Raw genomic sequence first — 280591 nt, 5'->3', positions numbered from 1 at the left:
CCTCTTATCTCCAATGAACCACCAGAAAACTGGAAATGGAGCTGTGGCTCAAGTGGTAGAGGTCTAGCCTTGAGCAAAAGAGCTCAGGGACAGGGCTCAGGCCTTGAGTTTAAGCCCCATGACCCCTTCTCCCCCCTACATAAATAAAAATAAAAAGACACAGACTGGGTGAGAGGTAGGATAAAACCAGCCCCACCTCCCCCTGGGGTTCCTAGTCTTCCCATCTAATAGAGGGATTAATTATGATCATCACCAAAATTCACCAGGGTGGGGGGGTGGGGGGTAGTGAAATGTTTGTTTTTCTAACTCTCTCTTTCAAGATTGGCTTCACCAATGTTGACCTAGCCTCCACTCAACATTCTTCAACTTCATTTACTCAAATTTTTTGTTTTACGTGTGTGTGTGCGTGTGCATACACGAGTGCCAGGACTTGAATCAGGGTCTGGGTGCTATCTCTTAGCTTTTTCACTCAAGACTAGTGCCCTACCACTTAAGCCATACATACCTCCATTTCTGACTTTTTAGTAGCTCATTTGGAGATAAGAGACTATGAGCTTTCCTGCCCAGATTAGCTTTAAATGCTGATCCTCAAATCTCAGCCTCCTGAGTAGCTAGGATTACAAGTATGAGCCACCAATGCCTGGCTAGTTGTTAATTCCTTCCTTCCTTCCTTCCTTCCTCCCTTTCCTTCCTTCTTTTTTTCTTCTTTCTTTGCTTCCTTTCTTCCTCCTCCTCCTCCTCCTTCTCCTCTTCCTTTTTGGGGTGTGTGTGTGTGTGTGTGTGTGGTGTGTGTGTGTGTGTGTATGTGTGTGTGTGATCATCTTGGAACTTGAATTCAACGCCTGGACACTGTCCCTGAACTTTTGTACTCAAGGCCAGTGTTCTACCATTTGAGCCATAGCTCCACTTCCAGAGGTCTAGTGGTTCATTGAAGACAAGAATCTCATGGACTTGTCTAGGCTGGCTTCCATCCTCAAATCTCAGCCTCCTGAGCAGCCAGGAGGACAGACATTGTTGAGGACACCTGTGAGAATTTAAAAATCAGAATGATACATTCACGGTATTGTAGAGCCACTCCCATCTTCCACCATGAGTGGAATGAGCGCATGTCCATTGATCACTCCAAGAGTGCTGGAAACCCTGAGGACTGAGTACCGCCCCCCCCCCCCCCCCATAGCACAATGTCTGGGAGGGAGAAGCTGCTGGAAGGCTGAGGAATCTGGAACATTTTACTTAAGGGCTTAGGGCAGAACGAGGCCCTCCATGAGACTCGGAGGAGCTCCTTACAGTGCCAAGGCCCAGATGCTGGGCCCCAGGGCTGGGCCTCCACTCCCACCCACCGGGGGTGTGAGACTCTAGGGGCTCCCCCTGACACACACCTGCTGTGTGACGTACCACAGGTTTGGCAGCCTCTCTGAGCATAGTTGAGAGGTGTACTGGGATTTCCAGAGGCAAGATGAGGCCGGGTGTTCCTCCGAAACATGAGTAACCGCAAGAACCTGATCCAGGGCCGAGTCACCAGGAGGAGAACGAGGACCGGGACACCTGGCCACAAGAGGAGAAGATGAGTCAGACGCAAACAACCCATCTGCCCGCCCCATCAGTCACCATCCAAGGGAGGCAAGGGCCGGGAGCTAGAGGGCTGGAGGACCTAGGGTGGGGTAATTCTGGGCCCAGGTCCTGGGTCCTTGCCTGGCAGGTCCGGGGTGATGGTGGTGAGCTCGGTAGTGAAGATTCTGGTGGTTCTTGGGCTATTGGGGGGCAGGGGGAGAGGACGATACACACAGTGTTGGCATCTCCAAGCCTTTTCTTTTGGTTCCAGTACTGGAGGCTTGACCTTGAGGCCTGGAGCTGTCCTTGATCTTTTTGTTTGTTTGTTTGTTTTCCCTCAAGGCTGGAGCTCCACCATCTGAGCCACTTCTGGCTTTTTGTGGTTCACAAAAAGAGTCTCACATACTCTTCCTGCCTTGGGCTGGCTTTGATCTGTGATCCTCAGATCTCAGCCTCCTGTGTAGCTGGGATAACAGGCATGAGCTACCAGTGCCTAAGCTTTTTTTTTTTAATGTTTTGCCTGTTCTGGGGCTTGAACTGAGGGTCTAGGTGCTGCTCCTGAGTTATTGTTGCTGGTGTTCTAACCTCTTTTTTGCTAGTGCATCGAAGATAAGAGTCTTGTGGACTTTCCTGCCTGGGCTGACTTTGAACTGTGATCCTCAGCTCTCAGCCTCCCAAGTAGCTAGGATGACAGGCATGAGCCACTGATGCCTAGTCCCAAACTTGATTTAGCTATGGGCTGGGGACATTTCTGCCTCATTTCTTCTTTCTGGTTTCTCCCTTGGCACACAGTCAAGTTAGAAGCAGTGTGCTTCAGCTAGCCCGTCAGTGACATCACGTGACTATCGCTTCCTGTTCCGGGCCAGAGGGGAGTCCAGGCACAGCCGGGCAGCTAGAGCACAGGGGACAGAAGGACGTCACTAATTGTCACCAGCTACCGGTTAACATCCACGCCACTGGACTCCTAGTCACGGATGGAGAGGGAGGACACTAGGAAATGCCACTTAGGTATCTGCTGGTGACTGGGCCCAGAGCCTGCCAGAGGGATGGGAGACACTGCAAAGCCTTGGGAGACATCTTGGATTGCTCAATTAATACCTGAGGAAGAAGACAGGGGTTTGGAGGCCTGGTTCCATTGGTAGAGTGCCAGCCAATAAGCAAAAGCATCAGGTACCAAGTTCAAGTGCCAGTCTTAAATATAAAAAAAAAAAGAAGGCAGGCCACTTTCACTCTCTGGTTCATCTTGTTTTCACATGGCCTTTACTACATATTGTTCAGTATTATACAATCGGAGCAACCTTGGCCAAGAGTAGTTTGGATCCAAAATCTCCCACTAGTATTACTGAGCATTGTGTAAAATATGGGGTTAAAGGAGTCATTAACTCAGTGCGTCCCTTAAGGCCAGCCTGCCTGCCTGTTTCCCTCCTTCCCTCCCTCCCCCTCCTTCCCTCCCTCCCTCCCCCTCCCTCCTTCCCTTTGTCCCTCCCTCCCTTCCTCCCTCCCTCCCTTCCTCCCTCCCTCCCTTCCTTCCTCCCTTCCTTCCTTCCTTCCTTCCTTCCTTCCTTCCTTCCTTCCTTCCTTCCTTCCTTCCCTCCTTCCTCCCTTCCTTCCTTCCTTCCTTCCTTTCCTTCCTTCCTTCCTTTCCTTCCTTCCTTCCCTCCTTCCTTCCTTCCTTCCTTCTCTGTCTGTGGGGTTTGAACTCAGAACCTGGGTGCTGTCCCTGAGTTCTTTTGCGCAAGGCTAGCACTCTACCACTTTGAGCCACAGCTCTACTTCCAGGTTTCTGGTGGTTCATTGGAGATAAAAGTCTCATGGGCTTTCCTGCCCCAGCTGGCTTTGAACCACATTCCTCAGATCTCAGCCTCCTGAGTAGCTTAGGATTATAGGCATGAGCCACCTTGCTAGGTGGCTGGCTAGGCCTTTATTTCTTGATTCTGGAAAATTCCTACTCATGAATCATAAAAATAACCCATGTATTCCATTTCATCTTTCCTCTCCATCATAGACATATAAAGCCAAGCACCAGTATGTCATACCTGTTGTCCTAGCTACTCAGGAGGTTGAGCTCTGAAGATCCCAGTTCAAAGCGAACTTAAGTCTGTGAGACTCTTATCTCTAATTAGTCACAGAAAAAGCCAGAAGTGGTGCTGTAGCTCCAGTGGCAGAGTACTATCCTGAGCAAAATGAAGCTCAGAGATAGCATTCAGGCCCTGAGTTCAAGCCCCATGACTGGCACAGAAAAAAAGAGAAAGGGAGGGAAGAAGGGAGGGAGGGGTTAGGGAGGGAGGGAGGGAGGGAGGGAAAGAAGGGAGGAAGGAAGGAAGGAAGGAAGGAAGGAAAGAAGGGAGGGAGGGAGGGAGGATGGGAGGGAGGGAAGGAGGGAGGGAGGGAGGAAAGAAGGCAAGCCTTAGATTTAATACAAAGGTACTACCTTCCACTAGAGAGTATTTTCATTGTCCCAGTGAGACATCTGGGAATACTACTAGTCCAGAACCACTTGAACCAAAGTTTTAGGTCCCTTAGCCCACCAAGGAAGTGAGAATGTAGCTTTTAAACACCATTTCTGGTTCATCCTTTTGCTGAGGGCATAGCCCTGTGCAGTTCCACAAGGATGGGTATCTTTCCTATGCCCTACCTTGAGTGAGCCCTAAGATTCAGTCTCTCCTTCTCTCTCTTTTTCTCTCTTACCATGAGGTTATTAAAACCAAGACTTATTAGGATCAGAAAATACCTCTGGAGAAAACGTGTTTCTCCTCTTGCTTATACCTGAGTGAATTCTTCCTCCCCGCTCCTTGGTATTGGGTAAGAGAGTCCCTTCAGGGTCTTGGATGTATTTCTTAACCATATATTCAGCCACATGCTGGTAGCTCACATCTATAATCTAGCTACTCAGGAAGCTGAGATCTGAGGATCATGGTCTGAAGTCAGCCCAGGCAGGAAAGTCTGTTAGAATCTTACCTCTGTTCACTAAAAGCTAGAAGTTCACCTCTGTCCACCTAAAAGCTAGAAGTGGCAATGTGGCTCAAGTGGTAAAGCATCAGCTTTAAGAGAAAAGGCTAAGTAAGGGACAGCACCCAGGCCCTGAGTTCAGGCCCCAGTACCACCATACACACACACGCACGTGCACACACACATTCAGCCTTTTTTAGTCACTAAATTAGCTGGCCTGTCAATACCAGACACTGGATAACATTCCCTTCCTTCTTTTGTTGAGCCGGCATCTGTGGAAGGTCTACTATATGCTCTTGGCCCATGCTGGGTATACCGCAGTAAACCAGACAGACAGAAGGAGTTCTTTGTGGAGCTCACTGTCTCTGCTTAGGGACAGAAAATAAACAAGAGTTACACAATTGATCAGCTAATTACAGGGGTGACACATATTGTGAAGACAAGAGAGAGAGGTGGCAAGAGTGTCTGACTGTATCCATACCTGCTTTGTGCATCGGCTACATATCTCTAGGAGTGAGATTAGTAGGGGCCAAGTGGTACAGCAACAGCTAGCTTTGTGCAAAAAAGCTAGTGCCCAGGTCCTGAGTTCAAGCCCAGGACCAGCACCTCACCCCCCTCCCCAAAAAGAAAAAGGACCAGTGGGTTGTAAGTACTGGAGTTTGCACAAGAAAATCCAGAAAGCCAGGCACTGGTGGCTCAACGCCTGTAATCCTCACTACTCAAGAGGCTAAGGATCATAGTTCAAAGCCAGTCCAGGCAGGAAAGGCCATGAGATTCTTACCATCAATTAATTACCCCCAAAAAGCCAGAAATGGAGCTGTGGCTCAAATGGTGGAGCACGAGCCTTGAGCACAAAAGCTCAGGGACAGTGCTCAGGCCCTGAGTTCAAGCCCCAGGAGTTGCGCACACACACACACACACACACACACACACACACACAGAGAGAGAGAGAGAGAGAGAGAGAACGAGAGAGAGAGAGAGAGAGAATAACATAGAGAAGCTTATTTGAGAGTACTGGAGAGAATTCTGCCTGTCTAACTCCCAGGGCAGCCAGAGGAGTGGAGATGAATCTAAATGAAGGCTCTTCTGTGGGTTGAATTCTATAAACAAACATCCACACGTGCACCTGAGGAGCCTGGGCCAAGAGACCAACAACTGTGACAATTTCATGGAGGCCCAGGATTGGTCAGCACAGAGCTCAGTAGGAAAGTTGTAAACATATCTGAAGGGTATGTACCATCTGCCTGTCTGTCTGTCTGTCTGTAATTCCAGCCTGGGGTGGGGAATGAGTGGGGAGAGTAGTTTGTGATCTACATTTAAATCCAGGTCCCAAATAATATTAATAATTATTATTATTGTTGTTGATGTTGTTTTGTTTTGTTGCCAGCCCTGAGGCTTGAACTCAGGGCCTGGGCACTATCCCTAAGCTTCTTTTGCTCGACTCTACCACTTGAGCCACAGTGCCACTTTTGGCTTTTTTGGTGATTCATTAGAGATAAGAGTCTCATGGATTTGCCTGCCCAGGCTGGCTTTGAACTGTGAGCTTCAGATCTTGGCCTCCTGAGTAGCTAGGAATATAGGCGTGAGAGATGGGTACCTGTCTCATGTACGTTTTTTCCACAGTGGGAAGACCTTGCGGGGGGGGGGGGGGTACTATGGAAGGAACTATCAGAATCTAGGCTCTTCCTTCATTCACCAAATATTTACTGAGTGTCAGGTGCTCTTCTGGACTCCAGGGATGCAGCGGTAAGCCTCATTCAGCAGAACTTTGTCCTCTTGTAGCTTATAGTCCAGTGTTAGAAATGTTGCCCGCTGAGCTGGGCACTAGCGCTCTCGCCACGCCTTCAGTCCAGCATTTTGCTGGTTAATTGGAGATGGAATCTTCCTGGACTTTTTCTGCCCCAGACTGGCTTCAAACCATGGTGCTCCAGATCTCAGTCTCCAGAGTGGTGAGGATTACAGGTGTGAGCCAAGATCTCTTAACCTTCCAGATATTTTGTTGAGGGTAAGTCAAGAAATCCATTTATTGAGCACTCAGGGCAAATGGATGTGAATTCAGATCTCTAATTCTACATGGTCAGTGGCTCTGGGAAGGTGATTTCACTATCGGCCTTCTGTCAGATAGTAGTTAATTGGAGATAAGAATCTCGTAGACTTCCTGCCCTGGCTGGCTTTGAACCTTGATCCTCCAGGTCTCAGCCTACTGAGTAGCTAAGATGACAGGTGGGAGCCACAGGCTCCCGGCTAAGCCACCGTGCTTAGAAGCTTCCATTCTGCCTGGAATAGGTGAGGTCAGAGGGAAGAGGGGAGAGGCCAGGGGAGGTGAGCGTAAACCACAGCACCTGTTGTCTTGTTCAGAAGGGAGGCAAAAGCAGAGGCCAGGCCTAGCAGAGCAGGGAGTGGAGAAGACAATTTCCTCCGGGTATCTGTATGCCACAAGATATAAAATAGTCCCCTCAGCCCAGAGGAGGGGAAAACAACACATTTTATGGCTGTCTGACTCATTTCTCACAAAGCGAGGCTCAGCCCTTCCACTCTCCACTCTCAACGTTTACAACTTGGGTTAAAAAAAAATTGTAATTTTTAAAAATGTTGAAGATTGCAGGATGACTTTTAGACATAAATTATGCCCGCCTTCACCCTCGTCCTACACCCCCGTCACCTAATTTTCCAAACATTGGCTGCCTGGGCCTCTGAAAGACATAGTCCAAGTGGGTGGAAGATGATTCTAGAGTCTCCGAGTGACACAGCTCCAGGGCAGAGAAGACAATGCCGGCAGGGTTGAGATGGGATGGGAGCGGGGGTGGCAGTGGGTCTTGCTTCGTGCGTGATCCTTCTCATTTTCTGGGTCCCATGCGGACCCCAAAAGGACATCAGTCACTGGCAGATTCTCTAGGGTGCTTCAGAGACACCGGTAACCTTCAGGCTGAGCTTTTTCTTTTTCCCCTTTTGTTTTCTATCTAACACCCAGGCCAAAGAGAACATTCTAGTGGCCTCATTCACTCAGCCGAATGGGTCTCTAGCCCTTGCTTCTAGACTGTAGTCTGGCTACCCCAAGAATTCACAACTGAACTTGGCAGTTCATTGATCCTCAGGCTATATCAGGGCAGTGTGTGTGTGTGTGTGTGTGTGTGTGTGTGTGTGGTGTATGTGTGTGTGTGCACGCGTGCTGGTTCTGGGTCTTGAACCCAGGGCCTGGGCACTGTCTCGAGGTGTTTGTTTTCTCAAGTCTGACATTCTACCACTTGAGCCACAGCTCTCTACTTTTGGCTTCTTTTTTTTTTTTGCTAGTTAAATGAAAGAAAGAGTCTCACAGACTGTTCCTACCTGGCTGGCTTCGAACCTCAATCCTCAGATCTCAGCGTCCAGAGAGTAGGGTGACAGGTGTGAGCCACTGTCACCAACCTCATCCGGGGTTTGATCCTTCGCATTCACAAACTAAGACTCAGCCTCCTAGTTCTTCCTGCCTCACCCACTTTTTCCTTTTCCCAGGGTGTCCCAGGCCTCCTGCCTGAGTAATCCGCCCATTTGCACTCAGGAAGCAGCATCAGAGCCAAGGTGAGGCTGAGGAAGTTTCATTCTTAGAGAAGGGGGCCACCTCCGACTCCCGCTCACCCCATCCCCGGACAGCCTAAGCAGGAGAGAGTCCAGAGGGAAGCCCAGCTGGCCACCGGTGGCTCACTCCTGCCATGCTAGCTACTCAGGGAGCTGGGATCTGAGGATCTTAGTTCAAAACCAGCCCAGGCAGGTAAATCCATGAGACTCTTATCTCCAATAAATGATCAACAAGGCAGAAGTGGTGCTGTGGCTCAAGTGGTAGGGAGCTAGCCTTGAGCAAAAAGAAGCTTAGGGACAGTGCCAAGGCCCTGAGTTCAAGCCCCAGGACCAGCACACACACACACACACACACACACACACACACACACACACACACACACACACACAATCAGGAGAGGGGAGACAGGCCAGTCCCATAAGTGGCTGGCTTCCGGTACACCTGCAGGACCCACAGGCCTCAGAGCCAAGCATCCTTCCGGCAGCCTGACACACTCTAAGCCCTCCACATGGTACCCCATTGGCCTGCCTGCCTCATCTCTCCCTATCTTCCTGTGGTCCCCCATGGAGGGGTGGCAGCTGGGTGGGGGGGTGGGGGACCGGACAGGCACCTAGCCTCCTTGTTACCAACCAGCCTGTATTAAACAAGGGTCCCCCAGGGGCTAGAACCTGTCACACAAGTCTTTCCTCAAGCCATTGGGCCCAACATACTAGGGTCCAGGATGTGATTTAGGTCCCTCTAGTGAATTACCTGAATTAGGTCCCTCACCTGAATTACCAGTTCCTTGTGGGGTCTTCAGGTCACTGAGCATTGAGAAGCAGGGTCCTGGGCCCAATCATGCCATGGCCTGGGAGCTACCTTAGCTAAGGATAGAGGGGACCTCCATTCCTGACAAGAGACACAGGTCTGTGGGCCTCACTTCTCCTCTACTCCAGCCATAGTCAGCTCTGGGTGGGAGTCACCTGGGAGCAGGAAAAGCAGCAATCACAAGCTGGAGGATGGGGGCAAAGAGATAACATTGTCCAAAAAGAAATGTATTCAGGAGCCAGGCACTGGTGGCTCACATCTGTCATCCTAGCTACTCAGGAGGCTGAGATCTGAGGATTGTGGTTCAAAGCCAGCCTCAGCAGGAAAGTCCATGAGACTCGTTATCGCCAATGAACCACCAGAAAACCGGAAGTGGTATTGTGGCTCAAAGTGGTAGAGTACTAGCATTGAACAAAAGAGCTCAGGGACAGTGCCCAGGCCCTGAGTTCAAGCCCCACAACTGACCAGGGGGGAAAAAGGACTCGTTATCTGACTTACGTAACTGTAACCCCTCAGTCCATCACCTTTAAATAAGAATTAAACATAAAGAAAAACGCCAGGGGTCAGACATCAATTCTGCTGGAAAGGGTGTGTGTGTGTGTGTGTGTGTGTGTGTGTGTGTGTGTGTGTGTGTGTGTGTACACATTAGGGTCCCCCTGCCTGGTTAGGCCACAGGAATTCAGGGGGAAGGGCCAGAGCTAACCCGGATTTCCTTAACCTCAAGAAAATGACTCAGCTGAACTGAGGAAGACTTCTGTTTCAGCAGAGGTTTAGTATTTTCTTTTTCCACTATGGTAAGAGCTTTTCACCCACGGGCTCCTGAGGATCGTGGTACCCCAAAGAAGGGTTCGGGTTGGGGAGTTTCAGTCTGAATCATCAATGCCGATTCTCAATCATTATTTTGAAGAGGCAGGTAGCTGGGACTTGGACAGCCAAGACAGGTGTGTATATGTATTTTGTGTGTGCTTGTGTGCATGCGTGTGTGCACATGTGCAAACAAAGTATACTTCTGTCCCTTAAGGACACTGGGATCCTGAAGGGAGGGCCTGAGTGGTGGTGGACCCGTCCAGGGCTGTAGCAATGATCTAGATTCTCCAGCTATCTTCAACAGCTTCTGTGGCTGTCAGCAATGTGCCGGGCCCCAACCCTGGGAAGCAGGTCTCTCCTAGATGTCAGCTGAAGCTCAGAGAGAGGAAGACCAGACAGACAAGGAAACTTCCAGATCCAGATGCCTACCCACCATTCCCCTCACCCCCAGCCCCGGCCCACGTGCCATGGTGGGGCACTGCCTAACACTGCTCGGGGCTGATTTCCCATGGTACCCGGCAGCCTCAGGCTGGCCACAGTCAGAACGCGGCTTTCCAAGGCCTCTGGCCCTTGGGTGACCAGGGCTCCATCTCAACTTTCCATTCCAAGATACAAAGTTGGGGTGCCTTCAGTGGGCCCCTGAGCCCCAGGCAGCCTGAATGACAGGTATGTGTGGAGGTGTCTTCAAGGTTGGCCTCAGCACCGTGGTTTCCAGCACTGATGAGTATGGTGAGGACAAATGCCCATCCAGGTGCTGGATGTGACAGAAGGCTGGTGCTGTTTTCCTCTGGGCCAGCCCAGGAGTGGTCTCTGGAGGCCACAGCTGTTCCAAACCATGTTGGCAGAGAAGGCAGTGAGGGTTATGGGAAGCTCTGGTCCTGGGATGGTGATTTCCTAGGCAGGAAGGTGCTCCCCCACACTTGCCCCCACCCCTAAGGAGGCCCTGTCCACCCGCTCCCACCCATCAAGACTCCCCAGCTAACAAATGATCCTTTTTATTTCCTTGGTCCTGGAGCTTGAACTCAGAGTCTGAGCACTGTCCTTGAGTTCTTTTTTATGCAAGGCTAGCGCTCCATCACTTTGAGCCACAGCTTCACTTCCAGTTTGGGGGTGGTTCACTGGAGATAAGAATTTCACAGACTTGCCTGTCCAGGCTGACTTTGAACCATGCTCCTCAGATCTCAGCCTCCTGAGTAGCTAGGATGACAGACGTGAGCCACCAGACCCAGCAGTGCAGGCTCTTCCCTGAAGCTTCAGACATCCAGGGGGTTGCTAAGATTCGGGGTGCATCTGGGTTCTGTTGGAGCCCTCTGCCTTTGGCCCCATCTGCCTGCAGTTCTGATCCTGGGTCAGTTTTTTTGTTGTTGTTGTTGTTGTTTTGTTTTGTTTTTTTCTGAATGAAAGCTGGGAGGATAGAGCAGAGGCCTGGAGCAGCCCTCTAAGTGTTTTGGGGGATTCCACTGGACCTGGCCAGCAAGCAGGCCTTCCATCACTGGGTCTGGGGGTAAGAGGGTCCTGCTTGAAGCCAGACATGTGTCCCGGCTCTAATTTATTGGCCTGATTCTGGGGAAGAGCAGGGGCTACACAGGCTGGGAGAGGAAGCCAAGTCAGCGGACCTCTGGGGTGAGGGCAGCTCCAAAGCCAAGAGCAGATTGGCTGTAGCCAGAGGAAGCAGGGCAGGGGGCAGTGTACAGAGGTGAGAGCCAGGGCCAGTGGCTGATGGAAAGGCCTGGAGTCTGCCCTGGGTTGCCCCCTTAGAGAGGCAGGAGATCAAGCTGGACTCACATCTGTAATCCAAACTACCCATGAGGCTGAGATCTGAGGATGGAGGTTCACAGCCAGCCCAGGCAGGAAAGGCTGTGAGACTCTTCTCTCCAATGAACCACCAGAAAACTGGAAGTAGAGCTGTGACTCAAAGTGGAAGAACACTGGCCTTGAGCCCAAAAGCTCAGGGACAGTGCCCAGGCTCTGAATTGAAGTCCCATGATGGCTAAAAATGAAGAAAAAGAAAAGAAGATCAAGGGGGTGGGGAGAACCAATTTTTTTTTAAAGAAGAAGAATCAGAGGTAGACACTAGTAACTTACAACTATAATCCCAGCTACTGAGGAGGCTGAGATCTGAGGATCGCAGTTCAAAGCCAGCCTGGGCAAGACAGTCCAGGAGACTCTTATCTCCAATGAACAACCAGAAAACTTGAAGTGGCACTGTGGCTCAAAGTGGTAGAGTGCTAGCCTTGAGCACAAGAGCTCAGGGACAGGGCCCAGGCCCACAGTTCAAGCCCCATGAAAGAGAGAGAGAGATAAAGAGAGGAGAAAGAAGGAAGGAAAGAAGGAAGGAAAGAAGGAAGGGAGGGAGGGAGGGAGGGAAGAGGAAGGAAAGGAGGAAGGGAGGAAGGGAGGGAAGGAGGGAGGAAGGGAGGAAGGAAGGGAAGGAGGGAGGGAGGGAGGGAAGGAGGGAGGGAGGGAGGGAGGGAGGGAGGGAGGGAGGGAGGGAGGGAGGGAGGGAGGGAGGGAGTGAGTTTGCAAAGAGAACAAGACTGGGCCTGGGCCTGGAGTCAGAGAGTTTCAAGTGTCCAGACAAGCTGGCCATTCTTCCACGAGGGGGAGGGAGGCCAGGCCCAGGCCCACAGAAGAAGAGATCAAGGGGCAGAGGAGCCAGGAGGGGCCCTGTGGGCTCCTGCAGGCTGTGGACGCCTGGCCAGAAAGGACTGTTTACACACAGGCCCTTGAGGTCAAGGCCCAGGTCCAGGGTTAATTATTAACAGCTTGCCAGCTCGTGGCTGCCTAGCGCGGTATGGGCCCAGAGCCCAGATACCCCCCACACCCTAAATGAAGGGGACCTTTGAAAGGCACTGGCTTATGCCACCACCCGAGTTCCTGCCAACCCACCTTCCCCAACTCAAGAAAGGTTAAAATGTATGGCCCCCCCCCCCACACTTCACAGCACAACTTTTGGGGTATTCTACCCACTTGGGTGAGGAGAGTCTGAGTGAGACAGATGGGCAGAGTGAGGCCTGCTTTCCTTAAGGCAGGTGGCAAGCGAATTGGTGATGAGTTCCAGGGCTTAAAGGGGAGGCCTGAGCCCACCACAGCCTGGGCCAGGTGCTCTGGATTGTATGTACACCTGCTGGTACTACGACTTGAACTCAGGGCCTCAGGCTGTCCCTGAGCTTTGGCGCTCAAGGCTGGTGCTCTACAACTTGAGCTTCCACTTCCAGATTTTGGGGTGGTTCACTGGAGTCTCATAGACTTTCCTGCTGGGGCTGGCTTCAAATAAAAATCCTTAGATCTCAGCCTCTGGAGTAGCCAGGATTATAGGCATGAGCCACCAGTGTCCATCTTATGACAGTGCCCAGGTCCTGAGTTCAAGCCCCACAAGGAGAGAGAGAGAGAGAGAGAGAGAGAAGGAAGGCAGGAAGGAAGGCAAGAAGGAAGGAAGGAAGGAAGGAAGGAAGGAAGGAAGGAAGGAAGGAAGGAAGGAAGGAAGGAAGGAAAGAAGGGAGGGTGCAAAGACTCTCTCTGTATTCTATTCTCTGACAAACCCTGAGTTCCAGCCTTGTTCGCAGCCTGATCTGGAGACCACACAGAAAGGGGAGGGACTAAGACAGAAGGGGCAGAGCTTAGCATTCATTCACACACACACCCATCAAGTGGCTTCTGTCTGTACAGCCAGTGTCTCTCATGTCTCTCATAAGGGGACAGTGGCAGCTCCGGGGGGACCAGGTTATGGTTCCATTGCTGATTCAACCACCAGCAGCAGCAGCCTGGAGCCCTCAGCTGCCTGGGCCTGCTTGTGGTCTTTACTGGGGTGACCTCGGTCACACTGTCCTTGTCTTCCACAGCAGTAGATGGGGGTATCCAGGCCCGGAGTTCCCAGCCTGAGCCTGAATGGGGCGAGTGTTTAGGGAAAGCTTGAGTGCCTGTCCGGCCCTGCCAGCTCAGGAACAGGAGCTTCCTGCCATGTGCATCGCCTCCGAGGACCCATCCAAGCTCCGAGTTTGCACCTTGGCCTCTTGGCCTGGGTCCCCTATGGGGCACTGCCTGCCTCAGGTCCTCAGCACCCACTTAAGACATAATTGTTCCCTTTTCAAGGCACCACTTCTGCCCCGGCAGGAAGTCCTGAAGCCAGGCTGTCTGTTCCTCCCTGAGTCAACACTTGCGGGGAAAGTGGGCTGGGACAGAAGAGCAGACTAGGACACCTACAAGTGCAAGCCAGCCAGGCACAGCGGCTCACACCTGTCATCCTAGCTACTCAGGAGGCTGAGAGCTGAGGATCCCAGTTGAAAGCCAGCCCAGCTCAGGTGAGAAAGTCCAGGAGACTTTTACCTCCGGCGAACCTCCAGAAAACCAGAAGTACAGCTGTGGCTCCACGTGATAGAGCGCTAGCCTCGAGCAAAAGGGCTCGGGGACAGGGCCCTGAGTTCAAGCCCACAATTGACAAAAATAAATAAATAAGGAGTCAAGCCAAAGAGGGCTGTGTCTACACACACAAAGGGGCAGGCACACACTCAGGCACAGAAGTGGGCACACATATAGAAACATGCACGCCTTTGCACATAGATATGCACATGTACACAGAGATATGGACATGTGCATTCATAGATGCATGTGCAACTGTGCGCACACGCGCATACTCAGGTACAGGTGTACCTGAGTCTACATATGCAGACTAAAGAGGCATACACATACCCATAGGACACACCACACACACACACACACACACACACACACACACACACAGACACACAGACAAACAAAAACATGCAGAGGACTTCCTCTTTCAGGAAGCTTAGGCCTACATCAGCCGCCCCCCCCCCCCCCACACACACACTGTTGTGATTTGGGGGGCGATTTCCCAGACTGATGGCTTTCTGTGTAGACAGCAGCCACCCAGCACTCAGAAACTCAGTTTTCTGGGAACCCCGCCCCCCCCCCCCCCGGCCAGGGGTCTGAGACAGGCAAGACCCTGAGTCCATAAATCCTACCATATCCATCCTGGGTCCATCCTGGTGCCAACCATTGCCCAGGGTGTCAGGGTACCACTGGAGGAATAGGCACTCCGTGGGGAGACACACATCACAGTGACACGGCACGGAGTCTGACCAGACTGGCCTTGGCCCTGCTGGGGGAGGGGACCGGGAGTTGACCCCAGAACCAGCTGGACCAGCCCCCCTCTCCCTCTCTTCTTATTCTTTTTGTTGTTGTTGTTGTTGCTGCTGGCCGTGATGCCTTGCACTCTGGGCCTGGGCACTGTCCCTGAGCTCTTCAGCTCAAGGCTAGGTAGGGCTCTACCACTTGAGCCACCGTGCCACTTCCAGTTTTCTGGTGGAGATAAGAGTCTCACAGAGGGCTGGGAATATGGCCTAGTGGCAAGAGTGCTTGCCTCGTATACATGAAGCCCTGGGTTCGATTCCCCAGCACCACATATCTAGAAAAAAAAACGGCCAGAAGTGGCGCTGTGGCTCAAGTGGCAGAGTGCTAGCCTTGAGCAAAAAAAAAAAAAAAAGTCTCACAGACTCTCCTGCCCCAGACTGCCTTTGAACCACGCAACCCTCAGATCTTAGCCTCCTGAGTAGCTAGGATTACAAGCGTGAGCCACCAGCACCTGGCTCTTTTTTTCTTTTGTTGGTTGTGGGGCTTGGTGCTGTCTCTGAGCTCTTTTTGTTCAAGGAGAAAGCTCTACCACTTTGAGGCTCAGTGCCACTTCTGGTTTTCGGGTGGTTCATTGGAACCCCAATCCTCAGATCTCAGCCTCTTGAGAAGCTAGGGTGACAGTCTTGAGCCCCTGGCACCTGGCTTTTTAAAAATTGTTATTCCAAAGGTGTTGTGCAGAGAGGTTACAGTTAACTCAGATAAAGATTTCATTTCTTTTTGGATAATATCACCTCTTCCCTGGCTCTCACCCATTCTTTTTCCCTCCTTTCTCCGACCACCAACTATAGAGTTCATTTTCCACATAGTATCTAGTGAGTACCACAGCTACATTTGTTCACCCTGTGTCCCTCCATTTCTGTACCACCTTACCCTCCCAAAGACAGATAAACAAGACAAAAAGAAAAGAAAGACAGCAATGAAGAAAAAAACTTCTATGTCCATTATGTGCTATGATCAGATGCACACAGGCATTGGGCCTTTGTGTTCCTCTGGTAAGCATATCCTCCTCTGGTCTCGCTGCGTGTGAATGGCTGGAGTCCTGTATCATTTATCATGTCCTGGTGTATTTTAGATCTAGCTTCCACATATGGAAGGAAACATGAGCCATTTGTCTCTCTAAGGTTGGCTTTCCTCACTAACACGATTTGCTCTAGGTCCATCCATTTCCCTGCAAATGACCTAACGTTGTTCTTTCTAATGGCTGTGTAAAATTCCATTATGTATAGCTACCACATTTTTTGGATTCACTCATCTATTGTAGGGCATCCAGGCTGTTCCATACTTGGCTGTTGTGAATAGTGCAGCACTGAACATAGATGTGCGAGTGTCTTGTCTCTTGTTTTCTATGGGACCATCTGGCTAGATGCCCCCAACATAGGTTCTATCTAATGCACAGAAGGCTGAGTGTTGAGTGACTGAATGAATGACCGAAAGCCAAACAGGGCGGTTCTCTGTCCTCCTTTAAGGCCATGCCATCAGGCAACTTATCTCTTTATTATTATTTTTTTATGCCAGTACTAGGGCTTGAACTTGGGGCTTCATTCATGCCTAGCCTTTTTTGCTGAAGACTGGCACTCTACCACTCGAACCACTGCTCCCCTTCTGCCTTTTTTTTTTTTTTTTTTGGTAGGTTTATTGGAGATACGGCTCTCTTGAACTTTTCCTGCCCAAGCTGGCTTCGACCTCTGATCCTCAGATCTCAGCCTCTTGAGTAGCCAGGATTCATAGGCATGAGCCATCGGTGCCCCATTTGACTTGCCTCGCCTTGCAGGGTTCAGCTTTACCTGGCTAGAGCAAGACCTGGGTAAGCCAGCCTGCTGTAGCTCTTGGTCTCAGGTGGGGTGGGCAGGCAGCCCTGGGACGTGCCCACACAAACCTCCCCCGCGGCCGCACGCCAAGCCCAACGCCAAAGCCCGGCCAAGAGCCACAGTCTCGGGACCTGCCCACCACCCACGTCCTGCCTGCTCGGCTCTTCTGGAAGGAGCTGGATTCCGGTCCCCACACAGCCTCTGGGGAGGGCCAGGCCCCTGGCTCCGTGAGCCTCCCATTGGTGTTTGCTGTTGACAGAAAGGTCAATGGGATCCCATCCTTGCGTTGTTCTTTGTCTTGTTCTTGCCCTGGAAGCAGTCTGTCCCACAGATCGCCGGCAGTCTCCTGGTGCTGGATGAGTGAATGAAGGATGGGGAGAGAGGGTAACACTGAGTCTGAAGGCATGAGTCTGGGGGCAGACCTTTACAAAAGATGCTGGGAACCCCCAAGAGCCCCCTGACTCATACCATCCAAGGTCCAGCTCTGCGCTGGCTCCTCCTCACCTTGTTTAGGTGAGGGATTTCTTGTAGCAAATCACTTGATGGTTTTTGTCATTGGTGTTTCCCGGTTAGTCCAGGGGCTTGAACACAGGGTTTGGGTGCTGCCCATGACCTCTTTTGTTCAAGGCTAGCACTCTAGGGCTTTGAGCCACAGCTCCACGTCCAGTTTTCTGCTGGCTCATTGGAAATAAAGAGACTCACAGACTTCCCTGCCTGGGCTGGCTTTTTACTGTGAACCTCAGATCTCAGCCTCCTTAGTACTTGTATTTGGGGCGCTCTGTACAGTGCCAGCTCTGCAGTGTCCCCCAGAGCTCTGGTTCAGATATTCTGCTACCTGAAATGTCTCATTCTTGTCTACCTGGTCAATCTGTCCCCATTCCATCTGAAGACCATCAGCAACTTCTAGAAACATCCTGGAGTTCTCTCAGGGATTCCTTATCAATTTGAGTAGGTGGTAGGATTTGATGAGAAACGTGATCAGAGTTCAAACAATCAGGAATCAGTCAAACCTAAAGAAAAACCCAAGATGATCAAGGCACCTGTGGCTCATGCCTGTCATCCTAGTTACCTAGGAGGCTGAGATCTGAGGATCGCAGTTCAAAGCCAGCCCAGGCAGAAAAGTCTGTGAGACTCTTATCTCCAATGAACCACCAGAAAGCCAGAAATGGAGCTGTGGCTCAGCTGGTAGAGCGCCAGCCTTGAGAGGAAAAGCTCAGGGACAGCACCCAGGCCCTGAGTTCAAGTCCCAGTACTGACACAGATCAAACAAAAAAAGTAGCAATTCAGAGGAAGAGCAGGGCAATGTATTCTGAATGGCTGGAACAGTCCACTTAGCCTAGGTGCAGAGGTTGAGAGAAGGTGCCAGGACTAGGCCTGGTAGAGGTGATGGGGTGCTGGGTCACTGGGGATGGTGGGTAATCAGAGGTCACTCTTCCTCACCACCACCACCCCCCTCCCTCGGCTCCAGGCTGACTGCGATGCCCGCCAAGAGCAGATGTCAGGATCTGCCACGCACAGGTGGGGTATTGAGGGCAGGGGAGGAATGCCCTCAGGACCCAGTTCTTGGACCTGAGCCTAGAGCACCCCACTGATGCCACTGAAGTTGGAGAAGCAGGCTGGTGAGTGGGGAGAGGGGGGCTTGCAAGGAAGCAGGGCACTGCCAGGGCTGGGGCCCACCCGATCCCACCCAACCCCATCCCCTAGGGCGGCAGATGAAGTCCAGAGCAGGGGTGGGCATGGGGTGGGGGGGGGAGGAGAAGGGAGATGGCAACAAAGGTCTATTCTTCAGAGTCTCAAACCTGGCCAAGTTTCCTTCGTTAGCTGCTTCTGGGCTGTTTCCCCTTCAGCATCTGCCGAAGATACCTGGCTGATAAGATTCCAGTGAGGGAGACTTAATTATGGCCTGAAGGACCTCGGTGTAAACAATTGGTGAGTGTGGATTTTATGCCTCCCCTTAGAGAACGGGGAGCCCCCCGGCCAGGTGCCAGGCCCTGGGACTGGGTGACCCCCTCCCCAGACTTTGTGGGTAAGTGTACTCTGGTTCCCTGGGGAGGTGGGGTAGTAAGGGGATGTTTCAGGGCCCCTAAGAGGAAGGTACCTAGCGTGTGTGTGTGTGTGTGTGTGTGTGTGTGTGTGTGTGTGTGTGTGTGTGAGAGAGAGAGAGAGAGAGAGAGAGAGTCCTAGGGCTTGAACTCAGGGCCTGGGTGCTGTCTCTGAGCTTTGGTGCTCAAGGCTGGTGCTTTACCACTTGAGCCATACCTCTATTTCCAGCTTTTTGGTGGTTCATTGGAGATAAAGAGTCTCATGGACTTTGTTGGCTTCAAACTGAGATCCTCAGATCCCAGCCTCCTGAGTAACTAGGATGGTAGGTGTGAGCCACCAGCGCATGGCTCAGTTTCACTTGGTAAGAAGCTATCCTCAGAGTCAGGGGCTCTGGTGGCTCAGGCCTGTCATCCCAGCTACCCAAGAGGCTGAGATCTGAGGACCCCAGCTCAAAGCCAGCCCGGGCAGGAAAGTCCATGAGACTCTTACCTCCAGTGAACCACTAAAACACCAGAAGTGGAGGGGCTGGGAATGTGGCTTCGCGCTAGAGTGCTCGTCTAACATGCACAAAGTCCTGGGTTCGATTCCTCAGCAACACATCAACAGAAAAAGCTGTAAATGGGGCTGTGGCTCAAGTGGTAGAACACTATCCTTGAGCAAAAAGAAGCCAGAGACAGTACTCAGGCCCCAAGTCCAAGCCCCAGGACTGACAAAAAATTAAAAAAACAACAACACACACACACACAGAAGTGGAGCTGTGGCTCCAGTGGTAGAGCTCCAGAGCTCCAGCAGCCTTGAATGGAAAGGCTCAGCAACAGGACCGCAACCTTAAGTTCAAGTCCCAGTACCAGCAGGCACATGCGCATACACACACAGATAAAGCTGTGCTCCGGGTGGGAGCCAGATGGAGCTGGGGGTGAGAGATGGCTCCCCGACAAGCCGTGCACAGGTGCAGGATCCTCCACAGACTCCCACATGCTCACACACACATGAGCTCACTCCACACAGTCCTATGGGCACCAAGGTACCACCAGGCCTGCGGTACCCCTGCCCGGGCCCAGGCACCCACCGGTTCTGGTCTGAGCATGCGCATGGCGTGCATGCGTGTAGGTGTGCAGCCCCAACGGTGCTGCTGCGTGGGAATGCCTGTACTGTGCGTCAGTACACTCCAGGAGGAGGAAGGAAGGAAGGGAGGGTCCCCAAGGAAAGGAAGGAGGAAGAGGAACAAGAGGAGAGGGAGGGGGCGGAGGAAGAGAGGGGAGCCAGGAGGGGAACTGGGAGGACAAAAAGGAGGAGGGGGAAGTGGTGAAGGATGGTGAGGAGGGAGAAAAAGGAAGAGGGAGGAAGAGAAGGGGGACAGGGAGGGGAGGAGGAGGGGGAAAAGGAGAGGAGAGGAGGAAGGAGATGGGGCTAAGTGAACTAATGGCTGCTTAAAGTCACTCTGGCAGAACCGAGGACCACAGTGACCTTGGGTGACCTTGGGCAGTGTATAGAGGCCCCCCTCCTGCCTCTCTTGGGCTAAGATGACCAATTCCTGCTATTAGACTTTCTGTTGGGACCAGGAAGCCATTTGTATGTGCCGGGTGCCAGGGCCTGTTCTACCGCTTGAATCACAGCTCCACTTCTGGCTTTTGGGGGGGTAGTTAATGGGAGGTAAGACTCTCACGGACTTTCCTGTGGGGGCTGGCTTTGAACCAGTGGATCTTCAGATCTCAGCCTCCTGAATAACTTAGGATGACAGGCATGACACTGGCATCTGGTTCAGAAAGCCTTTTTTGATGGGTGATGAGAAGAGGAAGTTCCTGTGGCCCCAAAACAGAAACAGGAAGCTGGGAGGGGGACATGGTCAGGGAACAAGAGGGGGACACACACCCAAAACACACACCCAGAGTACCCCAGCCTCCTTGGGCCTCTCCCTGTGGCGGTGACCCAGTCCCAATCCTGTCATGCAGCCTGTGCCTGCTCATCAGGTATCATTCCTTCATCCAGGCTGGTGTGATCTGCTGGAGAACTTCTGGAACCTTCCAGAATGTCCATCCAGACGTTGACCTCTAGCCACATACCTCTCTTGCTTTGTCCCCGTGTGCCGTCCTGTGGGAATATCCCCCAATACTAGCTCACCACGCCTTAACCCACCATAGCAGTGTGACCACCTCACTCGCTCCCCAACCAAGTCCCCAAACACCCAGACACCTAGGAGCTTATTCTACGTTAGAATTTGGCCTTGGCCGCTGGTTCCCAGACTGGGCCGTTTTTCTCCAGCTGCCCACCCTCACTTGGTACTGGCCAAAGACTGTCCTGATCTGAGTAGAAGAAATGATTGCTGAGATTCTATTCCCACTGCCCTCACCAGGCCCTGGGCCAAGAATGCCTTCCCATGGTGCCTTCGCCCCCCCCCCAACCTCCACCCCTCCCAACTCCACACACCCCTCCAGCCACCCCCCCAACCTCTCCTGTTAACAGGATTTGACAGAAGGATTATACATCAAATATACAGGGGAGTCTCAGCCCATTGGGCCCCTTCCCCCCCAAAAGCAGAGAAATGGTGGGGTCCAGAACCACACACACACCAACCCCTGGAGACCACTGCTCCCAGCCAGTGGGGCAGGGGGCCAGGCTGGCCTAGACTGGACTGGGTCGCGCGTAAGAAATCAACACTTATTCCAAGGCTGGGGGAGGGGTAGGCTCCTTGTTTTTTGGAGGTTCCTGTTGGGAGACTTGGGGCGGGGGGAGTGTGAGTGGGTGGGAGGCAGAGCCCAGAAGCCAGAGAGACACATGTCACTAATTTCAGTTCTGCCCCAGTTGCCCTGAGATAGCTTTGGGACTTCCCAGCATGGAAAGACAAGCTGGTGGATGGGAGGTGGTGGTGGGAATCAAGCAATCTGGAGGTAGTTGTAGATCTTGGGGACCCTCCTCTCCACCCCTACTATGTTCCAGGGAGACAGAGGAGCTCTGGTGAGCCAGGTCAGGCTGTGTGTACGTCCCTGTAAACCCTCTTCTCATCCTAAATTCCACAGGAGGTCCTTCCAGGACTTCATGGTAGCCAGCCATAACCCAAGATCACAGCACTATAAATCCCTAGGTCCTTCCTGCCCTCCCCCTAGCCAGCCCCCCAAAATAAAGCTTTTAGGGGTACAACTGAGAAAGATTTCCAAGATGGGAAGATTTCCAAGATGGCCAGGTGGATGGCTTTTCTTTGTCTCCAGGCCAAAGGATGAAACACAAGCTATAAGAACAGCGCTCCCCCACAAAAAAGAAACAGATACATGGTTCTAAGCTAGGTGCTGGTGGCTCAGGCCTGTCATCCTAGCTACTCAGGAGGCTGAGATCTGAGGAGCACAGTTCAAAGCCAGCCTGGACAGGAAAGTCCGTGAGACTCTCTTACCTCCAGTGAATGAGCCCCCCAAAACCGGAAGTGGTGCTATGGTTCAAAGAGGTAGAGCGCTAGCCTTGAGCTGAAGAGCTCAGGGACAACGCCCAGGCCCAGGCTCTGAGTTCAAACCTCACGACTGACAAAAAAAAAAGTTCCAACTTCACAGTTCCCCAAGATTACTGTCCTCCCTCCCCACCCCCAAAGAAGGGAAGCCAGGAAGGGAGTGGACAGGCTAGCTGAGACCTTTCTTCTCAGCCCAGCCGGCAGGCTGTCAAGCCCAGGGCAAGTAGGAAAACGGCCCAGCCAGCGGGAACACATCTGACCGGACCCCGTGCTGGGGAGTTGTGAAACTCGCTTCAAACCCCCAAACCACAAAAACGGCCGATTTTTTCCCAGCTCTGTTCTCATGGGCCTTACCTCAGCCGAAAAGTCCTCCAGTGTTTCCATCTGAAGGAAGCTGGACCGGCCATCCACAGAGGGGGATAAGAAAATCCCAAGGTATAGGCACAGCCAATCCCTTCCCACTTGGGAGCCAGTAGCACCCCCTCATTTCCCCCACCAGCTGCTTGACAAACACAGAACCTGCAGAGAGCATGCGTGCCGAGGCCAGGCCTTCAGGAGAACGCCGAGATCGGGACACGCGGGTGAGCAGGAGCTGCCCTGCCTCTGTCACACGGGCTGGGGGAAGATAGTGGCCGGAGGTTCAAGGCCAGCAGCGGGGCTATTAGGGAAAGGACTTTCCATTTCCAGAAAAAGTCACAGACATGTTCCTTTATGCCCCCGCCCCACCCTAACCACCATATGGCACACGGAGAGGATGTCCAGCTCTCTGTCTCCCTTGCTCCAGGCTAACAAGCAGGCTCTCACCCAGTGGGCTCTCCTGGCACACTCAGAGAGGAGCAGAGCCCACCTCACACCTATAATCTTAGCTAGTGAGGGAGTCTGAGATCCTGAGGATTGTGGTTCAAAGCTAGCCTGAGCAATAAAGTCCTTCAGACTCCATCTCCCAAGTAACCAGCAAATCCCAGGCTAGAGGCATGGCTGTAGAAGTAGCATGCTGGCGGAACCGGCAAGTTGAGCCAGCTCATGTGGCCCCTGAGTTCACACCTCAGTAATTGCCTGGCTCTGGTGGCTCACAACTGGAATCCTAGCTACTCAGGAGGCTGGGATCCGAGGATAGCTGTATGAGGCCAGACTGGGCAGACATCATCCAAGAGACTCTTATCTCCCATGAACCAGAGGGGGTGGGAAAAAAAAGCTGGACGTGGAGGTATGGTGTGAGTGGTAGAGCACCAGCCTTAAATTTAAAAAAAAAAAAAAAAGAAGTAAAAAGCCACCCAAGAGAGTGAGGCCCCGAGTTCAAATCTCCTTATGGGTAACCACAAAATAAAACAATAATAAAAGCCAAAGAGGGGTAGCGGGGGAGGGGGGGACTGCCACTGGCACAGCAGGGGTCTTCAAGCTGTATCTCCTAGCTGTTGAGAATATGGCAGCCTCTCTGCTGGTCCATCCCTGCTTTACACCTTCCTGCTTCCTCTCATACAGGCCCCGCCCAGCCCCCCCCCCCATGAATCCAGGTGAAGACCCTCCTGATGCCATCAGCCCCACCCTCGTGATCCTCTGAAGGCCCAGGCAGCTCCCTGGCCTTGCCACCTGTTCCCGGCTGCGCAGTGCCAGGCCATTCTCCCTTAGCATTTTTTGTTTTTGCTCCAGGTTTGGGCTCTACCACTGGGGCCACACCTCCACTGGTGGTTTTTGCTGCTTCATTGGAGGCGAGAGTCTCACAGAGGTGTCTGACCTGGGCGTTAGCTTCACGCCACGATGCTCAGATCTCAGCTTCCCGAGTAGCTGGGATTCCCGGTGTGCGCTACGGGCCTCTGCGGAATTGGCATCGTGCTCACGGCTTGCACTGTGGTGATGGGTAAGGCAGTCTGATGGACAGGAAGTCACTTCTCTAAATGGACCCCAGAATCAAGGCCACCGGCAGGACCCGGGGAGGCCTGGAGCAGGCAATCCTGGCCAGGAGGAATTCCTTCACTAGTCTCACCAGCATCCGGTGGAGGAAGGAAGTGACACAGGACCCCATGCTCGGCATGTGTGTGTGTGTGTGTGTGTGTGTGTGTGTGTGTGTGTGTGTGTGTGTGTGTTGGTACTTGAATTCAGGGCCTGGGTACTTTCCACTAGCTTTTATGCTACCACTTGAGCCACATCTCCATTTGCAACTTTTTGCTGGTTCATGAGAGATGAGATTCTCACGGACTTTGCTGCTTGGGCTGGCTTTGAACTGTGATCCTCAGATCTCTGAGCAGCTTGGATGCCAGTGGTGAGCAACCAGCACCTGGCTTGGGACCCTCCCTTCCAAGGCTGAGCACAATGTGTGCTCTGAGCCCTCAGGAGAGTAGACCTGTGTAGCTCAATACTCAGGCATGCTAGAATGTTCCAAGGAAGAGACTGGAGAGCTGAGTGACCCTGGATGCACGAGGGAGGGGCTAAAGTGGGTGGTGGGCAAAAAGTCTTTTGAGCAGAAGGGCTCGCTTGTGGAAATGGGGGCACAGAGGATGGAGAGGGCCAGGTAGCAAGGCTGAGGAACTGACCGATATGGGAACAGCGGGCAAGGCAGGTAGGCACCCTTGGTGACAACGTTGGGGTGATTGTAATAACTGGAAGAAAGTTGGGGGTGATGAAAATAGTCGGGCTTAGCCAGGCACCTAGTGGCCCATGCCTTGTCATCCTAGTTACTCGGGAGGCTGAGACCCGAAGATCCCAGTTCAAAGCTAGCGCAGGCAGGAAAGTCTGTGAGACTCTGATCTCCAGTGAACCACCAAAAAAGCTGGAAGTGGGACTGGAAATGTGGCTTAGCGGTAGAGTGCTTGCCTAGCATGCATGAAGGCCTGGGTTTGATTCCTCAGTACCACATAAACAGAAAAAACCAAAAGTGGCCCTGTGGCTCAAGTGGTGGAGCGCTAGATTTGAGCAAAGGAAGCTCAGGGAGAGCACCTAGGCCCTGAGTTTAAGCCCCAGGGTTGGCACAAAAAAGAAAGAAGGAAAGAAGGGAAGGAAGGAAGGAAGGAAGGAAGGAAGGAAGGAAGGAAGGAAGGAAGGAAGGAAGGAAAGGAAATAGCCCGGCTCATGGCCATAAGCTAGGATCACCCAACTGGCACAAAGAATAGGCTTCCAGAGCTCCTGGATGAGGCCAGAGAAGCGGTCTGCTAAAGAATGAGGCTGGGTGGGATTTCAGGAGACATGGTGACAGGCAGGCAGAGACAAGACAAGTTGAAAAGCAAGAGGTGGCTGGCTTGGTCAGGTGAGGGCCACAGAGATGTAGGCATGTGTGAGTGTGATCGATTACATAGGACGCACGCATGTCGGCATGGTTCCTGCCTGGCCCTCACGCCATCTCCAACCCCAGGCCCCCCATCCTGCATCCCCTACAACCTCACCACGAGAGGGACAGGGACGGTAAGAAACACTCGATGTTGCAATTGCATTTCCTCTTGAACCCAGGGCCGCCAGAGATTAACTGGGAGCCCCCCATCTGTATGAAATGATAACCATCCCACACAGACACACACACTCCCTCACCCCGTTTCCCAATCTCTGATTCATTGCTAACCGATAACAGAACGAAAAAGACACAAGAGAAATAGAGCTGCAGGTCCTCACCAGCTCCAGCCCACTGATCATGGAGTCCGGGATGTGGTCCAGCAGGCTGCGGCCAGGCAGGCAGACAATCCGCGCATCAGAGAGAGAAGATGAGATTTACAAAACAACAGAGGGAGGCTGCGGAGAGAGAAGACAGAGAGATGAAGGGAACGCAAAAATGAGGGGCAGGAGAGACACTAAGAACAGAGCATCAAGAAGCTGGTGCGGGTGGCTCATGCTTGTCCTCCTAGTTACTCAGGAGGCTGACAGAGGACAACACACAGGACTGAGGTCAGGACAAGACAAGCGTGAGCAGTGGGCCTCAACCTCCCAATACCCACATACCCCCTTATTCACCTGGGGAACTCAGGACCTCAGCACCCCAGGAGGAGTGTCTGGGATAGGGTTGTACCTGGCTGACAGCTCTGCTTTCCACCCATGGGTCCTCCAGAAGTGGGGTTCAGCCAGGCCACCAAGGACAGAGAGCCCATTGGGGATCATTTGGATCCTGGCAGAGACCCTTGGGGTTGACAGTCGAAGTGGCATCCCTTCAAGGAAAAGGAGGACCAAGTCTGTTCTGTACTGGTGAGAATGCAGGGCACCCCTTCAATGAGGGGGAGCCCCAAAGCTGCACTCAGTCCCAGGCCCTGCACACTGGAGTCAAAGCCTAGGTCATACTCTGACCCTCAGCATTTAGTGGGGGTGAGGAAAGAGGGGGTTCCCTAGCCACCAGCCTGGCCTCTACACCCCACATCTATGTAGTCCCCATCCCAACAACCAAGACAGGGGCTCAGACAGTTGCCTGCTGAAGGTCAGAAGCTGGGCAGGCTCCAGCATTTCCTGGGGAGGAAAGGAGATTTCTAGAACAGCCAGGGTAGCGGGGGCTGTGGGCTCACCCAGAGGGGAAGAGCCTGGCTTTCTGAGGAGACGCTGCCTGGATGTTCAGAGGAGCTGGTAGCTTGCAGAGGAAAATCACCAGGCACATGCTGAAAGACCAAGAAGGAGCTGAGCACATGGAAGCTGCTCGGGAGGCTGAGAGCTGAGGATCCAGGTTCCAAGCCAGCCCTGGCAGGAAAGTCCATGAGACTCTGTCTTCAATTAACCAGCAAAAAGCCAGAGTGGATGTGTATGGCTCAAGTGGTAGAGTGCCACCCTTGAGTGAAAAAGCTAAGGGACAAGAGCGGGCAAGGGAAGAAAGAGGGAGAGAGGAAGGAAGGAAGGGAGGGAGGGAGGGAGGGAGGGAGGGAGGAAGGAAGGAAGGAAGGAAGAAGCAATGGAAAAAAGAAAGAAAGAAAGGAGAAGGAGGAAGAAAAAGACAAAGGAGGAAGGAGGAAGGAAAAAGAAGGAAAGAAAAAAGGAAGGAAGGAAAGTGAAGGAATGAAGGATGAGAAAGGAAGGAAGGAAGGAAAGAGAGAGAGAGAGAAAGAAAGAAAGAAAGAAAGAAAGAAAGAAAGAAAGAAAGAAAGAAAGAAAGAAAGAAAGAAAGAAAAGGAAAGGAAAGGAAAGGGAGGAAGGAAGGAAGGAAGGAAAAGAAAGACCAAAAAGGTGGAAATCATGGAATCTCCGATCCTGGGGGACCTCACTCAGGCATCAAGTTCTGGGGGGAGTCCTAAGCAGGGGCCCCACGATTCTATTAACACCCCCCCCAGGGCCCCAGCCCCAGCCCTGCCTGGCAGGGACTTCTCTGGCCAGGGCCCGGGGCGGCTCTGCGCTCCTCTCCCCTCAGGGCAGGGCAGCGCCCGCTGACTTGTCATGCCCTCTCCGATGCCCTGACTGCCAGCAACCACAGGAAGTGCTGCCCAGGTCAGCACTTCCCTTTTCTGAAATCTCCCCCAGCAGTCTGGTGGCCAGGGAGGCAGACTTCCCATGAACCCCCACAGGACTTCTTCCCACCCGTCACCAGTGGTTTTGTTCCTGAGCTTCCCTGGGCAGAGGTGACCTTCTTACCACAACCACAGATCAGTTATTTATCAGAACAGGAAAGATGGCACCCGAGATACGTCCTCACCCCACCCCAAGAGGGCCTGACCTGCTCCAACGACCACGCGCCGGGTCCCCACACCACTCGGGCTCTGGCAGCCAATCACCAGGGGCGGGGTGTGGCTGGCACGCGCCATGGGGCTACCCTGGTGTGGCAGGCTGGGGGGCAAAGCAGGCAGCCTCCCTCATGGGCAGGTTAGGGGGTACCTGAGGCTGGGGAGAAGGGGGTTCACAAGAAGCTCTGTGGGCAACTGAAAGGAGTCGGGGTGTGGGGTGGCCTTTGGTTGAATAAAAGCCATCATAGCTGGAATGGGGGTGGGGGTGGGGCAAAGCTGGTGGCTCACACCTGTCATCCTAGCTACTTAGGAGGCTGAGAGCGGAGGATGTCAGTTCAAAGCCAGCCAGGGTAGGAAAAGCCAGGAGATTTTATCTCTCATGAATCAGCAAAAAGCTGGCAGTGGAACTGTGGCTCAAGTGGTAGAGTGCCAACTTTGAGTGAAAAAGCTAAGGGACAGCACCCAGCCACCAGATGGGTACAAAGAAAAGAAGAGAGAGGAAAGGAGGGAGGGAGGAAGGGAGGGAGGGAGGGAGGGAGGGAGGGAGGGAGTGAAGGAGGGAGGGAGGGAGGGAGGGCACTGTATTGGGCTAGACAGAATAATCATAATGAATCCCTTCCATCTCAACAAACCTGCTGTAAACGACGTGTATGTGCTATGGTCTAAATGTGTCCCTCAAAAGCTCACACACTGGAAACATGAGCCCTGGGTTCCCGGTGGTGATATTTGAGAGTGAGCTCCTTGGGAAATTTAAAGGAGTCCGTGAGCTTGAAGCCCCCCTGGAAGACATGAGACCGGAGCTGGCCGGCTGGCTGCCCCAGCAGGTAGGAAGGCCAAGCTCCTAGTGACACCTCGCTCTTCCCGAACTGAGCCAGCCCCCAGACGGGGAGCTGAAGAAACTGCTGGGTTTTGGTTTGGGTTTTTTGGTTTGTTTTTGTTTGCCAGCCCTGAGTCTTGAACTCAGGGCCTGGGCACTGTTCCTGAGCTTCTTTTGATGAAGGCTAGTGCTCTACCACTTGAGCCACAGTGCCACTTCCAGCTTTTTCTGTATATACGGTGCTGAGGAATCGAACCCACGGCTTCATGCATACTCCGCAAGCACGCTACCACTAAGCCACATTCCCAGCCCAAGTTTGTCTGGTTTTCAGACAGGATCTTCGTAAATTGCCCAGGCCTTGGCTCCTCCTGTCTCAACCTCTTAAAGAGATTAGAATTACAGATGTACACCGCTGGCACCCAGCTTAAACCTTTCACTTTATCAAAATACCTCATCTCCAGCACTTTGTTAAGGTAACAGAAAATGGACTAAGACAATATTGTATGTGGAGAACATATTTAATAAGCCTCGCTCACAAATCTATCATAGCTTCACAGAATGGGACACAGGAAAAGTTCAATTCTTTGTCCTCAGGATCGTAGGATTTGTCAGGAATGTGGGGGAATTACAAGGGAGAGAGCGTACACATCCTGCAAGCCCAGGAAGAGATTCGAATTCAAAATTACAAGAATAATGCTACTGGGTACACATCACTCTATTAGAAAGTAGAAACATTGCAAGTCATAGCACTGTAAGTCTGAGAGTGTCTCCGTGAGTGTGTGGGTGTGTGCGCGTGCTGGTACTGGGATTTGAACTCAGGGCCTGGGTGCTGTCCCTTAGCTTCTTTACCCAAGGAGGACACTCCACCACTTGAGCCACACCTCGAATTCTGGCTTTTTGCTGGTTCATTGGAGCTAAGAGTCTCTCATAGATTCATTTTCCTGGGCTGGCTTTAAACCTCAATCCTCAGAGACCCGTGATGCTTCCCAGAGGCTGGGTGCAGAGTTCCAGGCAGCTGCAGGACTGGTCTGTACCCAGCAAGGCACAGGCAGCAGCCTCGGTGGGAGGCTCCGAGCCCCAACCTCAAGAAGATCCCTTCCCCACTCTGTACCTCTGCCCCTTCCAAAGCCAAGTGCTGCTTTTCTATCCCAGGTAGGCACAGCCCAAGCTGCAGCTGACCCAGAGCCCTCCCAGAAAGCCCGAGCCACAGCCCCCTCCCCAAGCAGGCCAGGGACCCTGACCTTTCCACAGGCCTGCTCCATAGCCTAGGGCAGGCTGGGGCTCATCGATCACCAGCGGGCTCAACCCCCTCCACCCCCATTCTGGGGAGCCATGGGGAAACCCTCCTATCTGAAGTCCTCTGTGCCAAGGGGACAGACGGACAGACTTTTCTGTTCCCTCTCAATGCCTGGGCTAGAGCCAGGGGCCAGCCCCCCAGAGACCAGGGCAAGGATTGGGGGAAAATCTGGTAGATTCAGGGGTCACAGTGTACAGCCAGGTCAGAGGTCAAAGACTGGCTGGCAGCAGCCAGGGAGATATTGATTTGATGGGGGAGGTGATAGGACTCTGCCCTCTGCCAAGGACTGTGGACATGGGGGGGGGGTCAGCGACAGCCCATGCAGAGCAGTCTCCGGGAGATGAGAGGATGGGGATTCAGAGCCCCCAAACAGTAGAAAAAACTCAATAGCCATAGAACCATGTCCACTGGGGCATCAGGGCCTGCCTGGTCAGGGGACACAGGGGCCTGGGTCCACCGGCCTCTGAGACTTCTGCAGCCGGTCTGAGGGCACCAGAGGAAAAACTGGGGTAGGGGGGTCCCCCCACCCCGTGCTGGAATCACCCTAGAGAGTCTGGCCCCAAAAGTGTCTTTTACCCATGCCTGCCTAGAAAAGAGAGTGAGATCCATATATAAGTGTGTTTCTGTGCATATGTGTTTGCTTATGTTGTATATGTGTGTGTATTTGTGTGCTTACTGTATATATTATCTATTTATATATGGTGGGGGGGAAGTGCCAGTACTGGGGCTTGAACTGAGGGCTTGGTATTGTTCTTAGCTTTTTCACACAAGGCTATCTCCACTTCTGGCTTTTTGGGGTGGTTTACTGGAGATAAGAGTCTTACAGACTTTCCCGCCCAGGGTTGGCTTTGAGCCTTGGTCCTCAGATCTCAACCTCCTGAAAAGCTAGAATGACAAACATGAGCCCTCGGTGCCGGGCTGAGCTCATATTTCTGTGCGTCAGACAAGTGAGCATGTGTGTTGGTGTGTGTTTGTGGGTCCTCCGTCAGATTTACCTGCATTTGTGGGAGCTGATGTGTCTATTTGCATGTATTGGCATGTGTTTGGACCCCTCCAGTTCTGGGCTGGCCCCCCCTCCCAGTACTGACTACAGAGACACTGCAGCTGTCTGTTGGAACGGCTTGGTTTAGACTTAGCCAGAAATCCTACCAAGTCCCTGTGGCCCTGGCCCTGGCAGCTGTCCTGGAGTTCAGGGCTTCTGACCAGTGTTGGCCAACTGGCAGCATGGCCAGAGGGCAGCTCTGTTCCCCTGGGAAGACATGTGGCAGCTCCTGGTGCAACGCACAAAGCACACCCAGGCTGGAGGTCACCAGACTTAAGACAAAGGAATGTGGGTTCACTTGGCTTGGCCCAGCCTGGCTGGGGTGTCTCCTAGCAGTGTCCCCTACTGGCCATATCTGGTACTGCAGATGGAGTTTATTAGCCCTGGAGAAAAATGGCTCCCCTCTTTGGACTATGCGTCTTCCTACAGCAAAGATGGAGCTGGGTCTGTGCTTTTCAAACCGTGTTCCAAGGAACCTCTGGGGGGTCTCTTAGGTCCTTTCAATGTGATCCTCATGGGCTGGGGATATGACCTAGTGGCAAGAGTGCTTGCCTTGTATACATGAAGCCCTGGGTTCGATTCCCCAGCACCACATATACAGAAAATGGCCAGAAGTGGTGCTGTGGCTCAAGTGGCAGAGTGCTAGCCTTGAGCAAAAAAGAAGCCAGGGACAGTGCTCAGGCCCTGAGTCCAAGCCCCAGGACCGGCCCCCCCCCCCCAAAAAAAAATGTGATCCTCGAATTTCATGACTCTGTACTTCTGCTCTCAAAATAAAAAAGGTGTTTGTTTTTATTTTTTTGACACATTGGACTTTCCGAAGATCTTTCTCTAAAAATGTTTACAAGTCTCTAAGCTAGCTTCTGAACTTTTGACTCTTAAGAGGCTGTTTCTCAGGGCTGGGAATATGGCCTAGTGGCAAGAGTGCTTGCCTTGTATACATGAAGCCCTGGGTTTGATTCCTCAGCACCACGTATGTAGAAAAGGCCAGAAGGGGCGCTGTGGCTCAAGTGGCAGAGTGCTATCCTTGAGCAAAAAGAAGCCAGGGACAGTGCTCAGGCCCTGAGTCCAAGCCCCAGGATTGGCAAAAAAACAGTCTGTTTCTCCCAGGCAAGTCTCTTTTTTTCCCAAACAATTATGTGGAATTTTAATGCACTGATAACATAATAGTCTTGTAAAAGGTGTACAGAAACATTGGAGGGGAAACTGAGTAAACCAAAGTGAGAGGAGTTCTGAGATAAATACCACTTTGATGTCTGTCCTCCCAACTACTTGTGAGGTAGAGAAGAGGGAGGATCAGCGTTCCAAGCCAGTTTAGCCAAAAATAAATAGATAAATAGATAGATAAGTGAATTAATGAGACTCCATCCCGTCAAGCAAGTCAGGCATAGTGGTGCATACTTGTCATCCTAGCTATGGGAGGTGTGGGTGTGTGGGTAGAAAGATGACAACCCAGGCCAGCCCTGGACAAGAAACACGAGACCCTGTACAAAAAAATCACTAAAGCAAGAAAACCTTGGGGTGCGGCTCAAGTGGAAGAGCATCTGCTTAACAAGCACCAAGCATTAAGTTCAAAACTGGATCTTAGCCAGAGACTCAATAACAGCTCATGCCTAGAATCCCAGCTGCCCAAAAGGCTGAGATCTGAAGGTCATGGTTCAAAGCCAGCCTCGTCAGGAAAGTCTGTAAGATGCTTATCTCTAATGAACCACCAAAACGCCAGAAGCAGAGTTGTGGCTCGAGTGCTGGAGCACAAGCCTTGAGCAAAACAAAGCTAAGGACAGTGTCCAGGTCCTGAATTCAAGTCCCAGTACTAGCACATACTCTCTCTCTCCCCCGCCTCTCTCTCTCACACACACACAAACTGAGTACCACCAATTAAATTAACTAATTAACTAGTTTCTCTTGGAGACCAGAAGAGGCAAGAAAGAGAGACAAGATCATTCTCAGAGCCAGGCAGCCTCTGGTAGGGGCAGGAGAGGCCTGTCCTTGCCCGTGGTTCCTCCTCCCGCTGTGTCCCCGCTACCTCAGTACCACACATGGGCCACACCACCGTACCCGCGTCCCACGCCTGACAGTGTCTGCCTGTGGCCATTAGCAAAATTTTCTAGATGTATCCATGGCCCCAGAGTCGTAAGGCCAGGCAGACATGCCATGGTCAGTGGCTGTCAAGGTCAGCCACTCTCAAGGTCAACCTACATTGGTTGAAGAATTTCCCCTGGGACCATCTGGGGGCAGATGGCTCTATGGTAAGGGAGACGGAGGGATGGTAAGACCAGCCTGTGCCCTGTGCTGCCCTGATCGGTGAGATCAGCAGGGACAGGGAAGGCCTTTCCTCCATCGCACTGATTCACTCGTTCATTTCATTCATCCGTTGCTCTGAACCAGGACGTAAGTGTGTCTCAGTAAACACAGCAGACTGTTTTGTTTCCACTCGGTATGGGCCGGGGGAGCGATGGCGCTCCACATAAAGAAAGGAAACATCTTGAAAGTCAAGTGGTGACTGAGAAGAAAAGCAAGACAGAGAAAGCCCCATGGCAGGCATGTGGTTTTCAGCAAGCCGCAGGGAGAAAGTGCCTTCCAATGGTGGTGACCTTTGGCAGGTCTCCTGGAGGGAACGAGGCCTGGAGGATGTCTGAGGGAAGATTTCAGACCCAGGTAATATGGCAAGTTCAAAGGCCCTGAGGCAGGATGGTGCCTACCTATGGGGTCACATGGCTAGAGTCAAGCAGGTGACAGGGAAGGTGACTGTGGCTGTCAGCAAGGCTCCCAGGGGAACTGCATGAGCTCCAGAAGGTCGCTGGTATTGGGACTTGCTCTCAGACTGAGTACAGACACACAACTGAGGGGGGCTGAGCTCGGGAAATTGAGGCCGATAGCCTTCTCTGATTACATAATTGTTTTCTGTGTGTGTGGAAGGGATTTACCGGGACTTGAACTCAGGGCTTGGGAGCTGTCCCTTAGCTTTTGTGTTGAGCCACAGCTTCACTTTCGGTTTTCTGGCGATTGAAGCTGCTAAGAACCTCACAGCCTTTCCTGCCCAGGCCGGCTTCGAACTGTGATCTTCAGATCTCAGCCTCCTGAGTAGCTGGGATGACAGGTGTGAGCCACCAGTGCCCGGTTCTGTCTTTGTTCCTATGGTTCCTCAGGGCCAAGGAGTTCTTAGGACACTGGGGCAGGGGAGGCACCGAGGGGGCTTGGGGTGCTACCTTCCCACCCCCTCCTCAGCCTGGCTCTGTGTGGGCAGGAGCAGGGGGACATTGATATCAGATGCCTGGTGGACTCACGAGCACCCTCTGATTGGTAAGAAGATATTATAGAAGTGATGCAAAATTCTCGCCCCTCACCTTAGGAACAGGATGGTGGAGGCCGGCGGGGGAGGAGGGGGGGGGGGGTGCTCCTTTTTTGGCACGTGGTCCTCTAGTGACATCTAGTGGCAGGATTTCCTACTGCAGCATCTGATCCTCCCCCCACCCCCACCACCACCACCCCCACCCCGCCTCCCACCCTGTTTCTGCAAACTGGGTGCTATCCCCAGAATGCAAAGTCACCCTCTGCCCTGGGCCTCCAAACCCACAGCCTGGGTTTTATGATCCTCCTCCACCTCCTCAAGGCTGACCCTCAGGCACCTGCTCCCAACCCCGCCTCTCTTGCCACCCCCCCACACACACAGAGTAATGGCTATTTGGGGGAGGGGGTGTCCTCAGGGCCTGAAAAGAGGGGCTCCCCAAGTCCAGGCCAGCTGTACTCCTCCTGGAGCTCAGCCCAGCCCCAGAGGGAGGTTGGGGTGCTTTTACAAGACTAGCCAGTCCACCTGGGAAGAAAGGCCTGAGCCGAAGAGCCTGTGGGTCATCTTACATTTCTTTCTCACCCAGCCCCTGCCAGAGAGGCCTCCGACTACCAATAAAAAAAACCAAACCCAAGTCAACACTCCAGATGAAAGTTGCCAACCTTGACTGAAGTTGAGGAGGAATTGACCCAAAGGCGGGGCCTCTACAGCCCCCCCCCCTCCCCCCCACCCCTCATCTTCCAGGCTCAGAGACTCAATCCATATATTGGCCAAGAACAGATTGAGCCAAGGCCAGGCTGCCTGCATCACAGAGAAGAGCCCCAGGAACTAGGGGAAAGGCCTGGTAGGGTGACTGTGCCCAGAGCCCTGCCAACTGAGACACAGAGCACACATTTGCAGCAGTTTATAACGATGCAGCTGGCTTGCACAGCTCCCTGAGTTCTGCCACAGACTCTTCAACATCCACCATCTGCCAGGAAAGAATGGTGGAAGTCACTGCCCCTTTTAAAGCTCAGCTGGGCTGGGAGCGCTGGTGGCTCACGTCCATCATCCTAGCTACTCAGGAGGCTGAGATCTGAGGTTCAAAGCCAGCCCAGGCAGGAAAGTCCTTGAGACTCTTATCTCCAGTGAACCACCAAAAAACTGGAAGTAGAGCTGTGGCTCAAAGTTGTTAAAGCACTAGCCTTGAGTGAAAAAGCTCAGGGACAGTGCCTAGGCCCTGAGTTCAAACCCCACAACTGACAAAAAAATAAAATAAAGCTCAGTTGGAATCACAAAGGCAGGAGACCTGGGCATGTTGCTTCTCCATTTTGAGGGGTGAGCCCCTCACAGCGTCAAGTTCCACTGTCCACGGTGGATTCTACTGTGCCAGCTCGGAGGGGGTTCATTCACTGATGCCCCCCTTTTCCCGTCCCCTACCCCCCACCATGCTCCATCCCAAGCTATGTAGAACTATGCCCAACACTTACTTATAACGCAGGCCCAAGCAGGTCAGGCTGGGGTCTCTGCCCGCGGTGCAGCAAAGGTGAGGTAGACTGAGAAATGGCCAGGCATGAGCAATTCCTTCAAGATGGATGAAGAGGTGGCAGCCATGCCTTTGGGGCCTTAAAGACTCGCAATATGGTTACCCCAGCTCCCTTAGGAAAGGATTGACTTTGGTGTGTGTGTGTGTGTGTGTGTGTGTGTGTGTGTGTGTGTGTGTGTGTGTGTCCTGGAGCTTGAATTCAGGCCCAAACACTGTCCCTGAGCTTTTTTAAAAAAAAACTTTAATTTGGGCTGGGGATATGGCCTAGTGGCAAGAGTGCCTGCCTCGTATACATGAGGCCCTGGGTTCAATTCTCCAGCACCACATATACAGAAAATGGCCAGAATGGTGCTGTGGCTCAAGTGGCAGAGTGCTATCCTTGAGCAAAAAGAAGCCAGGGACAGTGCTCAGGCCCTGAGCCCAAGCCCCAGGACTGGCCAAAAAACAAAAAAAAAACTTTAATTTTTATTTTTTTGGTGCCAGTCCAGGGCCTTGAACTCAGGGCCTGGGCTCTGTCCCTGAGCTTCTTTTACTCAAGGCTAGCGCTCTACCACTTGAGCCACAGCTCCACTTCTGGCATTTTTCATTGTTGATTGGAGATAAGAGTCTCATGGATTTTCCTGCTTGGGTTAGCTCAAATGTAACTCCTCAGATCTCAGCCACCTGAGTAGCTAGGATTATAGGAATGAGCCACTGGCACCCAGCATCTGTCCTTGAGCTCTCTCTCTCTCTCTCTCTCTCTTTCTCTCTCTCTCTCTCAGCTAGCACTCCACCACTTGAGCCACACCTCTACTTCCAACTCTTTAGTGGTTCATTGAAGATCAGAGTCTTCAGACTTTTCTGCCCTTCCTGGCTTTGAACTGTGATCCTTAGATCTCAGCCTCCTGAGTAGCTAGGATGACAGATGTGAGCCACTCCCGCCTGGCTTTGGGTTTATTTTTTATCCCACTCTTTCAGTTTTCCCTTCTTTGAAATGGGCAGATAGCCTCCCTAGCATCCTGCCCTACTCCTCTCTCTCTTTCTCTCTCTCTCTCTCTCTCTCTCACACACACACACACACACACACACACACACACACCACCCTCACCCCACCCCACAACCTCGCTCCAGGCAGGACCCAAGTTGCAGGAGTCCCACCCATCAATGGGGAGCAGGCCGGCCTGGATTCCTGCAGCCTGCCCTATAAAACTGCAGAGACAACACCATCTGCTCCAGAAAGACCTTCCAGAACACGCAGCTCCAGGGACCCAAACAGAGCAGGGTGGCCCACTGACTCACAGGGTGGAGAGAGCAGTGGAGGCCACAGACCAGCCCTCCCCCTCCCCAGAGAGCCGAAGAATCCTGGGACACAGGGAGGGACGGGCCAGGAGAGCCGGGGCTGCGGGCTGGGTCTCTTCATTCCTTTGTTCACTTGCTCATCCATTCATATTTGGTAGTATTAAAATCTGAACCTCAGGCTTGGAATGTGGCTTAGCAGTAGAGTGCTTGCCTAGCATGCATGAAGCCCTGGGTTCGATTCCTCAGCACCACATATACAGAAAAAGCCAGAAGTGGTGCTGTGGCTCAAGTGGTAGAGTGCTAGCCTTGAGCAAAAACAAGCCAGGGACAGTGCTCAGACCCTGAGTTCAAGCCCCAGGATTGGAAAAAAAAAAAAAATTGAACCTCAATCCAATACTCCACTATTTGTTTGTTTGTTTATTGGTGCTGGTACTAGAGCTTAAACTCGGGGGCCTGGGTGCTGACCCTGAGCTTTTTTACTCAAGGCTAGAGCTCTACCACTTTGAGCCTCAACGCCACTTCTGTGTTCTTTGCTGGTGAATTAGAGATAAGAGTCTCAGGGACTTTCCCGCCCAATCTGCCTTCAAACCCGGATCCTCAGATCTCAGCCTCCTATGTAACTAGGGTGACAGGTGGGACCCACCAGTGCCTGGATCCCCTTTTGCTTTTAATTTGTTTTAATCGAGGTCAATATGCTTTTGCCCAAGGCTGTTCTCAGACCAGGGATTTGGTTACCCCTACCTCCTGAGCGGCTGAGATGATTTGAAGCCTGCCTGGGCAGGAAAGTCCCTGAGACTGAGACTCTCTCTCTCTCTCTCTCTCTCTCTCTCTCTCTCTCTCTCTCTCTCTCTCTCTCTCTCTCTCTCTCTCTCTGGCCAATCCTGGGGCTTGAACTCAGGGCCTGAGCACTGTCCCTGGCTTCTTTTTGCTCAAGGCTAACACTCTACCACTTGAGCCACAGCGCCACTTCTGGCCATTTTCTATATATGTGGTGCTGAGGAATCGAACCCAGGGCTTCATGTATACAAGACAAGCACTCTTGCCTCTAGGCCATATCTCCAGCACCAAGGCCATATTCCCCAGCCCCCCTGAGACTCTTATCTCCAGTGAACCACCGGAAAAACAGAAGTGGGGTCGTGGCTCAAAGTGTTAGAGCGCTAGCCCGGAGCAAAAGAGCTCAGGGAAAGTGCCTAGGCCCTGAGTTCAAGCCCCACAATAGACCAAGAAAAGAAGGAAAGAGAGAAAGAAGGGAAGGAGGGAGGGAGGGAGGGAAGGAGGGAGGGAGGGAGGGAGGGAGGGAGGGAGGGTAAGAAAGAAATGAAGTGAGCACCCAGAATTGCTCGTGCTTTCTCCCTAGCTTTGACATCGCTTCCGTCCCCGCAGTGCGGCTGGGCCGCTCCGCCGCCCTCGCGGTTCCCAGACTCACACAGGTGGGGATCTGAGCCCTCGGCCCTCTGAGCCCCTGCCCCCTGGCTGGCTGAGACAGTCCTGGCAGGGCGTCTCTACTCATGAGAAAGGCAGGGCCATCAGATAAGGCCCTGGGCCCTCCCCATCCTGCCACCCAGCCACCTCCCAAGTCCTCCCAGCCCTGGCCCAGGGCAGGTGTGCAACAGGGAGTAAGTTTCACTGCGAGGTCTCTGGTTTCATTATGAGTTTGTTGACCCAGACCAGCACCCACAGGCTGGGGCCTCCCCTTTATACCTGAGTCCCTGAGACAGATTGCAAAACCCAGCCTGGGTGGGCTACAGGAAGTCGCTCACTGACTGGTTTCCCCAGCAGGGGCTAGATCCGGATTCCAGAAATCCCAGCTAACTCTCCTCTGAACCCTCTCCCAAACCCAGCAGAAGCTGAATTCTCTGACAACGCCTCTCCTCGCCCCCAAAGAGGCAAGCCACTAAAACCTAGGCCCAGAGACTTGGGCTCCAAGTCTGACGGGGGGGTGCTGCCTCCTGGTGGCCATTTTGGGAATGGCAGGTGTCCTCCCTTGGACCCAGGGAGAGAGTGTCCTGGTTCAAGATGGAGGCCTGAGCATCAGCTAACTTCTCCACGGAACTCCCAACCCCCCACACCAACCATCAGAAGACAGCACTGAGCTGAGCAAGGTGACCTTGGCCTCCCCCCAACCTGTCATCCCCTCCCCTCCATTTCTTGCCACAGCCAAGGAGCCTGGGGCCTGCCTGTAGAGCAAGGAGACAAGGTCAGGTGGTTCACCATGCCTTGTGACTTCTATGAAAACAAAGGTCATGGACTAAAAGCCAGCCAGCAGTGCAGGGAAAGAGAGAGAGAGACCATACACACTCCGGTTTCCTCAGACATCTGCTTCCTACCTGTCATCCTACCAGAATAATTAATGGCATCAATGGGGTGCATTGGCTCACACCTGTCCTCCTAGCTACTCAGGAGGCCATGATCTGAGGATCATGGTTCAAAGCCAACCTGGGCAGGAAAGCCCATGAGATTTTTATCTCTACTTTTTTTTTTTTGTCAGCAGTGGGGCTTGAACTCGGGGCCTGGATGCTGTTTGCTGTCCCTGAGCTTTGTGTATGCCAGTACTAGGGCTTGAACTCAAAGCCTGGGCATTGTCCCTCCGCTTTTTTTTTTTTTTTTTTTTCCTCAAGGATGGTGTTCTCCCACTTTGAGACACGCCTCCATTTCTGGTTTTCTGGTCATTCCTTGGAGGTAAGATTCTCACAGACTCTCTTTCCCTGGGCTGGCTTCAAACCACAATCCTCATATCTCAGCCTCTTGAGTAGCCACCAGCACCTGGCTCTGATCTCCAATTTTAACCAGAAAAAGTCCAGAAGTGGAATTATAGCTCAAGTAATACAGCACCATCCTTGAGGAAAAGAATGACTGAGGGACGGTGCCCAGGCCGTGAGTTCATGCCCCAGTACTGGCGCACACACACACACACACACACACACACACACACATACACACACCCACAATAATAACAACAACAATAACAATACTGCTTCTAATACTACTAATAATAAATGGTACCTTCTTTCCTTTTTAAAAGTATCCCAGCTGGACACTGGTAGCTCTTGCAATTAATTTTAGCTATCTGAGGATCATGGTTCAAAGCTAGTCCAACCAGGAAAGTCCATGAGACTATTTTGTTTTTGTTTTGTTTTGTTTTGTTTTTTTTTGCCAGTCCTGGGACTTGAACTCAGGGCCTGAGCACTGTCCCTGGCTTCTTTTTGCTCAAGGCTAGCACTCTACCACTTGAGCCACAGTGCCACTTCCAGCTTTTTCTGTCTATGTGATGGTGAGGAATCAAACCAGGGCTTCATGCAGGCTTCCCTAAGCCATGTGCCCCTAAGCCACATTCCCAGCACCCCCATTTTATTTTATTTTTTTAATTTAAATTTATTTATTAATTAAACAAAAATTTTTTGATAAGGTGTTATGCAAAAAGGGTAGAGTTACATAGTAGGGCAGTGTGTACATTTCTTGTGATATCTTGTGATATGTTTTTCTTTCCCTTCCCTAGGTCAGACAGACATATATACAATACACAATGTACCAAGAACATATACAGTAGCCACGTGGCCTATGCCAAAGAAAATTCACCTAGGACTTTAAATGTAATGTCGACATTAGACAATATGTCTACAATAGTCTTATACATAGCTTTTGAGCTGTTGTATTCCACTGAGAGGTCCATTTTTGACCTTTATATGTTGAGTAGTTGTTTGGTTTTAGTTACATAATGTTGGGTCACTGACCCAATCCTGTGGGAAATACCATTTTAATTTTTTGTCCACTGTGGGGCTTAAACTCAGGGCTTGGGCGCTATCTCTGAGCACTTTTGCTCAAGGCTAGTGTTCCACCACTTTGAGCCACGGCTCCACTTCCAGTTTTTGAGTGGTTAATTGGAGAGGAGAGTCTCATGGGAACTTTTCTGCTCAGGTTGGCTTCGAATGAAAATGGTCAGATCTAAGATTGCAGGTGTGAGTCACCAGCACCTGGCCATGAGACCCTTATCTCCAGTTAACCACCAGAAAATGAGAAGTGGCACTGTGGCTCAAAGTGGTAGAGTACTAACCTTGAGCAAAAGAGCCCAGGGACAGTGCCCAGGCCCCAAGTTCAAACCCCACAACTAGAGAGATAAATTTTAAAAATAATACAAATACAAGTATCCCAGATATGGCCATTGGTAAGTTTTCCTGCTGGCATCTCACTTGAGGCTGAATTGAACCTGGACAGCTCTGGATGGAAGCCGGAGGTCAGGTGTACCTTCTGGAGCAGCACTGATGGGGAGAAATCTGCTGTTAGCCTCAAGAGGGAAAGTGGGGTATGCAATGCCTTGGTATAGGGGTGTGTGGTGGAGGGTCAGACTAGAGGGCGTTTGTATGGAGTTGTTTGGAGACTGTAACGCACATCCCTACCACCAGAGGGAGCTGCTGGCTGTGGTATTGGTACAAATAGCCATTCTACAAACCCTGTCAGACCTGGACAAGGGTCAGGTGGTCTCCGAGGAGAACTTCGTGCCATGAAGAGCCAGAATGGCACTACTACAAAGATTTTTTTTGGGGGGGGGGGGTGTCGGTCATGGGGCTTGAACTCTGGGCCTGGGCGCTGTCCCTGAGCTCTTCAGCTAAGGCTAGCACTCTACCACTTGAGCCACAGCGCCACTTCCAGCTTTCTGGACTGGCTTTCCTGCCTGCGCTGATTTTTAATCACGATCCTCAGATCTCAGCCTCCTGAGTAGCTAGTATGACAGACGTGAGCCACCAGCGCCCGACCACAAAAAGTTTTCGTTTTCTTTTAATGTGTGTGCCAGTCCTAGGGCGCTGTCCATTAGTTCTTTCCCTCAAGGCTGGTGCTCTACTACTTGAGCAACACCTCCACTTTCAGCTTTTTGGTGGTTCTTTGGAGATAAAAGTTTCATGGACTTTCCTGTCCAGGCTGGCTTTGAACCATGGTCCTCATACCTCAGTCTCCTGGGTAACTAGGATTTCAGAGGTGAGGCTCCAGTGCCCAGCGTTTTTTGGGTTTTTTTAGCTTTATACTCAATCATCTCATTTGTAAATGGTAAGTTGTGCCCTTTCCCTTTCTTCAAATCTCCTGAATTCTTTTTCTTGCTTTATTACAAGGCTAGGACCTACAGTACAGTGTAGGTACAGAATTGTCTTCAACTTCCTTTTTGTTTCCAATCAATGGCAAAGCATCCCCACATTTTCCCCATTAAGCAACCATGATAGCTACAAAGTTTCTGTCTGGTTGTGCTCCTTAGGAATTTGTTTTACAGGTGGATACTTTGTATCAGATAAAAGTTTTCTCCTGTTCCTAATGACTGTTTTTAGTTTGTTTAAGCATTTGGATGGTTTGTTTGGTGTTTTTTTTTTGTTTTTTGTTTTTTTTTTTGTATCTATGGGGCAATTCTTCCTTGTTTTCTGTTGAGGGGGAAGAGAGGATCACACTGATTGCTTTTTTAGATGCTGAGTTCTTTTTATTTTCTTTTGTACCAGTACTGAGGTTTCAACTGGGGACCTGGGCTCTGTCCCTGAGATTTTTGTCTTTTCTTCTCAAGGCCTGTGCTCTACAGCTTCGGCTCTTTAGTGGTTCATTGGAGGTGAATCTCAGATCTGTTTGCTCAAGGCTGGCTTTGAACATCAATCCTCAGCTCGCAGCCTCCTGAGTAGCCAGGATTCAGGTGCTGCCATCACCGTCTGGGCTCTGCTTTGTGGCAATCTTAATAACCAGGACGGGGAAGGGGGGGGTGCACTCCCTCCCCACGCTGTGTTCCTTTAAGAAAATCCACAGCTCCGTCTCTGGGGCAGGAGGCGGAGGCCGCCAAGAATGTCAGACTTTGACGTTGGGCGTGAAATGGGAAGATGAAACTTGGCCCAGTGGCCTCCCTGTCTCCCTCCCCCCAACACGTCTATCCATTGGGCCCCCACACACCCCAGTTTTAAAGTCCCCTACAGGGTCCCATTTCCAAAAGCTCCCAGTACCTTCATACCATCCTGAATCCCTCCCTTACCCCTGAGGTTGGGGGACCCCCCCGCAAAAAAAACCAGGAAGCTGAGATCTGGGGGAGGGGAGGAGGCCCGGCATGGCCTCATCCACATGCAGGGGACAGCACGTCTCTGTGGCCGCCAGGAAGAGACAAAGGCTGTTCCGCTGCTGCCGCTACTGCTGCGTGCCAGCCTCCTCTGCCCGCCACCCCTGGTGGCCCGAGGCGGCCCTCCCCTCTCTGCCCCCTAAAGGCTGGGCTGCACAATCCTGGAGGCTTCCTGGAGGAGGCAGTCTCCCCTGACCTTACCTACTGACCCTTCTCCCTGTCTCCTGGGCATTTTTCTTCTGTCAGTCCTGGGGCTTGAACACAGGGCCTGGATGCCGTCCCTGAGCAATTCAGCTCAAGGCTAGCGCTGTACCACTTTGAGCCACAGCACCACTTCCAGTTTTCTGGTGGTTCATTGGAGACAGGGGTCTCATGGACTTTCCTGTCTGGGCTGGCTTTGAACCATGATCCTCGAGTCTCAGCCTCCTGAGTAGCTGAGATGGCAGACGGGAGCCATCAGCACTTGGGCCTTTGAGAATGGGCTCACAGACCATCTTGAGTCTGGGTCAGCTGGCGTAAGGAAGGGGAGGCCTTGCCCTTCCTTTAGCTGTACCTCATCTTTACTCTTATTACTTGGGGACCTGAGAGCCGCCAGAAAGATTTGCTTTGCTTTCTTGGTCTGAGACAGGGACTTGAACTCAGTTCCTGAAGTTTTCATTCATTGGCTAGTGCTTTACCAACGAAGCTGCGCCTCCAGCCCCAAGACGTGCTTCAGTTACAGCTTCCACCTTGTAGAATACATCCAGCCCCCCAAGTCCCCACTCCCCAGCTCATCTGGGGGGTGAGGGCTCACACTGTAAGGAGTCTAAGAGCTGGAGCCCAGTGGGCGCCCAACGCAGCTCAGCCTGCGCGAGAACAGGGAGCCTGTGTGGAAGCTTTCCGTGTCAGCCTGGATGGCACCTGGGTACCTCCAAGTCCTGGCCTTGGAGCAACTAGGAAGTCCTTCCTACACCCCAGGTCTTCCTTCCCTCCCTTCTTTCCCTTCCCTCCCTTCCTTCCCTCCTTCCTTCTTCCCTCCCTTCCTTTCCCCCTTCCTTCCCTTCCTTCCTCCCTTCCTTCCCTTCCTCCCTTCCCAGCCCAGGGGAGGCGGGGAAGTTCCCTTTAAGGGCAGGGGGTGGGGGGGACCCTGGTCCGCCCTCCTTCCGCCCCTCCCTGGCCCCTGGCCACCTGGGAAGCCTTGGGGGCCCCCCGGCTTTGTGCCAGCGCATGCGCCCGCCCCGTCTGTGGGGCCCCGGCCCCCCGACACCCACCTCCCTCGGGGGCCGGGCTGCCAGGGCTTGGGGCCGGCCAGGGACCGGCGGGACCTGCAGCCTGGCGGCCTGTGGGACCGATCCAGCCGCTCAGGGAGCCGGGACGCGGTGCGGCCGCGACATGACTGACCCCACGAGCGGGCATGGGAGCCCGGGCTCCGCGCCCTCGCCTTCCCCAGGCCCGGGGCCCGGGCCCGGCGCCTCCTCGGAGCGGGTGGCGCTCAAGAAAGAGATCGGGCTGCTGAGCGCCTGCACCATCATCATCGGTGAGCGGGACCCTGGACCCCGGACGGCGGGCAGGCCGGGCCAGGAGTGCACAAGGGGGGGGGCTCTTCTTTGTGGTGTGCTGTGGGACAGGCAGATGGACAGAGGGATGGATGGACACGCACACACACACACACACACACACACACACCCCTGCACGGTCTCCCTCTGGAATTTGCTCCTGGGTCATTTCTTTCTCCTCCATCCCTAGATTTGAGCCTGGGGCAAAGCAATGCATTCCAGGGGTGCCGGGGTGTTGGGGTGCTTGATTAATCTGAGGCCCTACTGTCACCTATACCCCGTCTGTCCGAGCTACCTTGCACTTGTGCCGTGATTTGTTTTTGAGAACGCAGGGAGGATTGTGGGTAGACCGGCCCCCAGGAGGGGAAATGGAGGCACAGCTGCTAACTGCTGGCCGCCCAGGATGGCCTGCACCCCCACACACAGGGCCTCGGCCAGGGGCGGCTGGGCAGACGGAGAATTCGGGTGCAGTGAGAGCGGTGGGTGGGGGACCGGCAGGTGGAGGTGTGGCTCAACTGGTAGAGCACCAGCCTGGAGTGGAAAAAGCCAGGTGAGAGGGTGAGGTCCTCCCAGAGTTCAAGACCCAAGTGCGGGAAAGGAGGAGGGGAGGGAAGGAGGGAAGGAGGGAGGGAGGGAGGGAGAGAGAGAGAGAGAGAGAGAGAGAGAGAGAGAGAGAGAGAGAGAGAGAGAGAGAGAGAGAGAGAGAGAGCTGGGCACCAGTAGCTCACATCTGGAAGCCTCCTTACTCAAGAGGCGGAGGCCTAAGGATCACAGTTCAAAGTCAGCCTGGGCCAGAAAATCTATAAGACTCTTATCTCCCATTAAGCACCCAAAAAACTAGAGGTGGAGCTGTGGCTCAAGTGGTGGAGCGCTGGCTTTGAACAGAAGAAGCTCAGGGGCAGCGCCCAGGCCCTGAGTTCAAGCCCCAGGACACACACACACACACACACACACACACACACATACACACAGAATCAATGAATCGTAGTGGGAATTTTCTCCTTCTGCCCCAAGTCATGAAAACTGATTTCTGGGAAGCTAGAGTAAAGGAAGGAGGAATTGGGTGCTCAACATGGGGGGCCCAGGGTCTCCTCCTCTTCCTCTGCCTTCATCCTTGGTGCTCCTAGGCCAGACTGTGTGTGAACCCTGGCAGTACCCTGCAGATTTGAACCCACCCCCAGAGGACTTGCCCTGAGCACACGCCTTACCAGTCTCCTGTGCTTCGCTGCCTTTCCCTTGTGCTTGGCTCCCCTTCTGGAGCTCATCCTGGCCTGGCTCTGGAAGCTTCCTGGCCTGGCTGTCCCTGCCTAGCTGGATTCTAGAAGGAAGGTCTGGCTGGAACTTCACTTTGGGCCTCACAGTCTCCCCAGAGAGTTGTCTCCCAGGAAGAAGGAAGCTGCTACATCCTGAGGCAGCCAAATAGTCAAGAGACTGCAGTCCAGGCAGGTGCAGGAGAAGAGAGAGCTCCTCCCCAACTGCCTCAATGAAAACTAGTATATTCACTCCCATCCCATCTTCCCCAGGTCACACAGAGGCTGCCAGGCTTCCGGCCCTTTAGAAAAAGTCCCTGGTGGTGGTTTGCTTGCAGCCCTGCCCCTCCCTGGCTCTTCAGCCTTCTCTTGCTTCACCCTTTCCCCTTGGCCTCCAGAACATGGAGGCTGAGCTAGGGTGAAGGGTGATTATGTCCAAACAGAGGAGCAGAGTTCAAATGGCACCCCTGCCCCCAGCTGCCCCCCCCCCCAAGCTTAGGAAATGCTGAGGCTGGGGAATTGGGGAGAGGTTACAGCAAGAAGAGGCTGGATTGGGCCGTAGGCAAATGGGGGAGGGGGGCATCTTCAATTAGGTGATAGAGATGGGAGCCAGATCTGTTCTGTCTCCCCATCCCCCAAAACCACTCCTCCAAACCAGTGCTCTGAGTTCATCCCTCCCCCATGCCACCTCAGCAGTTAGTGTCTGCAAAGGACAGTTGTTGTGTGTATTCCGATGTGTGTGTGCACACACATGCATGCACGTGTGCACATGCTAGGACTGGGGCTTGAACTCAGGGCCTGGGATACTCTCCTTTAGCTTTTCTCACTCAAGGCTGGTGCTCTACCCCTTGAGCCACACTTCCAGTCCTAGCTTGTGTGTGTGTGTGTGTGTGTGTGTGTGTGTGTGTGTGTGTGTGTGATTCAGTGGAGATCATAGTCTCATGGACCTCCCTGCCTGGACTGGCTTTGAACCAGGGTCCTCGTATCTCAGCCTCCTGAGTGGCTAGGATGACAGGCGTGAGCCTCCAGCGCCTGCCTCTCTCATTACAAAGTATAAGAACGACTTCCCTGTAATCTATCTCTGTGTCCTGCCAGTACTGGATTTGTTCTTTCCAAAACTTCTGAACAGATCCTCCCAGAAGAATGAGGCTTTCCAGAAAACAGAGAGATGGCAGGACAGGCTATCGGCAGGGATGGGGCACCATCTGAAATGTATTTAGACTAGCTTCCAAAACAAGCAAGACTCTTATATCTCCAATTAACCAGCCAAAACATAAAAAGCCAAGAAGTGGAGGTGTGGTTAAGTGGTAGAGCACCAGCCTTCAGTGGAAAAGGCTAAGGGACAGTGCTCAGGCCTTGAGTTCAAGCTCCAGTACCAACATTAAAAAGAAATAAAGAAGCTGGGTGCCAGTGGGCTTGTGCCTGTCATCCTAGCTACTCAGGAGGCTGTGATCTAAGGATGGCAGTTCAAAACCAGCCTGTGCCAAAAAGTCCTTGAGACTTATCTCCAACTAACCACTAGACAACCAGAAGTGGCGCTGTGGCTCAAGGGGTAGAGCACTAGCCTTGAGCTGAAGAGCTTAGGGACAATACCTAGACCCAGAGTTCAAGCCCCACAAACAACAAAAAAAGAAGGGGAAGGAGGGAAGGAAGGAAGGAAGGAAGGAGAAAGAAATAAAGAAAGAGTGGATGCTGGTGGCTCACACCTTATGATTGATCCTAACTAATCAGGAGGCTGAGATCTGAGGGTTGTGGTTCAAGGCCAGCCCAGGCAAGAAAGTCCATGAGACTCCTAGCTCCAATGAATCACCTAAAAGCCAAAAGTGGACCTTGTTGTTTTGTTTCATTTGATTCTCCTTGGCACCTGGAAGCTGGGGAAATGTGCCCATTACCCAGTTGCAGTAGCTGAGGTTGGGGGTGAAATGCTCCTGGTAGTGGTGGGCTTATGACTTGGGACTCGATTTGGATTCAAGTCTGTGCAGTTCCTTTCACACTGCTCTGATGCTGAGCCAAAGGGGGCCCGACAGGGAGAGGCCTCGCTTGGGATGGGACGGGGAGGATGGAAGGCTGAGGACGGAGCTGGGAGCTCAGCCAACCTGGTAGACTCCAAGATGGAAGTATGAATGAACAGATGGGCTGCCAGAGACCTCGGCCTTGCAAGCTGTGCAAATAGAAAGGGCTCTTGGGGTTGGAGGCATGGCTCAGTGGGTAGAGCACCAGCCAATGAACAAAGCATCGGGTACCAAGTTTGAGTCCCTGTCTCACAACAACCACACACACACACACACACACACACACACACACACACACAGAGAGAGAGAGAGAGAGAGAGAGAGAGAGAGAGAAGGTTTCTCAGAGGCTGGGAATATGGCCTAGTGGTAAAGTGCTTGCCTCTTATACATGAAGCCCTAGGTTTGATTCCTCAGCACCACATATATAGAAAAAGCCACAAGTGGTGCTGTGGCCCAAGTGGCAGAGTGCAAAACAAGGTTTAGGGCTTTAGTAGGGGTTGGTGGGGGGGAGAAAAATGAGGGAGGGGGTAACAAGTTTGACAAGAAATGTACTCACTACCTTACATATGTAACTGTAACCCCTCTGTACATCACCTTGACAATAAAATTATTTAAAAAAGAAAAAAAAAGAGTTTTACCACCTTTCCTGCCCAGGCTGACTTCGAACCATCATCCTCAGATCTCAGCCTTTTGAGTAGCTAGAATGACAGGTGTGAGGCCTTGGCACTGAGCTTGAACCTCATCTTTCCGGCCTCAACCAGGTCCTTGCCTGAAGCCTCCAGTCCAGGCTGCCCTGACAGCATGGACCTCTGCAGACCCCCAGCCCGCCTCTCCGGAACCCTGAGGATGCATAAAACTACACAGCCTCAAACTTGGGTGCTGGTGGCTCACGTTTACAATGCTAGCTACTCAGGAGGCTGAGATCTGAGGTTACAGTTTGAAGCCAGCCTGGGCAAGAAGGGCTGTGAGACTCTTATCTCCAATGCAACACTGAAAATGCTGGAGGTGGCGCTGTGGCTCAAGTGGTAGAGTGCTAGCCTAGAGCAAAAGAAGGTCAGGGACAGTGCCTAGGCCCTGAGTTCAAGCCCTGGCACTGGCACCAGAAAAATAAAGAAAGAAAGAATAGAGGGACACCGGTGGCTTATGCCTATCATCCTAGCAACTCTGAGGACGGTGATTCAAAGCCATCTTGGGCAGGAAAGTCTTATCTCCAGTGGATCACTGAAAAACTGGAAGTGAAGGTGTGATCTAATAGTCTTGAGCAAGAAAGCTCAGGGACAACACCTAAGCCCCGAGTTCAAGACCTAGGACTGACACATTTAAAACACACACACACACACACACACACACACACACATACACATGCATGCGCATGTGTCCTCACCATTGCTTACAAAGACACCTCCCATCCCTGCACACAAATCAAACCTGCCCACTCCCTGGTTCACCTCAGACCTGAGGAACCCCAGCTCCACACTGTGTCTGCCTTTCAGACTCAGTTGCCTGACTGGATGTGTCAGGAGGCAGTGGGAAGTCCAGGAAGACAGGCAATAGGGAAGAGGCTCAGGGACAGGGGGCGGGAAAGAGGAGGCATTTGTCTAGAAGATGTTCGCTGTGTTATTTGTTGAGTAGCCGCAGACCTCGAAGCGACATTGGCTAGTTTGTTTTCTGTAAGGACTGACTTCTAGAGGTGAGGTTCATGCTAAAGATTTAAGTTTGGGGGATTCTCTCAGAAGCCAGGGGCTAGATATGGTCCCCAAAGGGATCACTGTAAGGACGAGAGAAAAAAGGCCCATATCTAACTAAGCACCTGTGTTTGGAAGTCAGGTGAGATAATGGAGCTATCAGCTATTATTAGGAGACTTAGACTAGAGATGGGGTACAGGCAAGGTTTGCTGAGCTCAGTAGAATGAGTTTCCATATATCTGTTCTGCCTTTTTTCCTTTGACTGTCATGAGGCTTGAACTCTGGGCCTGGGCACTGCCCCTGAGCTCTTCAGCTCAAGGCTAGCGCTGTACCACTTGAGCCACAGGGCCACTTCCGGTTTTGGTGGTTCACTGGAGATAAGAGTCTCACACACTTTTCTACTCAGGCTAGCTTTGAACCACGACCCTCAGATCCCAGCCTCCTCAGTAGCTAGGATGACAGGTGTGAGCTACCAGCCCCTAGCTTGGTTCCTGCCTTTATCTCCAAAGAAAAGTAAGATCTTCTGGTCTCCGGAAGGTTCTGGCTGCTCAAGCTCAAGTGCTTGGGTCCCCTGGGGGTCAGGTCTCCAGAAGAAAGTCAGGGCAAGGGTGGGGCTCAAGGCCTGTGATGCCAGACAGGGTCAAAACACAGCCGCCTTCCAGGTACCACAAAGTGGGCAGAGGCCAAGGTGATGTTCTTGCTTCTGGAAGACCAATGACAGGGGAGAGGGAGGCCAGAACCCCACACTACAACTGCCAGAATCGGACCAGCTCTCTGAGGCCCTGACCTCAGTGGCTCTCCCTAACAAATGGGGAAACTGAGGCAGAAGGGATAACCAGTGTTGCCAGAATCCTGCTTCCTTGTTCCTCCCCTAAATTAGCCTGCCTCAGGGCTGGGAATATGGCCTAGTGGCAACAGTGCTTGCCTCCTATACATGAAGCCCTGGATTCATATTCCCCAACACCACATATATAGAAAACGGCCAGAAGTGGCACTGTGGCTCAAGTGGCAGAGTGCTAGCCTTGAGCAAAAAGAAGCCAGGGACAGTGCTCAGGCCTTGAGTTCAAGGCCCAGGACTGGCAAAAAAAAAAAAAATTAGTCTGCCTCTCTCTGTCTCTCTGTCTCTGTCTGTCTGTTTGTCTGTCTGTCTCTCTCTCTCTCTCTCTCTCTCTCTCTCTCACACACACACACACACACACACACACACAAGGAACAGGTGGCCCCCTCAGCAGACTCAACCTCTGCGGCCCACCTCTGTGACCTCCACAGTCTGCCTCCGCCTTCCAGAAATAGGTCAGCTGGCCCAACAGAGCCCTGGGAAACAATGCCCCCTTTCTTTGTTTTTGCCTCTGAGGAACTGGGTAAGCCCCATCAGGCCAAACATCTTAATGTGATCTAAGTTACTCCAGCAAAGGCTTAAGGAGAAGGGTGGGAGGAGGAGACCTGAGGAGGCCTGCAAAGTGGAGGAGGCTCAATTCCTATAGCCTCCCTGCCTGGGGGCGGGGCGGGAATGACCCTACAGGGAACAGACAACAATGGACCCATTGGCTGGATGAGAACGTAGGGGCCTCTGAATCTTGTGCCTCCTGTCTGTCAATCAGGCAGAATCCCTTGGCTTAGCCTGCCCTGTGTCTCCAACCCTGGGCCTGTCAGGCTCATCCTTTTCTTCTAATGGAGGGGTTTCTTCATGGGATGGGCTGATTAGGGCTGACCCCCATGGGGTCTGAGCCCCTCCCCACCGAGCACTGGGCGGTACGAATGACAGCTCAGCAGGTGCCAGAGGCCCCTCACTGTGTGCTCAATTCATGCCCCCAGCCCGCCACCCCACCCTTCCGTGGATGCCCACAGAGCCTCAGCCACCGGTGTCCAGAGTGCCCGGAGCCACAGTGGCTTTCCTGACAACATTGGGCACAAACGTGGGCCAGCTGCTGGAGATGGTGCTGGTCCAGAAAGAGTGGGGTGGGGGAGAGGACCTCAAAGGACCTCAGAGACGCTGGCTAACACCCACAGTCCTCTGAGCCATGGGGGGAGAAAGTTCTGAATGGCAGGCCAAGGTCACGTGGTGTCTGCAACAATAGCACATCTCCCGCCCTGTCTGAAGTCTTGGGACAGCGTGGGCACCTGGCTAGTGATCTGTCTTTTGGGAGCCCAGTTCTGCCAGGCTGACCTGTGACACTTCCACCTCTGAGGTCCTGCCAAAGAATGGGGTCTCCCCAGAGTCGGTAGCTTTGGGCCCTGAGTTTTCTTCCCCCCTACCAACCAATTCTAACATCCCAACTTCTTCTAAGGCCACCCAGCCCCCATCCTCACCCCCACCCCTCCCCTCCCTTGCTGGCTTCCAACCTCATTGAGTTTTTTGTTGTTGGGGCTTTTTTTTTTTTTTGGCAAATTGTGCTCCACCAGGTCCTGAGAACGGCTGTCTGCCGGACAGCACTAAGTCAAAGCCCTGTGGAAATGTCCACAGCCCACCCAGGGGCCTGGGGCCCCTCTTGCTAGTTGTTTTTCCAGGAAAAAAAAAAAAAAAAAAGCAACCTGAGGACACACAGTTTACCTCGGAGTACTGCGGCATAGAATGAGTTTCTTCTTATCTGGATGTATTTAGGGCATCTAGGATGTGACCAGAAAAACAAGTGGGGTGTAATGGCTGTCTCCACATTGAGAATCTGTCTTGGCTGGGGCTGGGGAAGGCCGGGGGACACTGGGGCTGGGGCAGGGGCTGGGGGGTGGGGGCAGGTGGTGAGTTTTGTTGAAGACCAGGAGTGAATGCAAATTAGCAATGACAGTTGTATGCTTGTCCAGCCCTGTCTAGTCTGGCAGGTGGGGGACGGGGCCTCTCCAGGTAGAGGGAAATTTGTGTGTGTGTGTGTGTGTGTGTGTGTGTGTGTGTGTGTGTGTGTGTGCGCCTGCTGATACTAGGACTTGAACTTGGGGCCTGGGCACTTGTCTCAGCCTTTTCACTCAAGGCTGGTGCTCTACCACTTGAGCCACACCTCCAATTTGGCTTTTTTGGTGGTTCATTGGAGATAGAATCTCATGGAGTTTTCTTCCTGGGTTGGCTTTGAACTACTATCCTCCAGATCTCAGCCTCCTGAGCAGCTGGGATGACAGGATGAACCACTAGTGCCTAGTTGCTGCTGCTGTTGCTACTGCCTCTGCCTCCTCTTCCTCCTCCCCTCCTACCCCCCCCCCAAAGCATTTAGGCTTTCTTCCTCACTGTATACCCTGAACGCCCACATCGAGGAGGCTGGGCCACTAATGGGGTGCAGGCTGACATCCTGTCTCTCCCGACAGGAAACATCATTGGCTCAGGGATCTTCATCTCCCCCAAGGGCGTCCTGGAGCACTCAGGCTCTGTGGGCCTGGCACTCTTCGTCTGGGTCCTGGGAGGAGGTGTGACAGCCCTGGGGTCCCTCTGCTATGCAGAGCTGGGGGTCGCCATCCCCAAGTCTGGAGGGGACTACGCCTATGTCACCGAGATCTTTGGAGGCCTGGCCGGGTGAGTGTGTGGCTCTGATGAGCCACAGGCCCCAGTTTCCTCTCCTGCTTCCATGTCACTGGCAAGTTCTGAGAACAAGGGGAAAGTGGTGGAGTTGGTGACATATGTCACTGGCCCCCTGATCTCTCTTTCTCTCTCTCTCTCTCTCTCGCTCTCTCTCTCTCTCTCTCTCTCTCTCTCTCTCTCTCCCCTCCCCATTGCCCTGGTCAGGTCAGGGATTTAAACTCCGGGCCTTGCCCTGTTGCTCATGGTTGGCAGTCTACCACTTGGACCATGCCTCCAGTTGGGCATTTGGCTGGCCACTTAAAGGTACAGCATCCAAGACTTTTCTGGCATTAAACTGTGATTCTTCAAGTCTCAGCATCCTGAGTAGTTTGAATGATTGGTGTGAGCTACCAACACCTGGCCATCTCTATCTCCTTTCATTTTAATTTCATTTACTTATTTGTGCTAGTACTGAGGATGGGGTTCAACTCAGGGCCAGGGTGTGCTCCCTGTCAAGTCTGGTGCTCTACTGCTGAAACCATGCCTCCCTTATAGCATTTTGCTTGTTAATTGGAGATAGAGTGTCCCAGACTTTTCTGTTCAGGCTGACTTTGAACTGTGATCCTCCAGATCTCATCTTCCTTAGTAGCTAAGATTACAGATATGAGCCATAAGTTCCTGGCTTTGATCGCTTTTTTTTTGCCAGTCCTGGGGCTTGACCTCAGGCCCTGGGCACTGTTCCTGAGCCTCTCTGTGCTCAAGGCTAGCACTCTACCACTTGAGCCACAACGCCACTTCTAGCTTTTTCTGTTCATGTGGCACTGAGGAATTGAGCCCAGGGCTTCATGCATGCTAGGCAAGCACTCTACCTCTAAGCCACATTCCCAGCCCATGGGTCTCCTTTTAAATAGAGATCCCTCAGGCCCACTCTCCAAAAAAAGATCTGTCCCTTCCTTGGCCAGGCACTGGTGGCTCACACCTTTAATCCTAGCTACTCAGGGGGCTAAAATCTGAGGATCGCAAATTGAAGCCAGCCCAGGCAGAAAAATCTGTGAGTCTTATCTCCAATAACCACCAAAAAAGACCAAAAAAAAAAAAAAAAAAAAAAAAGGTTGAAGTAGAGCTGTGACTCCAGTGGTAGAGAACCAGCCTTGAGCAAAAAGAAGCTCAGGAACAGCACCCAGGCCCTGAGTTCAATCCCCAGGACACACACACACACACACACAGAGGATATTTGGATCTCACTCTTTCCCCAAATCTATCCAGGATGTGAACTCTGCCTTCTGGAACTCTGCCAGTCCTGCCAGCCCTTGGCTGCTGATCACAGCCCAGCCCAGCTCCCAGGCCTGGGCCAAGCAAGCCAACCTGTCATCCTCACTCTTGTTCCCTTGCAGATTCCTGCTGCTCTGGAGCGCGGTGCTCATCATGTACCCTACCAGCCTGGCCGTCATCTCCATGACTTTTTCCAACTATGTGTTGCAGCCTGTATTCCCCAACTGTATCCCCCCTGCCACAGCCTCCCGCATGCTCTCCATGGCCTGCCTGAGTGAGTTCATGCTGCTCCCAGCCGGGCCGCGGTCCCCATAGTAGCCATGATGCTAAATGCCACAGGGCGTGGGGACGGGGGTGGGGGGGGGTCAACAGTTACCAGCAGGGTGCTGGTGGCTCACACTTATAATCCTAGCTACTCAGGAGGCTGTGATTGGAGGATTGAGGTTTGAAGTCAGCCCAGAGCAGGAAAGTTGGTGAAATCTCTCTTCTTTGCTCTATCCTAAGGCTTGAACTCAGGGCCTGGGCACTGTCCCTGAGCCTCTTTGTGCTCTATCACTTGAGCCACAGCGCCACTTCCTGCTTTTTCTGAATAGTTTACTGGCGATAAGAGTCTCATGGACTTTCTTACTTGGGCTGGCTTTGAACTGCGATCCTCAGATCTTAGCCTCCTGAGTAGCTATGATGTAGGCATGAGTCACTAGCGCCCAGCAAGTCCGTGATATTCTTAACACACACACACACACACACACACACACACACACACACACACACGGAGCTCTGCGGTAGAGTGTTTTGAGTACAAAACTTCAAGAACAGCTAGGGAGCTGGTGGCTCACACCTGTCATCCTAGCTACCCAGGAGCCTGAGATCTGAGGATTGCAGTTCAAATTGGCCCATAAAGTCAGTGAGACTTTTAGCTCCAATAAACTACTCAGAAAAAGCCAGAAGTGGTGCTGTGGCTCAAGTGGTAGAGCATTAGCCTTACGCATGATCATTATTAGCCTTATGCACAAAAGCTCAGGGACAGCACGCAGGCCCAGAGTTCAAGCCCTAGGACCAGCACAAGAAAAAGAAGGAAGGGAGGAAGGAAGGGAGGGAGGAAGGAGGAAGGGAAGAAGGAAGGGAGGGAGGAAGGGAGGGCTGGGGTTCACCATGGGAGTCCCCACCTCAGAGGTCCACCCTTTTCCCTTCCCAGTGCTACTAACATGGGTGAACAGCTCCAGCGTGCGCTGGGCCACCCGAATTCAAGACGTCTTCACAGGGGGGAAGCTGCTGGCCCTGTCACTCATTATTGGTGTTGGCTTCGTCCAGATCTTCCAAGGTGGGGCTCAGTGGCAGTGTGAGAGGGGCTTGGCGCAGGAGCCTGAGCTGACCTCTGGTGTGGGCGGGGCTTGGCACAGGAGACTGAGCTGACCTCTAACTTCTGGACTCCCCTGCCCCCCCAGGACACTTTGAGGAGCTGAGGCCCAGCCATGCCTTTGCCTTCTGGATGACGCCTTCCGTGGGGCACCTGGCCCTGGCCTTCCTCCAGGGCTCCTTCGCCTTCAGTGGCTGGAATTTTCTCAACTATGTCACTGAAGAGTTGGTTGACCCTCGAAAGTGAGTGGGACACCCAGGAAGGTTCTGGGTGTTAGGGGCTCATGCCTGTTATCCTAGCTACTCAGGAGGCTGAGATCTGAAGATTGCAGTTTGAAGTCAGCCTGGGCAGGAAAGTTCGTGAGACTCTTTATCTCCAATGAACCACCCAAAAACCCAGAAATGAGGCTGGGAATGTGGCTCAGTGGTAGAGTGCTTGCCTAGCATGCATGAAGCCCTGGATTCCATTCCTCAGTACTACATACAGAGAAAAAGCCAGAAGTGGTGCTGTGGCTCAAGTGGCAGAGTGCTAGCCTTGAGCAAAAAAGAAGCCAGGGACAGTGCCCAGGCCCTGAGTCCAAGCCCCACGCCCAGCACCAACAACCCCCCCCCAAAAAAACAAACAAACAACTGCAGGGACAGTGCCCAACGCCTGCATTTGCATTTGGCATAGAACAATCCTTATGCCTGCAACCTGGTCCCCACCCAAAGTCAGAACCAGTGACTGGTCCTACATGAGGCTCAGCCAATGTTTTTTAAAAGAAAACAAAAATAAAAGACAGTCCCTACCAGGTTCCGGTAGTGTGGGCCTATAATCCTAGCTACACCAGAGACTGAGATCTGAGGACTGAAGTTCAAAGCCAGCCTGGGCAGGAAACTGAGAGTCTCCAATCAACCACCAAAATGCCAGAAGTGGAGCTGTGGCTCAAGTGGTAGAGCACTGTCCTTGAGTGAAGAAACTCAGGAACAGCGCCTAAGCCCTGGGTTCAAGCCCCATGACCTACAACAACAACAAAACAGTCCCAGCCCAGGGCTGGAGTGAGCAGAGAGCCCCAGGGGAAGACCCCCTAGACTGCATACTAAGCTTTAGGGACCTTTGGAGAGTTTCCAGGCATATTCTCTCTCTCTCTCTCTCTCTCTCTCTCTCTCTCTCTCTCTCTCTCTTTCTCTCTCCCCAGTCCCCAGGCTTGAATTCAGGGCCTGAGCACTGTCCTTGGGTACAGTCCCTGAGCTTCTTTTTGCTCAAGGCTAGCACTCTACCATTTGAACCATAGCTCCACTTCCGGCTTTTTCCATGTATATAGTGCTGAGGAATCGAACCCAGGGCTTCATGCATGCTAGGCAAGCACTCTACCACTAAGCCACATTCCCAGCCCGATCATTCTTCGCTTGATGTACAAGACATGAATTTGATCTTACTGCCTGGACTAAGATCAGATGTCTGTTCCCCCATCTGAGGTTCTAGGAGGCAGAAAGCAGTGTCTCTGTGTCTCAGACATCTGTGCTGCCCCCCTCCACATGTCCCCCCAAACCCTTAGCATGACACTGACACACTGCACTCACCGTCCCCAGAAACCTACCTCGCGCCATCTTTATCTCCATCCCCCTGGTGACCTTCGTGTACACATTCACCAACGTGGCCTACTTCACCGCCATGTCCCCCCAGGAACTGCTGTCCTCCAACGCGGTGGCTGTGGTGAGCGAGGGCCCCCCCATCTCCCACCTACCCCAGCCCCTGCCTGGAGCCCCCACCCCTGCCCCAGATCTCCCGCCCCCCCCAGCCCCTGCCTCCAGTGAGAGCCCCCTATCTTCCATCCACCCCAGCCCCTGCCTTGAGCCCCCACCCCACCCCCACCCTGGATCTCCCATCCACCCCAGCCCCTGCCTGGAGCCCCCACCCCAGCCTTACCCCCGACCTCTCTTCTGTGCCCTCTCAGACCTTCGGGGAGAAACTCCTGGGCTATTTCTCGTGGGTCATGCCTGTGTCTGTGGCACTGTCTACTTTTGGAGGGATCAATGGCTATCTGTTCACCTCCTCCAGGTGACTGGGCTGGGGAGAGGGAGGTCGGAATGGGGCGAGGCAGAGAGGTCCGGCTGTGCACGGGCCGTGCCAGTGACCTTGGGAAGGAAATGTAGAATGATGATGAGCCCTTTAGTCTGACACCAATGTCTGATCCCAGCTTTGAGATAGAGAAAGCCAGGGGGACAGGGAGGGCACCCTGGGGCTCACACTTCTCATCCTAGCTACCCAGGAGGCTGAGAGCCAGAGGATCACAATTCAAAGCCAGTCCCCAACAGGCAAAAACAACCGACTTGTCTTCAATGACACACAAAAAACATCCATTAGTGTAGCTGTGACTCAAGTGTAGAGCACCAGCCGTGACCAAAAACAAAGCCATGCAAGAGTGCTAGGCCCCAGTACGGCCACATACATACATACACCCACAAAGTGAGAGGGAAGCAGGTGAGATGAGAGGAAGGACTGCCCAGTGCAGCGGGTAGGGCCTGGAGTCGGGGGATTCAGAGGTGATAGCGTTACAGGAACATCAGATGGAGACCTGAGACCCAGGACTTACCCATCGGGGAGTACTAAGGCCTGGCTCATAGCCTTTAACCATTCCTGCCTCCATCCTTAGGCTGTGTTTTTCCGGAGCTCGAGAGGGCCACTTGCCCAGCTTGCTAGCCATGATCCATGTCAGACGCTGTACCCCTATCCCTGCCCTCCTAGTCTGTGTAAGTTGGGACAGGGTGAGGTGAGGTGGAGACCCAAGGTCAGGCAGGATGTAAACCCAGGACTGCCTGGCCTTGGGGGAGGGAACTTCCTGGGGGAGGGACTTCCTGGGTAATAATGGGCTGCTGGGCCATGATGGAGGGGGGGGGCATGTGTGTAAGGCCAGCCATCAGCCCAGGTCCTCTCCCAGTGCGGGGCCACGGCAGTCATCATGCTTGTGGGAGACACGTACACCCTCATCAACTATGTGTCCTTCATCAACTACCTCTGCTATGGCGTCACTGTCCTGGGCCTGCTTGTGCTACGCTGGAGGCGCCCTGCACTGCACAGACCCATCAAGGTGAGGCTCAGCAGGTGGGGGTCCCAGCATGGCTGAGGCCTCGGAAACCCTCAGAGCTATTCCTTTGTATCTGAGCTGGGGGCCAGGACAATTCAGGTTTGTCCCATGTTGGACTTGCCACAATCTGACATGTTAATTGCTTGCTACGACCACCGTGAGCCATCAGCACTCGGTTTACATATATTTTTGGCACACTGCATGTACAGCTCAACACTGTAGAAACTACTGAAGCCACCCAACTGTTCAGACAACTGGTCAACCCATGATCTGGTGCCTAGCATACCCCGGCTCCTAAGTGGCTCAGAGACCTTCAGGTGGGTAGGCAGGAGAGATGGGGTCTTGCCTGCACCATCCATTCCTGTTTACTATTTCCCCAGGTGAATCTCCTCATCCCCCTGGCATATTTGGTATTCTGGGCCTTCCTGCTGGTCTTCAGCTTCATCTCAGAGCCCATGGTCTGTGGTGTCGGCATCATCATCATCCTCACAGGGGTACCCATTTTCTTCCTGGGCGTGTTCTGGAGAAGCAAACCAAAGTGTGTGCACAGACTCACAGGTGAGATGGGCAGCTAGGCCTCAGGGCCTAGGGCTTCGAGAGGGGATCCCATTAGCCTCTCTTCCCCCAAACTAAGCTGATAGCATAGAACGCCACCCCCCCCCCCCAATCCTCCAATACCTCTGAGATGTCACTGTAGTGTCATGAATCCAACAGCAGAGGGCGCTGATGCTTGCCACCTGAGGGAGTTCTCTCCCACACATGGGGTCACCCCTGTCCCAAACCATCAGGCCTCCAAGGTCCATCTGTCTGTCTGTCTCTCTCCTCAGAGTCCATGACACGCTGGGGCCAGGAGTTGTGCTTCGTGGTGTACCCCCAATGCTTGCCAGAGGAGGAGGAAAATGGCCCCATGGGTCAGCCCTCCCCACTCCCTGCCACCAACAAACCCTCCAAAACACAATGAGACATTTATAGAGACGGGAGGCTGCTGTCTCTGTTTACATGTTGTTTATTGAGGTGGAGTTGTTCTGTTTGTGTGTGTGTGTGTGTGTGTGTGTGTGTGTGTGTGCAAAAACATCCCCCCCCCCAGAAAAACAAAACAAAATGACAAAAAAACAAAGAAAGATGCAACTCTTTCTGGAGGCCCTGCTGTTTAGGAAGCCCAGCTGATATAAACAGGGATTCCTGCCTTAGCATTGTTGCCCTGTTAGGTTTTTTTTCCCGCCCTGCCCCCCCCCCCTTGAAAAAGGCCTAGAAATAAAACAGGGCTGGCTGTTGCTTGTGCTTGGGGGTTTGTATGGGGGAACTCCATGGGGATCCAGCTGAGGGACAGGCAGTGCTATGATGTATTGGTGACTGGGCAGGTGTCATCGCCCTGGGGGGCAAGGGGGGACTTGTCACCTGACCTAAGAGACAAGATAGGAAGCTGTGTGGTCTGTCACTCCCCCACCCCTCCATGCAGGCCTGACCTCAGGCCTCCCAGACGAAGCACAGAGACTCCCAGCCCCAACGCCCATGCCCAGCCTTGTCTGGCTAAGTGAGGAAAAGGCCCTTAGCCAGGAACTCACCACTGTCAATCGAGACCTTGGCCTCTCACAACTTGCGAGGAGACCCCTCTCCCCTGCAAAGCCCTCTCCCCTGTTCACACATTCCCTGCCCTGCCCCTAACATCTGAGACTGACATCCCCCTCCCCCCGCCATAGCCAAAGGGCAAAGGGCACCACCTAAGCCAGCCCATGTTGCCACTACAGACAGGAAGAAGGGGACAGAAGCCCCTCTTAACCCGGATCTCTAGAGCTCAGTGTGCTCACTCTACATGAGGGTCCCCCCCCTCACTCTCTTGTATGGTCCTCTCATGGCTCATGACTCAATTCTGGGGGTCCCCACCCCCACAGCATGACTCTCTTCTCTCTCTAGAAATGGATTCCAAGGTCTGATTTTAGGGGAGACACATGGATGTGAGATCTCCACACTCACCCCCCACTGGGCCCCCAAAGTATACATGGGGCCTCCAAAGACAAGCTTGTCATCTCACTTTCTTTCCCTGGCCAGCTGTGCAAACCTGCCCACCAGGCTCTGCCCTTAACTTGGGGCTCTGCACGTGTTGATGTAGCTTTGCTGGCAGAGGGCTGCCCAGCCCCTCCGTGGGCCACTGAGGGGGGTGGGGGGGGTGGGGACCCCTCCCCCCTCTCTGTAAGAAAGGACTCAGAGGCAGCGTAGAAATGACCGTGTATTCCCTGGTTCCAAAGCGTGGCTGTGGCAGTCACCCACATGTCCGATGGGTCAGCAGACCAGGAGCGCCTCGTCATCACTGGCCTCTGATGTCGGGGAGCAGGGTGGTGGGGGGCTCCTGCAGACCCCTAGTGACTCTGGTGAGTGGCTGCTGCTGCTGCTGCTGCTGCTGCTGTCACTGCTGGCTTCAAGAGCCTGGGGTTGGGGATCGTGGGCCAGGCAAGGCTCAGGAGAGGTGTCCACAGGGCCTGGGCTGTCCATGACAGAATCCCTGGGTGCCTTGGTGTTCTTGTCCACAGGTGGATGCTCTGAGTCTTGTAAGCCTGAGAGGGAGGGTGGCCCGGAAGAGCCCACCTCTGCAGTATGGCCAGGGCCACTGGAAGGTCCATCCCCAGCTCCCTGGGGGCTGCCTGTGTCCGTCTGGGGGGCCGGGGGCTCCGGGGTGGACCCCGAGGCTGGCTGGAGGAAGCCATCGCCCAGCACCGTCTGGGAGGTGCGGGCGGCCGTCAGCAGGGGGATCTGCCCTCGAGGTGCCCGAGGCCTGTGGAAGAGCCGATTCCACAGGCGGCCTAGCCTGCGGCGGGAGGGCCCCCGCCGGGAGGCGTGCCTTCGCATCTGTCGCCGCATGGCTGTGCGCAGGTTCTGTAGCACAGAAGCCTGCAAGGGGGGAGTGTGCAGCTACAGTCACTTGGGGGGGGAGGGGCTGAGATCAACTTGTGCCCCTTCATCTGGCACAGCAGCCCCACCCCCCACCCCCCAGATCACTACAAGGAAGCTTTCCCTCCCAGAGCAGCCTAGCCCTGAGGCTTCCCAGTCTTGAGCGTCCTTTGAACTCCAGCAGGAAGCCCGGCCCTGCAAGAGGGGAGGGGTTGTCACACATGTAGTGTAGCCCCCCCCTTGGGCTTACCTGGGATGCGCTGTAGACAGGAAAGTCTTCCACTGGTGGAATGAGGCCCTGTGCGATGAGTTGACCGTAGGACGGGGGTGCCTCACGACGTACAAACTCCGCCTCCAAGCGGGTCATCTGGGTCTCAAACGCCCTAAGAACCATGGACAGAGGTCAGGGGTAGGGGCAGGATGATAGGGCTGTCCAGAATCTTCCACGGCAACAGAACTCGAGGACCTTCTCCCCACCACTCCATCCAGTCATTAAGAGATGTCTGAGCCAGGTGTCTGTGGCTCACACCTGTCATCCTAGCTACTCAGGAGGCTGAGATCTGAAGGTCGCCATTGGATGCCGGCCCCGGGCAGGAAAGTGTGTGAGACTTTTGATCACCAGTGAACCCATAGGAAAGTGGAAGTGGAGCTGTTGCTCAAAGTGGTAGAGTGCTAGCCTTGAGCCAAACAGCTCAGGAATAGCACCCAGGCCCTGAGTGCAAGACCCAGGCCTGACACACACACACACACACTCACAAAGGAATGACATGACTCCTGATTCTTGCAGACCACAGCTGAGCACACAATAAGCCCAGAGCCCCCTGCCAGGGAAAAATCCCCCCCCACACACACCCACGCACACGGCAATGCCCACCTGTATTCTTGAGTGCGCAGGGAGTAGAGCTTGAAGGCACAGCCCAGAGCGATGACCAGCAACAGGCCGCACACCAGGCTGCCGATGAGGGCGGCCGTGATCACCTTCCGGGGGACAGCAGCCAGGCAGCCGTGCTCGTCGCTGCCATCCTGACAGTCCTCCTGGCCATCACAGCGCCACGTCTCGAAGATACACAAGTTGGTGCCACAGTGGAAGGTACCTGGCTGGCAGGAGAAGCAGTTTTTCTCATCGGCACCATCGGGGCAGCTTTTCTGGTTATTACAGCGGTCGGCAGGGGCGTAGCACAGCCCGCTGCCACCTTCACAGGGATACTGATCGGGCGGACAAGCAGGGCACCCTTGCTCATCCCGGCCGCTGGCACAGTGCCACCAGCCGTCACAGCGCTGGGGTTCTGAGAAGCAGCCTTGATCGCCGCCGGCCCCGTCGTCCGCCTCGCTGCTGCCCCCACACGGCTGCTCCCAAGGCAGGCAGTAGCCCTTGACCTGGTAGGTGGCGTTGAAGCCGTGGCCGGCGCTGCGGGCGCGGGCATGGTACGCCACGGTGAGGCGGCCCTGCGCGGCCTCCAGGCTCACGGGCCGGTGATTGCTGCGGTAGGACAGGGTCTGCAGCAGGCGGTCCCCGCGCTCACCCAGGCCTTCGTACACCTGGACGTAATCGTCGTAGCCCAGCCGGAGCTCCAGCTGCAGCAGCACGCGCCGCGGGTCCTGGGTGTCCACCAGCCACGTGCAGTGTAAGTCCGAGGGCCCGCGGGCGGCACCAAACAGGTCTGGAGAGGCGAAGGACCCATAGAAACTCCCCAGGCGCCGGCCGCAGGCCAGGTCGGGGCAGCCAGCCTCGTCGGAGCCATCTCCGCAGTCCTGAGTGCCGTCGCAGCGCCGCTCCACGGGCAGGCAGCGCGTGGAGCGAGCCCCGCTGCAGGGGAAGGTGCCCCCCGGGCACAGGCTTCCCGGTGGCTCTGAGGCGGGCGCAGAGCAGTTGCCTTCATCGGAGCCATCTCCGCACTCGTCCACCATGTTACACTGCCACGGGCCCGGCAGGCATTTCCCATTGTCACAGCGGAACTCGTCGGCCTGGCAGGTCACCTGACCCAGCTTCCCTGGGGGATGAGGAGGACAGAAAGGGGGTGGGAAGCAGTCAGGAGGGGAGCAGGACCTCCCTGGAGCATGAGCACACCTGACCTGGGACCCCAGAACCACCCTCCCCCAGCCCCCGAGCTGGGTTTGGGTCCAGGAAGAGGCAGGGCCAAGCTGCTAATGGGATTTGGGGTCAGTTCTATCCTTGATCTGAGATCAGGTGAAGTGGGGGGGGGCTGGGGGAGTCTTTACTGAAGCCACACCCACCCGGGAACTGTGAAATGGGGCTCAGTGTCACGGGGAGGTTCGAAACTAGGATTGGCAAGGCTCACTGGGCACAGGTGGCTCACACCTGTCATCCCAGCTACTCAGGAGGCTGAGATTGGAGGATGGAGATTTGAAGTCAGCCCAGGCAGGAAAGTCTGAGAGATTTATCTCCAATGAACCAGCAAGACGCTAGAACTGGAGCTGTGGCTCAAGCGGTAGTGTGCTAGCCTTGAACAAACAAAGAAAGCCTTGAAAGCCAGGCCCTGACGGCTCGAGCCTGTGAATCCTAGCAACTCAGCAGGTTGAGATCTAAGGATTGCAATTCAAAGATAGCCAGGCAGGAAAATACATGAAACTCTTCAATAAATTACAAAAAAACAAGAAGTGAAGTTGTGGCTCAAGTGGTAGAGTGCTAGCCTTGAGCAAAAAGCAGCTCTGGGACAGTGACCAGGCCCTGAGCTCTAGGTACACACACACAAAAAAAGCAGCCAGGCACTAGTGGCTCACGCCACTAATCCTAGCAACTCAGGAGGCTGAGATCTGAGGATCATAAGTCAAAGCCAGCCTGGGAAGAAAAGCCCCTAAGACTCTTATCCCCCAATTAACCACCAGAAAACAAGAAGTGGAGCTATGGCTCAAAGTGGTAGAGCATTAGCCTTGAGCAGAGAAGCTCAGGGATAAGACCCAGGTCCTGAGTTCAAGCCCCACCACAAAAAAAAAAAAAAAAAAAAGACTGGCAAGGCTGGTTAGGGAGATCCCACACTAGAGGGGTACTAGAGACAGTGAAGAATGAAGAATGTTGTCCTAGCCTGGAAGGTCCCATCTTACCCCCCCTCCCCAACTCTGCAAACCTCGGATATAGGAGAGACGGAAGCCCTGGGCCTGGCCAGAGCTCGAGGCGTCAGAATGGAAGAAGATCCACACGTGATCGCGTGCAGAGATGAAGGCAGGAGGGATGGCCGAGCCGCACAGCCGGAAGGCCTCCTGGCGAGGGGAGGCCGCAGGGCCCAGCAGCAGCCAGTCCAGGGAGCACTGGTGAGACTCCTCCACATCAAAGTTACGGAAGCTGCAGGGGAAGGGTAGAGGAGGGACCGTGGGCAGGTGCATGCAGAATCATGACATCGGTGGCTGACCCAGATCCGTCCCCTCAGGGGTGGGCAATGACAAGGCAGCCCAAGCGTGGCCCACAGGGCTAGCCTACGCTGAAGCTGTGTGATCCTGGACCATAGCCATGACCCTGTAACTGTGGGAAATTAAGGCACAGAAATAAGGACCTTGTTTGCTCCCACAAGTCGTGCTCTCTGGACTGTTAGCCATGGCACTGGGGAAACTGAGGCACAGAAATGGAAACATTGTTGGCTCAGACCCCTCATGGCCCTGTCCTTTGGGACCATGGAATAATTAGACCTGGGGGAGCTTCTGGACGTTGGCACGTAGAGAAGGTACAGCTACCAGAACCCATCGTGTGTTCTCAAAAAAATGCCACCATCTGGTCACTTCACCCTGCTTCCCTCTCTGCCTGCTTCTGTGGCTTGAATGCTAGCTCCAGCCTGGCTCGCTTCCCAGCTGAGATATTTCCCCACCTCAGGGCTCAAGCCTGTCAAGCCTGAAGCCACCCACAGGACAGAGGATGGTCTTCAGAGAGCCACGGTCGCTCGGACGCCTTCCTAACAGAGCTGAATGCCTCTGACAACCCAATACCCGGAGACAGAGGCTCAGGACAGGAAAAGAATCCACTCAGGATACCCGGCTACGGAGGCCCAGCAATCTGGGGTACTGGGGCATCAATGCCTGACACATTCATAGCTACACAGACCCAGCCACACCCACGCGGGAGCCCTCCACACCTGCTGTGCTCACTCCCACACCCAGGATGTGGAATTCCCTCCTAGGTTTCTCCCACCCACTTTTTTTCCCCTCAGTTCTGAGGCTTAAACTCTGTGCCAAGGCACTATCCCTTAGTTTCTTTTTGCTCAAGGCTAGCATTTGGCCACGTGAGCCACACCTTCACTTCCAGCTTTTTCTGTGATTAACTGGAGACAAGAGTCTCACCAACTTTCCTGCCTGGGCTGGCTTCAAACCACAATCCTCAGATCTCAGCCTCCTGAGCAGCTAGGCTGACAGGTGTGAGCCTGTGCTGCTCCTGGCTATTCCACCCTATTTACCTGATGGTGATCATGTCCCCGCGGTCACCCTGGATATACCAGCTGCAGTTGGTGCCCGGTGGGTAGTTGAGGGGCCAGGCTGGGCTATAGATGACACCACGCCGTTCCGTGTGTTGTTCCAGCTTCCCACTACAGGCAGCTGTGGGGGAAGAAGAGGCAGAGAAAAGGCCAGCTCACCTTTGCTAGAGGGTCCCCCTCTCCCCCCCCCCCCCACATACACATGGTCTCTCCTGTGCTGAGATCAAGTCCAACTAGGCCTGGCTATAGCCAAGGTCAAGGCTGTGACTCAAGATTTCATGGAGCTGAGGCTGGGAATATGGCCTAGCGGTACAGTGCTGGCCTCATATACATGAAGCCCTGGGTTCAATTCCCCAGCACTACATATACAGAAAGCAGCCAGAAGTGGCGCTGTGGCTCAAGTGGTACAGTGCTTGCCTTGAGCAAAAAGAAGCCAGGGGCAGTGCTCAGGCCCTGAGTCCAAGCCCAGGACTGGCAAAAAAAAAAAAAAAATTCTTGGAGCAGGGATGGCTCATGCCTATAACCCTAGTTTCTCAGGCGGCTGAGAACTGAGGTTTGAAGCCAGGCTTGGGAAGAAAAGATGGAGAGACTGTTATCTCCAATTAAAAACACACACACACACACACACACACACACACACACACACACACACACAAAAGCTGTGGCTCAAGTGGTAGAGCACTAACCTTGAGCAAAAAAAGCTCAGGGACAGTGCCTAGGCCCTGAGTTCAAGCTCTAGGACCATAGAAAGGAGGGAAGGAGGGAGGGAGGGAGGGAAGATCTGGTGAAAGTGGCCATCTCAATGTCAGTGGTAGAGTGGGAGGGGACAGGGGGTGTCCAACAATGCCCCCATGTGAATAAGGACTATGGTGCAATACTAAGTCCGGCTGCACAGACAGAAACAGCAGGGCATGTATCTGGCTATTTGGAACCAGAGAGGTGTGCCTGGGTGTCACGTGCAGGGGATAAGTGGCAGGTTGCTTCTATCCTTAGTGGCCAGCTCAAGTATAAAACAAAAAAAAAAGGATGAATGGGCACTTTCATGGCCCTTGTCCTTCCCTGGCCCCAGGAATCATTAAATCGTCCTGAGAGAATGCAAGGAAGGCCTGATGAAGCACAATGTGTAGATCCGATTTCTGGACAACCTGCCAGTGTAACCTGACCACACCAGCCCGAGCCTCACCTCAGGCATTCTGGGAAATGGTCAGGTGATTGGGCAGCATGATCTCGTCCCACCCTGGGTAGTGGCTGAGATTGAGGGGGCAAAGCCTCAGAGATGGCTGGGTAGCCCTTAAGAGAATCTGAGGCCAGTGAAGGCTGAGAGGAAGGTGGAGGCCCATTCTGAGTCCAAGCTCCTGTGTGTGGGATCAAAGAGACATTGCTAGTCACAGAGCCATGGTGGAAGTGGGGGAACGGAGGGAGGCTGCCGGACTCCACCCTACCTCCACCCCACACAGAGGGACCTGTGCCAGGTATCAGAGGGGGGAATCACAGTCCTGAGAGATCAGCACCACATATATAGAAAATGGCCAGAAGTGGCACTGTGGCTCAAGTGGTAGAGTGCTAGCCTTGAGCAAAAGGAAGCCAGGGACAGTGCTCAGGCCCTGAGTCCAAGCTCCAGGACTGGCAATAATCATCATCATTATCATCATCATCATCATCATCATCCAACAAACTGGGCACCGGCAGCTCACACTTGTCATCCTAGCTACTCAGGAAGCTGAGATCTGAAAATCACAGTTCAAAACACGGCAGCTTAGGGTAGGAAAGTCCATGAGACTCTTATCTCCACTAAACTACCAAAAACAAAAAAAGCCATAAGTGGCTGTGGCTCACATGGTAGAATGCTAGCCTTGAATAGAATTTCAGGGACAGAGTTCAGGGACAGAAGTTCAGGGCCTTGAGTTCAAACCCCAGAAGTTCAGGGACAGAGCCCAGGCCTTGAGTTCAAACCCCAGGGCAGGCACACACATGCACACACACACACACACACACACATACAAAATCTGACAAACTGAGTGGCACTGGCTCATGCCTGTAATCTGAGCTACTCAGGAGGCTGAGATCTGGGGATTGCAATTTGAGGCTAGCCCAAGCAGGAAAGTCTGCAAGATTCTAATCTCCACTCAAAAAAAAAAAAAAAAAAAAAAAAAGGCCAGAAGTAGAGAAGTAGAGTTGTGGCTCAAGTGGTAAGGATCTAGCTTTGAGCAAAAGAGCTGAGGAAAAGCATCCATGCCCTGAATTCAAGCTCTAGGATCAGCACAAAAAAATAAGCTAAAAACACCACAATCTGACATAGCAACTTTCTCTCCCAGGCTCTAGGGGAAAGGCTGACCTAAGGCTCGGGTTTCAGAGATGTGAGTCCCTCCTCTCCCTGACCCCACTCTATCCTGGCCACAGGCACCTGAGCCAGGCTGGGCCAGTCAGACTTTTCCTGGAAATCTGGATGGGAAGTTAGACTGCCCAGTGTGGTTTGTCCCAGGCATGGCTAGGGTGTTCAGTGTTGAACAGGAGTTGTCCCCGGGCCAGCCCAGTTCAGCACCGAACTGGGTCAGAGGCCAACTGCAGAGAACTATGAGGGGGATCAAGGCTGGGTATCCATCCAGGACACTAGCATTGGGCCTTACTGTCCCCCATCCTGTGACCATCATCATTATTGGTGCCTCCTCCTAGGTCCCTGGCCCTGACACCTGAACTCAGACCCTAAGCAGAACTAGAAGCCCCAGAAAACAAGACTTAGGAACTGAACCAACTATCTTCTCACTTCACACTAACTCAAATCTTTTTTTTTTTTTTTGTATTGGGACTTGAACTTAGGGCCTTAAATTCTTGCTTGGCTTTTTCACTCAATAGTGGTATTCTATGACTTAAACCAGGGCTCCCCTTCCATGTTTTGGCTATACAGTTGGACATAAGAATCTCTCAGATTTATCTTCACAGATTGATTTGGAACTGTGATTCTCAAATCTCAGCCTTTTGAAGTAGCAAGGATTACAGGCGCCTGGTGCCTGGCTCTGGCTGTTATTTTAACACAGACGGGATTTGATGATATCTCTTGGCCCTCGGGAGCCTGCGTGCAGCAGCTCACAGGAATCTCAGTCTACCCTGAGTACTTCAGGCCCTTGACTTTCCATGGCTAGCATGCTCTAGACACCACACTGAGATCTTTGCCTCGATGGCTCACTGAACCCTAACCATCAGGCTTGCGAGTGTGGAATCTTGCCCATTTTACAGAAGAGGAAACTTCAGGCCCAGGAAGTAGAAGCTTGCAGAAGACCAAACAGCTTCTTCATAATGCAGAAAAAGATGCTCAAGGACTGATTTACCCAGCAAGAGGAAGGAGCCAGAACGGGAAGGTTGAGAAGTCACTTAACCAAGAAGGGCCTGTCAGCAGCGCAAGGGGGTGGGGCATTACTCACCTAGGGCGGGAACTGCACTGCTGAGCCTCCCCGTGAGAAAAAAGTTCACTAGGAGAGACACAATGAGAGATTAGGAAGGTTGGGATACCTGCCCTGGGTCAGAGGCAACCCTGGCAGAGGTACAAACTCAAAGTGTGTCCCCTTCATCCCAGAGGGCAAGGCTGAGAGATCTGCCAGCCTCTCCCCGCCAGCCCCAAACAGCATGGATGATAGCGGCAAGGACCTAGGAGTCTCGGGAACCACCCTGCCATACCCACAGACCCCAATGTAACCCAGGCACAACATACCAGACCATCACACTCTACAACTAGGGGATGGGGGGGGTGTTCCAACAGGCTTGGGGCCACTCTGTCAGGGAGGGAGTGTGGCTTAGCCCAGTGTCATATCTGTCAAGAGGTTGTGCTGGTGGCTCACACTCATAATCCCAGCTACTCAGGAGGCTGAGATCTGAGGAACCACCATTCAAAGCCAGCCTAGGTAGGAAAGTCTGGGAGACTTATCTCCAAGGAACTACCAAAAAGCTGGAAATGGCACTGTGGCTCAAGTGGTAGAATGAATGTAAGCCTTAAGAAAAAAAAAAAAAAAAAAGCTAAAGGACACAACCCAGGTTCTGAGTTCAAGCCCCAGGACCAGCTCAAAAAAAAAATAGTCAGGGCCTTATCAGTGACATCACAGGTGTCCCCTAATAACCCTAGCCCTTCCAAGGGCCTTCCTCCTCCAACAAGGTAAATAAAGGAGCCATGTGAGTTGGGGATTTAACTCCTTCTTTCCCCTCTGGCCAGCATACCGAGTCCTGGGAACCATGGACAAAAAAAACTCCTGGGCAGAGAAGAAAGAACCTTTCCCACCCAAGTGGCAGAGGCCTGGAGAGGCCTCCTATTCTCTTGGAACACTCCCTCCCCACCCTTACACACCAATACACACACACCAGTACATACACACATGCACACACACATACAAACACCCTTACCCTCTGGGTCCAGGAAGACACAAAGGGGGGTAAAATGACTCCTTGTGACAGCTGTCTCCCTCCCCGGCATGCTCCACCAGCCCCATCCTGAGACCCCAACTCTGGCTAGCCAGCACCCCACCCCCTGACCCCAACTCCAGGTCTTCAGGGTGAGGGACCGCCGGCTGGGCTTTGTCTGAAGCTCCAAAGGGGGCAGGTCGATCCCGGCAGACCACGCTGAAGCCACAGCCTTGGTGCATGGCAGGAGCCAGTGGCAATCACGAACCCCTCGGGGAGGCAACTCCGCTTCTGGAGTCACCCCACGTCCCCCTGGGGAGGAAGGGGGGCTAAGGCCCAGGCAGGCCTGGGGACCCCGGGCCCGAGGGTCTCTGCCCAGCCCCAGTGTAGGAGTCGGGGCCCTGAGGAAGACCCAGGCAAACTCCAGCATCTAAGTGGGAGTGGGTGTTCCCGCGAGGACGCGCGTGGCGCTGTGCCGCGGGGGGTCCCCGGACCCCGGCCCGTCCGGGCCCCACTCACCCAGGCAGACGACAGCGAGCTGCGCCCGGGGGCCGGGCGCCCCCTCCGGCGCCCCGGCGGCCGGCTTCTCCATGCCAGGGGGTGGGGGGCGCGGGGCGCAGGGCGCGGGCACCGCCTCCGGCTCTGGGGCGCGGGCTCCACGGGGGGCCGGCCCGGCGGGGGCGGCGGGGGCCCGGGCGCAGGCGGCGGCTTTGTGCGCGGGCGGCGGCGGCGGCGGCGGTGATGGTGGTGCAGGCGCGCGCGCGCGCGCTCGCGGGGCCACATCGGCCGGCCACGGCGTCACGGGTCCCGAGTGGGACTCAGCGGTGCCCACCAGGGAAGACCTCCGGCCCTCCAACGTTCGCGATCGCCGGCTGCCACTCCGAGGCGGCCAGCCTGGGCCCGGGGGGCCCTGGGCGCATCCATGTCCTCCCCGGGTCACCCACCGCGGCGGTGGGTGTCGGGGCTCCGGCCTCCCCGAGCGCAGCCTGGGGGGCGGGGGGGACACCCAGCCCCTAGCGCGTCGGCCTGTCTGTCCGTCTCATCGGTCCGTCGGTCCTCCTATCCGGCCCTCCCCCATCCCCCACCCCCTGAGCGCGCCTGGAACCACGTGACGCGCCTGCCCCAGCCGCAGTGGCGTCGCCAGGGCCGGGCGGAGTCGGCTGGGGGCGGAGGGGTGGGGTGCGCGCAGGCCCCGCCTCGCCTGGGGTGCTGGACAGCTCCAGCCACCGAGCCCGAGGGGTGGTGCACGGTCTCCTCCCAGCCGGCCTGGCCGGGTGCTTTGGGGTTGGGTTGGGGTGGGGGCGGGGGTTCTTGGTCTGTGATGGCATGGCTGCTCATGAACATGCTCCTCCAAGAGCCAGAAGAAGTGGATAGAAAGGTGAGAGTCCTCCAAGCCCCTTAGGGAACCTAGTTAGTACCTAGGAATGTAGGACAAAGTCCTGGCCTGCTTCCTGAGGCACCCCCTCCCTCCCCCCACCCCCAGTCCAGGAGACACCAGGGCCCCCCACTCCTCTTTGGGGAACCGATGAGCACACTCAATCTAGTCTCACAGGCCCGGCAAGTGGCCAGAGGCCTGCTTCTCAGTCTTGAGCCATCGTGGAAGCTATGAACCAGCGGGCTGGGTCTGCAAGAGGCAGAAGACAGAAGAGACTGGGAGAATGGGGGGGAGAGGTATCTAGGGCCAGGCAGGGTCAACGCTCCTTCTTTAAGATTGGGGAGTCAGTGGCCCATGCCTGTACTAGCTACTCAGGAGGCTGAGATTTGAGGATCATTGTCCAAAGCCAGCCCAGACAAGAAAGATCACAAGATCCTTATCTCCAATAAACTACTCAAAAAATTTTTTAAAGCCAGAAGTGGAACTGGGCCTCCAGTGGTAGAGTGCTATCCTTGAGCAAAAACAAATTTAAAAAAAAGTTCAGGGACAGTGCCCAGTCCCTGAGTTCAAGCCCCAGGAACAGCACCATTTCAAAATGCACCCATGGTAGGGTTTCTGTGGTTCAGGTCTATCTTCCTAGTTACTCCAGAAGCTGAGATCTGAGGATCAAGGTTCAAAGCCAGCCCAGGTAGGAAAAGTACATGAGACTCATGATAGAGCAGCAGAAAAGTTTGAGTGGTTGGCTAGGAAGTTTAATACATATTTTCCATGGGATCCATGGGTCTTTATCTTGGTGAAGTAAGAATCTATTTTCTGTCAGACACAAGTGGTTCATGCCTGTAAATCCTAGCTACACAGGGGTCTGAGATCTGAGGATCACGGTTCAAAGCCAGGTCAGGAAGGAAAAGTCTGTGAGATTCTTATCTCCAATTAACCAATAAAAGGCTGGAGGTGTGACACAGGTGGTAGAGCCCTAGCCTTGAGCACAAAAGCTCAGGGACAGGACCCAGGAGTTCAAGCCCAGGACTGGCAAAAACAACAAAATCTGCATGCACTCCTCCCCCCCCCCCACACACACATTGACTCATTACCTGGGCCCAGGAATGAATTGAAGACAAGAGAAAAGCTTGGTATTGCTGTCTCTGTGTGATATGTGTCCTTTGTCTTGAGTCTCTCTCTCCTGCAGTCACATCCCAGCCAACTTTGGAAGCCAAGAAGGGCCAGAACAGCAGGTAGGGGCAATGGCTCTTATTATAACAATAAAGCCTAACTTGAGTGATCCAAAGACCACTGACAGTCAGACTCCCCTGAGGCTGAGGCAGGTTACCTCTGGGGGAATAATTCCCCCTGTTCCTATCTCCTCCCTAGGACCTCTGGCATACACTCTTCCTTGAGGGGGTAGAAAAACTCCCGCTGAGGGAGAGGCCCCAGTTCTTGTGGAACCCCTCTGGCCCTCTATCGGGTCTTTATGCAGCAAACTCCTACTTAAGGTTTCATGCAGAGTCGTTGCCTCTCAGATATATACTGAAAATTTAGGATTGCAACTTTATACAAATGAGGATTTTTTTCCCCAAAGTCAACCATGTCAGATCTCTTCTTTTCCTAAGATCAACCCACTGTTATTACCATCACCTACTCCTCTCATATTCTCCAAACCCTACAAAACAGCATTGTTATTATCATCATTATTATTATCATTGTTGTTATTATTATTTAGTTTTGTTGGTTTGAGGCTTGAACTCAGGGCCTGGGCCCTGTCCCTGAGCTTTTGTGCACAAAGCTAGTGTTCTACCACTTTAAGCCACAGCTTCACTTCCAGTTTTCTGGTGATTCATTGGAGATAGTCTCATAGACTTTCCTGCCCAGTCTGGCTTTGAACCAATATCCTCATATGTCAGCTTCCTGAATAGCTAGAATTACAAGCATGAGCCACCAGCACCAGATTCTGGAATTTCCACCCCTCTCCCCCATACTGGGGCTTGAACTCAGGATCTAGCACTGTCCCTGAGCTTTGATAGTCAAGGCAGGTGCTCTACTACTAGAATCACAGCTCCACTTCTGGCTTTTTTTAGTGCTCCATTGGAGATAAGCATCTCACAGACATTCTTGCCCCTGCTGGCCTGGGATTGCAATCACCAGATCTCTTGAGTAGCTAGGATTACAGGCATGAATTACCAGTGCCAGCCTGAAATTCTTAATCGTGTGCCTGTTTTTGAATCATGGAACCCAAACTTGCCATTTCCCTTAACTTTGTTGTTGTTTTTCCCCTCCTTCCTCTCTTCATACACACTGGTAACAATATTATCACTAATCACCTCTAAACCAGCCTGTGACTGTTTTGTTTTTGCCAATCCTGGGGCTTGAACTCAGGGCCTGAGCTCTGTCCCTGAGCCTCTCTGTGCTCAAGGCTAGCACTCTCTACCACTTGAACCACAGCGCCACTTCCAGCTTTTTCTTTCCTATATATGTGGTACTGAGGAATCAACCCCAAGGCTTCATGCATGCTAGGCAAGCATTCTATCGCTAAGCCACATTCCCAGCCCTGGGGTTGGTTTTGGGGTGTGTGTGTGTGTGTGTGTGTGTGTGTGTTGCTGTTCCTTAGCTTTTTCACTCAAGGCTGAGCACTCTACTACTTGAGTCACAGCTCTACTTCTGGCCTTTCCTTCCCTTTCCTCTTTCTCTTTCTCCCTCCCTCCCTCCCTTCTTGGTGGTTCATTGGAGATGAGTCTCATTGGCTTTCCTGCCTGGGCTGGCTTTGAACCGATCCTCAGATCTCAGCCTCCGGGGTCGCTGGGATGACAGGCGTGGGCCGTTAATGTTAGGTTCCCGCTGGATCTGACCCTGGGCGTCCTAGGAAAATGCACCCTCAAAGTCCTGGGTGTGCTGCTGGGCCGCAGGTCCCCTGCGTGGCTGCGGCCACACCTTGGCCAGGCCTGGCGGCCACCCCTGCCTGCACGGATCTCCCCACACTGGAGTCCGACTGCATGGCCACGCGGCCGTCTTCCCCGTGGTCCGCACTTGACCTCTCAGGGCCGGCCATCCACCTGCCCAGAGGTCGAGGAGGACGCACAAAGGGAATTCCGTGCTTCTTGGAAGGTTTGCCTGCGTTCGTTCGCCATCCCAGGAGCCCCACCCCAGAGGCGAAGGCAGGCGGGGATTCGAGGGGGCAGCTTCGCCGGTCCCCCTGCACGGTTCAGGGTCACGACCTGGGGAGCGCCGGGGGTGGGGGAGGGGTGGGAACCGGGCAGCTATCCAGGCTGCGCAGAGGCTTCGGGCTAAAAATGCCTCTCCGGGCTCACCTTCACGTGCCCCAAGTAAGAAACAGTTATAATACGTACACACCAAAGGTGCAAAACGAAGTGAAAAAGCTGACACACTCCGTCGAGGCACCGCTGGGATTCGAACCCAGGATCTCCTGTTTACTAGACAGGCGCTTTAACCAACTAAGCCACGGCGCCGCCCGCGTAAGTACCGCGAGAAACGATTCCCCATCTCTAGTTACCTTACGCACCGCACGCATGCGCAGAAACAGCCCGCCCCCTGTTGCTGGCGCATGCGTGAAGGGGTGTTGTCGATTCTTGAACTTCCAAACCTCGGAAGCTCGGTGTGACGTCACGGACCCGCGACGGCTTCCGGGTCGGTCGCTTTGGCCTCTCGGCGGCGCGCGCCCCTCGGGGGTCGCGGGAGCCGGGCCTCACGGGGCTGTGTTGTTTGCTGCTGCTAGCAGTGGCGCTGGGAGGTGCACTGGGGGGGATTCCCCCGCGCCTCCTGGAGACACCCCGATTTCCCCCCCAGCGCGGCTCGACTTCAGGGGCTCCCGACTCGCCCTCCGCACGCCCTCGGCGGGATTTGGCGCGCGCGATGGCGCAGCCCTCGTCCTCGAACTTCCTTCCAGTGGGCCTCGTCTCCTTGCGGCGAGTTTGGGGGGGTGCTGACGGACCCCCAGAAACGACGGACTTCATGGGTCCCAGGCTACTGGCTGCGGGTAGGTTTCTTGTAGCAGCACAGGTCACGCTCCCCTTCCCACTGGTTCCCACCCCCTCCCCCCCGCTCCCAGCATCTGCACCCCAAGACTGGGTGGGAGACACCCCCCCCCCGCCATGCAAAATATGAGATGCCTGGGAAAGGCGCCCCAGGCTCCTTTGTAGTTGCTCAGCGGGGGGGGGGGACCGGCTGTCGGTCTTTTGTGGGTGTGTGTGTGTATGCTGGTCCTGGGACTTGAACTCTGGGCCTGGATGCTGTCCCCGAGTTTTTGTGCTCAAGGCTGGTACTCTAGCGCTTTGAGGCACAGCTCCACTACCGGTTTCCTGGTGTTGCACTGGAGATAGGAATCTCACGGACCTTCTTGCCCCGGCTGGCTTCGAACCTCCATCCTCAGATCTCAGCCTCCTGATTAACTAGGAAGACCGTCATGAGCCACCTACTCCTGGTTCCGCCCATCTTATCGAGACAGAGTAGGTAGGGCAGGGAAAATGATGCCTGGGAAATTAGCAGTCAGAAATGCACAAGAGACTAATGCTATATGCGGAGTTAGGATAGAAGCAGGTAGAGAAGGAGATGGAGGGAGTGAAGCTGAGAGGGATACATTGTAACACTTGGGAAATTTCACAGTGAAACCCCTCCTCATGTAACTAATATAAGCGAATAAAAATACCGCACAAGCACACTTTTGCTTTCAGCTTTATGCTTTATCATGAGCTGCAGCATTTTAGTAACTAGGAAAAAGAGTAGCTCTCACCCTTTGACCCTATCTCCTTGCCCAATAGTTAGTGTGCTCCAGAATCACATCATGTACATATGTATGTATATATGTATACATATACACACACATATAGGCTTGTACCATGTATCATTTATATAGAGGAGCACAGTTGTTCTCTCCCCTCCCCATCATACTATTTATTCATTTGTGGGGATTTTCTTCCAAAGGTAAATAATGAAGTTAATTTGGAAATAGGAAATATTGCTTATTTCTATAGAGTTAATTTCATTCCTGGGAAATACATCCTGTGGTTACTAAGTTTCTTCCATTAATGAGCAAGGCATAAGGTTTACTTTTGAAAATTGAGCAACTACAAAGGAGCCTGGGGCGCCTTTCCCATGCATCTTATATTTTGCATGGGGGGGGGGGTGGGTATCTCTCACCCAGTCTTGGGATGAAGTGCATAGGTGCCGGGGTGCAGATGCTGGGGGGTAGGGGGGAACCAGTGGGAAGGGGAGCGTGACCTGTGCTGCTGCAAGAAACCTACCCGCAGGTTGCCTATGGCTCACGCCTGTAATCCCATCTACTTCAGGAGGCTGAGACCTGCACATGAGATTTAAATACAGCCTAAGAAGGGAAACCTGAGAGATTTATCTCCAATGAACTAGCAAAAAGCTAGATGTAGAGCTTTAGCTAAAAAAAAAAAAAAAAAAAGAGTAAGCCAACTTGAATGTTAGCTATCAACCATCTAATATTTGCACTGGGGGGATGGATCTGAGCATGGCACCTGCCCAAATAATTACCCACCAGGTCATGGTGGTTACTGGTGCATGGCCCGACCATCAGCAGACAACAGATACTGTGCAAATCAACCTCCCATCAAGTTTTAAATGAACCAAAGGAGCCAGGCACCCGTGGCTCATGCCTGTAATCCTAGCTACTCAAGAGGCTGAGATCTGAAGATCCTGGTTCGAAGCCAGCTGGGGAAGAAAGTCTGCAAGACTCTTAGCTCCACTCACCCTGCAAAAAGCCAGAAGTGGAGTTGTGGCTCAAGTGGTAGACCACCAGCCTTGAGCAAAATAAAAAGCTCAGGGACAGTACCCAGGCCCTAAGTTCAAGCCCCAGTACTGGCACTTTAAAAAAAAAAGCTACTTCAATGATTGACTTGTACATCTGTTTTCCAGAGGAATCTATGTTTATTTCTATTTGAAAATTAAAGTGATTGACCCCACTAGGGGTACTGTGGGCTGGTCCCCTGTAGCATGCCTGGAGAGCCAATTGCCCTGTGGCGGTGACCCACAGAAGGCTTCCTACAGCAGGACTCCGCCACCTGCATGACAAGTGGCCCACGCGCCATCACTCCGGACCTGGTGGCCATCAGTTGGCCTGGCTGTTATCTTGTGGTGAAAAAGAAACCTGGGCTTGGTCGTCATCTTCCTCTCTCCGGCAGAACATGCACTTGGTGAAAATTTCAGAGGAGGTGTCACTTTCAGTGGAGAAAGGCTTGTTGCATTGTTTGCACTGACATTAAAAAAACAAACACTTTTTTTAAAAGTAGAGAACACATGCTGGTCAGAAAAGATCAGGCAGGGGGTTGAAATTCTTCCCTTTCCCACCTCTAACTACTTTTAATTTAAGCCCCCAGGGTGCACACACTAGGTCCCCAAACAAAAATGACCCTGGTTTTCCCTCCCTTACCCTGCCAAAGTTGAACAGGATGCCAGCCTGAAGGCGGCCACTAGGTGGCGGTAGTGAGCAGGGCCTGCCTTGGTTCCCCTGACCAGAGCTGCCTCAGGCCTGGCCATTTCTGTAAGCCCCCCTCCCCCCCAACCCCACCTCAAACACCCACAGGCTGTTGGTACTGTGGGGAAATCCCCTAAATATCTTCCTGGCTCACCCCATTCCTTATGCCTTCTAGTCTGAACCTGTCACCTCAACGAGGTAATTCCTGGATATCCTTTCATGTAGCTCAGTGGCAGAGCCATTGTCTACCATGTCAAAACCCTAGGTTCCCTCCCAACTATAAATAATAGATCAATGGTGTACTGATCGATAGATGTATAGATAAGACCTCAGCCCTCTTGCTTTTTCTTTCCTGTTTTTTTTGTTGTTGTTGCTTTCTTGTGTGTGTGTGTGTGTGTGTGTGTGTGTGTGTGTGTGTGTGTGTGTGTGCTGGTATTGAGATTTGAACTAAGGTCCTGGGTGCTGTTCCTTAGTTTTTTCACTCAAGGCTAACACTCTACCACTTGAGCCACAGCTCCACATCTGATGTTTTGCTGATCAATTGGAGATAAGAGTCTCAAGGACTTTCCTGCCCAGGTTGGCTTTGAACCTTGATCCTCAGGTCTCCACTTCCAGCATGAGCTACTGGCACCCTGCCATCTTGTGTCACTTTAATCCACAGCAGTGGTCACTGGGGGACTTCCTACACATTTTTTTTTTTTTTGTATCTTTGTATCTCTGTAGTCCCCTCCCCCCCTTAGATTTAAGTTCCCACAGGATATGGCTATAGTCTCAATGATCAAGAAAAGGTTTGTTCCATTGAATAACTTAGAGAGGGTGATGGGAAGCCTGCACAGGCCTTCATTTTACCCAGTACCAACCTGTTGCATCTGCAAGCCCATAGCCTTTTTGTAGTTCATCACCAAAGGAATTTCATCAATTTCTTCGATATTCCATAGTCTCATGGTCTTATCCTAAGAGATGTCAGTGGGTAAGCAGTGCTCACAGTGAGACAGTTGCTTAGCTATTTGGTGAAACAATACTCAATGACCAAAAGAAGCACACTGTTAAGCCCCAAAAAGACAGGGACAAGCTGGGTGCCAGTGACTCACACTTACAATCCTAGCTGCTCAGGATGCATCTGGAGGACCCTAGCTTTGAAGCCATCTCAGGCTGAAGAAGCCGAGATTTGTATCCCCAGTGAACCAGCAAAATGCTGGAGGTGTAATTCAAGTGGTGGGGCATCATCCAGGAGCAAGTGTGTGGGCAGGTAAGGCCTGAGATTAAGTCCAAGTATTGACAGAAAATTTGGGAGTATGGTGATACATGCCTACAATCCCAGTGACTTAGGAGGCAGAGGTAGGAGAATCACAGTCTTTGGTGGGCGGGCGGGGGGGGGGGGGAACTAGACCCTCTCTGAAAAATAAATAAGCAAAAAAGTGAGGGTGTGGCACAAGTGGGTCTCATTTCTCTCTACATTAGTAGCCCTTTGAGTTCCCCAGTGGTGTATAATAGCCAGACCATGGGCCATTCTCCAGGTGGGTAAATCACAGAAATGGGGACAACCTACCCTCTTCTCCAGGGAAGAGATCCCTAGCTGGCCATCTTGGTCTCTGCACCTCCCCTGTGAGCTGGCATTCCTTTTCTGAAGCCCCTTGGCTTTACTCCCTGACACAGCTCAGTCTTCAGTGTGGCAGTCATGGAAATCTGTGCTTCACACACACAAGGGCTTGCCTTCCTTGTTTTCCCCAACAGGGGAATCTTCCCAGGAAAGCTGGGGATTGGGGGGGGGGGGGGGATTTGTTGTTGTTTGTGTCAGTACTGGGGCTTGAACTCAGGGCTGCACACTTTTCCTTAGCTTTTTCACTCAAGGCTAGCGCCCTACAATTTGAGCTGCACAGCTCCTCTTCAGGTTTTTGGTGGTTAACTGGAGATGAGAGTCGCACTGACTTTCCTGGCCTGGGCTGGCTTTGAACTGTAATCCTCAGACCTCAGCCACCTGGGTAGCTAGGATGACAGGTGTGAGCCACCAATGCCTGTTTCCATCCTGCCTCAGCTTCCAGAGTGCTGGGGTTACAGGCACCTGGTCTGCCAGGAATAAAACCTGGCTTTGGTCAGTTCTGACCAGCATGCCGGATGTTGGGAGTCACACAGGGCGCAGCAGCTTTGTACCTTGGAAGCAGACAGGATCCATTTGTTGCTATTACTGACTGAGACGTCCATCACCCAGTCAGTATGGCCCTGAAGAAATAACAAAAATTTAACAAGGACCTAGGGGAAAAAATGCATTCATGAAAACAGCAAAACAAGATCATTAGCCAGGCACCAGTGGCTCATGCTTGTAAGCCTAGCTACTCAGGAGGCTGAGAACTGAGGATGGCAGTTCAAAGCCGGCCTGGACAGCAAAATCCAGTTAACTCATCAGTTAAACAGCAAACAGCCAGACGGGAAGGTGTGGCTCCAGTGAGAGTGCCAGCCTCGAGTGAAAAAAGCCAAGTGAGAGTGCAAGGTCCTGAGTTCAAGCCCCAGTAAACAGCACCAAAAAAGGAAAAAAGGAAAGGCTGAGCTACAGAGGCCTTTGTACCGTCAGGGACAGCTTCCGGTAGCCTTCTCCCACATCCCAGATGGCCACGGTGTTGTCCAGCCCTCCGGAAATGAGGTAAGAGTCTGCAACATAATAGAGCTCCGAATGAAGTTCACCTCCTGCTCAGGTTTATCCCTGCCGTACCCCACCCCACCACAGCAGGTTATGGGGGTTGCAGGTGCATGCGTGCACATGCACAAGTGCACACATGCGTGCTGGATCTCACAGCCTGGGCACTGTCTGAGCTATTTTGCTCAAGGCTAGCACTCTATCACTTGAGCCACAGCTAGTTCACTGGAGATCAGAGTCTTGGATTGGGAATGTGGCTTAGTGGTAGAGTGCCTTCCTCACATGCATGAAGCCCTGGGTTCCATTCCTCAGCACCACATAAACAAAAAGCCGGAAGTGGCGCTGTGGCTCAAGTGCTAGCCTTGAGCAAAAGAATCTTGGGAACCATGCCCAGGCCCTCAGTTCAAGCCCCGGGACTGGCAAAGCCTCCCAGATTTTCCTGTCTCGACTGGCTTGGAACCACTATCCTCAGATCTCAGCCTCCTGTGTAGCTGAGATGACAGGCGTGAGCAGCCAGTGGCCTGCAGTGACCAGCAAGTGTTGTGATTTACAGTAGGCAAACCTTCCATGGAGTTACTGTACACGCCGAGTCAGCAGATACTGATGGATTGCTCACTAGGTTAGATTCATGCAAACATTGCTCAAACTGAGATCCTCAGGTCTCTACCTCCTCAGTAGCAGGGATTACAAGCGTGAGCTACCAGCACCCACCTCGGACTTTTCCATCACAGGAGTTAATACATTTTTTTTTAATTAGTTAACTCATGTTAAAGCTGAGTTTCTGCCACTTGGAAACTTGTGTCTCAGAATTCCCCACTTGGGTTTTTGGTCCTCATGTGGTAAAATCACCACCATTCACTATCACTGTTGGAATCATGGGAAATCCCTTTCTGTCCCCACACAGATCTGTGTGAATGGACACTGCCCATTTTCAGCTGGGCGCCTGTAATTCCAGCTACTCAGGAGGCTGAGATCCAAGGATTGAAGTTCAAAACCAGCCTGGACAGGAAAGTCTGTGAGACTTCTCTCCAGTGAACCACTCAAACAAACAAAGAATGGAAAGTGGAGCTGTGGCTTAAGTGGTAGAGCGCCACCCTTGACCAAAAGAGCTAAGGGACAGCGCCCTGGCCCTGAGTTCAAACCCTAGGACCAGCACAAAAACAACAAAATATCAAGGCGTCCACTAGGTAACAGCTACTCACTGTCTGTAGCAAAGTGACAGCAGCTCACACAACCTTCGTGGCCCTGCATCAGCATGACGCAGGCCCCCTGGTTCCGGAAGTCCCCTGTGTGAACATTCCATATTTTTAAGTTTTTGTCCCAGGAACTGGTACACAGGAAATGACCGCTGAAGGTGAAGCAGCAGTTTGAGATGGCATTGAGGTGTGCTCTGAAACACATGTGGAGGGAGGGATCCACACCTCAGGGAGGACCAGGGCTTGAAAAGGGGTGTGGGTGAGGGGATGTTGTTCCACCCATCAGTCCAGATGTGAACTGCTCACGTGCTAATGGGAACATTGTGTCTGTGTGTGCCAGTACTGGGACTTGAACTCAGAGCCTGAGCACTGTCCCTTAGCTTTTTTGTTCAATGCTGATTTTCTACCATTTGAGCCACAGATCCAATTAAACTTGGTTCACTGGAGATAAAGAGTCTCATGGACTTTCCTAACCAGGCTGGATTTGAAACTCAGTCCTCAGATCTCAACCTCCTGAGTAGCTAAGATTACAGGTGTGAGCCACTTGTGCCTGGCTCCTTTCCTTCTTTTCCTCTTCCTCCTCCTTTTCCTCCTTTCCTCTCCCACATTTCTGCTTCCTGGAGTTCCTTTTGACATATGATCAGATCTACATAAGCATTACACCTTGTGTTCCTCCCCTAAGTGTCCTCCTGTGGTCTCACTGTGTGAATGCCTAGAGTCCCGTGTCATTTATCATGTCCCAGTGCTTTTTAGATCTAGCTTCCACATATGGGAGAAAATGTGGTGTTTGTCTCTGAGTGTGGCTTACCTCACTTAACACGATTTGTTCTAGGTCCATCCATTTCCCTGAAAATGACTTAATATGATTCTGTCTAATGGCTGTGTAAAAACCATTGTGTACCACAGTTTTGGGGTTCACTCATCTATTGTAGGGCATCTGGGCTGTTTCTATAACTTGGCTGTTGTGAGTCCTGCAGCAAGGAACATGGATGTGTGAGTGTCTTAATCCTGGCTTGTGATATTCTGGGTAGATTCTCAGGAGTCGTATGAAAAAAAATACTAATTTCTAATGTTTTCTTTTAATTTTGTTTTTGCTTGCCTTTGTTGACTTATTGTTATAAAGGTGATGTACCGAAGGATTCTTATTTTTTTTCTTATGTGTTACTGAGGAATTGAACCCAGGGCCTCATGCATGCTAGGTAAGCACTCTACCACTAAGCCACACTCCCAGCTCCCCTCCTCCTTACTTTTTTTTGGCCAGTCCTGGGCCTTAGACTCAGGGCCTGAGCACTGTCCCTGGCTTCTTCCCGCTCAAGGCTAGCACTCTGCCACTTGAGCCACAGCGCCGCTTCTGGCCATTTTCTGTATATGTGGTGTTGGGGAATCGAACCTAGGGCCTCATGTATCCGAGGCAGGCACTTTTGCCACTAGGCTATATCCCCAGCCCCTCCTCCTTACTTCTTGATGGTGAAGAGCGTGGACTTCGTTGTGACATCCCAGATCTTGATGCACCTGTCCATGGAGACGGACGCCACCCTGTGGCTGTCAGGGTCGAAGCAGCATGCCATGATGGACCTTTTGTGATGACCTGCAAAGCACAGGAAAGAAAAGTGTAGGCTGCCAGCGTGCACTCCAGACGTTGTTTTGTTTGTTGCGAACCCCAGAACGAAGGGAAAGCGTTTTACCCAAAGAGATTCCGCCTTAGTGTTTACTATGCCCCTCTCTCAAGATAGACTGTGCTTTCATCATGTGGTTCTGGTTTTATTTTTATTTGCGATAAAGTCTTGCTTTACACCCAGGCTGACCTAGACCTAGACATTCCTATTAAAACTGTCTAGAGGGGGCTGGGGATATGGCCTAATGGCAAGAGTGCTTGCCTCGTATACATGAGGCCCTGGGTTCGATTCCCCAGTACCACATATACAGAAAATGGCCAGAAGCGGCGCTGTGGCTCAAGTGGCAGAGCAAGAAGAAGCCAGGGACAGTGCTCAGGCCCTGAGACCAAGCCCCAGGACTGGCCAAAAAACCAAAAAAAAAAACTGTCTGAGTAGCTGGGGTGACAGGTAAGTGCCCCCAAGCCCAGGCGTGCCTCTTCAGATGGCATCTCAAGAACTTTATTTTGCCCAAGCTGGCCTCAAACCTCAGTCCTCTGAACTGCAGCCTCCTGAATGACTAGGATGACAAGCATGAGCTACTGTGTCCAGCTACAGTGTGGTTCTTATCATGATGGTTTTAGTACATAAAGGTTAAAGGCGACAAGGGGCCATCTGTGTGGTGGGTGGGGCCGGGCAGAGCCAGGGGCAGGCACATACTCACGGCTCACATGAATCACATTGGTGATGTTTTTCGCATCCATAATGCAAATCCCATTATCCAGATCGAGGGCTGTGACCACGTATTTACCATCAGGTGAAAACTTACAGGACATGACAAAGGTGTCATATCTGACCTTCCACTGAAACAGGAAGGAAGGTCAAGTTAGTTCTACTGGGCTCAGCTCTCCACCCAGTGAGAACTTCCTGTTTTTCTCTTCATATGCTCGCCACCATGGAAAACTTGGAATGAAGCTCCAAGGGGCTCTCTTTCTGCCCAGGAATGGGTCTGGACTGAGATCCTTTTGGTGGTGGTAGTGGTGGTAGTGGGGGTTGTGGGGCTTGAACTCAGGGCCTGGGTGCTGTCCATGAGCCTCTTTATGCTCAAGGATAGTGTTCTGCCACTTGAGCCACAGTATCACTTCCTGTTTTTGAGTAGTTCCTTAAAAATAAGTCTCATGGGGACTTTTGTTCCAGGGCTGGCTTCAAGCTGTGATCCTCAGAGCTCAGCCTCCTGAGAGTGTGAGCTGCAAGTCTCCAGCTTGAGATCCTTTGTTTTGTTTTTGTTTTTAATCCCTCAATAGCTGGAGTGACAGAAGTGCTTACTGCATCCAGCTATTGGTTGAGATGGGATCTTCTACAACTTTTTTTTTTTTTTCTGTAGATGTGTCTCAGAGGTTTTCCTACCTGGGCTGGCTTCAAATTGTGATCCTCAGATCTCAGGCTCCTAAGTAGCTAGGATAACAGGTGTGAGCCACCAGCACCCAGCGTGACTCATTTCTAAGCATATAAAACATCAGGAAGGACAACTTGGGACTCGGTTAATAAAAAGAAATCACAGGGGCTGGGAATGTGGCCTAGTGGTAGAGTGCTAGCATGCATGAAGCCCTGGGTTTGATTCCTCAGCACCACATACACAGAAAAAGCTGGAAGTAGCACTGTGGCCTAAGTGGTAGAGCACTAGCCTTGAGCAAAAGAAACTCAGGGACAGTACTCAGGCCCTGAGCTCAAGCCCCAGGACTGGCAAAAAGAAAGAAAAGGAAGAAAGAAATTACAGAAACTGGGTGAAGGGTGCTGATGGCTCACACCTGTCCTCCTAGCCACTCAGGTGACTGAGATCTGAGGATTGAGGTTCAAAGCCAGCACAGGCTGGGAAGATCAGGAGACTTCTGTCCAATGAACCTGTAAGACACCAGAAGTGGAGGTGTGACTCAAGTCATAGAACACCAGCCTTGAGAGAAAAAGCTAAGGGTCAGTGAACAGGCCCTGAGTTCAAGCCTCAGTACTGGCACACACACACACACACACACACACACACACACACACACACACACACACACACCAATTAGGAAAGGCCCAAAATACTTTTTGTCCAATTGCCTCAGCCCTACTTTCTGACTATCCAAAAGGCTCAAAGGACAGCTTGGACTGCCAGGCCCACCCACACCCTCAGCACCTTCTGGGAGCTCCAAGCTTTATCTTTTTTTTTTTTTTTTTTTTTTTGCCAGTCCTGGGCCTTGGACTCAGGGCTTGAGCACTGTCCCTGTCTTCCTTTTGCTCAAGGCTAGCACTCTGCCACTTGAGCCACAGCATCACTTCTGGCTGTTTTCTATATATGTGGTGCTGAGAACTTGAACCTAGGGCTTCATGTATACAAGGCAAGCACTCTACGGCTAGGCCACATTCCCAGCCCCTCCAAGCTTTATCTTTCCAGCAGCATCTTCAAGCTACAGCTTCCTTTGCCCAGGGGAAGGTGGGATGGAGCATTTTGCAGATGCGGCCACTGGAGGGCGCCTTCACACCTGTGGAGGTCTAAGAAAAACGTGCCTAGAAGACCCAGAGCTTTCATAATCTTCCCCAAACCTAGGTCCAGCCCAAAGCTCTTAAGACACAGAATCCCTGGTGGCCCACCGCGTCCAGGCTGGGGCCAGCCATACCTACCAGCAGTTTCCCGGTTTCAGTGTCCCAAACCCTTACTGATTTGTCGTAGGACGAGGCGGCAACTCTGGAAATCAAAGAATAAATATGGGGTCTTAAACAGTAAAGGGGCTTGAGGTTTCTTTTTATCTTTCTTTCCACCACCACCACCCCCCCCCCCCCCCGGCGCCTTTTCCTTTTTTGTCAGTACCAGAGTTTGAATTTGGGAGGCTTGCACAGCTGGCACTCTTAAGCAATCTTCCACCCAGCTTTTTGCTGGTTATTTATTTAATTTTGCCAGTCCTGGGGCTTGGGGCCTGAGCACTGTCCCTGAGCTTCTTTTGCCAAGATTACCACTTGAGCCACACAGCGCTACTTCTGGCTTTTTCTGTGTATGTGGTACTGAGGAATCAAACCCAGGGCTTCATGCATGCTAAGCAAACACTCTACCACTAAGCCACATTCCCACCTCTGTTTATTTATTCTTTGTGCTGATACTGGGGCTTGAACTCAGGGTCTGGAAAGATCCTTTAGCTTTTGCATTCAAGGCTGTTGCTAGAGCCACAGCTCCACTTAAGGGTTTTGGTGATTAATTGGAGATAAGAGTCAGCTTGGGGGCTGGGAATGTGGCTTAGTGGTAGAGTGCTTGCCTAGCATGCATGAAGCCCTGGGTTCCATTCCTCAGCACCACATAAACAGAAAAAGCCAGAAGTGGCGCTGTGTGGCTCAAGAGGTAGAGTGCTAACCTTGAGCAAAAAGAAGCCAGGGACAGTGCTCAGGCCCTGAGTTCAAGCCCCAGGACTGGCCAAAAAAAAAAAAAAAGTCAGCTGGGGCTGACTTTGAACTGTGATTCTCAGATCCTATCCTCTTGAGTAGCAAGGATTAAGGATTACAGGCATGAGATGCACGTGCCAGCTTTTACTGTCCTCTTACTGTGCTAGCACTCTGCCACTCTGCCATTCCTGGCCTTTTCTATATATGTGGTTCTGAGGAATCAAACCCAGGGCTTCATATATGCAGGGAAAACACTCTTGCCACTAGGACATATTCCCAGCCCTTTTACTGTCTTCTTTGGCAACAATCTCTTAAGTCAAAAGCGTTGCTTAGCCCGCCTTGTGGGTGTATGACTTCTTATAGGAAATTGTTTTCACAGACAACTCATTCTGTTCAGAAATGGTTTTCATGCAGTTAGTGAGAGATTAACAAGTGTACTGGTGTGGTTTGGCTATGAAGTGTTCCCCAAAGAGGATCGCATGTTGAGGGCTTGGCCTCTGTCTTCCTGGCCTTCTTGAGATATGACTGGACCAGAGGACTGTGCCATTATCAATCATTGGACCCAGAGATGGACAGGTAATTTTTTATATGCCAGCACTGGAACTTGAACTCAAGGCTTCATGTCCTTGGTTTGCTTTTTCATTCAAAGTGGGTACTCTACCACTTGAGCCACACCTCTAGTTCTGGCTTTTTGGTAGCTACTTTGAAATAAGTGTTTCATTGATATTGATGTCCTGGGCTGACTTTGAACCCCAATCCTCAGATCTCAGCCTCCTGAGTAGCTAGGGTTACAGGCATGAGCCACTGGCACCCAGCTTATATTTGCTTTTGTTTTGTTTTGTGCCTGTCTTAGGGGTTGAACTCAGGGCCTGGGCACTGTCCCTGACATTTTTTGCTCAAGGCCAGCACTCTACCACTTGGGCCACAGCTCTCCTTTTGACTTTTTCTGAGTAGTTTATTAGACATAAGAGACTCATGGACTTTTCTGTCCAGGCTGGCTTCAAACCATGATCCTCAGATCTCAGCCTCCTGAGTAGCTGGGATGCCAGGCGTGAGCCACTAGTGCCTGGCTCATATCTGCTTTAAACAAATATCTGTCACTGACACCTGAACACTGCCCTCCTGCTGACTCGTACCTGCCTGACCAAAGTAAAACAGGAAAGGTCACCTTTTGCTGTCAGCTGTGATACTGCACTCTATGACCGGAGCTTTGGGGTGTTTTTCAAAATCTCGAATCACAGATCCATCAAAAGCATTCTTGAGTCAGTGGGAAACACGGGAGAGAGAGAGCAGTCAGGGCTTCGCCCTTGCCCGTCAGCCTTGCCTTCCCTTCCCTTGCCTTCAGAAGCCAAGCTCATGAATCCTGAGCTCCTTTGACTCTCAGCTCCAGAGGGGTGGGCCTTCCGAACCCACCCTCCCCCCACCCAAGCTGGGAAGGCCCCTCGTCACCCATGATAGCCGTGGAAAACTCTTCACTCACTATCCACAGGTACAAGATGGGTCATTGCTGTTCGGAGAGCAGAGTAGCAATTCCCATTCTCAACTAGACAAGTAGACTCTGGAGACTCGAGCAATGTCTTTCAAGAACAGAGCGCACACATGTGTGTGTGTGTGTGTGTATATGCGTGCCAATACTGGGGCTTGAACTCGGCTTGGGCACTGTCCCTGAGGTTCTTTTGCTCAAGGCTAGCACTCTACCACTTGAGCCACAGCGCCACTTCTGACTTTTTCTGTTTATATGGTACTGAGGAATCAAACCCAGGGCTTTGTGCATGCCAGGCACACACTTTACCACTAAGCCACATTTCCAGCCCAGAAATGTACTCTTTACCTGACTTATGTAACTTCAACCCCTCTATACATCACCTCTATAATAACAATAATTTTTTTTTTAAAAAGAGTCTCATAGGGTTTTCTATGCAGGCTAGCTTTGAATTGTGATTCTCAGATCTCAGCCTCCTTGAGTAGCTAGAATTACAGGACTGAGCCAATGGCTCCAATGAAGGGTTATTACAGCAAAGGACCATCCATTTATAAAACCAAATCAGCCAAGAGAAAAGTGCTGGGGGCAACATCCAGAAGATGCCAGGCATAGTGTTCAAGAGTTGTCCTTGGGGCTGGGAATATGGCCTGGTGGTAGAGTGCTTGCCTTGCAACAGTTGTCCTCTTATCCAGGTGCCAGTGGCCCATGTCTGTCATCCTAGCTACTCAGGAGGCTGAGATCCGAGGATCACAGTTCAAAGCCAGCTCGGGCAGAAAAGTCTGTGAGACTCTTTTATCTCCAATGAACCACTGAAAAACCAGAAGTGGCACTGGGGCTCAAAGTAGTAGAGCGATAGCCTTGAATTAAAAAAAAAAAAAAAAAAAAAAAAAAAAAAAAAAGCTCAGGGACAGCTCCTAGGCCTCGAGTTCAAGTCCCATGACCACCACCACCACCACCAAAAATCTTCCTCTTCATTGGGTACTGGGAAAGACAGATTGGAATCCAGCCACCCTGGGTAGTAATGTTGCTCTATAGATGAAAAATGTGAATATAAACTAAGGGACTTATCAGTCTGGGGCCTATGCTGTAGGGCCAGCTAATAGAGTTAACCAGCATCCATATGGTGGGTCAGGTTCGGTGTACAGCAGTGCCCTCATGTGGCCAAGAGGAGGAACAGCATCCATAGACAATTAGAGTTGGCACCTATGGACTTACTTGATTTTAAGTGAGGATAATGGCCAGGTTCTGAATGAATGAGGAGAGGGTTCCAATAAATAGTTAGAAGAATCTAGATGTAGCCATATGTATAGCTCAAAGATCCTCTTGATTACAAATGCAGTTTTTCTGCATGGTCCGTACTGATACCAAAAGAAAGAAAAGAGGTGTCTAGGCTTATAAGACATTTTAGCCCCAGAAACTAACCTACCCACAATTTGACAGTGCAGTCAAAGGAGCTACTAATGATCTTTGTGTCATTCACGCAGAAGTGGCAGGAGCTCACAGCATGCTTATGTCCACTCAGGATTTTATATGGGACCTGCAAACAAATAAATAAATAGACAAAACAAGTTCAGCAAGGTTACAGGATACAAGGCTGTTATGCAAAAGGCAATTATATTTCTTTTCTTTTTCTTCATTTTGCAGAGCTAGGATCAAACTCAGGGCTTTGAACTTGCTATGCTCGTCCACTGAGCTAAATCCCCAACCCTAGCAATTGTGCGGCGAGAAAACCAAACAAAGGGGGGAGGAGCAGGAAGCTTGCGAGCACCCCAACCCTTTCCTCCTCCTCGGCTTGGTGGGGCCCCGTGGGGACGGATGGGGGCCCCCCACCCCGGGTAGGGCTGTGGGCTACGGGTCCGGGCAGGGTCGCAGCAGGCCGCCCCCCGCCCCTCCCGGCATGCCGCACACGGCGGGCCCCGACCTTGGAGAGGGGCTGGTGGTCGCCCCAGAAGATCTCGGGCTCTTCCTCCTCCTCCTCCTCCTCGGACAGGTGCGGGGAGTGATCCAGGGACAAGGGGTCGTAGGTGGACAGCATCTTCTCGCGCTGGCGGATGTCGGGCAGGGACAGCCTGAAGCGGCCCAGGGCCCTCAGCAGGGGCCCCCAGGGCACCCGGGGCGTCCTGCGCGGGCCGGACAGCGAGACCGACGACGGCCAGGTCCATTCAGCCAGCGGAGTGCGGGGAAACCGCCTCTTGCCCAGGCTCTGGCCGGGGCTGGGCGGGGGGCGAGCCATCGGGGACGCGATCGGGGCTGCTAGCTAGTGGGACTACGGGCAAGGCCTCTCCCCGGAGCCTGGGAGCTGGCAGGGGAACGGAACGGTGGCCCCGCGCGCCGCCTCGCGCCTCCCCAGCCCGGCCTCGGGGCCTTGAGCGCCAGCCACCGGGCCTCCGGTGCCCTGTAACCCTGCCACGGGAGGCGGAGACAGGAGGACTAACAGGAGGATCAGCCAGGGCATGCAGCAAAACTGGGTCCAACCCCCCCGCCCCCCCCGCCCCCCCCCCCCCCCCCCCCCCCCGCAAATCACAAGGTCACAAGGTGACCCAGGCCGGTAACTTTAGCTGAGATCTGAGGATCGAGGTTCGAAGTCAGCCAACACAGGGGAGTCTTGAGACTTTTAACCAGCAAAAAGCCCTGGAAGTGGAGCTCAACTGGTAGAGCCCCAGCCTTGAGCATAAAAGTTCAGGGACAGTGCCCAGGCCCAGAGTTCAAGCCGCAGGACCAGCAAACACACACACACACACACACACACACACACACACACACACACACACACACACACACACACTTGTCCTTTGCATGGATTCTTTTATTTAGGTAGAGCTGGCTGCACTCTTCCCCAGGGCTGGGGATGGAATCCAGGACCCAGCATACAGTAGGTAAGCACTCTGTGTTGTATTGTTGTTTTATGCAGTTCCTGGGGCTTGAACTCATGGCCGGCACACTGTCCCTTAGCTTTTGTTGCTCAGGGCTGGCGCTCTACCAATTGAGCCCCACTTCCAGCTTTTTGTTGCTTGACTAAAGATAAGAGTCTCACAGACGTTCAGTCCAAGTGGCTTCCGTCTTCAGCTCTCAGCCTCTTGAGTAGTTGGGATTACAGGCATGAGCCACAGGCGCCTGCTTGAAAGCCTTCACTTTTCATATATTTCTAAAATTTCCAGGAAATTAAAAATTCAAGAGGCAAATGGAAAAATAAAACCCAAACCCCAATACTTTAATTAAACTGTTCAATTTGAATTTCTCCCTCAGACATGATATGAAGTTAAAAATAGAAATCAATTTCCACAACCTTTTGAGGTGGCCTTTGAAAAGTCAAGATTTTAAAAATTATTTTACAGCAGGAATTTACATATAAATACAATCTGGACAGTGTATTAACTGAACAGTCAATGGAAATCCAACGAGAGTCCGGGACAGATTCAATCACTGTCTTCTTGGCGGGAGACATTTCAGCCTGGGAACGAAAACAGAAGAGGGCTGGTAAATTGGATGGAAACTAAAAAGCCAAACAGCTCTGGGAGGGCTGAGTGTGCCCACCGAGTCACAGAGGAATGTCCTCAGGTAGAAAGCACAGAGGACAGCCACTCCCAAGGACACAACGTGTAATGTGGATCTCCAATCCCAGTAAAAGCATTCAAACACCCGCTAATCCATACCTCTCACAAGGACCTTTCATTTTGGTCAGTTGTGGGGCTTGCATTCTGGACTTGGACACTGTCTCTGAGCTTTTCAGCGCTACCACTTCAGCCACAGTTTTCTAGTGGTTCACTGGAGATAAGAGTCTCACACACTTTCTCGCCCGGGCTGGCGTTCAACTGCGATTCTCAGATCTCAGCCTCCTGAGTAGCTAGGATTATAGGTATGAGCCACCGGTGCCCAGTTTGAGGGCTATTTCTTGTGTGTATGTGTGCACTAGTGTTGGGGTTTGAACTCCAGGCCTAGGTACTGTCCCATTACTCAAGACTGATGCTCTATTACTTGAACCACAGCTCCCCTTCTGGCTTTTTGGTGGTTAATTGGAAATCAGAGTTTCATGAGCTGGGTACTGGTGGCTCACACCTATAATCCTAGCTACTCAGGCAGCTGAGATCTGAGTATCACAGTTTTTTTGTTTGTTTGTTTTTTTAGCTAGTCCTGGGGCTTGGACTCAGGGCCTGAGCACTGTCCCTGGCTTCTTTTTGCTCAAGGCTAGCACTCTGCCACTTCAGCCACAGCGCCACTTCTGGCCATTTTCTGCATATGTGGTGCTGGGGAATTGAACCCAGGGCCTCATGTATACAAGGCAAGCACTCTTGCCACTAGGTCATATCCCCAGCCCAGTATCACAGTTTTTTAAAATTAAATTTTATTGACAAGGTGATGTACAGAGGGGGTACAGTTACATAAAAATAAGGTAGTGAGTACATTTCTTGTCATATTTGTTACACCCTCCCTCATCTTTCTTTCCCTTCCCTAGTTCAGGTAAGCATATGTACAATATCCAGAGTACCTCACCTCGTATACATGAAGCCCTGGGTTCGATTCCTCAACACCACATATATAGAAAAAGCTGGAAGTGGCGCTGAGGCTCAAGTGATAGAGTGCTAGCCTTGAGCTAAAAGAAGCCAGGGACAGTGCTCAGGCCCTGAGTCCAAGACCCAGGACAGACAAAAAAAACAAAAAACAAACAATATCCAGAGTACCAAAATCATATACAGTACATTAAACATAACGACAACAATAAAATCCTCCCTATTCCTTCTCCTGGAGTTCATTTTGCTTATCCTCATTTGAAAAGAAGTTTATAACTTTACAAACATGATCTCTACTGTTTCCCTACCCCCCAACAATCATATATATCAAAGAGACCATGCGTCTTTGTTCTCTGTGTTCTAGGCTTTTCTCGCTCACTGAGTATCACAGTTTGAAGTCAGCCTGAATAGAAAAGTCTGTGAGATTCCAATTAACTACCAAAACACAGTAAGTAGAGCTGTGGCTCAAACTAGTAGAGTATAGCTTTGAGTAAAGCAGCTCAGGGACTGTGCTCAGGCCCTGAGTTCAAGCTATATGACTGACCATTAAAAAAAAAAAAAAGAAGTCTCACAGCCTTTCCTGCTCTGGCTGGCTTTGAACTGTGATCCTCAGATCTCACCCTACCAAGTAGCTAGGATGATAGATGCAACACAGGCACCCAGCTAGAAGATTAAAGCTTTGTAAAGGCCTGATCGGCATACAGATCTCTTGTTTATGGTGTATTTCTGTAGACACACACACACACACACACACACACACACACACACACACACACATCAAGTATTCATTAAGTTTTCCAAGTATCAAAGAACCAGACATCTCCTGTGGCTTACCGTCTCAGCAGTTCCTGGGGTGACAGGTCTGGGGTCCCTTCTTCATTGCTCTGGCTGTCACTCGTGTCAGAACTCTCAGAACTGCTAGTTTTTTCTGATTTTTTATTCTTCTGCTTGCTTTTGTGTTTGTGCTTCTTATGTTTCTTTTTCTGGGGGAAAAAAAAATTAAAACCAAGGGAGGGGGAGGGAGGTTGCAAGTGGGAAACAAACAAGTATTTCCCCAATATTTTAGATTGGCAGTTTGGCTAACCTAGGTTCTGGGTCTGTGGCTCAGGGACAGAGCACTTGTCTAGCCAGCCCAGAGGAGGGAATGCTAACTCAGGCTTGCACTTAGTTGTTAAAGTCAACCTAGGAAGGGCCAGTACAGGGGGCCCACACCCATGGTCCTAGCTACTCAGGAAGCTGAGATCTGAGGATCCCAGTTTGAAGGCAGTTTTGTCGTTGTTGTTCCTTGGAGATAAAGTCTTGTAGACTTTTCTGTCTCAGGGTGGCTTCAAACCTTGATCCTCAGATCTCAGCCTCCCGAGTAACTAGGATTACAGGCGTGACCACCAATACCAAGCTTGGGAATACTCAACACATAGGTGCCTTTTTATTTTTTATTTAGCCAGTCCTGGGGTTTGAACTCAGGGCCTGAGCACTGTCCCTGACTTCCTTGATAGGTATCTTTTTAAACTTGGACACACACAAAAAATTCCAAGTGCAACACACACACACACACATTTATTTTAGGGCTGATCCTGAGGCTTGAACTCAGGGCGTGGACACTATGTTTTTTGTTGTTGTGGGTTGTGGGGCTTGAACTCTGGGCCTGTTTTTTTTGGGGGGGGGTAGTTAAATGGAGATAAAGAGTCTCACAGACATTCCTGCCTGGGCTGGCTTTCAACTGTGATCCTCAGATCTCAGCCTACTGAGTAGCTAGGATTACAGGTGGGAGCCACTGGCACCTAGTTTTAAATATATATTTTCACAAAATAATTAAATTCCACAAACTAAAGTATACCCAAGCTGGGAATGTGGCTTAGCGGTAGAGTGCTTGGCTAGCATGCATGAAGCCCTGGGTTCAATTCCTCAGCACCACATACACAGAAAAGGCCAGAAGCGGCGCTGTGACTCAAGTGGCAGAGTGCTAGCTTTGAGCAAAAGAAGCTCAGGGACAGTGCTCAGGCCCTGAGTTCAAGCCCCAGGACTGGTAAAAATAAATAAATAAATAGATTTTACTGAGCTGATAAACAAAGCAAATCTTGGGGGAAATGGAAGGTTTGACTGAAATCTATTTCTATTATGGCAGTACAAGACCTGTGGCCCTGGTGCAGAGGGCAGCCCCTTTCCTCGGGCTCCCTTCTCTCGCAGCAGCCCCCCAAGTCCCACACCACACCTGCAAATGCTCACCTTGTCTTTCTTTCGTCTGTGCTCTTTCTGGGGCTTGTGTTTATCTTTCTTTTTCTGCTTTTCTTTCTGAGGTATCTCGAGTTTCTGACGTGCATCTGAAGAGCAAATGCGATAAACATGTAGCCTAGTTATAAAACCAGGAATGTTTCATCCTGGGGTAACTCCTGCCTGGATGATCAAACAAACAGCTGAGTAAAACATTCCAGAGTGCTTTACTTCAGAAGGTGCTAGAAACCTCACCACCAGCCCTGGGCTACCCAGCCCTGGGCTGCCCTAGCCTTATCTGCCAGACCAGGTCAGATCGGATGGCATATCAGATCTTCTGGTGTCATTTAAAACCAGCTCAGACTACAAAGCTGAATCCTGTCTTGGCAGTCGTGGGCACATGATGAATCTCTCCAGGCCTCCTTTGCACATTTATAAGATTCCTTTGGGTCTTGGGGATGTAGAGAGGATGGATGAGCTGGGACCAGGCACAGGAGTTCTATAACCCAGAGTCTGGAATATGTCAGCTCTTCCTGTATATCTTTGTCTCTTTATTAAAAAGAAAAAAACATATTTTTTTGCAAGAATTTCTATTTGTCTTTTTTTTTTTTTTTAAGGAATCCAAAGAATATAATGTGCCAGGTGCCGGTGGCTCACCAATGTTATCCTAGCTGCTCAGGAGGCTGAGATCTAAAAATTGAGATTCCAAGCCAGCCTGGGCAGAAAAATCCCTAAGATTCTTAGCACCAATTAACCATCAAAAAGCCAGAAGGGGAGCTGTGCCTCAAGTGGTAGAGCTCCAGCCTTGAATGAAAAAGCTAAAGTGACAGTGCCTACGCCCTGAGTTTAAGCCCCAGTACTGGCACTAAATAAACAACTAAATAAAATTTTAAAAAATCAAGACCGGACGCCAGTGGCTCATGCCTGTCATCCTAGCTACTCAGGAGGCTGCGATCTGAAGATCTTGGTTCAAAGCTAGCCAGGGCAGGAAAGTCTGTGAGACTCTTATCCCCAATTAACCACCAGAAAACCGCAAGTGGCACTGTGGCTTAAGTGGTAGAGCACTAGCGTTGAGCTGAAGAGCTCAGGGACAGCTCCTAGGTCCAGAGTTCAAGCCCCACAACAACAACAAAAAAAGCTAAGGGAGAGTCAAAGACCCTGAGTTCAAGTCCCAATGCCAGCAGAAAAACAAATCATAAAGGGGACATACATGTGCATAGCCTCAGGTTAGATTGGATGGAGGTGTAAGCATGCTGTTAGACTGGCAGGTGGCTGTGGTATAAGCAGGTGAACCAAGGGGATCAGGACTCACTGGGGCAGAAGACGGGAGGCAGCCGAGGGCCGAACTCTTCTCGTTCATCTATCTGCATCTTCTGTATCGGGAAGGGAAAGGCAGGTTCCTGGGGCTCTGGCTCACTGGCTGAAAAACATCAGGGTATTTGTTTCATTCATCAACATGTGTTAACCTATTGCAGGTCTCTTGCCAACACAGGTGTGTGTACTGAGGGGCACACATGCCAGGTCTCTACAGCTGGACACATCCCGAGGAACTTACCTGAGAACAGATTAAATCTTACAACAGACACACAGGGCAGGAGACCGTGTCCCATGTCACAAACTGGGGTGATTATTTCATGCAAAATATCAACAACAGCTATAGTGGAGCAGGGCTGTAACTCCTGCCTAGACTACAGAAATGAACCATCGATGCAGGCCTATGACTATAATCCTAGCTTACTTAGGAGGCTGAGATTTGAGGATTTCAGTTCAGAGCTAGACAGGGCAGGAAAGTCCATAAGACATACACACATACACATATACATATATATGTATGTATATCATATATATGATCTATAAGTATATGAGACTCATATATGAATATATATAGATATGAGTCTCATGAACTTATATATGCCATATATATCAGAATATAAGCATAAATCATATACATCTAAGCATATGTACAAATATATATATATATATGCACATATAGATACTTTTGTGCTCAAGGCTAGAGCTCTATCATTTGATCCAAATCTCCATCTCTGGCTTTTCTGCTGGTTAACTGCAGATAAGAGTCTCCCTGGACTTTGCTTCCTGAGACTAGCCTCAAGCTGTCATCCTCAGATCTCAGCTTCCTGAGTAGGTAGGATGACAGGCTGAGCCACAGTACGCAGCTAATCACCCTGCTGTGTGAGGATAGATGAAGCGCCTGCCCCTGCCCCTCACACCTTCAAGCCTGAGGATCAACGCACCTTGTGCCCCCGAAGAGCTTGCCCCCAGGTGGGTCTCATGGGGAACTTTGTGGTTGGCCTCGTCGGCCCCCTCCTGGTTGTCCTCGCTGTCACCTTGCTCATCTTCAGAGGATGAGGACTTTTCATCTGAGGAGCTGACAAAGATGGCCCTGAACAGGTCCATGGATGGGCGTTTGCCTTCCTCCTCTGCCTGGGACTCCACATCTGGATTGGCGGTCTGTGTTACATTGGAGAGTGAAGAATGAGGAAGCAAGGGCCAGGGGAGCCATATTGGAACACACACACACACACACACACACACACACACACACACACACACACACACACCAGGGGAGCCATATTGGAACACACACACACACACACACTCATGTGCGTGGGTACCCACACTGCCTTAGTTATAACTAAATGAAGACACTCATAAAACTTTCTGTGTGTTTATGTGCCTGTCCTAGAATCTTGAACTCAGGGCATATTCACTGTCCCTAAGCTTTTTTGGCTCAAGGGTAGTGCTCTCACCACCTGAGCCACAGCTCCACTTCTCGCTTTTTGGTGGTTCATTGGAGATTGAGTCTCTTGGACTTTCCTGACCTGGCTGGTGTTAAGCCATGGTCCTCAGATTTCAGCTTCTTGAGTAGCTAGGATGACAGGTGTGAGCCACTGGCAACTGGCTACAGCTTTTTTGTGTGTGGAGTTTTTCTACAGTGGGCTGAGGACCCAGAGGCCACTCTCAGAAACTGCTCATTGGAAGACCTAGAAAAATGAAGTCAATTTGATTCCTGGTCAGGGAATAAAAAAAAAAAGAAAAAGAAAAGAAAAGAAAAATGAAGTCAAGTACAGTTGCCTCCGTGCTGTCTTCGAAAGCCTGTCTAAGACTACAGAGTCGAATATGAGAAGGGAGCGAGCCGGCAGGCATGGTAGTACATACCTGTAATCCCAGCTCTTAGAAGGCTGAGGCAGGAAGATCCTGGGCTTGAGGACAACTTGGGCTACATAGTGAGACCCTGTCTCACGGGGTGCCAGTGGCTTACTTGACAAGTATACTCAGTCATTTATATAGTTGCCCATGATTCCCTTTGCAGTCAACAGCATAACTGAAGGACTGTGACCAAGACCTACAGTCCACCAATTACAGTACATTTGCCTTCTTGCCCTTCCTGTAGGGTTTGCTACCCCACAGCTATGGAGCCCTTCTACTTCCCCCACCCCCAGAGAAAGGCCAAGGTCACAGTCAGCCAAGGCCAGCCAGGGAGACAAAGGGAAGCTCCAAGTACCTTCTCAGAAAGTGACAATGGCGCCTGTTCTTCCTCTTTCTTCACAGGGGGACAGGATTCTTGTTTAGGGGGACCCACTTTTGATCTGGCCAAACTTAAGAATTCACTAATGGAATCTTGTTTCTTTTCTGGCTTCGATGTGTCCCACCGGGATGGTTTCCTGGACTCTGAAAGGGTGGGCACAGATTGAACACCAGGATCAGCAAGTCCTCCACAACTGTGCTTTCAGGGACTCAGAGCATCAGTGAACCTTTGATGGGCTGGGCGTTGAGCAAAACACTGGAGAGGAGACAACCCCAGAGACAGTCTGGAACCCCACATGCACACAGGGGGTCTGTTAGCATAGGAATGCTTTATGGATACTGAGTCATTTGTCAGAGGGAGAGTCGGTATGCATAAGATTAGAGCTCTGACACCTTCCACATATGAAGGCCCCAGGAGGTTCTACTCACTGTCGGAAGCACGGTGTTCTGGCACTTTCCCAATTGGTTCTGGAGTTATGGGCACGGATGAAGACTCTGGGAGTGTCAGAAAGTTGAAGACTGAGTATTTGTCACGTTTCACTCTTGGTAAGCCAACTAACGTTGAACTGGGGGTTGCAAAGAAATAAAGATTATTTTCTTTTTGGGTGTGTTTGTACTAGGATTTGAACCTAGGACCTGGATACTGCCACTCATCTACTTTGCTCAAGGTTAGTGCTATACCACTTGGACCACAGCTCCACTTCCAGTTTTCCCTGGTGAAATGGAGATAGAGTCTCATGGGCTTTCCTGTCCAGGCTGGTTTCAAATGGTGATCTTCAGATCTCAGCCTCCTGAGTAGCTAGGAGGAGAGGTGTGAGCCACTGGCACCCATCCGGAGTAAAATTGGCTAGCTGGATATATGGTTTATAGCAATAAATTAGTAGAAGTTAAAAGAAAACTGCAAAACTTGCAAGTCCCATGAGTTACAAGTAAATTCACATAGGAAAAAGGAATTTATGAGAGTATCTGAGCAAAAAGTGAGCTTTAGCCAGGTACCAGTGGCTCACGCCTGTCACCCTAGCTACTGAGAAAGCTGAGGACTGAGAATTGCAGTTCAAAGCCAGCTGGGGAAGGAAAAAATCCATGAGACTCTTGTCTCCCATTAACCACTACAAAGACAGAAGTGGAGTGGTAGCTCAAGTGGTAGATCACCAGCCTTGAGCAAAGAAGCTCAGGGATAGCGCCCAGGCCTTGAGTGCAAGCCTCAGGATGGGCACCAAAAAAAAAAAAAAAAGTGAGCCTTAACTTGGGTAGGCATGGCATATGTCAACATCAAGGCAATTTATCTCACTTACTTGGGATAAGGGTCAGGGACATTAAATCGTTTGCACAGAAGCTTGTCGGGGTGCCACTCAAATGTGTCTCGGGTGAGCTTCCCAAACATCTTCATCTTCACAGCTGACTGTTTGTCACTGACATCGTTCTAGGAAAAAACTCAGTATTGTTTTATCAAGTAGCCATGAAACTGAGTTGATTATAAATAAGTTACATAACAAAAACTTCCAGAAATTGCCTAGGATTGACAAAAAGAGCTCCTCATGTAACATTTTTGTTAAAGTACCTTGGAAGCTAAGGCAGAGCAGTGTGCTTTTATTCCATGATGATATCTGTATTTTGATTATTTTGGGTGCTGGTACTGGGACTTGAACTAAGGACTTGGCATTTTTAGCTTTTTCGCTCAAGGCTACCAGGTTTTCTACCACCGAGCAACAGTTCTGCTTTCTGGCATTTTTGTTGATTCATTGGAGATAAGAATCTCACAGACTTTTCTGCCTGGGCTGACTTTGATCTTCAAATCTCAGTCTGAGTAGCTATTATTATTTTGGTTGTAGGACTTGAACTCAGGGTCTGGGCTCTGTCCTTGAGCTATTTTGCTTCAGACTAGCTAGCACTCTTATCAATTTGTGCTACAGCTCCATTTCCAGTGTTGGGGTGGTTAACGGAAGATAAAGAGTCTCATGGACATTCTGGCCTGGGCTGGATTCCAACCGTGATCCTCTAATCTTAGCTTCCTGAGTATCCAGAATTATAGGCAAGTAACTAGTAGGATGAGCATGAGCCACTGGCACCCAGCTTAGCTGTAACTTTCAGATTCCAGGTGTCTGGGAGCAAAGCCCAGTCATTAGAACGCGAGCCTTGCACGTGCAAAGCCTTGGGTTCAATTCCCAGCACTGCGTTTAAAAAATACAACCAAGTACAATGAAATTCACCAGGTAAGCCCCGGATGGTGACAGACCTCTTGGTCTCGAGGGACTTCGACTTGATCTGAGTCATCCTCTTCCTTGGCGTGGGTGAACCTGGAGGACAAGGTGGAGTGGGAAGAGACATATAGCTGGGCTGCCCGGGCAAACTCCTCCCGCTCACGGCCCCGTTCCCACTCTGTCATGCTGGGGTCCAGGCAACGTTCCAGAGCATCTGTGGAAAGGGGAACAAGACACTGCTTTACTTCCATGGGACGGGCACTGATGGCTCACACCTGTCATCCTGGCTAATCAGGAGGCTGAGATCTGAGGAGATCAACATTGGAAGCACGCCTGGACAGGAAAAGTCCAAGAGACGCTTATCTCCAATGAACCACCAAAAAGCCGGAAATGGTGCTGTGGCTCAAAGTGATAAGAGTGCTAGCCTGGAACAAAATCACCCAGGCCCTGAGTTCAAACACCATGGCCAACAACATCTACAACAAAAAACAAACTTGGGCTGGGAATATGGCCTAGTGGCAAGAGTGCTTGCCTCATATACATGAAGCCCTGGGTTCGATTCCCAAGCACCACATATAGAGAAAATGGCCAGAGGTGGCGCTGTGGCTCAAGTGGCAGAGTGCTAGCCTTGAACAAAAAGAAGCCAGGGGCAGTGCTCAGGCCCCGAGTCCAAGGCCCAGGACTGGCAAAAAAAATAAATAAAAATAAAAAATAAAAAAGTGGCGGGGAGGAGGGACAGTAGAGACCAGGTCTGTGAAACAAAAAACTTCTTGTCAAATGGTATTTCCACAGGTTTGGGTCAGTGACCTTACATTATGTATCTAAAACCAAACAACTACTAAACATAAAAAGGTCTAAAATACACCTCTCAGTGAATCACAATAGCTTAACAGCTATGTATGTATGATCATATAAGACAAGGATAAGCAAACTCTATTGTTGACGTTATATTTAAAGTTCTAGGTGAATTTCCTTTGGCATAGGCCACGTGGCTACTGTATATGATTTTGGTACATTGGGTATTGTATATATGCCTACCTGATCTAGGGAAGGGAAAGAAAAACGAGTGTGTAAGATATCACAAGAAATGTACTCACTGCCCTATTATGTAACTGTACCCCTTTTGCACAACACCTTGTCAACAAAATTTAATAAAAATAGAAATAAAAATGAGGTTTTAAAAAGAAAAAAACAAATGAACTTGAAATCTTCCTGCCTCAGCCTTCATGCTGAAATTACAGATGTGCACCACACAGCCCCACTGCCCTTGTTCAGTATGGTCCAGAGCCAGGGACTGGAGAAACAACCAAGAAGAACGCCATCCACCCCGACCTCACACCCACCTTTCTGCCCCTTTTTCATCTGTACTAAAAACTCTTCATATCGCTTTTGCTTTTCTGGATCTTTAGCAAAAGGTTTGAAGTTGCTGGCTCTTGGGGCTGTCCCACCGCCCAAGGCCATGTGCCAGGACCGATGTCCGGAGTCTGGTGAGGAGGGCTGAGCTCTGCTGCCTGAAGCATTCTGGGCCAGACTCCTAGCTTTCAGTTGTGCTGCTTTCAAGTCAGTCACCTGCTTCATTTCTTTGATTCTCTCTCTATCTTTTTGGGACAGAAATTCTAATACTGAAGTAGCAGAGCCTAAATAAAAACAGGAATAAGACATGACAGTATGATGAGACAAGTATTTTTACGTTTTTCTGTACATCCATATTCAACATTATAAACTTACATAATTAGAGACTAGGATGTTATGTGAAGTGTTTCATTACTATTCTTATATCCCTGTGAAGTAGACAGTAATAGGATAATGAAACTCCTATTGTGTAATTGAAAAAAAAAAGAGAGGCTAAAATTTGGACATTTATAGGCTGGGGGTGTAGCTCAGTAATAGTATGCAAAAAGTTTGATCTCCAGCCCTGGAAAATGATAAAAGTACTCAGGAGGATGTTACCTGAGGATTCCAGTTCAAAGCCAGCTTGGACAGACAAATCTAAAAAACTTTTAATTAATCAGCAAAAAGCTGTAGGTGGAGATGTGACGCAAGTGGAAGAATGCCAGCCTCGAGTAAAAAAGCCAGAAAGAAAGAACAAATGAGAGAGAGAAAGAACCAGGCCAATGGGCTGGGAATATGGCCTAGTGACAAGAGAGCCTGCCTCGTATACATGAAGTCCTGGGTTCAATTCCCCAGCACCACATATATGGAAAATGGCCAGAAGTGGCGCTGTGGCTCAAGTGGCAGAGTGCTAGCCTTGAGCAAAGAGAAGCCAGGGACAGTGCTCAGGCCCAGAGTCCAAGGCCCAGGACTGGCCCCCCACCCCCCCAAAAAAAAAAAATTCTGGACATGGAGCCATGGCTCCATGTGGTGGAAGAGCGCTAACCTTAAGAGAAAAAGGTAAGGGAGCGGGGCTGGGAATGTGACCTAGTGGTAGAGTGCGTGCCTCGTATACATGAAGCCCTGGGTTCGATTCCTCAGCACCATATATCTAGAAAAAGCCAGAAGTGGGGCTGGGGATATAGCCTAGTGGCAAGAGTGCCTGCCTCGGATACACGAGGCCCTAGGTTCGATTCCCCAGCACCACATATACAGAAAACGGCCAGAAGCGGCGCTGTGGCTCAAGTGGCAGAGTGCTAGCCTTGAGCGGGAAGAAGCCAGGGACAGTGCTCAGGCCCTGAGTCCAAGGCCCAGGACTGGCCAAAAAAAAAAAAAAGCCAGAAGTGGCTCTGTGGCTCAAGTGGTAGAGTGCTAGCCTTGAGCAAAAAGAAGCCAGGCATAGTGCTCAGGCCCTGAGTCCAAGCCCGAGGACTGGCAGAAAAAAAAAAAGGAAAAAGAAAAAGGTAAGGGATAGTCCCCAGACCCTGAGTTCAAGCCCCAGGACTGGCAGGAAAAAAGAAAGAAAATGTGTAAGAAACTTTACTAGGAAACCCACAACTTCCCACTTTGACTTTGACAAGACATAATTGTAAATGTAATGATTTCAGCATCGTCCACGGCACTTACCTTGGACAGGCGTCTCTCCCAGCAGCTCCCCCCGTTTGGAGGCATTCAGTTGGTGCCTGCTATGTGTGCCTGGGTCATGAACTGCCTTTCCAGCAGAATCTGATAACACCTGAAGCAGGTGTGAGTTCTCAGAAGTTGCAGCTACCACGGGTCTGAAATAATGCACTGGCCGATAGTCTCTTGGCAGCACAGGGGGTGCATAAATCTTAACAAAACAAAGGCAAACAAAACTCAGGAAACACTGGCTACAGCAAGATCATGTTAGATTTAACCAAGAACACCTGTCACCCCTGAATGCTGTAACCCCATCCTTTCCAAGATGAGGCTCAGAAGGTAGGGAACCCTGGATCTGCCTGGCTAGGTATCTATCTGGGCCCCGGAGGGTCACCAGAAACATACTGGTCCAATGGTCTCACAGTTTGAACATTGGTCCTACCCACTTATCCTACAGATATTAACATATCTGTTTTATTATTAATTTATGTGTGCATTTATTTTTGCACTAGGCACTGAGCTTGAACTCAGGGCCTAGGTGCTGTTCCCTAGTTTATTTTTGCTCAAGGTTGGCATTCTACTACTTAAGCCATACCTCCACTTCTAGCTTTTTGCTGGTTAATTTGAGATAAGACTCTTAGATTTGTTTTCTCAGGCTGGCTCTGAACTTCAATCCTCAGAGCTCAGTTTCCTGAGTAGCTAGATTACAAGTGTGAGCTACTGGCTTCTTATCTTTTTTTAAATTAATAGAGCAACTCACATTACATAGCAGCAAATGTTTTAAGCCCCAAACGAATTTAAAAATTTCTTAATGTAAAGGTTTTCTTACTTTCTTAGAAGATAAAGGTTTAGAAGACAACGAAAATCCATCCAAAATTTTGCCAATGTAACGAAGATCTTTCTCAGGTTCTATGAAATGATGTCATCAATTAATCCTCAATGCTGAGAACAATTAGGGTAAAACCAAAGACATAAATAGTACATGACATGGGTGATGTCACTCAAAGGGCAGGGTACCAGGGTGACAGAATGGCAGGCAAAGCCCTCACGCCTCTATTGACACAATGACTAGTAGCTCTGCCCACACCACCCTCCGCTGCTTAGCTGTCCAGACAGGAGGCCATGGCTAGCTTCCCAAGACAAGTACTTCCACAGTCTCTCTCTCTCTCTCTCTCTCTCTCTCTCTCTCTCTCTCTCTCTCTCTCTCTCTCTCTCTCTCTCATTCAGGGGCTTGAACTCTGGGTCTAGGGGCTGTCCCTGAACTTTTGTGTTCAAGGCGAGCACTCTACCCTTGGACCACTGCTCCACTTCTGGCTTTGTGTTGTTAATTGGAGATAAGAGTCTCACAGACTTTTCCTGCCAAGGCTGGCTTTGAACTGTGATCCTTAGACCTCAGCCTCCTAAGTAGGTAGGATGATAGGTGTGAGCCAGCACCCAGTTTCCTCAAAAGTATCTTTATAAAAAACACCCCAGGTCCTGTGGCATAAAAGCTTTCAAGAAAAACTACTCAGAGACTAAGTTTGAGCAAAAATAAAAACTATAGCTGTAAAAAAAAAAAATCACTTCTCTGGGCTGGGAATGTGGCCTAGTGGTAGAGTGCTTGCTTCGTATACATGAAGCCCTGCATTTGATTCCTCAGCACCACATATACAGAAAAAGCCGGAAGTGGTGCTGTGGCTCAAGTGGCAGAGTGCTAGCCTTGAGCAAAAAGAAGCTAGGGACATTGCTCAGGCCCTGAGTCCAAGCCCCAGGACTGGCAAAAAAAAAAAAAAAATACTTCTCACACTTCAAGAAAAACCTCAGGGAGGTCCTTCCCATTGCTTAGCAACCATCCAAATAAAACACAAAAGATAACACACAACTGGGGCAGCCTGTAATGTAATCCATGACAAATTAAATGTGCCTCTTTCACAAATAAAATTCTAGCAGGTGATAAAGATCACAAAGGTAGAAAACTGAATAACCAGTGTCCTCTGGCTTGGAGCAGGAAGACTGGGCACTGGCCATGGAGACAAACCCACTGACAAAGGTCCTGTGATTCAAGTGTTTCCTGAACAGATGGCTATGGCAACCTGTGACAGGTTCTTGTTTTTGCTTAAAAGTATTAATGCTCTACTTGGCCCATGAACTAGTGAAAAGTGGGGTGAAAATTAGGCATCTCAGAGCTAGACAATGGCAGCTCATGTCTGTTATCCTGGCTACGTCAGGAGGCTGAGATTTGAGGATAAAGGTTCAAAGCCAGACAAAGTCAAGACTCTTTAATTTTCAACGAACCAGCAAATAGCTAGAAGTGGAGCCATGGCTCAAGTGGTAGAGCACCAGCCTAGAGTGAAAAAATTCAAGGACATCACACAGGCCTTGAGTTCAAGCTTTAGCACTGGCTGGCGCGCGCGCACACACACACACACACACACACACACACACACACGAACACTATATGGTTAAAACTACAGATGTTTGGCCCGGGGGCAGAAATAAAGGCAGCTATGGAAGGCAGGCCACAAGATGGAGGGACCCAGGGATGAAGGCTTGCAGAGATCAAGATCTCAGACTTTATTAAGGAGAGGTAGAAATCTATCCTTTGGCCAGAATATAGAATACCAGAAAGATCTGGCTTTAAAGACATTTAAACTTATCTGTTTTTGCTGTTGTTGTTGTTGTGGGGGAGGTGTCCTGGGGTTAGAACTCAGGGCCTGGGTGCTGTTTCTCAGTTTTTTTGCTCAACGCTACTGCTCTACCACTTGAGCCACAGCTCCACTTCCAGTTTTGTTTTGTTTTGTTTTGTTTTGTTTTTGGTGCCTAATTGGAGATAAAGAGTCTCATGGGCTTTCCTGTCCCAGCTGGCTTCCAATCTCAGATCTCAGCCTCTAGAGTAGCTAGGATTACAGGCTGAGCTACCAGCACCTGGCCTAACCCTATCTGTTATATATACAGTATTAAATCTTATGAGACTGACTTATTGCCATCATTTAGGTAATGAATATAGAATGCTTTGATGGGTGATGTAACTGATGGAATTAATGATTAACATATACAAGGAGAGACAACTATCTTATCAGTCCTTTCCTCCCGAGATCCTGACAGTTAGTCCTCCCAATGGGTATAGGTTTCTGGTATTACCTCTTTGATTTTTGTACTGCCTGGGCGCTGTCCAGCCATAGAGCCCATCGCCAGGTTCCTCATCCTTCAAAACAGTGTCATATTTAGACAGAGTTTCTGTGGCATAGATATCATCATCTTCCTCTTCCAGGGCACCTACACCAAAAGCCTGCAGAAATAGAATAAAATAAGGTTTCAGCTGGGCACCAGTGGGTGGCTCGAGCCTGTAATCCTAGTTAGCCAGCCAGGAGGCAGAGATCAAGGGATCCTGGTTCAAAGCTGGTCCAAGCAGAAACGTCTGTGAGATTCATGTCTGTAATTAAGTACCAAAAAAGCTAAAAGTGGAGCTGTGGCTCAAGTGGTAGAGTGCTAGCCTTGAATGAAAAAGCTCAGGGATAGAGCCCAGGCTCTGAATTCAAGCCCTAGGAACAGCACTAAATAAATTAAAAAAAAATACAAGGTGGGGGCTGGGGATATGGCCTAGTGGCAAGAGTGCTTGCCTCATACACGAGGCCCTGTTCGATTCCCCAGCACCACATATACAGAAAATGGCCAGAAGTGGCGCTGTGGCTCAAGTGGCAGAGTGCTAGCCTTGAGCAAGAAGAAGCCAGGGACAGTGCTCAGGCCCTGAGTCCAAGCCCCAGGACTGGCCCCCCCCCAAAAAAAAAAATACAAGGTGGGCTGGGAATGTGGCTTAGCAGTAGAGTGCTTGCCTAGCATGCATGAAGCCCTGGGATTCCTCAGCACCACATACACAGAAAAAGCCGGAAGAGGCACTGTATTTCAAGTGGTAGAGTGCTAGCCTTGAGCAAAAGGAAGTCAGGGCCAGCATCCAGGCCCTGAGTTCAAGCTCTAGGACTGACAAAAAAAAAAAAAAGAACGAATGTGATTGAAACTGGGAGATGGTGGCTTACACACTAATTTTAACTACTAAGGAGGCTGAGGTCTGAGGATTGACCTCCAATAAACCGTCAAAAAGCCAGAAGAGGAGCTCAAGTGGTAGAATGCCAGACTTGAGTGAAAGACTTGAGTGAAAAATCTAAGGGACCAGTGCTAAGCCCTGAGTTCAGGTCCCAGTGCTGGCACACGTGCGTGCGCACACACCCACATGCCTCCCTTTCCACAGGCACACACAGAAGAATGGGAAGGCAGTCCTCACACTGGGAACATACACACTCTACCAAGAACATGCCCACAGATTCTCTGCAGCTCACTGGTAAAATCAGGAAAGGTGCTTTATGAGTCTTTCCAAATGACCCTGGGCCTCAGCTCAGGTCAAGGGATTCCATATTTTGTGAATGTGTTTCTAGAGGGGTCAGAGCTTATGTGGGAAGAAACACTTTTACCTGGCCCGAAATTCCCAATTTTCTTCCTTTATTCAGTCCAACATCTCCAATAAGATGGCCAGCTCGCTCAGAGTCTCCACCAAAGAGATTAAAATGCTCCCTTGAACTTCCAAACAGTGCTTGCTGGGGGTCCAGGCCCTTGTAAGCCAGGCCGTGGACATTATCTTTGGGTGTGAAATCCACAGGGGTGATGTCTTTAGGGGCAAAGGTCACATCATCAGGCAAGTAGTCATCATCTTCATCCTGTTTCCGGTGTGTAAAATGGGATTAGGGTGAGTACATACACAGCACAGAGAGATAACCCATGAGAGACTATTTTAAAATACAGTGATTAATCCCAAACAGAATAATTATCAAGCTTGCATCTATGCTGTTATAAATGACTAAACCATGTTCCTGAACAAATGGTACAAACACAAACCACTCCACTCTAAGAGTCTGAATGGACAGGTGACTCATGGCTGGAATCTCAGCTACTCAGGAGGCTAAGATCTGAGGATCATGGTGCCAAGCCAGATGGGGCAGAGAAAGTCTGTGACACTCTTCTCTCCAAATGAAACAAACAAACAAAAAAAACACATATGAAATACAGTTGTGGCTCAAGGATAGAGTACTAATCTGTGAAAAAAAAAAAAAAAAAGAATCTGAGGCTGGGAATATGGCCTAGTGGTAAAGTGCTTGCCTCGTATACCTGAAGCCCTGGGTTCGATTCCTCAGCACCACATATATAGAAAATAAAAAGCCAGAAGTGCTATTGTGGCTCAAGAGGTAGAGTGCTAGCCTTGAGCAAAAAGAAGCTAGGGACAGTGCTCATGCCCTGAGTCCACGCCCCAGGACTGGCAACAAAAACAAAACAAATTTTAAAAAACAGAATCTGAGCAGGTTGACGGTGTAGCTCAGAGGCAGAACACATACTTGGCCTGCATGAGGTACTGGGTTCAATTTCTGGTACTAGCACGCAAGCACACACACAGGCACGGATGGACACACACACACACACACACAAATGAACAGACCTGGTGCTGTTGCAGAATACATTAACTGACATAACGTGGGTATGGCATCAATGGGTTCTAACTGATGTCTAGAAGTGTTTAGGATCCTAAAGTGTCACAATCACCAAGTAACTGGTTCTGCTGAAGGGATACCTCAGAGCCTTCAGAGCCTCCAGGGGGTAAGGCACAGCCATAGATTTTCACTCCAGGATCTATAAAAAGAGATTGCAAAGGCATTAGTCATGAGTGACCAGACCTACTGGCATTTTACAGGGACACAAGGCTGTATGTGCAAAGAAAGCTACTATTGCTCTAGGTCAGAGGTGGGTCACCAGAGGACTCTGTCCCAGGCCCTGCCCTACCCATACAGACAACAATACTGTGTTGTTTTAATACCACGGAGAACTCAAAAGGAAATCACACAACCCTCAAACATTATACTCAGCTGGGCACTGGGGGCTCACGCCTGTAACCCTAGCTATTCAGGAGGCTGAGATCAAAGCTATCTGAGGCAAGAAGAGTCCAAGAGACTTTGTTGTTGTTGTTGGTTGTGGGGCTTGAATTGTAGGTTTGGGCACTGTCCTGCTCAAGGCCAGAGCTCTACCACCTGAGCCACAGTGCCACTTCCAGTTTTCTGGTAGCTAATTGGAGATCTGGCTGGTTTTGAACCATGACCCTCAGATCTCAGTCTCCTGAGTAGCTAGGATGACAGGTGTGAGCCACCAGTGCCCACTCCATGAGATTTTTATCTCCAATGAACCAGAAAAAAAAAAAAAGCCGGAAATGGAGCTGTGGTTTGAGTGGTAGAAACACTAGCCTTGAGTGAAAAAACTAAGAGAAAGACCCAGGTCCCCAGTACAAGGGAAAAAGAGAGAGAGAGAGAGAGAGAGAGAGAGAGAGAGAGAGAGAAAGGAAGAAAGACAGAAAGACGGAAAGAAAGAAAGAAAGAAAGAAAGGAAGGAAGAAAGAAAGAAAGAAAGAAAGAAAGAAAGAAAGAAAGAAAGAAAGAAAGAAAGAAGGAAAGAAAAGGAAGGAAGGAAGGTAGGTTAGTTTTGAAACATACACATATCATTGCCCCAGCAATTCTGCTTCTAGAAATATGCAACCATTAAAGAGCAGGCTATAAGCTGCCGGTCTGTGGCTCTCGCCACTACTAGCTACTCAGGGGGCTGAGATCTGAGGATCATGGTTCAAATCCAGCCAGGTAGTTAATTGGAGATAAGAGTTTCACCTTACTTCGAAGGCTAAGATATGGAGGGAAGTCAGAGCAGCCCAGAGAAGCCCCCAGCTCCATGGAGGTAAGCTGGATGGGACAATACACACCTGAAATCCCACCAACAATGAAAAGACGCCTAAAGGAAGTAGATAGCACATCCAGGCAAGAAGCAAGACCCTACATAAAAATAACCAGCAAAAAACTAGGCTGGGGCATTGTTACATCGAGTGGTAAAGTGCCAGTGTAGCAAGCATAAGGGCCCTGAAGAAAATTAAAAAAAAAAAGAAACAACAAAGAGATGAAAGAGAATAAGAAGGAGGAAAAAAGGAGGAGGAGGAGGAGGAGGAGGAGGAAGAGGGGGAGGAAAAGCAAGAGGAGGAGGAGGAGGAGGAGGAGGAGGAGGAGGAGGACTAGGAGAAGCGAGCTGTAACCAGGCACAGTGGTACCTGACAGCTAATCCCAGCACTTGGGAGGCAAAAGCAGGATGAAAAGTCCAGATCAGCATGAGCTACACAGTGAGATCTTACCTCACAAAACAAGAAACATGCTATAGAATTAAATGACATCAGTAGACATACCAGGTTTTTGTCGGCGTGGTCTTCTCTTGACTCGAGGACCAACTCCTTGTCCTTCCTTCCAACCCATTTTTCTTAACAATTCAAACCCAACAGATAACCTAGGACACCAAGGTAGGCATTGGACATGAACTTCTTTTACAAGGCCGCCAGCAGCAGCAGCAGGAAGCAGGCAGGGTCTCCTTCTAGTCCCATCTTGTCCGTGCTCATCCATCCCCCATGTCACACTGGGGTGGCAGAGCAGGTGCAGCCACAGCTCCCTGGGCCGGGACACCGATGAGCTGGGAAGGCCATTGGAAGTCTCCCCTTCTCTCTCCCAGGCCTTTGGACAGTCCATGTCTAGCATGTGTCCTGGGCCAATCTGAGGCTGCCATGTCAGGCCACATCTTGCCACAAGTTCCCCGGAAGAGAACAGAGAGGTGTGGGGAAAGAAAAGGTAGCATGAGATAGACAGGGAACCCCAGCAGCTGGCCAGGCCAGAGGATGGGGCTCCTGAGCCCTCTTACAATGATACCTCAAGACCCCTTGGGCAAAACCCTTCCATGTCAACTTCTAGTCTAAGAGAGATTCTCCTGACTTGCCACCAATTAACTCCAAGGTGAGCCCCCCCCCTCTCTCTCACACACACATACACACACAGAGCAAACTCTCCTCACTTTGCTGGTGTCACGAAGTCATCAAGCAGAGTGGCTCCAGGAATGGGGGCTGTTGCAGCTACCAGTTGCCTGGCCTTTTCTTGGATTCTGTCTTTGGTTTTGGAAGCAAAATCATCTGTGGTGACAATTGCTTTAGGTGCTATCCCAAATTCACTAAGATCCTTCAAAAGAAAGAATGCACACAGAATTCCATTACTTGGAAGCATGATCTGTCACACAGCTTTGGTTCTTTTTTTTGGGGGGGAGGGGGCGGGGAGAGTTGATGTTGCCAGTCCTGGGACTCAGAACCTGAGTGTTACCTCTGAGCTTTTTTTTTTTTCTCTCAAAGCTAGCATTCTACTACTTGAGCCATAGATCCATTTCCAGGTTTTTTTGGTAGTTAATTGGAGATAAGAGTGTAACAGACTTTCCTACCCTGGATGGATTTGAACCTAAATCCTCAGCCTCCTGGGTAGGTAGGATTACAAACATGAGCCACCAGCACCTGTCAAGTTCTGTTTCTTTTCTTTTCTCTTTCTTTCTTTCTTTCTTTCTTTCTTTTTCTTTCTTTCTTTTCTTTTCTTTTCTTTTCTTTCTTGTCAGTCCTGGGACGTGAACTCAGGGCCTGGGCACTGTCCCTGAGCTTCTTTTGCTCAAGGCTAGCACTTTACTACTTGAGCTACAGCAACACTTCCACATTTTTCTATTTATGTAGTGCTGAAGCATCGAACCCAGGGTTTCATGCATGCTAGGCAAGCATTCTAAGCCACATTCCCAGTCCTTGATTTTTATTTTAAAGAAACAGAACTTGGGGGCTGAGCTTGTCCCTGAGCTTAGGCCCTAGGACTGGCAAAAAAATAAAAAATCAAGCCAGGCGCTGATGGTTCACACTTACAATCCCAGCTTGTCAGGAGGCTGAAATCTGAGGATCATGGTTCCAAGCCAGTCCAGGCAGGAAAATCCCTGAGACTTTTTTTTTGGGGGGGGGGGGCGGGGGTGAGGTGGGAGAGGATTTCTTCAGCTCAAAGCCTCAAAGTGCTCTACAACTTGAGCCACAGTGCCACTTCTGTTTTTGGTGGTTAATTGGAGATAAGAGTCTCACAGATTTTCCTGCCCAGGCTGGCTTTGAATGGAGATCTTTAGATCTCAGCCTCCTCAGTAGCTAGGATTACAGGTGTGAGTCACCTCTACCAGCCCTGAGACTCTTATCTCCAATGAACCACCAGAAAACTAGAAGTAGTACTATGGCTCAAGTGGTAGAGTTCTAGTCTTGAGGGAAAATGCTCAGGGATAACATCCAGGGCTGAAGTTCAAGCCCAACAACCAAAAAAATAAAAAATAAATAAAATAAAAAAACAAATCAAGGAGTCGGCACCAGTGTCTCATGACTGTACTCAAAGCTACCCAGGAGGCTGAGATCTGAGGATTGTGACTCAAAGCCAGCCTGGGCAGAAACGTTCCCACAAAACTCTTATATCCAAATGACTACTCAAAAATTGGAAGTAGGGCTGGGAATATGGCTTAGTGGTAGAGTGTCTGCCTCGTATACACGAAGCCCTTGGGTTCCATTCCTCAGCACCACATAAACAGAAAAAGCCAGAAGTGGCACTGTGGCTCAAGTGGTAGAGTGCTAGCCTTGAGCAAAAAGAAGCCAGGGACAGTGCTCAGGCCCTGAGTTCAAGCCCCAGGACTGGCCAAAAAAAAAAAAATTGAAAGTAGTAGTGTGGCTCAAGTGGTAGAGCTCTAGCCATGAGTACAGAGAGGCTCAGAGACAGAGCCCTAGGCCCTGAGTCCAAGCTCTACAACCAACCACCACAATGAAAATAAACAACCACAAAAAACAAATCAAGGAGGTCCAGGCATGTCTCAGAAAGTAGGGTGCCTGCGAATGAGCAAAAGCATCCATCGGGTACTGAGTTCAAGTCCCAGTTTTGGACAGAAAAATTAAAACTATGAAATGTAGCTGCAAGTAAAGAGAGTAGAAGATTTTATACCTCCTGCTTACTTAATGTACAGATAGTACCTGAGGATGGAGCAAGAAATGGCTCCCGGGTGGGTTACAATAGCCACTAGAAAGACAGGAAGTAAGGGCCAAGGTTTTTTTGTTTTTGTTTTGATTTTGCCAGTGCTGGCTCTTGGGACTCAGGGCCTGAGCACGGTCCCTGGCTTCTTTTTGCTCAAGGCTAGCACTCTACCTCTTGAGCCACAGCGCCACTTCTGGCCGTTTTCTGTATATGTGGTGTTGGGGAATTGAACCCAGGGCTTCATGTATGGGAGACAAGCACTCTTGCCACTAGTCCATATTCCCAGTCCCCCTGAGACTCTTATCTTTAATTAACCACCAGAAAAACAAACAGCACCCAGGCCCTGAGTTCAAACCCATGACTGACCAAAAAAAAAAAAAAAGTCAAGTTTTACATATCTACCTCTTCATCCATAAAATCTTCAGGACCAAGGACAGATTTGTCTGCTCTGTTCTGTCGGGAAGACACGAAGGTTGAGGGTGTCCATCCTAGAAAGAAAGTGGTTCAGAACTTTACAATCCTACCTAGCATTCTGGTTTCGAAGCCATTAAGTAATATGCTGGGAACTTGAAACTCAGCCACTGCCCATCTTGTTGTGTGGTGGACATCAATGGCTCCACATCTACTCACACTAGTCCCACCCCCGTGGCCACAGACCAGGGGACACTCAGAGGTTTCCTCTCAACAACTCAGAAACAAGCTGGGTGACCACAATAGCTCACGCCTGTAATCCTAACTACTGAAGAGGCTGAGTTCTGAGGATCAAAGTTCAAAGCCAGATCCAGCAGATAAACTGGACTCTTCTCTCTAAATAAGCACCCAAAAAGTGGGAAGTAGAGAGGTAGTTCAAGTGGTAGAGTGAAAGAGGCCAAGAAACTCTAATCATATGTATATCAAAATGAACTCCAAGGAATGAAAACAAGAGGTTTTTCTTATCCTTGTCATTGTTGTTGTTCTCTTTTCTTTTTGTCTTGTTTGTTCATTTATTTGTCTTTTGGGGGATGAGGGGAAGCACAGAAATGTGGGGACAAAGGGAGAACAAATGCAGAAGTGGTGCTCACTAAGATGATGGAAATGAACTATACAACTTGTGGGTGGGGATAAAAACTGGGTGGGGGGAAAAACTGGGAGAGAATGAGGGAAGGGATGACACAGTCCAAAAAGAAAAAGTACTTTTTACCTGATTTATGTAACTGTAATCCCTCTGCACATCACTTTTACAATAATAATAAATAATTTTATTTATTTATTTATTTATTTTTTATGGCCATTCCTGGGGCTTGGACTCAGGACCTGAGCACTGTCCCTGGCTTCTTTTTGCTCAAGGCTAGCACTCTACCACTTGAGCCTCAGCGCCACTTCTGGTTGTTTTCTGTATATGTGGTGCTGGGGAATTGAATCCAGGGCTTCATGCATATAAGGTAAGCACTCTTGCCACTAGACCATATCCCCAGCCACAATAAATAATTTTTTAAATCCAATAAAGAAGTTTAAGGTTCTGTGTTCAAATCCCAGTACCAATGTGTGGGCACACACACACATACACACACACACACACACACACACACACACACACACTGTATTCATGTTTTACAAAGAAGACACTTCTCCCCCCACAAGTTTCTGCCAATGGAACAATGCACAAATCAAGTCTGGAAATACCCCAAATCTTGAAAGAACATTAAAGACTATGTATCACAAAATGTTTAGAAGAATAACTTTTCAAAAAAAAAAAAAAAGCTGGCAGGGCTGGGCTCCCAGTGGCTCACGCCTGTCATCCTAGCTACTCAGGAGGCTGAGATCTGAGGATCAGGGTTTGACCCCAGCCCAAGCAGAAAAGTCCATCTGACTCATACCTTCAGTTAACCAGAGCCAGAAATGGAGTTGTGTTCAAGTGGGAGAGCACCAGCCTTGATCTAAAAAAGCTAAGTAAGAGCATAAAGCCTTGAGTTTAAGCCCCAGTACTCACGGGGGGGGGGGGGGGGGGGGGGGGGGGGCGGGGGGGGAGGAGAGCTGGGAGGGGGTGGAATCTTGGGTATTCCAACCATTTGCTCTGGTAGTTGCTTGTGGGAAAATCTTACCTTCTTTTGAGCCAACCGTATTGAAGTACCCAGCAGAGAAGCCACCACTGAAGGCTCCATGGAACCGTTTGTACCGTCCTTTTTCATCCCTTACTGTCTGGTCCTGAAGAGGAATAGATTTCTTTGGCCTTTCACCTGGAAATAAAATAAACAATTTTTGCTGTTGTTTAAAAAGCACTTAAACAGGGGCTGGGGATATAGCCTAGTGGCAAGAGTGCCTGCCTCAGATACACGAGGCCCTAGGTTCGATTCCCCAGCACCACATATACAGAAAACGGCCAGAAGCGGCGCTGTGGCTCAAGTGGCAGAGTGCTAGCCTTGAGCGGGAAGAAGCCAGGGACAGTGCTCAGGCCCTGAGTCCAAGGCCCAGGACTGGCCAAAAAAAAAAAAAAAAGCACTTAAACATAAACTGGGCACTGATAGCTCCCGCTTGTAATCCTAGCTACTTGGGAGGCTGAGACCTGAGGATTGAGATTTGAAGCCAGCTGGGCAGACAAATCTGTGAGAGAATGATCTTCAATTAACCAGCAAAGTGGAGGTGTGGCTCAAGTAGCAGAGTGCCAACCTTGAGCAAAAACAGAAGACCCAGCTGGATGCTGGTGGCTCATGCTTGTGACTCTAGCTACTCAGGAGGCTGAGATCCAAAGATCAGGGTTTGAAGCCAGTCCAGGCAGGAAAGTCTATGACACTCTTATATCTAATTAACCACCAGAAAACTGGAAGTGGCATTGTGGCTCAAGTGGTAGAAAGCTAGCCTTGAGAACAAAGAGACTCAGGGACAGTACCCAAGCCCTGAGTTCAAGCCCTACAACTGACAAAAAACCAAAAACAAAACAAAAAGCCAAGTGAGAGTTCCAGGCCTTGAATTCAAGTTGCAATGAACAGAACTTTTATTGAGATGCTCATAGAAAAAGCATTTTTCCCCAGGTATTGATGGTTCACACCTGTAATCCTATCTACTCAAGAGGCTGAGATATTAGGACCAAGGTTTGAAGGTAACCTGGGCAGGAAAGTCTGTGAAACTCTAACCTCTAATAAACTAAAAAAAAAAAAAATCCAAAGTGGCACTGTGGCTCAAGTGGTAGAGTGCTAGCCTTGAGCAAAAGAAGCTCAGGGATAGTGCATAAGCCCTGTGTTCAAGCCCCAGTACTGGCCAAAAAAAAAAAAACAAAACAAAACAAAACAAAACAACCCAAAGCATTGTCAGTTCAATATTGTTTGACTGAAAGTAAACTTATTCCATTTACTCCACAACAATTAATTGTCCAGTGAAACAGTTTTCATTAGCATACGTTAATATTACTAATACAGTAGGGTTTCATTATGAAATTTCCAACAATGTAGATACTTAAAAGCAAAAGAGTGTCCAACTTCCTGGTGCTAACATGTTCTCACTTGTAGTTTGGGAAGTTTTAGGTCATTCCTGGCCATGGAACTAACAGCAGGGCAGCAATCAAGGGTTGTATTTGAAGACCAGGAGATTTGAGGTCAAATTCTCCTCCTTTACTACTTACTTTCATGATCTTGGGAAAATTACTTAATCTCTCAAAGGCTCAGCCTCCAAAACTGTAACTTTAGGATATAATGGATCCCATTTTTGAAAGATTTTCAGTGTGGCTTAGGAATGCAGTACATATGGCTGGAAATATGGCTTAGCCCTAGAGTGCTTGCCTAGCATGCACGAAGCCCTGAGTTTGATTCCTCAGCACCACATAAACAGAAAAAGCTGGAAGTGGCACTGTGGTTCAAGTTGGCAGAGTGCTAGCCTTGAGCAAAAAGAAGCGAGGGACAGTGCTCAGGCCCTGACTTTAAGCCCCAGGCCTGGCAAAAAAAAAAAAAAAAAAAAAAGAAATGCAGTACACACACTCCATTTCTGCCTGTGTGCCTGGCATGAATGCTCAGGTAAGGCAGAGTTCTCAGCTGTATGGGAAGTTTGTGCTGAATAATTCCTTTTTGTGGGATGTGCTGGGGCTGGAAGATAGTTCAGAGCACTGCTGGTCTATAACATTAGTTGCCGTAGCATGCATCCCCCCCACCAAAGTCTGATAATCAAAGATGTCTGCAGACACTGCCAATTGCTGCCAGCTGAGAACCACTGGGCTAAAATAAAAGAGGGTGGGTTCCACCAGTACAATACTGGTCTTGCCATTCTCTAAGTACTCTTCATGTAGAAGGAGATTCACAGACATCTCAGCATAATAGGTAGCCTGTAAATGATGAGGGCCAACCACTCCCCACAGGGCACCAGAGGGGAAGGCAGCATCTCTAACCACAGAGCTGCAGGAAAAAAATCATAAGAAGAGGTGGCACTTTAGCCAGGCCCTATTGTAATTACTGCTACTAATAACAACTAATTCCTTCCTTATCAGGGATATGATAAATTATATCATGAAGGTACTCATTAAGTACCTTCCCTGAGGTCCACAGTTAATAAGCACAAAGAAGAACCAGATCTCCACTGTGGTCTCCAAGCCAGGAACTATACCCACAGTGTCCCCTTAATTACTCACGGATCAAATGTTTTCTAAAGCCAGATGTAATACTAACTACTCAGGAGCCTGAAATCTGAGGATCCCAGTTCAAATCCAGCCTGGGCAAACAAATCCTTAAGACTTTTGTCTCCAACTGACCACCAAAGAACTGGAAGTGAACAGGTATAAAGCTCAGGGACAGTGTTCAGGCCCTGAATTCAAACCCCAGGACCAGCAAAACAAAAAACACACATCATATATGAGCATCATAACTCCTCTCTCTCTCTCTCTCTCTCTCTCTCTCTCTCTCTCTCTCTCTCTCTCTCTCCCTTCCTCTCTCTCTCTCTCTCTCTCTCTCTCTCTCTCTGTGTGCTGGTCCTGGGACTTGAACTCAGGGCCTGGGGCGCTATCCCTAAGCTTTTTCAAGACGAAAGGTTAGCGATCTGCCACTTGAACCACAGCTTCACTTCTGGGCTTTATTATTATTTCTTTTTGGGGGGTTGCTTAATTGGAGATAAGAGTCTCACAGACTACTTTCCCGCCCAGGCTAGTTTTGAACCATGATCCTCAGACCTAGCTTGCCGGGTAGCTAGGATAACAGGTGTGAGCTCCAGCGCTTGGCTCCAGAGCAATCTTCCCCCCCTTCATTTCAATCTTGAGTGCAATTCTTGAGTCCTATTTTGTGTAAGTGTGTGTGTGTGTGTGTGTGTATGTGTGTGTGTGGGTGGGGGGGGGTGTCTTAGGGGAGAACCTGCTGACCATCCCGGGCCCACACGACCATCCTTCTGAGTCTCCGTTCCCCAACCTCCAGAACAGTAAGCAACTCCGAGACAGCAACAGCTGTGTGCCCAGAGCTAAGCTCCAGCACCTAGATGTACCGACAGCACCCCTGGCCTGCGCCCTCCGGACCTGCCCGCACCTTCTTCCAGGGGGTCTAGGCCGGTGCCATAGCTGACCAGGTCCTCGTCGCTGTCGCTGCCCAACGCCGCCATCCTGGTCCCTTCCGGGCCCCGCCCCTTCGGCCTCTTTCCGGGCCCCGCCCCCTCCCTACGGCGGCCGGCGGCGGCCAAGAGACGTCACGGCTTTCCTCCTCCGCGAGTCCGGGACGCCAGCGCGGGGCGTGCCCGGCCCCAAGCCGGGGGAGGTGGGTTCGGGATGGAAGTACCTCGGAGCCCTCTGCATCGGAAGCATCACTTTCCCTCTCTTTCTTTGCTTTCCTTCCTCCGTTCATTCCTTTCTTTTCCTTTCTTCCCCTCCCCTCCTGTCCTTTGCTTTCTTTCTTTTTTGGTGCTGGTCCTAGGGCTGGAGCTCAGGCCCTGCGTGGGCACTGTCCCGGAGCTTTCTTTTAACTTTCTTTTCTCTTGGTTAGTGTTCTACCATTTGAGCCACAGCTCCACTTCTGGCTTTTTCTGGGTAATTAATTCGAGACAAAATCTATCCTATGGATTTTTCTGGCCAGGCTGGCTTGCCACTGTGATCCTCAGATATCAACCTCCAGAGTTGATGGGCTAACAGTTATGATCTCTCTCTCTCTCTCTCTCTCTCTCTCTTCTCCCTGTCCCCCTCACTCTATCTCAGGTTTTTGGTGGCCCAGGCTGGCCTCGAACTGAACTCGGGATCCCCTGCCCTCATCCTTACAGAATGCTGGAAATCACAGGTGTACACGGCCACGCCCAGCTTCTGCAGGTTGTCAGAATTTGATAGCCCTTTCCGAAAACCTCTTTTCTAGGAAAGTTTTACATTTTTACTCATTTATTTATTGTGAACATTGACTTGGTTATTACTGTTGTATTATAAAAATTTAGAACAACCCCTAATACAGTTTTAAAAAAAAAAAAGGAGGTACAAAAAGGCTTGGCTTGTTTTCGAAAGCGTGTTGTGTTTTAGCTGCAACCTCTACTGAGAAGGCCAAATGCAACAAAGGAGTCCCTTGGTGGGGGAGGGGACAGGTAACTGCGGGTCTGAGTAGGGAAGGGGGCGTGGCCTCTGGGGGCGTGGCCTCCCGAGCCCAGGCCTCCAGCTTCCAAGCTTGCTCCTAGCAAACTGTTTAACAGCCAGCCATTGGCCCTAGAGGACCAGGGTGTAGTTTTGGATGGGGCAGAGACTGGCACACTCCATAGCCCTAGCCCTCTCTTCTCTCCTAAACTAAGCACGTACTCACTTCTCAACTAAGACATTTTTTTGGTGCCGGTGCTGCAGGTTGAACTCAATGTCGGTGTTTGTCCCTGAGGTGTTCCCCTCAAAGCTGGTGCTCTACCCCTTAGGGCTTTCTGCTGATTCATTGGAGATGTGCCTCACAGGCTTTCTTTCCCAGGCTGGTTTCGAACTTTGACCCTTAGATCTCAAGCTCCCGATTACAGGTGTAACGCTACCGGCGCCTGCCTCAACCAAAAATTTTCCCAGTGACCTTGACCAGCTTGAAAAAAATCACAGGATCCCATTTTGCAGTCGAGAGAACAGAACTTGGCGTGGAAACGTCCTCGAGGGTATCCACTGTGTCCCTCGGACACAAAGCCCATCCCTAGGTTCCTGCAGGAGGGCAGCCCCTTCTCCCGCACTCTCGACGCCCCCATCGGATCCGCGTAACCCCAGCTTCGGACGTCAGCCAGCCAGGACGCTTCACGGCGCGGGTCTCCTCCAGGGGGAAGCTTTTCCGGACCCGCAGACCCAGGGCCGTCGGGGCAGGTCCTGGTCCCCCAAGCATCCGCTTCTGGAGAGGGAGATCTTGATTTTACTGCGTCCGGTGCCACAGTGGCTCCCACAGAGCTTAAGACATCAACACCACCCAGACCCTAGGTTCAGAGAGGGCGAGGGGGTCGCCCAGCCCGCCGCAGACCTCCCGGCAGCGGGGAGCAGGCGGAGGACTTTGGATAGACCCCACCGAGAATTCGAAGCCCGGGCGGGGCTGGGGGCGGAGCATCCGTGGGGGGCTCCGGGGACTAGGGAGAGGGCGTGGCCTCGGCGAGTGGGCGTGGTTATGAGGGCGGAGTCTCGCCGAGAAGGGCGGGGCTCCTATGCCGGGCTTGGAGCGAGGTTGGGGTGGAGGAGTGGGACTCCGGGACTGGAAGGCTAGACCTGGAGCCGGTTTAGGAGCTGAGCTTCAGAACCCCAAGACTTCACGGGAGGGGGCCTGGGCGTGGCCTCAGAGGGTGGAACTGGGCTCCAGGGCTTTTCGACTTGACCTGAGGCTGGGATGGAGGCCTCTGTGGGTTGAGCTGAGCTCCTTGGCGCCAAGACTTGGCCTGGGGCGGCGGATGGGGGCGTGGCCTCGTGGCTAGGGCGAGGCTCCCGGTTTTAGCCTGGGGCTGGTGTGGGCGTGGTCTTTCTGATGGGCGGGGCTACATGGCTCCCAGGCTTGGCCTCGGGCTGTGTGGGGCGTGGCCTCGTGAGTGGGGCGGGGCTTCGGGGCTCGCGGGCTGGGACTGGGGCGGGGCTGGGGGTGGGGGCCCGGGCGGGAGGGCGCCGGGCGGCCTCTCCGCCTCAGTCCGGCCCTCGGCGCCCGCGCTGCCAGCATGACCGACGCGCTGTCGCCGGCGGCTCCCCGGCGGCTGGAGAAGGAAGGCGACGACTACTTTCGGAAGGTGGGGTGACTTGGCGCGAAGGGCTTCTGCGGGGTTCCCACCTTCTCCTCCTCCGCAGGCTGCGGGCGGGCTGTGGAAGCGCGCGCCCCCGGGGGGTCGGCCGGGCCGCGCCGACAGGGCGGGGAAGGGAGCGCCCCGGGCCGGGAAGCTGGGGATGGCTGAGGTACAGGTGGCAGCCAGGTGCACGGGGCTCTCCCCCCCCCCACGCGGACAGTGGGCGTTCTGGAGAGGTTACTCCGGGTCGTCCTGCTTGTCCGGGATCCCGCCCGCGTGCTTCGAGAAAGGTCCAATAAATTCTTGGGGGTGTGGGGGGCGTTCGCTGGCGTCCACGGCCTGACGCTGTGCCCCCCCCTCCCATCCCAGCTTCCACCAGAGCGTGGGGATGGTGAGGAAACGACCGCCCCAAGACGGGTGGCGTTCTCTTAGTTGCTTTTTTCTAGGGGTTGGGGGAGCCCCTTGGTGGAAGGGGACCTCGAGTCCTGCGGTCCTCCCTTGTCCCAGGCCACCCATGAGGGCTCCGAGTGACGCACTCTCCTCCTTCTCACAGGGTCGGTGCCGGCTCTTATGCACTCTCAACACTACCCCCCTCCACAACACACACACACACACACACACTTTGGGGTGATACTCCCATAAAGAAACTCCCTTCCCCAGCCCGCTTCCCGTGGGGCGCTAGGATTGCCCCACAGGTGCCAGGGTTTGGAGACGATAACAGTGACACCTGCCACAGCTTCCTTCTTGCAGATTCCCAGGGAGTCTAAAAATAGCCTTGGGACCTTGGCTCTGGGGTCAGTGGGTGGGTTGTGAGATTTGTCGTTGATAGTTTTTAGAATAGATGTGATCACCCAACAGCTCAGTGTATACTTGTCAATAGGGAAGTGAAACTCCTTCTCTCAGAACAATCAATTCTTTTAATTGTTCAGAGCCTGGCCATCCGGGTTGTAAAATGCCCTTGGCGTCTTCCTCCTCCTTCCACTGTGACACTGACTACCTTGTTCCTTGGTTTACTGATAGGTAGGCTGGAGGAGAATCTGCAACAAGTTGGGGGGTGGGGGTGGAGACAAAAATTCTTTTTTGTTTAGCTGCTTTTAGCATAAAAAAAGCTGGTTTTGAAGTATATTTAAGTTCAAAGCTGCCATCATGGAATTACAGGATTATAACTTCTAATTATGTGTGGGGCTTGGGACAGAGGATCACAAGGCCTTGGGATTGGCAGAAAGAGGCTTGTCCATCCCAGGGCCCCAGGGCCCGACTGCCACCCCCACAAAATTGCTTTGCTGGGACTTCATAGCCTCTCTATAGACTACCATTTCTAGCAGGTGGCTTTGTGAATCTGTGGAAGCATTTGCCGGGGGGGGGGGGGGGGGTGCAAAGGAGAAGGAAAGTTAGGAAGGCATTTGGGGTGGGGGGTGTGCAAAGGAGAAGGAAAGTAAGGAAGGAAGAATCACCCCTTTGAAGATGCTGGTCCCAAGCCTTCCAGAACCAATTTCCCCAGGCTGTGAGTCCCAAGAGAGGATGACACTGGATGCATAGCTAGGTGGGTTTTTTTTGTCAGTACTGGAGCTTGAACTCAGAGCCTTGTGCTCTTATATGGCTTTTTTGTTTGCTCAAGACTGGTGGCTTTACCAGTTAAGCCACAGATCCACTTCTGCCTATTTATGTATGTATTTGCTGGTTAAGAGTTTCATGGACTTTTTGCCTTGGCTGGCTTTGAAACTGGATCCTCAGATCTCAGTCTCCTGAGTAGCTAGGATTATAGACATGAGCCATCAGTGGATGGATGGCTGGTGTTTTTGTTTTTAGGTGCAGTTTCTCTGGTAGTGAATGAATGCAAAATATCATGAATCACTACTTTTCAATTAGAAGCCTCTACTTAGCAAATGAGATCTAGGAACAAGTGTTGTGCTAAGTTTTATCAACCCAAAGATTGGTTTTGATATGACGGAAATAAAAGGTGTTGGTGTGGAATCTTATCCTGATGACGTGAATGAGCTTGACACAAGACAACTGGGTTTTATTTGAGGGAGGGAAGAGCTTTTTCATTGGAGGGAACAGCTTTGGCTAAAGGCTTGGGATTGTGGAGGTTTGCTCCCACCTGGCTATGCAGGCGGGAGTGAGTGAGAAAGAAGTTAAACATGGTAAGGAACCAGTTAGCTCTGGGAATCTAAGCATGTGAGGTTTGGATCAGAGAAAGATGTGTGTGTATGGTGTGTATAAATGTGGATGTATGTGTGTATGTATGCATGTGTGTGCCAGTACTGGGGTTGAATCAGGGCCTGGGTGCTCTCCCTTAGCATTATCTGCTCAAGGCTGGCACCCTACTACTTGAGCCACAACTCTTATTTTTTGGCTTTTTTTCTGATAGTTTATTGGAGATAAGTGTTTCATGGACTTTCCTCACTAGGCTGGCTTTCAATCTTGATTCTCAGACCTCACCTTCCTGAATAGCTAGCTGAATGGTCTGTAAATGTGGGGGTAGAGAAATGATGGGCATAGAGTAGGGCAGGGAGGAATTGGGAGGATTTGATGCCCTCTTAGTCCCTACAGGGTTTGCCCTTCTAACTGTAATACTGACTGCTGGTGACTTCAGGCAGTTTAAAACCTGGACATCCTATCCTTCAGGCAATGTCAGCATTGCCTGGGCTCCTGGTCTTTCCCACTAGTTGCATGCTTAACTCAAACCAGGGTCCAGCCTGAAGGCAGTATTCCCAGTCAGGAGGTTGGAATGACCGAAGCCTGGACAAAGGCTGAGTTTGGAGGAGTAGGAAGAATTGTTGGGATGGGATGGGAGGATGGGCAGGCACAGGTGGATTTTCCCCTGTTGAGGAAGATAGGAATACAGAAGAGAGAAGGCAAGCTGGTATGTGCCTGTGTATGTGCGTGTGTGTGCACGTGTGTGCATTTTGTTGGTACTGGGACTTGATCTCAAGGCCTGGGCACTTTCTCTTAGGTGTTTTAGGTGTTTTTCTTCCCACTGAAGGCTGGTGCTATACCACTTGAGCCATACCTCCACTTCTGGCTTTTTGCTAGCTAATTGAAGATAAGAGTTTCTAATTTCAATCCTCAGATCTCAGCTTTTATTTTATTTTATTTGCCAATCCTGGGGCTTGAACTCCAGGCCTGAGCATTGTCTCTGGCTTCTTTCTGCTCAAGGCTAGCACTCTACCACTTGAGCCATAGCACCACTTCCCGTTTTCCCGTTTATATGGTGCTTAGGAATCAAACCCAGGGCTTCTGTAGGCAAGTACTCTACCAGTAAGCTATATTCCCAGCCCAGACCTTAGCCTCTTGAATAGCTAAAGTTTACTGGTGTGAGCTACCTTACTAGTCTGACTTTGGTCAGTTTCTGAGACACCTTCACCCACATGGGCTTCAAGCATGCTAGGCAAGTACTCTACCACTGAGCTAGAGCTCCAGTGTTCCAACCCTGCAGAGCTAGGCCGGCCTCTTGTCCTCAATGTTTTGTCCAAATAGCTCAGGCTTGAAAAGTAGCCAGCTTGTTTGTCTTAACTCACTGAGCGAGGGAGAAATAGGGTAGTTCCACAGACCATGTTCTAACTGTGTTTTGTGTGATTTGAACACAAAATGAAACCTAATTGTCCAAAGTCCCTTATGCCAGCTGGCCCTAGACCCTAAGTTTACAAGCTAAAAGGAATGTGTGTGTGTGTGTGTGTGTGTGTGTGTGTGTGTGTGTGTGTGTGTGTGTAGGGGTGTCTTTATTTGAATCAAGGTCTTTTGGGGTTTTGTAGGACTTGACTATACAGAACTGAAGTATGAAAGAAATAGCTCCTGCTCCGATCTGAGTACCCTCCTCCAATCTTTTCCCCCCCATCCGGTTTTCTATTTACGTATTTGTCTTACAAATCTTAATCTCGTGGGGCTGGGAATATGGCCTAGTGGCAAGAGTGCTTGCCTCGTATACATGAGGCCCTGGGTTCGATTCTTCAGCACCACATATACAGAAAATGGCCAGAAGTGGTGCCGTGGTTCAAGTGGCAGAGTGCTAGCCCTGAGCAAAAAAGAAGCCAGGGACAGTGCTCAGGCCCTGAGTTCATGGCCTAGGACTGGCAAAAAAAAAAAAAAAAATTTTAATCTCCTTTCCCTGTCTTTTCCCTCTAAAAGGAGTCTGATATAAGAAAACTTTGTGGTTTATCACAGTTAATTATGCCTTACACTTTTCTGGCTTTTTGCTATATTTTTCTTTCTCAATTTTTTAAATGCATAAATAGGAAGATGTTTGTAGAGAGTACTGTACATTTATTTCTTCAAGGGAACAATTAGAGTCTGAACACTTCCCGTCCCCCATCCCATTTTTGAAGGTGTTGGTTTTGTCCTTTAGTTAAATGCAAGGCCATTATGCTTCCTAGAGGCTGTATCTCCAGAGCTGATCCTCTCTGGGGCTCCCCTGGGGCTGTAGTTCTAAATCCTCCCCCAGGAAAACCTGTTCTTGGCCTTGGAGAAACCCAGCTGGGTTAAAAAAAAACACAAAAAAAACAACTGTAGTGGAAGGGTTTTATAGTTTATAGAAGGAGATTGTCAGTACAAAGTACACCATTGTCCCTTGTTATCTCTTTGCCCCTTCATCCTTAGGGAACACAAATGTCCTGAAATGAATTTAGCTCCCCATTGTTTTTAGTCAAGAACTGGAGAATTTATTTGTTGTTCTCACAAATGGATTGGCTGGACTGGGCCTCAAGGTTCATTGTCTCCTGGTTTATTGCCTCTGTTTACTCTGTTCTTTTGGGAGGCTCCAGCAGAGAATGAAAGAGGAAAATTCCTCTCTTCTCCCCTCCCTTGCCCTCTCTTTTATCCCGCCCACTTCTCTTGTCCTCCTCCTTTGTCCCCCTCCCTTTTCCCTTCTCTTCCCTCCTCCTCTTCCTCCTTCCCCTCTTCTTCCTCCACCCCCACACCTTCTCTTCCTCCACTCTTCTCTTCCCCCTTCCCCTCTCTTTTTTTCTTTTTGAACCCAGAATTTCCTCCTAGTTCCTTCGTCCTGTGAATTTATTTTCATTTATTTCCTTTTCTCTCCTTCCTTCTTTCCCTCCTTTCCTTTCTTCTTCCTTCTTTCCTTTTTTTTTTTTGTGTGTGTGTGTGTGTGTGTGTGTGTGTGTGTGTGTGTGTGTGATACTGTGGTTTAAACTCAGGGCCTAGGAATATATATATATATATATATATATATATATATATATATCCCTTAGCTTTTCACATAAGGCTAGTGCTCTACCACTGGAGACACAGCTCCACTTCCAGCTTTTTGGTCATTTACTGGAGATAAGAGTCGTACAAACTTTGCTGTTCAGTCTGGCATTGTGCTACGTACAATCCTCAGATCTCAGCCTTCTGAGTAGCTGGATGACAGGCGTGAGCCGCCAACACCTGGCTAGGGGTTTAATTTCATGCTAGATTCCATGTGAGTTGTGTATGAACACAACTTTGTGTGGAGGTTGTACAGCCCTGTGAGCTGTACTGGGGGCTATTTGGACATTAGAGCCTCGGTCCTTTTCCAGGTGAGGAGAGTTGCAAGTGCTGGTTGTGATCCTATCCCCACCCCCTGCCCCTGCCCCTGCCCCTGGATACCTCACCAGGTTGTAAGCTATGCTCCAAAAGGCCAAGCAGGACTCAGGCTGACCGTGGCCTTGGGGAGGGTCCAGCTGTACTGGTGCATACTAATCCCCAACACATCTCCTGTTATGGGATTTCTGCCAAGAGGAGTCCCCTGGCAGAAACAGAATTTTCAGGGTGACTCAGAGGAGAATCAGTTTGATGAGCTGTAACACTGTAAATGTCCCTTGTTTCCTGGGGCTGTTTGGACACTGGCCAAGACACCTGATGTTACTGGGCTTTAGCCCGATCCACACTTCCTCCTTTTGGCACAGATACTGGAGACTCTGGACACAAAGGTTGCCAATGTACAGTGGGGCTGCAGGTGTGCCTCAGCCAGAAGTGGAGGTGGCTTCGGAGGGGACCCAGAAAGGGGATGATTGATGTGTCTCTGGCTTTCCAAGGAGACTCACAGAGTGCGGCAAGGGCCATAAATCTTTGGGAAACTACCAGGTTTCAATTTTGCTTGTAAGAAGAGAAAATGTCAGGTGATCCAAACCACCTCAGATGTAGCTTAGTTTTTCTTCCCTGTTGTTTGCATTGCACGAGTAACATAGTGGTGATGAAAAAGGTAACCCCGGAAATGTATAAGCTCAAGGTCATGGTCAAATACCATCCTCTACCCCACCCCACATAGACATGCTATTAGTTTAAATGGGGAGTACATCTAGTCTGCTAGGATAAGCAGGTCATTGGCTGGGTCTGTAAACATGTGTGGATGTGTGCATATATACATATATGAATATAAACACACATGTAGTGTGTGTGTGGTACTGGAACTTGAACTCAGAGCTCCTCATTTATTTAGCTTTTTTGCCCAAGTGGCACTTTACTAGTTGAGTCACAGCTCCACTTTGGGTTGCCGCCCCCCTCTCCCCCCAGTCCTGGGGATTGAACTCGAGATCTGGTTCCTAAGCTTTTGTGCTCAAGGCTAGTATCCTACCATTTTCGACCCACAGCTCCACTATCACTTTTTGTGGTTAATTGGAGGTAAGAGTCCTGGGCTACCTTTGAACCATAATCCTCAAATTTCAGCCTCCCAAGTAGCCAGGATTATAGACCCCAGCCACCGGTGCCTGGTTCTCATTTCCTTTTCCCAAGGCTGTGGCGTTCTACCAGTTGAGTCATAGCTTAACTTCTGGCTTTTGCTAGTTAATTGGAGATAAGAGTCTCTTACAGATAGATTTGTCTGCTTGGGCTAGCTTGGAGCCATAATCCTCAGACCTCAGCCTCCTGAGTAGTTGGGATTACAGGCATGAACCACCAGTGCCCAGAGTGTAAATCTATTTGAATCAAGTTCATTTTGGTGATTTCTGGTGTAATGGGAGGCACAGTTATTCAGCCTGGTGAAAAGTGACGGTGACTGACACGTGGTGGTTGTCTATACTTCTATCTACAACTTGCTGGTGGGAGCCTGTAGTTTAAAGCTTATGGCTGAGGGTTGATCTGTGTGTGGAGATGGACTGAAATGCTGGAAGGAGGCAAGAAGAGCTAGAATCCCTGCATGGAACCTGCCTCAAATGTTATCAGTGCAAGGAGATATGTGTGTGGATTGTAGGGACATTGCAGGGTGTGTGTGTGTGTGTGTGTGTGTGTGTGTGTGTGTGTGTGTGTGTGTGTGTGTGTGCTATTACTGGGGCTTGAACTCAGGGCCTGGATGTTGTCCCTTAGTATTTGTATTTAAGGCTGGTGCTCTACCATATGAGCCACAGCTCCATTTGCTGATTTTTGGTTAATTGGAGATAAGAGTCTCAGGGGCTTTCCTGCCAGTGATCCTCCATATACTCTCTTGAGCAGCTAGGATTACAGACAAGAGCCACCACACCCTGCTCATTTTTGTGCTATTTGGTTGACAGCCCAAGGTAACTCGTAAACAACTCTGGTTCCAGTGTTCTAGAGTTGAGTTAGGGATTGCAAAACCAGGAAGAAGTAAGAAAAACGGAAAAATATCTTTTACTGCAGGAGCAACTAAAAACACTAGTTAAGCTGGGTAAGATGGCACACTACTGCAATCTTACTTAGCGTTCTAGGCAAGATATGGCAAGTTTGAGGCCAGCCTGGGCTATACAGTGACATCTGTCTCCAAAAATCTCCCTCCCCCCCCCCCAAAAAAGCAACAGCACATCATCAAAACTGACCATCAGCTAGGTGCTGGTGGCTTATGCCTGTAATCCTAGCTACTCAAGAGGCTGAGATCTGAGTTTGAAGCCTGCCTAAGCAGGAAAGTCTATGAGGCTCTTATATCTAATTAACTACCAAAAATCAGGAAATAGAGCTGGCTCAAGTGGTAGAGTACCAGCCTTGAGTAAAACTGCTTAGGGATAGTGCTCAGGTTGAGTTCAAGTCTCAAAACACACACACACACACACACACACACACACACACACACACACACACACTCTCTCTCTCTCTCTCTCTCTCTCTCTCTCTCTCTCTCTCTCTCACACACACACACACACACACACACCAGTCAAACTTTAGGCCACAGGCCTAAAGTACAGTCTCTGGACAGGAGCTGCCCAGTCACCTTGCACTTGGTTTTACTACATCTCAAACATATACTTTGCCCCCAAACTTGCTGGAAATATGACTATATTTGTGAGCCATATCTTTGGTCATGTGGACGAAAGCTCCACCTGGTTTCGGGTTAAAGAGAGGGAGCTAAGTGGGGCCCCACAAGATTCGCAAGATGTCTCTGCCTTTCAGCAGGCCAGCTCAGCATCAATCTCTGCAGGGATTTCTCTGAGATGGAATCTCATGAGTTTTTCAGGTCAGGCTGGCCTTGAACTGTGATCTTCCAGATCCCAGCTTCCTGAGTAGGTAGCATGACAAGGAATGAGCCATTGGTGCCCACAAAGACTTGTGACTCGGCCCTTGCTTCTCTTTCCTTTCCACAGTGTGAGGTTGAAATGCCCAAAGTTAGTCCAGCAAAGAAACCAAGTAGACAACCTGTATGTACGGGAACAGAGCTCACTTCATGGTAGATTTTTGTTTGGCATTGGTGACTCTTGAAGCCCAGTAGGTTGACTCCTTTGGTGACTCTGATTCTCCAGCCAGGCTGCTGTGACAGCTTCTTTTTTTTTTTTTTTGCCAGTCCTGAGCACTGTCCCTGGCTTCTTTTTGCTCAAGGCTAGCACTCTGCCACTTGAGTCACAGTGCCACTTCTGGCCATTTTCTGTATATGTGGTGCTGGGGAATTGAACCCAGGTCTTCATGTATATGAAGCAAGCGCTCTTGCCACTAGGCCATATTCCCAGTCCCTGCTGTGACAGCTTCTTTGCTCTAGTATTAAAAGAAACCAGGCACCAGGAGCACATGCCTATAATCCTAGCTACTCAGGAGGCTGAGATCAGAGGATCATGGTTTAAAGCCAGTCTCGGCAGGAAAGTCCATGAGACTCTTCAAAAAGCTGGAAGAGGAGGTGTAGCTCAAGCCTTGAGTTTGAGTGAAAGAAGCTTAATGACAGCACCCAAGCCCTGAGGTCAGGCCTCAGTACCGGTATACACACACACATACACACAAGTGGCAGAGGTGTAAGAGTTGATCTAGAAACTCTTGTTTAGGGATTGGGGCCTGGTTGTTGGAAAAGACTGAGAGAAGTGGTTGTGTGTGTGTGTCTATGTCTATGCACTTGTATGTACATGAGTGCATGGCTAGACAGTGGCTTCTCCCAGGAAAGGACCTCCCATCCATGCAGTGGAGCGACTGGCTGACTTACAGCCCCAGGGGATGACATAGGCTCTTCCTGGCAGTCTGAGATTCCTAACAGTCTCCTGGGTGTTGCTGCTGTCCCCAGCAAGGCCCAGCCCTCCTACCTGTGTGTGAGTAATCACTTATCTAGTCCTGTCCTATCTAATCCTCAGTCTCCCTGTGATGTATCTAGAAACTTGACACCCCCTCCCCTTGTCCATGGGCTGCTCAGAGCCGACTGACTCCAGAAATTGAAGAGTAGGAGCAGGAAACAGAAATAGTTCTCACCTCTGTGCTAGAAATGACTGCTTATCTGAGCTTTGGAAAAGTACATAAAGGAATTTGTTATTAGTGTTCCTTTGTGAAAAGAAATCTTGACCGTTGGTGAGCTGTGGAATTCTGCATCACTTTGAACCAGCCTGCATTGTGCTTTCCTTAAGTTGAGAGGGAAGAGGCCATTATTTTAGCCCTTTGATATTAAATTAGCTTAATGTGGAGGGTTTGGGAAGGAGAGGGTGGCGCTGATACTATGGCTTGAACTCTGTCCTGTCTCTAAGCTTTTTCTGCTCCTGACTGGGACTCTACCACTTGAGTCAACTCTCCAATTCTAACTCTTTGCTGGTTAATTAGAGATAAGAGTCTCGCAGACTTTCATGTGAAGGCTGGCTTTGAATCATGATACTCAAATCTCAGCCTCCTGGGGTAACTAGGATTATAGGCGCTCATGCCTATAATGGCTCATTATCAGCACCCAGCCATAACTCATTTCTGACCCCCCCCCCAGCTCCTGAGAAAGTTGAGGTGTTGATAACCCACCTCTTCTTCTGCCTTGGGGCCTAGGCCCTGGGTGTGGTTTGGATTGAGGTGGGAGGCCAGGTGTGGACGAACTGAGCTGGCAGTGAGGCAGCTAGACGGAAAGGGCAATCTCTTCGTGGACTGCTGCCTGCTCCCACCACACCACTCCTAGGGAGTGGCCTCAGTGGGCAGGGCCTCCAGATAAGCCTCACCAAAGAATGTGGCCCTAACTTCCATCAATCCGGGGGAAGGGAGAACATTAGGTTTAAAGGAAACTTGGAGCTGGTGGCTCACCCCTATAATCCTTGTATGTAGGAGGCTGAGATCTGAGGATCAGGTTGTTGTTTTTTTGTTTGTTTGTTTTTTTTTTTGGCCAGTCCTGGGCCTTGGACTCAGGGCCTGAGCACTGTCCCTGGCTTCTTCCCGCTCAAGGCTAGCACTCTGCCACTTGAGCCACAGCGCCGCTTCTGGCCGTTTTCTGTATATGTGGTGCTGGGGAATCGAACCTAGGGCCTCGTGTATCCGAGGCAGGCACTCTTGCCATTAGGCTATATCCCCAGCCTGAGGATCAGGTTTTTAATCCAGCCCAGAAACTCTTATCTCCAGTAAACCACCAACATTGGGGAAGTGGAGGTGTGTCTCAAGTGGTAGAATGCTAGCCTTCAGTGAAAAAGGTGAAGGGACAGTGCCCAGGGCCTGAGTTCAATCCCCAGTACTGGTAGTAAAAACAAAGCAAAATATACAAGTCTACACATATTGTTTGATTGCATGTATATGAAATGTCTAGAATAGCTAAATCTATGCAGATAAAATAAATTTGAGGTGAGAGGAGGTTGATGGGAATGAGGAATTGGTGTCTATTTTCTTGTAGGGGTGATTAAATACTCAGTTTTTTATTTCATTTAATTTTACTATTAAGTAATTGTATCAAGAGATTACACCCCTTTTTTTGGTTAGGATCTAATCTCCCAGGCTAAGCTCAAATTATGATCATCCCAACCATAGCCTTCAAAAGAAGCTTGGACTATAGGCATGAGCTACTGTGCCTAAGTATATGTCTAGAACAGGATTACAGTTTTACCCTTCTTTGAAGCAGCCTGTCAACTAGACCAATTTTCCTCCAGGATGGAAAGGCACTGGTACCAGGGCTTCCGGCCTCATACTCTCACTTAGCTTGTTTTGCTAAAGGCTGGCACTCTACCACTTGAGCCACACACATCTCCACTTCTATTTTTTAGTGCTTAAAAGAAGGTAAGAGTGTCATGGACTTTTCTGCTCAGGCTGGCTTTGAACCTCAGTCTTCAAATCTCAGCCTCTTGAATAGCTAGGATTGCAGGTGTGAGCTACCAGCACCCGGCTCATGAGCGATTTTTAATTCTCTTGATACTGTTCCATATTTTGAGCGTTTTCTTTGTTGGCATTATTTTGATTTTCTTAGAAAAGCTTATTTTTTTTTTTTGTTAGACTTTGTTTTTGGGTATCATCATTTTTGAAGTGGCTGACATCTAACAGGACATTTCTTACTTTCTCTCTCTTAGGGTTGTAATCCTTTGGCACAGACAGGCCGGAGCAAGCTGCAGAATGAAAGAGCTGCTCTGAACCAACAGATCTTGAAGGCTGTGCGGATGCGGACAGGAGCCGAGAACCTTCTGAAGTAGGTGTCTCTGACCCCACTCCTGTGGGGGAGTCCAGGCTCTCCTGAGGCCTTGACCACCTGTTCACCATATTCCTAGACCTGGTTCTCGGTTTCGACTTCAGGATTTCTTCATTTCTGGAGGCCTAGAGCTTTGTTATGTTAAAAGATCAATGTTCTACCTGGTACCAGTGGCTCATGCCTGTAATCCTAGCTACTCGGCAGGCTGAGATCTAAGGATCATGGTTGGAAGCCAGCCCTGGGCAGGAAAGTTTGTAAGATTCTTATTTTCAGTTAACTGGAAAGTACAGCTGTGGCTCCTGGTAGAGCGCCAATCTTGAGTTCAAAAGCCAAAAGACAGTTCCCAGACCCTGAGTTCAAGCTCTAGTACTGGCACATATATACAAAAACAGGCAAATATTTTGCTCACTTGGTGCATGTGTTTGGAGAGGGCACAGCAGATGGTAGAATGTTAGTGATTTTGATTAAAATCCATTCGTGGTCTTGGTATTTGTTTTTCCTGCTCTCCGTGGGACTTGGTGTGTTTTCCCCACTGCCTAGAGCTGAGCCTGGTATGGAGTCACTGCTTGGTAAAATTTATGTTGGTTGTGTAAGGAAAGAGAAGGCAAAAAAGGGGAATGGGGACATTTCTGGTGCCCATGCCCACCTTTGTAGTGAGCCAGGGGCATGGTGACATATACCTGTAGTCCCAGCTATTTGGGAGGCTGAGATGGTAGGATCACTTGAATTCAGGAATTCAAGACCAGCCTGGAGCTGGGAGCTAGTAGTTTACACCTAGCAACTTAGGAGGCTGAGATCCGAGGATCCAAGTTTGAAGCCAGCCTAGGCAGGGAAGTCTGTGAGACTCTTCTCTCCAATTTACCATGAAGAAGCCAGAATTTAAAGGTATGGCTCAAGGGCCAGCCTTGAGGGGGAAAAAAGCTACGGAACAGAATCCAGGCCCTGAGTTTAAGCCCCAGTACTGACACAAAACAACAACAACAAAACCCAGCTTGGATAACCTAATCATACTGTGTGTCAAAAAAAATAAAAGAAACAAAAGGAAAGTAATCAGAGTGGTTTAGGGCAGCCTGTGTTCTGGTATACTCAGTAGTCTGATGGTAAACTAGTTATTCATCAGATGCTCCATAAATACACCTTCACTGCTCCTCCTGGACAGCTATCATCCCCCTCACACCCTAAAATGAACAAAAAGTAACTAGGACAGCTCTCTGCCTGGCTTTTTTGTTCAAGACTGGAGCACTAATCACTTGAGCCACAGATCTGCTTCTATCTTTTTTGTTAATTGGAGAGGTAAGAGTTTCTTGGTTTTGTTTGCCCTACCTGGCTTTGAACCTTGATCCTCAAATCTCAGTCTCCTGACTAGCTTGGAATATAGGCATGAGCTACTGGGTCCTGAGTGATTTTTAATTGAATGCACAAATTTCTTTTCTTCATTTTTATGGTGAAATGCTATAGAGAACAATAATATAAGCAACCTTTCTTTTGCTCAAGAAATAACAGTGCTATTTAAAAATAAAACAGAACCAACCAGTTAGGGGTTGGAGATGTGGCTCCAGTGGTAGAGCACCAGCCATTGAGCAAGTTTCAGATTAGGAGGTTGAGTCCTGGTCTCAGACAAGAAAAAAAAAAAAGAATTAACAGTGCTACAGTGCTATGCCTGTATTGCTTTTGTTGCTGTTGTTTGTTTGTTTGTTTGTTTGTAAGGGTTCTGGGAGTTGAACTCAGGGCCTGAGCTCTGTTCCTGAACTTATTTTGCTCAAGGCTAGGACTCTTCCACCAGAGTCACAGCTCCACATCTAGCTTTTTGCTGGTGAATTAGAGGTAAGACACTCACAGACTTTCTGACCCAGGCTGGCTTTGAACCACAATCTTCAGATCTCAGCCTCTTCAGTAGCTAAGATTCCAGGCATGAGCCATAGGTGTCCAGGTATGCTTTTTCTTTGAAGTTCTAGGAAATCTTGACTCTAGGGCTTTGTGTATGCTAGGCAAGTATCTCTCACTGAGCCACACCCTAGCTATTGAGGGGAGACTTTTATACTGGAGTAAACAAACTGGGTAACTGTGGGAAGTGATTATTGTTTTTTTTCTCAGTTATGCTGTTGACTTGAAACTGATAGGGTTGTTCCTGGTGATATGGCCTCAGAGACCTGAATAGGCAGGGAGGCCTCTTTTTTTTTTTTTGAGCTTGGTCAATGCTCTGGGTGACACCCACCCCCCTCCCCCCTTCTCAGGCTAGTGCTCTACCCCTTGAGCCAGAGCTCCACTTCTGATTTTTTTGAAGATAAGACTCTCACAAGACTTTCATTTCCTAAGGCTGCCTTTGAACTGTTATCCTCAGATCTCAGCTTCCTGAATAGCTAGGATTACAGGCGTGATCCACAGGTGCCTGGCTGACTAATTTTTCTAGTTGGATCTGACATTTGTTGAGCTGCATATATAGACAGAGGACCAAGTGTTAGTCTTCTATACTTGGCCAGTTCTTGGGGAAGTAATCATTGTTTATCTTGCCTTAGTCCACAAGTAGGCTTGAGCCACTTTTAAACACTTGTATAACTTGTAAGCTTCTAGTAGTAGGTGGGCCTGGAGAAGAAAGAATGTATGAGAGGCTTTGCTGGAGATATACTTAGTTTATGTGAGCCTCTGAGCTTCCTGGCAGCCATAGGAAAAGGGAAAATTGATCTGGAGCACCTTTCATACTGATAGCTTGGAGGAAACACATGCTAAGACTTAGTGAACCTGTAACCAGAGAGCCAGAAGGCTGAGACATTTTTTCTTCCCTGAATTTTTGCGGGGTAAGATCTACTGGTAAATCATTTCTCTCTCTCTCTCTCTCTCTCTTCTTTTTTTTTTTTTTTTTTTGTCAGTAACACCTTTGTTGCACAGGTTTTACAAGCTGTAGGTTGAGACCCATTTTGTGTTATGAAATCAATCCAGTATGTTGCTCTGGTATAATCCAAACGTAAATATTTGGTCTTTGTTTCCTGTGTTCCTGGTCCAGGCCTCCTAAAACTCTTGTGATAAGAGTTATCTTCAATCTACTGAGACTGTGTCCTGTTGGGGAGACCTTCAGGCTAAGGACTGATTCCCCAGAAAGACTCAGCCAGGATGTAGAGGGGTTTTCACTCTCTGTTCCTCCTCCTACCCTCCCTTCCAGAAGTGGGAGGGGCCTAGAGATTGAGGCCAACCACTAGTGGCCAGTGACTTTAACCATCGTATATCTAGGGAATGAAAGCTCCATAAAAAGCCCTAAATGATGGGGTATAGAAGTTTCTGGGCTGGGGAACATACTGGGGGTTGGCCCGCCTGAGGTTGGCCATAGGGAAGAAGGCTGTGTACACCTTCCTTTCTCTGGTAGCATGCTCTGGGTATCACTTCCTTTAGTCTGTCCTGAGGCTTGAACTCAGGGCCTGAGTTCTGTCTGTGAGGTTTTTCCCTTAAGGCTGGTATTCTACCACTTAAGCCACAGTTCTACTTCCATGGTGTTTCCTGCCCAGGCTGGCTTCAAACCATGATCCTCAGATCTCAGCTTCCTGAGTAGCTAGGATTATAGGCATGAGCCACCAGTGCCTGACTTGTTGATCTGTTCTTGGATTGAATATTTGCCCTGATCAGGAACTCAGATGAAGCGTTTCCCCCGCCTTCTGTGAGTCTTGCCTAGTTGGTCAGTCAGAGTCCCCATCCCCTGGGACCTGTGATTGGTGCCTACAGTGGGGACAGGACAGTTGTATTAGGACAAAGCCTTTAACCAATGGGTTAACAAGGAGTCGGGCATCTGAACTGGATGGAGTTATTGGACACTCAGCTGGTGTTGGGAATCAAGGAATTGGAGCTCTGGAAACATCATAAAAATGAAAGGAAGGAAGGGAAGGGAAGGGAAGGAAGAAGAAAGAAAGAAAAAGAGAAGGAAAGACAGACAGATAAGACATGGTTACCCAGATACTGGTGACTCATGGCTGTCATCCTAGCTACTCAAGAGGCTGAGACTTGAGACCAACCTGAGGCAGGAAAGTCTTTATCTCCAAGTAACTACCAAAAAGCCAGAAATAGAGCTGTGGCTCAAGTGGTAGAGCACCAATGTTGAGTGAAAAAGTTAAAGGACAATGTCCAGGCCATGAGTGCAGGCCCCAGTACTGGAACAAAAAGGAAAAGGAAAAGAAAGGACATTGTTAGAGTAGACTAGAAGATGTTGAAGTGCAAGTGTCCCATCTATGGCTTTTGGGAGGCCTTTATTTTTCAGGGGTGTTAGTGTGTACACGCAGGCTACATGAGGATATGAAATATACTAATTAGCCAAGCCCTGGTGTCTCACACCTATAATCCTAGCTACTCAAGAGGCTGAGATCTGAGAATCACAGTTCAAAGCCAGCCTGGGCAGGAAAGTTCACGAGACCCATCCAATAAACTTCTTTTAAAAAGCCAGAAGTGGAGCTGTGGTTCAATTGGTAGAGTCCTAGACTTGAGCACAAAAGCTCAGGGACAGCACCTGGCACTGAGTTCAGATTTCAGGATACCCTTCCCCCAACACACACACACACACACACACACACACACACACACACACACACACACACACACACACACACATACATTGTACTAATGATTGTAACTTCTCTAAAACAATGACAACAAAAAAGAAATTGAAACTCTCCAGAGCAGTGATCTACACCACGGCAAGTTTTCTTCAACCTCATTGCCCGGTTAGGGCCTAAGTGTTCAGGTGTGGAAATTTTGAACAGTTAGAGAAGGTTGGCTAGCACCCTTCTCTCTGGATAAAGATGTATGGGCACAAATGAGCAGCAGGTTTTATGTGCCACAGAGAGAATGGTGGCCAGACAGTCTCTGTAGCTGGGCCCAGCTGGTGGTAGATAAGCTTTGTACTTCCTCAGTCAGATAACAATGATTTTGGCTCATAAGTATGTACAATTCCCCCCTGGCTCAATGCCTGGTGCTCCTATTGTTACTTTGGTGGTGATTCCTAATCTGTAAGATGAAGGACTCATCTACAAGGTCTTTGAGTTGCTATTGAAAAGTAGGTCGTTAGTTCTTGTATTACTGCATACTATTTCATTCTGTATCCTGGTTTAGTGGTTAATGGACTTTAGAGTTATTTGTACTGTATGTGGATGTGTGTCTGGATGTGTGTGTGCTGGTACTGAGACTCGAACTCAGAGCCTGGCACTGTCACTTAGCTTTTTCACTCAAGGCTGGCACTTTACCACTTGAGCCACAGCTTCACTTCCCGCTTTTTGAGAGGCTTGTCTGATCACCTCTGATACTCATCTGCCCGGGGCCTCCTTCATCTCCCCTGCAGGGATTGGGTTAATGTCTGTTCACTGGGTTGCTTGATAGAATGCTTCTCCCCCTCTTCTCTTTGAACAGAGTAGCCACCAACCAAAAGGTACGAGAACAGGTGCGCCTGGAGCTCAGCTTTGTCAATTCAGACCTGCAGATGTTGAAGGAGGAGCTCGAGGGACTCAACATCTCAGTGGGCGTGTACCAGAACTCAGAGTGAGTGTACCACACCCTTCCCAATGGATGCTCTTTAAGCCAGGAGTTGCCTGCATCCCAGATCTTGTGCACCAAGAGAGCCCACAGTCCCCACTCTGGGCAGGGAGAGAATACTGGGTTTTTACCCATCAGACAATGAGCCAAGTACTGGGGTTTATAGGGTTGGACTTGGGGAGTTTATAGGGACAAAACTAGAGGTATGGGCACAGTGCCATTTGTCTAGGGCCCACTTGGGATACATTTTATGGCAGAACTGTGGTGCCTGGGTCTGGGCAAGGAGATAGCATCTGTCACGTGGACTGACGTATTGTCTCATCTGTGAGAATGCCCTGGAAAGTGCTCTATGAACAGCTTGTGATGTCAGATCTGCCCCATGGGGCTAAGTTGCCCTGGCTTTTCCCCTCTCAGTCTCTCTCTAAGCCCACGGCTTAGTTCCGGATCTTTCTATCGAGAGAAGGCATGAGAGCCAGTGTTGCTCACACCTGTCATCCTAGCTACTCAGGAGGCTGAGATCTGAAGACTATGGTTTAAAGCCAGCCCGGGCAAGAAAGTATGTGAGACTGTCATCTCCAATGAATTTCCCCCCACCCCCCAAAACCAGCTCAAATGGTAGAACACCAGCCTTGAGCGAAATAGCTAAGGGACAGTGTCCATGCGCCAAGTTCAAACCCCAGTAATTGGTACCCCGCCTCCCGGAAATATACAAGAACTAAGGTTAAACCTGAGACCCCCATGGAGATACTTCAGAAGTGACCCCATGCAATATATAGAAATGAATGTCTTGATTCCAAAGTTCCAAAAATGGTCCTTACTGGTGGGGAGGGGCTGCTGTAGCAGGAGAAATATTGAGAAGTGAACTACAGAAAAGCTCCAAAAGTTGTATCCAGGCACCAGTGGCTCATGCCTACAATCCTAGCTATTCATGAGACTGAGACCTGAGGATCACGGTTCAAAACTAGCCTGAGCAAGAAAGTCCAAAGACTGAGAGAATCTTATCTCTAACTAACTACCCAAAAAGCTGGAAATAGAGCTGTGGCTCAAGTGGTGAATACCATCCATGAGCAAAAAAGCGAAGAGACGGCACCTGGGGTCCTGAATTCAAGCTGCAGTAGTAGTGTGCGCATGCATGAGCGAGCGTGCACACGCATGCACACAAATATACATAAATAATAAAAGAAAAAAGGAAGTAAGTCTCCTGCCCAAGGGGGCACTAAGGAAAACTATCCCAACATATCCCAAGAAAAAACTTACAATTTTTTTTTTTTTTGCCAGCCCTGGCTTCTTTTTGCCCAAGGCTAGCACTCTACCTCTTGAGCCACAGCACCACCTCTGGCTTTTTCTATATATGTAGTGCTGAGGAATGGAACCCAGGGCTTCGTGCATGCAAGGCAAGCACTCTACCGCTAAGCCACATTCCTAGCCCCCTTACATTCTTTTTATTTTATTTTTATTACTTATTTATTATCAGAGTGATGTGCAGGGGGGTTACAGTTTCGTAGGTAAGGCAGTGAGTACATTTCTTACCAAACTTGTTACCTCCTCCCTCATTTTTCTCCCACCTTTCCCCTTAAGTACTTTTTGTGTGGGGTAAGTAAAAATTCTCCAAAGTGGCTAAGCCCCGAAGGAAACTCAGGCAGAAAAATAGTTTCCTGGATTAACAGAAGGAGGACGTTTAGGAATGTTTTGAGTCTCTTTGGAATGTACATTTCCTGACCCTAACCTTTCATATGACACCTGGGGTGGTGGTGTAAGTCAAAGTCAAACATCTGTGTCTGAAGCCAGTCCTCTGGCTCCTTTCTTTGTGTTACCTTTGGTTCACCTGTGACTCCCAAGGCAGTTTCAAAAACCTTGTCAGATCAACAGCAAATGGCAGAAACTTCCAGCTCTGCTGTGGTATTAAATGTCAGTATTGTGACAAGTGCTGGTGGCTCAGGCCTGTCCTCCTAGCTACTTAGGAAGTTGAGATCTGAGGATCACAGTTCAAAGCCAGGCTAGGCAGGAAAGTCCGTGAGATTCTATCTCTAATGAACCACCAGATAGTTGGGAGTGGAGGTGTGTCTTAAGTGGTAGAGTGCCAGCTTTAAGTGAAAAAGCTTAGGGATAGTACTCAGGCCCTGAGTTCATGTTCCAGTACTGACGTGTGTATGTGTCTGTGTGTGCGCGCGTGTGTACGTGCATGCACGCACACATTCCACTCTTGAGCCCATCCACATTCCTGCAGCAGGTACAGCAGAGGCATGTTCTCATAAGAGCAGGTGACCCTGTGACCCTAGAGTGGCCTCAGGTGATATCCTGGGCCACTGGAAAGAGGGAAGGAAACTAGGAGTCGATTCTAAAGGACGCCTGGCATATCTCTCCCCCTTCTCACTTCAAGTTGTCAGTTATTTCTGTTATTTTGTTTTTGTTGTGTTGGCACTGGAGCTGACACTCGGGGTCAGGGCCTGGGTGCTATCCTTTAGCTTTTTTTGCACAAGGCTTGTGTTTTACCACTTAAGCCACACCTCCATTTCTGGCTTTTTGCTGGTTAATTGAAGAGAAGAATCTCAGAGATTTTTCTTCTCTGGCTGGCTTCGAACTGTGATCCTCAGATCTCAGCCTCCTGAGTAGCTAGGATTACAGGTGTGACTCACCAGCACCAACTGCAGAAAATAGGCAGAGAAGAAATGATCTTCACTGGGCATGTAAGAAAAGGTAGGGAGCTCAAGTCAGAGTCCTGTTAGTGCCACACTGGGGTGGAATGCCCTGGTGTTGGGGTCCTCAGGACAGTCATGGGGAGAACAGACCTTATATCCAGCCATTAGGGCGCTGGGCCCAGAAGAGCCAGGCCTGGCTGATCCTTATCTCCTTCCACCAGGCCCAGCCTTCTGGTGGGTGGGGGTCAGGGGGCGGGGTGTTGGGCCAGCCACACACCTAGGCTGGGTCTCACTAGCATTCAGCACAACTTTGCCATGGTGGCAGTTTCAGCTTACTTCCATTGTCCACCTACCTTGCCTGGCATTCTTGGCCTCTTTGGGCTGGGTGGAGCAGCCCATGAGGTCTCCCGTTACAGGTTAGGCTCCTGGATACCTGTTTGTAAAACCCTGAGCACAGGTTTACTTCCTGCCAGCCCTGTCCCAGGAATGTAGGTAGGGCCAGTGTGAGGTGACCCCGTGGTTCTGGCTGCAGGTGGGGGTGGCACAGTGTTTTCCCAAGTCTGGACCTGTGTGGGGAGCTAGCCATATTTAGGTGTCAGGTGGGGCCCCTGCCCTTGAGGAATTCACTCTCATCTGTCCCAAAGGAAGAGGCCCAGGAGAGGGTGGGAGGTGATGAAGGCTGCTTAGGAGAGAATGGGAAGGGTTAGGGACCGGAGGGGCCCAGCAGAGCAGGGTGAGTACAGTGGGTGCAATAACCAGGTCTGTTGAAAGAGAGGTTGAAACTGGAGAGGTCAATCAGGGTTGAGGCCATGGCTGGGGATTGCCTTAGAAAAGGAAAGTCGTAAACCAGGTGCCAGTCGCTCACGCCTGTCATCCTAGCTACTCAGAAGGCTGAGATCGGAGGATCATGGTTTGAAGCCAGCCCAGGCAGGAAAGTCCTTGAGACTCTTATCTCCAGTCAACCAGCAAAAAGGCAAAATGAAGCTATTAGAGCGCCAACCTTAAGTGAAAAAGCTAAGGGACAACATGCAGGCCCTCAGTTCAAGCCCCAATACTGGCACACACAAAAAAGGAAAGGCGTGATCAGAATTATCTTTATGGGGGTTGGAGGCATGGCTCAGTTGGTAGAACACCAGCCAATGAGCGAAAATGCCAGGATCTGGATTTGAGTCCTGATCTTGGACCAAAAAAAAAAAAAAAAAATTAAAAACAATGGAAGAGCAGACTTGTATTTATGGAGCATGACCATCAGTCAGGTGTGAGCTGTACTGGCCTGGGGTTGGGGGGCATTGCTGGGGTACAGGGATTCTACACCTTGTGTTTATTCCTCGTAGGGAGGCATTTACCATCCCCCTGATTCCTCTTGGCCTGAAGGAAACCAAAGATGTGGACTTCTCAGTCGTTCTCAAGGTAAATCTCAAAGCAGTGGGCCCTAGGCTCAGTGTTTAAAATGGAAATGGATTGTTGGGCTATGCCCAGTGGCTCATGCCTGTAACCCTAGATACTCAGGAGGCAGAGTTTGGGAGGATCATAGTGAGAGGCCAGTTGGTACAAAAAAATATTGAAACCCCATCTCAGCTGGGCATGGTGGCACCCATCTGTCATGCCAGCTCTATGGGAAGAATAACTAGAAGGTTTATGGTTCACTTTAGCCCAGGCATACACATAAGACACTATCCCCAGAATGAATGAAAGTAAAAAAGGTCTGGTTATGTGGCTCAAGTGGCATAGGGTCTTTCTGATAAGTGTGAGGCCCCGAGTTCATATTCAAGTACACCAAAATAAATAAATAAAGGAAAGTGTGTATTCTTTGCAAGGCCTTAGGCTCAGTGGTATTGAACCCTCTCAGCCAGCTATGTGGAGAACCTGGGTATTCATTCCTCTCATTTCCTTGCTCTCCTGACTCGTTTTTCAAACTCCTCTGATGTGCCTAAAGAAAGTGGGTTATACTGAATTTTACTTTATTGATGTATTCATTCAGAGGCAGAGTCTGGGCTGGCCGTTTACTCTCCATCTTCCTGCCTCCCAATTGCTTACAGGGATTACTAGCATGCACATGTACCACCAGGCCCAGCAGTATCTTTATTCTTGTATGGTATAATCACTAAGTCTATGTGCATGTGTCTGTGTCCATGTATGTGTGTGTATGCACGTGCATGCGTGCACGCATATGTGTATGACAGTATTGGGGCTTGAACTCAGGAACTTGAGCTCTTCCTTAGCTTTTTCACCCAAGGCTGGCATTCCACGACTTGAGCCACACCTCTACTTCTGGCTTTTCGGTGGTTAATTGGAGGTAAAGAGCCTCATGGACTTTTTCCTGCCCAGGCTAGTTTCACACTTTGAACCTCAGATCTCAGCCTCCTGAGTAGCTAGGATGACAGCTGGGAAGTGCCAGCACCCAGCTAAGAATTCTATTTCTTTCCCTTCAAATCCTGCTCATCTACTTTTATTTGAGAAAAGAAAAACCAGTCATCATATGGCATTTTGACTACTACACAAATCTCACTTTTTGTAAGAGGTTGGTTAATACTTTGAACACATTAATTCCTGACCTTTGTTCTCAGACACTGGGTCTCTAGACAGTAGAACATCCTTTGCCCTGGGCCTTTTTGACTGATGCTTTTTGTCTGGCTCCCTGTGAGTTGGGTTTAGTTTATGTTGCAGCTGGAGAAGCCCAGTTGGTTATATTCCAAGACTCAAGATCTCAAGAAAGTTCCATTTTCTGGATAGAAAACAGTGGAGAAGCAACAGCCAGCAGCCAACTTCTTAGTGGCTTAACTTTTATTTTACTTCATTTTATCACTCTACCACTTGAGCCATAGCTCCACTTCCAGATTTTGCTGATTAATTGGTGATAAGGGCCTCTCAGACTTTCCTGCCCAGGTTGGCTTTGAACTATGATCCTATGGAAGTGAAGCTGTGGCTCAAGTGGTAGAGCACCAGCCTTGAGTGAAAAAGCTAAAGGACAACACCCAGGCCCTAGTACTAGTACCAATGAATGAACGATAAATAAGTAACAAAAGCAAAAAGAAATAGAATGATAAGAGTATGGTGAGATCACCTGTCTAGCCAGCACAGGCTCTGAGTTGAAACCCCAATACTGGGGAGGAAAAGTCAAGTCATAGGGTGTTTTATGGCGTGTGAAGATGACTGATTGCCATTTCCAAGTTAAAAACAATTGCATAGCTAAATCACATTTTATTCACATCTGTTTGTATAAATGTAGTGCACTGTGTGTAGCATGTCTGTGCACACAAAACCAAAAAGTTTGTAAAGAGAATGTTCACACTCAGAAGGCAAAGGCAGGAGAAACTACAGTTCAAGGCCAGCCTGGACTACATGGTGAGATCCTAGGCGAGAAAGAGAGACAGAGATGGAGACAGAGACAGAGAAGAGAGACAGACAGAATGCTTCAAGCCATATGGGAAAATACAATGGAACAGTCTATCTTGTTATCGTTTGTGTAGGTAGTGAGAGCCAGCTCTCACTTTGTAACACTTTCCAGGCCCCTCACATTACTCTCATTTTTTCCCCTAATGCTTGACTCTTCTAAGACAGGCTGAACATCCCTAATCTGAAAATCAGAAATTCTTTGAATTCCATGACTTTTTGAGTACTGATGAGATATAAGTAGAAAATTCCACACCTTGAAACTTTGATTCACGTGCACTTTTTTCTTTTTCCTTCTTTCTTCCTTCTTTTCTTTCTTCTGTCCCAGTACTGAGGCTTAACTCAGGGCCTGGGTGGCATTCTGTCTTGGCTTTTTCATTCAAGGCTGGCACTCTTACCACTTGAGCCACAGCTAACTTCCAGCTTTTTGGTAGTAAATTGGAGATAAGAGTCTTATGGAGGCTTGGGAATGTGGCTTAGGAGGTAGAGTTCTTGCCTAGCAAGCATGAACCCCTGGTTTGATTCCTCAGTACCATATACACAGAAAAAGCCTGAAGTGGGGATGTGGCTCAAGTGTTAGAGTGCTAGCCTTGAGCACAGAGAGACTCAGGAACAGAGCCCAGGCCTTGAGTTCAAGGCCTAGGACTGGCAAAAAAAAAAAAGTCTAAGTCTTGTGAACTTTCTTGCCTAGGCTGACTGATTTCAAACTGCGATCCTCACATCTCAGCTTCCTGAGTAGTTAGATGACAGGTGTGAGCCTCTAGCTCCCTCAGCTTTATCTATTTGTTTGTTTATGTTTTTATTTTGGTCCTGGGTCTGGAACACAGGCCCTTAGGCCAAGCATGAGCTATGCCATTGGTCTGCATCCCATCTTCTTGAATCATGTCTTATCTAATTTTTCTGACAGGATTTTATCCTGGAACATTACAGTGAAGATAGCTATTTGTATGAAGATGAAATTGCTGATCTGATGGATCTGAGGCAGGTAAGTTTCGTCTGTAGACAAGTAGAGAAGACTGGTGCTGGGTGCTGAGTCTCCATCTTCCTTTTCCTTGTGGCCTTAGAGAATGAAGGGAGGTCGGAGGGAATGGGCTGCGAATCATTATTCCATAGCCAGGAGTTGGTGGCTCGCACCTGTAATCCCAGCTATTCAGGAGACTGAGATCTGAGAATCATGGCTCAGAATCAGGCCAGGAAGGTAGATAGTTAACCACCAAAAAGCTGGAAGAAGAGCTGTGCCTCAAGTTGTAGAGCGACAGCCTTGAGCGAAAAAGCTCCAGGAGAGCAGTAGAGGTTAAGCCCCAGTACTAGCAAATCAATCAATCACTATTTTCTGTTTTATACAAGAAAACCATAGGCTGAGTGTTGATGGCTCATGCCTATAATCTCAGCTACTCAGGAGGCTGAGATCTGAGGATCATGGTTCAAAGCCATCCTGGGCCGGAAAGTCCATGAGATAGATGCTGCTTATCTCTAACTACCCCCAAACCAGAAGTGGAGCTGTGGCTCAAAGGGGTTGAGCCTTGAGCAAAAAAGCTCAAGGATAGTCCCCAGGCCCTGAGTTCCAGCCCTACGACCAACCATAAAAACAAAAAAAGAAAGAAAACCATGGAAGAGAAGCAGTCCTTCTAGTATTGGGTCTGAGGCTAGATCCCAGGATTCCTGACTTTCCCCAAGCCTTTTGCACCTCTCCTAGGATTCATGATACCAATACTGGGTACCACACATCACAGGCCACGGCCTACACCTGCTCTTGTTCACATCTCTGTCTTTCCTTTCTCAGGCTTGCCGAACACCTAGCCGGGATGAGGCTGGGGTTAAACTGCTGATGGCCTACTTCATCCAGCTGGGCTTTGTGGAGAGCAGGTTCTTCCCGCCCACCTGCCAGATGGGGCTTTTGTTTACCTGGTGAGGTGGCTGAGATCTTACAGGGACTTTCCTGGGTCTGTGTTCTTGTACCTGTTTCACACGCGGTTCTGCTTCTGACGTGGCATTTGTGAGGCTTGAACTCAGGGCCTGGCCGCTGTTCCTGAGCTCTTCTGCTTAAGACTAGTGCTCTTACCACTTTGAGGCACAGCTCACTTCTGGTTTTCTGGTGGTTAATTGGAGATAAGTCTCACACTTTCCTGCCTGAGCAGGCTTTGAACTACAACCCTCAGGTGCCTCCTGAGTAGTTAGGATTACTGGTGTGAGCTACTAGCGCCCAACTGTCTGAGAGATTCTTATCTCCAATTAACCACCAAGAAGCTGGAGTGGAGCTGTATATCAGATGGTAAAGCATCAGCCTTGAGCAAAAAACCTAAGGGACAGTCCCCAGGTTCTGAGCTTAAACCCCGCTGCGTGCGCACTGATGCACGTGCACACGCACAAAGTGGTTGTACAAGGGAGTTTCAGTACATCAGTTTATGAGTACAGATACATATTGATCACTATCACACTTTCACCCCCACCCCCATTTATCCCAACTCCACCCATCTCTTCAAGTTACCTGGTTACATTTTCACATTAATATATTTAATGTTATAACTGCAAGCTGGGCACTAGTGGACAGCGCCCAGGCCCTATGTTCAAGCCCCAGTACTGGCACCAGAGAGAGAGAGAGAGAGAGAGAGAGAGAGAGAGAGAGAGAGAGAGAGAGAGAGAGAGAGAGAGAGAGAGAGAGAGAATGAGAATGAGAATGAGAGAATGAGAATATTGTGACTGCATTCACCTACCCTTCCTCTCTCCATTCATCTGCCTCCCTTCACTCCTCATTTGGACAAAACATATTTCAACTTCCTGGTATTCATTTTGTTAAACTATCAGTTAATTGTCAAAGGAGTCTTTCAGAAGAGTGTCTCTACTGCAGCCCAGGCAGTCTGGGAAATAAAGATCCTCTTGCATCATCCTTCCACGTGCTGGGATTACAGTGGCACCCCACTGGACCGGGCTTGTGGGGGAAGGGATCTTTAATCAACATCCTCACACTTGTCATCTTGCTTTGGAAACAAAAGCCTCTTGCATGTGTATCTTTTGAGTTTTTATTCAAGAAATAAACGTTGTCCATATTTATTCAGAACTGATAAGAAGTAGCCAAGTTACCCGCTTTCTCAGCTGAGATTTTGTTGTTGTTTTTATAAAGGTGATGTGCCGAGGGGTCACGGTTATATAATTCAGATAATGAGTACATTTCTTTTTGGACAATATCACCCCTTTCCGCGCTCTCTCCTAGTTTTCCCTCCCATTGAGTTTTTGCTTTGTTTTGTTTTTATACTAGGTATGACTCCCTTACTGGAGTTCCTGTGAGCCAGCAGAATCTGCTGCTAGAGAAAGCCAGCATCCTGTTCAATATTGGAGCCCTCTACACTCAGATTGGAACCCGGTGCAATCGGCAGACACAAGCTGGGCTAGAGAGCGCTGTGGATGCTTTCCAGAAAGCTGCAGGTATGTGTCCACCGGGGCACTTACACAGGGCTTCACCCCTGCCCCGTGGCACCGAGGACCCCAGCTGCACAGAGGCTTGGGGCCTCCCAGCCAGTTTCCAGCCCTGGGTCCACTTCCCCTCAGGAGACTTGCTTAATGGGTCATAGCAGGGCATCCGTCTGGGGTGGCCTGTGGTTAATGGGTAATCTTTCCACGTGAGTGGCCCCAGCCCCAGCTGTAAATACCTGTTCCTGTCAGAATAGACTTTACCCACGCAGTGAAAATGTGTTATCAATGTGTCCATTTGTTCCTGATTGTCTTGAGGGTGGGGGGGAATCTGCTGTAAGATCTGTCCCCCAGTAGGAGCCTCAAAACACGAATAGCATTGAACCCTGCGTACATTAGTGTGTGTGTGTGTGTGTGTGTGTGTGTGTGTGTTCCTATAATAATGGTTAACAAAAATAACAACCTGGACATAGAAATGGAGGGGCAAAGAGTGAGCAAATGCAGCAGTGGTGCTCACCAGACACTGTTGAAAATGAACTTCTTGCAGATGGGGACAGGAGGGAAAAACTGGGAGAAAGTGAAGGAAGGGTGACGTTGCCCCAAAAGAAATGTACTCATTACCTGATTTGTGTAACTGTAACCTCTCTGTACATCAGCTTTGGAATAACAATAAAAAATAAACATTAAAAAATAATAATAATCTACAATAATTATAAGCCAGGAACTGGTGACTCAGGCCTATGCTCCTAGCTACTCACGAGGCTGGTATAGGTTGAAGCCAGCCTTGGTAAGAAAGTCTGTGACACGGGCTGGGGATATAGCCTAGTGGCAAGAGTGCCTGCCTCGGATACACGAGGCCCTAGGTTCGATTCCCCAGCACCACATATACAGAAAACGGCCAGAAGCGGCGCTGTGGCTCAAGTGGCAGAGTGCTAGCCTTGAGCGGGAAGAAGCCAGGGACAGTGCTCAGGCCCTGAGTCCAAGGCCCACGACTGGCCAAAAAAAAAAAAAAAAAAAAGAAAGTCTGTGACACGCTTATCTCCAATTAACCACCAAAAAGTTAGTGATGGAGCTGGTAGAACACCAGCTTTGAGTGGAAAAAGCTAAAGGGACAGTGCTCAGGCATGAGTTCTCAAGCCTCAGTACTGGTACAAAAACAAAACAAGACAATTATGACAAATATACTGTCCAAAAAATTCTTGAAGCCTAATGAGTTTATTTCTGGAATTTTCCATGTAATATTTTGTATCACAGTTGACTGAGAGTGACCTTAAGGGAAATCTCATGGGAGGAGGAATTGTTACAGTGATATTGTGTGTCTTATTTAGTTTATTTTTGTGCCAATACTGGGGCTGAACTCAGGACCTTGTGCTTTTTCTTAGCTTTTCTACATAGGACTGGTGCTCTTCCACTTCTGGCTTTTTTGCTGGTTAATTGGAAATAGAGATGTCACAGACTTTCCTTCCTCTTGATCCTCACATCTCAGCCTCCTGAGTAGCGAGGCATGCGCCTCGGGGGCCTGGCTTTTGGGACAGTTATGAGTGTAGAAGTCTGCTGAGGCCTGTGGCAGCTCAAACATCTCCACTAGGGGTCCCAGGGAAAGTTCTGTGTTTTCAGAACCACCCACCCAGCTCTCCAGGGAGAATTTTTTTCCCCTGGGGCTGTTTGCTCCTTCCTCCTGCTTTCTGCCTCTCTGTCACCACACACCTAGTGGTGCCTGCCTCCCAGAAGCCTGATGGAATTGGAACAAGCCAGCTGTTTTCTTTTTCTTTTTTTTTTTTTTTGCCAGTCCTGGGCCTTGAACTCAGGGCCTGAGCACTGTCCTTGGCTTCTTTTTGCTCAAGGCTAGCACTCTACCACTTGAGCCACAGCGCCACCTCTGGCCATTTTCTATATATGTAGTGCTGAGGAATCGAACCCAGGGCTTCATGTATACGAGGCAAGCACTCTGGCCACCAGGTCATATTCCCAGCTCCCTTACTGAGTTTTCTTGCTCATACTGGGTGCTCTACCACTTGAGCCATGTCTCCAGTCTGGCTTTTTGCTGGTTAATGGAGATGGAATCTCATGTACTCCAGTCTCAGCCTCCTGAGTAACTAGGATTAGAAGTGTGAGCCATTGGTGTCCAGTCTGTTTTTAACTATTTACTTATACTTCTTTTTTTGTGCTGGTCCTGGGGCTTGAACTCTGCCTATGTGTTGTCCATGAGCTTCTTCTTGTTCAAGGCTAGTCCTTTACCACTGAGCCACAGCTTCACTTCCAGCTTTTACTGAGTAGTTTATTAGAGATAAGAGCCTCACAGACTTCCCTGTCTGGGCTGGCAGGAACTGTTATCCTCAGATCTCAGCTTCCTACGTAGCTCCGATTACAGGCATGAGCCACCAGTGCCCAGCTATTTCATCTATTTTTAGGGTGATGAAATGTACATAAGAGCTGGTTGCCGATTGCTCATGCTTTGCGCAAAAAAGCTAAGTGAGAAGTGCAAGGCTGTGTTCAAGCTCCAATGCTGGCGCAAAAGAAATAAAAGTAGATAGAAGTAACACTGTAACCAGTGTAAATGTATATTTCAGTTACATTGAGTACCTTCATATTGTCAGATATCACCATCCTTCTCCAGAGCATGTCTGTCCTTCAAGGTGGGGCTTTATATCTGCTAAACAGAACTTCTTCCTTCTTTCTCACAGCTCCTTCTAGTAACCTCTATCTACTTCCTGTCTCTGAACTTGACCTTTACAGGTAACTCACTAAATGAAATCACCAAATATATACGCACATATACATACATGTATGTATGTATACATGTACATATATGTATATACACACGTATACACTTGTATGGATACTGGTGTATGTGTGTATATGTGTGTGTGTTGTTTTATGAACGTGAACTCAGTGCTGTCCCTTAGCTTTTTTTCCTCAAGTCTAGTGCTTTACCACTTGAGCCACACCTTCACTTCTGGCTTTTTGATGCTAAACACATGGTCCACCATTTATGTCAGTACTGGGACTTGAACTCAAAGCATTGAGCTCTCATTTGATCTTTTTGCTCATGGCTGATGCTCTAATACTTGAACCATATTCCACTTTCATCTTTTTGCTGGTTAATTGGAGATAAGAACCTTCCAGATTTATCTGCCTAGGCTGGCTTTGATCTGTGATTCTCAGATCTCAGCCTCCTGAGTATCTAGGATTGCAGCATAGTCCACTGATACCTGGCAAGAATCAGATACTTTAATATATCCTAGGATATTATATATAGTATATATAATATATATGTATTATGCATGCACATATATGCACACATGCATATATGTCTATGTTATGTATTTACACATGTGTGTATTTTTTCACACTTTGGAGTGCTGCAGCTTGAACTCAGAGCCTCATGCATGTTAGGCAAGTGCTTAAACACTGAGCTACCCTCTCATGCCCAATTTTATGTTTTTAAAATCTTCTGTCATTCTCCAGAGCAGCATGGTACTATAAGCATGGTCTCTGACTCATGAGTAAAAACCTTACATTTTTAGGGGTTTTGAACTACCTGAAAGAAACATTCACTCATACCCCGAGTTACGACATGAGCCCCGCCATGCTGAGTGTGCTGGTCAAAATGATGCTTGTACAAGCCCAAGAATGTGTCTTTGAAAAGTTCATTCTTTCTGGGATCCGGAACGAATTCTTCATGCTGGTGAAGGTGGCTCAGGAGGCCGCCAAGGTGAGGCTTCCTTGTTGCTGGGACTTCCGGGGTTGGGCAGTTGGGCTGGCACATGTGCCCCAGGGATCGTGGATGGGGTCCCATGGGAGCAGCTTGTCTACAATCCAGGCAGCCTGCCCTCCCGAGCTGAGGCTGCTGGCCTGTGTTTTCCTGGCTTGTGGCAGTTTCAGATACGGATCATTGATTTCATTCTTCAGCATGGCCTAAAGCCAAACAAATGACACTTGCCCGATTCCTATGAACTCCGGCTTGACAGCACGAGGAATTGCTCAGTAGGGTGCCCATGTTGTGGCAGGGCTGTTGTATAGGACAAAGGGCTCTTACTAGACAGGTGTTGATGCTCATGCCTGTAATCCTAACTACTCAGGAGGCTGAAATCTGAGGATTACTGTTTTGAAGCCAGCCTATGCAGCAAAATCAGTGAGACTGTGGTGTGTGTGTGTGTGTGTGCGTGTGTGCGTGTGTGTGTGTGCCGCGTGTGCGCACGCGCACACGCGCGCATGAGCATGTGCCTATACTGAGGCTTAAACTCAGGGCCTGAGCACTGTCCTTGGCTTCTTTTTACTCAAGACTAGCACTCTACCACTTGAGGCACAGCACCACTTCTGGCCTTTTCTATATATGTGGTGCTGAGGAATCGAGCCCACAGCATCATGTATACGAGGCGAGCACTTTACCACTAGGCCATATTCCCAGCCCCTTTTCTTTTCTTTCTTTCTTTCTTTTTTTTTTGTTGTTGGTCGTGGGACTTGAACTCTGGGCCTGGGTGTTTGTCTCTGAGCTCTTTAGCACAAGGCTAGTGAACTTTGAGTCACAGCCCCACTTCCAGTTTTCTGGTGGTTAATTAGAGATAACAATCTCACAGATTTTCCTGCCCTGGCTGGCTGGCTTTGAACTGTGATCCTCAGACCTCAGCCTCCTGAGTAGCTAGGATGACAGGCATGAGCTGCCGGTGAGTGGCTTTGCTTCCAATTTTCTAATGGTTAACTGGAGTTAAAAGTGTCATGGAGGGCTGGGAATATGGCCTAATGGCAAGAGCGCTTGCCTCCTACACATGAAGCTCTTGGTTCGATTCCCCAGCACCACATATACGGAAAATGGCCAGAAGGGGCGCTGTGGCTCAGGTGGCAGAGTGCTAGCCTTGAGCCGGTAGAAGCCAGGGACAGTGCTCAGGCCCTGAGTCCAAGGCCCAGGACTGGCCAAAAAAAAAAAAAGACTCATGGATTATAAGCATGTGCCATCAGCACCCAGCTCCTTTGCCCAAGGCTAGTGCTCTACCACTTGAGCCACAATTCTACTTTTTTTTTTTTTGCCAGTCCTGGGGCCCGGACCCAGGGCCTGAGCACTGTCCCTGGCTTCTTTTTTTTGCTCAAGGCTAGCACTCTGCCACTTGAGCCACAGCGCCACTTCTGGCCATTTTCTGTATATGTGGTGCTGGGGAATTGAACCCAGGGCCTCATGTATGCGAGGCAAGCACTCTTGCCACTAGAACATATCCCCAGCCCCCACAATTCTACTTTTGACATTTGGTGGTTAATTCATTTTGTGGCTAGTAGGAAGTAAGAGTTTCATGGACTTCCTGCTTAGTCTGGCTTTGAACCAGGTGGCATGAGCCACCTGCATCTGGCCCTCAATGAGACTCTTCTTCTTTTTTTTTTTTTTTTGCTGGTCCTGGTGTTTGAACTCAAGGCCTGAGCACTGTCCCTGAGCCTCTTTTTGCTTAAGGCTAGCACTCTACCCATTGAGCTATAGTGCCACTTCTGGCTTTTTCTGCTGATATGGTACTGAGAAATCAAACTCAGGGCTTTATATATGCTAAGCAAGCACTCTACTACCAAGCCACATTCCCAGCCCAACGTGAGACTCTTCAGTGAGCCACCAAAAAGCTGGAAGTGGAGGTGTGGCTCAAATGGTAGAGCGCCAGCCTTAAGCAAAAGAATTTCATGGATACCACCCAGGCCCTGAGTTTAAGCCCTAGTACATACACATACACACATCACAAATTGGGTTTTCTTTCTCTGAAGCTGAGCTCCCCTTTCCCCGTGACCCTGTTTCAGGTGGCAGAGGTTTACCGGCAGCTGCATACAGCCATGAGCCAGGCACCAGTGAAAGAGAATATCCCCTACTCCTGGACCAGCCTGGCCTGTGTGAAGGCTCAGCACTACGGGGCTCTAGCCCACTACTTCACTGCCACCCTCCTCATGGACCACCAGTGTAAGACTTGAGGCTCTGGGCTTGGGTCAGGGCTGTTGTCTTAACAGCTCAGTACGGGGAGGGGAGGATTTCTGGGCTATGTGGGTGCCTCTTGCCTGTTCTGCACATGTTCCCAGCCTGAAGGCAGGAGGTAGGAGGACAGGTCAAGCCCAGATTAGAGATGATCAATTTCTATGGAAAGACCCGGTTTCATTCAGAGACAGTTTCAATCTGCCTTTGGGACCAAGCAGATGGTTTTCCATGTGGAATATGGGATGTCAAGGGTATCAAAATTTCCGTAATCTCCAATTAACTACCCCCCCCCCAAAAAAAAAAGCTGGAATGGATTTGGGGCTCAAGTGACAGAGCGTGAAACTTGAGCACAAAAGCGCAGGGACAACACCCAGGCCCAGGGTTCAAGCTCCAGCAAAGAAAAAAATTAGTAACAATGTAAAGGCTATGTACTGGTGGCTTATAAAGATAACCCTCCTTACTTAGGGAACGTGAATTCCAGGGGATCAAGATTCAAAGCCAGCACTGGCAGTCTGTGAGACTTTTTATCTCCAATAATAAACAAAATGCTGGGCTGGAGCTGTGACTTACATGGTAGAATGCTTGTCAAGCAAACAAGCTAAGCAAATGTGAGCCCCTGAGTTCAAACTCCAGTAACACACACATACGTAATTTATTTTTTGCCGGTCCTGGGGCTTGAACTCAGGGCCTGCGTACTGTCCCTGTGCTTCTGAGCTTCTTTTGCTCAAGGCTAGCACTCTACCACTTGAACCACAGCATTACTACTGGAGTTTTTCTTTATGTGGTACTAAGGAATCAAACCCAGACTATGAATGCTAGGCAAGCACTCTACCACTAAGCCACCTTCCCAGCCCCAAGTTTCTATGTTGTTTGAGTTCTTATCACCCTCTTAAATGTCGTGCCTCTCCCTCTTCACCCTAAGGCTGATTCAAATTTCATGGTCAGGTAGGATTTCTGATATAATTCATGTTTGAAGTATGGCAGCCCTGAGTAAATAAATACAATCACTGCAGCCAGACTGCTGAGTTCGTATCTCAGTTCTGCCCCTAATCAGCTGTGTGACCTTGGAAAAGTGACTTAGCTGCTCTGTGCCTCCCTTTTCTCATCTGCAATATAGAAATAGGGTAAACCTCCTTGGGGGTAGCGAGGGGGGGCTTAGGAAAATTAAGTACCTGTGTGCAAAGTTCTCTGAATGTGTTGGCTGCCACCACTGGCACTGTGTAGGAGGACAGGATAGGGCAACAAGGGAAATAGAGTGTAGTTGCTGTGGGTGTGGACAAGGCAGTCTGGGGGTTTCCTGGAAGTGGTGACCTTTGAGCTGAGCTTTTCCAGTTGCGCAGGGACATACACAACACAAGGAACATGCATAGCTGGGGAGAGTAAGACCGAGCTCTGAAGTAGAGAGAGGGTGGTTAGTGGGGGCTGAGGTTCACAGGACATGCTCTGGGGAGACTGAGGCCGGAGCAGGAGAAGAGCCACATCACAAGGCACAGGAGCCACCAATAGTGGCCGTGTGTGTGTGTGTGTGTGTGTGTGTGTGTGTGTGTGTGTCTCGGGGCCATGTCTTGAAGCTCTCAAGTTTGGCTGGCTCCTGCAAAGGGATTGGGGGTCGGATTGCCTAGGCTGTGTCCTGGGGTCAAAAGGAGCCCCAGGATGGAGTGGGGAGGGAATCCACGTGTGAGTGTGCAGGAGAGGGGGGTTCACTTGTGATTGTGTTCACAGTGAAGCCGGGTGCGGATGAGGACCACCAGGAGAAATGCCTGTCCCAGCTCTACACCCGAATGCCAGAAGGGCTGACGCCCTTGGCCACACTGAAGAATCAGCAGCAGCGCCAACAGCTGGGTGCGTATGGGCCCTGAGCTGTCCCCGCTGGCTCTCAGCCTGTCCTGGGCACAAAGCCCCAGATTCTCCCCCTTTATGGGGGAGGAGGGCAGGGCATTGGGACCGAGCATGTGGCTTATCAGAACCAAGAGGCACAGCCTCTCTTCCTAGAGGCCCCCAGAACGCCTTTTCACAGCCCCACGAGCGTCCCAGGAGCCAGATGGCTGGCTGTGTCTCCCTAACACTATGGAAGGAATGACCACCCTTCTCTTCCCTTCTTTTCTCTTTGCCAGTTCTGAGTCTTGAGTCCAAGGCCCAGGTGCTGTCTCTTAGTCTTTTCACTCAAGGCTGGTGCTTTCCCTGTTGAGAGTCACAACTCTACTTTCAGCGTTTTGCTGGTTAATTGGAGATAAGAATCTCATGGACTTTCCTACCTCGGCTGGCTTTGAGCCACAGTCCTCAAACCTAAATCTCCTGAATAGCAACCAGTAGCTTCTTTAGAAAGGGCTAATCCTCCTGCCAGCTCTTTGATAAAACTCATATGGATTGTGTTTCCTGCCTGCAGGAAAGTGCCACCTGCAGAGAGCTGTCACCCACCATGAAGAGTCCCTGAGGGAGGCCAGCCTGTGCAAGAAGCTACGCAACATCCATGTGCTCCAGGAGGTGCTAATGGCGGCCCACCAGCGAACCCAGCTCAAGTATGAGCAACACCGAGAGGAAGATGATATCCTGAACTTGATGAGAGCCCCCGACATTGTGTGTGAGTGGCAAGGCGGGGGCCTTTGTGCCCATGGGATTTGTATGAGTGTGGGTGTGGCATTTGCACATGAGGGCAGGGCCTATGACTGAGGCCCTTCTGCCTTTAGTCAGAGCCTTGCTCTTGAAGGTGTGGCCTATGGGCTGGTCCTGTGTGACTGGTGGAGCTTGTACGCTCGTGGGTGGGCCCTGTATGCTTATGGTAAGCCTTATTCCTGTGGGCGGGGCCTGTGTACCTGTGATGGGGTCTTATTTCTGTGGTCTGCTGCTAAAAAGCAGATGCACCTGCTGTGGGAGGCCACCCCCAGCTGCATACAGCCTGTGCTTGCCTATTCTGCAGGCCCAGCCAGCCCTCTGTGTGAGGGCCCTGAAGCACGGCTCTGCAGCTGGACTATGTATGGGCTTCCCTTACCCAGCCCTTTTCTCCCCTCATTCCTATTCTAGCAGTTTTCTTGTGATCCTTTCTCTTGTCATTCTGATGTCTGTCATCCTGGTCCTGTCCTCTGGGTTGATCATTTCTTCTTACCCAGCATCACCTGCCTCTAGTCTTTGTATCTTAAAGATACAGCGTGCTCTTGCTTCCATTTTCTAGACTCTTTGTCAGCAAAATCTCAGGCTCCACAGCTACCCTAGATCCCCCTCCTTTTTCATCTGAGTTTCTTCCTTCCCTTTCTTCCCTTTCTTCCTCTTTCCTCCTCTCTCGCTCCTCTTTTTCTTTCTCTCTTTCTCTCTCATATACTGGGGCTTGAATTCAAGGCCTAGGCACTGTCCCTTAGCTAATTTGCTCAAGGCTGGTGCCTTACCACTTGATCCACAGCTCCACTTCTGACTTTCAGTGATTAATTGGAGATAAGAGTCTCAAAGACTTACCTGTCTAGGCTGTCTTCAAACTGTGGTCCTCAGGTCTTAATCTCCTGAGTAGCTAGGACTAACAGGTGTGAGCCGCCAGCATCCAACTGCAGTTTGAGTTTTTTTGAGGATAATTTCTCATTATGGAGACTCTTAACCTTTTGTTTTTCCTCTTCTAGCTAAAACACAGCAAGAGGTAGAAGTAATACCACCCCAGTTCTCCAAGGTCACGGTCACAGACTACTTCCAGAAGCTGGTATGTGGAGTATTTCCTTCATAAATGACCTAAGGTGATGGCTTGTAAGTTTCATACATAAGCTGTCTTCATCCATCCAGGACCCTATACAAAACACCATTCAATGGATGATTTATAAACAACAGAAAGTTAAGCCATTTCTTCTTCTGGTGGCTGATAAGTTCAAGGTTATTGTGTTGGTAGAGTCAGCATTTGCTGGGAGCTGCTTGCTAAGTCATAGATGGCCTTTTGCTGTATCCTCAAGTGGTGAAAGGGGCCAGTTCGTTCCTCTGAGCCTAACTGTAAGAGGGATCTAATTAATGAGGGCTCTAGCATCAAAGGCCCAACCTACTTAGAATGGGTAATTAGTAGTTGTGTTTTTGGGTTTTTTTTCTGGTGCTGGGGCTTGAACTCAGGGCTTAGGGCTTTGTCCCTGAGCCTCTCTGTGCTCAAGGCTAGCACTCTGCCATTTGTGCCACAGCATTACTTCCAGCCTTTTCTGATTATGTGGTACTGAGAAGTTGAACCCAGGACTTCATGCATGCTAGGCAAGCATTCTACCACTAAGCCACATTCCTACCCTGGGTAATTAGGGATTTTTTTGTTGTTGTTTTTCTTTGTTTTGTGTATATATATGCCCACATGCACACACACATACACTGGTACTAGAGTTCGCATTCTGGGCCTTGACACTGCCTCTTAACCCTTGTGCTCCATTACTTGAGCCACAGCTCTACCTCCAGCTTTTTGCTGCCTAGTTGGAGAGTTAGATATTCCTGTTCAGTCTGGCTTTAGAACAAAGATCCTCTAGATCTCAGCTTCCTGAGTAGCTAGGATTATAGGTTTCAATATACAAATCTTGGCAGGACACAAATACTTAGACCATGTATAAAGTACCATTTTTAAAGCCTGTAATCAAAGGACTTGGGGAACTGAGGCAAAGGATCCTTTGAGCCTAGAAATTCAAGATATCCTAAGAACCATACCAAGATGCCAAAACATCTATCTATACCTTTGGGGGAAAAGAATATAAGTAAGTAAATTAAAAAAAAAAAAAACAACCAAACAACTATCCTAGCTTACTCAGGAGGTTGAAATCTGAGGGACATGGTTCAAAGTTAGCCCATGCAGGAAAATCTGTGAGACTCTATTCTCCAACTAATCACTAAAAAGCTAGAAGTGGAACTGTGGTTCAAGTGGTAAGAGTGCTAGCTTTGAGTAAGAGAGCTAAGTAAGGTACAGCCTCCAGGCCTTGAGTTCAAGCCCTACTAGCAGCACAAGAAAATATAATCAATAGAACCCAATGTGCTTCTGTCTCCAATGCCTCCAGCCTAAGGAGTGTTGTCTTCCCAGGGTCCCCTGTCTGTGTTCTCGGCCAGCAAGAGGTGGACTCCTCCTCGAAACATTCACTTCACAACGCAAGAAGGGGACTTGGGCTTCACGCTGCGAGGGAACACCCCGGTGCAGGTCCACTTCCTGGACCCTCAGTGCTCTGCTGCGGTAAGCCTCGCCTGAGCTTTTTTTGTTTGTTTCCTGTGCCAGTCCCTGGGGCTTGAACTCAGGGCCTGAGCACTGTCCCTGCCTTCTTTTTGCTCAAGGCTAGCACTCTGCCACTTGAAACACAATGCCACTTCTGGCTTTTTCTGTTTATGTGGTGCTGAGGAATCAAACCCAGGGCTTCATGCACTCTAGGCAAGCACTCCAGCACTAAGCTACATTCCCAGGCCCCTTCCCCCATTTTCTTTAATGGGAGGAACCCATAGGGTTCCCAAGATATGAAGGTTGTGGCTCAAAGCCAGCCTGGGCAGGAAAGTCTGTGAGATTCTTCAATGAACCACCAAAAAAGTCTGGAAGTAGAGCTGTTGCTCAAAATGATAGTCGGCAGAGAGAGAGAGAGAGAGAGAGAGAGAGAGAGAGAGAGAGAGAGAAGGGGGGGTGAAGCTCAGGGATAGCACCCAGGTCTTGAGTTCAAGCCTCATCATGGGTACACATTTAAAAAAAAATGAGGGGCTGGGAATATGGCCTAGTGGCAAGAGTGCTTGACTCATATACATGAAGTCCTGGGTTCAATTCCCCAGCACCACATATACAGAAAATGGCCAGAAGTGGTGCTGCGGCTCAAGTGGCAGAGTGCTAGCCTTGAGCAAGAAGAAGCCAGGGACAGTGCTCAGGCCCTGAGTTCAAGCCAAGGACTGGCAAAAATAATAATAATAATAATAATAATTTTAAAAAGAAATGAGGCAACACTAACCTTTATGGAAATCATGTTCTCCCAGCTGGCAGGAACCAAAGAGGGAGACTATATAGTTTCCATTCACGACGTGGATTGTAAGTGGCTGACGGTGGCTGAGGTCATGAAGCTGTTGAAGGGGCTTGGCGGGGACGAGATTGACATGAAGGTGGTGAGCGTCCTGGACTCCACGTCTTCCATGGTGAGTGTGGTGGGGCAGTGAGCTGTGTGAGCTCCGCCCCAGGGACCGCCGCCTTCCCCGCCCAGCCCAGTATCACACACACACTGCCAGTTCCTAACTGAAAGCCCGAATGCACTTATCCCAAATCAAGAGACAATCTGGAGAACTCCCAGTTTCCTGTTCCATAGTAATGAATTAATTTTTTTTTTCCCCTTTGGCCAGTCCTGGGGCTTGGACTCAGGGCCTAAGCACTGTCCCTGGCTTCTTCTTGCTCAAGGCTAGCACTCTGCCACTTGAGCCACAGCGCCACTTCTGGTCATTTTCTGTATATGTGGTGCTGGGGAATCGAACCCAGGGCCTCATGTATACAAGGCAAGCACTCTTGCCACTAGGCCATATCCCCAGCCCCGAATTGATTAATTTTTTTAAAAAAAAATTCTATTTAGGGGCTGGGAATGTGGTTTAGCAGTAGAGTGCTTGCCTAGAGCCCTGGGTTCAAATTCCTCAGCACCACATACACAGAAAAGGCTGGAAGTGTTGCTGTGGCTCAAGTGACAGAGTGCTAGCGTTGAGCAAAAAGAAGCCAGGGACAGTGCTCAGGCCATGGGTAAAAAAATAAGTTCAGACGGAAGCTTGTTACTGTAGCTATAATCCCAGCTAACTCAAGAGACTGAGATCTGGAGGATACAGGTTTGAGGCTAGCCAGGGAGAAAAATCTTTAAGACTCCCATCTCCTCCAAAATAACCAGCAAAAATGTTGTACTGGAGACATGGATCAAGTGATAGAGCACCAGCATTGAGCAATAAAGTTAAAGGTCAGGTGCTGGTAGCTCACACTTGCAATTCTAGCTACTCTGGAGGCTGATATCTGAGGCCCACAATTCGAAGCCAGCCCAGGGCAAGAAACTCTGTGAGACTGGAGGTGGAGCTGTGGCTCAAAGTAGTAGAGCACTAGCCTTGAGCAAAAAATCTCAGGGACAGTACCTAGGCCCTGAGTTCAAGCCCTAGGACTGACAAAAACAAAACATAACAAAAAAAAAAAAACAGTTAAGAGACAGTTCCCAGGCCCTGAGTTCAACTCCCAGTACTAGCAAAAAGAGAAGTGTTTCACCCTTAGATATGGGAGCCTCATCTTGAACTAAACAGAGAAGGTTCTTGCCCTGAGAATGAGCACTCAGTAAGCACTACAAAGTGATGGTCTTGATGAATGATGTAAAAGAAAGAATACCTGGTTGACTATCTGGGGTTGAAGAGAGGCTTCTAGACAGGGCAGGAACTTCTTGCTGATATTGGGTCTTGAACTCAGGGCCTTGGTGCTGTTTCTTACTTTTTTTTTGTTCAAGCAGGCTCAAACCATAGCTCTACAGGCTTTTGGGTGGTTGCCTCCTGAACAGCTAGGATTACTGGTAGGAGCCATTTTGCCTAGCTCAGTGGCTGTTTTTATTTTCTTATTTTTTTGCCAGTCCTGGGGCTTGAACTCAGGGCATGAACTGTCTCTTAGCTTATTTTGCTCAAGGCTAGCACTCTACCACTTGAGCCACAGCGCCACTTCTGGCTTTTTCTGTGTATGTGGTGTTGAGGAATTGAACCAGGGCTTCATGCATGCTAGGCAAGCACTCTACCACTAAGCCACTAAAGCCTCAGTGGCTGTTTTTATAGTGGAGCTAAGGAGGTAGAAAAGAGGACAGTCATACTTTGAGTTTTCCATGAAGTTGGCCATTCATGCCAATCTATTTAGGCAGCTGGGTATTTAAGGTTTAAAGGGGAATACCCAAGCCAGAAGTTGCCTATCATCCTAGCTACCCAGGTGGCCGAGATCTGAGGATCATGGTTCAAAGCTAACCTGTGCAGAAAACTCGCAAAAACTCATTATTTCCAATTAACCACTAAAAGTCAGAACTGGAAATGTGATTCGAGTGGTAGAGCAGAAACACACACACACACACACACACACACACACACACACGCGCGCGCACACACGACAATACACAAGGCCCTGAGTGCACCATTCCCATTCCCAGTACCAAAACAATGAAAAACATGTTCCCTAAAAACTTAAGCATTCCAGGTGGGCACTGTGGCTCATGCCTGTAATCGTAGCTACTCAGGAGGCTGAGATCTGAGGATTATAGTGCAAAGCCAGAACAGGCAGGAAAGTCCATGAGACTTTTATCTCCAATAAACTATTCAGAAAATGCCAGAAGTGGCGCTGTAATTCTAGTAGTAGAGAAGTTCAGGGACAGTGCCCAAGCCCTGAGTTCAAGGCTAGGACACACACACACACACACACACACACACACACATGCGCACACACGTGTGCGCGCACACACACACAGAGAGGAGTTCCAAAGGGATTCAGGAAGACTCAGGGAGCAATAGGGGGCAGAAATGAAAGGAAAAGGGTTAAGCGGCCAGTATAAGAAAGCAGAGCCCCTGGGCTGGTCCTAGGAGAGGTGTGGGGTCAAGGAAACTTTCCCAAGAATGTGGTGTGCACTGAGGCAGACCGAGAGGGCAGAACCAGCCAGGGGGTGGAGGTCTTTGAGGAAGGAATGCAGGCAGCATTGGTACTGGAAGCGAGGGGCTGAGGAATCTGTACGGGGGAGGGCCTGAGTGTATGGAGAGAAGATAAGAGCATGAGGTGTGTGGAGGAGGAAAGGGTGATTGATGGAGGAAGGGAAAGACAGACGAGCCAGGGAGGGTGCTGCTTTGAGGATTAGAATTTCAAAGAAAGCAAGTCTATTTGATAAAATATTCCCATCAACACACAGCTTTGAAAAAATGGTCCCACGATAGGTGCTGGTGGCTCAAGAGGCTGAGAGATCTAAGGATTGAAGTTCAAAGCCAGCTAGAACAGAGAAACCTGAGACTCATCTCTAGTTAAAGCTAGAAGTGGAGGTGTGGCTCAAGTGGTAGAACATCAGCCTTGAACAAGACAAAAGAAAAAAAAAAAAGCCAAGCAAGAATGTGAGGCTTTAGGTTCAAACCCCAGTGCGCGCGCGCACGCGCACACACACGCACAGTCTCAGTTCTGTGTATCCATCAGCCCTTGAGGGTCCTGTGAAGGATGAAGACATGAGCCTCTACTTTAATAATAATTTCCTAGTTGTCTTGCCACACCTGACAGCCTTCTTCCTCCTCCTTTTCCATACAGCCTGGTAAGTGTGCCACATATTCTGTGGGTATGCAGAAAACCTACTCCATGATCTGCTTATCCATCGATGATGAGGATAAAAGTTACAAAACGAAGAAGATCTCCAAGAAGCTCTCCTTTTTGAGTTGGGGTACCAGTAAGAACAGACAGAAGTCAGCCAGCACCTTGTGTCTCCCTGCAGTGGGGGTGGCGAGGCCTCAAATCAAGAAGAAGTTGCCGAGTCCTTTTAGCCTGCTCAATTCGGACAGCTCACTGTACTAAGTACAACATGGAAGAAACAAACGTTCACCCACTGGACGGTCAGGGCCTTTCGATCTGTGCCATAGGAGGAAATAGCTAAATGTCGTCACTTCCCATTTTTCCCAGTATAAACTTGTCTTTTACAAGTGAGCTTTTAGAGAAGTGACAAGAATCCTCTGGCAATCTGTGGGAAGCACATTTACTTGGAACTTCACTGTATTGCTGCAAGTTATTTATTTTAGAAGGTATTGTACATAGAACAATGTCCAGATGATGGCTGCTTTTAATGATTTCAGTTAGAAGCTAACAGAGGTAAACTGAGGCTACCTAACTACACTGGTGATATTTCTAAGTGTCCAGGCTGGGGTAAGCCCATCCTTGATCTTGAGTTCAGTGGACCCTTGAATTGAAGGTAGATCAGGTCAACAAAGGATATGGAAATTTGTTACTAAAATTTTGCCAAAGCTGGGCACAAGGCTGAAATCTAGGGACCATAGTTTGAAGCCAGCCTGGGCAGGAAAGTTAAGACTCTGATCCCTAATGAACCTCCAAAAAGCCAGAAGAGAAGGTGTGGTTCAAGTAGTAGAGTACCAGCCTTGAACAAAAAAGCTAAGGGACAGCACCCAGGCCCTGAGTTCAAGCCCCCAGAACGGGCACACACACAACCCCCATAAATGTGTCCCCCGATGCTATTTCCTCTGGGGAACTCATTACCTTAAAATAAGATTTTACTCTTCTACCTATGAATGCTATTTCTAGATTAAGTCTAGTGGCAAATTTGTCTTACTTGTAGGTGTTTTTCTTTCTTTTTTTTGGTGGTGGTAGAGATTGAACCACTGCCAAAAATAAATAAAAAACATTTTACAAGTAGTTTGTCCGTTAGTGTAGCTCCCCTTAGGATTTTGTCTCCACTATAGACACCATTATTATTGAATACTCCAAACTTTTTAACATCTTCTTGTAAGTAAAAAGTACCTATGTGTTTTGAGAGTAGGTCTACATTTTCTAAGGTAAAGATGTAAATGACTCAGGTTTTAAGCTGTATTTGACCTTTGTGTTGTTGTTTTTTTAAAAAATGAACATTCTTACCAGTTTTGACTTCTTGGCTGCAAGATGAATGACGCTGTGACTCGCATGATGAACTCATGGCTGACACAGGAAAGGCCATGTCGCTTAGTATACAGTACTGCAATCTTAGTTTTGAAGATTAACCATATTTTTCTATTTGTGCAATATCTTAAAGGAAGCAACCACCTTTGGGAAACATGTCACCGCTGCTCCTACCACTGTTTGTGTAAATATATAAATAAATGCATCCAATCACACGAATTAAATTTTGTTGCTTTTACTTCCCTCAAATCATTATTAATCGCATGTACTGTTTTTCCTCTTGCATTTTATTTTCCAAAATGACTAACATTTCACAAAAATAAGTTAGCTTTTAGGTACTATTTTTTTAACCACATGCCATTATTAATTGTACATATAATCTGGATGCCAGTGGCTCATGCTTGTAATCCTAGCTACTCTGGAAACTGAGATCTGAGGAAATCAGGTTCAAAGCTAGCCTAAGCAGAAAAATCTATGAGGCTCTTATCTCTAATTAACCAGCAAAAAGCTGGAAATGGAGTTGTGGCTCAAGTGGCAGAGCACCAAATTTGGATGGAAAAGCTGAGCTGAGCAAGAGTGTGAAGCCAAGTTCAAGCCCTAATACGAGCACAATAGAAAAAGAGGAAAGAGAGGGACAAAGGCCCCCAGGGTGGAACTACTGTACATTAGTTTATTTACATGGGCAGTGGTCCAAGAGCACAGATCTGCAGACAAGACCTTAAGATACAGTGAGTCGTTACAGCTTAGTTTCCTATACATGTTCACAACTGCTGCCTAGAACCCTCTAAGACCCTTCTATGACAAGTGCAGGTCAAGGTCCCTCACATAAATATGTCCTAGCTGGAGTCTTGCTGAGAATAAGAGGTCCTCACACATTGAAAGGTCTTCACTGGTCCTTTTTGTCTTAGCAGACCATAAGCAATGACACCTGTGCTCAAACCCAGACACCCCCCCCCCCCCCAAAGAAACATCAAGGACTCATCTTCATTATTCATTGGTTTCTGTAAGAGGAAATCATACTTCTTGGTTTGATTGGTTGTTTGTGCTGGTACTGAGACTTGAGTTCTGGTACCTGGGGCCTTGTACTCTTGCTTGGCTTTTTCACTAAATGCTGGAGCACTACCACTAGTGCTAACTTCCACTTGTGCCTTATTACTGGTTAACTGTGGAGATAGGAGTTTCACAGGTTTGTCCAGGCTGATCCTCAGATCTCAGCCTCCTAGGATTACAGGTGTGAGCTACCAGTGCCCGGCCTTCCTTTCTTTCCTTTTTTTTTCCCCCCCTCCAATTCCCAGAGCATGAACTCAGGGCCTGGGTGCTGTCCCTGAGCTTCTTTTGCTTCACTTGAGCTCCACCTCCGTTTCTAGCTCTTGTTAGTAGTTTTTTGGAGATAAAAGTCTCCTAGACTTTCCTGCCACAATTGTCTTTGAATTGCAGTCCTCAGAGCTCAGCCTCCTGATTGGGAATACATAGCTGTAAGCCTCTGGCACCTGACTGTTTCTTGATTGTTAAATGGGAAAAGTAGATCCTGTAAGTTTGTGGCCTAAGGGAGACAACAGTAGTAGATGTGAAGTCAGGTCACCTGACTGGACTGGGTGAAGAAGGCATAGATTTGCCGGGCCACCACGGAGCCCACCACGGGCTCCAGCTCTTGGATAGAAGCATTACTGAGTTGTTGGATGCTTGGGAACTTCTGAAGGAGGAGGAGCGATTTAACTTTTCCAACTCCTGGGATCTGTTGAACAGTTCGAACAAGGGATGTTTCAGAGAGTCCAACCCGGGTGGTCTTCCTAAGGAAAGGGTTCTTCCTTGTCTCTCGGCTCTGCTCTTCCACCTGAACCAGAAATTAAAAGAACAGCTTATGAGCGCCCTCTGGAGGAAAGGAGGTTTATTATAGTAGACTTTAGCCAGGGCGGGAAAGAGGGAAGTGGAGAAAAAATACTGGGGCTTGAACTCAGGGGTTTGGGCACTGTCCCTTTGCATTTCCCACTCAAAGATAACATTTTCCCACTTGAATCAGAGCTATACTTCTGGATTTTTGGTAGTTAATTGGAGATAAGAGTCTCATGGACTTTCCTGCCTGGGCTAGCCTTGAACTGGGATCCTCAGATCTCAGCCTTCTGAGTACCTGGGTCATAGGCATGTGCCATAGGCACCCAGTTTCCCTATTGCTATTTTTTTAAATTGTTATTATAAAGGTGATGCACAGAGGGCCCTATCACTGGGATTTTTTTTTTCAGTTGTGGGACTTGAACTCAGGGCCTGGGCACTGTCCCTGAGCTATTTTTGTTCCAGGCTAGTGGTCTACCACTTTGAGCCACAGCTCTGCTTCTGGTTTTCTGTGGTCAATTGGAGATGAGAGGCTCATGGAGCCAGGCTCCGGTGGCTCATTCCTGTCATGCTAGCAACTCAGGAGGCTGACATCAGAAGACTTCAGTTCAAAACCAGCCTGGTTAGTAAAATCTGTGAGACTCTTATCTCCAATAAGCTACTCAGAAAAGCGGATGTAGTGCTGTGGCTCATGTGGTAGAGAGCTAGCTTTGAGCACAAAGGCTTTTCTGTAAATGTGATATTGAGGAATCCAACCCAGGACTTCGTGCATGCTAGGCAGGCACTCCACCACATTCCTAGCCTGAGAATTAATATTTTTCACTAGAGGAAAGCAGGGTAGTGAAAAAGTCATTGTAGCCTGAATGTTCAAAAGCAGACCTTAAACTTCATTACTTTGCTATGTGGTTGTCTAGAGAAGGGGCAACCCCTACAGGCTGCAGAGGCAACTTTTGAACCTAAATGTTTCCAAAAAACGATCCAATAAACCAAGCCAGATGCTGAGGACTCTTGCCCGTAAACCTACTCAAGAGACCTGAGATCTGAGAATGAAGGTCGGAAGCTCGCCTAATGCATAAAAGTCCTGTAAATACTTAGCTCCAAATTAACCAACAAAAAGCCAAAAGTGGAGGTGTCCACAAATGGTAGAGCACCAGCCTGAACAATGAAAAAGCTAAGGGATAACCCTAGGCTCGGAGTTCAAGCCATTGTACTGGCCTAAGAATGGGGGGGGGAGGGGAGGGAGAGATAAACCAATACAAGGATTGGATTTATAGCTTACTATAACTATAGAAAGGACCATTACCAGTATAGAGAAGCCACCAAGCCCTCTGAGAATCTGCAAGACAATTGTAAAAGAGGATTAGGTACTTACGAACTGGACAATGAGACAGGCTGCTTCCATCTGGTTTCCTACAGGAAGTAAAACCATCCCAAGATCCAGCACCACAAACTTCTGTATAGCTGGGAAGTACTGTTCATTGATCTGCGTTTTTTCCACCACTACAATCCCTTGAAGATGACCACACTTCCAAGAAAAAGACAGTAGAGCATTTTGTAACCGAATTCCTTCAAAAGTTGAGAAAGCTGCCCCGTGTTGGTGGCTCAAACCTGTCACTCTAGCAACTCAGGAAGCTGAGATCTGAAGATTAAAGTTCACCCACCAGCCAGGGCAAGGAAGTCTGTGAGACTCTGATCTCCAATAAACCAGGTGTGTGGTTCAAGTGGTAGAACTCCAGCATTGGGCAGGCTCTGAGTTCAAGCCCCAGTACAAGAGAGCTCTCACTGTGTGCTTGCAATGGCCTATAGAATTATACACATTATTCTAAAGGATGGGAGTACAAGTCAACATTCTATTTCTGCTTAATTCAACACTTACATTTCGAACCCGGACAAGTCTCCTTCTGTAGTCATTTCCTGCCACCAACTCAGCTTCAGTGATGTAAATAATGCAAGATCGACTGGACAGGTAAAAATCCGCCAAGTTCACGCCATCCTCAAAAATGAGTTTAATTTTCCCTTGAAATAAAGAAAACAAAATGAGTTGTTTAAAAAAAATTTTTTCTCTGGGGGCTGTGAATGTGGCTTAGCAGCCTAGTGCTTCCCTAGCATGCATAAAGCCCTGGGTTCGATTCTTCAGGACCACATAAACAGAAAAGGCTGGAAGTGGTGCTGTGACTCAAGTGGCAGAGTGCTAGCCTTGAGAAAAAAAAAAAGAAGCCAGGGACAGTGCTCAGGCCCTGAGTCCAAGGCCAAGGACTGGGAAAAGTAAAAAACCTAAATAAATAAACATTTCTCTATGTCAGTTCTGTGGCTTGAACTCAAGGTCTGGACACTGTGCCTTAGCTGTTTCACCCAAGGCTGGTTCTCTACCACTTAAGCCACACTTGAACTTCCAGGGTTTGTTTGTTTTTGCTAATTAATTAGAGATGAGTCTCATCAATTTTTCCTGCCAGAGTTGGTTTGGAACCTTGCTCCTGGGATCTCAACCGAGCTGAGTAGCTGGGATTACAAGGTGAGAGAGAGCCACCTGCATCCAGCTTAAACCCTGGACCAAGGACCCGTGGGTGGAAATTTGCTTTGTTTTTGCTTACCGACCTTGCATCTCTTGTGCCAGCTGCGACCCTCGCCATTTCGCATGGGCCACCACGTACCCCAAAGGCACGTGCACAGGGCCGGTGTCATCAGGGGGATCGCTTTCCATCGGCGGTCTCGGTCTAATAAGGGAAATGCAAAAATAAAAGGAAAAAAAAAAAAACCTCCTTGAACAAGCTCTACCTTACACCCCTGTCCCATCCTACCCGCCAGCACTGCGGCCTTTCAAACGACTGCATTATCTGCCAAAGTCAGAACGAGGAGATTCCTCCCCCCTCCCCCCCCTCACCGCCCCGTCCCGTCCCAATGGCTGGGCCGCTCATTTCCGGTACCTGACTGACCCCCGCGTGGCACCCCAACCCCACCGGAGGCCGCGCCACTTCCGGGTTCCCACGCTCTGCGGTTCCGCCCAAAGTATTTCATTCTGCCCGCCTCCCGCCTTCTGCAGCGTCGGATAGGCTGTACTCTGAGATTGACATCTACTGTGACCACTGCGCCACTTCCTAACTCACGTGGGGCTGCGTTTTCGCCTAGTCTGTTTCATCCAGCCCCGTCCTCCCGCCTTCTGCAGCGTCGGATAGGCTATCCTTTAGATTGACATCTACTTCGGCCAATAGACGTACCTATAACGCAGCTTGTTTACACGCTGGTGGGAATTTGAACGAAGCGCGCTAGTTGCCAAGAGCGACGGGCCGTGGAAGTAAGCTCAGCTGTGATTGGCCCAGGACAAACGAGAACCAATGGGAGGCGCCGGTATTGCCAAGTCCGAGGGAAAGCAGCGGTTGATGGTAGGCCGGCGCGGAGAGGCACAGCTGTGGGTGCGGTTTCTGGCTGCGGGAGTATCTCCTAGGAAAGTCCAGGCCGCAGGCCTGCCTGCTCCCAAAGTCCCGTAACGAAGATGCTGCTGAGCTTTCGGAGGGACCGCAAGAGGCAGTTTGTAAGTCGCACCCTCACCTGCCCTGCGCGCTGGCCACGGGAGTTCGGGGGGAGGGGGTGGCAAGTCGGGGTGTGTTTCGATTTGGCCTGAGCTTTCGTGATGGGAAGAAGCCTTCCAGAATTACTGTGATTAAAAGATAGATGAGCCGGGCGCCGGTAGTGCACGCCTGGAATCCCAGCTACTCAGGAGGTTGAGATCTGGAGGATGGTGGTTCAAAGCCAGCCTGGGCAAGAAAGGCCCTGAGACTCCTCCCCAATTAAATAGCAGGGGGGGCGGGGGGGGAGAAGAAAAAGAGAACACCAGAAATGGAGATGTGGCTCAAGTGGTGGAGCACTAGCCTTGACTGAAAAAGCTGAGAGCGCCAACGTCCTGAGATCAAGCCCCAGTAATTGCACTAAAACTAAAAGGGCTTGAGAGCTTAGCAATAGAGCACCTGCCTAGTAAGTGCAAGGTTCTGGGTTCAAACCTCAGTAACTGAACCAAAAGGATTCAATAAGGATTCAAAGGTTAAGAAGACTTTTGGTGGGGGGGATGCTATTAGGGTTTAAACTCAGGGCCTTTGGCTTTCTAGTCAAGTGCTCTACCATTTTAGCCATGCCCCCAGCCCTTAAAAAATATGTATGTACATATTTATACAAAAATAACGTAACTATGTAATATGTAATTATATATAAGTACATAATTATATAAAATATGTTATTTTCAATAGAGCCCTTGCCTTTTTGCCTAGGCAGTCTCAGAGGGTGATTGTCCTACTTACGACTCCCACATAGCTGGGATTACAGACGTGTACTACCCCCAACAGGCCTATTCTTTGACCTGAGGTCCTGTTAACGGTTTTTGTTGTTGTTGCTTGTTTTGGGTAACATGTCCCGGCTTTCAAACTGTGATCTCTGCTCTCCAAGTGGCTGGGATGATAGGCATGAGCAAAAGTGTTCCAAGCCAAGAAAGCCATTTCCCATCCTTGAGCATCACCCTTGGTTGTGGCAGGGCAGGAGAGGGGACAGACATGTGAACTGTGGAGTTGCACAGCAAATGTAGGGTGGTGGGTACCACACAGAGAGGCGGGCAGTGGAGGGACATGCCAGAGGCTACTCCCATGGGTGATCTTGCAAGCAGAACTAAGGTGACAACAGAGGCTGTGAAAGACTAGAAATCTCCCCATCCCTCTCCTTCCTTTCTTTCTCCTTCCCTGTATCTTGTGCCTTCTGATGCCCGTTGATCCATGAAGAAGGGGCCACTATGGAGGGAAGCTCTTCACTAGGCTGTCTTGGAATAATCCCGCTCTCCCTGCTCACCCGGAGCCCCCAGTCCTTGCCTGTCTCTCTCACGTGACTCTTGGGGCATCACAGGAAATCCTAGCACACAGGATCTCTTATTTGTAGAGCATGTCCTCCAGTGCCTTGCTCTTCTTGTTCGTGCTGTTCCTGTTGTGGGGGAGTGCTGCCCTGAAGGCCGTCCTCTGTCCTTCCTGGTTTTCTCTAAGGCAGTGTGTGGGCTTTCTTGCTCTTCCCTCCTGGCTCCCTCCCTTGGCCCCCCTCATAATTCTGCCTCCTGTGACGACAATGTGGGTGTTTTTGAAGATGGGGACACGAGGTCTTCCTTGCTATTTATTGTGCTGTCCGCCTCGAGTGGGTGGAAATGAGTGGCATAGCACCCAGAAAATGGAGGCTAGGCAGGTGCAGGGACATCTGAGTGTCCAAGATGTAGAGATCGGCCACCCGAGGTCCACATGCTGGGCTGTGCATTCCAGGGGAGCGTGTTCTGCTCTGTGGAGAGAGGCAGGGGGTCCCCCAGGGGCCATGCTCGGGACAGGTGAGGGGCGGGAGGGGAACTCTGGAAGACGCTGGGAAAGCTGATCTGAGGTGGTGGCCTCTGCCTTGGGCAGCTGCGATGGCATCTACCAGGGGCTATCGTCTGCCCAGAAGGACGTTGGAGAGGAGAGAGGAGCAGGCTCCGGGTGGGATGGCTTAGCAGGTGGTGATGGTGGATGACAGGATCCAGTGATTTTTCCCCTCCTCAGTGACCTCTCCTGGGTTTTATTTGGGCAGAAACACATCATCCATGGCCTCCTCCCTGCAGCCAGCATCGCCCCGAAGCCAGCTGTACCCCGCACGCCTCCTCCGCGCAGCCCAGACCCGTCTCCAGAGCGACCCCGGTGAGTTCTGACAAGTAGCTCCCGCGCCACGCCAGCAAGGACAGGACCCAAGAAGTGGGCAAGTGGCTTTCAATGGCCTGCAGTCATCCCTTAGGAAGCAACTGTCCCCATGGCCACAGGGCCAGCGTGCTGCAGCGCCTGTGTGGCCTGGCTCACTGTCTCCCGGGGATCTTCCTGTCCCTAGGTCTGCCCTGGCCGCAGCCATTCTGGCAACCACACTGACTGGACGGACCGTCGCCATTCCCCAGCCTCGCCAGAGATCCTGGTCCGAGAGCGACACTTTCTCGTTGGGGAAGGACAGTGCCACGGAGCCACGGGCAGCCGCGGCTGAGCCCAGGCCTCGGTAGGGATCGTGTGTGTGTGTGTGTGTGTGTGTGTGTGTGTGTGTGTGTGTGTGTGTGTATCCTGGGCTCGAGCTCAAGGCCTTGGTAGGGATCAGTGTGGTGTGTGTGCGTGTGTGTGTGTGTGTATCCTGGGCTCGAGCTCAAGGCCTTGGTAGGGATCAGTGTGGTGTGTGTGTGTGTGTGTGTGTGTATCCTGGGCTCGAGCTCAAGGCCTTGGTAGGGATCAGTGTGGTGTGTGTGTGTGTGTGTGTGTGTGTGTGTATCCTGGGCTCGAGCTCAAGGGCTGCACACTGTCCCTAAGCTTTTTCATTCAAGGCTGGCACTCTTTCTTATCAGTGGCTCCACATCCACAGCTCCACGTCCTGCTTTCTGGTGGTTCATTGGCAATAAGAGTCTCATAGACTTTCCTACCCAGTCTGGCTTCGAACCAAGATCCTCAGATCTCAGCCTCTTGAGGAGCTAAACAGATGTTCTACCATTTCAGCTATGTCTCCAGCCCCATTCACTGCTTTGAAATCAGAATTAACTCTAGATCAGATCTTGCTAAATGGGTACTGGTAGCTCACACCTCTATTCCTGAGATCTGAGGATCCCAATTCAAAGCCAATTGGAGCAGAAAAACCCAGGAGACTCTTATTTCCAGTTAATCAGCAGAAAGAAATGGAGGTGTTGCTCAAGTGATAGAACACCAGTGCCTTGAGTGAAAAAGCCAAATGAGAGCATGAGGCTCTGAGTTCAAGCCCCAGTACCAGCTCTAAAGCAAAACAAACAAAGAAATTCTAAATCTATAGATGTGACTGGATAGTGGATACTTTAGTGTTTAAGCTATCTATTTTTTTGTTTTGTTTTTTGAAAAAAAATGTATTGGTGTAGTACCAAGGAATCGAACCTAGGGCCTCATGCATGCTAGGAAAGCACTCTACCACCCAGCCACATTCCCAGCCCATCTCTTTATTATTTTGTGTCAACCCTGAGTCTTGAACTGAGGACCTGGGTACATTCCTTGAGCTTTTGGGCTCAAGGCTAGTGCTCCACTTGAGCCACAGCTCCACTTTGGGCTTTTTAGTGCTTAATTGGAGATAAGGGTCTCAGACTTTTCTGCCCTGGCTGACGTTGAACCAGGATCCTCAGATGTCAGCCTCCTGAGTAGCTAGGATTGTGGGTGTGAGCCGCAGGCCCCTGGCTAGCTTCTCTCTGGAGTTTGGAGTGTGTTGTGACACCTCCACGGTGGGGGCTTGGAGGGACCTGCCTTAATATGTGCACAAGAGCTGGGTATGGCCATGCATTCCTGTCACCCCAGCACTCGGTTCAAAGCCATTCTGGGCTACAGAGTGTCAAAAACAGCATGTAGAAATGGATGTCAGGTGTTGACTCTTGTTTAAACACTCCTTACTGCTCTTATGTAGGCTGGATTGGGAGAGCAATTCAGGCAAAGTCCTTTCTTTGCCCTCCTTTGAGACAGTGGACTACAGGAATGAGGATGGCGGCGTGCCGGTGTCCACCAGCGACAAGGAGTCAGGGGACAGCAGTGCTGTGCGCACTGTGCCCCACAGAGGCCAGGTGACCGCTACCCCCCAGAGGGCCTTCTTTGACCTTGGGCCGCAAGTAATGTGTGGGTGGGGAGGCCGGGGAAGACCACCCCTCCAGTGGTCACATTTGATTCCTTTTGATTTGGCTTTAACGTGTCCAACCTGATTGCTTCTGCTAAAAATTTAAACATTTTTCCTTTGTTCTTCAAAGGAAAAGAGAGATTTCTTCTTCTTTTTTTTTTTGCCAGTCCTGGGGCTTGAACTCAGGGCCTGAGCACTGTCCCTGGCTTCTTCTTGCTCAAGGCTAGCACTCTGCCACTTGAGCCACAGCGCCACTTCTGGCCGTTTTCTGTATATGTGGTGCTGGGGAATTGAACCCAGGGCCTCATGTATATGAGGCAAGCACTCTTGCCACTAGGCCATATTCCCAGCCCCTCTTCATGTTTCTTGTCTTGTGTGTTTTTGCCAGTACTGGGATTTGAACTCAAGGCCTGGACACTCTCTGAGCTTTTTCACTCAAGGCTAGCATTTTACTTGAACCACAGCTCCACTTCCAGCTTTCTGGTGGTTCATTGGAGATAAGAATCTCACGAGCCTTCCTACCCGGGCTGGCTTTGAACTGTGATCCTCAGATCTCAGTGTCCTGAATGGCTAGGATGAGAGGTGTGAGGCACCAGCGCCCACTGGTGTGGTGCGAAGCTTCTCATGCATGGCCCAGGCCTTGGACAAAGCCTTGGACAAGGCCTGGGCCATGCAGGCTTTTCTGCAGAGCCCGGAGATGCTCTCCCAGACCACCAGGTGGTGCCCTTTTGCTGTCATTAAGGAAAGCAGAGCTGCCAGGCACAGGTGGCTCACACCTGTCATCCCAGCTACTCAGGAGGCTGAGATCTGAGGATCACAGTTCAAAGCCAGCCCAGGCAGAAAATTCCATGAGACCCTTATCTACATTCAACCACAAAAAGCTGGAAGTGGAGCGAGCTTTGGGTCAAGTGGAGCTGTGCCAGCCTTGACTCAAAAAGCTGAGGATTGTACCCAGGTCCTGAGTTCAAGTCTCACGACCAACACCAATAAATAAATAAATAAATAAAAGCTCAGTTTTTTCGGGAGGCAGGTAGAAGGGGAGAGGTCTGGGTAAGACATTGGACTGACCAGGACGTTTGTTACTCAAGGCCAACTCTTAGCCCGTGTTTGTTCTTTTGTAATGCCAAGGTGCTGCTATGGAGTGAAGAGGACAGTGAGCCTGATGATGCCACCTCTGCCGCCGCCTCGGAGTCAGGGCCCCCCAGCCCCTCCCCTCTCCCTCGCCAACACACACAGCCTGGTGAGCCACACCTGCTGCCGGCACCTGCGAGAGAACAGCACGCTGCTGCTAAGTGTGGCCTGCCAGCATTTGTGCGTTCACAGCTCCATGCGGTGGCTCTGTGATTTCATTCATTCATTCATTCATTTACTATCAATTATTTTTGTGCCAGTACTGGGCCTTGAACTCAGGACCTGGGCTTTTTCCTGTACTTTTTTGCTCAAGGAATGCTAGCACAATACCACTGGAGCCACAGCTCTTTTTCTGGCTTTTGGTGGTTAACGGAAATAAGAATCTCATGGAGGCTGGGAATATGGCCTAGTGGCAAGAGTGCTTGCCTCCTACACATGAAGCTTTCGGTTCAATTCCCCAGCACCACATATATGGAAAACGGCCAGAAGGGGCGCTGTGGCTCAGGTGGCAGAGTGCTAGCCTTGAGCGGGAAGAAGCCAGGGAAGGTGCTCAGGCCCTGAGTCCAAGGCTCAGGCCCTGAGTCCAAGGCCCAGGACTGGCAAAAAAAAAAAAAAATCTCATGGACTTTTCTGCCTGGCATGGCTGGGACTGCGATCCTCAGATCTCAGCCTCCTGAGTAGCTAGGATGACAGGCGTGAGCCACTGGCACCCAGACTAGATTTCAAATCTTAGGTTTTAAGCATATTTATCAGTTTTTGTTTTAGTTCTGAAAGGCTTCTGTTTTTTTGCAGATTTGAGGCTTTTTTTTGTTTGTTTGTTTTTTGTGCCATTACTGGTGCTTGAGTTCAGGGCTGGCTGTGGTCCCTTAGAAGTTTTGCTCAATACTGGCTCTCTCCCACTTGAGCCACGCCACACATCTTGCTTTTTGCTGGCTACTTGGAGATTAAAAAAAAAACACACAAAAAAACCCTCACAGACTTTTCTAAAATCCCAGGTTGGCTTCAAATTACAGTCTTCAGATCTCAGTTTCCTGTGTAGTGTGGGTTATAGGCATGAACTACCAGCCTCTGGCTTTCTGTATCTTTTTAAAATTTCAGCCAGTTACATATACTCTGCAGATCAGTATTAGCCCATTAGAAGCAGCTTCGTCTCCACCTTTTCTGGCCCACTGGGGTTTGGGATCACCCCCTTCAGGGAGTACCTCAGTTTCCCCTGGGTAGAAGATGAGTCCTGGGCAGGTTGGTCTCTGTGTGTCTTCAGGAGCTGCGGTGCTCTGTTCTCCCTAGAGCGGCTTCTTGTGGCAAGATGGCTACGGCAGGCAGTGTGTCCTGTTTGGGGGCTGGTGCAGAGGTAGAAATGGGAGGGGTGCAGAGGTAGAGATTTGGGGGGTGCATCATGGGACGAACTCAGGGCCACAGGAGGGTCTGGCCCTGGCTCTGGGGTCCGGTATCCACCACAGGGGTTCAGAATGAGCATAGTAAGAGTAAGTGAACAACAAGGAAGGTTCTGGCTTGCCCAGGAGCCACCTGCCACGTGGCCCAGCCTGGACCTTGCTGGACTGGAGGTGATCTTCAGAGGTCCTCTGAAGGTACTCTTCTTGAGCTTGTCAGATTTCTTATCTCCTGTTACAGCTTCTTCTCTTTTCTTTTTAATTAGATGGTACATACTGTGTTCTGAATTTAAAGGTAAGCTTGTTTATTAAGTAGTTGTACAAAGCGCTGATTGTACAACAGGTTTCATTGTTCTGTTTTCATGCATGAAAATCAAATCAGCTACCTTGACCACATTCATTCTCATTCACCCGCTCTAGGAGCCCTCCTGGAGTTTAAAAACTAACCATTTCTCATCAGGCTAAGTGGGAGGCTGAGGAAAGAAGAGAGTTTGGGACCAGCTTGGCTGTATAATAAGACCTTGTCTTACAAAACATTTCTCAGTAGAGATAATTATCTTTTCTATTTTTTCAGCAGAAATTAGAAACTTAGTCTTACACCAATCCAGAAAGCAAGGCACCTCCACCCCTCTCCCTTTTTTTTTTGGTGTCCATTCTGAGGCTTGAATTCAGGGCCTACGGCTTTTTCCCTTAGCTTTTTCACTCAAGACTGTCGCTCTACCACTGAGCCACAGGCTCCATTTCTGGCTTTTTGGTGATTAATTGGAGATAAGAATTCACCCAGGTGAAGATGGAGTTTCTCCCAAGGATTGCTCACTGCCTCTGAGAAACACCAGCAGAGGGCGCCCGGCAGGTGGAGATGGGGTCCTGAGGCTAAGACAGGAAAATGCGCCTGAGACTCCAGCAGAGGGCTCACTCCCGGCAGATGGAGATGGGGGTCCTAAGGCCAAAGCAGCCCCTGTGCAGGACATGGTGTGTCTGGCACCAGTGTGGTTGGTGCTCCTGGAGAAATTGCTCCGACTCTGCTCAGTTTCCTGTTTTTCTTCCCCAGGATGACAGAACGCCGTTGTGTGACAAGCCGCCCCCCTCCCCAGGTACTTGCCCTCAAGGGTCATGAGGACTGACACACTCCATTTAGGACATGCCCCAAAATGGCCTCAGTCACAGTAAAGCCCCTCTGCCTTTCTTGGGGAAGGGGCAGTAGTTGTGGAACTGACAGAGAGAAGGGGCCACCCTGGGTGGTAGGTGTGTCCACGTGCATGGAGGTGCAAAAGTCCTGGGGTCCAGGTGGACCTGCCTGAGATGAGGGCAAATGAGGGCTCTGCTTGGGTGCTGAGCTTTATAGGAGTCCTTCCCGCATAGTTTGGGGAGCTCCGTGCCTTTCTGCATAGGTTTGCGCGTTTGGCTATTAGGTCTCACAGAAGGTTTAATTTGCTGTTCCATGATTTCTGCCTTGCCAGCTCAGCATCTGGTGCTGTTGGCTGGGAGGAAAATTTCTAGCCCACCAGGTACATTCTGCATTGTAGAGTCTGATTTCCAACCATCCTCTGACTTTTTTTTTTTTTTTTTTTTTTTTTTGCCAGTTCTGGGGCTTGAACTCAGGGCCTGCACACTGTCCCTGGCTTCTTTTTGCTCAAGGCTAGCACTCTGCCACTTGAGTCACAGCACCACTTCTGGCCTTTTCTATATATGTGGTGCTGAGGAATCAAACCCAGGGCTTCATGTATACGAGGCAAGCACTCTTGCCACTAGGCCATATTCCTAGCCCCATCCTCTGACTTTATTAATCAAATGTGCATTCATCTGTGTGTGCACAAGTGCATGTTGCTGGTTCTGGGGCTTAAACTCAGAGCCTCATGCTCTTGCAAGGCTTTTTTGCTCAAGGCTGGCACTCTACCACTTGAGCCACAGCTCCCACTTTCAGCTTTTTGCTGAACCTTAATCCTCAGCTTTCTGAATAACTGAAATTATAGGTGTGTGAGCCACAGCCAACTGGCTTTGTATATACATTTGTTGGTTTATTTATTCATTCGTTCATGCATTTATTCATTCATCAGTCAGTCATGGGGCTTGAACTCAGGGCCTGGGCACTGTCCCTGAGCTCTTCAGCTCAAAGATAGTGCTCTACCACTTGAGCCATAGCACCACTTCTGGTTTTCTGGTGGTTCGTTGGAGATAAGAGTTTTTCTTCCCTGGGCTGGCTTTGAATCTCTGGCTTTGAACCTCGATCCTCAGACCTCATCCTCCTGAGTAGTTAGGATTACAGGCATGAGACACCGGTGTCTTGGGTCATATGCTTGTGATGTAAAACAGCAAATATCCAACCTTTTAAGCTCTCCCCTTCCCCCCCTCCCCAATCCCATACCTTTCAGATCTAGCTGGTCGAGTACGACAGAGATTTGTAGAAATAACCAAAGAAAAGTTTGAGGAGTTGAAAGAAGAAAATTTGCGCCTAAACACAAAAAATCACACTCTCAGAGCTCATCTAAATGCTACAAAGAAAGAAGTGAAAGATTTACAGTCAAAACTTGAGAAGCTGGAGCAGGACGACCAAAGGCCGGAAGAGGCTGCGCAGGCGTCCGGTCAGGGAGGGGGTACCTCCCTCGTCCTGAGAGGTAAGATTTCAAGTGGATGTCTGGATTTCATGTTGTCATCTTTAAGATTCATTAATACCCTGATGAGCACTGATGATTGACTCCATCTGCTGTATCATTTCTTTCATGTGTGCTGGTCGTGTGGCTTGAACTTGGGGCCTCGTGGTCTTGCCTGGCTTTTTTGCTCAAGGCTTTTGCTCTACTACTTGAGCCACAGCTCCATCTACAGGTCTTTTTGTGTGTGTGCTGCATTTGAAGAGAAGAGTCTCATGGACTTTACTGCCTGGGCTGGCTTTGAACTGTGATCCTGAGATCTCGGCCTCCCAAATAGCTGGGATGACAGGCATGAGCCACTCCGTGGGGCTTGCTATCTCATTCTTACCAAATAACTGTGTAGCTTTGATAGAGGTTGTGTATATATTACCTGTGAGCCTAGAAGGGAAACAAAGGCCAAGTGATGAGCATGCTATGAACATGGGCTGGTAGTGTTTCTCAAGGTGTAATCCTAAGCCATTTTCTCTAGTACCTGCTACACTTGAGTTGCTTTCTCTAAGAAAGCACGTGGAAGAGCTGGAACATGAAAATGACCAGTTGAAAGCCATCACCCATCGTTTGAATGTGGAACTGAGTCGCTACCAAACAAAATTCAGGCATTTGTCCGAGGAAGAGGTAATGCTTCTAGCTAGGGAAAAGCTCCCAGACTTCCTCCTGGCCTTTAGGGTTGAGTTGCTTTCTTGTTTTTTGCACTTTAGAATTTATATGAAATTATATTCAGAGCCAGGCACCAGTGGCTCACACCTGTAATCTCGGCTCCTCAGGAAGCTGAGGTCTGAGGATGGATTTGAAGCCAGCCTGCATAGGAAAATATGTGACACCCTCATCTTCAGCAAACCACCAAAAAGCCAGAAGTGAAGCTGTGGCTCAAGTGGTAGAGCACCAGCCTTGAGCAAACAAAATAAAACTTTAACAACACCCAGAACCTGAGTTCAAACCCCAGGACTGGCACAAAAAAATACAGATATGCCAAAAAACATTCTCAGGCCCAACCCCATTTCTTTCTTTTCCCAGAATAAAGGAAATGAAGCCCCTTTGTGAAATACTAAGCAGTAGGGAAATACCCAGGTCCAAGATGGGAAGTCTTCGCTGCATGTTCAGTGCGAAGCTCCCTCAGGCATGACCATGCCCACGATTCTGGGCAGCACTGCTTGGAGTTACACCTGATAAGAGTGTGCATGGGGGTAGGGGGAAGATGCAGGGAGGGAAGGAAGGAGGAGGGAAATCCAAGCCTTGGAGGGGTGGAGGACACAGTTTATTTTGTCTGCCACGTTTTGTTCTTAGAGTTCAGACGCCGGCGCCCTCCCAGCAAATGGCCCCACGCCCCCCTGGCTGGTAAGAGATGGCTGTTGAATCTGAGCTCTCTTTATGTCATGACTGAGAACCACTCCAAAAGAATTCTTATTTTCTTGCATTGAGGCAAGTTTGCTGTTGGTCAAGTGCTAGTGGCTCACGCCTGTCATCCCAGCTGCTCAGGAGGCTGAGATCTGAGGATCACAGTTCAAAGCCAACCTGGGTAGGAAAGTCCATGAGACCCTTATCTGCAGTGAACCACCAAAAGCCAGAGGACGTGTGGCTCAAGTGTTAGAGCACCAGCCTTGAACACAAAAGCCCAGGGACAGTGCCCAGGTCCCCAGCTCAAGCCCCAGGACTAGCACGGAAATAAGTTTTCTGCTTGGGTTTAGGTTTAAGAATGCCATTAGCCGTGTGTGTGTGTGTGTGTGTGTGTGTGTGTGTGTGTGTGTGTGTGTGTGTGTGTGTGTGTGTTGGTCCTGGGATTTGAACTTAGGGCTTGTGCTTTTGAGGTGGGCACTCTACCCCTGAACCACTCTTCCAGTAGTCCCCTCAGTGGTGGTTTTTAGGATAAGGCCTTGCTTTCTACCCAAGCTGGCACCTGGACTGTGAGCCGCCTGCTTTGGGCCTCCCACTGTTGCTAACATCACAGGTTACCAAGCTGAGCCTCCCTCATGGAGATGGGGTCTGAGGACTGTCTGCCTGGGCTGACTTAGAACTGTGAGCCTCCCAATTCCAGCTTCCCATGTAGCTTGGTATGCTAGGCATGTGCCCCGCACTCCACTGTGGGTGTGGAAGAGGCTAGGGAGCTACCATCCTCCCAGTCTCAGCCCCCCAAGTAGCTAGGATTACCGTGTAAACCACCAGCCCCAGCTTCTGTGAACCCCCTTTTCCTCTATGATGTTCAGGTGGATATCAAGTACCTTTCACCCCTGTTGCTGGCTTATGAAGACAGAATGGACGAGAAGGACCAGCTGAATGCTACCCTTGAGGTAGGGGCCTGCCTGGGGTTGGCGGCTCATGCCTGTAATCTCAGCTAGTCAGGAGGCTGAGACTGAGGATCACACAGTTCACAGCAGGAAAGTCCATGAGACTCTCATCTCCCATGAAGCAGCAAAAGGCTGGACGTACAATTGTGGCTGCAGTGGTAGAGGCAGACAAGGCCAGTCCTAGGTCATGTGTGTTTAGGTAAACTTTGGCATGCTGGTCCCAGGAAGCTTACCACTGGAGCTATGGACGCCATACCCATCCCTGCCTGCTCCTCCAAGGCCCGGGACAGCTTCTGGCCATGAAGGTCATTTTTGGCCATTGTCGCTCAGAAGGCTTGGGGACCCTGTTAAGTGACCCAGACTTCAAGCCCAGGCAGTGGCACAAAAATAAATAAGAAAGGGAAGGAGGGGGCAAAGAAGGAAGGGAGGGAGGGAGTTGGTGGCGTGCCGGGATCCTGGTCTCCTCCCTGAGGGTGGGCAGGCGGCCAGGACTGCAGGCAGTGTCAGGGGAGGCTGACATGGCCCCCCACGTCCGCTGTGTTTCAGGAGGAGATGCGCGCGTTCAGGGTGCGGGTGCAGCAGGTGGTGGAGGAGAACGAAGGCCTGCACCGGGTGATGGAGAAGAGCATGGCTGCCAGCATGGCGGAGCGGCAAGTGTCGGCCCTGTACCTCGTGTCCCAGAGCACACAGACCCCAGAGAAGCTGTAGGAAATGACACAGAAATACACAAGTGCATCTTCTTCCCCTAGCTGAAGTAGTTGAAGGGAGAGTGGCTCACACCTGTCATCCCAGTTGCTCAGGAGCCTGAGATCTGAGGATCACAGTGCAAAGCCAGCCTGGCAGGAAAAATCTGTGAGACTCCTATTTGCTACAATCCAGCAAAAAGCTGGACGTGGAGGTGCAGCTCAAGTGGTAGAACACCAGCCTGGCACAGAAAAAGCTCAGGGACAGCACCAAGGCTCTGGGTTCAAGCCTCACAACCAGCACCAAACATCAGATCAGGACTGGCTGTTTTGATTGCTCCCTGGGTCCTGGGTGCACTGGTGGGTGCTCATCCCTCCTTCTCCGTGTGTGAGTGTGTGCGTGTGCGCATGTGCACGCGTGTGCACGCACGTTTAGTGTGGGGAGCCCCACTTGGGACATCGCTGCCCTCCCCCACATTGCATGCGCAGGATCTGCTGTGTTGGGTTGGTTGGGCAGATCTGGAGATTCGCGAGCCTGCACGCCTAGTCCCCCGCAGTCACAGCTCATTTTCACACATCATCACAGGCAGCAGCTTCAGACGCAAGCCGAGCTGGTTTTGGAGGAAAACAAGTTGTTGATAGAGCAGTTGATGATCCAGGAGAACAAAGCCCAGGACGTCCATCGGGAGCAGCAGCAGGAAGGTGAGCTGAGCCTGCAGGGCGGTGCTCCCCCTTCTCCCCCCACTCCTTGGCACTTGGAGCACCCACGCACCTCACGACTGCCGGCTTTCCTGTGAGTGCTCTGCAGGGTGTCCGCTCATTTCCCAGAATGGAATCCGGTGGCACTGATACTACAGCGTGGACTGTTCACTTAGCAGAACCTTAGTACCAGGGAAGCAGTTTTATGTATAAAGCCTTAACTCTTCCCAAGGGATATTTTTATAAGCTGATTCCTAGTAATTAGTACTCGAGGGATTTTGGTTGATTGGCTGGCTTTGATGTGTGTGTGTGTGTGTGTGTGTGTGTCACTCCTGGGACTTGAACTCTGGGCCTGGGTCCTATCCCTGAGCTCTTCAGTTCAAGGCTAGTGCTCTGCCACTTGTGCCACAGCGCCACTTCCAGTTTTCTGGTGGGTAATTGGAGATAAGAGTCTCACAGACTTTCCTAAGCCCTGGTTGACTTTGAACTGTGATCCTCAGATCTCAGCCTCCTGAGTAGCTAGGATGACAGGCATGAGCCACCAGTGCACAGCTGGTTTTGATTTTGGCAAACAGATCTCTTTGTGTAGCCCAGATGAGCCTGGAGCTCTCCATCCTCCTGCTTCAGCTTCTTAAGTGGCTGGGATTGCGGTCTGGTGCCATAACACTCGGCTAGTATGTGTTCTTGTCTTTTCTCCTGCCAAGTCTTTACCATTCTCTTGCTTTTCAGTGTCTAAGCTGACTAAACAACTCATGCTGCTGGAGATGAAATCCCAGAGTCAGGAGAAGGAGCTGGTGGAGAGCAAGGAGCAGCTGGAGGCCTTGCAGGCCACCTGCCAGGAACTCAGGGCAGACGTGGACAGCAAGGTCACCATGGACCTGCATAACTCCATTGTAAACAAGTTACAGAGGTGAGAAGGCGGAGGCTCGGGGAGTGCACGCTGGTAAAGCCAGGGGAACTGGGCCACTGGGTTCTGCCATGTAGACCTAGCTCAGCCTTGAACTCTGGGCCCAAGTGATGGTTCTGCCTCAGCTTTTATACCCAGGTTTTAATCTAGGTTTTTATCCCTGATAGTTTTTTTTTTAACCTACAAGGGCAGGTATGTGAGAGTAAGAATTACAACTATTTTGTTTCGCTTATTTACTATTTTGTTTATTTATTTTGTGCTGGTCCTGGAGCTTGAACTCGAGGCCTGGGCACTGCCCCTGAGTCTTTTTTTTTTTTTTTTTTTTAAACTCAAGGCTAGTGCTCGGCCTCTTGAACCACAGCTCCTCTTTTGGCTTTTTGGCAGTTCTTTGGAGATAGGAGTCTCATGGACTTTTCTGCCCAGTCTGGCTTGAAACCATGATCCTCAGAGCTCAGCCTCCTGAGAGGCTGGGAGCACAGGCAGGAGGCATCAGTGCTCGGCTAGTTGTGCTTGCTTCTCCATCCTCCAGCCAGCTGCAGGCAGAGGAGGAGAAGGAACGGGCGGAGCTGGAGGAGCTGCTGGAGAAGCTGACCGTCCTGCAGGTGCAGAACAAGAGTCTGTTGCTGGAAAAGAAGAACTGGGCCTCTCGGAACAAAGCACTGCAGGCCAGCCTTGAGCAGTCACAGAAGAAGAACAGGTTCCCTCCACATGAGCTCTCCCTGAACTCTTCATTTCTCAGTGTTTAAAAGAATGAGGAATCGCCCATTGCATTTCTTTTTTCATGTATTTTTCTGATAGAATGGAAAAGGGTAGTCCCAGTGATTGGGTGCTAAAATATTAAATATAGCCAGGTACTGGTGGGCTCACGCCTATAATCTAAACTCATGAAATGAGGCTTGAGATCTGAGGCTCTCGGTTCCAAGCCAGCCTGGGCAGTCAAATCTGAGAGACTCTTACCTCCACTTAGCCAGCTTCTGCTGGGCCTGGAGGTGTGGCTCAAGTGGTAGAACGCCAGCTGTCGCTGCAAAAAGCCAAGATAGATGATGGTAAAGCCCTGAGTTCAAATCTGTACTACTGCCTTTCACACCATGGGCGGTGATACTCGGAACGTCTAGAAGCTTACTATTTCCTCCAAAGGCTACTTTGGTATTTTCACGAGTATCTTTCAGAATGTGAGCCCCCGCCCCCCCCGAATCAATTGAATAATATTAACCTGTCCATTGACAGGCTTATCATGAATCCTATTAATTTATTGGGACTCAGTTATTATGATTTGAGTCCCAATGAATGCATTTACTTCTGCTCACCTTGAAACATAATAGACTTTAAGTTGCTGAGCAGAGCAGTTTTTATATTTTTATTTTTGTGTTCAGGAGTAAGCACAGAGCCTCATGCATGCTAGGCAAGATCTCACTCTGAGCTACCCAGAGTGCTCAAGAAGAGCATTTGCTTGCTTATTTATTTTGAGCCATACTGGGGCTTGAACTCAGGACCTCACACACTCCTGCTTAGGTTTTCTTGTTTAAGGCTGCCACAGTACTACTTGAGTCACACCTCCACTTCAAGCTTTTTGGTGGTTAAGTAGATACAAGAGTCTCAGGGACTTTCCTGCCTGGGCTGGCTTTGAACCACGATCCTCCGATCTCAGCCTCCTAAGTAACTAGGATGACAGGCGTGAGCTACAGGCTCCCAGCTAGGAGGAGTATTTAACTGTGAGCGTGCCTGCTGTTTTGTAATCCAGCGCTTCCCTGAGACCTCACCACGCAGACTGACCCGTCTGTGTCTCCCCATTTCAAACCATCTAGGAAATACCAGAAGAAAATGGATTCTCTCAAAAAGCATGCAGAAAAAGCCTTGAAGAACGAGCTCTGTGCTCATAACTACCTGGCCAGCCTCATTACCTTGACAGAGAATTTAGCCCAGGAGCGAGATGGCCTCAAACATTTGGTAAGCTTCCTCAAGGTGACCTTAATTTAATGACAAGGCAAAATGCAAATGGGACTTTTGGTTTTGTTTCGTGCCAGTCTTGGCACTTGAAATTAGGACCTAGACACATTCCCTGAGCTTTTTGGTGGTTCATTGGACATGAGTCTTAGACCCAATCCTCAGATCTCAACCTTCTGAGCAGCGAGGATTACAGGTGTCAGCCAGCAGCACACAGCAGCTGCAAATGTGATTTTTAAGAATATTTTGGGGGCTGGGAATATGGCCTAGTGGCAAGAGCGCTTGCCTCCTACACATGAAGCTCTCGGTTCGATTCCCCAGCACCACATATATGGAAAACGGCCAGAAGGGGCGCTGTGGCTCAGGTGGCAGAGTGCTAGCCTTGAGCAAAAAAGAAGCCAGGGACAGTGCTCAGGCTCTGAGTCCAAGGCCCAGGAATGGCCAAAAAAAAAAAAAAGAATATTTTGTTTTGCTATCTTTTCTTTCTTTTTTTTTGAATGAGGGTCTCTCACTATCTAAAACGTAGACTGGCCTCAATCTCTTGATCTTCATGCCTCAACATCCCAAGTTGTAGGATTACAAGCATGTGCCACTCAGCAAAGTTACCTCTAGATTGTTCCATCTTTTTGTCTGTCTGTCTATCTATCATATATCTGTATCTTAGAATTTCAGCCCACATTTCCAAATTCTCTTTCCTTCTCTTTGTTTTTGTGGGGGAAAGGTTGTAGTCAGGATCTAACATGTGGTAGGCAGGTGCTCTACTACTTGGGCAAGATCTCCAGCCAGAAATTCTCCAAAATCTGATATTTACTAAATACGCAAAAACGAGAATTATTTATTTATTTACGTTTTGTTTGTTCGTTTTTTTTTTTGTTGTTGTTGCCAGTCCTGGGGCATGGACTCAGTCAGGGTCTGAGCACTGTCCCTGGCTTCTTTTTGCTCAAGGCTAGTACTGTACCTCTTGAGCCACAGCGCCACTTCTGGCCGTTTTCTGTATATGTGGTGCTGGGGAATTGAACCCAGGGCTTCATGTATACGAGGCGAGCACTTTACCTCTAGGCCATATTCCCAGCCCTATTTATTTACATTTTGAACCTCAAATTTACCATCCTTTTTCCTCAGCTTCCCCAGTGCTGGGATTATAAACATTCACCACCACATCAATCTCAGCCAAACGTGTGTGTGTGTGTGTGTGTGTGTGTGTGTGTGTGTGTGTGTGTGTGTGACTTGAACTCAAGGCTGCACACTCTCACTTAGCTTTTTCTGCTGAAAGCCAGTGCTCTTCCACTTGAGCCACACATCCACTTCTGGCTTTTTAGTAGTTAGTTTGAGATTAGTTTTGGGTTTGTAAACCCTGGCTGGCTTTGGACTCTCATCCTCACATCTCAGCCTCCTGAAGAGCTAGCATTACAAACGGGAGCCACGAATGCCTAACTCAAAACTTTTTTTAAAAAAGGCAAATAACCCAAACTTTACAGTAAGGTCAGAGGTGATTTTAGAGGGTAAATGGAGGGAATTTGTCCACTGATCTAAGTAGGAATAGAAGCCCTTGTGTGTTTATATAACCCCCACAGACATAGCCTATGTCATTTTCATAAAGCTGCCTAACCTTTTCCTTATTTGAAGATGAAACAGGAGAGTTGAAGCCTGGCGTCAGTGGCTCACGCCTGTCATCCTAGCTACTCAGGAGGCTGAGATCTGAGGATTTCAGTTTAAAGCCAGCCCAGGTGGGAAGGTCTGTGAGACTTATCTCCAATGAGCCACCAAAAAGCCAGAAGTGGAGCTATGGCTCAACTGGTAGAGCCCCAGCCTTGACTAAAGAAGCAAAGTGAGGGGGCTGGGAGTATGGCCTAGTGGCAAGAGTGCTTGCCTCCAACACATGAGGCTCTCGGTTCGATTCCCCAGCACCACATATATGGAAAACGGCCAGAAGGGGCGCTGTGACTCAGGTGGCAGAGTGCTAGCCTTGAGAGGGAGGAAGCCAGGGACAGTGCTCAGGCAGGCCAAAAAAAAAAAAAAGAAGCAAAGTGAGAGCACACGAGATGAGTTCAAATGCCCCAGTAATGGAACCGTTGTGTGTGTGTGTGTGTGTGTGTGTGTGTGTGTTATGTGTAATGGAACCGTTGTGTGTGTGTGTGTGTGTGTGTGTGTGTGTGTGTGTTATGTATAATGGAACCATATATATGTGCATGTATGTGTACACACACACACACCATAGACCACTGAAGTAAACTGCAGCCCACAAGCATAGCTGCAAGCTGCACAGGGACATTCTTTCTTCGGAGGGACATTAAGTCAAGTATTGGTATCCTAGATGTCAGAGCCCAGCCAGCAGGAGCAGGCATGATTCAGGGCCTTTTCCACACTGGTTGTGAGCAATCAGACAGCGACAGAAGACACTGTATTGAGAAAGATCTGGTAGGATTTACCCCCGGCGTCCTCTCCATGGGTGGACACTGATTGGGGGGACCATTCCGAGTCTCCCCTGCATCTTCCATTCTTCTCCACATGAAGCAGGCACCTCATCCCCCCATGCCTCCTGAGAGCCTGGGCTGGCTCAGTCAGAGGTCTCGCATGAATGAGTGTCACGGGCAGAGGAAGCAAGGGAGGAAGCAAGGAACCTGGAGATCTCTAGCTTTTCTCCAGGGTCAGGCCGTGGGGAAGGGGGTCGGGTTGTGAAGGCTCTGTCCTTTTTCTTAGATAGTAAATTCATCAAGAACAACATGGGGGGGCTGGGGATATGGCCTAGTGGCAAGAGAGCCTGCCTCGTATACATGAGGCCCTGGGTTCGATTCCCCAGCACCACATATACAGAAAACGGCCAGAAGTGGCGCTGTGGCTCAAGTGGCAGAGTGCTAGCCTTGAGCAAAAGGAAGCCAGGGACAGTGCTCAGGCCCTGAGTCCAAGGCCCAGGACTGGCCAAAAAAAAAAAAAAAAAGAACAACATGGGCATAAGATGCAGGCTGTTCCTGGGGGAATGTTCACCTTTATTATTTTTTTTTCCCAGTCCTGGGGCTTGAACTCAGGGCCTGAGCACTGTCCCTGGCTTCTTTTTGCTCAAGGCTAGCACTCTGCCACTTGAGCCACAGCGCCACTTCTGGCCGTTTTCTCTATATGTGGTGCTGGGGAATTGAACACAGGGCTTCATGTATATGAGTCAAGCACTCTACCACTAAGTCATATTTCCAACCCCTCGCCTTTATTTTTAATAAAAGAAATGGTTGATTCAACTTATTTTGAGGCCCTCCTGTATTTAATGTTAGGAAACACCATTTCATCATTACAATGGCAGCTCTATAGCAGACTATACATGCCCAAGTTCTAAGATTGCTAAGTTCTTCCTGACTCTTCTAGAAAGAAATTTGAGCCAGGTGCTGGGTGGTTCTTGCCTGTAATCCTAGCTTCTCGGGGCTGAGATATAGGGATCACAGTTCAAAGCCAGCCCAGGCAGGAAAGTCCCTGAGACGTTTGTTTTTGTTTTTGTTTTGCCAGTCCTGGGGCTTGAACTTAGGGCCTGAGCACTGTCCTTGAGCTTCATTTGCTCAAGGCTAGCACTCTACCACTTGAGCCACAGCAACACTTCCAGCCTTTTCTGTTTATGTGGTACTGAAGAATCAAACTCAGGGCTTCCTGCTTGCTAAGCAAGTATTCTACCCCTAAGTCATCTTCCCAGCCCAGCCTGTGAGACTCTTATTTCCAATTAACCAGCAAAAATGCAAGAAGTGGCGCTGTGGTTCAAGTGGTAGAGTGCTAGCCTTGAGCAAACGAAGCTCAGGGACGGTACCCAGGCCTAAGTTCAGGGCCCAGGACTGGCAAGAAAATAAAAACAATAATAATGTGTTCTCTGTGGTGGGGGTATGCCCCAAGTCCTAGAGTGCCTGCCTGGTAAGCAGGAGATGAGTTCAAACTTTAGTAGTGCCAAGAACAAAGGTAAAATGGCTTTTCTGCTCCTGCCTTTTTCTTTATGTGTGCCAGTGGTGGGACTTGAACTCTGGTCTGGGCACTCTCTCATGCAAGGCTGGTGCTTTACCACTTGGGCCACAGCTCCACTTCCGGCTTTCTGCTGGTTCATTGGAGCTAAGAGTTTCCCATACTTTTCTACCAGAGCTGGATTTGAACTGTGTTCTTATATCTCAGCTTCCTGAGTAGCTGGGACTACAAGCAGGCACCACCAGCGCCAGGCATCTGGGTCTTGTCTTATTTATTTATTTATTATCTATTATTATTATTATTATTTTGCCAAGCCTGTGTGCCCCCTCAGGCTATCTAGGAGGGAATTCTCACTGTTAACTTTTGTCTCTAATTTTAGCAACTGCAGTGTTTAATAGTGCCTGTGGCCCATTGGCGCCCTGTTGGATAAACGGATGTATCAGCCCAGGCCTTGAGAAGAGCTCTGTGTGCCCGTATTACAATCCTTTATTCTGTCAGAATGAATCACAGTGGTCAAGTTACAAATAGATTGTTTACCTGAGCACTGATTTCCTTAGCTGTATGGAAGTGATTACATAAACTATAGGGAGAGAGAAGGTTCTGGAAGCTCTTCCTACCCTCACTTTGTCTTTGGGGGTTGATCCATATGTGCCCTGTGCTCACATAGGATGATGGAAACTAGTTGGGGGAAGGGGGCTAGGAACGGGATGAAGCCAGGCGAACAATGTATGAAAGAATTTTTGTTGTTGGTCACAGGACTTGAACTCAGGGCCTGGGTGCTGTCCTGAGCCCTTTTTGCTTAAGGCTAGGGCTCTACCACTTTGAGCCACAGTTCCACTTCCAGTTTTCCCCTAAGTGTCTAGGATGACAGGAATGAGCCACCAGCGTCAGGCAGGTTCTCCCTCCCCCTCTCCTGGGGCCTGGGTGTTCTCCCTGAGCTCTTCAGCTTAAGGCTAGCACTCTACCACTTGAGCCATAGTGCCACTTCCGGTTTTCTGGTGGTTTATTGGAGATAAGAGTCTCGTACACTTTCCTAAGCCCTGGTTGGCTTTGAACTGTGATCCTCAGATCTCAGCCTCCTGAGTAGCTAGGATGACAGGCCTGAGCCACTGGAGCCCGCAGGATTTTTTTCTTAATGTGTACTTTTGAGGCCTCAAACCCAATGGGTCAGATTTCCTAGGCAAGCTTTCTGCCAGTTAAGATACATTCCCCAGCCCAAGCATTAAAAAAAAAAAAAAATTCCTGTAAACAGACAGCTCATTGATTTTGGTTTCTACTTTATTCTTAAGGCTAAATGTCTAGAAAGCGAGAAGCATGGAACTTTGGACAAAATCATAAAAAGCAATATCCGCCTGGGGAAGTTGGAGGAGAAAGTCAAGGTAAGTGGTTACCCCAGAGATCAACCTTCCTGTGGGAATAGGGGCTTTCCAGACAGGCCATTGTGACTGGCATGGCAGTGCACGCCTATAATCCCAGCAGCACAGGAGACTTGAGAATGGGGGGATTGTGAGCAGAGGAAAGTTCAGGTAGGAAAGTTTTCCAGACCCTTTTCCACTTGCAACTAGACATGGTCACATATACTTGTCATTCCAATTTCAGTGCGAAGCAAAAAAAAAAGTCACCCCCCCCCCCCCTGCAGCGGTCTGCCAGGGGAGAGAGATGGCTTCTGTTACGGGGCTCGAGGGAAGGGATTCCCCATCCCTCCAAGAGTCCACACTCAGAGACAGTCTCAAGCAAAAAGATGGGTTTATTGGGGAAGCAAAAAGTGAACTGAGACAAGCCTAGAATGCAGAGAACAAAGGCGCATGGTCTCCTTGATACATGATTATTACGGAGGGGGTGGCGGGAGAACGGTAGAGATCAGGTCTGTAAATTAACAAACTTCTTTGCAAATGGTATTTCCACATGTTTGAGTCAGTGACTTTACATTATGTATCTAAAACCAAACAACTACTAAACAAACATAAAAAGGTCTAGGATAGACCTATCAGAGGATCACAGTAGCTCAACAGCTATGTACATATGATTATATAAGACGAGGCTAAGCAAAATGAACTCCACGAGAAGGACACAGGAGGACTTTATTGTTGTGGTTACGTTTAATGAACTAGGTGAATTTCCTTTAGCATACCCCATGTGGTCACTGTGTATGATTTTGGTACACTGGATATTGTATATATGCTTACCTGAACTAGAGAAGGGAAAGAAAAATGAAGGAGGGTGTAATAAATATGACAAGAAATGTACTCATTACCTTATTATGTAACTGTACCCACTCTGTACATCACCTTGTCAATAAAATTTAATTAAAAAAAAAAAAGTGAACTGACCAGCCAGGTACGCAGCACAGACTTGGGAGCTGAAACTGCAACTGAGAAACGGGCTGACTGGCCAGGGACACGGTGCAGACTTGGGAGCTGCCACCGTGACCCCGAGAAGTCTTCAACTTGGGGTTTATAAAGGTAAAAGCATAGCACAGATGTAGGGGGATGACGCAGGAGGCAGAGCAAGCAACATTAACAAGCAAGCGTGGTATAGATGTAGGAGGTTGATGCAGGGGATAGAGCAAGCAACAAACAAGCCATTTACAGAAGCAGAATTTGGGGGTCATGTTGACCTAATCTACTCCCCCCAACATTTCCTACCATGTTTCCCTACTCAAGATGGAGTCAGCTGTACTCCCTACAACAGCTTCATAGCTCAAAATAACCACTGCAAAAAAAGAGATGGAAGGGCTGGGAGTGTGGCATAGTGTTACAGTGCTTGCCTAGCATGCATGAGGCCTTGGGTTCAACTCCTCAGTGCCACATAAGCAGAAAAAGCCGGAAGTGGAGCTATGGCTCAAGTGCTAGCCTTGAGCAAATGCTCAGGGACAGTGCCCAGGGCCTGAGTGCAAGCCCAGGACTGGCAAAAAAAAAAAAAAAAAAAAAAGCATGGGAAGGAGGTGAGAGGAGGAAGGAGAGAAGGGGAGGGAGGAACATTTGGCACTCAGGAAAAGGAATTGAAGATTGTACTGATAGAAATAGCCCTAGCTGCTCAGGAGGCTAACATTGGAGGATCTCAGTTTAGAGCCAGCCTCAGTTTAAAGACAAACAGTAAGGGGTGTGTGTGTGTGTGTGTGTGTGTGTGTGTGTGCGCGCACGCGCGCACGCACACCACTCCTAAATCTTGAACTCAGGGCCTGAGCACTGTCCTTGAGCCTTATCATTGAAAGCTAGTGCTCTACCTCTTGAGCCACAGCTCCACTAATGGATTTTTTTGGGGGGGTGGGGGGGTTAGTTGGAGATGAGTCTCATGGATTTTCCTGCCCAGGCTGGCTTTGAACCTTGATCCTCAGATCTGTCTCCTGAGTAGCTAAGATGACAGCCGTGGGCCACTGGTACCCACCCTGTGAGGTGCTTATCTCCAATTAGCCAGCAAAAGGCTGGAAATAGAGCTGTGGCTCAAGTAGTAGAGCACCAGCCATCCAAGTAAGAGGTTGCGGTCCAGAGTTTAGTCCCCAGTTTCAGCACCAAAAAAACAGTACTTATCAGTTACTTAAACTTTTCCCCACACACAATAAAATACCATACAACTATTAAAAAAAAAAAAAGGAAAAGAAGCCAGGTGCTGGTGGCTCATGCCTGTCATCCTAGCTACTCAGGAGGCTGAGATCTGAGGATAGTGGTTCAAAGCCAGCCTGGGGCAGGAAAATCTGTGAGACTCTTATCTCCAGTTAACCACCAGAAAACCAGTGTAGCACTGTGGTTCAAGTGGTAGAGCGCTAGCCTTGAGCTACAGAGCTCAGGGACAGCACCCAGGCCCAGAGTTCAAGCCCCATGTTGGGGGGAAAAAAAGTGAAAGAAAAGACTGGGCATGGTGGCTTATGCCTGTAATCCTAGCCTGGGAAAAGTTAGCAAAGATCTTCCCTTAAGAACAAAATACTTGGGGGGGCTGGGGATATGGCCTAGTGGCAAGAATGCTTGCCTCATATACATGAAGCCCTGGGTTCGATTCCCCAGCACCACATATATGGAAAACGGCCAGAAGTGGTGCTGTGGCTCAAGTGGTAGAGTGCTAGCCTTGAGCAAAAAGAAACCAGGGACAGTGCTCAGGCCCTGAGTCCAAGCTCCAGAACTGGCCAAAAAAAAAAAAGAACAAAATACTTGCGGTTGGGAATATGGCCTAGTGGTAGAGTGCTTGCCTCGTATACATGAAACCCTGGCTTTGATTCCTCAGCACCACATTTATAGAAAAGGCCAGAAGTGGCACGGTGGCTCAAGTGGCCGAGTGCTAGCCTTGAGCAAAAAGCAGCCAGGGATAGTGCTCAGGCCTTGAGATCAGTCCCTAGGACTGGCAAAAAAAAAAAAGGAACAAAAAACTAGCCAGGGGCTGGAGATACGACCTAGTGGCAAGAGTGCTTGCCTCGTATACATGAGGCCCTGGGTTCAATTCCCCAGCACCACATGTACAGAAAATGGCCAGAGGGAGCGCTGTGGCTCAAGTGGCAGAGTACTAGCCTTGAGCAAAAAGAAGCCAGGGACAGTGCTCAGGCCCTGAGTCCAAGGCCCAGGACTGGCAAAAAACAAAACAAAAAAAACTAGCCGGGCACTGGTGCTCACGCCTGTCATCCTCGCTATTCAGGAGACTGAGATCTAAGGATCAAGGTTCAAAGCCAGCCAGGTCAGGAATGTCCATGAGACTCTTATCCCCAATTAACCACCAGAAAACCAGAAGTAGCACTGTGACTCAAAAGTGGTAAAGAGGGCTGGGGATATAGCCTAGTGGCAAGAGTGCCTGCCTCGGATACACGAGGCCCTAGGTTCGATTCCCCAGTACCACATATACAGAAAACGGCCAGAAGTGGCGCTGTGGCTCAAGTGGCAGAGTGCTAGCCTTGAACGGGAAGAAGCCAGGGACAGTGCTCAGGCCCTGAGTCCAAGGCCCAGGACTGGCCAAAAAAAAAAAAAAAAAGTGGTAAAGAGTGCCAGCCTTGAGCTTGAGGAGCCCAGGGACAGCACCAGAGGCCAAGCCCCACAACTGACCAAAAGAAAAAAGGACAAAATACAGGAGCTGGGATGTAGCTGGGATGTTGCAGAGCACTTGCCTAGCAAGTGCAATACATCCTGGGTTTGATTCCCCAATACCAAAAAATAAGAAAATAATAATACAGATGGGGCACCGGTGGCTCACTCCTGTCATCCTAACTACCCAGGGGGCTGAGATATGAGGATCAAGGTTCAAATCTACTCTGCTGCTCTCTGCAACCTGGGACAGCACAACAGGATAACAGAGGCAGAGAAGTGAGAACAGACAAAGAGTTAAGCAAGTGGCGGCCAAGGGCGTCAAGGCTCAGTGGCTTTGAGCCCCGAGCTCCCGCCAGCAAGGCTGCTCGTGTAGTTAAGCACAGGGAAGGTCTCTGTAGGTGTGGAGAACAGAGGCCCTTTGTGGCCGCCGTGATCACTGCCTCCCTCAGGGAAATCCAGAGCTGTGCCTTGCACATTTGTGCCTTTGTCTCCAGCATCACGGGGTCCAGCCACCTGTGACTTGACGCCATAGGCTCCAGCCAATGGTCATGTAGACATGAACCTTGCCCTACCTGTTTCTACCTTTCCGGGGTCCCGTTCTTGGCCTGCTGAGTACTGACCAGGCGCCTTCCAGCCTCTTAACCCTGTCTGCTCTTACAGCTTGGCCTCAGAGTGCCCTACACAGCCAGGGAGGAAAGGCCATGAGACTCTTATCTCTACTGAACCACCAGAAAACTGGAAGTAGAGCTGTGGCTCAAAGTGGTAGAGCACTGGCCTTGAGCTGAAGAGCCTAGGGACAGTGCTGAGGCCCAGAGTTCAAGCCCCACGACCACCAGGAGGAAAAAAACCCCACAACTTACTCAGGTTTCTGGAGCCCTTGGGTTCAATCCCTAGCACTGCAAAATAGAGGAAGAAATTTGGTTTTATCTGGGAAAAAATACATATGTGATATATATGTGTATATATAATGTATATGTGTATATACACACATGTACACACATGTACATAGGCATATATACACAGAGTACATACATACATACCTATATACACGCATGCATACATGTACTAAGAATTGAACTCAGGTAGACAGGGCCTTGCTCTCGCTAGACACGTGCTGTGACACTTGAGCCACACCTGATTTTTTTGCTGGAGTTGAGGCTGACTCTTCTGGCTTCAAACTGTGGTACTCCAGATCTCAGCGTCCTGAGTAGTGAGGGTGGCAGGCGTGAGCCCTGGGCGCTCCCCGTGCCAACCTTAGTGCGCTGAGGGCCTGGCTGCTGGGGCCGGCAGGAACAGGGCAGAGCCCGCACGCCCCGCTCACGGAGCTCCTTCCTCTCCAGGGCTACAAGAAGCAGGCAGCCCTGTGGCTGGGGGACGCCAGCCACCTGCTGACGCAGCAGGAGGAGGACTTCGCCTGCAAGGCGGCCCGGTACCAGCAGGAGCTGGGGCACCTGCAGCGTGTGCTACAGGACAAGCAGGAGGTGCTGGACCAAGCGCTGCGGCAGAAGAGGTGGGTCCCAGCTCCCCGCAGGACAACACAGGCCCCATGCCGAGCCCAGTGTGTTCTCACACATTCTCTATCTCTTCACATTTGGAGTGCCTGGCTTTGGCTGTTCTGACAAAAAGCATCAGTGACTCATGTGTCTCAACTCCTTTCGTTGGTCTTCCCTGGGCCTTTAGCCTTTCCCATTAGAAGTCTTCCCATGAAAGGTAATCAGGGGGCTAGGTGCGGTGCTCACACCTGCAATCCAGGCTGAGATGTAAGGATCAAAGTTCCAAGTGTAGGAGAAGATTTTCTATCAAAGTAGTTGCTTGATGCACGCATTGTGTGCTTGACACCATTGTGTGTGTGTGTGTGTGTGTGTGTGTGTGTGTGTGTGGTCCACGCCTGTGCCAGTCCCACGGCTTGAGCTCCGGGCCTGGGTGCTGCCTCTGAGCTTCTTTTGCTCAAGGCTAGCGCTCTACAGCCGCAGCTCCACTCTTGAGCCTTTTGAGTAGTTTAGTGGAGATGAGATTCTCTTGGGGACTTTTCTGCCAGGCTGTTTTGAACCCCCATCCTCAGATCGAAGCCTGAGTAGCTAGGATGACAGGCCTGAGCCACCAGCACCTGGCAACAAGAGTTGTTTTTTGTTTGTTTGTTTGTTTAATCCAGCCACATCCTATTAGGAGAGTTGTTTTTCTGGGGCAGGCAGCGTGGCACAAGCCAAGCCGAGTAGGAATTGTTTTTCTGACAAGTTCCTACGTTGGCCAGATCCCCTAGTTCTGGTTGACTGCTCAGATAAACTTCTAACCCATTTCAAATGAACTAGTTTCCCAAGATGGTGAACCTAAGTTCTGACCAATCAGAACAAAGGCTTAACCCTTCTAAAACAAGCCAGTTGCCCAAGATTGTGAACCTAGGCTCTGACCAGTCAGCATGCGGGACAGTGCTGCCTTCAGGCTTGTCAGTAGCATGCCCTGCTGCAGAAGTAAGGTTGGCCTTATTCTTGTGTGACACTCCAATATCCCGAGACCTTTCCAACCAAAGCCAGCCCAGGCTGACCAGTCCAAGAGACTCTTACCTCCAGTTAACCAGCAAAAAGCCGGAAGTGGAGCTCTGGGCCGCTTGAGCCCTCTCACCCACAGCCCGTTTTGTCTATTAGTTATTGTTCAGGTAGAGCTTCCCACCTGTGCTGGGGTGACAGGTACGCAGTGGCTCGTCCGTGGGGACGGGGGTCTCGCTTTTATGGCACGTGCTGGCCTCAAACCACTATCCTCCCACCTCCACACACACACACCCCCCCCCCCCCGGGTTGCCAGGATTGTGTGTGTAAGCCACCACGCCCTGTCCATAGTTCTCATAAATGGTGCTATTTTTAACTTGCCCTTGATTTTATGTTTATCTTATTAAAGAGACATGGAAGGCGAGCTTGAGATTGTGTGGAAGTCCACGGCCAAAGAGAACCGCAGGATGCGTGAGCTCCTCCAGGAGAGGGCCGGTCTTCGGGACCCGCCAGGAGCCGGCCAGGACCCCTGCCGGGACGGAGGCCTGCGGGATCGCTGCTGTGATGTGCGGCCTCCTGACCCCGCTACTAACCCCAGCACGTGGGAGCTCGTGGGCTAGGACAGGACAGGGGCCCGACCGGGCCCACGGAGAAATAAACCATTTCAGACATACCTCAGACATCAAATTGTCCTTTTTTCTTTTTGTGCCTACCCTGGAGCTTGAACTCAGGGCCTAGGCGCTGTCCCTTAGCTTTTTCTCTTCAGAGCTGGCGCTCTACCACTCAAACCACAGCTCTACTTCTGTTCTTTTGCTGGTTCATTGGAGAGATGAAGTCTCATGGACTTCACCGCCCAGGCTGGCCTTGAACTGTGATCCTCATATCTCAGCCTCCCGAGTAGCTAGGATGACAAATGTGAGCTGCCAATGCCCAACCACCCTCGAGTTTTTAACACAGGTCTGTGTAGCCCAGGCTTCCCTGGAACTTGCAACCCTCCTGCCTTAGTTGCCTGGGATGAAGGATGGATGACAAACTCCAGGATAGCCAGGCCTCTGCATCCTCCAACCTGCCTGCCTGTGCGTCCCACACAGGGCACCCGCCCACCATGGGGATGCCTCGCTGGCCCCTGCCTTCATGATGCCAGCACCCTTTGGACCTCAGTTTCCCTGTAAGACGAGTGAGCGTGGAGCAGGTGACTACTTGACGTCCCTGTCCATTCTGTAGTTCCTATGAACTAGGTCCTGCAGGGTTTTTTTTTTCTTTATTTTTTCCTGGTTCTGGGGTTTGAATTCAGAGTCTGGGCATTGTCCTTGAGCTTTTGTGCTCAAGGTGCTCTACCACTTGAGCCACTGTGACTTTTCTTTATTTTTTTGCCAGTCCTGAGCCTTGCACTCAGGCCCTGAACACTGTCCCTGGCTTCTTTTTGCTCAAGGTTAGCACTTGAGCCACAGCGCCACTTCCGGCCATTTTCTGTATATGTGGTGCTGAGGAATCGAACCCAGAGCTTCATGTATATGAGGCGAGCACTCTTGCCAATAGGCCATATTCCCAGCCCCCATTTGTGACTTTTGGTAGTTACATATAGATTGTAAGAGTTTCGGGGACTTTCCTGCCTGAGCTGGCTTCAAACTGGAGATGCCCAGGCCTCAGCCTCCTGAGTCCCGAGGATGAGGGACACGAGCCACGTGTGTGGCGAGCTGGGCCTCAGTGCTTCAGTACAGCCGCTGCATTTGGGGAGTCATGGCCTGCCCCTCACCCCCTGCTCCTGCACAACCACCAGAATCTTTTTTTTGTATGTGTCTGCCAGTACTGGGACTTGAACTCAGAACCTAGACAGTCTTCTTGCCTGAGATTTTTTTTCACTCAAGACTAGTGCTTTACCACATGAGCCACACATCCACTTCCAGCTTTTTGGTGGTTCATTGGAGATAAAGAGTCTCACAGACGGGGCTGGGAATATGACCTAGTGGCAAGAGTGCTCGCCTCGTATACATGAAGCCCTGGGTTTGATTCCTCAGCACCACATATATAGAAAAAAGCCGGAAGTGGCGCTGTGGCTCAAGTGGTAGAGTGCTAGCCTTGAGCAAAAAGAAGTTAGGGACAGTGCCCAGGCTCTGAGTTCAAGCCCCAGGGCTGGCAAAACCAAAAATAGTCTCACAGACTTTCCTGCAAGGGCTGGCTTTGAACCACAGTTTTCAGCTCTCAACCTCCCAATTAGGTAGGATGACAGGTGTGAACCACCACCACTGGACGCCGCTAGGATTTTGGAAAGAAAATTGCTTACCTGGGGAAGAAAACTAAATTCCATAAACAGGTTACTGTTGGAGCTAGCTTAACTTACCAATATAGTTTATTAAGGTAATAAAATTCCTAGTTCCAAAGTTTATCTCTTCTAATCCCCCAAGAGAAAAACAATTTTCTTTGCCAGTATGAATCTTACCTCTCGGAAGGTTTCTCCCCCACAGATGTATCTTTTATTGGTATTCTTTTTTTAGACCCAAATGAAAAAAAAATTTTTCTTGGCAAGAATCTTACTTGCCTGGCTTCTTCTGGGATATGGAGAATGTGCGTTTCACTTGCTTAAAACGGGACAGGTGTTTAATAATTACCTCCGGCGAACTCTGTACCTGCTGGGTTCCTGCTAGGCACAGCACAGCCCTCCCCTGGGGGTGCGGACGCCCCTGGTCGCTCCTCAGCCCGCACAAGGTCCAGGGAGAAAGGTAAGGCTGCGGGGGTGGGGGGGGTGGGGGGGGGGTGTGCTGACTCCTGCCCTGGGAGGTTCTTCAGAGAGAGGGCTCTGCCTTCAATTGGTTTCCATGGCAACTGGTTTTCATTCCTTGACCCACTCAACAGGAAAAAAAAGTTGTCTCTGTAGATAGGGAAAAAAAAAAAAAAAAGAAATCCATCCTGACTTTGGGTTCCATTCTGCGTATTCCCGGATGCTTTTAAATGGTTTCGGTTGATTGGGTTCTATGGCTTTGGGGTTTTGGCTTGTTGGGGCTTTTATCTTTTGTGTGTGTGTGGGTGGGTGTGTGGTGGTGTTTTGGGCTTTGTCTTTGGGTGACTGCACTGGGGTTTGAGCGCAGGGCCTGGGCTCTGCCCATTTCACTCAAGGCTGGTGCTCTACCAGTTGAGCCACAGCCCTCCTTCTGGCATTTTGCTGGTTAATTGAAGATCAGACTTTCCTGCCCGGGCTGGCTTTGAACCCTGATTCTCAGATCTTAGCCTCCTGCGTAGCTAAGATGACAGGAGTGAGCCTCTGGATAAACCTCTGGCTTAGCCTTGAACTCTCAGTCCTCCCCCCTCAGCCTCTCCAATGCTGGGATTACAGGTGTGGACCACCTTATTCGGCTGCAGTGCTCCTTTTTTTAACTTGACCCCCAAGCTGGGCCCCGGAGATAGGATGAGTCACCGCTGAGGACTGCGAGCCCCTGGACTCCAGGAAGCTGGGGCCCTGTGGGAAGGCGCCGCACAAGCACCTGAGCTTTGCAAAGCCCGGAAAAGCTTTCCCCTGGTCCTGAACAAGATTGCTGACAGGATTCTACCCTGCAGCTGAGCAAAGTACACTTGCGAGTCTGACCACTGTGCTGCTCTCACGCGAGCCTGGGGCTGCTGCCTGCCACCCCGGGGCCCCGCAGAGCCAGTGCCCAGGTCCTGGGCATCCCGCCTGCTTCCACTGAGCTCAGGTTTGGCCCATGCCCTTCCGGCAGTCCCCTGGAAGCAGAGGGAGGCCACGATGGGGGAGGCCAGCCTTCGGAAACGGGCCGAGGAGAAGCCAGTGCAGGACAATGGACCCAAGACCACGAATCTCCAGAAAGAGGTAATGGGGGGCAGGGGTGGGAGTAGGTGCTGGGCAGAACCCCTCAAAGTACCCACTGATCCCTCGTGGCCAAAACAGGACAAGGACGATAGCTTTTTTTTGTTTGTTTTTAAATGCTTGTACTGTGGCTTGAACTCGGGGCCTGGGTGTTGTCTCTGAGCTTCTCTTGCTCAAGGCTGGTGTTCTCCACTTCTGGCGTTTTGGTGGCTAATTGGATGTAAGACTCTTACAGACTTTCCTGTATGGGCTGGCTTTGAACTATAATCCTCAGACCTCAGCCTCCTGAGCAGCTAAGATTTTAGGAGGGAGGCACGGGCAGTGTTGGTTGCTGGCTCTTAGATCTTGTCCCCTACCCTTCCCTTCCTTCTCCCTTGCTTTCTTCTTTTTTTTTCCTTTCTTTTTTCCTTCTCTCCCTCTCTCCTCCCCTCCCTCCCTCCCTCCCACCCTCCCTTCTTCCCTCCTCTTTCCTTTTGGGGTACTGGAGCTTAGCCTGAGGCCTGGTACACACTGGACACACACCCTATAATGCTAGAAACAACTCTTTTATTTGTGTGCCAGGACCTGACCACTGTCCCTGCTCAAGGCTGGTGCTCTGCCACTTGAGCCATGGCTTCACTTCCAGCTTTTTAGTAGTTAACTGGAATTAAGATTCTCAGATTTTCCTGCCCAGGATGGCTTCGAACCATGATCCTCAGATCTCAGCCTCCAGAGTAGCTGGGATGACAGGCATGCGCTCCCAACACCTGGCTTGTTTCTGTTTATTTTTATTTCTTTTCTTTTTCCATGTCTCCCCGTTCACAGTACAGACCAGGCGCAAGGCCTGGGCTGAGGTGTGGATGGGGTAGGTTTTCTCTGCCTCCCACCTGCTAGGATTCCAGGCATGCAGCACCCCTCTGACTGATAATGAAGAGTCCTGGGTTTGAAGTTCCCGCACACGCGAGGTTCACACGTGTGCTCCTGTGTGTTTCCATGCAGGACTACATGCACAGCCGCCTGTGCCTGCCAGATGCATTGACTGAATGGCACCGAAGCTTCAGGAACCGTGTCAGGGCCAGGGCCCCGGGAGGGGCTCTGGCCACCCTGCGGGGCGGTGCCAGGCCCTCTGAGCTTCCTTCTCCCCCGCCTAGGTGGGCCTGCTCAGCGGCATCTGCATCATCGTGGGCACCATCATTGGCTCTGGAATCTTCATCTCCCCCAAGTCTGTGCTCAGCAACACAGAGGCTGTGGGGCCCTGCCTGGTCATCTGGGCTGCCTGCGGGGTCCTGGCCACGCTAGGTACGAGACCCCTACCCAACAGCATGGCCGCACCCCACGCTAGCGGTGCCCGCTGGGAATCCCAGCCACTCAGGAGGCTGAGTTCTGCCGATCAAGGGTCTCAGATAAGTCTGAGAGACTCCAACCTCCAAAGCCAGCAGTGGCGCTGTGGCTCCAGTGGTAGAGCCCCAGCTTTGGGGGAAAATGTCAGGGAGAGAGGGAGCCCCTCTCGAGCCTGGGGCCTGTCTCCCGTGTTGCAGGCGCCCTGTGCTATGCCGAGCTGGGCACAATGATCACAAAGTCGGGCGGCGAGTACCCCTATCTGATGGAGGCCTTCGGCCCCATTCCCGCGTACCTGTTCTCCTGGACCAGCCTGGTAGTCATGAAGCCCTCATCCTTCGCCATCATCTGCCTTAGTTTCGCCGAGTACGTGTGCGCCGCCTTCTACTCGGGCTGCCAGCCACCCCAAGTGGTTGTGAAATGCCTCGCTGCCGCTGCCATCTGTAAGTACCCAGCCCGAGGCCCGAGAACATGAGGGACCCCCAGCACGGCCAGGACAATGGGCTCTGGCCGTGGCCTCCCCCAAAAGAGGCCAAATGCACAGGTGTGGGGAATCCCCAGGCCCAGCAAGTGCAGGCCTAGGCCTGGCTGCTTTGCCTTCAGCCAGTGAGGCTGTGGCTTGATCCCTAAGGCCAGTGTGTGTGTGTGTGTGTGTGTGTGTGTGTGTGTGTGTGTGTGTGTGTGTGAACTCAGGGCTTCCCAGCTTGCTTACGGGTGACACTCTATCACTTGGACATTTTCCCCCTCGGACATTTTCCTGGTCACTTTGGTGATGGAATCTGGACTGCTTTCTTCTTGGTGCTCACTCTGAACCGCAATCCTCTGCATCTCAGCCTTCTGAGCAACTAGGGTTACAGGTGTCAGCCTCCGGTTTCCAGCTCCACCTGGGCCTTTTAAAAGGCCATTGATGAATTTCCTTGTTTGCATTCAGAACCTGAGTAGGGTGGGGAGGGGAGAGGGGAGGAGAAGGCATGGAAAATCGTGACCTTGGAGTGCCCTCTGTGCCCGCCTCCCCCATTCCTCCCCAGTGCTCATCACCACTCTCAATGCCCTGAGTGTGCGTCTGGGGAGCTACATCCAGAACATCTTCACCGCGGCCAAGCTGGTCATCGTGGCCATCATCATCATCAGCGGGATTGTCCTCCTGGCCCAAGGTGCCTGTGACCCCCCGGGGGAGGCAGGAGGCCTTCTCTCCCCAAACTGTCTTGCCAGCAAGTATGCGTTCTAGAAAGAATCTGAAGCTTTTTAATTTCTGTACAGTATTTGTAGTACCAAGGCTTGAACTCAGGGCCTGGGCTTTGTTTTGCCCAAGGCTAGCACACTGCCACGTTGAGCCACAGCTCCACTTCCAGCTTTTTGGTAGTTAATTGGAGATAAGAGTCTCATGGACTTTCTTGCCAGGGCTGGCTTTGAACCACCGGCCTGAGATCTAGGATGACAGGCATGAGTCACCAGCACCTGGCTCTTTTTTGTTGTTGTTATTAAATAGAGAGCAAAGTTTAAACCTGATTAGCTGGCACATACTCTTCCTTGTCTGGCTTAATTACAGGAAATACAAAGAATTTTGAAAATTCTTTTTCTGGCACACAAACCTCAGTGGGCGCCATCAGCCTGGCATTTTACAATGGACTTTGGGCATATGATGGATGGTAAGGATCTTCCAGGACTCCCCGTCGACTTCTGGGTAGATTTCCTTCTGAGGTTTTCTGTGACCCCCAAACTCCGTGTCCAACCCTTGACTTTTCTATTTCCCTGTGACCCGACCCACACCAAGCCGGCCTGGCTCCATTCCCAGGCCCGCGTGTGGCTGCAGTTCCCATAAGTGCCCTGTGGTGGCACTACTAAGACTGCTGCTGGATCCTCTACCTGGGAATAATAGAGTCAGGAGAACTAGAGGCAGCGGCAGTGCCAGGCTCCAATATTATTGGAAATCCTGGAGGCAAAGACTTGACCAAGTTGCAGATAAATGGGTTCTTGGCAGGCTTCTGCTCCCACCACCCACTTGGCTTCCTAAGAAATGACCCTGCAGGAGGAAACTGTCCACAACAGAGGACAGTCCTCACTGGAGGGCGGTGGAGGCCAACGTCCGCCATCTCACCTTGCACCCCACAGTCTTAGCCAAGAAAGCCACACGCCACCTATGTTGTTTTTCTTTCTCAAGGAACCAACTCAATTATATCACAGAAGAGCTTAGAAATCCTTACAGGTAAGGATGTGGCAGCAGGCGTGTGTCCTTCTCTCAGGCAGACCAAAATCAAACAAAAACCACGGGCAGACGGGTGCCTCTGTGGCTCACACCTGTAGCCCTAGCCACCCAGGAGGCCACGGCCCGGCTTTCCCTTCCTGTGGGGGCTCTGTCGGGGCACAGGCCGGCTGCCCCCGGGGGGCCCAGTGAAGGCCTCGCCGACCCTGGCCACCCTGAGGGTGGGAGAAGGGGGAGCAAAGGAACTGGACGGACGTGACCATCTCAGTAGCACCGCAGGATGCTTGGTCCCGGCTGGTGACCTCCATCCCTGCCCCTCCCAGAAACCTGCCCCTGGCCATTATCTTGGGGATCCCTCTGGTGATGGTGTGCTACATCCTCATGAACGTTGCCTACTTCGCGGTGATGACCCCCACGGAACTGCTGCAGTCCCAGGCCGTGGCCGTGGTGAGTGCCGCACGGGGCAGTGGATGGATGAGGGGAGGACTGGGCTAGGCGACCCCACAGCCATGGGCGGCTTCGGCCATGGCGACCTGGACACAGGGCTGGCACCTGGCTGAGAGGGCGAGGGCGGGGGATGGGGCGGGGCAGAGGGCGGGGCCACGGCAGGAGGCGGGACCGGAAGGAGGGGCGGGGCCAGGGCGGGAGGCGGGACCGGAGAGGTGGGGCGGGGCCAGGCAGGGCGGGCCATGGCAGGGGCGGGGCCGCAGAACCCGACCGGATGTACTGACGGATGGGGCTATGGCAGAGGAGCTGGGCTGTAGCAAGGCCGGGGCACAGAGGCAGGATTACTGGGAGGAGGGGGGCCATAGGAGAGGGGCGGGGCTGTAGGGTGGGGCTAGGCGAGTGGGCAGGACCGGGGTGGGGATGGAGGGGGGGCGGGCACGGCCTCCTCCCCTCGGCCCCTCAGCCTCCTCAGCACCCCCCCATCCCCGGGCCCCTTGTCCCCCGGGTCCCCCCCGGGCCCTGGGCGCTCCCTGGACTGTCCCTCCACTTCTGCAGACGTTCGGCGACCGCGTCCTCTACCCGGCCTCCTGGGTGGTTCCGCTCTTCGTGGCATTTTCAACCATCGGTGCTGCGAATGGGACCTGTTTCACAGCTGGCAGGTAGTTGCGGTCACCCTACTGGGCGGTGGGGGCCGACCTGAGGCCGGGTCTGCCTGCGGAGGCCCTGCCTCCTGATCCCCGAGGCCTGCGGGCGCGGGGTTGAGCACCTCCGCCCCGGCTGCCGCGCCCCGAGGTGCTGTGGTTGAACCCGAGCCGAGGGGGGAGGCTCCACGCCGTCCCTGCCCGCGTGCAGGACGCTTAGAGTCATCTTGGTAAAGCTGTGTGCTCGTCCTCCAGCCTTGTCTCCAAAGCATTTCGGCTCCAGTCCGCACCACCATGTAATTGAATTAAAAATCTTTTCTGTTTATGTGGCACCAAGGAATCGAACCCAGGGCCTCACGCACGCTAGGTAAGCACTGAACCACTAAGCCATGGTCCCAGCTCCATAACCTGCTGTTTTATTTTATTTTTGCCAGTCCTGGGTCTTGGACTCGGCCTGAGCGCTGTTCCTGGCTTTCTTTTGCTCAGGGCTAGCACTCTACCACTTGAGCCACTTCCGGTTTCCTGGTGGTTCATTGGAGATGTCATGGATTTTCCTGCTGGGCCTGACTTTGAAGTTCGATCCTCAGATCTCAGCCTCCTGAGTAGCTAAGATTACAGGGGTGAAACACTGATACCTGGCAAAGAATCAACTTTTTTGTCTCAATTCTTTGCAGTGCTTGATGTCTCCATTTGATTAATTTCTATATTATTGTTTTTATGTGTGTCAGTATCGGGGCTTAAACTCAGGGTCAGGTTGCTGTCCTTTCATTTTCTCACGGAAACACTGGAGCCACACTATTGGCTAATTGGTAGTTAACTAGAGGTGAGTCTCAGGTACTTCCCTAATGGGGCTGGCTGCAAACTTTGATCCTCAGATTTCAGCCTCTTAAATAGAAATGCAAGCAGTGAGCCAACATGGCATGGCTATTCTATTCCTAATTGCTTTATGCCTGTTAGTTTTGTGCTTGGATTGTTCTTATTTTTTGGAGTTTGAAATACATCATTTGACAGTTCAGAGCTCTTTTTTTTTTTTCCCCTGCCAGTCCTGGGGCTTGCACTCAGGGGCTGGGCCCTGTCCCTGGCTTCGTTTTGCTCAAGGCTAGCACTCTACTACTTGAACCACAGAACCATTTCTGGCTCTTTCTGTTTATGTGGTGCTGAGGAATCGAACCCAGGGCTTTGTGCATGCAAGGCAAACACTCTACCACTAAGCCACATTCCCAACCCAGAGCTGTTTTTTGATGCAGGAACTTATAGCTATAAACTTTCATCTAGCATTGTCTTTGCTGTATTCCAGAGGTTCTGGGAAATTGTTTTTATTTTCATTTGATTCTAGGAATTTTATTTGCCCTCTCATTTCTTCAGTTTCTGGTCATTCAGCAATGTGTTATTATTGAGTCTTCATGGTTTGTTTTCTGGGGTTTCTTTTGATGACTTCTAGTTTTATTCCATTGTGGCCTGACAGAACACAGAGGGGTTTCGTCGGTTACTTTGTTAAGGCTTGTTTTATGTATGTAAATAAGTTTTGAAGACAGTTCCATTGGCTGCTGAGATGAATGTGTACTGATTGGAAATATCCTGTCGACATAGTATTACTTCTGCAGTTGTGTTGATTTGTCGTTGGTGGAGTGGTTTGGGGTAGCCTATGGGTGAGATCCTGAAGCACTCAGCATGGGGTGTTAGGGCCTATGGGTGAAGTAACTGTTATATCCAACACCCACTGGGTGAAACAATGTTTGTTGTATAACAATTCTTTTTATCTTTTCTTTTTTTTTTTCCTGGTGCCTATTCTGGGGAGGGCCTGGGTGCTGTCCCCAAGCTCCTCTGCTCAAGGCTAGCACTCCAACACTTGAGTCACAGCTCCACTTCTGGCTTTTTTGGTGGTTAAATGAGGTTAAGAGTTTCATGGGCTTTCCTGCCTGAGCTGCTTTTGAGCCTCAGTCCTGAGATCTCAGCCTCCATGGAGGTGGGATTACAGGCGGGAACCATTGGGTTCTTGCCATTTCCCTTTGATGCACCCTTTCTCTTTAGTAATATGAAGTGACCTTCTTTGTCCTTCCCTTCTAATTTTGGTTTAGTCTTATTGAATCTGAGTATACTCTTTTTTTTTTTTTTTTTTGCCAGTCCTACTGTCCCTGGATTTTTTTTGTTGTTGTTGTTCAAGGCTAGCACTCTGCCACTTGAGCCATAGCGCTACTTCTGGCCTTTTCTATATATGTGGTGCTGAGGAATCGAACCCAGGGCTTCATGTATACAAGACAAGCACTCTTGCCACTAGGCCATATTCCCAGCCCCCTGAGTATACTCTTGCCTGCTTTTGGAATTTGTTTGTGTAGACAGTCTTTTTCTGTTCTTTTGTACTAAGCCAATGTTAGTCTTTCTCAGTGAGATGCATTTCTTGTATAAGACAAGGGATTTGCCTATGCATGTGTGCCACTACTAGAGCTTGAACTCAGGACCTAGGTTTTTGGTTTTTTTATTTTACCAGTCCTGGGGCTTGAACTCAGGGCCTGGGCACTGTCTCTGGCTTCTTTTTGCTCAAGGCTAGCACTCTACCACTTGAGCCACAGCACCACTTCCAGCTTTTTCTCTTTATGTGGTACTAAAGAGTCGAACCCAGGGCTTCATGGATGCTGGGCAGGCACTCTACCACTAAGCCACATTCCCATCCCAGGACCTAGGTTTTTAAAAGGTAAGGCTTAGTTAGACCTTAGCTTTTTTTTTCACTCAAGGCTAGCACCGTATCATTTGAGCCACAGCTCCACTTTTGGTTTTTGCTGGATCATTGGCGATAAGAGTCTTACAGACTTTCCTGCCTGGGCTGGCTTCAAACAGCAACCCTCACATCTCAGCCTCCTGAGTAGCTAGGATGACAGGCGTGAACTGAGCGCCAGGCTGCTTCTTCTTCTTTTTCATTTCTTTATTATCAAAGTGATGTACAGAGGGGTTACAGATTCAGATGTGCATCAGGCTTCTTGGAGCTTTCAATATCACTTGTTCTATATGTCTAGTGGTGTAACTATCAACACCTCTCAGGTGTGGGTTCTCTGTTTGCTATTCTAAAGGCTACCTGGACCCAAATGACCCTCATGTTTTTCAACATTGGGGCAGTTTTTGCTGTGCTTATATCCAATATTATCTATAGCTTTAGCTTATATCTCATCTCCTTTAGCCTTATGATGGTATCTCAGAGATGGTGCATGTACATTCCTGATTTTTTAGATTTTTTTTTCTTTCTGTGCCAGTACTGGGGCTTGAACTCAGGGAGGGCCTGGATGCTGTCTTTTGCTCAAGGCTAGTGTTCTACTACTTGAGCCGCAGTGCCACTTCTGGATTTTTTGGTGGTTCTTGGAGAGAAGAGTCTAATGGGCTTTCCTGACTGGGCTAGCTTTGAAGTGTGATCCTTAGATCTCAGCCTCCTGAGTATGATTACAGGTGTGAGCCATTGCCACCCACCTTTTCTTTTTCTTTTATCTGATGGATCTAATTCCTCTATCTTGCATGCTAGATATTCCATTTTCAACTTGCTCATTCTATTAGTAACATTTTCAAATCTCAAATGAGTCATTTTTGTGAAGTGGTACTTGGGTTTGAACTCAGGGCCTTGGCTGGCTTAAGCAGGTGCTCTACCACTTCAGTCAGGCCCTCAACCTTCTCTGCTTTTATTTTTTCCCATGGGTTCTAGCCTTTTTCTCCAGCTGGCCTTACGGGTATGCTTATCCTATTTTGCTTCCCATACAGCTGGGATGACAGGTATGAACCACTAAATTCTGCCTTCTTTTTTTTTTTTTAATTGTTTTGTTTTTTGCCAGTCCTGGGGCTTGATCTCAAGGCTTGAGCACTGTCCCCAGCTTCTTTTTGCTCAAGGCTAGCACTCTACCACTTGAGCCACAGTGCTACTTTCGGCTTTTTCTGTATATTTGGTGCTGAGGAATCGAACCCAGAGCTTCATGTACATGAGGTGAGCACTCTACCACTAGGCCATATTCCCAGCCCCATTTCTACTATTATTAAAAAATATTTGTGGAGGGCTGGGAAGGTAGCTTAGTTGTAGAGTGCTTGCCTTGCTTGCATGAAGCCCTGGATTCGATTCCTCAGCACCACATATATAGAAAAGGCCAGAAGTGGCGCTGTGGCTCAAGTGGCAGAGTGCTAGCCTTGAGCAAAAAGAAGCCAGGGACAGTGCTCAGGCCTGAGTTCATCCCCAGGACTGGCAAAAAATAAATAAATAAATCTGTGGATGCAGCAAGCTTGTAAGTAAAGAATAAAATGCAGGAAAATTATTGTGCCCTGATGTGTTCACACTCATAGACGTTGTCTCTTCAGCCTTTGTGCTTCTTACATCCAGTTACTTTGTAGTTAAGTGTGGCCTTCATTGCTATCAATCCTCTAAAGTTTTGAAACTGTGGCCCCATTGAATTTTGTGTGGTTTTCAAAGCAGTGCTTTTATAGCTTTCTCTAGATGTGTCTGGAAGTAACTTGTTCTGCTCAAACTGCCACTTCAACAATAGATTTGCCAATTTGTGCCTTATTTCCAGGGCTCCTGATTTTTCTGTTTTCTCATTGTTCTGTGCCTGTCCTAAGGCTTGAACTCAGGGCCTGAGCACTGTCTCTGAGCTTCTTTTGCTCAGGACTAGCTCTCTACCACTTGAGCCATGGCTGGGTGCCCTGGCACGAGGGTACCTAACACCACACTACCTTTCTTTTTTGTTGTTGTTTTTCTTTTCACATTTATTTTTGAGTTAACATACACTAGCAAGGGGAATATGTGTGTGATGTGAGCGTATGTGATGTCACACTACCTTTCACATTGGCTTCTGTAATTTGTAGGACTCAATGCAGGTATTGGTGTGGGGGAGAGGGGGGGAGTCTGGGAGAGGGACTGGGGTTTGATCTTAAGAGCCTTGAGCTTGCTAAGTAGCTCTATTACTTGAACCATGCACCCAGCCTAGGATGGTTTTGTTTTTTCCCCCTGGGTGCTGTCCCTGAACTCCTTTTTCTTTATTTTATTTTATTTTTTGGTCATAGGGCTTGAACTTGGGGCCTGGGTGCTGTCCCTGAGCTCTCTTGCTCAAGGCTAGCACTCTACCGCTTTGAGCCACAGTGCCACTTCATGTTTTCTGGTGGTTCATTGGAGCTAAGAGTCTCAGGACTTTCCTGCCTGGCCTGGCTTTGAACTGTGGTCCTCACATCTCAGCCTGCTGAGTAACTAGGATGACAGACATAGCTACTAGCACCAGGCTTCCTGAACTCCTTTTGTTCAAGGCTAGCTGTCTACCATGCCTGACCCACAGCGCCACTTCTGGCTTTTTCTGTGATTAGAGATGAGCCTCACAGACTTTCCTACCCAGGCTGGCTTTGAACCACCATCCTCAGCTCTCAGCCTCCTGAGGAGCTGGGATGACAGGCGTGAGCCACCAGCACCGGCCAGGGTGCCCACTGTGCCCTCTGCGTGGGTGACTGCCATGTTCCTCCAGATGGATTTAACACCACCTCCCTCTCCAGGGACCTACCACAACCGCCACAGCCAGTGCCGCGGGGCCCCATGACACTGGGGACCCTTCCTCAGTGGCTGCCATGTGATTGCCTTCCAGGCTCATTTACGTTGCTGGCAGGGAAGGCCACATGCTGAAAGTGCTGTCCTACATCAGCGTCAGGCGGCTCACACCCGCGCCAGCCCTCATCTTCTATGTGAGTACACATCCACCGCCAATGCCACACCTGCCCCAGGTATGCCCCTCGTCCAGGAGGTGAAGACTCCCTCTCCTGCTTGGGTCCTGTCTTTAAATGAGCCAGGTTTACTCATTCTGTGACATGATGCTCATTCTGGGATAGATTTTTTTAAACCCCAAGGGCTGGGAATATGGTAGAGTGCTCGCCTCACATACATGAAGCCCTGGGTTCGATTCCTCAGCACCACATTATAGAAAGCAGCCAGAAGTGGCGCTGTGGCTCAAGTGGCAGAGTTCTAGCCTTGAGCGAAAAGAAACCAGGGACAGTATGCAGGCCCTGAGTTCAAGCCCCAGGACTGACAAAATACAAAACAAAAAAAATAATAAATAAAACCAAGACAGCCACACCTCTGAGTCTCCCGTCTGTCATCCTAGCTACTCAGGAGGCTGAGATCTGAGGATCATGGTTGTGAGACTTTTTATTTCCAATTAATCAGCAAAAGGCAGGAAGTGGAGGTGTGGGAGAGTGCTCAAGTGGTGGAGTGGCAGCCTTGAGAGAAAAGCTAAGGAATAGCACCTAGGTCCTGAGTTCAAGCCCCAGGACTGGTGCGTGCGCGCGCGCACACACACACACACACACACACACACACACACACACACATTCCAAGATGCCTTAAAAAAAAATACCTTCAGGGGCTGGGGATATGGCCTAGTGGCAAGAGTGCCTGCCTCGGATACACGAGGCCCTAGGTTCGATTCCCCAGCACCACATATACAGAAAATGGCCAGAAGCGGCGCTGTGGCTCAAGTGGCAGAGTGGTAGCCTTGAGCGGGAAGAAGCCAGGGACAGTGCTCAGGCCCTGAGTCCAAGGCCCAGGACTGGCCAAAAAAAAAAAAATACCTTCAGATCCACGTGTTGCAGTGTGCACTGTGTGCTGCATGTCCTGGTAGCATCTGTGCGAGGCCAGCCCCTTCGAGGGCAGGGCAGCCCCTCTTCCAGGAGGTGCGGGCAGCAGCCTGACACATGCAAGTCATGAGGTCTCTGCCCCTGCTAGCCGGGGTTCAGAGTTGGTACAAGCTGATTGGGGGTACCCACCTGTTCCAGTCTAGGGCCCATCGTGAAAGCTCTGCAAATTCTGTGCTGGCCGTGGGGTTGAATCATCAGGCCTGGCACTGTCCCTTAATTCTTTATTTGCTCAAGGTTGGCTCAACTTTGGGCTTTTTGGAAGTTAATTGGAGATAAGAGTCTCAGGAAGGGGTTGGGAATACGGCCTAGTGGTAAAGTGCTCGTCTCATATACATGAAAGCCCTGGGTTTGATTCCTCAGCACCACATATATAGAAAATGGCCAGAAGTGGAGCTGTGGTTCAAGTGGTAGAGTGCTAGCCTTGAGCAAAAAGAAGCCAGGGACAGTGCTCAGACCCTGAGTCCAAGCCCCAGGACTGGCAACAAAAACAAAACAATAAAAGAGTCTCAGGATTTTCTTGCCCAGGCTGGCTTTGAACCATGATCCTTTGGTTTCAGCCTCCTGAGTAGTTAGGACGACAGGCGTGAGCCCCCAGCACCCGGCTCTTTGTACGTGGAACTCCTGGGCTGTGTAAAATGCACACAAAGTGTCTCTATTGAAAAGCGGGCGCTGAGCCTGTGCCCCGTCTCCTCCACAGGGCGCCATCGCCACCATCTACATCATCCCCGGGGACATCAACTCCTTGGTCAACTACTTCAGCTTTGCCTCCTGGCTCTTCTACGGCATGACATTTCTGGGGCTCATGGTGATGAGGTTCACGAAGAAAGACCTGGAAAGGCCCATCAAGGTAAGTGTGCTTGCTCTCCCAGCTCCCAGCACCGTGGCTGCAGACTCCCTGTGGCCACAGCGGGAAATGTCACCCTTGGATGCCAAACCCCGCCCCCCCAGACCTGACCCCACCGGTCAGGGGAGGCGGGGCCACTGCAGGCCTTGGTTTTAGGTTTTAAGCTTCAGGAGAGAGGTTGAGGGGTGTCCCCCCTCACTCCTGACAGACCCCCAGCAAGTGGCAAGTAGGACCATCAGACATTGTGTGTCTGGGGTGTTACAAGCCTGAATTGCTGCAGCCATGAAGTGACCTTCTCTGCACACGCAGGGAGCAGAGCTGGAGTGAGACCCAGTGTGAGGAGCCCTCCCCACACCAGGGCGGAGGAGGGCAGGGCACCCATGGGTTCTGAACCCGGGGAATTGCTCGCTGTCCTTCCGGGGGAGGCCTGACGTGCGGCGGTGTTGTAGGTACCCATCGCCATCCCCGGGCTGGTGACGCTCATATCCGTGTTCCTGGTTCTGGCCCCGATCATCAGCGAGCCCGCGTGGGAATACCTCTACTGCGTGCTCTTCATTCTCAGCGGCCTTATATTTTACTTCCTTTTTGTCCACTACAAATTTGAATGGGCTCAGAAAATCTCAAGTGAGTACCCCAGCCACGGTCCTTGGGTCCTGCACCCCAGTGGGGCCCCCGGGGTCCACCCTGTGCCTCATCTTTCCTGGATGCCCCCAACCCCGAGGTGTGTGTGTGTGTGTGTGTGTGTGTGTGTGTGTAGGGGTGCTGTCCCTTAGCTTTTCCCCACTCAAGGCTAGTGCTCTCCTGTGGAGCCACAGCTCCGCCTCTGGCTTGGAGCTGCCATCCTTGGCTCGCAACCTCCTGAGAACCCAGGGTGTAGGGTGTGAGTCCAGCTTCCGCCAGGGTGCTTCATGGAGAGCCACAGTGACAAGCCGCCTGCCATCCGCAGCTGGCACCAGGGGGCCGGAGCCTTGGCACAGCCCACAGGCTGCTGTGCCTTTCTGGAGTTTGAGAACCCAGAGAACTGAGCACATGCGCACGCAAAGGAAATGGCTGTGAGAAAGTCTTTTCCCCATGCCGCTGAGCTGGAATTCCGGGGCTCACCCTGAGCAGGCAGCCTGGACTCCTCTCCACTCCAGCACATGAGGAAGCGCTTCCTCCAAAAGCTGGTGCTCAGCGCCGGGAGGCCGAGGCTATATGGAAAGCAAGGCACTCAAAACAGAGCTGGACAAAGGACAGGGATGCGGCGCTGTGACTCAAGTGGCCAAGTGCCTGCCTGGAGCAAAAGCAGCTCAGGGGCAGCACTCAGGCCCTGAATTCAAGCCCCAGGCAGAACCGGCAAAACCAAAATTCAGGTCCTCCGTCATCTAGGAATGGACTTGCTGCTGAGGCAGCAGAGCACCCGTGGGGTGGGCAGAGTGCGGGGTCGCACGCGGCCCTGGCCCCATCTGACCGCACCCCCTCTCCAGGGCCGGTGACCATGCACCTGCAGATGCTGATGGAAGTGGTTCCCCCGGAGAAGGACCCCGAGTAGCACGCTCGTGCTGAGGCCCTTGCAGTGCTGACAAGTGCATTTTTGTAAGCCATGTTTGTAGTTCCGCTGCTTCCTAATGCCCGCACGGTAGTGTCTGTGAGACGCCGCCAGCCTGCTCCGGGAGCCAGTTCCCGAGAGGGGCGGGCAGAGCTGCGGTCCCCACTGAGGAAGGGCGGGTTTCTGGGGGAGCGGGGGGCAGTTCCCAGCAGCCCATGTCCTGTCCAGTACTGGAAAGTATAATAAAGGCTGTTGATTAGACTCATCTTATATATGGAGTTAATGTGTCCTGCTTTTCAATCCCGAGCCCATGCAAGCCTGAAGCACAATGCCCTTGCCACCACGGTGCGGTGAAGGAGATTTTACTTTGTACACTCGGGGAAAACACAGCTTAACAACTAACTTTTATTTTAAACAATACTCAAATTGCGAAAGGCAGTCACGTCACAACCGAGCGCGGAAGCAGTGTTTTGGAGAGATTCAGAGAAGTCTTAGCAGCACAGAAAACAGAAAAGAGAACAAAAGTTACTAACTGCTTATACAGCTGACATCTGGGCCCCACAAAATATTCATTTCTCTGCAGATTTTCTTCTATTTGGACCTAGAAAAGGTCAGGCTCAGAGAGACCCCATGGAAGAGTCAGATGTACATGCAAAACTCAGGCCGGGGCGGTGGCTGCAGCTGTCATCTCAGCAACTCAGGCCAGGACCTGAGGCCACGCAGGAGACGTGGCAAAGTGGCACAGACAAGTGCACCACACAGCTCTCCTCACCTCCAACGTCCTCAGAGGACTCGCGGGGGCTTCCGGGTCCCCGCCACCCTGCAGTGTGGGGGTGACCTCCACATTCACAGGTCCTTTTTTGCTTTTTGCACCAGTACTGGTGTTTCAACTCAAGACTGATGCTTCCCACGTCCCCGCGCCTTGCTGGTTAATTGGAGATAGGAATGTCTCGGTGTGTCTCCTGTGCTGGCCTAGAACCTCACCTGTGAGCCACTGGCGCCTGGCCACAAATCCCTTACGTTTCCAAAACACAAGTCCTTGTCCCGTTGGCCCAGGCCTTCAGGAGCAGCAGGCTGCCCAAGCCAGCAGCTCCGTTTCTAGCCGGCCCAGGCGTGCGGAGGCCGCTGGCAGCTGGCCTTGGGGAAAGGCCACTTCGTGCAGGCAGCTGGCGGCCTCCGCGGTACTGAGCGCTCACTGCGGAAAGGACCAGCAGGCAGGTGCTGGCCGTGCGTTTGTGGACAAGACAGGGCTTCACTACGGAGCCCCACTGGCCTCGGCCCTCCCCGCGCCACCGGGCCTGCCGGGCTCTCCCACACCCTCTCCCTTGCTTTGGCAATCTCCTCCACCGTTGTTCTATTTGAAGTCAGCTGAATTGTGTTTCTCACCGTGACCCATCCCAGTGCCCCAAGAAGCTTCAGTAACGAGGTTCAGACGTGGCGAGTTGCTTCCTCAACCTCCCGGCCGCAGCTCACTCGCTCTCGCTTCCGGCTTCCTCTGAAGAAGCCCTGCTGCTCTCCACCACCTCGGCCACTTTGCCCCACAGGCTTCTAGAATGTGCCACTGGAAGAGTCACACCTTGGTTAACAGTTTAAACCTGGAGCACGATCGCACGCCCCTTCCCTTGGGTTCTCCCTCTCCCCACCCAGCAGTTTGCATGGCCGCTGGTGTGCTGACGCATGAACTGGTGGGTGTGGCCAGCCTGGGGGTGGAGCACACGTCTAAGCGCTCTACTTGCACACCTCACTTGCACAGAGCCGAACCCTCAGGTGTGGGGTGTGTGTGCTCTCCCCTTGTCCCCAGGGCCCCACACCTCACCCTTGGCAAAGGGGCTCTCCTCTTCACAGTCCTCCCAGTGATCGAAGTCAAAGGCCACGTTCGGGTTCTGTGGACACAACAGCGTGGCTCAGGGGGCGTGCCCCGCGGGGACGGGCCAGCCACCGCCGAGCCAGGCGCACCTTGCGCTTGAGGAGACCCCGCCACGGCTCCTTCTTCTCCTTGGTCAGCGTGATGACGGGCTCGTGGTTCTTGATGACGCACCTGCAGTCGTCCTTCACGATGTTGGCCTGCAGCTCCAGGTCGGCCAGGTACACCTTGTCTCCCACGGAGGCACTGGGCACAAACGGCCGTCAGCCCCAAGTGCGCACACGTCCCTCTCATGGCACGCACGCCCACGGAACCCACCTGAACACAACGCGGTCCTGGAAGTATTTACATCTGTAATCGCGAACATCCCGCACTCTTATCTTTAAGATGACAACATCTTCTTTCTGGAACCACTTTATTTGTGGATGAAAGCTAGAAAAGAAGAAAAGTCCTAACACACCTGCTGGTCAGGAGGTAGCCGGGGGAGGGAAGTGTTCCCATGTGGGGTGCATGTACCTTTTCTCACGTGGGGGTGCAGTTGTCCTAGCAGAAGCATCTCCAGTGTGTGCAGATTCAGATTCTGTACAAAGTCAAAAGTCACATTTTTCCTGCAAGTTACTTGAATGTGAAACACTTTTTTCCCCCAGTGTTGGGGACTGAACCCAGGCCCTTACACATCCTGGGCAAGCGCTGTGCCACGTAAACTATACCTAGTCCAGTTTTTTGTTTTTTTGTTGTTATTTTGGTCATGGGGCTTGAACTTGAGTCCTGGGTGCTGTCCCTGAGCTCTTTTTCTCAGTGCTCTACCACTTTGAGCCACAGCTCCATTCCTGGTTTTCTGGTGGTTCATAGTAGAGTCTCACAACTTCTCAGCCTCCTGAGTAGCTAGGATTAGAAGTGTGAGCTACCTACCAGTGCCCAGCGCCCATTTGTGTTTTTTGGTTTTTTTTTTTTTGGCCAGTCCTGGGGCTGAACTCAGGGCCTGAGCACCGTCCCTGGCTTCTTTTTGCTCAAGGCTAGCACTCTACCACTTGAGCCACAGCACCAATTCTGGCTTTTTTCCCATATATGTGGTGCTGGGGAATCAAACCCAGGGCTTCATGCATGCTAGGCAAGCAGTCCACCGCTAAGCCACATTCCCAGCCCGTCCATTTGTTTTTGAGATGGGGTCTCATTAACTTTCCTGGGGCTGGCTTCCCACTCCCCCTGCCTCCACCTCCCAGATACCAAGGATTTCAAGCACACCACCAGGCTCAGCTTGCACACACTTTCTGCCCTATAGGCCACTTGTAGATGAGGCATCATTAACATGAATGTAAGTGTCATAGGTAGTTCAAAAATTCAGTTGCAAAAAACTAGAAAAAAATGAAAACGAGTATCACTTAGTAAAACATGTTATTTTAACATAAAGAGCAAGTATTAAAAACATTATAATGAAGCAAGAAAGCTGAGGAGGAACAGCGTTCCACTTGCTGGAGCCCAAGACTAAGGCCCACGCTCCATGGTGGGATCTTCCCACGAGGGACCCACCTACTGGGACTCCGCGGCTCAGGCTCAGCAGGCACAGTGGGCGACAACACGAACCTAGCGACGTTTAGGGCTCGGGATATGCAGAGCAGCTTTAATCAAAATAGCCCCACGTGGATACCAACCCAATGCCACCCTGTAAACTCGGCTTCCTATTGCAGAAAGTTACGTAGCAGGTAATACGTCCACTTCACAGACACACGGGTGGACAGAGGCCACAAGAGGATGAGGACATGCTCTCCACTCAGCGAGACCAATGGTGACACGAGCGGCAACGGTGGTTGCTGCGGGAGCCGGAGGAGGCTGAGAAGCTGTGTCTCCAATCTGTGCTTCCCTGGGTGTATGTTATGCCACAAATACAAAAAACAACCCCTCCACTACAGCTGGATTGCCAAAAATTCAACAGTTAGGTTATATCTGTGTCATCATCTCAGGGTGGATAGCCCAATCCGTTAGTAACAAGTACGCACCCAGGCTGTGGCGAGTGGAGTCAGTCGTGGAGCTGGAGCCGGCGCCGGAGCTGCAGCTGGCCTTCCCTGGCTCTGGTGCATCCTCCTGCTGAGCCCCAGGCACAGCAGCCTCCTCCTTGAGGGAAGTCACCCTGGATGGAGAGGCCGGGGAGATCCCCTCAGGGGGATCCCGCGGGCAAGGTGGCCGGGCTCTGTGGCTGCCACCGCAGGCAGTCCTCCACGGTTGGTGGCTTAAGACAGAAGGCAGGTGGGCAAGCCGCCCAGCCCCGCTGGCTGCCGTGCCTTTGCATCGGGCACCGGCAGGTGACAAAGGCGCCACTCAGGGCTCGGCTTCCAGTGTCCCCCACAGACAGAGTGGCTGGCGGATGGGCAGAGGAATTCCGCTGTGGGTTCCCAGAGATGGGAAAGCACGGGCCATGGACTCCCGGGCATCAGCGCGTGAGGAAGGGAACGCCCCATCCTGGCTTGCTGCTTGCACTCCGGGCCCCCTGCACTTCCCCTGCCGTGCCACTAGGTGCTCCACACCCACCCCTCTCCCCTCGGCTGTCCTCAAGTCCCCATTTGCCGCTAACGCTTTCTCCCTGCCAGGGAGGCCAGAGCCTGACTGAAGGGCGTTCAAAGCCAAATGCAGACTACCATGAGCAGCAAACACAAGACGGCAAGCTCCACATCTTGGGAATTATTAAAGCTAACAAATGGCGACATGAGCCCAGTGGTGGTTCACATCTGTCAACTTACTCAGGAGCTGAGATCTGACGATCGCAGTTTGAGGCCAACCTGGGTAGGAAAGTATCTCCAATTAACAACCAAAAAGGCAGAAGTGGAGCTGTGGCTCAAGAAGAATGCAGGCCTTGAGCACAAAAAGACTCAGGGACAGTGCCCTGAGCTCAAGCCCCAGCTGAGTTCAGGCTCAGGACGGGCAAAAAAGCTGCATGTAACTTAACACACAGGACTCGAAGCACTTGAGAAAGCAGACAAAGGTACTTCCTTACGTGGTCTGGCCAAGGCCGCCATCACTAGCCGGCATGTCCGTTTCTTTGCAGAGCGTTTTCAGTTGTTGCACATGTTCTGAATTATCAATGCCCATCCCTGTGGACAGAATCTCAGCACGAACATTGTAGTCAATGATGGAAGTTTTCAGGTTCGGAAGTTTTGTAACATGCACCTTGAAGCACAGGGGGGACAGGATATTGTTAGAAGTCCTGCTGAGCAGGCCGAGGCTCGATGCACCCAGGGCACAAGCTGCCACTAGAGCAAATGTTCATGTCACAGCGGAGGGGGCGTGGCCCAGGCATTTTCCCAGGGAAAATCCACAGCCACGCCCATCTAGACTGGTGGAACCATTCAAACTCCCGTTTTCAAGATTCTTACTCAACTGTGTTACCTCTTTAAAAAGAGGGATCCTTGGGGGAGAAGAAAGATGGCGCCGATGGAATAGGGAGGCACTCCGACTCGCTCCAACGGCATAGTGAGCTGGGAACCCCAACACCCAACACCCCATCAAGAACCCAGCAAAACCAGCAGCCAGAAGCAGTGGAGAAACGCAGGAAAACAAAAAGGAGCAAAAAAGAAGAACCGAAAACCTACACGGAGCCGGAGATTCACCGGGGCACCCTCCCCCCACCAGCCGACCCTGGCCCAAACAGGGTCAGGCTGGGAAAGGGGAACCCGGCGATCGGCAGACAGGCTGCCAGGAGCGCAGAATTCATATAGCGGGAGACCCCACGGCCACAAGGCAGGGTGCGGACCAAGACACACCGGCAGCGACGAGAAGTTCGGGTCCACACCGGGTTTGGACAAGGGAACCCAGCGCGGCAGAAATCGGGAACCAGGGAAGCCACCACGACACTTAGCCAACCCCTGGAGGGCCAACGGCAGCGCGGGACACACACACAAAGCAGCAAAAGTGAGTGCCCTCCCCTCCCCCCTCCCCCACCCCTGAGGGAACAAAGAACCCACAAATCAGGCGGGGAAACCCCCATCAGGCGCTGGGAAGTCAGTTTAGCAGGGGAAGGGCTCAGCAGCACCAACACCCCACAGGTTCCTGAACTGGCAGAACCGGCCCCGCCCCCTTCCCAACAGGGGCCGGGAGACAGCCGGTTGTGCAAACCCCACCTGAGGCGCCTGGACCTCGCAGACTCTTACAACTAAAACCACAGGCGCTGGTGGGCAATACCAGCCCAGCAGGGTCACTGGAGCCTGATCACGTCCCCCCTCCTAACAGCGGAGGTGAGGTCTGAAGGTGCCAAGCCACACCCGGACAGTCGATCCCACTGGGCCCCACACGTACCCCCCCCCCCCACAACGGACTCGTGGGAGGGCGCAAGCACAACCCAACAACCCAGGGCTCGCTCTGGGAGGCATATCCCGCCGAAGTGCCTGTTGCACTGAACGCACAGCGCACAGGAGGGCGGGGCCTCCGGCGACAGCGCCCGCTCTGGTAGGCGTACCCTGCACTGGTGGGCGGGGACACAGCGACAACACCTGCTGCCCGTAGACACGTCTACACAGGAGGGAGGGAGGAGCTACAAACCAAACCTGAGAAGCCATCCAGATCTCCAGATGCGCAAATCACAAAGAAACATAACTCAGTTCATCAAAGGGCAAGCCAACTCGCCAGCTCCAAAAAGCAGCACGACTGAAGAGGAGATGGAGACTAAAAAAGCAAATGAGGCCATGTTAACAGGAATGATCGAAAGCGTCAGAAATGAAATCAGAAAACAATTCCAGGAATTTAGAGCGGAAATCTGGAAGGACACCCAGGAAGCCAAGAAAGAAATGGAAGCAAAACTGGATACAATGCAAACCTTCTTTAAAGAAATGGAAGCAAAAATGGATACAATGCAAGCTGCCTTTAAAGAAAATCTCCACATCCTAAGAATTGAAATGCATGAAAAAATAGATTTAAAATACAACTCTTTAAAGGAAGAAATCTCCACGATCAGAGCTGATATGACAACCATAAATAGCTCTCTGACATCCATAAACTCCGCAATTGAAACCATGACACAAAGAGTAGACCATATAGAATCCAGAATCTCTCGCCTGGACGATGAAGCAGCTGACAACAACCAGAAAATGACCACACTCCAAGAAAAGGTGAAGCTTCAGGGAAGACTAATCCAGGAACTAATGGACAAAGACAAGAGATATAATCTGCGCATAATTGGAATAGAAGAAGGAGCCGAATATCAGAGCAGAGGGCTTAATCATGTTCTCAATAAAGTTATTGCAGAAAACTTCCCCAATCTCACAGGGGACCCCATCCAGGTAACCGAAGCCTATAGGACACCTGGCAGGCCAGACCCCAGGAAAGCCACCCCAAGGCACATAATATTCAAGACTTCAGACCTCAAGATTAAAGAGCAAATTCTGAATTCAGCCAAAGCGAAGAAGGAAACTTTTTTCAATGGGAAGAGGATTCGAATAACATCCGACTTATCCACACAAACTTACCAAGCTCGAAGCGAGTGGAAGAACACCATCCAAGTACTCCAGAATAACAATTTACAACCTCGGATCAAATATCCAGCGAAATTGGAGTTCACATTCGAAGGGAGAACCAGATCTTTCCACACCAAAGAGGAGCTAAAGGAGTATGTGAATAAAAAACCAGCCCTACAGCGAATATTAAGAGGGGAACCCCACCCAACAGAGATCGTAAAAGACACACAGACAGAATCAGAAAGAAACTTCAATAGCCAAAGCCCAGCAGAAACACAAGCTCACTAAAGACAAGAAGAAAAAAAAAAAAAGAAGAAAAAACAGCCCACCAAGAAAATGGAAGGAGAAAAAACACCCTTATCCTTGATCTCTTTAAATATAAATGGTTTAAACTCCCCGATAAAGAGGAGCAGACTGGCAGAATGGATTCGCAAACAAAAAGTTGACATCTGCTGTCTACAAGAGACCCACCTTACAGCAAGGGACAAAAACAGGCTTCGAGTGAAAGGATGGAGCAAGATCTACCAAGCAAATGCATCCACCAAAACGGCAGGTGTAGCCATCCTGATCTCAGACAAGCTTGACTTCTCTTTAAAGTCCACTCAAAAAGACAAAGAAGGACACTACATATTAATACAAGGAAAAATCCAGGATCAAGAAATCACGGTGATAAATGTATACTCACCAAACAAAAGAGGCCCGACATATGTCAAGCAAATTCTCAAAGAATTACAGAGCAAGATAGACGCAAACACAATCATAGTGGGTGACTTTAATACTCCTCTCTCTCCAAGAGACAGATCCAACACTCAGAGGATTAGTAAGGGAGCTGAGGACCTAAATAACACCATTTCCCAAATGGATCTAACAGACCTATATAGAACCTTTCACCCCACAGAGACCCAATACACCTTCTTTTCAGCAGCCCATGGATCATATTCCAAAATAGACCACGTCATAGCCCACACAAAGAACCTCAGCAAATACAAAAGTATTGACGTCATCCCATGTATTATATCTGACCACAGTGGATTAAAGGTAACCCTCAACAACAAAGGATACCACAGAGCCTATACACACTCTTGGAGGCTAAACCCCACGCTGCTATCCAACACTTGGGCCACAGATCAAATTAAAGATGAAATCAACGAATTCATAAGCCACAATGACAAAGAAAACACATCACAAAGAAACCTATGGGACACAGCTAAGGCAGTTCTGAGGGGCAAGATCATTGCACTCAGCACCCACATTAAAAGAATGGAAGCAGAGCAGGTGAATACCCTCACGATGAAACTAAAACAACTGGAGAAACAAGAAATGACAGAATCTAAAACGACTAGGAGAGGAGAGATCACAAAGATTAAAGAAGAGATAAATCTGATTGAAAATAGAAAGACCATTCAACAAATAAATAAGACTAAAAGCTGGTTCTTTGAGAAAATAAACAAAATTGACAGACCCCTTGCAAGACTTACAAAAAAAAGAAGAGAAGAGACTCATATTCGTAAAATCAGGGACTCCACAGGAAAAATTACAACAAGTACACACGATATTCAAACAATCATAAGGAGCTATTTCCAAAACCTCTACTCAGCAAAAAACAATAATTCTACAGAAATGGATCAATTCTTAGAGAAGTACAAACTGCCCAAACTGAACCAAGAAGAAATAAATCAGCTAAATAAACCAATAACTTACGGTGAGATACAGGAGGTAATCAAGAACCTCCCTACTAAGAAAAGCCCAGGCCCAGATGGATTCACCAACGAATTCTACAAAACCTTTAGTGAGGAGCTAATTCCAATACTCCTCAAACTCTTCCGCGAAATAGAAATGGAGGGAGAAATTCCAAACTCATTCTACGAAGCTAATATCATACTAATTCCCAAACCAGGCAAAGACCCAACAAAAAAAGAGAACTACAGACCAATATCACTAATGAACACAGATGCAAAGCTCCTCAATAAAATATTAGCTAATAGGATCCAGAAAGTGATCAAGAATATCATACATCATGACCAAGTAGGCTTCATCCCTCAGTCACAAGGATGGTTCAACATCCGTAAATCAATCAACGTAATTCACCTCATAAACAGAGCTAAAATCAAGAATCACATTGTTATCTCAGTCGATGCCCAAAAAGCCTTTGACAAAATACAACATCCATACCTATTAAAAGCTTTGGAGAGAACAGGAATAGATGGAACATTCCTCAAAACAATAAAAGCCATATACAACAGACCAACTGCTAATATCATATTAAATGGAGAGAAACTTAAGTCATTCCCCCTAAAATCAGGAACAAGACAAGGATGCCCACTCTCCCCACTTCTGTTCAACATAGTGCTGGAATCCCTAGCCATAGCAATAAGGCAAGAGGAGGACATCAAAGGGATCCACATCGGCAAGGAAGAAATCAAGTTATCCCTATTCGCAGACGACATGATCTTGTATCTGAAGGACCCAAAAACCTCAGTACCCAAACTCCTACACCTAATAAACCAATTTGGCAAAGTAGCAGGATATAAAATCAACCCACAAAAGTCAGCAGCTTTTCTGTACACCAGCAATAGACAAACAGAAAAGGAAATTATGGAAACAATTCCATTTACAGTAGCCAAAAAAAGAATAAAGTACCTAGGGATCAACTTAACCAAGGAAGTGACGGACCTATTCAATGAAAACTACAAAAATCTAATAAGGGAAATCAAAGAAGACACAAGGAGATGGAAAGACCTCCCATGCTCATGGGTAGGCAGAATCAATATAGTGAAAATGGCCATATTGCCCAAATTGTTATACAAATTCAATGCAATACCTATCAAAATCCCAGCCACATTCTTCACTGAAATAGAGAAACCAATCCATAAATTCATATGGAACAGCAAAAAACCTAGAATAGCCAAAGCAATTCTAGGCAAAAAAAGCAATGCAGGAGGTATCACAATACCTGACTTCAAGATCTACTACAAGGCCATCATAACAAAAACAGCATGGTATTGGTATAAAAACAGATCGGAAGACCAATGGATTAGAACTGAAGACCCAGAAATAAAACCGCACTCTTACAGCCAACTGATATTCGACAAAGGAGCTAAAGATATACAATGGAATAAACATAGCCTCTTCAACTACTGGTGCTGGGAGAACTGGGCAGCCATATGCAAAAAACTCAAAGTAGACCCAAGCCTATCACCATGCACCAAGATCAACTCAAAATGGATCAAGGACCTCAACATCAGACCTGAATCCTTGAAACTACTGAAGGACAGAGTAGGAAAGACACTAGAACTTATAGGCACAGGAAGGAATTTCCTGAATAGAGTCCCAGGGGCACAACAAATAGGAGAAAGACTCGACAAATGGGACTACTACAAATTAAAAAGTTTCTGCACAGCTAAGGACATAGCCACCAAAATAGAAAGACAGCCAACGATATGGGAAAGGATATTTACCAGCACAGCAACAGACAAAGGCCTGATATCGGTCATCTACAGAGAACTCAAAAAACTAAGCCCCTCCAAGCCCAATAAACCTATTAGGAAATGGGCAAAAGAGCTAAAGAGAGACTTCTCAAGAGAAGATATAAAAATGGCAAAGAAACATATGAGGAAATGCTCAACATCCCTGCTAGTAAAGGAAATGCAAATAAAAACAACCCTGAGATACCACCTCACCCCAGTTAGAATGGCCTATACTCTGAACTCAGGAAACAACAAATGCTGGAGGGGCTGTGGGGAAAGAGGAACCCTTCTCCATTGTTGGTGGGAGTGCAAATTAGTACAACCACTTTGGAGAACAGTATGGAGGTTTCTCAAAAAGCTCAATATAGACCTACCCTATGACCCAGCCATACCACTCCTAGGCATCTATCCTAAACAGCAAAATCCAAGATATCAAAAAGGCATTTGTACTACCATGTTTATCGCGGCACAATTCACAATAGCTAAAATATGGAAACAACCCAGATGCCCCTCCACAGACGAATGGATCCAAAAAATATGGTACTTATACACAATGGAATACTACATAGCGATTAGGAATGGTGAAATATTGTTATTTGCAGGGAAATGGTCGGAACTCGAACAAATAATGTTGAGTGAGACAAGCCTAGAACACAGAAAACAAAGGGGCATGATCTCCCTGATATATGACTGTTAACAAAGGGAGACGGAGAGACAGTAGAGACCAAGTCTGTGAATACTGTATATGTTCTTGATACATTGTATATTGCATATATGTCAACCTGACCTAGACAAGGGATAGAAAAACAGGTTGTAAGATATCATAAGAAATGTACACACTGCCCTACTATGTAACTGCACCCTCTTTGCACAACACCTTGTAAAAAAATTTATGTCCAATTAATAAAAAAATAAAAAAAAAATAAAAAAAAAAAAAAAAAAGAAAAAAAAAAAAAAAAAAAAAAAAAGAGGGATCCTTGGCTGGGGATATGGCCTAGTGGCAAGAGAGCTTGCCTCGTATACATGAGGCCCTGGGTTCCATTCCCCAGCACCACATATACAGAAAACGGCCAGAAGTGGCGCTGTGGCTCAAGTGGCAGAGTGCTAGCCTTGAGCAAAAGGAAGCCAGGGACAGTGCTCAGGCCCTGAGTCCAAGGCCCAGGACTGGCAAAAAAAAAAAAAAAAGAGGGATCCTTGCATGCCCGAGATTCTGTGTTTCAGACCATTTCCTCCATTTGCCTTTTCTGTGACCACAACCTTGGCATCCATTGCAATTTATAGGAAGTTTAGTCAACTGACAGAATCTGCAGCAGTGCAATTCCTATGTAAGCCATGTGAACAGCGCTGCACACCCCCGCTAGGGCACAGGCAGGACCTCATCTGCTTTGCTCACAGAGGTAACCTGGGGCTGGCATTGTCCCAGCGTGGAGCAGGTAGTAAGCAGATGAGCAAGTGGGGACATAGAAAACTATCTTTGAGCCAGGTGCTGCTGTTGCATGCCTGTTACCCTAGATCCAAAGGAGGCTAAGATCTGACCATCAAGAGTTAGCCTGGGCAGGAAGGCCAGGAGACAGTGATTTGCGATTAACAAACAAAAAGCTGCAAGTGGAGCTGTGGCTTAAGGGGTAGAGAGCCAGCCTTGAGTGAAAGCTAAGGGATAGCCTCAGGTCCTGAGTTCAAGCCCCAGTAATTAGAATAAAAACATCAAAAGGTATTGTTTATCCTTGGGTGCCCTGAGACTAGAGCCCTTGGTATCACAGAGCATGTCACACATCTTTAGGCTCATTGACACACTAGCTCGGAGGGACACGCAGTGGGTACTGACCCGGGGCCTGCCAGTGCCAGGGTGGTGGGCTGTGAAATCAACACTTGAAAAGGTGAAGTAGAACTGCCTCATCTAAAGGACAGCTTTGTGACAATTGTGTGGGAGAGTATGTGTACCACAGGCATGCATGTGTGCACCGGGCCACAGTGTAAGACAATCCATCAAACAACAAAACTCCACAACCAAACTCATGAGCAACATATATATCTAACACCTCCTCCAACACAACCCCAATCTTCCTCCACTTCTGTAGTTACTGAAGCAATCGTTAGAAGAATATACATCATTTTAGGAGGTTTTAAGGAAACTGCACACTTACCATTGGGTCGATCCAAACAGTATTCCCCAGAGCCAACACTACTTTTGCATCATGTAATTTTCCAACAATTTTATGATGAATGTACCTAGTAACCTGAAAGAAAGCACTTAATGTTATCTGTAGCTTTAACAAAATACCTTTTTCTAGGCTGGGAGCCGGTGGCTCATGCCTGTAATCCTCGCTACTCAAGAGAAGATGAGGGCTGAGAATGTGGCTTAGTGGTAGAGTGTTTGCCTTGCATACCACATAAACAGAAAAAGCCAGAGGTGGTGCTGTGGCTCAAGTAGTAGAGCACTAGCCTTGAGCACAGAGAGGCTCAGACACGGAATCTAGGCCCTGAGTTCAAGTCCCAGGACTGACAAAAAAAAAAAGAAGAAGAAAAGAGGATGTGGAAGATCCCAGTGTGAGGCCAGTATGGGCCTCAAATCAACCAGTAGCTGAACCCACTGGCAGGTTTGTCACCCAGCTACGAGGGAGGCTGAGATCAGGAGGATCATAGTTTCAAGTCAGATCAGGAAAAAACGTTCCTAAAACGCCATCTCAGCAGAGAAAGCTGGGGTGTGATACTTCATGCCTGTCATCCCAGATGTGGCAGGAACTGTAAACAGGACTGCAGTCTAGGTGGGCCTGGGGGAAAATGATACCCATCTAAACTAGGAGCATAAGGGTTAGAGTAATAACTCAATTGGTATAGTGCCTGCCTAGCAAGCAAGAAGCCTTGAGTTCAAACCCCTAAGCCCACATTCTGTCTGCTGCCCCGGCTGCCTGGTCTGTCTGCCGGCCGCTCTACCACAGAGGAAGGCGGGTGTCATGGAGCCCTGTCCCTCAGCAGGCAAAGCAGCAGGCTTGAATGAGGTGGTGCTTTACCACTTGAGTTACAGGTCCAGTTCTGGCTTTTTTTTTTTTTTTTTTTTTTTTTTTTTTTGCCGGTCCTCAGGATCTGTGCACGGTCCCTGAGCTTTTGTTCTCAAAGCTAGTGCTCTATGACTTTTGAGCCACAGCTCTGTTACTTCTGAGTCTCACGGACTTTCCTTCCTGTGCTGCTTTTGAATCGATCCTCAGATCTCAGCCTCCTAAGTAGCTAGGATTACAAACCTCAGCTACTCGTTTCTTGGTTAGGGAACCAAATGAAAACAAAAGAAACCTGAACTACTACCAGTGCCTGGTTCTCATTTCCCATTTCTCCTCAAGGCCATGGACTTGAGTGGTAGCTCACCTTCTGGCTTTTGCTGGTTAATTGGAGATAAGAGTCTCTTACAGATTTGTCTGCTTGGGCTAGATTGGAGGCATAATCCTCAGACCTCAGCCTCCTGAGCAGCTGGGATTACAGGCATGAACCACCAGTGCCCAGAGTATAAATCTATTTGAATCAAGTTGATTTGGGTGATTTTGGGTGTAATGGGAGGCACAGTTATTCAGCCTGGTGAAAAGTGACGGTGACTGACACGTGGTGGTTGCCTATACTGCTATCTACAACTTGCTGGTGGGAGCCTGTAGTGAAAGGTTCTGGCTGAGGGTTGATCTGTGTGTGGAGATGGACTGAAATGGTGGAAGGAGGCAGGAAGAGCTAGATTTCCTGCATGGAACCTGCCTCAAATGTTATCAGTGCAAGGAGATGCATGTGTGGATTGCAGGGACATTGCAGGCTCTGTGTGTGTGCGTGCGCATATGTACACGTGCGTGTGTGTGTGTGCCTGTGTGTGTGCTGTTACTGGGGCTTGAACTCAGGGCCTAGATGTTGTCCCTTAGCATTTGTACTCAAGGCCAGTGCTCTACCATGTGAGCCACAGCTCCACTTGCTGATTTTTGGTAGTTAATTGGAGATAAGAATCTCAGGGGCTTTCCTGGCAGGGATCCTCCATACCTCTCTCTTTTTGCCAGTCCTGGGGCTTGAACTCAGGGCCTGGGCACTGTCCCTGGCTTCTTTTTGCTCTTGAGCCATGGTGCCACTTCCGGCTTTTTCTGTGTTTGTGGTGCCGAGGAATCAAACACAGGGCTTCATGCTTGCTAGGCAAGCACTCCACCACTAGGCCACATTCCCAGCCCCACACCTCATTCTCTTGAGCAGCTAGGATTACAGACAAGAGTCACCACACCCTGCTTATTTTTGTGCTATTTGGTGGACAGCCCAGGGTAACTCTCAACCAATTCTGGTTCGGTAGCCATGGGCTTGATTGAGGACAGATGCAGAAAAATGTGGGAACCTGCCCTAAGGCTTGCGCCAGAGGCTCCGGAAATGGTGGGGGGTGGGGCTCTTGAACCCCAGATTTTGAAGGTATCCCCATGTGGATGATGCACCCCATCTCCTTTGTCAACTCTCAACCTGTCTTCAAGGAATGGTGTTTACTTCCTGAAAGCCCACTGAATGGAGTAAGAGTCTACCTCTACTCCCAAGGACCTGGTGCTGGGGCTGTGGGGACTGCACCCCAACTTAACTCGCAGGCAGCCCAAGCCATTGGGAAGCTGAGGCAGGATGAAGTGAAGCCAGGAATTCAAGACCAGCTGGGCAACACCAGTTGGGTGGAAACCTCCCTCCCAGACCCCAACTTCATGAAAAGGCCCGTTATATAGGGACAAATGAAAGACGTGCAGAGGAGTCTCGAGCTCGGATCGCCTCCCCTGGCGCGAGGATCAAGGCTCTGCTACGCTTCTCACAGCTCCCTTTCTCACCCTCTCCCTAGTTACCCGACCCGCAGGTAAAGCCAGGGTGGAGTGGGGGGCCCAGCATAGACCTCAAGTGCGCGTGGCCGAACAAGATCGCCTTGCCCACCTCCTTACCCATAAAGAAAGCCAGGCATACGCGGACCTCGGAAATGCTTCGTGAGCAATCTGATTTATTAAGGCGGGGGCAAGGACTAATATGGTAGGAGGGGACGAGAGAAGGCTATTGGCCAGGACGCTGATGATAGGCTACGAGCTTGTCATATGACCCCCTCATGAGCTAATGTCACTCAGAAAGCGCCAGGCCAGGGGAAGACTGGGGGGCGCATGGGCTGGCGAGAAAGTTTGGGGGCTGTTCGCAAAGCCGGTTCTTCTGGTTCCGGACCCAGAGAATTGTGGCCTGCTTCCGCATTCCCCAGGGCTGGGGGAAGGGCGGCGTCTCGGGAGCGCTCCCAATGCCCATCCCCCGTCAAATCCAAAGGCTGGACCCCAACATGTGCCTTCGGGGTAAACATCTCCTCCCACCCACCAAAGAGGACAGGGCAACTCAAGTCACCTTCGGGTTCCATTCCATCTCACTGTCGGCAGGTTTCACACGGCACACGATCAACTCCACAGCCTGTGGGGGCAGCGTGTGGAAGCTTTCGGGGAGGCGCAAGAGCTGGTCCTTGGTCACCAGCCCTGTCCTGCCTTCATCCAGGAAGGTGACAAGGACTGTCCCAAGGCCCCGGGTGTCGTCTTTTTGGCTGGTCTCCAGCACCTGAACCCTGGAGAACAGCAGCATCGTCAGACGAGCAGAAGTTCCAGGAGGATACCACCTCTGCCACAATCCACCCAGCACACGGAAAACAAGAATGCAACGGCGATGGAGCGGGAGTGTGCTGGAGCTAAATGGAAAGCCCCCGGTGATGGATGATCTACATTACCCATGATGGGGGTATCAAACTGGCTAAATCCCTTTGCCAGAAAAATGAACGCAAATGAACACAGTGGAGTTCTGAGGGCTCTGACTCGAGGCTGGCATGAGGGGCACACTGCCTGCCCGAGACCCCTCACCCGGCCCATGCCCCAGCTCAGTGAGCTTGCCTATAATGAACCATGCCCATCTGATGGGAGCTTAGTAGAGATTAAACCAGGTGGAGGGGCAGCTCGGTGGATGTCTGCGGTTCCGGTGTTCTTTGCCAGAGGCAAGTGGTCATGCGCACCTGTGCACTAGGCCTCACCGCCCAGCCACAGGCAGTGGTGAAAATTTAAGTGTTCCACATAGCTTAGACTGCCTCATGTGTCACCGATAAATAATACTTTACCTGTGAAAAAGTGTCTTCTCTTCCAATCCATACAATCCCAAGGTCTCCACCTTTTCAACAGCTACTTTATTGCTAGAATCCTTAAAATACTCATTCATTTCTGCTTTCAGAGTGGCATAAAGATCCACATGTTTATCAATGATGCGACCAAAGTAATTTGTTGCATTTGAAATGTAAGAAGGTATAATCTGAAACAGTAGAAACATTTAAACCACACATGCACACATTTCATCTGCATCGCTCAGTGCCTGACCTAACAACTCAAGTGTGCAAACAGAATTAAAATTAACCACAAAGGCCAGATGCCATAACAAAACAAACCTTTTTTTTTTTTTGCCGGTCCTGGGGCTTGAACTCAGGGCCTGAGCACTGTCTCTGGCTTCTTTTTGCTCAAGGCTAGCACTCTACCTCTTGAGCCACAGCATCACTTTTGGCTTTTTCTATATATGTGGTGCTGAGGAATCGAACCCAGGGCTTCATGTATACAAGGCGAGCACTTTACCACTAGGCCATATTCCCAGCCCCCAAACAAACCTTTACCACATCCAGAAACATTATAGTCTTGCTAGGCACCAGTGTCTCAGGCCTATACAAGAGGCTGGGCTCTGAGGATCATAGTCTGAGAAGCCAACCCAAGTAGGAAAGTCTGTGAGACCATCTCCAATTTATCACCAAAAGGCTGGAAATGCCAATGTGGCTCAAGTAGTAGAGCACCAGCCTTGAGCGAAAAGCTCAGGGACAGTACCCAGGCCCTACGTTCAAGCCCCAGGACTGGCTCAAAAAAAAAAAACAAAAAAAAAGAAAAGAGAAAAAAACATAAGTGGGGATGAGAGGGTTGGGAATGTGGCTTAGTGGTAGCGTGCTTGCCTAGCATACATGGAACCCTGGGTTCGATTCCTCAGTATCACATACACAGAAAAAGCTGGAAGTGGCGCTGTGGCTCAAGTGGCAGAGTGCTAGCCTTGAGCAAAAAGAAGCCAGGGACAGTGCTCAGGCCTTAGTCCCAAGCAACAGAACTGGCAAAAAAAGAATATAAAGAATTTGAAAGAAAGTAACTTTTAATTTAGCAATTCTACTTATATTTCAGAATTTCTTCTCCTCATAAGGATAATAATCATGAATGTTTGCAAAGTTTTCATATAATCACTGTATTATTAAGTTGTTTTTTTTTAAAGCAGTGCTACAGATTGAACTCAGGACCTGGTGCTTGCTAGGGAGGCACTCAAATCACATTCAATACTGCATTGTTTTTACTTTTTATTTTATTTATTTGTTTGTTTGTTTGCCAGTCCTGGGCTTGGAATCAGGGCCTGAGCACACTGTCCCTGGCTTCTTTTTGCTCAAGGCTAGCACTCTGCCACTTGAGCCACAGTGCCACTTTCTGGCTGTTTTCTATATATGTGGTGCTGAGGAATCAAACCCAGGGTTTCATGTATATGAGGCAAGCACTCTTGCCAACTAGGCTATATTCCCAGCCCCAATGCATTGTTTTTAACTGCCTCTAAATGGAAGTAAGTTTAAAATACATACCTGGAAAAAGATCCTACACTGTCATCCATTTATACAACTAGCTCTTGGTCTTATATATAAACTGGGATTTTGAAATAACTTCTAAGGCTCATTCCTTTATCAGACTGATGGCAGGCAGTATGTTAATACTGGGTACTAGAAGTTATAATTATATTGTACCAGAATTCTACTACTTAAAACATAATTTGATGAAAATGAGCACAACCAGATGCTGTGTTACACACTTATAATCCTAACTATTTATGCCACAGACACTGGAAGGATTGCAGCTCAAGGCCAGTCTGAGTAAATGTTCACAAGACACCATCTCAACTGCTTAAAAATAAAAACTGGGAGCTGGGAATGTGGCTTAGTGGTAGAGTGCTTGCCTAGCATGCCTGAAGCCTTGGGTTTGATTCCTCAGTACCATATAAACAAGAAAAAGCTGGAAGTGGTGCTGTTGCTCAACTAGTAACGTGCTAGCCTTGGGGAAAAGAAGCTTAGGGACAGTGCTCAGGCCCTGAGTTCAAGCCCCAGGAATGACAGAAAATAAAAAAAGCTGCTAGGTGCTGGTGGCTCAAGCCTGTCATCCTAGCTACACAGGAGGCTGGGATTTGAGGATCACGGTTCAAAGCCAGCCTGGGCAAGAAAGTCCCAAGACTCTTATCTCCAGTTAAACACCAGAAAACTGGAAGTGTAACTGTGGCTCAAAGTGGGAGAGCACTAGCCTTGAGCAACAGAGCCTTAGGGAGAGCACCCAGACCCTGAGTTCAAGCCCCATGACCACCAAAAAAATAAATAAAATAAAAATAAAAGCTGAATGGGAGGGAGAAAGTAAGAGAAAAAAAAGGAATGAGTGAAATTATCCAAAAAGAATTGTACTCACTCCCTGACTTATGAAATGGTTACCTTTCTGTACAACTCCTTAATAATAGAATCTTTCAAAATAAAACAACATGTAGTTACATGCCTGTCATCCAAGACATATACAGAAAGTGTAAACAAGAGGATTGCTGTCCAGGCTGGCCTGGGTATAAACATAGGGATGATCAAAAAAGTAATGAAAGCAAAAAGGCCTGGAGTTCAAAGCAGTAGAGCACCTCTGCATAGCAAGCATGGCCCTAAGTGCAAACCCCTGCACCACCACCAACAAAATGGAAAGAAGAAAGTCCCCGGACAAAGCGTCTTAACAGAGTGTACCTGGATGTACCCATACTTGGGCAGAGCATGCTCAGACAACTTCCTTGGCATGTCCAGCTCGGGGTTGACATGGTGTCGATCAGGACATATCCTTTTGTCTCTGAAAAATAGGACCAGATTTTAAAACTAGAAAAAAACAAGTTAGTCTGCAACTGAAAGTAAGGTTTATTCAAAGCACCTTAAATACTAAGTACCACACAATACAAGTTACAAATGAGAGGAAAGGTGTTCCACAATGTTTTTGTGTGTGCCAGTCCTGGGGCTTGAACTCAGGGCCTGGGCGCTGTCCCTGAGCTTCTTTGTGTTCAAGGCTAGCACTTTACCTCTTGAGCTACAGTTTCACTTCCAGCTTTTTTTTTGGGGGGGGAGGGTGGAGAAGATAAGAGTCTCATGGACTTTCTTGAGCTGGCTTCAAGCCATGATCCTCAGATCTCAGCCCCCTGAGTAGCTAGGATGACAGGCATGAGCCACCGGCACCCAGCTCCACAGCCATTTTTAAGATGGAAAAAAGGCACAAATGCAATTCCTTCACACAAAAAAATGGTAACTAAGCATCCATTTGTTGCCACAGAAATACCAATTAAACTACACTGCCCCACAGAGGTGGTGAGGACATGGAGCCATTTGCATTTACTCATCACTCCTGGACTCAGGTCTCCTGCATGAGTGAGCTGTCCCCTCCTTCGTCTACTCCTAGGGGTGGGCACACACTTCTACAGGAAGATGTGCAGACTGTGCGTGCTCTTCAGACACAACAGCCTAGACTAGACACAAGCCCACAAGCCATGACCAGGTGAGCCGCTGTGTGCACTGTGATGTTTTCCTACAATACCAAGCTAGAAACTGAGGAAAAGCCCGCGCAATGCACAGATGTTGCAGATGTAGACACAAGAATACACACTACAACTCCATTTAAACAGCGATCAACAATGAGCAAAAGTATAATGTATGGAATCAGCCCAGGTGCCACAAGTACAGGGAAAGAAAATGAAGTGTATAGTAGCACAGTGTGGTACTTCAGCCATGGAGAACTATTATTTGCAGCAAAAGTGGATGGAACTGGAGAACATGTTATGAGAAATAATCCAGATGCAGAAAAGCAAGTATTGCATTTTATCTCTCATATATGGAAATGAAAACGTTTATCAGAGAGTAAGATATGATTACTGGAGGCTAGGAGGGGTTTGTGGGAAGAGAATAGGAAACGGAGGCTGGATTTGGTCAGAGCATACAACATGCACATATGGAAGCAGCACGCTGAGTCCTGTTAACATAGGCAATTAATACATGAGGATTGAAAATGGAAAAAGGAGAGTGCTCAAGTTGTCATGTCACAGCTATGGTGGGGTGCATGCCCACTCCCTCAGGGCTGGGTGCTGGCCACTAGGGGGCAGACAGGAGTGTTACCAGGCCATAAACTTCCCATCTGTCAACTTACTGCCAGCCACCCCTCAGTTGTATTTTTTTTCTTTATTGTCAAAGTAAAGTACAGAGGGGTTACAGTTTAATACGTAAGGCAGTGAGCACATTTCTTATCCACCTTGTTACCTCTTCCCTCATTTTTCCCCTGCCTCCTCCCTCCCTCTTCCCCCCACCATGTACAGTTGGTTTACACCACTTAGTTTTGTTTTGTTGTGTTTTTTTTTTTGCCAGTCCTGGGGTTTGAACTAAGGGCCTGAGCACTGTCCCTGGCTTCTTTTTGCTCAGGGCTAGCACTCTGCCACTTGAGCCACAGCGCCACTTCTGGCCATTTTCTGTATATGTGGTGCTGGGGAATCGAACACGGGCCTTCAAGTATACGAGGCGAGCGCTCTTGCCACTAGGCCATATTCCCAGCCCCACCATATAGTTTTTTAAGTATTGCTGTTGCATTGTCTTTTTATCCTTTGTCTCTTGATTTTGATATTCCCTGTCCCTTCCCTAGTTCAATACACATATATACAATATCCAGGGTACTAAAATCAGTTACAGTAATATCAGGGGTAAAACCATGGGAAGGGAATATGAAAAAAGAATAGAAGGGCAGTTTCACATGGCATGTTGAAGATACCTACAACAGTGCTATATCCCTTGTTTCCAGAACTTGAAGTTCATTTCTCTTAGCATCATCTTATGTATTCATACGGGCAGAGCTCTTGAGCTATTGTGCTCTTCTGCTAGGTCTATCCTAGACATGTACTAATTATTCCCAATGAGGGAAACCATAGAGTACGTTTCTTTGGCTCTGGCTCACTTTACTTAGTATGACTTTTTTCCACGTCCTTCCATTTCCTTACCGATAGGGCAGTGTCATTCTTTCTGAGGCACAGAATTCTATTGTGAATATGTACCACATTTTCCTGATCCACTCATATACTGAAGGCAAAGGACATAGCTCACAAGATAAATAGAAAGCCCTCAGACTGGGAGAAGATCTTTACTGGCTGTAAAACAGACAAAGGCCTCATATCTAAAATATATGTAGAACTCAAAAAATTATAAATTCCTCCAAAACAAATCTTCAAAGAAACAGCCCCCTCAACAAATGGGCTAAAGACCTAAAAAGAGACTTTTTTGAAGAGGAAATGAGAATGGTCAAGAGACACATGAAAAAGTGCTCTATATCACTGGCATAAAAGAAATGCAGGGCTGGGGATATAGCCTAGTGGCAAGAGTGCCTGCCTCGGATACACGAGGCCCTAGGTTCGATTCCCTAGCACCACATATACAGAAAACGGCCAGAAGCGGCGCTGTGGCTCAAGTGGCAGAATGCTAGCCTTGAGCGGGAAGAAGCCAGGGACAGTGCTCAGGCCCTGAGTCCAAGGCCCAGGACTGGCCAAAAAAAAAAAAAAGAAATGCAAAACAACACTGAGATTCCAACTCACCCCATTAAGAATGTTCATTATCAGCAAAAATGATAACAAATGCTGGAAGGGATGTGGCCAAAAGGGAACCCTATTACATTGTTGGTGGGAGTGTAAACTTGTTCAACCATTCTGGAAAGCTGCATGGAGGTTCCTCAGAAGGCTAAACACAGAGCTTCCCTACAACCTAGCAGCACCACTTTTGGGCATCCACCCAAAAGATTACAAGCAAGACCACACTAAAGCCACCAGCACAACTATGTTTATTGCAGCACAATTTACCATCCCTAAAATATGGAACCACCCCTCAGTTTTAGACACAGAACACTGGCTTACTTGCAGAAGCCAAAAGCCTTCAGGTGTCGACAGAGCGGTCTTCTGGTTTTCTTGTCTTCTTTGGCTTCCAAGACCCCTGCAGAAAACTCGTATAATTCCGATGGGATTTTGGCATCTGCTCGCTCCAAGTAGCGCAGGACACCCACAGCGTGGCTTGCATTCCTCTCCGTCAGCAGCAACACAGACTTGGTTTTTCTATCTCCACACTCTACAGGTGAGCCCTTACAATTGAGAGAGGGGGGTGAGTGAGAGAGGGGGGGAAAGCAAGAAATTATCCAGACCAAACTCAGCGAAAGGGGTGGGCTCTCAATTTGTCACTATACTAAAGAAGAAGAAAAAAAAGATCATACCTGTTGAGTTAGACTCTGGAAATGATCAGACATGCAGTAAAGGCGTCCACCAAACACTTTGGGTGAGGAGGGGAAGCTGAAGTGTACCACACACGTGGCGTCAGTGATGGCCAGGAGCGGGAGGCAGTCCTCAGTGGAGGCTGGGAAAAGGGTTTGCCCCAGTTACCACCAGCTCAAGGTTTCTGAACTTGCTTAGTGTAAAGGAACTGCAAAAAGCCTCTAAGCGACCTGTACTCCTGCATTATTTTAGATGCAATTTTTTTTTTTTTTTTTTTTTTTTTTGGCCAGTCCTGGGCCTTGGACTCAGGGCCTGAGCACTGTCCCTGGCTTACTTCCCGCTCAAGGCTAGCACTCTGCCACTTGAGCCACAGCGCCGCTTCTGGCCGTTTTCTGTATATGTGGTGCTGGGGAATCGAACCTAGGGCCTCGTGTATCCGAGGCAGGCACTCTTGCCACTAGGCTATATCCCCAGCCCCTTAGATGCAATTTTATTTCACATTTCCCACCCCACCAAGTTCTACATCCCAGTGATTAAATTCCATAGAAAAGTAGCCTCACCTTAAACTTGGAAATGCCTTTTGGTGTTATAAATCTAGGCTATGTATATATATACATATTTCATTGTGTGGGTGGTAGGGCTTGAACTCAAGGCTAGTGCACAGACACTTGAGCCACAGCCCCACTTCTTGCTTTTTGGTCGTCAACTAGAGATGAGTCTCCCAGACTCTCCTGCCCAGGCTGGTTTTGAACTGCAATCTTTAGATCTCAGCCTCCTGAGTAGCTAGGATGACAAGTGTAAGTCGCCTGTGCCCATAGCCTAGGATATTTCATTTACTGTATATAATATGTGACTTTGTAACAGTAACCTTAACCAATTCTGACCATGTAATTCTATACATATAGGATGTATTCATGTGGATTTTATCTAGAGCAAGGTGGTACTGAAGTTAGAACTTTGTTGGAGAAGAGCACCTAGAATTACCTCAACATGAGAATTAAACTAGAGAATTTTCATTTGCAAGTCATTATTTAAAAATCTAAGAGACAATGAGATAAATTCAGTCCTGATTCTATGAGGTTATCCTTGTCTACTATAAAGAAGACATCAAAACATTTACTTACCTAGTACAATGTGAGAGCCACAACTCAACTTCTTCTTCCACTGTTCTAAGACACTTTTTAAGTTAAAAACAAGCTCTTTGTGCATTTTCAAGCAAAATATTGAGTTGCTTTCTACTACCTAAAGATGATAACAAAAGAGGCCAGTCACGATCAGGTCTGTGGCCAATTGCCTGCCAAGAATGACCAGTGTGAATGACATCACATTAGCCAGAAGGCCCACCTCAGTGACCCAGGAGATGGATTAGACACCTCCTCAACATAAATAGCCCAATTTCAAAGAATCCATCATTTTTCCTACAAACTTGCTCAAGTTTAAAATGCTATTTTGCTAAATCTGTTTCCATTTTGTTTCTGGGTGCCAGTACTTGGGCTTGAACTCAGGGCCTGGACACTGTCCCTTCGCTTTTTTGCTCAAGGCTGAGGCTCTGCCACTTGAGCCACACCTCCACGTTGGCTTTCATTGCTGGTTAACTGGAGATAAAGAATTGCATGGATTTTCCTGCCTGGCTGGCTTTGAAAAACCTCAGATCTCAGCTGCTTTCGTGGCTACAATTATAGGCATGAGCTACCCATGTGCACACACATATGTGTGCACGTGCACATGGATACACCAGGCCCGTGGAACAGCAATAGAAGCCTTTTAACTGCACCTTTTAGGGCTTTACAGCAGAAATGATGAGTACCCTAGATTATTTCATTTTATATTTGGCTTTGTTTCTGCATTTTAGCATGAATGTGCAAAATTAGGTTAAACTGAATCAATCACTAGCTCATATATTTGGGTTTTACATGACAGTGACCTTTATGGCTACTTTCTTAGAGCACATAGAAGTTAGCATTTCTCCTGGGCCTTCTGGTGACTCACACCTGTAATCCAAGCTGTAATTCAGCTCAGGATAGAAAATCTCTATAGTTAACCAGCTAAAAGCCTGACTAGAGGCTCAAGCCACAGTGGGCACTCACAATGCTAGTTGTGAGAACATTTTTTTTTTCTAAGTCCAGGAACAGCACAAGGAGCTGAGTTTAAGCCCCGGTCAAGCCTCCCCCTATCCCCCCACAATGATGACATTTCCTCAACTAGATCCTTGCATGCTCCATTTGGCTGTCTCCTCTGTGGCAGGGAGCCCGTTTCCATTGAAAGACATGGCCCACCTGTGTGCCTCCTTCTTTGATACCAGGCTTCTTTACAGCCCACCTCCTTTCCCATTGTAAACCTGAGAGATCATACCCGTGCCACACAGTTGACTGTCCCAAAGACACACGGACCACCTGAGATCCAGCCATGTGGAGGACGTTTTGCCATGGAGCTGGGCTCACCTTACATACTATTTCTGTTTCAGCTACAGAGCAGGTGAAGATCAAGGTCTTCTGAGCCTGACTTGGCATGAAATCAAGAACTTGGAGTAAAGTAGAGGTTTTCTCACATTCCAAGCAAAGATGGACTACCTGGGCAACAGAATACAGAAACAAGGAGTTTTTTTTTAAGATGTTAACAGCAACAGGTGCATATTAAAATGAGTATGGCAAAGCCTTTTACAAATGGCTTTACACTCACAGCTTTCACCCAAGAAAATGGCTATTGAAAGTCAGGTGTTGATGGCTTATGCCTTTAATCCCAGCTACTCAGGAGATTAAGATCTGAGGATCACAGTTCAAAGACAGCCTGGGCAGAATAGTCTGTAAGACACTTTTTTTTTTTCTCTATGAGGCTCTTATCTCTAATGAACCACCAGAAAACCAGAAAAGGTGCTGTGGCTCAAGTGGTAGCGTGCTAGCCTTGAGCTGAAGAGCTCAGGGACAGCACCCAGGCCCAGAGTTCAAGCCCCATGGCTGACAAAAAAAAAGGCTGTTACAACAAACTGTAAACATAATAAAGTCTTTTAAGTTTCAAACTAGTCCTTAGATTTTGTCTTGGAAAACCTGTGTTCCATGAAAAGTCTCATTAAAGGGTAATGTTTCATTGAAGGGAAGGATAAGAAAAAAATGTACTTTTTCAAATCAAAACAAGAAGTTGGCCATTTAGCTTTGTACATAGTTTAAGGCAAGCTGAGCAGCTTACCTACCTTCTCCCTTCCCCAAGGGTGGCTGCTCATGACATCACATTCTAAACAATACACAAAGCTTACATTTCCAATCTTTCCTCACCTGAATAAACACGTACAGTCATATATGCTCAAACATGCAAGCAAACACACATCCACGCAACCACACACAGCATACTTTTCACGCACTGAAGCAAAAGGGACTTCAGCACCCTGGATCTGAAGGATACATTTTATTTCAGGCCGGGAAATACCACGAGCCGATTATGGTTGTTAAACATTCCAGCAAGGAGTTTTTTCCTTTTCTTTTTTTCCAGTCCTGGGACTTGAACTCAGGGCCTGAGCACTGTCCCTGGCTTCTTTTTGCTCAAGGCTAGCACTCTACCTCTTGAGCCACAGCGCCACTTCCGGCTTTTTCTGTGTATGTGGTGCTGAGGAATTGAACCCGGGGCTTCATGCGTGCTAAGCAAGCACTCTACCGCTAGGCCACATTCCCAGCCCCAGGAGATTTTTTTAATGTTCCAAGATTTTATACCTAAGCCATCATTGAACTTCAATGCACAGTGACAGACTGCCATAGGAGATGGCAGCTATGTGACACATGGGGCCAGCCCGCCCCAATCACCTGCTGGACGCCGCCATAGAGCGCAGCCTCCTCGGGGGCCGAGATGACGATGTATGGGTCATTCAGGACCTCCTGGACCAGGTGCTCAACATGCTGGCTCCAGTGAGCGCCGACCGCCACAACCTGTCGGGGTGCAGACTCCCGTTCCTCCACCTCAACATTCTTCTTGAAGTTATCTAATATAGCAAATGTCTAAAAAAAAAAAATCAGCAGAATGAATGTAGAAAGAGTAAGCATTAGTTTAACAACATAACATCTAGACTATATCTTCCATCTTCAGAGTTGGGAGAACTTTTCCAAAAAGAAAAAAAAAATCCCACAAAGAGGCTGGGGATATGGCCTAGTGGCAAGAGTGCTTGCCTCGTATACATGAGGCCCTGGGTTCAATGCCCCAGCACCACATATACAGAAAATGGCCAGAAGTGGTGCTGTGGCTCAAGTGGCAGAGTGCTAACCTTGAGCAAAAAAAAGAAGCCAGGGACAGTGCTCAGGCCCGGAGTCCAAGCCGCAGGACGGACCAAAAAAAAACAACATCCCACAAAGGATGCAATGTTTAAAAGTAAGTAAACATGAAACTCCTCTCTGAACAGAATTAAAACACAAACAACATCCTGGTAAATATTTGTAAGACAGCCAACAACAGATGAACATGTTCACATTAGAAAAAACTTCCCCAGGTGCAAATCCCCGCTACTCAGAAAGGAGAGGTGGGGAAAAGCATGATTCTGAAGCCAGCTCAGACAAAAGGCTAGCGAAACTCCAAAGCACAGGCTGGTAGGTGCACACTTTCAACCCCAGCTACACAGGAGCATTGAGTAAGGGAACTGCAGCTTAGGCTGGCTAGATAAAGGGTCTGAGACCCTATCTGAAAAAAAATCACAAAAATAAAAGAGCTGGAGGTATGGCTGAAGCGCTAGAGCACCTGCCTAGCAAATGTCCTAAATTCAACCTCAATTACCTCCCAAGATTAAACAGCACACAGAATATAGTGACGATATTGTGTAGAGCAACAGACACAGAACACTTTTTAAAGACTCTAAGATAATGAGTCATCTTCACCTGAGTGTAAGATTTAAGTTGATGTTCAGAGTTTTCCAAGAACTGGGTGATGGTGGCTCACGTCTGTAATCCTAGCTACTCAGGAAGCGGAGGTCTGAGGATCACCGTTCAAAGCCAGCTGGGGCAAGAAAGTTTGCGAGGCTCTTAGCCTCCAAATTAACCACCAGAAAACCGGAGGTGGCGCTGTGGCTCACAGTGGTAGAGCACTAGCCTTGAATTGAAGAACTTGGGGAAAGCACCCAGGCCCCACAGGTTCAAGCCTCTTGATTGACAAAAAAAAAAAAAAAGAGTTTTCCAGGGCTGGGAATGTGGCTTAGAGGTAGAGTGCTTGCCTAATATGTTTGAGGCCCTGGGTTCAATTCCGTAGTAACACATACACAAAAATAAATATAGATATATTTTTAAAAGAGTTTTCCAAGTACACTACTCTAATTCTCAAAAATAATTTCTTTGTCCAAGACTAGAATTTGAACTTGATACCTGACACTTTTGCTCACTGGCTAGTGCTCTACCAACTGAACTATTATTCCAATCTGTTTCTCAATTTTTTTTAAATGGTAGGGGTGGGAATATGGCATAGTGGTAGAGTGCTTGCCTCACATACATGAGGCCCTGGATTCAATTCCTCAGTACAACATATATAGAAAAATCCAGAAGTGGCGCTGTGGCTCAAGTGGTAGAGTGCTAGCAGAAGCCAGGGACAGTGCTCAGGCCCTGAGTCCAAGCCCCACGACTGGGAAAAATAAATTTTAAAAAATGGTGGTCTCCATAATGAGGAAAAAGATTACATATTTCAGTAACTCACCCCGGCAACAAACTTTTGGCTCTTCAAAGAGCAATGTTAACACCAGGGAGGAAATTTCTAGATGACAAGAGTTAAAGGGAATCTGTAGATGAGCTAGCTTATTTCCCAGCCGGCCACTCTTCCCGACCTAGTCAAGCATGCAGGCGTGGAAACACACGCGCGCATGCTCTGTGTGCAGGACACCGTACTCACTTGCTCATTGGCCTCGGAGAATAACACTTCCACCTCATCTAGAACCAGGTGGCAGAGTCTGAGAAACAGCAGGCTCTGGTAGGTGAGCAGTCTCAGGAGGCTGTGCGGTGTGGTGACAATTACGTCGCCTACAGTTTAAAAGAAGCATGATGGGCATTCCACATCACCCACATGTCTCCCCACTGTGTCCTCTGCTCCGATTCTATTTGTGTCTCCCTGCCCTTTGGCTGAGCCCTGGGGGCACCTAGCCCCCACCAACCAGGATCTCCCTTCCTGAATAGCAGGAAGGCTCAGCAAGCACCAGGGAGAGGTCAGTATTTTCTCAGGGAAACATGGAGGGCAGTACTACTGTGCGTAACTGATGCCATGATGCTGAGGCCCAGCCAGGGGTGGTGACACACAGTCCATGTCACCTTTTGCGGGGAGAAGCAAACATCTTGGAAAGGATGCTTACACCCCCGCGGCAGCTTCATGTTCTTGGCTTCGTCTTTGTGAAGGCCGATTGTCAGTAAGACAGGATGAAGGGGCCTGGAGGACATGTTGTAGTCTCCCAACAATTCAAAAATGAACTGAGCCTTCCTCCACCTGGGGCACACGATGACAGCAAGAGGCTGCAAAGACAACCATGCTCAACCATCTCAGACGGCAGTCAGCAACTCGGGTGTGCACACAACACCCAGGGTGTCACCCCACACAGAGGCAGCTATGCATGTGACCACCACCACCACTACCATCACCATCCAGGTCAAACTAGTCAAAATTTCATTCAAATACATTTTGGACACATTTTCCTAGGGTTGAAACTAAACGTAACTCATGTCGTTTTTAAACATTTGTACAGGGCAGGGCCTATTACTTCAAGTCACAGATGAGAAATCCCAGGGCACAGAGAGATGAAATCAGTTGCTCCAGGCTACACAGCTAAAACATAATGGCAACAGGATATGAGCTTAGGACATATGACTGCAGACTTCTGGCTCCCCAGCATGAGGATGTCAAAAGGAAACACATACTCCTTCCAAAACTTGCCCTCCAGCAGTTTGGATCATCCTGAAGGCAAGCTGGTCCCCTCCCACCCTCTGCCCCCACTTCCTTCAGGCAGACACAGGCAGGCAAGAGCTTCCCTGCACACAGCCAGAAGGCAGGCGGGCCATGGAGAAAGCAGAGGTGCGGCCCATAGCACTGCTTCCTGTCCTCAGCCACAGGGACCTCATGTACTCGGTAGCTCCTCAGCTCAGCTGCCACCACATGTGATTAAATCAATACATACTAACTAGTGCAAACTACAAAGAGAAATCAAACTACATGGCATCATTAGTAAAACAAAACCCTGTCTTCTCTAACTGTCACTTGTGAGCCTAGTTCCTCACTTGTGTTTCACCACATGGTAGTGGAGGACCCTCTGAAGCACAAGCTTGGGGCTAGCACTGGGATGCAGGCTTTGGATCCATCACTTCTCCTCCCAGCACTTCTCCTCCCAGCCAGAAGCCAGCAAGGCAGACAGCACTACCCACCACCATTTGGGCCTCACACCCCACTTTCTTCCCTCCTATCATCTTTCATGGGTATTTGTCGATTCTTATACATGGGAGACGCGGGATTGTAAAACAGCGTTGGGTGTCATGAAAAACTTAGAATTCTATGGGACAAGACGATAGCAACTATGATCAGTTAAGAATTCATACTTTTCCTGTGCATGAGGATAATAATACATGGCCTAACCCTCCCGAGATTATCAGGACAATTACATGAGTTAAATGAAATGAGTTTATAAACCCTTCAGATTTGCCTCCAAAAGCCAGGGCTATCCTTCCCAGCCATCACCCCACAACAAGAGCTTGGGGCAAGGACCCAGAGGCAAGAAAAGCAAGTGTACTCACAGGATAGCTTCTATCTTGGCAGTATGGAAATCGAGCTGAGCACTGTGAACCTCGCTGTTACTGAAATGGTAGGTGTATGATGGAAAACACTTTAGATACATTTGGCTGGGAAATAAAATTGTCTTTGACTTACCCCATTTCTGCTTGGTAATGATTTGTAGCAGCCCCCAATTTGCAAAACTGTTAGCAATGGTGGAAGGTACAGCAAAGGGTCGTTTCCAGAATGAGAAATGACTACCACATCACAGCCACGTGCGATGGGAGGCCAAGAGAAAGACTCGCTGGGGCTAGGTCCTTGAAACTTCTTTCTCTGAAGAGCCTATTTTTAAAAAATCATCTCAAATCAATACATAGCAGAGAAAGCAAAATGGTCTTACCACACGGTGTACATGGCTTAATCATCATTGTACCAAACTCCCATAATGCCTTGCTTTTCTGGGCCCCAAGTAAAAGGCAGCCATCCACATGCATTTGATCAAAGACATGGCCTTTCACCTCACTCTCCTGACACCTGCCAGTCTATCAGTTTCACTCATTTACAGCTTTTTTAGAAGCATGCTTTTGGGACTGGGAATGTGGCTTAGTGATAGAGTGCTTGCCTAGCATGCATGAAGCCCTGGTTCGATTCTTCTGTATCACATCAACAGAAAAGACTTAAGTGGTAAAGTGCTAGCCTTGAGCAAAAGAAGCTCAGGGACAGTGCCCAGGCCCTGAGTTCAAGCCCCAGAACTGGCAAAAAAAAAAAAAAAAAAGCTTTTCTAGCCAACTGTCATTGAAACTCCAATGTTCTGACAGTTCTCAACAACACTGCACCTTTTCCTGTGCTCCCTCCCCCAAATGCCCAGAGACTGCTGGCTCCGCCCTGTAAGCCTGGGAGCAGCTCTGGCTTTTCTTCCTGGGAGGACTTGTTTTATGGAGCACAAGTTTCCCGGGCTTTTGGACAAAGAGAATGTACACTTGTTTTCAGACATTCTGTCTGTGTCACTGATAACCAGAGTGTGGGTCTGCAGGTAAAGTGATTTTGCATCAGAATGCCCAAGTCCACATTCCATGGTGTTGCAAAGCAGGCTCCAGCCATTCTGATTCCTGGCCTCCTGCAAGCTAGGCAAGTGCTCTACTCATCCCCACCAGCCTTTCAGAACTTTTTTGTCAGTACAAGGGCTTGAACTCTGGGTTTTGTACTAGTGCTTGGCTTTTTTGCTCAAGATTGGTGCTCACCAGGCGCTGGTGGCTCATGCCTGTAATCCTAGCTACTCAAGAGGCTGAGATGTGTGGATCATGGTTCAAAGCCAGCCAAGGCAAAAAAGTGCCCATGAGACTCTTTTTTTTTTTTGCCAGTCCTGGGGTTTGAACTCAGGGCCTGAGCACTGTCCCTGGCTTCTTTTTGCTCAAGGCTAGCACCCTACCACTTGAGCCACAGCGCCACTTCTGGCTTTTTCTGTGTATGTGTTACTGAGGAATGGAACGCAGGGCTTCGCAATGCATGCTAGGCAAGCACTCTACCACTAGGCCATATTCTCAGCCTCCCCATAAGACTCTTGTCTCTACTTAACCACTCAAAAACTGGATGTGGCGCTGTGGCTCAAGTGGTAGAGAACTAGCATTGAGCACAAAGAGGCTCAGAGACAGTGCCCAGGCCCTGAGTTCAAGCCCCACAACTGAGAACAACAACAAGAAGACTGGCGCTCTCCCACTATAGTCTACAGCTCCATTTCTCTTCTTCTTCTTCTTTTTTTTTTTTTTTTTTTTGCCAGTCCTGGGGCTTGAACTCAGGGCGTGAGCACTGTCCCTGGCTTCTTTTTGCTCAAATCTAGCACTATGCCACTTGAGCCACAGCGTCACTTCTGGCCATTTTCTATATATGTAGTGCTGGGGAATCTGACCCAGGGCTTCATGTATATGAGGCAAGCTCTCTTGCCACTAGGCCACATTCCCAGCCCCCCATTTCTGTTCTTTTGCTGGTTAATTGAAGATGAGAGTTTCACAGACTGTCCTGCCAAGGCTGGCTTCAAACTGTGATCCTCAGATCTCAGCCTCTTGGGTAGATTAGGATGACAGGTGTGAGCCACAGGAATGTGACTAAGTTTTACAGGTAAGGATGTTTGATCAACTTATCAAGTCACACTACACTTCTATGAAATGGTTTTCAAAAATGGCTAAAAATATTACAACTCTGGCAACTTGTTGCTTCTTCCAAAGCCCCATTCAGAAGCACATCTTACAACTTATTTCAGAAAAGAATATTACATTATACAGTGGCTTTTCCACAAAAGTTACTCACTTAAAGGATGTTAACTTGGCCATAAGAATAAATAAGAAATAATTTAAGCTTAAGAGGGAATTTCAAAAGCAAAGAAATCATATAATACAATCTTAGAACTACTAAAAAACAATTCTAAAATTGGGTGCCAGTAGCTCAGGCTTGCGATCCTAGCTACTTAGGAAGCTGAGATCCAAGGATCACAGTTCAAAGCCAGCCCAGGCAGTAAAGTCCATGAGACTCTTTTCTCTAATTAAAACACCAAAAAGCTGGAAGTAGAGATGTGACTCAAGTGGTAAAGTGCCAGCCTTGAGCAGAAAAAGGAACTTCACTCAGGCCTTGAGTGTGATACACACAGCGTTCTACAGGACGGGGACTGTGGCTCAGTAGTCCAGTACCTGTGTAGTTAACATGCCTGAGGCCCTGAGTTCCATCACTAGCATCATGAGAAAAACAAAAACACCATTGCTCTCCATGTTAGAAAAAGCTAGAAATTTCTTCCTGAGTTGAGTTTTAGGTGCATTTTCACCTTTTTCAGGTCTGCGGACAGTGGTGATTTGTCAATGGTCAGGCAGGGCTCAATCTTGTTTCGGAGTACCATAACAGGATGCTGTGTGCCCAATGTCAACTTCTGCAACTAAACAACACATGTTAGACAACCAGGACCTACCACGAGACAGTAGCAGAGAATCAAGAACTTTACAGATCACATGTACAAAATCCTAGGTATGTAAAGTTCCCCAAACCCCAAAGTGAAAGGAAGATTATCTTACTACAGATAAGCTGGGAATGGAGCCCATATGAAAAGAGCTTGCTTATTAACATGTGCCTTGGGGTTCCATCCCTACTATCACAAGACAAAAAAAAAGAAGAAGAAAAAAAAAAGAAAAGCAGTTTCAGCCAGGCACTGGTGGCTTATGCTTGTGATCCTAGCTTCTCAGGAAGCTGAGATCTGAAGATAGCAATTCAAAGCCAGCCTAGGCAGGAATGCATGCGAGACTCATCTCCATTTAACCTCCAAAAAGCCAGAAATGAAGGTGTGGCTCAAGCGGTAGAGCACTACCCTTGAGCAAAAAGGCTTAGGGACAGCACCTATGCCCTGAGTTTAAGCCCCAGGACCAACAAAAGATTTAAAAAATTAAGGAACATTTCTTGAGCAGCAGTAATTTACTAGATAGTTGTTAAAAGCATGGCAAAGTTCAGGCAAAGTTCCCATCAGTTCCTCCAGTAATCTTAAGTCTGGAGAGAGGAAGATTTTCAAAGCCAAATTTTCCCGTCATTATAACTTTTTAGGGTTTGGAATAAATACCTGCTGCAGATCAGAGATTCCATCAGCTCTCAAAGGATCGGGATTTAAAAACTGCAATAACCTGTAAAATAGTTTTTTTTTAAGTTTCCTCAGAAGATGGCGCTGGCACATTAGGGAGGCACCCCAACTCGCTCCAACCAAATAGCAAGCTGGGAAACCCAACACCCAACACCCCATCAAGAGACCAGCAAAACCAACAACCTGAACAAACAGAGAAACACAAGAAATGAAAAAGAACAAAAAAAGAAGAGCCTATAACCTGCACAGAGCCAGAAAATCTCTGGGGTACCCCCCCCCCCCCCCGCCGCCCGAACAGGGCCAGGATGGGAAAGGGGACCCAGCGCCGGTAAACGGGACCGCAGATTGTCAGTGACCAGAGAAGCAACAGCCGAAAAGTCACGCCAGGAGTGCAGAGTCCAGACCGCAGGAACTCTGCAGGCACCAGATGGAGAGCAGACCGACCAAGACAGATGGCAGCGCCGGACTGGAGGTGCAGGACCGGAGGTGCGGGACTGAACGGCCGGGAACAGACAACAACAGCAGGGGAACCGGGCAGCACAGACGGGGAGAGCTGGGGCCACCCCCCAGCAGCCCAGCCCCGAAAAGCCCACAGCAGCGCAGGACACACACACAATCCAGGACCAGTAAGTTCTCCATTGCCCCCGCCCCGCCCCATCGGGAGACCAGCTCTAGCAGAGACTCAAACCCTACAAAGAAGCTAGAGCTCCCTCCCTCCCCCTCCCTACCCCAAGGGAACAAAGGAGCCCCATATCTGACGGCTCTAGGACCCTACAGCCTCTGGGAGGACACGGGAGCTAGCAAAGCCCCAGCTGAGGAGCCTGAACCTGGCCGCACCAGCCGCACCTCCCCCCCCACAAGCAGGGACCCAGGGACTGTTAGGCTTTGAAACGCCACCTGAGGCGCCCTGGTCCACACGGACTTTTTGAACAACAGTCACAGGCTTGCTGGTGTGCAATACCAGCCCAGCAGGGACACCTGGGCCCGAACACACGCCCCCCACCCCCACAGCGGAGGCACAGAGAGTCTGTGGGCACTAACCCGCGCCCAGACACTTGAACCTGCTGGGAACCACGCATACCGCCCCCCACAGCAGATTCGCGAGAGGGAACAAGCACCCTCCAACAACTCAGGGCAGCACGCCCCCAAAGGAAACACTAGAGCCCTCTTGCACGTGCCCCCCAGAGGGCCAGCGTGGGTCAGCGTGCTAGCCCTCCAGGAGGAGGATCTCCTGCCCAGCCCGCCGCGGGAGGGCACAAGCGGACAAGCTGCCCCCTCAGCAGCAACACCCGCTCTGATAGGTGCACTCTGCACAGGTGGGAAGGGCCCTCCAGCAGCAGTGCCCGCTCTGACAGGTGCACTCTGCACAGGTGGGCAGGGCCCCCCAGCGGCAGCACCCGCTCTGATAGGCGCACTCTGCACAGGTGGTCGGGCCACCCCTCAACAGCAACACCTGTTCCGACAGGCGCACTCCGCACAGGTGGGCAAGCTGCCTATCAGCGGCAATTCTCAAGCTGAGAGGTGAGCTCTTTTGACCACGGCACCTAGTAGGAAAAGAATCAAAGAAGAGAAAAGTCTCCACGCCACACTGAACCAGCGACCCACAAACTCCCATCAGGGACACACTAGGGTCAGCATAACACAGCGGCAGGGCACTGTCCTGCAGAGGAAGACACAGAACCTACCCACCACCAAGTGCAGTGAGGATGACCGCCTCGGCAACAACTGAGATGGTCATGCTCACCCATTGGGCAGTAAAGCTCAACAGCCAAACTCAAACCCAGAGTCAGGACACAAGTCTCCACTGACGGGCCAGCAGGAACCAGCACAAAGCCAAGCCTAGGTCGCCAGCTACAGATCTCCAGATGCGCAAATCACAAAGAAATATTACAAACTTCATGAAAGGTCAAGCCAACTCGCCAGCTCCAAAAAGTAGTAAAACTGAAGAGGAGATGGATAATAAAAAAACAACTGAGGCTATGATAGCAGAAATGATGGAAAGCCTCAGGAACAAATTCAGAAAACAATTCCAGGAGTTTAGAATGGAAGTGTTGAAGGACCTTCAGGAAGTCAAGAAAGAAATGGAAGCAAAAATGACTACAGTGCACTCCTCTGTAAAAGAAGACCTTAACAGGGGCTGGGGATATGGCCTAGTGGCAAAAGTGCTTGCCCCGTATACATGAGGCCCTGGGTTCAATTCCCCAGCACCACATATACAGAAAATGGCCAGAAGTGGCGCTGTGACTCAAGTGGCAGAGTGCTAGCCTTGAGTAAAAAGAAGCCAGGGACAGTGCTCAGGCCCTGAGTCCAAGCCCCAGGACTGGCCAAAAAAAAAAAAGTAACTAGGACAGCTCTCTGTTCTATCTGCAGAGCATGGAGTTTGTTCTGCAGAATTCACATGCTGACCACGTGTCCTAAGAAGCGAAATGCATGAAAAAATAGATTTAAAATACAACTCTTTAAAGGAAGAAATTTCCACCATGAAAGCTGATCTGGCAAGCATAAATAGCTCGCTGACATCCATAAACTCCATACTGGAAGCCACAGGACAAAGAATTGATCATATCGAATCCCGAATCTCTCTTTTGGACGATGATGCAGCTGAGGAGGACTAGAAAATTACCACACTCCAAGAAACAGTTAAACTCCAGGGCAGACTAATACAGGAGCTAGTGGACAAAGACAAGAGATATAATCTGCACATAATTGGAATGGATGAAGGAGAATACCAGAGCAGAGGGCTTCAACATATTTTCAATAGGGTTATTGCAGAAAAACTTCCCCAATCGCACAAGGGACCTCACCCAAGTAACTAAAGCCTATAGGACGCCCGGCAGACCAGACCCTAGAAAATCCTCGCCCAGGCACATAATAATCAAGACTTCAGATCTCAAGAAGAAAGAGCAAATTTTGAATGCAGCCAAAACGAAGAAAGAGCTATATTACAATGGTAAAAGGACCAGAATCACAGCAGACCTCTCCACACAAACCTACAACACACGAAGAGCGTGGAAGAACACAATCCAAGTCCTCCAGGCCAACAATTGCCAACCCAGAATTAGATATCCAGCAAAACTAGAATTCACCTTCGAGGGAAAAACCAGATCTTCCCATAGCAAAAAGGATCTAAAGGAGTATGTGAACAAAAAACCAGCCAAATTCTAAGAGGGGAACCCCACCCAACAGAAAATGTACAGGACACCCAGACAGAAACAGAAAGAAACGACAATAGCCAGAGCCCAACAGAAAGACCAGCTCAATAAAAACAAGGAAAAAAAGGAGAGGAAAAACAGGCTAACAGGAAAATGGAAGGGAAAAAACACTCGTATCCTTGATCTCTTTGACTATAAATGGTATAAACTCTCCAATAAAGAGGAGCAGACTGACAGAGTGGATCCGTAAACAAAAAGTTGCCATCTGTTGTCTTCAAGAGACCCATCTTACAGCAAGGGACAAAAACAGGCTCCGAATGAAAGGATGGAGCAAGATCTTCCAAGCAAACACACCTACCAAAACGGCAGGAGTAGCCATCCTGATTTCAGACAAGCTGGACTTCTCATTAAAATCAACTCAAAAAGAAGGGCACTACATTTTAATACAAGGGAAAATCCAGAATCAAGACATCACGGTGATAAATTTATACTCACTGAACAAAAGAGGCCCTATATATGTCAATCAAATTCTCACAGAACTACAGAACAAGATGGACACAAACACAATCATAGTGGGAGACTTTAATACTCCACTTTCTCCAAGAGACAGATCCAACACCCAGAGGATTAGCAAGGGAGCTGAGGACCTAAGTAACACCATATCCCAAATGGATCTGATAGATCTGTACAGAGTCTTTCACCCTACAGAGACCCAATACACATTCTTCTCAGCAGCCCATGGAACATACTCCAAAATAGATCATGTCATAGCCCACACAAAGAACCTCAGCAAATACAAAAGTATTGACATCATCCCATGTATTACATCTGACCACAGTGGAATAAAGGTAACCCTCAATAACAAAGGATACCACAGAGGATATACAAATACTTGGAGGCTAAACCCCTTACTGTTATCTAACACTTGGGTCACAGACCAAACTAAGGATGAAATTAACGAATTCATAAGCCACAACAACAACGAAAATACATCACAAAGAAACCTATGGGATACAGCTAAGGCAGTACTGAGGGGCAAGATCATTGCCCACAGCAATCACATTAAAAGAATGGAAGCAGAGCAGGTGAATAACCTCACGATGAAACTAAAACATCTCCCTGATATATGACTGTTAACAAAGGGAGACGGAGAAACAGTAGAGACCAAGTCTGTGAAACCAAAAACTGCTTGTCAAATAGTATTCCCCACAGGATTGGGGCAGCGACCCAACAGTATGTAACTAAAACCAAACAATTACTCAACATATAACGGTCAAAAATTGACCTCTCAGGGGAATACAATAGCTCAAAAGCTAGGTATGTACGTTCATATAAGACTACTGTCGACATATTGTCTAATATCAACATTACATTTAAAGCCCTAGGCGAACTTTCTTTGGTGTGGCCACGTGGCTACTGTATATATTCTTGATACATTGTATATTGTATATATGTCTACCTGACCTAGAGAAGGGATAGAAAAACAGGGCGTAAGATATCACAAGAAATGTACACATGGCCCTACTATGTAACTGTACCCTTTTTGCACAACACCTTGTCAAAAAATTTGTATTCAATTAATAAATAAATTAAATTTAAAAAAAAGAAATAATCGAATCTAAAATGACTAGGAGGAGAGAGATCACAAAGATTAAAGAAGAGATAAATCTGATTGAAAGCAGAATGACCATTCAACAAATAAATAAAACTAAAAGCTGGTTCTTTGAGAAAATAAATAAAATTGACAGACCCCTCGCAAGACTTACAAAAAAAAGAAGAGAAGAGACTCATATCCGTAAAATCAGGGACTCCACTGGAAAAATTACAACAAATACACACGATATTCAGAAAATCATAAGGAACTATTTCCAGAACCTCTACTCACTAAAAAACAATAATTTTACAGAAATGGATCAATTCTTAGAGAAGTACAAACTGCCCAAACTGAATCAAGAAGAAATAAATCAACTAAATAAACCAATAACTTACAGGGAGATACAGGGGGTAATCAAGAGCCTCCCAACAAAGAAAAGCCCAGGCCCAGATGGATTCACCAATGAATTCTACAAAACATTTAGTGAGGAGCTAATACCAATACTCCTCAAACTTCCGCGAAATAGAAACAGAGGGAGAGATCCCAAACTCATTCTATGAAGCTAATATTATACTCATCCCCAAACCAGGCAAAGACCCAACAAAAAAAGAGAACTACAGACCATTATCACTAATGAACACAGACGCAAAGCTCCTCAATAAAATATTAGCTAACAGGATCCAGAAACTGATCAAGAAAATTATACATCATGACCAAGTAGGCTTCATCCCACAGACACAGGATGGTTCAACATCCATAAATCTATTAATGTAATTCACCACATAAACAGAACTAAAACCAAGAATCACATTGTTATCTCAGTCGATGCCCAAAAAGCCTTTGACAAAATACAACATCCATACTTGTTAAAAGCTCTGGAGAGAACAGGAATAGATGGAACATTCCTTAAAACAATAAAAGCCATATACAACAGACCAACTGCTAATATTGTATTAAATGGAGAGAAACTAAAATCATTCCCCCTAAACTCAGGAACAAGACAAGGATGCCCACTCTCCCCACTTCTTTTCAACATAGTTCTGGAATCCCTAGCCATAGCAATAAGGCAAGAGGAGGACATCAAAGGGATCCACATCGGCAAAGAAGAAATCAAACTATCCCTATTCGCAGATGACATGATCCAAAAAACTCAGTCCCCAAACTCCTTCACCTAATAAACCAGTTTGGCAAAGTAGCAGGATACAAAATCAATCCACAAAAGTCAGCAGCTTTTCTGTACACCAGCAAATGTACAAGCAGAAAAGGAAATTATGGAAATAATTCCATTTACAGTAGCCAAAAAAAGAATAAAGTACCTAGGAATCAACCTAACCAAAGACGTGACGGACCTATTTAATGAGAACTATAAAAATCTAAAAAGGGAAATCAAAGAAGACACAAGGAGATGGAAAGACCTCCCATGCTCATGGGTAGGCAGAATCAATATAGTGAAAATGGCCATATTGCCCAAATTGTTATACAAATTCAATGCAATCCCCATCAAGATCCTAGCTACATTCTTCACTGAAATAGAGAAAGCAACCCATAAATTCATATGGAACAGCAAAAGACCTAGAATAGCCAAAGCAATTCTAGGCAAAGAAAAAGCAGTGCAGGAGGTATCACAATACCAGACTTCAAGCTCTATTGTAGAGCCATCATAACAAAAACAGCCTGGTATTGGTATAAAAACAGACCTGAAGACCAATGGAATAGAATTGAAGAAATAAAACCACACTCTTAACAGTCAGCTGATATTCGACAAAGGAGCTAAAGACATACAATGGAAAAAACATAGCCTCTTCAACTACTCGTGCTGGGAAAACTGGGCAGCCATATGCAGAAAACTCAAAGTAGACCCTAGCCTATCACCATGCACCAAGATCAACTCAAAATGGATCAAGGACCTCAACATCAGACCTGAATCCTTGAAACTACTAAAGGAAAGAGTAGGAAAGACGCTAGAACTTATAGGCACAGGAAGGAACTTCCTGAATAGAGTCCCAGGAGCACAACAGATAGGGGAGAGACTCGACAAATGGGACTACTACAAAATAAAAAGTTTCTGCACAGCAAAAGACATAGCCACCAAACTAGAAAGACAGCCAACCATATGGGAAAGGATCTTCACCAGCACAGCAACAGACAAAGGCCTACTATCCGTCATCTACAGAGAACTAAAAAACTAAGCCCCGGGCTGGGGATATGGCCTAGTGGCAAGAGAGCTTGCCTCGTATACATGAGGCCCTGGGTTCGATTCCCCAGCACCACATATACAGAAAATGGCCAGAAGTGGCGCTGTGGCTCAAGTGGCAGAGTGCTAGCCTTGAACAAAAGGAAGCCAGGGACAGTGCTCAGGCCCTGAGTCCAAGGCCCAGGACTGGCCAAAAAAAAAAAAAACAACCAAAAACTAAGCCCCTCCTAGCCCAATAAACCAATTATGAAATGGACAAGGGAGCTAAAGAAAGACTTCACAAGAGAAGAGATAAAAATGGCAAAGAAACATATGAGGAAATGTTCAACATCCCTGGCAGTAAAGGAAATGCAAATAAAAACAACCCTGAGATACCACCTCACTCCAGTTAGAATGACCTATACTCTGAGCTCAGGCAACAACAAATGCTGGAGGGGGTGCGGGGAAAGAGGAACCTTTCTCCATTGTTGGTGGGAGTGCAAATTAGTACAACCACTGTGGAGAACAGTATGGAGGTTCCTCAGAAAGCTCAATATAGACATACCCTATGACCCAGCCATACCACTCCTAGGCATCTATCCTATCTATCCACAGGCCTCAAGATATCAAAAAGATATCTGCACTTCCATGTTTATCGTTGCACAATTCACAATAGCCAAAATATGGAAACAACCCAGATGCCCCTGCACAGATGAATGGATCCAAAAAATGTGGTACCTATACACAATGGAATACTACATAGCGATTAGAAATGGTGAAATGTTGGTTAGAAATGGTGAAATATTGGTATTCGCAGGGAAATGGTCAGAACTTGAACAAATAATGCTGAGCCTAGAACACAGAAAACAAAGGGGCATGATCTCCTTGATATATGACTGTTAAGGTGTGGGAATGGGGAGACAGTAGAGACCAGGTCTGCGAAACCAAAAACTTCTTGTCAAATAGTATTCCCCACAGGTTTGGGTCAGTGACCCTACATTATGTAACTAGAACCAAACAACTACTCTACATATAAAGGTCAAAAATAGACCTCTTAGTGGATCACAATAGCTCAAAAGCCATGTATGTATGTTCATATAAGACAAGGATAAGCAAACTCTATTGTTGACGATACATTTAAAGTGCTAGGTGAATTTCCTTTGGCGTAGGCCACGTGGCTACTGTATATGTTTTTGGTACACTGTGTATTGTATATATGTCTGCCTGATCTAGGGAAGGGAAAGAAAAGCAGGGTGTAAGATATCACAAGAGATGTATACACTGCCCAATTATGTAACTGTACCCCTTTTGCACAACACCGTGTCAAAAAAATTTTTTTAATTAATAAAAATAAATAAATAAAGATAGAGAATGAATGAAATCTTTCAGACCAAAAAACGTTTCCTCAGATGAATTGTTATTTGAATTCTTTCTTGGCAGAGGTAAAACAGATAGCAAAGGAGTGCATGTTGTGTCACTTCATTAAGATACTACAGGACTGGGAATGTGGCTTAGTGGTAGAATGCTTGCCTAGCATACATGAAGTCCTGGGTTCGATTCCTCAGTACTACATAAACAGAAAAAGCCGGATGTGGTGCTGTGGCTAAAGTGATAGAATATTAGCATCCTTGAGCAGAAAAGCTCAGGGACAGCACCCAGGCACTGGGTTCAAGCCCCAGGACTGGTACAAAAAAGTCAGACCAGATACAACTTGTTCACTACCACCTCTGTTAGCTCAGAACAAAAGATATTTGAAATTCCTTTCCTTTAGACATGGCCCCAATCTCCATATGGGCACACATTGACAGCAGAGAACTCCCCAGCCATCTTCAGTGGTGGGGACTGGGGAAAACATGATAGTTTAAATACCTATATAATTTTCCCTCAAGCCTCATTCTTTTTTTTTTGGCCAGTCCTCGGCACTGTCCTTGAGCTTCATTTTGCTCAATGCTAGCACTCTACCACTTGAGCCACAGTGCCACTTCTGGCTTTTTCTATATATGTGGTGGTGAGGAATCAAACCCAGACCTTCATGTATATGAGGTGAGCACTTTTACTACTAGGCAATATTCCCAGCCCCCTATGCAGTGGTATTTAAACTGATGCTGAAATAATATTATAGTGAAATGTAGGCTAGGATCTACAGCCATTGCTAGAGCTTCTCTGGATTCCACCTGTATTGGGGGGTGGGAGAACAGATGAATATATAGAAACTTTTTGTCTTAAATAAATAGATGATACCAAGTAGGAAAATACTAAGATGCTTATTGGAAAACTACAAGGTTTAAACCACTCCACTCTCCTCCACCCATTCCAGTCGCGCACGTGTGCGCGTGCGTGTGTGTGTGTGTGTGTGTGTGTGTTAGTTATTTCCAGGGTACTGTCCCTGAGCTTCACTTCCAGCCTCTTTTGAGTAGTGTATTAGAGATAAGAGTCTCACGGACTTTTCTGCCAGGGCTGGCTCTGAACGGTGATCCTCAGACCTTACCTTCCTGAGTAGCTAGGATCAAAGGCATGAACACCAGCCCAGACACTTTAAGCTTAAGAGCAATCTCCCAGCATATCTGGCCACAGGATCAAAACTTTCTTCAAAAGAATATACAGGGGGGGCTGGGGATATGGCCTAGTAGCAAGAGTGCTTGCCTCCTATACATGAGGCCCTGGGTTCAATTCCCCAGCACCACATATACAGAAAACGGCCAGAAGCGGCGCTGTGGCTCAAGTGGCAGAGTGCTAGCCTTGAGCAAAAAGAAGCCAGGGACAGTGCTCAGGCCCTGAGTCCAAGCCCCAGGACTGGCCAAAAAAAAAAAAAAGAAGAATATACAGGGCTGGGAATATGGCCTAGTGGTAGAGTGCTTGCCTCATATACATGAGGCCCTGGGTTTGATTCCTCAGCACTACATATATAGAAAAGGCCTGAAGTGGCGCTGTGGCTCAAGTGGCAGAGTGCTAGACTCGAGCAAAAAGAAGCCAGGGACAGTGCTCAGGCCCTGAGTCCACGCCCCAGGGCTGGCAAAAATTAAAAAAAAGAAAAAAATATATATATATATGCCACTACCAACCAAATGGAGTGAGAAGTCATCTGCTACCCTCAGCATGTGCCTGAGGGACAGTGAAAACGGTCTCAGCTCCTGGTTATCTTAGGTAAACAGGGAGGATTCTTTTGGACACGTAAGAACTCAAGGGCAAGCTGCTGCATGCGGGCCCTGTTTTCTCAATGCAGACCCCAACACTCTCCCCACCATCCAAGGATCCAGGATTCCCATAGGAGAAAGTGACATGTAATCTGGAATGGGGAAGACTAGATTTCTAAGCGAGTTATATAGAGGCCTTAAATCTAACAAGCCATAGGCACTCACAGACTGAGCAACACACTAAGAAACAAGACACAGACCCCACATAGGCAGCTAAGGGAAGAGGGCTGATGGAGGCTTCTAAAGTAAGGCAGGCTTCTTACCAACATGCCAGCATCCCTGTGTCCCTCCTCTAAACTTGTTATTGTTACTTTCAGGTGTGAAGTCCTATGAACTTACTCATTCCCAATTGACCATCCTCGAGAAAAAGTGTCTCTTCTAGGGTGCCTTTGCTGCTCTGACCAGAAATAATGGACACACTGTTTCTCGGGCTTTGAACAGAGTATAGCCAATCCCAGGACTAACTGCTCTGGTCACAAAGATCACACCAAGGACAGGTTACCTTCCCCAGCCTGTTTTCTTAACCAACTGCTTCAGGGTTCCCTAGAGCTCCCAATACACAGAAAGAACAACCAATGTAGTTGCATCATGCCTTTTCAGTAAAAGCCATGTGGCAGAATGGGAGAAAAAAACCAAACTTTCTGATGCAAAACAGAAGGCAAGATAAAATTTCATGTTTAAAATAGCATGTTATAAAACTAGGAGTGAGGGAAAAGGCAACATTGTCCAAAAAGATATGTATTCTTTACCTGACTTATGTAACTGTAACTTTTACAATAACAATAAAAAATTGAAATGTAAAAAAATAAAAAATAAACCCATCTTTTTGCTTGAAAAAAATTAATAAAACAAAATAGCAGGTTACGAGTGTCACAAATGAGGAAAGACTTTCTGTTCTAAAGAAAACAGCCTGTCATCACACGAAAACCTGCAGGCATTAGGGGGCAAGACAAGCTGGTGGGGGGTGGTGAGGGGCAAATCAGAAGGCTGCGGAGCCATCTGAGCTGAGAACTCCACAGCAGCCTTGGGCCTAGAGCACAGTGGGAAGTTCATGGTGAGGAACCCATGCTGGGTCACAGGTGAGAGCCCAGGGGCCTTCGTGTGGCTTCTGGGTAACCCACAGGCCAACCCCAGAGATGTGCCATAAACTCTGTCACTCAGGTGCTGACAGAGAAGCTGGTGCATAGAATATGAGATTCTTTAACCTGGTAAAGGCATTATGATATAAACAAAAGTCTCAAGAAGAGATATAAAATATTCTTTGGATTTAATAAGTATAATATGAAATTATTACTGTTGCTAATAAGCAGGACACAGATAAATCTACAAAGAAAGCAACCACCACCCCACAAACCAATCAACAGGCCTAAATCATCACATAAAAGGATTCACCTCACCAAGGAGGTAAAAAGGGGTGAAAGCTCATTACACTGGAATAAAGTATCTGACAGAAGAATCCACCCCGGAGAATGAAGCCCACAGGGCTCTTCCTGGATGTTTGTTTTTGTTATGGGAACACCAATTTGAAACTAGTTTTATTAGAATTAGTTCAATTTAGGAAAAACGTCTTACTTCACACAGCCATTTTTCTCATCATAGTCTTTCTTTTCTACCAATCTCTGTGGCTTTTCATTTGGCTTCTGATTTAAAGCACTAGAAAGCAAAACCATAAAGAAGTTATTAAGATTTGTGAACTCATTTACTCCACTTCTGAAAATGTTTCCTGGTGAAGAACTTCAGCCCTTTGGCTCTATGACCTAAGTGATCTTCGCTAAGACCTTCAGAAGGTACAGGCTTGGCTCTGCAAGTATGAGATCAGTGCTGGCCACAGGGCCTGACCCCAATCACAGCTCCACACAGGAAACAAAACAATGAAACTTGACATATAGAATCCTCGAGTTTCTTGGGCTTTTTTTCCCTTACTTTATCTATTACTGATGATCTGAAGGTGTTCTGAGGCAGAATGCTTCCCTATTTCAGCCTTCTAGAGCACTATAACATCAGCCCGTGTATCCATGGGCTCCAGGATCTGCATGTTCAACCAAGCACAGGTTGGGAATATTTTGGAAAAATGTAACCTGCCTGTACTAGCAATGTACAGGCTTTGTTTCCTGTCATGATCTAAGCCAAGTAGGATAACAACTGCGTATATAGCATGTATGCTGTACAAAGTACAGTAAGTAATATAGAGATGACAAAGTATACAACGAGCATGTGGAGTGCAAGCATATGTAGATTTTGGTATCATCAGGGTTCCTGAGAACCCCAATACCATCACCCCACAAGTATATACATGCAGATAGATGCCTAGGGCTGAGTGTGTAAAACCCAGTACACCTTAGGCTCCAGTCAGATGAGAACATTTTCAGAATGTACCTTGCCGCTGGTATATCCGGATCTGCATATATGGTGATGCCTCTCTTAGTAGGCCAGTCTACTGAAGATTCAACACCCTGTAAACAAATTCAAAAAGAACATGTTTGCTAAACAGGACACAGAGTCTCTTGGAGCCAGCACTCCATGGTGGCTCACGCCTGTAATCCTAGCTACTCAGAAGGCTGAGACACAGAGGACTGCAGTTCAAAGCAGTACGGGCAGAAAAGTCCCAAGTAACCAACAAAATGCCAGGTTGGTGGTGTGGCTCAAGGGGTAGACCATTAGTTGGGAACAGAAAAGCCAAGTGAGAACATCAATGAAGTTCTAATTTCAATCCCCAATACCAGCACTTACAAAAAAAATAGTCTTGGAACCAAAATTCAGTGAAAAGTATTCTCATTAACAAGCATTCTAGGTAATCCTCCTGCACACAGATAAAGATACAAAACTGGGGATGGTCATGCCATCACTATCATCAATGGATAAACATCACCAACCACAGGTAGCTGGTACTGCAGATAATCAGCCTTTTAATGTGTTGCAATTTAAAAAGCTGGTAGCCAAGGGGCTGGGGATATAGCCTAGTGGCAAGAGTGCCTGCCTCGGATACACGAGGCCCTAGGTTCGATTCCCCAGCACCACATATACAGAAAACGGCCAGAAGCGGCGCTGTGGCTCAAGTGGCAGAGTGCTAGCCTTGAGCGGGAAGAAGCCAGGGACAGTGCTCAGGCCCTGAGTCCAAGGCCCAGGACTGGCCAAAAAAAAAAAAAAAAAAAAAAAAAAAAAAAAAAGCTGGTAGCCAAGTAAGTACTGAAATTAAGTATTAGAGTATTCCTGAAATGACAATTTTTACACACTTGCTCAAATGAGCGTAAAGACCCAAGTTTTTGTTTTTTTTCTTATTGTCAAAGTGATGTACAGCGAGGTTACAGTTTAATACGTTAGGACTTGGTACATTTCATGTACTGTTTGTTACCTCCTCCCACATTTCCCCCTCCCCCCTAAGACCCAAGTTTTTAAAGACAGGGTCTCCCTGCAGAGTCCTAGCTGACCTTCAACTTTTGATCTACCTGCCTCAGTGTAGTGAGGGCTTCAGATATGCATACGGGCTCCTGAGTGCTGGGACTGCAATTATGTGCCATCATGTCCAGCACACAAATATCCAATTTCATAGCCACCAGAAACAAAATTTTGGTAAGAGGAGAACTGAAGTTACTTTAAAAACAAAAACAAGTAGGGCTGGGGATATGGCCTAGTGGCAAGCGTGCTTGCCTCGTATACTTGAAGCCCTGGGTTCGATTCCCCAGTACCACATATACAGAAAATGGCCAGAAGTGGCGCTGTGGCTCAAGTGGCAGAGTGCTAGCCTTGAGCAAAAAGAAGCCAGGGACAGTGCTCAGGCCCTGAGTCCAAGGCCCAGGACTGGTAAAAAAAACAAAAACAAAAAACAACAACAAACAAACAAAAAAAACCACAAGTAAGCCAGGTGCCAGGCTGTAATCCTACTCAAGAGGCTAGGATCTGAGGATGGAGGTTCAAAGCCAGCCCCAGCAGAAAAGTCCCCGAGAGATTCTGATCACTCAAAAAACCAGAAGTGGTGCTTTGGCTCTAAGTGGTAGAGAGCTAGCCTTGAGCAAAAAGAGCTCAGGGACAGCACACAAGCCCTGAGTTCAAGGCCCAGGAGAACAAAACAAAACAAAAAAAAAAACAAGTAAACTGGAAATCTATTAATTTGGTCATGAATATAACCATGTTAGCCCCAAATTTCTGAATAGAAATCAGTTTTGGTTGTCAATATAATAGTGACAATACCAGCTGGATTTCAGTGAGTATTTAACAATGTAACCCTGGTTACTTCTCTCAGAGAGATGCAGCGCTGCTTGGCATCACAAGTCTTCTCAGGTGAGTCTCTCAGCGGGTCCCTGTCACATTTCATAGCTTTGTCTGAGAGAGAAAAAAGGTAATGGCTTAAAAAACAGATAGGAAAAGGACAAGAAAGAAGTATAACAGAAACAACTGTTAGAAACTCTTAATGCATGAAATGTATATGGAATAGGCTTCAGCATTAAACTTTATAGAAGAAGTGAAAGTTAAAAAAAATTGCTGGCCACTGGTGTCTCACTCCTGTAATCCTAGCTACTCAGGAGGCTGATATATGAAGGCAGCAATTCAAAGCCAGCCTGGGTAGAAACGTCCCTACAGGACTTTCATCTTTGAAAACTGAAACTCCACCTGAAAACTGGAAGTGGAGCTGTGGCTCAAAGTGGCGAAATGCTAGCCTTGAGCAAAAGAGCTCAGGAACAGCACCCAGGCCTGAGTTCAAGCCCCACAACAGACAAAAAAAAAAAAAAAAGAAACAGTTGTCAAAGCTCCTATACCTGCATATTAAGAATGAAATAGGGGCTGGGAATAAGGCCCAGTGGCAAGAGTGCTTGCCTCCTATACATGATGCCCTAGGATCAATTCCTCAGCACCACATATATAGAAAAGGCCAGAAGTGGTGCTATGGCTCAAGTTGGCAGAGTGCTAGCCTTGAGCAAAAAGAAGCCAGGGGCAGTGCTTAGGCCCTGAGTCCAAGCCCCAGGACTGGCCATTAAAAAAAAAAAAAAAGAATGAAACATCATTTGTTTCCTTCAGTGATGCAGGCTGTGTTTTCCAATGAAGGCCACAACTTTGTGTGCAACACTCAAGCTCTTCTGACTTCCACTGACAGATGGAATCTGTATTCCTTTCCCTCAGCCCCAACAGGTTTGGAAATAAACCTAAGCTGTAGAGGTTGCCAATATGCCACGTGCATGACCTGCCCTCTCCAGTGTATGCCGTGGCGTGCCGCAAGGAACCCACACAGCCACAGGGAAAGGTGCTTGGGCTGACAGCCCCTCCATCCCCCTGTTGTAGCTGATGTTAACAGCTGACCACAGAGAGCAATACAAAAGGGTGGCTCGGGCTGGGAATGTGGCTTAGCCATGAGTGCTTGCTTAGCATACATGAAGCCCTGGGTTTGATTCCTTAGCACCACATACACAGAAAAAGGCTGGAATGGTGCTGTGGCTCAAGAGGTAGAGTGCTGGCCCTGAGAAAAAAGAAGCCAGGGACAATACTCAGGCCCTGAGTCCCAAGACTGGCAAAAACACACACACAAAAAAATGGTGGCTGAATGATCATATGTGGACATGACCTTGCTTTGATCTCGAAGAGAAGAAACAAATTCTCAATAAAAATTTGAAAGAAAAAAAAAACCAAAATGAAACTGTACATCAGTTTGATAATAAAAATTTGAAAAAGAAAAAAGAAAAAAATTCTTGCAATGAATTTGCTTGACCTATCAACATCCTTTCACCAAGGAACCCTTCCCTGCAGATTCAGGGTGCTGCGGATCTATCGATCATGTTAGTTCAATTCTCCCCCAGTTCCCCAACTTTATTTTAAGGAGGACGGGTGTCTATTTCAGTGAATGGGTAGAGCACATTCTTTATGAGCACAGACAAGGACGATGCTCACAACATTCCCTTTTAATATGCGCAATGATCGTACTCAACAAATCTATCCTACTTGAATACTCCCATCCAAAAATGTATTCAGGATATTTTAATTAGATTCAAGATCCTGCTTAAGATATTCGAGAATACATCCTTCACTGAAAAAGGAGTCACAAGAGGACTAAACATTTCCCATGAGAGTTTGGCTTTTCAGACAAATTGAGCTTAAAACGCCGGGAGAAGAGTGTGTTCCCTGAAAAATCCAGGAGTAATTGATTTAAAAAAAAACGGTGGCTGGTTCTCACACCTGCACCTGGGGAGCTGTGTGCTACACAGAAGGTAACTGAGTGCCAACTAGAATTATGTCAGTCATGGATTCAGATCCTCAACTGTGCATCACTCCTCCCGTTTTTGTGCAGACACTAAAGCTTAAATTCAAACCACTGCCATTTCCCTTAACCACTGCCATCTCCCTTAGCTTTTTTGCTCAATAGTGAGGGGCTCTACTATTCTGAGCCATGCTTCCACTTTGGACTTTTGTGTATATGCCAATCTGGAGTCTTAAATTCAGGGACTAGGCGCTGTTCCTGAGCTTCTCTCTCTCTCTTTTTCTCTCTCTCTCTAGCTTAAGTTACCACTTGAGCTATACCTCTACTTCAAGCTTTTTGTTGGTTAATTGGAAATAAGAGTCTCATGGCCTCATGGACTTTGCTGTCTGGGATGGCTTCAACTTGTGATCCCTAGATTCAACTTGTAATCCCTAGCTAGGATTATAGGCATGAGCCCAGCATTTTGGGCTCTTTGCTGCTTAGATAAGAGACTCACATATTTGTCTGCCTGGGCTGGCTTGGAGCCACTGGTGACCCTTTTTTTCCTTTTTACCTATCCTCAGGAAGTCAACCATCTAGATAAGATGACTAATCCCAGATATAATCTGCTAAAACTCTCAGAGGATGAAATGGACAATCTGGATAAGCCCAAGATGTTTTGTAAAATCTGAATCAATAATTCATAGCCTTCCAAAATAGATCCAAGTGGGCTTACTGGTAAATTCTACCTAATATTAAAAAAAAAACAACGAAGAAATGCAGCAATTTCCATGCTTTTCCAGAAGATGGAATAAGATATTTCCTGATTCATTCTATGAAAGAAGGATTATTTTAACATAACACTGGCAAATCAAATCCAACCATGTATAAAAAGATATGGTCAAAAATATGAAAAGAAAAGCCATAGACTAGAAGAAAAATTAGCAAAAGACACATCTGGGGGCTGCTGGGGACTCACAACTGTAATCCTACCTACTCAGGAGGCTGAGATTTGAGGATCACAGTTAGAAGCCTGCCTGAGCAGACAAGTCTATGAGACGCTTATCTCCATCAAACTACTTTGAAAAAGTCAGAAGTGGGGGTTGGGAATATGGCCTAGTGACAAGAGTGCTTGCCTCCTATACATGAAGCCCTGGGTTCGATTCCCCAGCACCACATATATAGAAAACGGCCAAAAGTGGCGCTGTGGCTCAAGTGGCAGAGTGCTAGCCCCTGAGCAAAAAGAAGCCAGGGACAGTGCTCAGGCCCTGAGTCCAAATCCCAGGACTGGCCAAAATAAATAAATAAATAATTTAAAATGCCCTTTAGGGGCTGGGAATATGGCCTAGTGGCAAGAGAGCCTGCCATGTATACATGAAGCCCTGGGTTCAATTCCCCAGTACCACATATATGGAAAATGGCCAGAAGTGGCACTGTGGCTCGAGTGGCAGAGTGCTAGTCTTGAGCAAAAGGAAGCCAGGGACAGTGCTCAGGCCCTGAGTCCAAGGCCCAGGACTGGCAAAAAAATAAATAAATAAAATAAAATGCCCTTTAACAAAAAAATTTTTAAAAATAAACTAAAATATGGAAAAGTCAGAAGTGGCTTTGTGGCTCAAGTGGTAGAGTGCTAACCTTGAGCAAAAAAAGCTAGGGAATAGCACATAGGCCCTGAATTCAAGTCCCAGCATGCGCGCGCACACACACACATACACCACCACCACCACCACCACCACCACCACCACAAGTCTGAAAAAAGAATTATTAACCAAAAAGTACCAGAACCTTTAAAATTTCAACAATAAAAGGACTGGAGATATAGGTCAAGTAGAAGAGATATGAGCCATAAGCATCTGGTTTATGCTTTTATTCTAAGACAAGACCTTGCCAAGTTGTCCAGGCTGGCTGCAAACTTTCCATCCTTCTCCCTCAAGTTCCCAAGTGGGTAGGATGACAGGTGTGTGCCACTGTGCCTGGAGGACCAGTGCTTTGGTGTCCTTTTTGTGTATACTGGTACGAGAGCCTCTCACTCTCAGCTTTCTTGTTCATACTTGGTATACTACTATTTGAGCTGCACTTCTAGAACATTTTGTTGGTTAATGGGAGATGGGAGTCTTGAGGATTTTTCTGCCTATTTTGGCTTCAAACTACAATCTTCTAGTTCTTAGCTTCCTGAGTCGGTAGGATTACAAATGTGAGCACAAACACCTGGCTAAGTTCTTCACATTGCAGTCAAATATCTAACTATCAACTACAGGACAATCACTGTTAGCAGAAAGTGATTCCATTAAATTATTTTAAAAACAGGAAAAAACATTTCTAAACAACATTTATAATCCTTAGATGGCTCCGTGGCTGGCTTGAGAGGTGAAGCATGTTCAAGTCCTAGATGTGCTCATACCATGCTCATACCATGCCCATACCATGCATACAGCACTATTTTCTGTTGCCTATAAAATGAACCAAAGAAGTAGGACTCACCCAATATCACAGCAGTTGGCCCTCGGTCACCAGCAACATCCTTGCACAATGAATGTTGGAGAGATTGTGTCAGGAAACTGAGCCCATGTGAATCTGAAAAGAAATTAAAACATGAGATAAAACAAAAACAAAAATTTGAGCTGGTCAGTTTACTTCCCCTGCCCTTGCTTTAGCTATAACTGGATAGAAGAGACCTAACAGGGAAGCTAAAATCTGAAATAGGAAAGAATGACGTAAAATTTTTCCACAGTCTGGGACTAATTCTTCTCATACTTTTATGGTAAATTTACAGTAAACAGCTCTCATTAAAGAGTGTCTAAAACTCTTAAGTACTCAAAACTTTATTTTTTTAAAGTATCTTTAAATTACAAATATTTGGGCTGCTTGAAAATGTAACTCAACATGAATAGGAAATTGAGATTTTTTTTTTCCTTCCTCGCTTCATAAAGACAAATAGTAGCAGCTCTAGGGTCGCAAAAGCTGTCACTGGCTTATTAGGATTAAAGGGATTATTAAACACCACCCAGGGCTTCCTGAAGGACAGGCTTGCCAACCATTTCCCGCTATGTTCCAGGGTGAGAAGTTAAGACAATGGAGACCCACTCACTGTTCGTTGCCTGAAAGTCTTTTCCTTGCCAAAGCATTGGCCACAGTGTAAGGGCTGGATTGGAAAGGGATGTGGACTTTATACTGAATCTTGGTTTCTCCAAAGAATCACACTTTTTATTCTGCATAGGTGACATGTAATAAGCAAAGTTCTTTGCCACCAGGTCATCATTCAGACAAACCTGTAAAATGTGAAATATTTCAGGGGTAGCAGGATGCATGTAGTCAGGGGATGGTGAGGGGTCCAAACTTAGCCTGGACGCTATTTTTAGAAAAACTGTTTTACATGACATGATTTGACAGAAACACATCTCCTGTCTCCAGTCTAATAACGGTCCACTAAATGCTTCTCACCAGCTACCTGACAAGAAAATAGCAAGAGTCTGAATGAAAGACAAAATATGTCTCCTTGGAGGCATGGAAAACTAATGCAACCTGGCGAGGCAGAGGTCTGCTAGGAGGGAGATCACTGACCATAAAAGACAAACTACTAAATTCTATTTTATCAAAACTTAACACTTGGCTGAACTGAGAAACCATCCTGATCTCAATCTCCTGGGGACAAGAGCCACTGCACCCAGGTGGCATCCGAATTCTTTATAATAAATACAAATTACATACAAGAAAATCTAGGGGTCAAAAAGAGCACTAACACTATAGCAAATGGACATATTTATAAACATTCCATCTTCTTTAACATTTTACAATAATCACTATAGGAATACATTTCTTGTCTATTACAAACATATTTTGGTAGAACTGGGTTTGATTAAGGCATCACACTTGCTAGACAGGCACACTATCACTTGAGCCAGCCCCTAACCCTTTTTACTTTTAATTTTCAGATAGAGTTTTTTGCCTGGGGCCCTCATCTATCAAGACCATTCTGTTCACACCTCTCATATACCTGGTGTGACAGGTGCAAACCACCATGTCCAGATTTCTTGGCTGAGATGAGATCTTGCTAACTAGCCCAGACTGGCCTTGAACCATAATCCTCCATTCCTCTGCCTCTCAAGTAGCCAAGATACAGGCAGGAGACACTGCTTGAGCCTAAATAAAATACTAACTTAAGGAATGCTGAAACAATTGTTTTAAGTAATTAAAAGAGGAAGTCTGGGAGCGTAGCTCAGTGTTAGAGGCCTTTCCTAATATGTGCTAGGCCATGGGTTCATCTGCCAGCATAGCAAATAAAAAAGTTAAAAGGAGAAGAAACTAGCTAATTTGTAAGCCAAACCCTGAAAGATTAAGATCATTTCTATCATGCGTGAACTGCACTGTTCATTAAGGTAAAACTTCAAGTACTCTACCAGTAGGCCACATTCCCTGCCCAATCTTAATATTTTAAAAATACAAGCATCTTACTTACCTTTTCATTTTTTATGGTTGCATAAAGGTAAACCTCAAAAGTATCGTCTTCCACAGCACATAATTTGGCCTCAACCTGGGTAGCTGCTAAATGAAGCACAAATGAGCTTATATTAAAATCACAACTGAAGCCAGCAACTGGTGTCTCACACCTGTAATCCTAGGTACTCAGGAAGCTGAGGCCTGAAGGATCACAGTGTGGGGTCAGCCCAGACAGAAAACTCAACTAGACTGCAGCTCCAAAATAACCAGCAAAAAGGCAGGCTGGATGTACAGCTTAGCAGTGCCAGCAGTGATGGAAAAGGTCAAGTTCAAGCGCGCACACACTCTCTCTCTTACAGCATCATGATCATTTCCCACTAGTCAGTCTCTGCTAACCATGTATTCCCCTGCACCAAAAAGGCCAGCAATGTCCACGGCAGGACAGGCTCTTAGGCAGAAGGTGGATGGAGTAGGCAGGCCATGGAAACGACTCTCCTGACCAGAGTGCCCTCCACCTTTTATCCCATCAACAGCATCTCTAGCTACTACCACTCTATAAATACCTCAACACTGGAGTCTTCTCTTCTTCTCTGGTGGCACTCAACTCCAAATTCCCAGGCACACCCTTCCCTCTGGTTCCCCTCTGCCCTCCATGTGCCCAGGGAGGGTGACCTGTCAGACCTAATGACCAAGCAGTGGCGTGGCTATGTGGACCGCCACACACTACACTTCACCAGTCATCATCGTGCTCAAGGCAAGGACTGGTGGTGTCATACACAAGAGGGGCCCGAACCTACACAGAAAGGAGCAGGCAGAACCCAGCCTGAGGCCACCTGCCTCCTCCTCACCCAAGTTCTCCTCTTCTAACACCCGTGATGGGCACAAGAGCCCGACTCCAACCCGACTACCACTTCCCAGCTCACAACACCTGCTTTTCCTTGATAGTACACATAGCGATTTATTTTGCATCCTTTTAGGTTTGTGTGTGTGCACATGCGTGTGTGCACTGCTACTGGGGCTTGAACTCAAGGCTTGGGCACTGTCCTTTAGCTTTTTCTCAAGGCTGGTGCCCCTACCACTTGAGCCACAGTTCCACGTTTGGCTTCTTGCTGGTTAACTGGAGATCAAGAATCCCAAGACTTTCCTGCCTGGGCTGGATTTGAACCTCAATTCTCGGCTCTCTGTCTCTTGAGTAGCTAGGATTTCAGGCATGTACCACCAGTGCCTGGCCCCTTTAAGCTTTCAAGCAAGCTAAGAGACAGGGGTTATTACTGCATAGGGCTCCTCTACATAACCAGATTGTGTAGATTAAAACAATCTTTCTGATTTCAGCTGACAATAACTGGTGTCTAGATATACTTAGAGTTCCAAGGGCACAGGGGCTATAATACTTAGCATGGAAGCAGCTCTACAAAACACAGAGCCCTTATGAGGAGGTGTACAGACTCTTCTGGCACATCTCAAGCCCCTCCTCAGCAGAAGGGAAGGCCACAGTGGGTGTCAGTTCAAAGCAGGCTGCAGTGAACACAGCTGGCCTTACCTCTTAGAACACTCTGGAAGTACTGGATAGCTGCACTGTCCCATTTCTTGGCAGGGCTGAAACAAGTAGAGGGATGTGACTTTATTCAATAAAATTCTTGGCTAGGGCACTAACTTCATGTGCCAAACAAGACACTGGTTGTTTCTACTATTACCTACCAGAGTTACAAGCAGGTTAGCAGAGAGCATGCTCAGGCCTGCTTTGTGAGGGGAGACCCTCACACTATGGGCAGCAACACAGAAGCCCTGCTGACATGACCCAGTCCATTTTCTGTGGCAAGAACAGTCCCCAGAGGTACCAAGTGTCCAGAACTAAAGTATGACAATTACATCCATGAAAAACACTAAAGGAAAGGCACACATATTGGTAAATGGCTTCAATGTAACTTCTTAAGCTAATTTTGCAAATCCAACAGTATTATAAAATGTTCGCTCAAGGCTCCAAGCTAGGCAAAGTGGCACAAGCATATAATCCCAGCTACTTGGGAGGTAGAAACAGAAAGATCACAGTCCTAGCCATGTCAGAGCAAGACTATCTGAAAACAAACTAAAAACAAAAAAGGCCTGGTGGTGAGGCTCAAATGGTAAAGCACAGTTTGGACCCCTGTACTGGGGGGGAAAATATGGTCCACACCAATGAGAGTTATAGAAACACTGACATGCCCTGGAAGTTTAGTCTTTTTTTTCCTGGTTGGTCATAGGGCTTCAACTTAAGGCCTGGAGACAGTGCCTGAGATTTTCTGCTCAAGGCTAGTGCTCTACCACTTTGAGCTACATGCCACTTCCAGTGTTCTGGTGGTTAATTGGTAATAAGACTCTCACAGGCTTTCCTACCTGGGTTGGCTTCAAAACGTAATTCTCAAATCTCAGCCTCCTGAATAGCTAGGGTTACCAAGTGTGAGCTACCAGTACACAGCTGGAAGTTCAGTCTTGATAAGACCACAGGGCCTCTTAGGAGGGTGGCATGGGGCTAGAGAGGAATGCAAGCAACATTTTTTCTTTCTTGGGGGGTCGGGGGAGAAACAGTCTATGCATCCTGACCTGATCAGGGTCTCCTATGCACAAGAGACCCCCCCACCCCCACCTCAGCTTCTCAAGCAGCTGGGACTACAAGTGCTGGCCACTGTGCCTGGCTGATAGTGTTGTTTTTTTTTTATTATCTATGAACCTGTGTTTTATATTTTTCTTTACAGTTAATTTACTACTTTTTGCAAGTTTAGAAAACCGACAAAAGCATAAAACTCAGGCCTCCTCCAGTAATAGGGTTCCTCAGGCATCCCACAGGCAGGGGCAAGTTTGACAACCACAGACCCAGAGTTCCCATCCTGCCTCCTACAAAAGACAGGCCTGTAGTCAGTTCAGCCCTTGTACAGAGGTGGTTTCCAATAAACACCACACATTTAAGGCTTTTCTCAGAATTCACCTAGTCAAGAAGCAATACTTACACAATTTGTGCACTATCTTCACAGAAGTCGATGTGTAATGTAACAGGTTTTGTGCAGTAAAGTCTGAATTTTTTCGCTCTATATGGAAGCTTCATGAAAGACTCTACTGCAACTCGAATACTTAAAAGTAAAGCAGATAAGGTTCTGTTATAAACAAAAATTAGATAGGACAAATTCATTTGACTGTATCTATATTGTTAATATATTTAATGTAAAACAAAACACACAAAAAACTGGGTGGCTGGTGGCACACATTCATAATCCTACCTACTCGGAAGGCCAATATATAAAGTTCATGGTTCAAAGCCAGCCAGGGCAAGAAAAGTCCATGAGACTTATCTCCAATTAACCAGCAAAAAGCCGTAAGTAGAGCTGTACCTGAGGAAGAGCACCAGCCTTGAGGGGAAAAACAAAAGCAAGCAAGCAAGAGTATGAGGCCCTGAATTCAAGCTCCAGTTCATGCATGTGTGCGTGGGCACAACATTTACTCTAGTAGCATGGCTCAAGTAGTAAAGAACCGTGTAATAAGCAGGAAGCCAAGTTTAAACCCCAGGACAAAAACAACTTTTAAAGAGTGTAAGGCAAAATACATACATACTTTTTCAATTTTACTGGGATAAACTTGGCAAAATCCACAAGAAAGCACTCTGCCAGGTAGTGGTCTGCTGAAGAGACGATTGACTTAATAATGGCTCTGCACCAGCACTTCAACTCCTGACAGTAGACCACGCAAACCTGAAAGAGTTTGAAAAGCAAGGCTTTCTTTTCTATTGTCATTGTCAAAAATCTCCATAGTCTTATAATGAGAGAACTCAACGTTTCTTTTAAAACCAACTTAGAAGCTCAGAGCTGAGTTCTCACACCTGTAATCCTAGCTTCTCAGGAGGCTTGAGCTCAATCTGGTTGGAAGCCCGCCCAAGCAAGAAAGTCATGGGACTCTTATCTATAGTTAACCACCAAGAAACCAGATGTAGGGCTGGGAATATGGCCTAGTGGCAAGAGTGCTTGCCTCCTACACATGAAGCTCTCCGTTCGATTCCCCAGCACCATATATGGAAAACGGCCAGAAGGGGCGCTGTGGCTCAGGTGGCAGTGTGCTAGCCTTGAGCAGGAAGAAGCCAGGGACAGTGCTCAGGCCCTGAGTCCACAAGGCCCAGGACTGGCCAAAAAAAAAAGAAAAAGAAAAAGAAACCAGATGTAGAGCTGTGGCTCAAATGGTAGAGTACCAGTCCTCAGCAAAAAAGCACTTTCCACAATCTATCCTGAATCTAACTTAAGGCCGGGTGCCGATGCTGACAGCTATAATCCTAACTGCTCAGGAGGCTGAGATCTGAGGATAACAGTTACAAGCTGGCCCCAGCAGAAAAGTCCCTGTGAGACTCTTAGCTCCAATTAACCATTCAACAACCAAAGTGGTGTGGTGGCTCAAGTGATAGGGCGCTAGGCCTTGAGCACAAAGAAGCTCAGGGACAGAGCCCAGGCCATGAGTTCAAGCTCCCAAAACAAACAACTAAGAACCTAGCCCCAAGGCAATGATTAAAAGTGACTAAATACTCCAAAAGCTTTCTTCTTATTATTTTATTTTTTGTCATGGGGCTTGAATTCAGGGGGCCTGGACACTGTCCTTGCTCAAGGCTAATGTTCTACCACTTTGAGTCACAGTGCCAGTTCTGGATTCTGGTGGTTCACTGGAGATGAGCAGCCTTTTCTGCCCTGGATGGCTTTGAATCGTGATCCTCAGATCTAAGCCTCTGGAGTAGCTAGGATTACAGGTCTGAGCCACCACATCTTCATTTTAAGTCCACAAATATTTTACATTTTGAGTAGAGTTTCAAGACAATTATTAGGGCTGGGACTGTGGTTTAGTGGTAGAGTGCTTGCCTACCATACATAAAGGCCTGGGGTTGATTCCTCAGTGCCATATAAATGGGAAAAGCCAGAAGCAGCACTGTGGCTCAAGAGGTAGAGTGCTAGCTTGACCAAAAGAAGCTCAAGGAAAGTGCCCAGGCCCTGAGTTCAAGCCACAGGACTGGCAGGGAAAAAAAAGACAGTTATTACCAGGCACAGTGGTGCATGTCTGTAATACAAGGACTTGGGAGGGTGAATCAACTTCCACGTCAGCCAGAACTACATAGCAAGTAACAGCAAACTGTCAGAAGACACAGTGTTTAAGTCAAAATCAGACACATACCTGTCCTTCTTCCAAGACCAATGGTTTTATTTCTATATCCTGACACATGCTGTCATAGAAATTGTTCATGGCACTATTTAATTTCTGATAGTCGACTTCATTATCTGAAAAGTTACCAGATCCTTTGATAATAACCCAGAAGCAACCTGGATCTTCAATCTGTACAGTGTTTAAAAGGCAAATGAAATAATGCATGATTCAACAGTGAAACTATAAAATATAAACCTTAGAATCACAAAACTTTTAACTCTGGTGATCCAAACAAAATTTTTATGCCAGTCCTGGGGTATCAACTTATTATTATTATTATTTTTAAGACTAGCACTTAGCTGGGTGCTGGTGGCTCACAACTGTAATCCTAGCCACTCAAGAGGCTGAGATACGAGGACTGAGATTCAAAGCCAGCCCCGGCAGGAAAGTCTGTGTGACTCTTATCTCCAATTAACTACCAGAAAAACTGGAAGTGGCTCTATGGCTCAAAGCAGTAGAGTGCTAATCTTGAGCTGAAGAGCTCAGGGAGAGTGCCCAAGCCCAGGGTTCAAGCCCTATAACCAACAGAAAAACAAACAAAATGCAACAACAACAACAAAAAACAACTAGCACTCTACCACTTGAGCCACAGTTCCACTTCTGTTTTTTTGTTTTGTTTTAACAGGTCAGTTAGACATAGGAATCTCACAAACTTTCTTGCCTGGCTGGCTTCAAATCACAATCCTCAAATCTCAGCCTCCTGAGTAGCAAGGATTATAGGCATGAGCCACCAGTGCCTGGCCAAATGAATTGACAGTACTCTTTGTGTCAAACAGCCAAACCAAAGATAATGGTCTAAAGCATTTTAAAGAATGATGAGTAATTCTCAAATATGTGTTATGTCTAAAAAAGCAGATTCTCATTCTTCCATAATGGGAAAATACTCAATAGTAAGAAGGTTCATAATATTTTAAATGTGGGAGAAATATACATGAATAGACATATGATCTGCTAATATTAAAAAAGGGCAGATAAACCAAAATACATATGAACTATTACCTATGGGAAAAGGAAGAATGGCAAAGGGAGAAAGTCAGAGCTCCCTGAATGTGGCTTGTTATGTATTACTGTTATTATTAGAAACCAAAATATTACCTGTTACAGAGAAGTTGAAAATATTAAAAAGTTAAAATTTCATTAAAATCATTTGAAAAAAAAAATCACTGATTGCATGGCATAATAGGCCAAGCCTGTAAACGCAACTATTCAAAAGGCAGAGATTAGGAGGACCTTGATTTGAGGCCAGTCCAGTTGAAGAGTTAACAAGACCCTATCTTGGTGTGGTGGCACACATCTATTGTCCCAGCTATACGGAAATGTAAATACAAAAATGGCAATGTAGGATGGCCTATCTCAAAATACTATCTCAAGGTGTTGGGCCATGGGTGCCCAGCTTTAAAGTGTGATTTTTAAAGGGATTTACACCCAAGGCCAGTTCTTTGCTAGATCATAAGCTCCTTCCTCCAAGACATAGGGGGAGGCACGTGGGGCAGAGACCTGGGAGAAAGGGGTGGGGGGAGTTATCTCCATCCTGTCCAAGGAGCTGAGCTCCGAGGGGACAGGAACAGGTGTCATGGTATCGCTCCGCCCGAGTCAATGATTAGGAAGACAGGAAATGAGTTCATCCGTGGGCATGAAACAGTTACCTCTGGATTTCAGAGAAATCACCTGGGATGAACTCCAAGTCGGCGCCAAATCGTTCAGAGACCCTCAAATTCGTGTTCCCTGGCTTGTCTGAATCAAGACTGGGCTTCCTGCCTGAGGAGCTCACCCCTCCCCCAGTTCCACGAGGGTCCCCTTCCCCTCCAGCACCTGCCATCCCTCGGGGGGCCCCCCTTCCTCCTCACCTTCAGCACCAGGATCTCCAGCACCTGTCAACCCTCCCCCCCTCACCTTCATCACCAGGATCCACGGCACCTGCCAACTCTCTGCCGCCTCCTCACCTTCATCACCAGGGTTCCCAGTACCTGCCATCCCTCGGGCAACCCCCCCCCTCCCCGCCTTCACCTTCAGCAGCAGGATCTCCAAGCACCTGCCATCCCTCAAGGCCACCCCACCCCCAAATCCTTTTCTCCACCCCCTCCCTCTCACCTTCTGCACCAAGATCTCCAACATTTTGATGGAGGCGCCTGGTGCCCTCGGCCCCTCGCCTTGGACGGCACCCAGCACGCACCTCCTTCCTGGGCCTGGAGGTCAGCCTCCTCCCGGGTCCCGGCAGTCCCTGGCTGTCCGGGCACGGGCACGGGCACGCGCGCGCGCGCACACACACACACACACACACACACACACACACGGCCTGGCCTCGTCGTAGAGCCTAGGTATGTGCTGTGTGCCGTGCAGGGCCTGGGGCCCGCTGACGCCACCACGCCCCCGAGGCCACGTGCTCCGCCCTTCAACCGGAAGCCTCCCTCAGGCTCCGGCTCCTCAGCCGTCCAAGCTAGCACCGCGTGCCCGTGGACACCGCCAGCCCGCGTCTGCAACGGCCCGCCCGTGCCTGCGCGAGCTTCGAGGCCCCCAGAAAGCACGTGGACAGTTAACTGCCCCACAACGGCCGGCCAGCTGGCCGGCAGGCACGCTGCTTGGCTGAGGAGTCTAGCCTGGGCAGAACGCCGCAGAAAAGGGCGGGAACCGCAAGGAGGAGGTGGGCACGACCGGAAGGGGCATGGCAAGGTAAGGGGGCGTGGCGAGATGAAGGAGCCAGGAGTGGCTGTCATGCCCGGAAAGGGCGTGGTGAAGTGAGGGGCGGGGAATGCTTGTCAGGACAGGAAGGGGCGGGAATAACAGGGCAGGGCGGAGCATGGCAGGAAGGGGCGAGAGTGACTTCGCGCATGCTGGTTCAAAGCCAGCCTTGGCAGACAAATCAGTCTTAGCTCCAATTAGCCAGCCAAAAACTAGAAGTGGAGGTGTGGCTTAAATGGCAATGGGCCAGTTTGAACAGAAAAAGCTGAGAAAATGACACAACATGGAGTTCAAGCTCCAATACCAGCAAAAGGGAAAAAAGTAAGCTTTAGTTTCCATAGCCTGCAAATAACTTGTGCTTGAAGCCTGTCAGGATGGTAGATTTGTGGGTGCACATGAGGAAGTACAGCTGTAAAGCAAGTGAAGTCCTCCTTTTGGCTGGAACTGGGCTAACAAAGGCCTAGCCTCTAATCAGGGCACATGGCAGATGAACTCACCTGGAAGCTTCAGACCTTGTTAAAGGAAAGGGAAGGAACTACAGGCTTTAACTAGTGCCTAACTTCACACCTCAACATTTTTTTGTGTGCTACCCCTTAAGCTTTTCTGCTCAAAGCTAGCACTCTCCTACTTGACCCACAGCTTCACTTCTGGCTTTTTGCTGGTTCATTGGAAATAAGAATGTTGGGGGCTAGGAATATGGCCTAGTGGTAAAGTGCTCACCTCGTATACATGAAGCCCTGGGTTCGATTCCTCAGCACCAAATATATCGAAAAAAAAATGGAAGTGGAGCTGGGAGCTGTGGCTCAAGAGGTAGAGTGCTAGCCTTGAGCAAAAAGAAGCCAGGGACAGTGCTCAGGCCTTGAGTCCACGCCCCAGGACTGGCAACAAAAACAAAAAACACAACAAAGGATGTTGGATTTGTCTGTCTCAGGTGCCTTGGAACCTCAATCTCCAGATCTCAGCCTCAGCTTGAGAAACTAAGATTATGAGTGCAAGCCACCAGCATCCTGCTATAACTGTTCTAACCCTTTGCTGTAGTTGGTTCCCCTGTGACAGGCTATTTAGCTGCACCCCTGGCCTCCTTACATTAGCTAGTGGTAGCATTCCCTCCACATTTGTGACAACAGTTTCCAGACAGTCTCCAGACCAAAATGTCCACATTGAGAACCATTGCTCCAGATATATTCCTCTACTCATAATTAAATACACAGAAGTCTTACTTTATCATCGTTATTAGTAGGAAAACCAAGAAATTTCATGAAAAAATTAATTCATCATAGGACACATAATTTAGCCAAAGATCTTAAGAATCTGTACATTCATGATCATTTCCCATCTTTCTTCGACAACAAAATTATTCCAAAGCCAGATACCAATTGTTCATACTTATAACTTTAGCTACAGGGGAGGCTGATAATCCGTAGGACCAAGGGTCAAGGATAGCCTGGGCAAAACAGCTTGAGACTTTTTTTTGGTCAGTCAAGGGGCCTGGGCACTGTCCTTGAGCTTTTCAGCTCAGGGCTAGTGCTCTACCACTTGAGCCACAGCACCACTTCCAGTTTTCTGGTGGTTAATCTGAGATGAGTCTCAACGACTTTTCTTCCCAGGCTGGCTGGCTTTTTTTTTTTTTTTTTGCCAGTCCTGGGGCTTAAACTCAGGGCCGGGGCACTGTCCCTGAGCCTCTCTGTGCTCAAGGCTAGCACTCTACCACAGCAACACTTCTGGCCTTTTCTGTATATGTGGTGCTGAGGAATTGAACCCACAGCTTCCTGCATGCTAGCACTCTACCAATAGGCCACATTCCCAGCCCCTGTGATTTCTTTTTATTAACCTAGTCCCAAGTTGTCCTTCCTGACGTTTTATATGCTTAGAAATGAGTCACGCTGGGTGCTGGTGGCTCACACCTGTTATCCTAGCTACTTAGGAGCCTGAGCTCTGAGTATCACAACTTGAAGCCAGCCCAGGTAGGAAAACCTCTGAGACACATCTACAATTAACCACCAAAAAGCCACAAGAGGAGGTCTAGCTCAAGTAGTAAAGCACCATACTTTTTCCTTTTTGCCAGTCCTGGGGCTTCAACTTAGGGCCTGTGCACTGTCCCTGGCTTCTTTTTGCTCAAGGCTAGCACTCTACAACCTGAGGCACGGCGCCACTTCCAGCTTTTTTCTGTGTATTCAGTACTAAGGAATCGAACCCAGGGCTTCATGCATGCTAGGCAAGCACTCTACTGTTAAGCCACATTCCCAGCCTCCCAGGCTGGCTTTGAACCTCAATCCTGAGATCTCAGCCTCCTGAGTAGCTAGGGTTATGAGGCTTAACTGACAGCTGGGTGAAGCTGCTCA

General features: G+C 49.2%; 9 protein-coding genes, 1 long non-coding RNA gene, 1 other non-coding gene and 1 pseudogene across 15 annotated transcripts; 4 read left to right on the top strand and 8 right to left on the bottom strand.

Annotated features, from left to right (window-relative positions):
- Positions 1-44359: 44359 nt before the first annotated feature.
- Slc7a10 (solute carrier family 7 member 10) lies at positions 44360-59985 on the top strand. Its single transcript, XM_048368771.1, has 11 exons — positions 44360-44560; positions 52819-53023; positions 54403-54554; positions 55476-55601; positions 55726-55879; positions 57209-57332; positions 57574-57677; positions 58273-58369; positions 58558-58707; positions 59085-59262; positions 59532-59985. The coding sequence occupies exons 1-11, from the start codon at positions 44416-44418 to the stop codon at positions 59663-59665; spliced, it is 1569 nt and encodes a 522-aa protein (XP_048224728.1). The 5' UTR covers positions 44360-44415; the 3' UTR covers positions 59666-59985.
- Positions 59986-60918: 933 nt separating this feature from the next.
- Lrp3 (LDL receptor related protein 3) lies at positions 60919-70988 on the bottom strand. Its single transcript, XM_048368768.1, has 7 exons — positions 70914-70988; positions 69428-69475; positions 65991-66129; positions 64677-64891; positions 62465-63581; positions 61841-61973; positions 60919-61590 (listed from the first exon to the last, which is right to left on the bottom strand). Exons 1-7 carry the CDS (start codon positions 70984-70986, stop codon positions 60985-60987), a joined length of 2331 nt encoding a protein of 776 aa, XP_048224725.1. The 5' UTR covers positions 70987-70988; the 3' UTR covers positions 60919-60984.
- A 4165-nt stretch (positions 70989-75153) lies between these two features.
- On the bottom strand, positions 75154-75227 carry Trnat-agu. Its single transcript has one exon. It is a non-coding gene; the product is annotated as a tRNA-Thr (tRNA).
- A 2332-nt stretch (positions 75228-77559) lies between these two features.
- On the bottom strand, positions 77560-90761 carry Wdr88 (WD repeat domain 88). The gene is made up of 11 exons (XM_048329950.1): positions 90450-90761; positions 89955-90065; positions 88214-88302; positions 86296-86359; positions 84359-84497; positions 83501-83630; positions 82049-82236; positions 80778-80860; positions 80366-80434; positions 79075-79167; positions 77560-77992 (listed from the first exon to the last, which is right to left on the bottom strand). The coding sequence occupies exons 1-11, from the start codon at positions 90759-90761 to the stop codon at positions 77849-77851; spliced, it is 1422 nt and encodes a 473-aa protein (XP_048185907.1). The 3' UTR covers positions 77560-77848.
- Positions 90762-91637: 876 nt separating this feature from the next.
- Gpatch1 (G-patch domain containing 1) lies at positions 91638-119439 on the bottom strand. Its single transcript, XM_048368767.1, has 20 exons — positions 119350-119439; positions 115960-116094; positions 114281-114366; positions 111876-112036; positions 111223-111320; positions 109582-109640; positions 108434-108676; positions 107109-107256; positions 104818-104897; positions 103995-104199; positions 102341-102634; positions 101033-101211; positions 100092-100219; positions 99226-99362; positions 98774-98940; positions 97503-97719; positions 96560-96667; positions 95263-95357; positions 93871-94019; positions 91638-91979 (listed from the first exon to the last, which is right to left on the bottom strand). Exons 1-20 carry the CDS (start codon positions 119420-119422, stop codon positions 91949-91951), a joined length of 2793 nt encoding a protein of 930 aa, XP_048224724.1. The 5' UTR covers positions 119423-119439; the 3' UTR covers positions 91638-91948.
- A 585-nt stretch (positions 119440-120024) lies between these two features.
- Rhpn2 (rhophilin Rho GTPase binding protein 2) lies at positions 120025-164557 on the top strand. 2 transcript variants are annotated; one of them, XM_048368770.1, is made up of 15 exons: positions 120025-120116; positions 133636-133751; positions 139134-139262; positions 143230-143305; positions 146196-146273; positions 147072-147196; positions 148545-148711; positions 152224-152411; positions 154469-154625; positions 156360-156479; positions 157024-157218; positions 158243-158319; positions 159652-159798; positions 160575-160730; positions 163861-164557. In XM_048368770.1, the coding sequence occupies exons 1-15, from the start codon at positions 120072-120074 to the stop codon at positions 164119-164121; spliced, it is 2037 nt and encodes a 678-aa protein (XP_048224727.1). In that variant the 5' UTR covers positions 120025-120071; the 3' UTR covers positions 164122-164557. The 2 variants fall into 2 exon arrangements, with proteins under 2 accessions (XP_048224727.1, XP_048224726.1); XM_048368769.1 differs by lacking the exon at positions 120025-120116 and adding an exon at positions 121881-122011.
- Positions 164558-166639: 2082 nt separating this feature from the next.
- Positions 166640-170076, bottom strand: Faap24 (FA core complex associated protein 24). Of its 4 annotated transcripts, none has more exons than XM_048369188.1 (5): positions 169998-170076; positions 169632-169754; positions 168917-169056; positions 168413-168565; positions 166640-167044 (listed from the first exon to the last, which is right to left on the bottom strand). In XM_048369188.1, exons 1-5 carry the CDS (start codon positions 170053-170055, stop codon positions 166784-166786), a joined length of 735 nt encoding a protein of 244 aa, XP_048225145.1. In that variant the 5' UTR covers positions 170056-170076; the 3' UTR covers positions 166640-166783. The 4 variants fall into 4 exon arrangements, with proteins under 4 accessions (XP_048225145.1, XP_048225148.1, XP_048225146.1 ...); XM_048369191.1 differs by having other exon boundaries at positions 169965-170012; XM_048369189.1 differs by having other exon boundaries at positions 166641-167044; positions 169636-169754; positions 169998-170059.
- Positions 170077-170415: 339 nt separating this feature from the next.
- Positions 170416-198428, top strand: Cep89 (centrosomal protein 89). Its single transcript, XM_048369186.1, has 19 exons — positions 170416-170569; positions 172621-172727; positions 172912-173070; positions 174478-174631; positions 175810-175921; positions 177470-177498; positions 178255-178297; positions 179576-179818; positions 180321-180466; positions 181136-181186; positions 182053-182136; positions 182680-182783; positions 183403-183518; positions 184245-184425; positions 184952-185119; positions 186228-186369; positions 191586-191675; positions 196643-196812; positions 198195-198428. The coding sequence occupies exons 1-19, from the start codon at positions 170531-170533 to the stop codon at positions 198403-198405; spliced, it is 2349 nt and encodes a 782-aa protein (XP_048225143.1). The 5' UTR covers positions 170416-170530; the 3' UTR covers positions 198406-198428.
- LOC125368300 lies at positions 183162-199611 on the bottom strand. The gene is made up of 3 exons (XR_007214216.1): positions 199471-199611; positions 198013-198018; positions 183162-183173 (listed from the first exon to the last, which is right to left on the bottom strand). It is a non-coding gene; the product is annotated as an uncharacterized LOC125368300 (long non-coding RNA).
- Positions 199612-200396: 785 nt separating this feature from the next.
- Positions 200397-215482, top strand: Slc7a9 (solute carrier family 7 member 9). Its single transcript, XM_048369187.1, has 14 exons — positions 200397-200505; positions 201496-201605; positions 202733-202880; positions 203120-203362; positions 203948-204073; positions 204469-204568; positions 205081-205125; positions 205446-205569; positions 206125-206228; positions 211805-211901; positions 213547-213696; positions 214143-214317; positions 215160-215311; positions 215363-215482. Exons 2-13 carry the CDS (start codon positions 201522-201524, stop codon positions 215222-215224), a joined length of 1461 nt encoding a protein of 486 aa, XP_048225144.1. The 5' UTR covers positions 200397-200505; positions 201496-201521; the 3' UTR covers positions 215225-215311; positions 215363-215482.
- On the bottom strand, positions 202387-202481 carry LOC125339152 (annotated as a pseudogene).
- Positions 215483-215551: 69 nt separating the features above from the next.
- Positions 215552-277685, bottom strand: Tdrd12 (tudor domain containing 12). The gene is made up of 35 exons (XM_048329949.1): positions 277662-277685; positions 277418-277441; positions 275541-275699; positions 273948-274084; positions 273350-273469; positions 271906-271961; positions 270385-270470; positions 269017-269197; positions 268410-268502; positions 263991-264088; positions 262145-262221; positions 261341-261421; positions 249638-249698; positions 248858-248965; positions 246202-246387; positions 244643-244799; positions 244189-244316; positions 242133-242324; positions 240783-240911; positions 239466-239583; positions 238344-238483; positions 237994-238214; positions 234815-234914; positions 232106-232293; positions 231355-231565; positions 228138-228230; positions 220075-220247; positions 219847-219859; positions 219612-219663; positions 219083-219364; positions 217602-217665; positions 217404-217517; positions 217178-217331; positions 217038-217104; positions 215552-216782 (listed from the first exon to the last, which is right to left on the bottom strand). The coding sequence occupies exons 1-35, from the start codon at positions 277683-277685 to the stop codon at positions 216691-216693; spliced, it is 4179 nt and encodes a 1392-aa protein (XP_048185906.1). The 3' UTR covers positions 215552-216690.
- Between the last annotated feature and the right edge of the window lie 2906 nt (positions 277686-280591).

The sequence above is a fragment of the Perognathus longimembris genome, chromosome 20 (assembly GCF_023159225.1).
Source record: "Perognathus longimembris pacificus isolate PPM17 chromosome 20, ASM2315922v1, whole genome shotgun sequence".
Lineage (NCBI taxonomy): Eukaryota > Metazoa > Chordata > Mammalia > Rodentia > Heteromyidae > Perognathus > Perognathus longimembris.
Note: the sequence above shows the minus strand (reverse complement) of the source record. Positions and strands in the feature narration are given on the sequence as shown.

Bases quoted from the DNA above. Each gene is read 5' to 3' on its own strand.
- Rhpn2 (XM_048368769.1), top strand. From the start codon at position 121,943: ATGACCGACGCGCTGTCGCCGGCGGCTCCCCGGCGGCTGGAGAAGGAA. The intron at 146,274-147,071 runs GTAAGTTTCGTC...TTCCTTTCTCAG, and splicing joins ATCTGATGGATCTGAGGCAG to GCTTGCCGAACACCTAGCCG. The intron at 156,480-157,023 runs GTGCGTATGGGC...TCCTGCCTGCAG, and splicing joins GCAGCAGCGCCAACAGCTGG to GAAAGTGCCACCTGCAGAGA.
- Slc7a10 (XM_048368771.1), top strand. From the start codon at position 44,416: ATGACTGACCCCACGAGCGGGCATGGGAGCCCGGGCTCCGCGCCCTCG. The intron at 55,880-57,208 runs GTGAGTGGGACA...CACCGTCCCCAG, and splicing joins GAGTTGGTTGACCCTCGAAA to AAACCTACCTCGCGCCATCT. The intron at 57,333-57,573 runs GTGAGCGAGGGC...GTGCCCTCTCAG, and splicing joins CCTCCAACGCGGTGGCTGTG to ACCTTCGGGGAGAAACTCCT.
- Gpatch1 (XM_048368767.1), bottom strand. From the start codon at position 119,422: ATGGCGGCGTTGGGCAGCGACAGCGACGAGGACCTGGTCAGCTATGGC. The intron at 112,037-114,280 runs GTAGATATGTAA...TTTCTTTTGAAG, and splicing joins AAGATTTTATGGATGAAGAG to GATCTTAGTGAATTTGGGAT. The intron at 91,980-93,870 runs GTAAGCCACAGG...TTTCGTTCCCAG, and splicing joins CCCCAGGAACTGCTGAGACG to GCTGAAATGTCTCCCGCCAA.
- Cep89 (XM_048369186.1), top strand. From the start codon at position 170,531: ATGCTGCTGAGCTTTCGGAGGGACCGCAAGAGGCAGTTT. The intron at 182,137-182,679 runs GTAGGGGCCTGC...GCTGTGTTTCAG, and splicing joins AGCTGAATGCTACCCTTGAG to GAGGAGATGCGCGCGTTCAG. The intron at 191,676-196,642 runs GTAAGTGGTTAC...CTTCCTCTCCAG, and splicing joins AGTTGGAGGAGAAAGTCAAG to GGCTACAAGAAGCAGGCAGC.
- Wdr88 (XM_048329950.1), bottom strand. From the start codon at position 90,761: ATGGCTCGCCCCCCGCCCAGCCCCGGCCAGAGCCTGGGCAAGAGGCGG. The intron at 84,498-86,295 runs GTAGGTATGGCT...TTCCTGTTTCAG, and splicing joins CTGAAACCGGGAAACTGCTG to TGGAAGGTCAGATATGACAC. The intron at 83,631-84,358 runs GTGAGTATGTGC...TGTGCTTTGCAG, and splicing joins CAATGTGATTCATGTGAGCC to GTCATCACAAAAGGTCCATC.
- Tdrd12 (XM_048329949.1), bottom strand. From the start codon at position 277,685: ATGTTGGAGATCTTGGTGCAGAAG. The intron at 275,700-277,417 runs GTGAGGAGGAAG...AACACTGTACAG, and splicing joins TGGAGATCCTGGTGCTGAAG to ATTGAAGATCCAGGTTGCTT. The intron at 217,105-217,177 runs GTGCGCCTGGCT...TTGTGTCCACAG, and splicing joins GGGGTCTCCTCAAGCGCAAG to AACCCGAACGTGGCCTTTGA.
- Lrp3 (XM_048368768.1), bottom strand. From the start codon at position 70,986: ATGGAGAAGCCGGCCGCCGGGGCGCCGGAGGGGGCGCCCGGCCCCCGG. The intron at 64,892-65,990 runs GTAAATAGGGTG...CTTCCCCTGCAG, and splicing joins GGGGACATGATCACCATCAG to CTTCCGTAACTTTGATGTGG. The intron at 61,974-62,464 runs GTGGGCATTGCC...CATGGTTCTTAG, and splicing joins CTGCGCACTCAAGAATACAG to GGCGTTTGAGACCCAGATGA.
- Faap24 (XM_048369188.1), bottom strand. From the start codon at position 170,055: ATGAAATACTTTGGGCGGAACCGCAGAGCGTGGGAACCCGGAAGTGGC. The intron at 169,755-169,997 runs GTGGGGTTGGGG...TTCCCTTATTAG, and splicing joins CGGAAGTGGCGCGGCCTCCG to ACCGAGACCGCCGATGGAAA. The intron at 167,045-168,412 runs GTAAGTACCTAA...TTTCTGGTTCAG, and splicing joins CCTGTCTCATTGTCCAGTTC to GTGGAAGAGCAGAGCCGAGA.
- Slc7a9 (XM_048369187.1), top strand. From the start codon at position 201,522: ATGGGGGAGGCCAGCCTTCGGAAACGGGCCGAGGAGAAGCCAGTGCAG. The intron at 202,881-203,119 runs GTACGAGACCCC...CCCGTGTTGCAG, and splicing joins CGGGGTCCTGGCCACGCTAG to GCGCCCTGTGCTATGCCGAG. The intron at 213,697-214,142 runs GTAAGTGTGCTT...GCGGTGTTGTAG, and splicing joins ACCTGGAAAGGCCCATCAAG to GTACCCATCGCCATCCCCGG.